At 48.1% G+C, this 260,756-nt stretch overlaps 5 protein-coding genes across 7 annotated transcripts; all 5 read right to left on the reverse strand.

Moving 5' to 3' along the window:
• Positions 1–1,795: 1,795 nt before the first annotated feature.
• PLPP2 (phospholipid phosphatase 2) lies at positions 1,796–25,144 on the reverse strand. The gene is made up of 6 exons (XM_035120215.3): positions 24,948–25,144; positions 10,235–10,386; positions 6,330–6,607; positions 5,692–5,749; positions 3,789–3,965; positions 1,796–2,816 (listed from the first exon to the last, which is right to left on the reverse strand). The coding sequence occupies exons 1-6, from the start codon at positions 25,000–25,002 to the stop codon at positions 2,688–2,690; spliced, it is 849 nt and encodes a 282-aa protein (XP_034976106.1). The 5' UTR covers positions 25,003–25,144; the 3' UTR covers positions 1,796–2,687.
• Positions 25,145–29,066: 3,922 nt separating this feature from the next.
• LOC118086030 (interleukin-31 receptor subunit alpha-like) lies at positions 29,067–67,226 on the reverse strand. Its single transcript, XM_088671369.1, has 14 exons — positions 67,142–67,226; positions 62,455–62,578; positions 52,535–52,716; positions 48,070–48,224; positions 45,126–45,309; positions 44,004–44,086; positions 41,361–41,580; positions 40,438–40,623; positions 40,165–40,266; positions 38,468–38,614; positions 37,046–37,313; positions 34,703–34,927; positions 33,097–33,178; positions 29,067–32,679 (listed from the first exon to the last, which is right to left on the reverse strand). Exons 1-14 carry the CDS (start codon positions 67,224–67,226, stop codon positions 32,161–32,163), a joined length of 2,562 nt encoding a protein of 853 aa, XP_088527495.1. The 3' UTR covers positions 29,067–32,160.
• Positions 67,227–85,655: 18,429 nt separating this feature from the next.
• On the reverse strand, positions 85,656–118,013 carry MIER2 (MIER family member 2). Of its 3 annotated transcripts, none has more exons than XM_035120740.3 (13): positions 117,958–118,013; positions 112,401–112,488; positions 110,704–110,864; positions 107,719–107,844; positions 103,366–103,489; positions 100,495–100,601; positions 99,103–99,172; positions 98,508–98,659; positions 96,504–96,585; positions 96,212–96,306; positions 94,909–95,012; positions 92,500–92,636; positions 85,656–89,489 (listed from the first exon to the last, which is right to left on the reverse strand). In XM_035120740.3, the coding sequence occupies exons 1-13, from the start codon at positions 117,964–117,966 to the stop codon at positions 89,029–89,031; spliced, it is 1,716 nt and encodes a 571-aa protein (XP_034976631.2). In that variant the 5' UTR covers positions 117,967–118,013; the 3' UTR covers positions 85,656–89,028. The 3 variants fall into 3 exon arrangements, with proteins under 3 accessions (XP_034976631.2, XP_088529155.1, XP_034976632.2); XM_088673029.1 differs by lacking the exon at positions 117,958–118,013 and adding an exon at positions 112,976–115,036; XM_035120741.3 differs by lacking the exon at positions 117,958–118,013 and having other exon boundaries at positions 112,306–112,442.
• A 4,555-nt stretch (positions 118,014–122,568) lies between these two features.
• On the reverse strand, positions 122,569–129,195 carry SPMAP2 (sperm microtubule associated protein 2). The gene is made up of 4 exons (XM_035117237.2): positions 129,071–129,195; positions 125,731–125,857; positions 123,902–123,989; positions 122,569–122,865 (listed from the first exon to the last, which is right to left on the reverse strand). Exons 1-4 carry the CDS (start codon positions 129,193–129,195, stop codon positions 122,678–122,680), a joined length of 528 nt encoding a protein of 175 aa, XP_034973128.2. The 3' UTR covers positions 122,569–122,677.
• A 100,896-nt stretch (positions 129,196–230,091) lies between these two features.
• Positions 230,092–238,548, reverse strand: C2CD4C (C2 calcium dependent domain containing 4C). Its single transcript, XM_035120348.3, has 2 exons — positions 238,431–238,548; positions 230,092–231,597 (listed from the first exon to the last, which is right to left on the reverse strand). The coding sequence occupies exon 2, from the start codon at positions 231,541–231,543 to the stop codon at positions 230,227–230,229; it is 1,317 nt and encodes a 438-aa protein (XP_034976239.1). The 5' UTR covers positions 231,544–231,597; positions 238,431–238,548; the 3' UTR covers positions 230,092–230,226.
• Between the last annotated feature and the right edge of the window lie 22,208 nt (positions 238,549–260,756).

The raw sequence follows: 260,756 nt of genomic DNA on the forward strand, positions 1-260,756 counted from the left end.
TGGAGTCTGTAACCCAAAGCGTCTGTAACCCGAGGTACCACTGTTTTCCACATTTGGTAGTGTTTTGACTGCTCCTTTAGCTACCAATTGTGTGTGTCTATGCACCTGTGGTGTTTTTTTTTGTGTGTGTGTGTGTACATGTGAGGATAGGATAGGGGACGCGGGTGGCCCTGTGGTCTAAACCACCGAGCCTAGGGCTTGCCGATCAGAAGTTTGGCGGTTCGAATACCTGTGACGGGGTGAGCTCCCGTTGCTCGGTCCCTGCTCCTTCCAACCTAGCAGTTCGAAAGCACCTCAAAGTGCAAGTAGATAAATAGGAACCGCTCCAGCGGGAAGGTAAACGGCGTTTCCATGTGCTGCTCTGGTTTGCCAGAAGCGGCTTTGTCATGCTGGCCACATGACCTGGAAGCTGTCCGCCGGCTCCCTCGGCCAATAATGCGAGATGAGCGCGCAACCCCAGAGTCGGTCACGACTGGACCTAATGGTCAGGGGTCCCTTTACCTTTACCTTACACATGAGGATAGCCAAATCTGTGCATTTCAGTTTCATTTTCTTGTTTCCTTCCAGTCGCCCCATTGAGATTTGTGTGTGTGTTTTTAAAGTTAGTAAGAAGTGCCCCCCTGGATCCAGCTATCCCAGCACCCTGTCTTTGCAGTGTCCGAATACCCCTGAGAACACAGGAATCTGGATAGACTGCCTCGGCATTTGGAGGTTCCATGAGAACATAAGAACAGCCTGCTGGTATCAGGCCAGTGGCCCATCTAGTCCAAAATCCTGTTCTCGCAGCAGCCAAACAGATACCTCAACAGGGAAAACCCACAATCAGGATTCGAACCCAAGAGCAACTCTCCCCTCCAGGGGCATTCACAAGCGTTGTCGCCTCCGACCGCGAAGTCAGAACACAACCACTGTGTGTTAGTAACTACCGAGGGGCAGCTTTCTGGGCTTGGCAATTATAGCCATGATTATTCAATTCACAACGCCCCATTCTTCTGAAAGCAATGAAACGATAAAAACCGTATTAAAAGCAATTCCGGTCTAAGTGCAGTTTGGGGGAGATTTTGGTGGGAAAAAGCCTGTCGAAAGAGGAAGGTCTGAAAAGAAAACAGGAAGGTGCCTATCCAATATCCAGAGGCAGAGAGTTCTGAAGGTGAGGTGCCACAACTCTAAAGGCCCAGTCCTGAGCTCTATCTGCGTGGCCAGTGGCCCAGCAAGGGGTCTTAGGACCAGGCAGAGAAGCCTCGGTTCCATCTGGGAGCTCACAGAATCGGACTGGGTTTAAATAAAATTTTAAAAAATGGGGGTCAGGGGGAGAAGGAGAGAGGAGCATCACCAGCCTTGCAGCAGATCACCAAGAGCCTTGCTCTCTCCATCTTTCGGAAGAGGTGCAATTTCACTTCATCGCAGACTTGCAAGGGCACCCCAAAGGACATCTAGCTCAACCCCATGCGACATTAGACGGTAAGGAACTGTTTGACAGGCCTCTCCTCCCTTGGAGGTTTTTGAATGGGGTGGCATGTCCCGTCCCACCGCCTAAGGCAAAACGGGAAGTTGCCCCCCTTGTGGTTGTGCCCCCCCGCTTGCCCGAAGCGATGACACATTCCGACAAAGTCTCGCCGGAAGCAGGTGCCGCTGCCCGTGTTTCGGGGCCTCGTGTGCGGGAAATGGACAAATCTGCTTAGAACACACACACCCCGGCAAGGAAGGAGAGCCCACCAGTTTCTCATTTAATGTTTTGGGCAGTTCTGATTGGAGCAGAGGTACTTCAGAAAATAAACAAACAAGGGTCCTTAGCTCAGGTTCGCTGCAAGATTTTCCTCCTCTTTATTGAATTCTCCTCTTATTTCGTCGGGTGGCGGAAACCCCGGGCTTGGAATTTGAAGTTTCTCCAAGCCGTCATGGGCTAAAAAGAGATTCCCCCCCTCCAATACCCCCTTTACCTGTTGCCAAACTTGTTCCCTGAACATGGGCACCTCTCTCCACCCGCTTGCATGCCAGCCTGCCAGCCTTTTTCTTCTTCTTCAGATAATGGGCCCCGATCCGGTTACTCATAATCTCTGTGCCAAAACCTCCCTGTGTGTAGGTAGGGAGGAGGAGAGCCTTAAGGGAATGGTGGGGTGTTTTGTTTTTGTTTTTTGCCAGCCTGGACCCTATCGCTCTGCTGCCAGGATATTTGGGTTGCCAACTTAGCAGGAGGGAGAGAATTTTTAAATGGCTACCCAGGTCTGCTGACAAACTTCCGCATAGCTCGGGAAACCTCCCCCCCCGCCCCCGCTAAAAAACTGCAGGCCAGGCTCCTGTTAACGGCACAAGAGTGCGAACAATTCACAGAGGGGACGGGGGCAACTTCAATGCAACCGAGATTCCGAGATTCCCGCGACGAAAGAACTAAAAAAAGCAGCACACACTTCTGCAAGAAGTTATGAGTCCGTCTCCTGCCTTTCCTTGATTCGTTTTTTTCTTTCGGGTGCAATCTAGAGGTGCAAAATACATCGTGCAGTTATAACGGGCATCGTGGCTTCCGAGCAAACGGTAAAAAATAAAAATAATCCGGCCGTTCCCAATTATCTCCATCGCGAAAGTTCAAAAGCAAAACGCTTTTCGGAAAGGAGCTTTTTCGGATGAGCGGCGCAGACGAGTCTTTCTGCCTGCCCCCCAGAAAAAGAGACACAACTTCGGGCAAGAGTTCAGGCCGCGTCCTCGTAGGTGTAATGGTTCCTGTCCGGCTCGCTGAGGGGGACGTTGGGCTTGTGTGTGGGGTCTTCGGGACATAGGGACGGGGGCCGGTGCTTGAAGAAGTCAGAGACGTATCGGACCTGGAGAGGCAGGAAATAAAGTGTGGCGTTTCGAGTGTAACTCCCGGTGCTGGCCCTCCCATGAGGCAGAGCTAGGCGGCTGCCTCAGGCGGCAAATATTGAGGGGCCGAGAGCGAAAAGGGACTGGGAGGAGGCAACGAAACCCCTGGGCGAATCCTTCCCACCAGCCCCCGGACAGAGGGCGCATTCAGACATGGGGAATATTGCCTCACAGGTTACAATGCTAGTCGTCAGCAGAGAACTCCAGTGCTTAGAGGTCTGCAATGGTTGCTGATCTGCGGCTGGGCCGAGTTCAAGGTGTTACTATATAACCCCGCCTAACCACTTGGGACCACTTTACCTGTGGGATTTGCCTTGCCCCACAGGAAACCACTTAAATCGCTTTGGTTGGTGGAATTGCCCCTGCTAAACGTGCCTCGTATAAGCCCTGTTCCACATTTGTAAGAACTTGGCTTTGGAACTCCCTGCCTGTAGACATCAAGCAGCTGGCTGCCTTTGCTAGACTCGTTTCGGCGCCTGCTAACATAAACCGCCCCGTTTCGGCAAGCTGACTCTGATGATGTTTAGAAAGTAGAGGCAATTTTAATCCATTTTAATATTTCTGCATGTTTCCTCGTTTTATCTTTCTTTAAAAAACTTTGAGGTTCTCTCTCTCTCTCTCTCTCTCTCTCTCTCTGTGTGTGTGTGTGTGTTTTGTTGGTTTTTTTTTACAATCAAACAATGTATAAATCTTATGAAATGAAGACCACGAACAGTGACATCACGGAATGTTCGCAGGCATTCCAGCCAATCAGAAGCAGGAAGAGAACCGCAAGGGAATTGGTTTAGGAGCTGTGTGTGTTAGGGAGAGAGGATGGGGGAAGGGAGGAGGGCAACTCGGTTCTCTGCACCCCCATCCTGGCAGGGCCCCGGGGGCCCCCGATGTACTATGCCCCCTTCCCACCTCAGCCCCCCCCCCCACCACAGACTTACGATGAGGACAGCAATCAGCATTCCTTGCAGGAGCCCCGCCAACACGTCACTCCAGTGATGTTTATAGTCCGAGACCCGGGTGTAGCCCACAAAGATGGCAAAGGAGATGAGGAAGAACTGGATGGTAGGCCGAACCAGGCGTGCCCATCGCCCCACCAGGCGTGCTTGGACGTAGAGCTGGAAAGAAAGAGAGAGAGAGAGAGAGAGAGAGAGAGAGAGAGGGGAGGGATTGGTTTCAGAGCAGATTTCTGACCTGCAGAAAGGGTCGGCTGCCTTGCATGCAGAAGGTTCCTGGTTTAGTCTCAAGGTAGGCCTGAAAGGCTGGAGAGTTAGCTGACAGCGAGTGCGGGTTATCCCGAGCTAGACTCAGCAGCAAGCAGCTTTCTGTGCGCCTCTTCAAACCACCCCTTTATTCCTAACAATGAGGACTAGAACCTTGCTTCGTTTTAAAAAGGTCGTTGCCGGGAGGCAGAGCCCACCTACTTTTGCACTCAGAAAGGTCCCAGGCTCAGTTCCCAAGGGCTTGCCTGAAACTCTGGAGAGCCACCATTGGTCAGTGCAATCATTACACGGGGAGGACTAGAACCTTGCTTATCACTTAGGGGAAAAGGACCATAGCTCACTGGCCAAGCTATTTCGCATGCAAAAGGTCCCACTTTCAATCCTCGGTGCCTCCAGGTAGGGCTAACTTAGGGTAAGGCACCTTCCTATTGGAATTCACCCTTTCGTTAAAACTATGAAGACTAGAGTCTGACTGTTTTTAAGAGGGGGAGTGTAGCTCAGTGGGTACAACAGCAAATGCAAATTTTACCCGGGTGCAGTCAGCTGGTTCCTACACATAGTCCTCTCTCCCGTCCCCATCCAGGGTAACAAGAGGCAGACAGCATGAGACCCTTAATCTCAGGGTCACAGGTTCAAGCCCCACATTGGGCAATTTTATTTTATTTTTGCATTGCAAGGGGTTGGACTAGATGACCCTAATGGTCCCTTCCAACTCTACAATTCTATGAGTTTCTAGCCCTCCCAGTAAGAAAGTTACAAAGCAAAATGTGCAGGTAGCCTTCTGACTTCTGAGAAATGAGGCAGCCTGGCTGCTCCCACCTTTCCATGTCTTTAGCCAATAAGTAAAGTTGGAGCTGTGATTGGCACATGAGTTGTTCAGGCACCAGGCATTAGGAATTCCTGGGTCCTAAAGAGCTGCTGTTTCCCCCTCAACTTGAATGACTTTGCCCCTTTCTGCCTTATTTTCCAGAAGTCCATATTCTGCTCCTCCCTTTTTCTTCATCGTAGCAACCAGGATGTATCTGTCCTATCACAGAATCGCAGAGTTGGAAGGGACCCCCAAGGGTCATCGGGTCTAACCCCATGCACTGCAGGAATCATTGGTGGGTTCATCTAAGGTCAGGTACCTTTAGTAGCAGCATATAGAGTTTACATGTTCTTTTATGTTAGCATTCAGAACCAGGGTGGCCTAACGGTTTGGGGGTTGGACTCTGACCTGGGCGAGACCATGAAGCTCACTGGGTGATCTTGGGCCAGTCACTGCCTTGGCCCAGTATACCTGAAAGAGCGTCTCCACCCCTATCGCTCAGCCCGGACACGGAGGTCTAGCTCCGAGGGCCTTCTGGCGGTTCCCTCCCTGCGAGAAGTGAGGTTGCAGCGAACCAGGCAGAGGGCCTTCTCGGTGGTGGCACCCGCCCTGTGGAATGCCCTCCCATCAGATGTCAAGGAAATAAACAACTACCTGACTTTTAGAAAACATCTGAAGGCAGCCCTTTTGAGGGAAGTTTTTTATGGTTGATGTTTTATCGCTGTTGTTGTTGTTGTTGTTATTATTATTATTATTACTGTATTATTATTCTGTTGTGAGCTGGGGAAGTCGGGAAAGAAATGGCACACTTACTGCTAGGAACATCATGCAGTACATTCCAAATGAGGAGTGTCCAGAATAGAAAGATAACCTAGGAGGGTGGAAAAAGAGATTACAAATAATAATAAAAAATAAACACATTTTCGGGTTCTAAAAGTACTTGGCAGGCAACTGTTCTTGGGATGTATCTACACACAGGAAAACCCCCACTATAAATAAGTCAGAAATCAAATCATCATAACAAAAGGGGGGGGAACACTATGTAAAATCGCACAGAAAAGTTTTCCGCTCTATTGCGCCATCTAGTGTTGCACGTTTGTAACGCATTCAAAACGCTGTTTTTTGACTAATGTAGCAGAGTCCTTGGAGTGAAGCGGTCTGGCCCTGCCTGGTGGAAGGAACCACAGAGTTGAAACGGGCCCCGAGGGTCAACTAGTGTGACCCCCTGCAACGCTGGGATCTTTCGAACCCACAACCCTAAGATTAAGCGGCTCACGCTCTACTATGTCGTTCAAACGCTCTGAAGAAAGTGTTGGATGGAAGCATCCGAAATAAATAGAAACTGTTAACCTGACCGCTCCACTCAGCCCGGCATTGCCCGCTCTGACCGGCAGCAGCTCTCCCGGTGTCTGGAGCAGCTGCCAAGACTAATCGAGTCCTTCCACCCTTACCTGGACTCAGTTATGTCTTTGAAGTTGCCCCGGCAGATGTCTTCCAGCTGGACATAAACCGAGCAGTTGACTTTCGACCAATCGGGATTGCAGACCGCCAGGAAGTTGGGCCGCAGGCGTCCAATCATGTACTTGGCCAGGTCTGTCAGTGATTGGCTGATGGCGCCGCCAAACAGGAAGGTCCCCACCACCTTGTAGAGCGCGGCGAGGTAATTGTTGAATTTAGAGCGGGAGTACAAGCGCTCAGTGTAGACGAGATATGCCTCCCCGGCAGAAATCTACAAACGGGTATTTATAGGAATCATAAAACTGTAGAGCTGGGACCCCGAGGGTCATCTAATTCAACCCCCTGCAACGCAGTTATCTTTTTACCCAATGGGGGACTCGAACTCACAGCCCTGAGATTAAGCCTCATGCTCTACCAACTGAGCTATTGAAAGAGAGAGAAATTGATTAATGGACTTAAATTAGTCATGTGCCTTCATTTCAATGGGATTAATGGACCTAGGGTGGATCTACACACAGGGGAAAATGCTATAAATAAGAAATTAAATCGTTTTAACAGAAGGAAAAAAATCGCTATGGAAAATCATATAGAATTTTTTTTTGCTCTCTGGCGCTATCTGGTGATGCATGTTTATAACACATTCAGATCGATTTTTTTTTTACTAATGTAGATGAATCCCTAAATTAGTCATGTCCATTGACTTCAATAGGCCAAGCGGCTCTGAGTTCGACTAAGATTGGATGGAATGAAAGAAAGTTGTTTTTTTAATGAAACCTCCATATTTGAAAAAGAGCTGTTAGAGAATGAAACAAAATTACTCTAAAAATGCACAAATTAATGCTAGAATGGTATACAAAAGATGAACAGTAATGATACACGAGAGATTTGGGGTATAACATTCAACTTACAGCATGAGAGAAGTTATGGGACCGGGACAGTACGATACACGCTGAAAGAAAACTATATGAAAATGATGTAACGTTGGTATTTAACCCCCCGTAAATTAGCAAAAACATATAAAACAGGGTCAAATGTATGTTGGAAATGTAAGGAAAAAGAAGGCACCTTTCATCATATGTGGTGGGCATGTAAGGTAGTGAAAGGATTTTGGGAAATTATATATAACGAGTTGAAAAAAAGTTTAAAATAACCTTTTCTAAAAACAAACGAACCCTGAAGCCTTCCTTTTAGGAATTCTAGGTGTCGAAATCCCAGGACCACTGGTCAGGGATGATGGGAATTGTAGTCTCAAAACATCTGGAGGGCCGGGGTTGAGGAAGCCTGGATTATGCCGAACTGGCAAAAATGACCGGAAGAATAAGAAATCAGGAAGACGAAAAATTTAATAAGGAATGGGGAAAGTTTGCAACTTATCTTAAGAACCATTATAAACAGTTAAAACCGTTAGTAGGGTTGGAATAACGCCGGTAGTTTAATGGTAAATTTTGGACATCATGGAGATGTAAAAGATTTGGATTATCATAAAAGGTGCAGGAGGGAATTATTAACAGTAGGACCCACAAAGGGGAGGGGACAAGTCCAGGAGATTCTGTGGAATCTCGTTTCTGTGTTGTATGTTGGGTGTGTGGCTGGATGGCTACGTGGGAGCCAGTTGAAGGTAAATCCTTCGAAGACAGAGGTCCTCTGGTTGGGTCAGGATGACATGGGGTTGGGGGGCCAACTCCCATCTTTTGTGGGGGCTCAACTAGTGCCAGTTGTCTTTGTCCATGGAGTTTTCTTGACAGGGATACTGGAGTGGCTTGCCAGGTCCTTCTCCAGATGGATCACATTTAGTCAAAACTCTCCACTATGACCTGTCCATCTTGGGTAGCCCTGCATGGCGTAGCTCATAGCTTCTTTGAGTTATTCAAGCCCCTTCGCCACGACAAGGCATTGATCCATGAAGGGGGAAATCTCCTGAGAAATCTCTATGTGGGACAAGAAGCTACAGTTAGAACTGGATATGGAACAACTGATTGGTTCAAAATTGGGAAAGGAGTACGGCAAGGTTGTATATTGTCTCCCTGCTTATTTAACTTATATGCAGAATTCATCATGTGAAAGGCTAGACTAGATGAATCCCAAGCCGGAATTAAGATTGCCGGAAGAAATATCAACAACCTCAGATATGCAGATGACACAACCTTGATGGCAGAAAGCGAGGAGGAATTAAAGAACCTTTTAATGAGGGTGAAAGAGGAGAGCGCAAAATATGGTCTGAAGCTCAACATAAAAAAAACCAAGATCATGGCCACTGGTCCCATCACCTCCTGGCAAATAGAAGGGGAAGAAATGGAGGCAGTGAGAGATTTTACTTTCTTGGGCTTCTTGATCACTGCAGATGGTGACCGTAGTCACGAAATTAAAAGATGCCTGCTTCTTGGGAGAAAAGCGATGACAAACCGAGACAGCATCTTAAAAAGCAGAGACATCACCTTGCCGACAAAGGTTCGTATAGTTAAAGCTATGGTTTTCCCAGTAGTGATGTATGGAAGTGAGAGCTGGACCACGAAGAAGGCTGATCGCCGAAGAATTGATGCTTTTGAATTATGGTGCTGGAGGAGACTCTTGAGAGTCCCATGGACTGCAAGAAGATCAAACCTCTCCATTCGGAAGGAAATCAGCCCTCGAAGCTGATCTGGAAGGACAGATCGTGAAGCTGAGGCTCCAATACTTTGGCCACCTCATGAGAAGAGAAGACTCCCTGGAAAAGACCCTGATGCTGGGAAAGATGGAGGGCAGAAGGAGAAGGGGACGGCAGAGGATGAGATGGTTGGACAGTGTTCTTGAAGCTATGAACATGTGTGTGACCAAACTGCGGGAGGCAGTGGAAGACAGGAGTGCCCGGTGTGCTCTGGTCCATGGGGTCACAAAGAGTCGGACACGACTAAACGACTAAACAACAACAACAAAACTAGTGCCAGCGCCTTCGTCAAAAGTTTGAGTGTAACCTTTGACACCTCCCTTTCCATGGAGGCGCAGGTTGCAGCCACAGCTAAGGTGGCATTTTCCCATCTCCGCCGTATCAAGCAGTTGGTCCCTTACCTCTCTCGCCCTGATCTGGCCACAGTGATCCATGCGACGGTCACCTCCAGGCTTGATTATTGTAACTCGCTCTACGTGGGGCTGCCCTTAAAACTGACCCAGAAACTCCAGCGGGTGCAGAATGCCGCGGCGAGGCTCCTTACGGGGTCCCGGCCGCGGGATCACATTCATCCAGTGCTTTACCAGCTGCACTGGCTCCCGGTGGAGTACAGGATCAGGTTTAAGGTGCTGGTTTTGACCTTTAAAGCCCTATGCGGCTTGGGACCCTCGTACCTACGGGACCGCCTCTCCTGGTATGCCCCACGGAGGACCTTAAGGTCCACAAATAACAATATTTTGGAGATCCCGAACCATAAGACGCTGGCCTCAACTAGGGCCAGGGCCTTTTCAGTATTCGCCCCGACTTGGTGGAACGCTCTCTCACAGGAGACCAGGGCCCTGCGGGATTTGACATCTTTCCGCAGGGCCTGCAAGACAGAGCTGTTCCGCCTGGCCTAGGGTTTTTTGATTTGGGCCATTTTAAAATGAGGCTGCATTTTTTTTAAAAAAATTAAAATTGTATTTTAATCTGCATTTTAATCAATTTTTCTTTCTTTTATGTTTTATTGTAATTTTATTGATGTCAGCCGCCCTGAGCCTGGCTCTCACTGGGGAGGGTGGGGTATCAATAAAAAATTGTTTTAATTTTTATTATTTAAAACTTTGATTCGAAAACCAAATACCGGTAAACATTTAATTTTTTTTTTTTAAAAAAGAAGCAGCTCACAGAAGGATTGTGCTAGGTGTTGTTGTAAGGATTGAAGTGTGAGAGCCCCCCCCCTCCCCCGGCTATCGTAACAACCGCTTTCCTTACAATGAGAACGGTGCAAGGAATAGTTACGCCGGCCATCGCTCCGTGGGTGATGGTGTCTGCCTTGTAGGGATAGCGGATGGAGGGGTCTTCGCAATAGAACCCCCTCTTGTAGGGAGAGTTCACCAACGTCAGGATGATGAACGGCAGGGAGGCTGGAAGTGGGGAGAAGAAAAAGGTTGTCAGGAGGAGCCAGGCGGCAGTAAATCACATCGTGCAAGTTTATTAGCAAGGTTTTCAGACTTGGAGGCGGGTCGTCATCAGAGACAGAGAGAGAGAAAAGAGAGAGAGAGAGAGAGATTTCAGAATCTCAAAAACAGCCATACTTGAGATTGTCTTATAGAATCATAGAATCAAAGAGTTGGAAGAGACCACAAGGGCCATCCAGTTCAACCGCCTGCCAAGCAGGAAACACCATCAAAGCATTCTTGACATATGCCTGTCAAGCCTCTGCTTAAAGACCTCCAAAGAAGGAGACTCCACCACACTCCTTGGCAGCAAATTCCACTGCCGAACAGCTCTTACTGTCAGGAAGTTCTTCCTAATGTTTAGGTGGAATCTTCTTTCTTGTAGTCTGAATCCATTGCTCCGTGTCCGCTTCTCTGGAGCAGCAGAAAACAATCGTTCTCCCTCCTCTATATGACATCCTTTTATATATTTGAACATGGCTATCATATCTAGGGGGCATGTATGTGGTTCTCCTGCTCCCCCCACCCCACCTCACAACAACCCTGCTGTGAGGCTGGGGGACACTCTGTGCATGCTCAGAGACCGCGCACAGCTCCCTGCTTATCAAGGGGACGTGACCAGGGAAAGGGTCATTTGGTGCAATGCCCTGAAGGCGGGAAGGCGGGGCTCAAAGCCACAACCCTCCCAATCGCCTTCTCAATCCAGCCCGTGGACGGTCCGAGAATCAGCCTGTTTTCACATGAGTAGAATGTGTCCTTTTATTTAAAATGCATCTCTGGGTGATTTGTGGGACACAGGAATTTGTTCCCTTCCCCCCCCCAAATATAGTAGCCCCCCCCACAAGGTCTGAGGGACAGTGGACCGGCCCACGGCTGAAAAAGGTTGCTGACCCCTGTGCTAGGTGTTTTAATCCTGGGTGATGGGGGAGCGAGACAGCGACTTGCCCACAGCCGCTAGAGGGCCACCCTGAGCCCAGAACTCCCGGATTAAAAGCGTGACACTGTTTTGAGCTGTGGCCACAGAACCCAGAGGGGCAGGACAACTCCCAATGTAAACAAGCCTCTCGCCCGCCCACTTTTATTAGGGCTGGCCCAACCCTTCTGCAAAGGCACTTATTGCCGGCAAGGCAACTGGCCTGACCGGTTCTTCTAAGCATGAGGGGAAAGGGGGGTGGTGGAAGGAGGCACCTTCTCGGTTTCCACTTTCTGCCTCTGGAGGAAGAAAACCCGAACCGACAAATCCAAAAATTTCAGGACCGCCTCACCGGACTCTTAATCTCAGGGTTGTGGCTTCGAGCCCCACATTCCCGCCTTCAGGGCATTGCACCAAATGACCCTTTCCCTGGCCACGTCCCCTTGATAAGCAGGGAGCTGTGCATGGTCTCTGAGCATGCACAGAGTGCCCCCCAGCCTCGCAGGGTTGTTGTGAGGTGGGGTGGGGGGGAGCGGGAGAACCACTTACATGCCCCCCTAGAGCTCCTTGGAGAAACAGGTGGGCCATGAGTGCAGTAGCTCATGAGGCTCTGAATGTCAGGGTTGTGGGTTCGAATTCCGCGCTGAGCAAAAAGATTCCTGCATTGCAGGGGGTTGGACTAGATGACCCTGGGAGCCCTTTTCGGGTTCTATGATTCTATGTTGCCTGACCCCCAAAACCGCTGGAGAACTGGCCACAAATGATATTTATATCCTTCCTCGCTCACACAAAAACTATATGGGTGATCTCTAAACATAAGCTTTTATTCACCCGTGGCTGGCTGGAGGAAGCAGGTGCGACAAGAAATCCTAATTTTAGAGGCACATTTAGGCTGTCGTTTACACCCTGCTCTATTCCCAGATGAAAAATGCAACGGGGGGAAAAGAATAAGGCAGTCCGAATCGCCACTTCGGCCGTGACGCTAGCGATGCCCACCTGTGGTTAAACCAGATTTAGGGGTAAGAAGAGCTGCAGAAACTCGAAATTAAACCTTTTTGTGCTTTTCTTAAGAGGCGCTTAAAAAAAAAAAAGATTATGGAGCAGTAGGTAACTATTTTGGGAGAAGTCCTGCTTGCTCTCGCCGGGGCAAGGGACGGTCATCCGATTGTCTCGCTAAAAACAAACACACCTAAAATAAAACCACGTCGCTCCACACGGGAACGAGACTTTACGGTGCGGTGGGGGAGGTATAATATAAAAATAGGACGTAAATGGGTTAAACGGGGGTGGAGGGGGGAGAAGGAGGAAATGGAAAATGGGGGGTGGAGAGAGAGACGGGAGGTTTAAAATACAGGACGGGTGGTAAATTAAAATTGCAGGGAGGTTGCTTCTGCTTCCTTAAAAAGCACAGAGGGAGCGTGATTTTGCGAGTAAAAGCTTAATTTGGAGGAAAAGGCATAAAAAGCTGGCTTTTCCGGGTGTGTCCGGATAGCTCTCTTCTTCTTTGGCGATCCCTCGTAGCCGAGTAAGATTGTCTTCCATAAACACGGTCTTAACAGTGAGTCCGTGAGTGACTGAGGGGGCCAATTCCGGATCCACACGTCCTTCCACAGTGGGGACATTGGTTTCCAAGCGGGAGTTGATCCCGGTGTGGATTTGCCAAGCATGCCTTCCTCCCTTGTGACCTGAGTTTCTCCATTGTGTCCTGAGTTCGAGTGTCTTCGAAACCCATGACACCTTTGGTAAAGGGCGTTCTCCAATTGGAGCACTCACGGGAAAGTGTTTCTCAATTGTCGGTGTTCATACTACATTTTTTAAAATACGTTTTTGAACCTCTTTTGTTGACCACCAGCATTACGCTTTCCATTTTTAAGTTTGGAATAGAGGAGTTGCTTTGGAAGACGATCCTCACTTCCTTCCTTCTCCTCCAGCAAACCGTTGGCTTTAGATTGTATGCCCATTGGGGCAGAGACCTATCCATCTATCTCTCGCTTTTGTTGCTCCTGTTGGCAACGCGAGGCAAATCTCACTGGAGTTTTCCTAAAGGCGAAGAGTCAGTCTTCCTCCTCCGAAAGGATCTTTCACAAACACTGTGTCCATTTGAATCTTCAGTCCAACCCTGCGAGGCAGGGCTGGCTGAAAGAGAAAGCCAGTCGCCCAGCAAGTTTCGTGGCTTAATCGGGATTTGAACTCGAGTTCTCCCAGTCTCGATCCCAACAGCGTATCGAGCAACCTTCATGGGATCAGTTCAGGCTGTCTTTGCTTTGATTCTATTACCTGGTTTGGTTAATACAGTATATCTAACAGAGGTCTCTGAAGGAGACCACCTCCACACCCATTTTACAGGTGGGGAAAGTGAGGCCAACCTGCTGGCCTTGGAGACAAGGGGCGAAATGTGAGGCTATACTCTTTCGGACGGCGACATCATTGGGAGGAAAGTTTGGCCAGTAGACTTCCGGGCTGGATTACTGCAATGCGCTCTGTGTGGGGCTGCCCTTGAAGACGACTCGGAATCTCAATTTGAGTACAAAATGCAGCGGCTGGTTCCATTCAGACTCTCTTGGGTGCTGAGATTGGCAAGAGGGGGGACCCTCTTGGTAGTTCCACCACCTTCAGATGCTCAGGGGGTGGCCTTTGGGGGGGGGGGTGAAGGTCTTATCTGTGGGTCTTCCTCCCCACAGAGGAGCATTAAGCACCTTCATCATACAGCTTTCAGGGAAAGATGGAGATGTACCTTTGACACTTAAGGTGTCAAAGGTACATTAAATCAAGTCTTACTGACGAGTGATTTAAATCAAATCCACCTGGTTGCCAGGATCCTTTTGGGGAAAGTTGTGTGCTTCGCAAGGGCGCAGGGGTCAGCAAACTTTTTCAGCTGGGGTCCCTCAGACCTTGGGGGGGGGCGGGAGTGGACTATATTTTGAAAAAAAATAATGAACAAATTCCTATGCCCCACAAATAACCCAGAGATGCATTTTAAATAAAAGCACACATTCTACTCATGTAAAAACACCAGGCAAGTCCCACAAATAACCCAGAGATGCCTTTGAAATCAAAGGACATATGTAAAAACACGCCGATTGCTGGACCGTCCGCAGGCCGGATTTAGAAGGCGATTGGGCCGGATCTGGCCCCTGGGCCTTGGTTTACCTACCCATGCTGTACACATCTCCAAAAGTTCCTAGCCTGATTTAATCACTAGCAGCGAATGGCAGCTAATGCATTTTAAATATCAGGACATATGCTACTCATGTAAAAACACGCTGATTCCCGGACTGTCCATGGGCCGGATTGAGAAGGCGATGGAGCCTTAGTTTGCCTACCCATGGCTTTAGGAGTGCGGTGCGCACGAAAAGCAAAAGGACTTGGGCTAGGCTCAAGATAAAACAGCCGAGGAGAAAGTTACTCAATCCAGGTGGAATGTCTGCATTCCGTACCTGCCCAGCCAAAGTTCTCGCCAAGCCACAAGCGAGTTTCAAAGGCAGCCCACGCCAAACCTCTCAGGCAGGCAAACCACACCCCGATGCAGAGCGAACAACCGTCGATGGACGGGCAGAGCTCTCTCTCGAATCCGGATCTTTTGATCCGGCAGCTTGTTCCAGAGAGAGTCTCTGAGCCAGCCTCTTCTCTCATTCAGGACATAGGAATAGCCTGCAGGATCAGGCCCATGGCCCAAACTCCTGTTCTCACAGTGCGGGCGAGAAGCCTGCAAGCAGGTTCCGAGCGCACAAGCACGCTCCCCCAGGGGCATAGCGTGGAGGGCGGGTTGCCAGGCCCCGGGCACATTTTTCGCGGTGTGCGCGTCCACATTTGGCTCCTCACGTCACCCTGCCAGACATAAGCTGCTTTGTGAGAGATGATCCAAGGGCTCCACTCACCAGCCAGGCTCACAATGCAGCGCAGGGTGGTCCCGCTTGGCTACAGTGGGAAGGAGGGCACTCCAGACACTCTTGGCGCCTGCCCCGGGAGCCAGCAAACCACGCTACGCCACTGCTCTCCCTTCTTGCGGTTTGCAGCAACTGGTATTCAGAAACGATGCTGCTTTCATCGGTGGAGGCAGAGCTTAGCGAATTTGTCTGATCCTCTTTTGAAGTTGGTGGGCATTGCTGCCTCCTGCAGGAGGGAGTTCCATGGTTCAAACTATCTGCGGCTTGAAGAAGTTCTGCCTTTTATCTGTCCTGAATCTTCCGACATTCAGCTTCTCTGGCTGCTAACGAGATGCAGGAAAACTCTTCCTCCGTAGCCACGTATAATTTTATACCCTTCTATCACATCGCCTTTCCTCCTTGGGGAGTTGCTCTCTCCCCTTAGAGCAGGCATGTCCAAAGTCCGTTTCGGGGGCCTAATCCAGGCATCCCCAAACTTTGGCCCTCCAGATGTTTTGGACTACAATTCCCATCTTCCCCGACCATTGGTCCTGTTAGCTAGGGATCATGGGAGTTGTAGGCCAAAACATCTGGAGGGCCGCAGTTTGGGGATGTCTGGCCTAATCCGTCCCACCGGAAAATTTAATTCGGCCCCCTGTGGCAGTATATGTCCTGGGGTAAAATCAACAAGTTAAACCCTTGAAAAAGCTCAACAACTTTGGTCGGCCCTCACGCATGTTCACTTAAAATCTGGCCCTCTTTGGAAAAAGTTTGGGCACCGCTGCCTTAGAGAATCATATGGATTTTGTTAAATCATCAAATGTGCAATGTTTTTATCTAACTGTCTATCCTGCCTCACATTTACAGCATATTGTGTCTCCAATCTTTACGGGTGTTTACACTTTAAAAAAAAATTAAACAAATGCTTTGCCAGCAGAATCAGGAGTATCTTTTAGCCGGCAATTAAAAATACTTCCTTAAAGTGATCGGCTCATTCCTGTTCCCTATTCGTGGCATTTGCCTCTCCCTGTCTTCCCAAGGATGTTGGTTGTGGAGGCTCTTATTATGATTCCCCCCCTGCGTCTTCCTCATGACAACCCTAAAGAGCAGGCCACAAGGTCGCTTTGCAAGAACAGTGGGTGTCAAAGGCAGAAAGGTTGCCCCATGTCAATGCAAAAAAACAGTGGGAGGGTTCAGCATACAGAATCTTTGATTTCTGCACAGGTGGTTTTTAAACAAAGCAAAGACTTCTTGGCTAAGTAAATCTAGTTAAGGCAGGAGCTTCGGTTGACCTGCCTGCTTCCATAGCTCCTCCCCAAAACAAATAATACTATATAATAATAATAATAATAATAATAATAATAATAATAATAATATATATTATACTCCGCCCCTCTGGCTGGGTTTCCCCAGCCACTCTGGGCGGCTTCCAACAAAAGATGAAAAGTACATTAGAACATCAGTCATTAAAAACTTCCCAAAACAAAGGCAGGACTTAGCATTCCACTACACGTATAATGTCCAATAACTCCTTGTGCCGCCTTCTCCCAGAAGGAAACAACCACAGGCAACATCGGCACAAATAATAATAATAAATAATATTAATAATAACAAATTTATATTCCGCCCATCCGCCTGAGTTTCCCCAGCCACCCTGGGCGGCTCCCAACAAAATATTAAAAACACGCTAAAACATCAAACATTAAAAACTTCCCTAAACAGGGCTGCCTTTAGATGTCTTCTAAATAGATAGTTGTTTATTTCCTTGACATCTAATGGGTAGGCGTTCCACAGGGCGGGTGCCACCACCGAGAAGGCCCTCTGCCTGGTTCCCTGTAACCTCACTTCTTGCAGGGAGCGAACTGCCAAAAGGCCCTCGAAGCTGGACCTCCGTGTCCGGGCAGAACGATGGGGGTGGAGACGCTCCTTCAGGTATACAGGGCCATTGAGGGCTTTCAAGGTCAGCACCAACACTTTGAATTGTGCTCGGAAATGTACTGGGAGCCAATGTAGGTCTTTCAGGCCTGGTGTTATGTGGTCTCAGCAGCCGCTCCCAGTCCCCAGTCTTGCTGCCGCATTCTGGATTAGTTGCAGTATATATGTGCAAATGAACTATAAATCATAAAGACCCAAAAAGAAAAAGATATATACAGCACTCAGAGCAGCTGATCTGCCACACAGGAACCACTAAAAAAGGAATCACTAAGTTCCCTGACCCAAACCTCTACCACTGCAGTCACAGGATAGGGACCACCAGGTTCATCTAGTCCAGGGGTCAGCAAACTTTTTCAGCAGGGGGCAGGTCTACTGTCCCTCAGACCTTGTGGGGGGCCAGACTATATTTTTTGGGGGTGGGGAATGAACGAATTCCTATGCCCCCCAAATAACCCAGAGATGCCTTTTAAATAAAAGCACACATTCTACTCATGTAAAAACACGTTGATTCCCAGACCGTCGGCAGGCTGGATTTAGAAGGCAATTGGGCCAGATCCGGGCCCCCGGCCTTAGTTCGCCTACCCATGTTCTAGTAGCTGGTGGTTCCCCAGACTTGCTTGCCTGAACTAAAGTTCAATACGGATAAGACAGAGAGGTTCTAGTACAGGGGTCAGCAAACTTTTTCAGCAGGGGGCCGGTGCACTGTCCCTCAGACCTTGTGGGGGGCCGGACTATATTTGTTTTGGGGGGGAAATGAACGAATTCCTATGCCCCACAAAGAACCCAGAGACGCATTTTAAATAAAAGCACACATTCTACTCATGTAAAAACACACTGATTCCCAGACCATCCGTGGGACGGATCTGGCCCCCGGGCGTTAGTGTGCCTATCCATGATCTAGTCCAACCTCCTGCAATGCAGGAATCTTTTGGCCAACCTGGGGCTCGAACCCACGACCCTGGGATTAAGAGCCTCATGAGCTATCCTAGACCAATGCTGCGTACCGTATGTCCAGTGTTTGTTTGTTTTCCCCACAGAGGGTTCACAAGGGTACCTCTTTTTGTTGTTGTCTAAAAGTGTGGCGCTTACCGCTAACAACGTCATGGTGAGTACCAGAACCTATTTTTTTCTAGGAAAAAAGCAGCTCCCCCTGCAAAGGACTAGAGGAAAGGTGAGGTTCGAGAGGATAGAAGTTTATTAAACGATAAATGGAGAGTGGGGGACTCGCAGGGACATGCAGCAAAGCTGAATGCTGGGAGATTCAGGGCAAGATAAAAAGACAGGACTTCTTCACGCAGTGTGTATTTAAACTACGGAACTCCCTGCTACAGGAGGCAGCGGTTGCTGCAAATTTAGATCATAGAATCATAGAATCATAGAGTTGGAAGAGACCACAAGGGCCATCCAGTCCAACCCCCTGCCAAGCAGGAAACACCATCAAAGCATTCTTGACATATGGCTGTCAAGCCTCTGCTTAAAGACCTCCAAAGAAGGAGACTCCACCACACTCCTTGGCAGCAAATTCCACTGCCGAACAGCTCTTACTGTCAGGAAGTTCTTCCTAATGTTTAGGTGGAATCTTCTTTCTTGAAGTTTGAATCCATTGCTCCGTGTCCGCTTCTCTGGAGCAGCAGAAAACAACCTTTCTCCCTCCTCCAAATGACATCCTTTCATATATTTGAACATGGCTATCATATCACCCCTTAACCTTCTCTTCTCCAGGCTAAACATACCCAGCTCCCTAAGCCGTTCCTCATAAGGCATCGTTTCCAGGCCTTTGACCATTTTGGTTGCCCTCTTCTGGACACGTTCCAGCTTGTCAGTATCCTTCTTGAACTGTGGTGCCCAGAACTGGACACAGTACTCCAGGTGAGGTCTGACCAGAGCAGAATACAGTGGTATTATGACTTCCCTTGATCTAGATGCTATACTCCTATAGATGGCTTTGCTACTGGCCATGACAGCTTCTGAATGCAAGTTGCTGGAAACCACAGGAGGGGGGAGTTGGCTCTCGCACTCGGCGTCCCACTGGTTGTCGACCGCATCCATTGGCCTGATCCAGCCACCAGGTTCTTCTTAACGTTCCCTGGCATGCAGTTACATTTCGTAGGCCCCCCCCCCGAGGATATATATTTAATTGCACGGTTCCCGCTTAGCTAATCTCTTTTGCGTTCCTTTTCCTCCCAGATTTCCTTAATAAAATACAGGCTTGACCCCAAAAAAGTAAGGAACACAAATCTCTCAGTGGGTTGGATAAAAGGATAGAATAACCTGGGTTTCTCAGTGTGCCAAGTTTCCCCACCAACACCACACACACACTTTTTTTGGGGGGGGGGAAGGAAACACTATTTGGATGATTTTTGCAGCCAAGCACCTTAAGGACATGGAAAGTTGATATTTGATAACGGCCACCTTTCGAGGAGGCGCCTTTGGGTTTGCATTTCTCCCCCCCCTTTTTTTAAAAAAAAATTGCAATAAACAAGTACGGATTTTCCCCGGAGGGCAAAAGTACTCAGGGGCTGATTGCCATCTTCCCATAGGGCCAAAGGTCGCCTCTTGTTCTAGCCGGCCCCTATCATCATTTCCTTCTCATGGCAAACCGAAGCAGTTGAGTGCCTGTCATTTTGAAAGCAAAACAGGGCCTTTGGGGGAAAATAAGGGAGCAATTTCTGCATGCTTGGGTGAAGGGGGAGGGGGGGCCTTGTTGTAACCGAAAAGAAAAAGAAAAAGAGGTCTGTAGAATAGCAGGGGGAGGGGAGGGGTGAGGCAGGGGAACTCGCTGCCACTTGAAACGCTCCTTGTCTCCCTCTGTCTTAACAGGAATAATGCTCCTGGTGCTGTACTGCAACAATCTGTTGCAGTTTCGACTTCGACTTTCACAAACGCAGCTGACCGATAATGAATTTGGGGTGGAGTGCAATGCGGGGTGTGTTTGTCCAGAATACAGGAGAAGCGTGTGAGGTTCTGAAAATGCCCATTTAAGCACAGAACCTTGGTTCCCGTTTTCAGCCCTCGAAACAACCCAGCGTTTAACCGGTGGAACTCTCAGCCACAAGGCAGTTGTCGGCCAAGGGGTTTAAAAGGAGGGGGGAGGAATTAAGCCGTATTTTCCATAATATTTGCATAGGGGGTGGGCTGTTAGCCATGAGAGAACTCAAAGGAACATTTCTACCAGCTTTTTTTGGGGGGGGGGGGGAATGATTTTACAAGCCCTCCAGGGGGTGAGGGACTCCAACTCCCATAATCCCTTGCCACTGACCCCACTTGGTGAAAGGGCTGCTGGGAGCTGGAGTCCAATGACATCTGGAGGGCCACACGCCCTCTGCCCCAAACTCTATTTGAAATACGTTTTATTTTGATGAAATTTAAACAGTAGTAGTCATGGAATGGCCTTCGATGATTTAGTTCCTTGTTTCATAGAGTCACAGAGCTGGAAGGGGCCCCCGGGAGTCATCAAGACCAACCCCCTGCAATGTCTCCATTTGCTGGGTTTGTTTGTAACCTAAATTCACCCTGAAGCTGTATAAAAATATAAATACAGTAATGCAAAGAAAAGCCTCCATCTGCCAGGGCAGTTTACCTCTGAATATATATCAGGTGTGTTAGGAGCAAGTTTTTTCATTGTCTCCACGGTGTCTTAAAAGCCACGAGGCTACCTGAAACAATTCTTCCTAGAATTCCATGGAAGAAGCAAGACGGGATGGGAGACAGCTGGAGCCATGTTAAGAGGACGGTGCTTTCGATAAATCCAAATTCCATTCTTTAAAATAAAAATAAATTCTAATTTCCCACCGGCTTCAAGTTCATCTTGTTATACGTAAGCGAGCTAACTTTGCATTCTATAGCATAACATGCATTAATAATAATAAAAACTGCTCCAGATTAATTTGAGACTCTTCATTGTGGGTCGTGAGTTTGAGTCCCACATTGGGCAAAAGATTCCTGGGCTAGATGACTCTCAGGGTACCTTTCCAACTTTATAATTCTAGGATTCTATTATTCCAGGGGTGGCCACCTCCCAAGAGACTCTGATCTACTCACAGAGTTAAAAACTGGGAGTGATCTACCCCCTTTTGGGGGGGTTCAGGTCAAAGCTGTTGAGTTTTTTTTAAGGAAGCGAAGCCCTGTTTTTTTGGGTTTAGGTCAAACTTGTTGAGCTTCTTTTAGGAGGGAGGGAGGCCCATTTTTGTTTAGGGCTTCAGGTCATAGTTCAGCTTTTTTTAGGGAGGAGGAAAATTTTGGGTGAGCTTTTTTTAGGGGTGCCAGTGATCTAGCAGTGATCTACCACAGACATCCAGTGATCTACTGGTGGATCACAGTCTACCTGTTGGACGTGCCTGTATTATTCTAATGGAGGCGGAAGAGCCCTGCATTCAAATCCTGCCACTGAATGGCTTTGGGCAAGTCAGTCTCTCTCTCTCTCCCCCCCCCCCCTCTCTCCTAAGAACCAATTCATCTGTATATCCGGAATAAAGCTCATTGACACCCCCTTCTGATACCTGCAAAATTTGGAGTCACAGACGAACAATTAACAGCCAATTCACTTCAGTCCTGGGTTCAAATCCATGAGCCTTGCTGGGAGTGGGAGACGATGCATAGTTAAACTACGGAACTCATCACCACTGGAAATTACAATGGCTTGGCTTCAAAAGAGGATTGGACAAACTGTGGGTTGGAAAGGGCTATCGATGGCAACTAGCCAGGCTGACTAGCCTCCACAGCCAGAGGCAGCAATGCTTCTGAATGCCACTTGCCAGAAACTCCGGAAAGGGAGAGTCACTCTTGTGTTCGAATCCTGATTGCGGGTTTCCTAAAGGCATCTTGTTGGGCGCTGTGAGACTCTCCTTCCTTGGAGGCTTTTCAGCAGAGGTCGGAGGGCCATCTGTCGCGGATGCTTTAGCCGAGATTCCTGTATCGCAAGGGGTTGGATTGGATGACCCCAGGGTCCCGTCCAACTTGACAACGATTCTTCTTCCTCTTTGGCGATCACTTGTAGTTGAGTAAGATTGTCTTCCATAAACACGGTTTTAAAAGTGAGTCTGTAAGTGACTGTGGAGGCCAATTCTGGATCCACGCGTCCTTCCATGGTGGGGACATAGGTTTCTGGGCAGAAGTTGATCCCGGCGAGGGTTTGCCAGGCGTGCCTTCCTCTTAGCACCTTTCTCCCTTGCGTCCTGAGTTCAAGTGTCTTCAAAGCACACAGCACCTTTGGTAAAGGCTGTTCTCCAACTGGAGCGCTCGCAGGCCAGTGTTTCCCAGCTGTCAGTGTTTATACTAAAAAAATTGTTTTAATAGATTTGCCTTGAGAAGGGTTTGAACCTCTTTTGTTGACCGCCAACATTACGCTTTCCAATTTTAAGTTGAGAACAGAGGAGCTGCTTTGGAAGACGATCATCAGGCTTCCGCACAACAGGACCAGTCCAACGATTGATCCTGCAGGGCTCGTTCTGGGCTTCGCATTTGCTCTATGGCTCTTGTTCTACATCAGTATAAAGGTCATCATGAACCTTGACAGGCAAATACGGAAGCGAAGGGCAGGGCAGTTTGTCCACCGCCAGCAGCCGGGGGCCTAAAAGTCATGTCACCTCCGGGGATCTCAAAGTGGAGACAAACTGCCCCCCCCTTCCTGGCCAGAGGGCAGGGAGCAGGCTGCAATGTTGCTCGCCAGGCCGGGCTCACATCCCCACCTCTTCCCCTTCACCCAATGCCCTGTCCTAGAATCGTAGACTTGGAAGGGACCCCAGGCGGTCATCTAGCCCAACCCCCTGCAAGGCCCTGGGGGGGAAGACATCCACGATGCACAAAGATCCCAGAAAGCTGTTGCCAGTCAGTGCCTGTCTTGATAAGAGGGAGCTTACCAAGTTCCCCTTTTAATCAGCCCTTCCTTCGGAGCCAGCATGAGGACTTAAACCAGGCACCCCCAAACTGCGACCCTCCAGATGTTTTGGCCTACAATTCCCATGATCCCTAGCTAACAGGACCAGTGGTCAGGGATGATGGGAATTGTAGTCCAAAACATCTGGAGGGCCGAAGTTTGGGGATGCCTGACTTGAACCTTGCTTTGCCTTTTAAAGCAACGCCTCCCAAACTGTTGTTGGATTACAACTCCCACCATCCCTAGCTAGCAAGACCAGCTCAGTCGGCAGAGCACGAGACTCTGAATTGCAGGGTCGTGGGTTCGAGCCCGATGTGGAGCAAAAAGATTCCTGCATTGCACGGGGTTGGGCTAGAGATGAACCGTGGGGTCCAGTTTTATGACTGCATGAAAAACCCTGGTGTGCTGCTGCCGGCCAGAGTTGGAAACGCCAGGCTAGATTGAGCAACGGCCTGACTCAACAGAAGGCGTATTCCTAGATATTTAGAAATGATGAGGACTAGAATCTTGCTTTAATTTCTTCACACTTCCACCAGGACAGTAGCACACCAGCGGCCAGGGGAGTTAAAGGCTGGTGGACTGAGTGGTTCTGGGGTCTCTCTATATGGGAGTTTTACTGCAAACTATCACAACCCGCCCCGAGGACCATTCAGTCGGGAGGAAAGGTAGAATTCTGAGCAAAGAACAAAACAGTGGTGGGTCAAACCGATTTGGACGCAGACCTGCTTCCAGCCACCCATCAGCCTCAGAGCCCACCTCCACAAAAAACAGCAGCAATAGAAAACAGCTCCCCGGACCGCCTTCTAGGGTTGTCGTTACAAATCACCAAATTAAGACCCTTCCAGCACTAGGCGATCGACAGACAGCGTGAAGGGCATTTCTTGAAATAGAGATCGATCAAAACCAGAGAATCACGGAGAATCAGTCTAACCCCCTGCGAGGCTGATTTCTACAGTAGCGCTGGATTCGAATCTTCCCTCCGTTGTGGGGTTGTGGGGGGCGCGGGGGGGGGGAATCCCTCACAGAGGAATCAAAAGGAGGAATTCAGATGAGCTGGCATTCAAACCAAGCCAACATTTATTTGCACTGGGGGGCAGGGACTGGTCCCTCAGCCCCCCCTCCACCCCCCAGATGGTATCAATCAAGCCTCAGCCCCCCCCCCTTTTGCGGTAGCAAATAAGAAGATGACTTATAGAACTTACAACAAAAGGAGACCAAATTAGGAAAATATGGGGTGTTAAGCTAGGAGGTTGACTGTATAATGGATTTCATCATTTCTTGCTGGGGATCTGAATTGAGGGGGGTTATTTTGTTTTTTTTAAGGCACAGACGTGCTTAACTGGAGAAGCAGTGTGTGTCTATAGGGTGGGGGTCCTGGGGACCCCAAAGCAGGAGAAAGAAGTTGCTCAGAGTCCCCCTCCCCATTTAAGATCCAGAGTGTCTCAAGTGAGGCAAATATCCCAGATTTTTTTTGGGGGGGGAGGCAGTTCAGCAAAAGCAGTTGGGGGAGAGCAGACTTAGGAGCAATTCCTAGAAGACCTCCCCATAAAGGTGTTTGTTTTTTTTTTTTGCGGGGTGGGGGAAGGAATTTGCAAAAGCCACGCCTGTTATTTACAATTTTTGCGGGTGTCCTGGTTAGTTTAGCTGGGCTACTTTGGGCGAAAATGGGGCGCACTCCCTTTCCTCGTTGGTGAAGGGAGAGCTAACTTATTTTTTGGGGGGGGGGCAGATGGAGGCGACTTGCGCCAGGCTGCTTAGTCTTAGATGGGCAGCTTTGAGGGGGGGGGTCCAAGGAGATGCCCCCTCTCCCCATTTCCATGCGCGTAAAGGGAGGGATAAATTTGGAGAGGGGGGTTCAAACGCAGACAAAACAGGGGACAGGGAAGTGGGGGGGTGGCTAGTAGTGTGGGGTTTTTTGTGGGGGGCAAATCTCCCTTACCAACCACGAGGCATAAGATATCCAGCGCCAGGAAGAGCCTCGTTGCGCGCTCCATCGTTTCGCGGCCGCGGGTGATGCGCTCCAGCGCAGGCGGCGGCAGCGACGCTTCTCACATCGCCGGAGAAAGAACCGCGGAAGATCCGCGTCCGCTGGCCGCAACCCTGGGAGTTAAGGAGTCCGGAGGAAGCCAGAAGGCGGAGCTGGCCAAGCCCAGGGGCGGGCGGGAAGCTGAGGGGCCGGGCTGCTGGAACTCTGCCGGCTAGGGAGACGCCCTCCCCTTCGGAGCCCGATCTCCTCCCTTCCCTCTCTCCCGGTTGTCGTGGATCCGAGCATATGCAGAGTGCCTTTCCATGATTCCCGCAAGGGGAAGCCGCTGAAACATCAATGTGAGCGCAACGTGCTTTGGGGCATGTGCAGAGTGCCTTTCCATGAAGCCGCCGAATCATCAATGTGGGCGCAAAGCGCGTTGGGGCATGTGCAGAGTGCCTTTCCATGATTCCCTCGGTCCAGTATACCTGAAGGAGCGTCTCCACCCCCATCGTTCTGCCCGGACACTGAGGTCCAGCACCGAGGGCCTTCTGGCGGTTCCCTCGCTACGAGAAGCCAAGTTATAGGGAACCAGGCAGAGGGCCTTCTCGGTAGTGGCACCCACCCTGTGGAATGCCCTCCCACCAGAGGTCAAAAAGAACAACAATTACCAGACCTTTAGAAGGCATCTCAAGGCAGCCCTGTTTAGGGAAGCTTTTAATGTTTGATGGATTTCTGTATTTTAATATTTTGTTGGAAGCCGCCCAGAGTAGCTGGGGGAACCCGGTAGATGGGCGGGGTATAAATAATAAATTATTATTATTCCCGCAAGGGGAAGCCAACAAATCATCAATGTGGGTGCAATGTGCTTTGAGGCATGTGCAGAGCGCCTTTCCAGTCCGGCAAGGCAGAGCCGCTGAAACGGACAGTGTGCTTTTGAGCATGGGCAGAGGGCCTTGAAGATCACTTGGGGGGTTCACAACGTTAAAAATACTAAAGGAAAACACAAGAGATCCCGCTAGCTAGCTAGCCAGAACTACAGGTCAGGATGGATAACCTCTGGCTTGTAGGCCAGTTTTCAGAAAATAATTGAAGAGAATAGAATCATAGAGTTGGAAGGGGGTCGTGAAGATCATCTAGCCCAACCCCCTTCAATGCAGGAATATGCAGATGGGATTGAACCTGCAACCTTGGCATTATGAGCAACACACTCTAACCTACTGAGCTATCCAGCTGATTTTGGCCCGCTGGTGTGTGTGTGTATGTATCCCAGGTGTGCGACTCTGGGTGCCTGGGGCCATGGGTGCCATGCAGTGTGCACTGAAATTTGTGGGTTCCTAGCCCCTTCACGGGGAATTTTGTGGGTGCCCGGTGCCCCGGGGTGGCCCCAGGGAGTTGGCACCTATGACGCATCCCGACTTGGCCCACAAGTCCATTTCCAGTTGGTAGAGAGCACGAGACTCTTAATCTCAAGGTTGTGAGTTCGAGCCCCAGGTTGGACAAAAATATTCCTGCATTGCAGAGAGTGGGAGCAGATGACCCTTTAATGCAGCTCAAATTCTTCCCAAAATGGTGCTTGGGAGAGAGGGGTGCAAGCGCTTTTTGTTGCTGCTGCTGCTCCTCTGGCTGCAGAAATTAAATATCTGAATCAGATTTAATGGGTGCCGAAGAAAAACAAGGCAACTCCCCAGATCTGTTTGCAGTTAGTTCCACTGCCGAAGCAGCCAGCAGCAAACCTTTTTTTGTGCAGAACTGCTGCTTTCTGCAGCAAGGAAGCACTTTTCTCTTTAGATCAATTTGGGCTGGGCTTCCTACCTGTTTTCCCAGGGCAAACAAACACGAGTGTAGTTTGCCGAACTTCCTTCTTTTGCAAGAGATAGCCTGGTTTGTCCCGTAAGGGAAGCAAATCAATGGCTGCTGTATGTTGTTGTTTAGTCATTTAGTCGTGTCCAACTCTTCGTGACCCCATGGACCAGAGCACGCCAGGCCCTCCTGTCTTCCACTGCCTCCCGCAGTTTGGTCAGACTCATGTTCGTAGCTTCGAGAGCACTGTCCAACCATCTCGTCCTCTGTCGTCCCCTTCTCCTTGTGCCCTCCATCTTTCCCAGCATCAGGACAAGCTGAGGCTCCAAGACTTTGGTCACCTCATGAGAAGAGAAGACTCCCTGGAAAAGATCCTGATGTTGGGAAAGATGGAGGGCACAAGGAGAAGGGGACGACAGAGGACGAGATGGTTGGACAGTGTTCTCGAAGAACATGAGTTTGACCAAACTGCGGGAGGCAGTGGAAGACAGGAGGCCTGGCGTGCTCTGGTCCATGGGGTCACGAAGGGTCGGACTAAACAACAACAACAACAACAGCAACAGATGTAATATCCCATGCAAGCCACTTATTCCAGCTCTGCAGGGTGTGTGTCTGTGTGTGTATTGGACTAGATCGGGGTCAGCAACCTTTTTCAGCCGTGGGCCGTTCCACTGTCCCTCAGACCTTGTGGGGGGCCAGACTATATTTTGAAGGGAAAAAATGAACAAATTCCTATGCCCCACAAATAACCCAGAGATGCATTTTAAATAAAAGCACACATTCTACTCATGTAAAAACACGCTGATTCCCAGACCGTCCGTGGGCTGGATTGAGAAGGTGATTTGGCCGCATCCGGCCCACGGGCCTTAAGTTGCCTACCCCTGGACTAGATAAATGACCTTGGCAACTCTACAATTCTATCAGTAGTGAGAAGAGAATTGATATAAGTTGGCAAGTTTATATTTCTTAGCATGTTGTTTTATTAAAATTTTTATTTATAAAAGGGACACGTTTTAAATTTGTGTGTGTGTGTGTGTGTGAGAGAGAGAGAGAGAGAGAGAGAGAGAGAGAGAGAGACCTGAACCACATTTCTGCAAAAAACAGAACAAAAATCCAGACCACCTATATTCTGGAACTGGAAGAACAAGTGAGATGGAACAGGGCAAGGGCGCCCCCCAGAGTAAAAAGAAAAAAAGTACAATTGCAACAGCAGAGGGAAAATCACAGCGTGCAAAAAGGCTGCAGCATTTGCAGACTTTTGTGTGCCTGAAGAAGTGTGCATGCACACAAAAGCTAATATCAATGACAAACTTAGTTGGTCTCCAAGGTGCTTCTGGAAGGAATGTTTTTATTTTGTTTCAACTACGGCAGACCAACACAGCTACCTACCTGTAACTAATGCAGACTTTTTAGTTTCTCATAATAACACAGGAAGCGGTGGGTCATGTCCCATGAAGCTGAGTGTTGGGCAGAGTTTGAGACTGGATTAACCAGTCCGGTACTGTATAAGGAACCCCCCCCCGGCTTCCATAGCCAATCTAGCTACCTTGGATGCAATACAGTGGAACCTTGGTTCTCAAACGCCTTGGTTCTCAAACGCCTTGGTTCCCCAACGCCGAAAACCTGAATGTAAGTGTTCTGGTTTCCGAACGTTTTCTGGAAGCCGGACGTCCGACGCGGCTGTCGGCTATTGTTTCCGGGACGTCTGCGCCAATCAGAAGCTGCGCCTTGGTTTCCGAATATTTCGGAAGTCAAACGGATTAAGTTGGGCGCTTTTGTTTTTGCTGTTTATTTTGTGTTTTTGTTTTTGAGGCTTTTCCGGTTCATTTGTTTTTGTGACTGCGTGGAACCCAGTTCAGCTACTGATGGATTGATTGTGGGACTGCGGAAATGGATAAAAGCCCCCCCCCCATCTAAACAGTGACTGTCATCAGCGCAGGTAAGAAAATAATAATAATTTTAACTTTTGTCATCTACAATACTGCCTTATTTATTTTATAGTACAGCACATTGATTATTGCTTTTATTTTATGGATCAATGGCCTTGTTAGATAGTAAAACTCCTGTTGAATTGAGGGGTTGTTTTTAAAAGCCTAGAATGGATTAATCTGTTTTGCATGACTTTCTATGGGAAAGCGCACCTTGGTCTTGGAACGCTTTGGTTTTGGAACGGACTTCCGGAACGGATTAAGTTTGAGAACCAAGGTACCATTGTACTCAGAAGCAAGCCCCCCCCCCCGGCTTTGATGGGGGTGTTCTCAAACAACGCAGGCAGAGGGTTTTCATCTTTCATCTTTATTTTTAAAAGCGCAACAGACCAAGCACAGCAGGAAAGCAAGCGAACTGATCTCCTTTTGGATTTCAGCGTGCTGTGCAAAACCTCTCATGGACAAATTCTGCACTTTGCCACAGTGAGGACAGGATCCTGTATCGATCCATTCCCCTTGGGCCTGATCTTGCAGCCAAGCTCTTCTTGAGTTCTCATCCCCCCCCCCGCACTCCACGACAAACGTCCGTTTGTGCCCCTTCCTCTGAGTAAGTCTCCCCGTCACCCCAAGAAGGCTCTGCTCCGTAGCCTCTCCTACGACTTTCCTTGGCAGCACAATGGATTTGAATACGCCTTTTTTCTTGCTGCCCTCCAACTCAGAATCCCACTTGCGAGGACACCTTATTTTGTCTGCAAAATAAGGAAGCAGCGAGACCTTTCAGGATCTGGCCCCCTACACACAACCCAGCCCCTACATTTCCATTGCCATTGCCCTTTTCAATTCAAGGCCAAGAGCAGCTTCCCTCTCTCAGGAACAAGTTATGTATTTTATTTTGTTCCCCTTTGGCAAGGTGACTCATCCTTTTGTCTACAGATGTTCTCCTTAAGCTTTCTTTCTGCAGTGCCTTCTCGCCTCTTGTAAGAAACCTCACTTCTGAGCAAAAGTTTCCTTCCCAAAACTTTCCTCCCCGTTCTTCCTTCTCTCCCTCTCTAGACATCAGGAAGAACTTTCTGACCCCACGAAGTGTCTCGCCAGGCAAACAGACACTCTTTCGTTGGAGATTATTCAGAAGACTTCGGATGGTCTGACATTCTTTAGCTGGGATTCCTGCATTGCAGGCAGTTGTACATCCATCTGTTTCAGGAGGCGACGGAAGACTGAGCCTTTCGGGGTGAAGTCACTGTTGGGAGGCTGTGACTGTAGAGACAGATAGGGGAGAGACATGTTTTGTTGCAGCCGGGGCAGGTGAAGGTGTCCGGTTTTGCCGCTGCAGGGAGTTTTTTTTTCTCTGACCTCCTGCCCTGGTCACTGCTGTGGACTTGACTACTTGTCTCCAGGCACAGTGGTCACCTACAAGGTCATCTCCATTCCCACATGGAGACTCTTGTCCTGCTATGTGATGCCCAAAATCTCTCTCTCTCTCTCCTTGTACGATTGGCTGACAGTCTGCTTCTGGACTTAGGTTAAGGTGTTCTTGCTAGTGTTTAGAGCAGGGGTCAGCAAACTTTTTCAGCAGGGGGCCGGTCTACTATCCCTCAGACCTTGTGGGGGGCCGGACTATATTTTGAAGGGAAGAAATGAACGAATTCCTATGCCCCACAAATAACCCAGAGATACATTTTAAATAAAAGGACACATTCTACTCATGTAAAAACACGCTGACCGTCCGCGGGCTGGATTTAGAAGGCGAATGGGCCGGATCCAGCCCCCGGGCCTTAGTTTGCCTACCCATGGTTTAGAGCAGTGATGGCCAAACTTGGCCCTTCAGCTGTTTTGGGACTACAACTCCCATGATCCCTAGCTAACAGGACCCAGTGGTCAGGGATGATGGGAATTGTAGTCCCAAAACAGCTGCAGGGCCAAGTTTGGCCATCACTGGTTTAGAGCCTTTCAATGACCCAAATATCTGAAAGGCCGCCTCCTTCCCTAAAGACCTCTCAGGTGCCAAGATCAGCAGAGGGAGCCCTCTACAGAGGCTCAGGCAAGTGGTGGCTCAGAGAGAGAGGGCCTTCTCTGTGATGGCCCCTAAGCGTTGGAACTCCCCACAGAGGTGCACCTGGCAACTTCGTTGAACAGCTTTTTGTGAAATGCTGGAGATGCACCTCTTTGCCATGGCCTTTGAAGCCTGGGATGAGCTTTCAGATGCCCACCTTTAGCTGTGGTTCTTGAATTGCACGGGGTTGGGCTAGATGACCCTCAGGGATCCCTTCCAACTCTGCAGTTCTACCCCATTCTTGTGACTGAGATTTGTGTCCACTGTTTTTAATACAGTGGAACCTTGGTTCTCGAACGGCTTAGTTGTCGAACAAATCGGCTCCCGAACGCCGCAAACCCGGAAGTAAGTGTTCCGGTTTGCGAATGTTTTCCAAAAGCCGAACGTCCAACGCGGCAGGAAGCTGTGCCTTGGTTTTTCGAATGGTTTCGGGAGGACTCCTAGAACAGATTAAGTTCAAGAACCAAGGTACCACTGTACTGATTTTTAAACTGTAGCCTGCACTGAGACCTGGCCTTCCTGGCCCTTGCCCAGGGCAGATAATAAATTTAATAATAGCAGTAGCAATTATTATTATTATTATTATTATTATTATTATTGTCATTTGAATGTAATATTGGGGTAAACGATTTGGCATTCCACAAGAATTCCACACATGAACTGCACTATACATTTCAAGCCGTCCCATACCTCTTTAAACAGTCGAATAATCATGGGAAATGTAGATTGTTCCAGGTGCTGAACATTATGAGGAGACCCCTATTCCCCTCCCAGAACTACAATTCCCAGAGTTCTCTGGGAAGAGTGACTTGATTGTTAAACCACTCCGGGAATTGGAACTCTGTGAGGGGACAACTCTGGGCACCCTTAATGAACTACAGTTCCCAGAATTCTTTTGGGGAAGCTGTGACTCTTTTGCGCAATATCACACTCCTTTAAATGTACAACGCAGATGGAGAATCCTAAGAGGAGGAGGAGGGGTCCTATAGGAAATCCAGAGATCTACAGCATTGATCAAGAGCCCAGCCACTGGTTCCATGGTCAAATCTTACTATTTCAAGACGTTTCTTCTGTAATACGCAACCGAAACCGACCCACTTCCAATATTAGCCGTCGGACCCAACCCTTTTCCCCTTTCGTTCCAACGAGTTTCACCTTCGCCGAGTTATTGGCAGTTTAACGCAAGCAGTCCGAAAGCCAAGCATGCTAGATGGAAGCCAAGCGCTCCGCCGGACCTGTCCGGCAGCTCGGACAAGCAAACGTGATCGCAGGAATTTTGAGCCCTGCAGAGCCTGGCTGTGAGACCTTTGCCTGCCGGCAGGTGAGTTTTACGAGAATGCCATTGAAGCTGAGCAGCGAGAAAGCTCCTATCTGAGGTCTTGCAAGACCCTTGCGAGATATGCTAGGGTTTCTTCCTCGGAGTCCCTTGTGGGCTTTCAGTCGGGTGGAGAATCCCCTCCACCAGATTCACCAGGAGTGGAAATTCACCCACATCTGGCCCAACATCTAGCAAGGCCTCATAGGTAAAATTCTGCAGCCAGACTCCTTGGCCAGACTTGGATCTGAGAGCAGAGTTTTCAGGATCCTGGCGCGTGCAGGGGGACCGCAAATGGCGAGGACTTCTCTGAGGGTCCTTCAGACCATGGTTCTTCTGGACCACAATGACTCTGGCGTAGTCCACTCGGCTCCAGGCAGACATGTGCTTCTGGGGCTCCCCTCCACTTCCCCAGGAGGGGCTCCTGTTTCTGATAATTGGGGCCGACTTCTGCAAAGGCCCAGGAACATCGACCAGCCACTGGTTCCCAAAAAACGCCTTCCTCCCCATCTCCTCCGACTGGGAGGGGAGGACTCTCAGGAGGTCATTGATGGTCAAGGTGAGATAATCTCGATGCCATTTCTCAGGGCGACAAGGAGAGAAATCCTAAAGTGGGAGGGAGGACAAGAAGGGGCTTTAAGGGGCATCCTTTAAAAATTCTGACTCTCTGGTTGGACTTGCGTAATGCCTGCATTGCAGTTCACTGGAGTCCAGCGATTGTTACAGCCTCTGCTCAGTGATTGGTTGAACTGCCCTTATGTCACAGATGCACTGTGCTGGCCAATGATCCCATTGGCCGTGAGCCCTTAATGCCATCGCTTCCATGTCCTAATTTGCTGGGGGCTGAGGGCTGCGCTCCAATGGGTTTCTAATGCCCCCGCTCAGTGATTGGCTGAACTGCTCTGAGGTCACAGACAGGCTGTGTTTGGAGGCACCTTTAACTGCCGGGGGCAGGGAGAGAAATCCCTTTTGTGCCAATCCAAGCCAGCCACCCAAACAACACTGGCAAGCGCCGCTACTCACCAGACACATTTTTTGCGGTGCCCACGTGGCAAGATTGCTTTTTGCCGGGTCGGGGATCGGTGGCCACAGGTACTTCCGAAGCCTGAAAAATTCAGAGACTTTAGTTCAGTGGTGTCCAAACTTTTTTTCAAAGAGGGCCAGATTTGATGAAGTGAAGGGCTGTGAGGGCCGACCAAAGTTGTTGACCTTTTGTTGTTGACCTTTTTTCCCCTGATTTTACCCCAAAGTTGTTAAGCTTTTTTGTGGTTTTAAGGATGTTAAGGATTGAAGTTGTTTAGCTTTTTTGGTGTTGAAGTTGTTGAGTTTTTTTGTTTTTTTTAGGAATTTACCCCAGGAAATAAACTGCCACAGACCGGCAGGCCGGATTAGGCCCCCGGAACGGACTTTGAACACCACTGCTTTAGTTAAAAGAGTGGAGGGGGAGGTTTCTTTTAATTAAAAAAAGGACTTCAGCTGAAATGAGTTCGGAAAATTAAAAAGGAAAGCAAAATCTAGTTTCTGAAGCACCAGCCCTCCCTCTCCTTGCTTAGCCCAAGCAACAAAATCTCATCCTAACAGGCAGAAGATTATGGTCCAGTTTCAAAGTGTCTCCTTCGCAGAATGAGACTCGTGCGAGCTGGGTGTGTGTGAATCATAGAATCATAGAATTGTAGAGTTGGAAGAGACCACAAGGGCCATCCAGTCCAACTCCCTGCCGAGCAGGAAACACCATCAAAGCATTCTTGACATATGCCTGTCAAGCCTCTGCTTAAAGACCTCCAAAGAAGGAGACTCCACCACACTCCTTGGCAGCAAATTCCACTGCCGAACAGCTCTTACTGTCAGGAAGTTCTTCCTAATGTTTAGGTGGAATCTTCTTTCTTGTAGTTTGAATCCATTGCTCCGTGTCCGCTTCTCTGCAGCAGCAGAAAACAACCTTTCTCCCTCCTCTATATGACATCCTTTTATATATTTGAACATGGCTATCATATCACCACCCCTTAAGCTTCTCTTCTCCAGGCTAAACATACCCAGCTCCCTAAGCCGTTCCTCATAAGGCATCGTTTCCAGGCCTTTGACCATTTTGGTTGCCCTCCTCTGGACACGTTCCAGCTTGTCAGTATCCTTCTTGAACTGTGGTGCCCAGAGTTCAAGAAGGAGAAGTGTGTGTGTGTGTGGACAGGGCTGCCTCGGTGGTGGCACCAGGCTTCCGGAATGTGCTTCTGAGGAAGCCCCACTGAGCCCTGGCACGGGGCATGCCCGCCTCTGCCAACCTGGTTCTCTCCGGGTACTTTTGCATGACAACACTTAAGTCGGTGTGCTGATGGGAATTGTAGTTTGAAATGACCATGGTGGCTTGAGGCTCATAGTAGTTGTAGTTTGAGATGGCTACAACAGCTGGAGCCGATGGAAGCTGTAGTCCAGAAGGGAGAGACTTTCCCACAGGCCGGGCAATCTCCTGGGTGTTTCCTTGAGTCATGCAGTGCCGAGCGGCAAAATGATTCCTTGCAGCCGTCCCCAGAGGATGTTATTTTTAAAAGAGCGAGAGAAGAAAAAGTTGGGAGCCCTAGCAAACAACGGGTTGGACCAAGTGAGCAGGGGAAGGTGATACTTTATGGACACGCACAACCGATACTTCCAGAGGCAGGCCAGGAATCCAGCAAGGAGGATGAAGAGGAACCCCACGCAAAGGACGGAGAAGAGAATTTCGGTTTCGCCGTAATCTGCCGAGAAAGCAGAGAGAGAAAGAGGGAGCTTCAGATCGCGGAGGCCGAGGCATTCGGCAAAGAGAAACCAATGCCACCCTCCTGCCGTCCACAGGGATACAGCCGCAGCGTTATTTATTTCATAGAATTACACAGGACTGCCGAACTGAAACAGCTACCGTACAAGGTCATACAGATTTAAATTGGAAAGATGACTTCATTCGAGCCAAAAAGACGGTATGTGTTGGGGGGGCGGAAGCCAATCGCTTCATTATAAATCCTTTGTTACATAAATGACACTGCAACACACACCCCAGAGAATGCCCCCCCCCTCAATTGTTCTTTAAATGAATGAAATGAGGTGGGATTGCCAACTGACCCCAAAATCACCCCCTGGCCTGGTCTTGTGTCTCTAACAAGAATTTGATGTGCAAGAGCCACAGCGAGGCAAACCTGATAAAGGTTAGTTACAGGTAGGTAGCTGTGTTGGTCTGAGTCGAAGCAAAATAAAAAAATTCCTTCAGTAGCACCTTAAAGACCAACTAAGTTTTTATTTTGGTATGAGCTGATAAAGGTTATTTATCAATGGTGGAGCATCTTGCCTTGAAAGCAGAAAGGCTCAATCTCAATCTCCGATGGCGTTTCCAAGCAAGGATGAGCAAGGTTTCCTGCCCGAAAACCTGGAGAGCTGCTGCCGGTCAGTGCGGGCAATACTGAACTAAATTGACTGAATGGAAATGTAAGGAGGTAGAAGGAATAAACGGCCTCGGTCCGGTATACCTGAAGGAGCGTCTCCACCCCCATCGTACTGCCCGGACACTGAGGTCCAGCTCCGAGGGCCTTCTGGCGGTTCCCTCACTACGAGAAGCCAAGTTACAGGGAACCAGGCAGAGGGCCTTCTCGGTAGTGGCACCCACCCTGTGGAATGCCCTCCCACTAGAGGTCAAAGAGAACAACAATTACCAGACCTTTAGAAGGCATCTCAAGGCAGCCCTGTTTAGGGAAGCTTTTAATGTTTGATGGATTTCTGTATTTTAATGTTCGATGGATTTTTGTATTTTAGAATTTCTGTTTTGTTGGAAGCCGCCCAGAGTGGCTGGGGGAACCCGGCCAGATGGGCGGGGTATAAATAATAAATTATTATTATTATTATTATTACCGCATGTGGTGGTCTTGCAGTATAATGAAGGATTATTGGGAAATGAATTATAATGAACTTAAAGCAAAATGTTCAAATAGACCTTTTCCCCAAACCCAGAAGCCCCTTTTTTTTTGGACGTAATTACATCAGACGTTCGGGTTCCAAAAGAACGTTGGCAAACCGGAACAGTCACTTCCAGGTTTGTGGCATTTGGGAGCCAAAATGTCTGAGTACCAAGGCGTTCGCGATCTAAGGTACGACTGTATATGAAAAATGATTATAAACAGACAATTAGCCTGGCAGGATGTTAGTATTTTCAGCAACATTCAGTTAAAACTAGAATTAATGGGAGGAGTCGAGAAAGATTGGGGAAACTAAGAAGAGGCGAGAGGACGTGGAAGATAAAAGGAACCAAAGAAGGAGAGAAAGGGAAATCCACCAATGATTGTATTTTTGAACGTACAGTGGTACCTCTACTTACAAATAACTCTACTTACGAATTTTTCTACTTACAAATGGAGCTCCGTCCGCCATCTTGGATGCGGTTTAGATAGGATTTTTTCTACTTACGAATTTTTAGATAGGGTTGCTTCGACTTACGAATTTTTTCTCCCAATGCATTCCTATGGGATTCGACTTACAAATTTATTCGACTTACAAATGTGTGTTCAGAACACATTAAATTCGTAAGTAGAGGTACCACTGTAATAGAATATGTAATATGTAGCTCTTCCCCCCACCCTAGTTTTTATTACTTTCGGTTACCCCTTCTGTTGAAATGTATAAGAAATGCATATAAAACAAACAAACAAACAAACAAACAAACAAACAAACAAACAAACAAATTGACTGATTCAGTGTAGGGCAACTGTAGCGAGCAAGTAAATGGGGGTAAAATATGGGCTTGTATGAAAATAACCCCACGGCTGCCTCTTTTAGAGGGGGCATCCAGTAAATTAGTCACTTGGATAGTTTTGTGGATCAGTACAAAAAGTTGCAGGATCTCGAGAGGGCCTGCTGCTTCTCCATAACTTATCTTGCTATATAATAAATTGTAAGGGTGTCGTCACGCTGCTCGATGGACTCCAATGGTCTGGAAGCTTCCAGGATTGCAGCTTCCTACTGCCTGGCGGAACAGGGCCCTATTAAAGGCGCATGCACGGGGCTGAATGGAAAAGGTGGCAACACTTCGGATGCAGGGACAGAGAGGAAATCCAAGCCCAGGAGACGCCACCATGTTCCCTCACCGGAGTCCTTGGTGTGGATGCTCAGAATGGGTCCATCTGTACTCCCTGCATCGTTGGCGACCGTGATGAAGACCGTCACGACGGAGCTAGGAACCAGGCCTTCAATGAGGTAGCCATGGATGGAGTTGTCCAGGACCACCGCCGCTGGAAAACAAGACAGAGGGGCTGTCTTTGAAGCAAAAAGAAGGCTACCAATGCCTACCAGCCTTGGCGGCTCTGCTCTGCAAATTTGTGCTTGGGTTGTGCTTTTGGGCTTCCCATTAGGGCAGGGGTCAGCAAACTTTTTCAGCAGGGGGCCTGCCCACTGTTCCTTAGACCGTGTGGCAGGCCAGACTATATTTAGAAGAGAGAGAGAAAAATGAATGAATTCCTTTTAAATCAGAACCAGTGAAGGCAGTGAATGTCCTGTGTGAGTGCCTGGAGGCGGTTGGAGGATGGGTGGCAGCTAACAGATTGAGGTTGAATCCTGACAAGACAGAAGTACTGTTTTGGGGGGACAGGAGGTGGGCAGGTGTGGGGGACTCTCTGGTCCTGAATGGGGTCACTGTGCCCCTGAAGGTCCAGGTGCGCAGCCTGGGAGTCATTTTGGACTCACAGCTGTCCATGGACAGCTGTCCACGCCCTCCCACCGGAGGTCAAGGAGATAAACAACTACCTGACATTTAGAAAACACCTCAAGGCAGCCCTGTTTAGGGAAGTTTTAAATCTGTGATATTTTAATGTATTTTGGTATTTGTTGGAAGCCGCCCAGAGTGGCGGGGAAAACCCAGCCAGATGGGTGGGGTATAAATTAATAATAACAATAACAATAATAATAATAATAATTCCTATGTCCCACAAATAACCCAGAGATGCATTTTAAATCAAAGCACACATCTACAGGGCGGGTGCCACTACCGAGAAGGCCCTCTGCCTGGTTCCCTATAACCTCACTTCGCGCAGGGAGGGAACTGCCAGAAGGCCCTCGGAGCTGGACCTCAGTGTCCGGGATGGACGATGGGAGTGGAGATGCTTCTTCAGGTATACATAAGCAATTGCGCATTTCAGAGTTGAAAATACAGCACTGCAACGCCCATGCTGATGGCTTATAGAGGCCACCAAGCTTCTCTCTTTCTTGACTTCAGTCGCTCGTGTTGATTAGCGAATTAGTATGCCCCCGGGCCTTAGTTTGCCTCCCCGCGCCTTAAGGTCTAGAAACTTGGTGCGTCTTTTAAAAAAATGTCAAAGCAACCACAGCCACATTTTTTGCAATGGGATGTGTGTGTTCCCTGTCAGGACAGAACGAAGCACACTCTTACTATGCTCGTCTTCCCCCTCTTTTTTGTAGAAGACAGTATAGTTTCGTATCACCCCGCCGCGTTCCTCCAAAGGGAGAATCTCCCACTGCAACTCGACCTGAGACTTCCAGACTTGGACGGGATATAAAGTCGGTGCACGGAGAGGAGCTGAAGAAGGAACGAAGGAGGAGGGGAAGGGGGGAGAGCAGAGGAGAGGGTGAAAGATGAGCATCGGTTTATGGACACACAAATCGAATGCTCCATTTAAATTCTCCAGGAAACTCAGGGTTCGTTCTCCTTATCCTTACACTGCTGCCTTGCATTCCTTCTGGTCTATCCAGGATAATCTCTGTTCCTTCTATTCCCTACGCTCAGGACTTGAGTGCCGTTCATTTCAGAGCCAAAAATGGCAGCAGGCTTCGAGGTGGTGGAGGCAGGGGCATAGTAAGGGGGGAGCAGAGGGGGCGGCCCGTTCCTAGCTCCGTCTTTTGGGGGGCAGCGTGAGCGGCTGCGCTGGCACCCCGCTACGTAGCGATGCATGCGTCGTATGCATAGCTGCCAAGTCTCCCGTTTTCCCCGGGAAACCCCCGTTTCTCCTGCTGTCCCCAGCCGAAAAAATGGATTTTTTTAGTTTCCCCCCCGGTTTATTCTGGCGCGGCGGCAATTTTGGAACTGGGCGGAGCATGCTCAGAAGTGACTTTTGATGCTGCTGTGCCCAGTTCCAAAATGGCTGCAGCGCGACTTCTGGTGTGGCAGCCATTTTGGAACTGGGCACAGCAGCATCCAAAGTCACTTCTGAGCATGCTCCGCCCAGTTCCAAAATGGCCGCCGCGCTACTTCCGGCATGCTAATTTTGGTCCGGTCCCTCATTTTTCAGAGAGGAACTTGGCAGGTATGGTCGTATGTAGCGACACATATGTTGTACATAGCAATGCTGCGCATGTACATAGCAATGCTGCGCATAGCAATGCTGCGCATGTAGCGACACCCCGCCGCCCCCCCCGGGTGCACGTCATGTTTGCCGCGCCGGGTGCCCGAGCAACTTCCTACGCCACTGGGTGGAGGAACCCCGGTTTGTGGAAGTACCAAAAATATATATTTTTGGGAGGGGCACTAATAGTGGGAGGGGGACACAGGCTAGTGAAGACAGAGAATTCTCATTAGGCATAGGATGCTAGGCTCATGATTGGGGGAGAGGATGAAAAGCCACATGGCAGGGGGAGCGGAATGGAGTGTCCTGGAATGGGGCACAGGTATGTTGATGCTCTGAACATCTGTGTTATGCTTTCCTGTGGCGGTACAGGGTTGGGTGGGGAGCACAAAACGTGGCCATGGGTGCATTTACTTTTTTTTATAAAAAAATCAGAGTTAATTTTTTTATATAAACTCTGGTTTTAAAAAGGTGTCAAAAAGGGTTATTTATGTACGCCACTAATGCGGCCTGTGTTTTGTTAGTCCAAAAATGGAAAATGAGCAAAGTCCCAACTAAAGAAGAATGGCAACTTAAACCGATGGAATATGCGCAGCTTGCAGATTCAACATACAGAATAAGAGAACGAGAAGAACATACATTTAGAGAAGATTGGAAAACGTTCATTGACTACATGGGGGGGGGGGAATTGTGTACACCTGAAAACATTGGCAGCATTGAGATAAATTCAACAGTGTAAATAAGTTTCGATGGATGTAATAATGGAATACTTTCTGGTCCCACCTACCAATCTGCTTGGAGTAAGCACTAGTAGAACCCGAGGCCCAGATCTTGCCATCTATGAGGGCGAAAATTTTCAGTTCATAGAGCTTTCCTGGCTCAATTGCTTCTGGAGAGGAATGAAAAGATTCCATAAGAGAGAAAATAGCGCAAAACTGTTTGGTTTCCCTGCTCCCCCCATCACCGGAATCCTGCTGACCCAACCAATAATGGCATTAGCTTCTTTTGCTGCTGCATCACACGGTTGACTCATGTCTATCAGGTGCTTGCCTCCGCTCACCTGTAATGAACACATGGCCAACGTTTGCTGGCTGATAACACCAGGACATGTCTCTGCCCTCTTTCGCGGGGAGTTGACCCCATTCGAAAATGTAGACTGTCATTGGGTTGCTGGGAAGGGGCCAGCGCAAGAGGAGGCTGTGGTCCCCTGCTGGAGACACCAGGACGGGCGGCAGGGAGGGCAGAGCTAGGGGGGGAAAAAAGAACACCAGAGTCACGGAATGCTCACCAACTCTCCAAAACGTCAGTTTGGTCAGAAGATCTGAAGTTTGGGAGCAACAGCTGAGAAGGCCTTCTCCCACATTACCCCACCTCACCCCCAAGCGTGCCAGAGAACAGGGCTTCCCCCAAAGGTCTCAGGGCCTGCGCAGGTTCATTTAAGAGGATAAGGTAAGGGACCCCTGGACGGTTAAGTCCAGTCGAAGGAGACTCTGGGGTTGCGGCGCTCACCTCGCTTTCGGGCCGAGGGAGCTGGTGTTTGTCCGCAGACAACTTCCCGGGTCATGTGGCCCGCAGGACTAAACTGTTTCTGGTGCAACAGGAGACTGTGACGGAAACCAGAGCGCACGGCAACGCCGTTTACCTTCCTGCCACAGCGGTACCTATTTATCTACTTGCACTGGTGTGCTTTCGAACTGCTAGGTTGGCAGGAGCTGGGACGGAGCAACGGGAGCTCACCCCGTCGCGGGGATTCGAACCGCCGACCTTCCGATCGACAAGCCCAAGAGGCTCAGTGGTTTAGACCACAGCGCCACCCACTCCCCTATGGGAGGATGCGGTCCTTTGGATAGCCTGGGCCTAAGGAATGTGTCCTTAAAGTCTTGCTTGCTGGACGAAAGCTCTTGCTGTGCGAATGTGCATAGAATCCAGCCTACCGCACAAAGGTCAAAATGGCATTTGCCGTTCCCCACACTCCTACTTCACCTTCTTGACTGCCGGATGGCGGGACCACGAGTTTGGTCGGAGGGGACATGCCCACCATGTTGGTGGCCACCACAAGGAACGTAAATTCCTCTCCGGCCGGGAGGAGGAGGCTACACTGCAGGTCTGGAGTGAAGCACTGCAGGGCCGCGGGCTCCTCTCTCTTTTGCGAGTGAAGGCTGTATCCCAGGATCTCACCGTTTGCCTCCTTTGGCGTCAGGGGCTGAAAGGCGGAAGCAAAAGGAAATGGTTGCAACTGTCATAAGAAAAAAAAACTGCTCCTTTTCCCTTATGGGGTATTCTGGAGCCCGTACAGAGTTCTTAAGTGGGTTCCCTATTGGTAGGAGAAAAGAACAGAGGCCAACCAGAGAATACTGAGAAGCAACGCGGCTGGTAAGCCTGATCTTTATTAACTGTTGCAACAGGGTTCCCACTCACCACACGCAGGAGGGAGGAGAACCCTGAACAAGGGTGTGCAAGCTCTTGTATAGACCTTTGGAATTGGCTACCCTGTAGCTCAAGACCACCCACCAAAACATCATACATACATCACAGAAAGAGGTGGTCCCCAGCAGAAATTTAAGTGTGTTGCTTCTCTCCTGTTTGCCAGGATACCTGATACCTTATCAATTGCCTTTTCTGGGTAGCCTGGCCATTCTTTGGAGATGGTAAATACTTAGTTCCTGAATCTCTTAGGCATATTGATTATGTGTGTTCAGCTTAACAGATACTTGCCAGACTGTATTTACAGGAAGGTGTGTAAGCCCCTACAATCCAAAAACAACTGGAAAAAGCTTTCCCCATTTCCTTCCTCCTTGCAGAGAAATATTTGAGGTCAATTTGGGAGAGTCAAAATGGCTTCAGGATTGCTGTATGATTTCAGACATGTGGTTTATATACTTGCGTATGTGCTTGCCTTGTACATTTATGAACATTTGTTTTATATATATAAGACCTTAGAATTCCTATATCACCAAAATTAATGAACTATGCTGAAAGAAGAGTCAGGGACCAAGAAAAATCAAATTTTAATTAGAAATGGGGGAAAGCATATAGTGTATTTGAAGAAAACTATTGTAAACAACTACACACGGAAATCTTGTAGTAAGAAAAAATTGAATTAATTATTATTACTATTCTTTATTGAATTTATATACTTCCCTATGGCCAGAGGTCTCAGGGCGATTCGCAGAAAAGATCACAATATCTAAAATCAAAAGAAAATCAATAGCCCAATAACACACACCCCAAAAAAAGAAGATCCACATTTTAAAAGGGCATAGGATGCAATCAGGTCAACCAAAGGCCTGGTTAAAAAGGAACGTTTTTGCCTGGCGCCTAAAGGTGTATAATGAATTATGGATTGATTATGGATTAATAGTAATTGGAATTTTTGAGAAGAAGTGGAAATAAAATAATAGCATAAGGAACCACAAAAGGGAAGGGAAGTCTAAAGGGTTTCTATTCTGTTTCTTTTCATCTTCTCCTTTTTTTTTGGTAGAATTGAAAATGCAAAAAATTATTTTTTAAAAAAGAAAAGAAAATGGTTGCCACAAAGGGGGGTGTTCTTTCCTCCCAGGGAGAGATCAACAGCATCCCAACACATTCCTTGGGGAATCTGTACCACCCCAACCTCCACAAGGGTGAGAAATATGGTATATATCATATAGGTAAAAAAAAGGTAAAGGAGCCCTGGACGATTAAGTCCAGTCAAAGGAGATTATGGGGTTGTGGTGCTCATCTCGCTTTCAGGCTGAGGAAGCCGGCATTTGTCTGCAGGCAGCTTTCCGAGTCATGTGGCCAGCAGGACTAAACCGCTTCTGGCGCAATGGGAGACTGTGACGGAAACCAGAGCGCACGGAAATGTCACTTACTTTCCTCACCACAGCGGTACCTATTTATCTACTTGCACTTTGACGTGCTTTTGAACCGCTAGGTTGGCAGGAGCTGGGACCGAGCAACGGGAGCTCACCCCGTTATGGGGATTCGAACTGCTGATCTTCCGATCGGCAAGCCCAAGGGGCTCAGTGGTTTAGACCACAGCACCACCCCTGTCCCTACACCAAACATCATATACAGTCATACCTCCACTTACGTATCCCCCCGGTTACGTAAACATCGGGATATGTAAGCGGCAAACCCGGAACTACTGTATTTTCCCGTGTATAAGACTAGATTCCCCCCCTAAAAAATAATGTCCAGAATTTGGGGGCATCTTATACATGGGGGCTATCTCCCCCCATTTTTTAAAAAATCAAAGTCCCCCAAAATAGGGGGCGTCTTATACACTTATAGACTGGAAAAGACAGTATATTTCCAGGTTTTTGCCATGCGCGCATGCGCACAAGCGGTCCCTCTGGCAGCAGGATCCGACTGGAGCTCCGGAACGGATCCTGTCCACAACCGGAGGTACCGCTGTACACCAAACATCATATGCGTGCCCCTACATTATATACACCAAATGCGGGCCCTCAGGCAACTCTGTCTGGACATCGAGACACTGTCTTTGTGCCACGAAACTTTCACCCATCCAGCAACAGGCTTGCGCTCAGACAATGATGTTGGCACTGTGCCGCCTGCAGCTCTTGGCACACTGGCAGCACCCTTTCACTCCACGGTGTCGGTGCATTGGGTATCCCACCCTACCTTCCACATGAGGACAACCACTCTGTTTCCATAGCCATCAGGGTGTCCTAATTTCCTCCAAAGAGCTGGTCCTGCTGACGGAACTGCAGCAGAAACAAAACGCCAAGATTCAGTACAGATCAGAGAAAGCACTTTATTCACCCAGCGGAAACTACAGAATTCGCTCCACCACCACCCCGGGACTCCGTGATGTTGGCCACCAAACTGGGGTGGCTTTGAGAGGATTATATAATATTTTTGTATGTGACAACCGCGGCTAGGACTCTATTAGCCCCAAAATGAAAAACTCAGGATTTACCGACGATTGAAGAGTGGCAGACAAAAATGATAGACTATGCGGAACTAGCGAGACTGACCAGCAGGATCCGGAACCAGGGGGAAACAAGGTTCCAAAAAGACTGGAGTAAATTTGTGGATTATATGGAAAAGAACTGTAGAAGTTTAAAGACACTTGCAGGACTGAAATAAATCCTACAAATTGATTTTAAATGGATGGAATAAAGGAACTGCGAGATAAGAGCAGAATAGAAAACCAAATGAGGGGAGGGAGGGAAGTCAAGCTCGGCAGAGCATTGAGAAGGAGAAATTTGGGAATAATTGTTAAAAAGATAGATGTGTGTGTTATTTGTTTTTGAATGTCTGTTTGTTTTGTTTATTGTTTTAAATGTGTTTATTTGGAAAATTCAATAAAATGCCTTATAAAACAAAAACTGGGATGGCTTTGAAAGAAGAGTAGACAAATCCACGGAGGAAAAGGCCAGTGGGTCTGTCTCCCAAGTTGCACGCAGCAATGCTTCCGAATATCAGTCGCTAGGAGCCGCAGGATGGGAGAGTTGCTCTTGTGTTCGAATCCTGCTTGCGGGTTTCCCAGAAGGGGCATCTGGCTGGCCTCCGTGATAACAGGATGCTGGACTAGAGGGGCCATTGGCCAGATCCTGCGGCTCTTCTCATGTCAAGAGAATTCAGGAAGAAGAAAAAGATACAAGCAAGTGCATCACAACATTAAGAAATTAGAGCAGGCATAGGCAAACTCGGCCCTCCAGCTGTTTTGGAACTACAACTCTCATCATCCCTAGCTAACAGGACCAGTGTCGCCTCTAAGCACAACAGAGTTCACCTTACCTTCAGGCAGGGTCCTCACAAATCTCTCACGGCTCCAGTCACTCCAGAAAGGACGCCCGCCGCTGATGGCGAAGGAAACTTCATGGAGGTATTTTGCCCTCACTTGGACAGAGTAGTTGGTGAAGGGGGAGACGTGGCAGATGTTTGCAAAGCCAGGAGCATTTTCAGACAATGTAAAATTGACCTTTGCGGGAGGAGAAATATTGGGGAGGGGGAAGTATGCTTTAGCACAGGGGTCAGCAAACTTTTTCAGCAGGGGGCCGCTCCACTGTCCCTCAGAACTTGTGGGGGGCCGGACTATATTTTGAAAAAAAATATGAACGAATTCCTATGCCCCACAAATAACCCAGAGATGCATTTTAAATAAAAGGACACATTCAACTCATATGAAAATATGCTGATTCCTGGATCATCCGCGGGCCGGATTTAGAAGGTGATTGGGCCGCATCCGACCCCCGGGCCTTAGTTTGGGGACCCCTGCTTTAGCACATAATTTGTTTTTAAAGCTGAGCTGCCACTGCAAGTTGAGGCGGATGAAATAATCTTATTCGGTTAGCATGTAAAGGCAGATCTACCTAATTTGCCAAATCACAGCCATCCTTTGAAATTGGTACATGTCTGAATTTTGCAATGCAGCCCTCCAACAAAGTAATGCGTACAAAAAAAGCACTCGATAGGGTAAAGTGTGCCTATAAATACATGCATTCGTGAAAATGACAAGCAGAATACATTATATTATGTGAAATTGCGTACTCAAAATGTGAATATTAGGGCAGACGGCTTCCAAATTTTTGTCAGGAGAAATTAGCACTACAATGCTGATAAGGTTTAATGAGGATTTTTTAATTAAAAAAAATCAAATGGACTGGAACTTAGAAAAATGAGAAATGGAGGGTGGCCTTCAACTAAATTTTACTTAGAGTAGACCTATACTAATTATTGAGCCTAGCCTAGTCATGTGCATTCATTACAATGGGTCTACTCTGATTAAAATGTAGCTAAATTTAGCTGAGAAAAACTGAAATGCGATAGAGTCAATCATCCCTTGCTTCAGGTTCCCCATCACTGAGTTATAGGATGGAGGGGCAGTTAGAGACAAGGATTGCTGTGACCCCAAACATGGGGACTTTGCAGTGAATGTTAGAGGGGAGTCAGATGAGCATGAGGTTCAGGCCACTTGCCTTGGGCCATGTGTTTCCATCTCCCCAGCCTCACAAAAGCCAACATGATAAGGCCAGTGGCCTTGAACTGCCCAGCGGGCTCCTTTTGGGAGGCCAAGCCTTCTGCACTCTAAGGTGGAATCCAGACCAGGCGTAGGCAAACTCGGCCCTCCAGATGTTTCGGGACTACAAATCCCATCATCCCTAGCTAACAGGACCATTGGTCAGGGATGATGGGAATTGTAGTCCCAAAACATCCAGAGGGCTGAGTTTGCCTATGCCTGATCTACACACATATTTTAAAAAAATGCTGTGAAAATGCTTTTAAAAAAAAGTTTTGAAAAATAAATTGAATTTCCCATAGCTCACCATCACCATCTAGTGTCACATTTGTATAATGCCCTTTACAGCGCACTTAAAATGTTTTATTTGCAGCTGTATAACTGAGTCCTACCGTAGGTCTAGTCAACCTATGTCGCGTGATTGATAAAATAAATTATATACAAGGAAACATTTTGACGGTGAAGCCTCTGGATCTCCCCAAGCCTGGTGGTCACCATCTGATGGATGTTGCCATTGGGAGGGTCCTGCTCTGGAGACACCTGCATTACTGGAACTAAGCTTCAGCGTGTGTGAAAAACAACAACTTATTTATTTATTTATTTATTTATTCATTCATACCCTGCCCATCTGGCTGGGTTTCCCCAGCCACTCTGGGCGGCTCCCAACAGAATATTAAAAGCACAATATAACACCAAACATTAAAAGCTTCCCTAAACAGGGCTGCCTTCAGATGTCTTCTAAAAGTCAGGTACTTGTATATTTCCTTGACATCTGATGGGAGGGCGCCACCACCGAGAAGGCCCTCTTCCCTGGTTCCCTGTAACCTCACTTCTCGCAGGGAGGGAACTGCCAGAAGGCCCTCAGAGCTGAACCTCAGTGTCCAGGCTGGACAATGCGGGTGGAGATGCTCCTTCAGGTCTAGTGGGCCAAGGCCGTTTAGGGCAGGCATAGGCAAACTCAGCCCTCCAGATGTTTTGGGACTACAATTCCCATCATCCCTGACCACTGGTCCTGTTAGCTAGGGATGATGGGAGTTGTAGTCCCAAAACATCTGGAGGGCCAAGTTTGAACTATGCCTGGTTTAGGGCTTTCAAGGTCAGCACCAACCCTTTGAATTGTGCTCAGAAATGTGCTGGGAGCCAATGGAGGTCTTTCAGGACCGGTGTTATGTGGTCTCGGCGGCCGCTCCCAGTCCCCAGTCTAGCTGCCGCATTCTGGATTAGTTGTAGTTTCTGAGTCACCTTCAAAGATAGCCCCATGGAGAGCGCATGGCAGTAGTCCAAGCGGGAGATAACCAGAGCATGCACCCTAACACCCATTCCCTTACCCTTCTGAAGGCAGCCCTGTTTAGGGAAGTTTTTAACATCTGATCTTTTATTCTGTTTTCAATCTGTTGGGAGCCGCCCAGTGTGGTTGGGGAAGCCCAGCTGGATGGGCGGGATATAAATAATAAAGTATTAATATTATTATCTTTCTCTGATATTTCCCAGGCTGCATATACTGTATTTATTTAAAGCACATCCCCTGCCCCGAATGGACCCTGGGAACCGTAGTTTACCCCTCATAGAACTACGATTCCCAGAACCCTCACTAAACTGCAGTTCTCAGGATTTTTAGAGGACCATGTGCTTTAACTGTGCATGGGACGCAGTCAGATTTGCAAGCCCCCTTGGGGCAGGGACCTGTCTTTTGTCAAACGTCAAGGCACAGGGCTCGCCCACCTGCATCCAGGAGGTCTCTGCCACATTGCGGAACTGGATCTCGTACTCAGTCTCTAACATAGACAGCACCTCATCGCCGGGGATGTTCCATTCCAGGTAGAAGCACCGCGACCTGTTGGCTTCAGCGATGCTAACTTCAGGTGCGCTCAGTTTCACTAGATTTGGGGTGGTAAGAGAAAGTCGGCGTGAGTATCCAACAGTGCAGTGTCAAACCCAGAAGGGCAGGGGTTTCTCCCTGATAGTCGCAGCAAACGGACCTTTCTAAGATTATACAGTGGTACCTCTACTTACGAATTTAATGCGTTCCGAACACACATTTGTAAGTCGAAAAAAATTGTAAGTCGAATCCCATAGGAATGCATTGGGAGAAAAAATTCGTAAGTCGAAGCAACCCTATCTAAAAATTCGTAAGTAGAAAAAATCCTATCTAAACCGCATCCAAGATGGCGGATGGAGCTCCATTTGTAAGTAGAAAAATTCGTAAGTAGAGTTATTTGTAAGTAGAGGTACCACTGTACAACCTTCTTGAATTCTACAATAATCTCATAGATGTGGAATAACAACAACCACAAACAACAACAAACAACAACTTTTGCATTACTTACAGGTAGGCAGCCGTGTTGGTCTGACGTAGTTGAAACAACAACAACAACAACAGCAACATTCCTACCAGTAGCACCTTCTTGTTGTTGTCTAGTCGTTTAGTCGTGTCCGACTCGTCGAGACCCCATGGACCAGAGCACGCCAGGCACTCCTGTCTTGCACTGCCTCCCGCAGTTTGGTCAAACTCATGTTCGTAGCTTCGAGAACACTGTCCAACCATCTCGTCCTCTGTCGTCCCCTTCTCCTAGTGCCCTCAATCTTTCCCAACATCAGGGTCTTTTCCAGGGTGTCTTCTCTTCTCATGAGGTGGCCAAAGTCTTGGAGCCTCAGCTTCAGGATCTGTCCTTCCAGTGAGCACTCAGGGCTGATTTCCTTAAGAATGGAGAGGTTTGATCTTCTAGCAATCCATGGGACTCTCAAGAGTCTCCTCCAGCACCATAATTCAAAAGCATCAATTCTTCGGCGATCAGCCTTCTTTATGGTCCAGCTCTCACTTCCATACATCACTACTGGGAAAACCATAGCTTTAACGATACGGACCTTTGTCGGCAAGGTGATGTCTCTGCTTTTTAAGATGCTGTCTAGATTTGTCATTGCTTTTCTCCCAAGAAGCAGGCGTCTTTTAATTTCGTGACTGCTGTCACCATCTGCAGCACCTTAGAAACCAACTAAGTTTGTCCTAGGTATGAGCTTTTGTGTGCATGCACACGAAGTGTGCATCTGAAGAAGTATCTGAAGAAGTGTGCATGCACACGAAAGCTCATACCTATGACAAACTTAGTTGGTCTCTAAGGTGCTACTGGAAGGAATTTTGTTGTTGTTGTTTCAACTTTTGCATTGCAACCATCAGTCCAGATCTCCTTGTGTTGCCTTTAAGCTCGATCTGCTGTTTCCACACATGATTTGGAGCGCTCCAGTATCTTCTATTCATTTATTTTTAATATAATCAATTTGGTTTTTCAAATTAAAATTTTACATTCACGTATCCAACTATACAACATAAAAGCAAGATTCCAAGAAATCCTTTGGACTTCCATCCTCCCCTATTATTAATCATTTCCTCCTGCATCTTTTACGATACAGTGGTACCTCGGTTTTCGAACGTAATCTGTTCTGGAAGACCGTTTGAGTTCCGAAATGGTTGAGAACCGAAAACTCAAAATGGAAGCCTCAATACAGAAATCTCAACATGGAAGCTGCATTTCTGGTTCAACTTCTGAGGTGCGTTTGAAAACTGAAGCATTTACTTCTGGGTTTATGGTGTTCGAGTTCCGAAACGTTTGTCAATGAAGACGTTCAAAAACCGAGGTGCCACTGTAATTCAAATCTTTTACCTCTCCACTATGTCCAAAATTCACCATTAAACTACAGCTGATATTCCAATCCTACTAATGATTGTAACTGTTTGCAATGGTCTTTAAGATAAATTATATCTACAGTATCTTCTAAGTTATGTTTCCCACGAATGAAACAGAATTTGCGTCCAGCTTCCACCGCACACTGCGAAAGTTGTGTTTCCCAGTGCATGAAACACAGCTTGCACACTGTTCTCCCGAAGCTGGAGCAAGGTTGTGTTTTTATTGTCCCTAAACGGAATGTGCTGAATGACTCTACTTTGATCTTCCCACACCGTTTCTGCAGGGTGACCCTACGAGTCGATCTTCAGTCGCTGCCTCACCTCCTTTCACTCTGATTGGCTGCAGTCACGCTTTAGCACATAATTTGTTTTTAAAGCTGAGCTGCCACTGCAAGTTGAGATGGATGAAAAAATCTTATTCGGTTGGTATGTAAAGGCAGATCTACCTAATTTGCCAAATCACAGCCATCCTTTGAAATTGGTACATGTCTGAAATTTGCAATGCAATCATCCAGACAAGTAATGTGTAACCAAAAAAAGCACTTGATAGGGTAAAGTGTGCCTATAAATGCATGCATTCGTGAAAATGGCATGCAAAATGCATTACAGTGGAACCTCGGTTTATGAACACCTTGGTTTACACATTTTCAGTTTACGAACGCCGCGGACCCATCTGGAACGGATTAAGTCACTTTCCATTACAGTGGAACCTCGGTTTATGAACACCTCGGTTTACGAATTTTCGGTTTATGAATGCCGTGGATCCATCTGGAACGGATTAATTCACTTTCCATTACTTTCAATAGGAAAGTTCGCTTCAGTTTATGAACGCTTCAGTTTATGAACAGACGTCCGGAACCAATTACACCCATGCTTCGGGTTAAGTACACTTCAGGTTGAGTACTCCACGGACCCGTCTGGAACGGACTAATCCACTTTCCATTACTTTCAATGGGAAAGTTCGCTTCAGTTTATGAATGCTTCAGTTTATGAACAGACCTTCGGAACCAATTGTGTTCATAAACCGAGGTACCACTGTACTTTCAATGGGAAAGTTCGCTTCAGTTTATGAACAGACTTCCGGAACCAATGACACCCATGCTTCGGGTTAAGTACGCTTCAAGTTGAGTACTCTGCGGACCTGTCTGGAACGGATTAATCCACTTTCCATTACTTTCAATGGGAAAGTTCGCTTCAGTTTATGAATGCTTCAGTTTAAGTACTCCGCGGACCGTCTGGAACAGATTAATCCACTTTCCATTACTTTCAATGGGAAAGTTCGCTTCAGTTTATGAACAGACTTCCGGAACCAATTGTGTTCATAAACCGAGGTACCACTGTACATTATGTGAAATTGTGTGGCCAAAATGTGAATATTCGGGCAAATGGATTCCAAAGATTTGTCAGGAGAAATTAGCACTACAATGCTGAAGAGGGCTCATGAGGACTTAAAATCAATCAATCAATCAAAAGGACTGGAATTTAAGACTAGAAACTTTAGAAACTGACCCACCTCCTTTCACTCTGATTGGCTCCAGTCAGCACGGAAGGAGAGAAGACAAGTCTTCTCAGTGGCTAAAAAGCTCCCCTTTCAGGCTGATTGGGCGGCTCTCAGGCATTGGAGGCAGTCTCCCTGCTAGAACCCAACTGCAGAATTAGCAAAGGGGTCTGCAACCCCGAACCGCTACGTTGTAGGGAGAGATACATTGCCTGCATTGTATAATTCTGACTGTGTGGCTTAGCCCCCATATTCCTTGGATGCTTTCCCCCTTAAAATGCTTTCTATTGCCTCTGTGTCTCTGTGTCAAAGTGTAATGTAAGCAAAAGGAACAGACAGGATGCCCTGCTTGCCATCAAGGCCGAATAGCTGGCCTTGTCTGGAAGACAGAACGAGAGGCATAGAGGGGCTTATCAGTGGATGATGCACTTCCAGCTTGATGCACAAACTAGCCTTGCTGAAGGCTGAAGGCTTTGCTGAGTTTACATTGTCAGCATTGTGTATTTGTAACCTATGACCCTCTTGCGTGCGCACACTTACAGAGTGGATTCCTGAGGAGGGGGAAGGAGCCCAAGAAGTGTATAAGAATCTTTGCAAATTTGTCTTTCTTTGCTCTTGTCATGAAGGATGGATCACCAAGAGTCTCTCTATATAGAGATTAAACTCTTTCTCTGAATTCAACCCTCGGTGTCGTTATTGACTGTCTTTGTCCCTGCCTGGGCGCAACTTAAGGAACCCTTATTAAGCCAATAAGGCTACAACGTCAGTGCATCAAATGAGAGGGATCCACTTGTTTTGCCACCTAGCCAACTTGTTCTGCTCAAAGCTGTAGGGTGTATCGGTCAGGCAATGACTAGGCAGAACTGGGTTTGAATCCCCTACACAACCATGAAGCTCAGTGGGTGATGGAAGCCGGACGCACCCTTTCTCTCTCTTTTTAGCCTAGCCTACCTCACAGGGTTGTTGTGGAGAGGGGGAAGGAGACTTTCCCGAGCTTCCTTGCTTACCAATGCTCATTCCATGGATGCACATTTCCGGAGAGCTCACTTGGACTCCTCGACTCTCGGCAGTTAGGTTTATTTTGTAGAAAGCAAAGAGGTTCTCCACCGGGACGCCACACGCACTGTCTCCCTGGGTGGCGGTGCAGCTTCTTGTGTAGCCAAAATCCATTTGACAGCGCCCAGCTTCTCTGGAAAAAACAAACAGGAGGGAGCACTCCTTAGCAGCTGCGGGTTCAAGGGGCAGGGGTGGACAACCAGTGAGCCTTGGGGCCCTCCTTTAGAAATTTCCCAGAATGCCCTACCTGCAGCGTTGCTTCAGGGGATTGTGGGAAATTAAAAAATGGCGGTCCAACCTGCTCAGTAGGTAGAGTCTAGGGTAAGAAAAGTCTTACAACCAGCATGGGGAATCCTGTAGCTTGCCAGATGTTTTGCTGGACTACAGAAACAGTAACACCATCCCTTATCCAAGCTGGTTGGAGCTGATGAGCACTGGAGGCCCCAGAACATTTTGTTTTTTTGGTTTTGAAAAATGTGCAACAGAAAGGATCAATAGCAGTTTTATCAAAATAAAATAAACATTTGTTTGTTCCTTGGTTAATACAGTACTTGTTTTGTATACCATTCTGAAATTCAATTTACCATGACCTCCAATCTTCCCATTGTGTTTTGAGTCAAATCCCTTAAATACGCACTTAACTTTATTTTCAGTCTACTTTGGATGGGATGGTTTCTCCCTTCCAACCTTTTGATTAAAATTCTGGCGGCCACTGTAGTGTACATTAAGATTTCCCTATTTTTTGGGAGGGGGGATTTTCTTACCCATAATTCCTAGCAGGAAGGCTTCGGGTTTTTTAGGGCAGGAACATTTGAAAATTTTCTTGAATTCATTGTAAACCATTTCCCAAAATTGTCTAATCTTTTTACAGTTCCACCACATGTGGATCCATGTACCTTCAGCCTCCAGAACATTTGGAGGGGCAGTGATTCCCCATCTCTGGGTGCATTCAGACATGAGGAATATTACATTCGTTTTCTGGATTATAACACTAGAGCAGGCATGTCAAACCTGCGGCCCTCCAGATGTTTTGGACTACAGTTCCCATCTTCCCCAACCACGGTCCTGCTAGCTAGGGATCATGGGAGTTGTAGGCCAAAACATCTGGAGGGCCGCAGGTTTGAGATGCCTGCACTAGAGCTTCTGCCTCCTTCTCTATCCATCCTTTCATGATGCAGTGCCTGTTCCATTATGGAACCGTGGCTTTTTCACTGATATACCAGAAGGTTAGGTTAAGTTTCAATCACACCAGTCTTTGGACTTCCCCTGCATGTTAAGACAGGATCCGGCAGGTTGAGCAGATGAGACCAAGAGTGGATCCAATGGTCAAGAAGGCGATTTCTGCACTGGCTGTGGAGGGAAGTGAGGGGCAGATGGAGCTTGTCCAACTGGGAAGGAAGCACATCTGTTGTTGTTGTTTAGTCGTGTCCGACTCTTCGTGACCCCATGGACCAGAGCATGGCAGGCTCTCCTGTCTTCCACTGCCTCCCGCAGTTTGGTCAGACTCATGTTGGTGGCTTCGAGAACACTGTCCAACCATCTCGTCCTCTGTCGTCCCCTTCTCCTTCTGCCCTCCATCTTTCCCAACATCAGGGTCTTTTCCAGGGAGTCTTCTCTTCTCATGATGTGGCCAAAGTATTGGAGCCTCAGCTTCAGGATCTGTCCTTCCAGTGAGCACTCAGGGCTGATTTCCTTCAGAATGGATAGGTTTGATCTTCTTGCAGTCCATGGGACTCTCAAGAGTCTCCTCCAGCACCAGAATTCAAAAGCATCAATTCTTCAGCGATCAGCCTTGTTTATGGTCCAGCTCTCACTTCCATACATCACTACTGGGAAAACCATAGCTTTAACTATACGGACCTTTGTCGGCAAGGTGATGTCTCTGCTTTTTAAGATGCTGTCTAGGTTTGTCATTGCTTTTCTCCCAAGAAGCAGTTACAGGTAGGTAGCCGTGTTGGTCTGACGTAGTCGAAACAAAATAAAAAAATTCCTTCCAGCAGCACCTTAAAGACCAACTAAGTTTTTATTTTGGTATGAGCTATCTGAAGAAGTGTGCATGCACACGAAAGCTCATACCAAAATAAAAACTTAGTTGGTCTTTAAGGTGCTGCTGGAAGGAATTTTTTTTATTTTGTCCCAAGAAGCAGGCGTCTTTTAATTTCATGACTGCTGCAGTCACCATCTGCAGTGATCATGGAACCCAAGAAAGTAAAATCTCTCACTGCCTCCATTTCTTCCCCTTCTATTTCCCAGGAGGTGATGGGACCAGTGGCCATGATCTTGGTTTTTTTTGACGTTGAGCTTCAGACCATATTTTGCGCTCTCCTCTTTCACCCTCATTAAAAGGTTCTTTAATTCCTCTTCACTTTCTGCCATCAAGGTTGTGTCATCTGCATATCTGAGCTTGTTGATATGCCTTGTCGTGGCGAAGGGGCTTGAATAACTCAGAGAAGCTATGAGCTATGCCATGCAGGGCCACCCAAGATGGACAGGTCAAAGTGGAGAGTTTTGACCAAACGTGATCCACCTGGAGAAGGAACTGGCAAGCCACTCCAGTATCCCTGCCAAGAAAACTCCATGGACAAGGACAACAGGGAAGCACATCTAGGAGAAGGAAAACCCTGATCCTAAACCTCTGCTGCCTTGTGGGATATTTTTGGGAGAAGAAAATGCTCAGGAATAAACCCCAAATCCAGAGTGGAGTCCCCAAAGTGGTTGGATAGTGTCTCGTACACCTCCTTACAGCAACTACTGCCAGACACCTTGCTCTGCTTTCCTTTGGACACCATCAGCAAGGCTGAGAGGGGGTTCTTGTCATCTGGGCAGCCCAGGGCCTCCAGACACACTGCCCAGGTTTGCACCACAGGGAGGTCATTTTGGTGCTGCTCATGCAATGGTTTGACTTCACCTCCAGAGGCGCACTCCATTGTCTCTCAAGGTTGCCAACATTGCTGCAGTTGCCTTGCCAAGGTAAAGGTAAAGGACCTCTGGACGGTTAAATCCAGTCAAAGGTGATTATGGGGTTGCAGTGCTCATCTCGCTTTCAGGCCGAGGGAGCCGCCGTTGTTCCACAGACAGCTTTCCGGGTCATATGGCCAGCAGGACTAAACCGCTTCTGGCGCAATGGGAGACTGTGACGGAAACCAGAGCGCACAGAGACGCCGTTTACCTTCCCGCCACAGCGGTACCTATTTATCTACTTGCACTGGAGTGCTTTTGAACTGCTAGGTTGACAGGAGCTGGGACAGAGCAACGGGAGCTCACCCTGTCGCAGGGATTCGAACCGCCAACCTTCTGATTGGCCAGCCCAAGAGGCTCAGTGGTTTATTTTTTTTTTTTAAATAATTTTTATTCAATTTCCAATTTATCCGAATTAAAATAATAAAAAAAAACATTCTTTTATACACAACATTATAAATTTTCATCTAACATTTTGCTCTGCCGAGCTACGACTTCCCCCCCTCCCTTCATGCGGGTTTCTTGTTTACTACATTTTTGCAGTTCCTTTTTGACTGTTTGGTCAATTCATAGGATTTATTTCAATCCTGCAAGTGTTTTTAAAGATCTACAGTTTTTCTCCATATAATCCACATATTTACTCCAGTCTTTTTGAAACCTTGTCTCCCCCTGGTCGCGGATCTTGCAAGTCATCCTTGCGAGTTCAGCATAGTCCATCATTTTAATCTGCCACTCCTCAATCGTTGGAATTTCTTGTAATTTCCATTTTTGGGCTAACAAAGTCCTAGCCGCGGTTGTCGCATACATAAACAGTACTTGATCTTCTTTTCTAATCTCTCCTCCCATTATTCCTAGTAAAAATGCTTCAGGTTTTTTTGGGAAAGTATATCTAAACATCTTTTTCAACTCATTATATAACATCTCCCAAAATCTTTTTACCTTATCGCATGTCCACCACATATGATAAAATTCACCATCTCTCTCTTTACATTTCCAGCAAGCTTTGTCACTCATTCTATACATTTTGGCTAATTTAACTGGTGTTAAATACCATCTATACATCATCTTATACACATTTTCTTTCAAAGCAGTACATGCTGTAAATCTCAACGTTTGAGTCCATAATTTCAACCACGCGTCATACTCAATATTGTGCCCAAAATCTTTTGCCCACTTGATCATCACTTCTTTTGTCAACTCATCCTTCGTATACCATTCTAATAACAAATTGTACATTTTTGACAGAAGCTTTGTTTTGCCTTCTAGCACTTCTATTTGGAATTTGGACCTTTTGTCCTCAAAACCTATTTTCCTGTCTTCCCTAAGAACATCATTTATTTGATGGTATTGTATCCATCCTGTTAAAACTCCTTTGATTTCTTCATAGGGTTTAAGTCTCCATCCTTTATCAGTTCTTATCAAAATTTCCTCATAAGTGGCCCACCTCCCCTCCATATTTACTTTCTTCACTGTTAATACCTCTGCTGGTGAGACCCACCATGGTTTTTTGGTCTCTAACAGCATTTTATTTCTTTCCCACACCTCGTACAGAGATCTTCTTATCACATGATTGGTAAACCCAGTATGAGATTTCTTTTTGTCATAACATAAATATGCATGCCACCCAAATCTATTGTTAAAACCTTCCAGATCTAGCAGGTCAGTATTCTTCAACGTTATCCACTCTTTAATCCAACACATACAAGACGCTTCATAATAAAGTCTTAAGTCTGGCAGGGAGAAACCACCTCTTTCTTTTCTGTCTACCAAAATTTTTTGTTTTATTCTAGGTTTTTTCCCCTGCCAGAGAAATCTTGACAAAATCTTTTGCCATTCTTGAAATTGTCTTGTACCCTTCACCACAGGTATAGTTTGAAATAAGAATAACATTTTAGGTAAGATATTCATCTTAATTGCTGCTATTCTTCCTAAGAATGACATGTTCATATTAGTCCACCTTTCCAGGTCTTTCTTTATTTCTCTCCATACTGGTTCATAATTATTACTATATAAATTAATGTTCTTTGCTGTCATCCATATTCCAAGGTATTTTACTTTTTTTGCCACATCGAACCCATATTTTAGGTGTAACTCTTGCTTTTCCTCTTTCGTCATATTCATTGCCATCACCTTTGTTTTCTGTCTATTTAGTTTAAATCCTGCTAATTGTCCAAATTTCTCAATTTCTTCTATAGCCGCTGCAACACTTTCATTAGGATTTTCTAGAGTTAAGACCAAATCATCCGCGAAGGCTTTCACTTTAAATTGCTTTGCACCTACCTTAATTCCTCTAATAGTTGAAAGATCTCTTAATCTATTCAATAGTACTTCCAGGACCATGATGAATAATAAAGGGGATAAGGGACACCCCTGTCTAGTTCCTTTTGTGATGTCAAAATATTCCGTTAATGTGTTATTAATTATCAATCTTGCTTTTTGTTCTGAATATATTGCCTCAATCCCATTCAAAAAAGAATCTTTGCCAACCATTGATTCCAGATTTTTCTTCATAAACTGCCAAGATATATTGTCAAATGCTTTCTCCGCATCCACAAACATTAATACTGCTGGCTTATCTATCTTGGTTTCCAGATATTCTATTACATCTATTATATGTCTAACGTTGTCCTTTAACTGTCTACCAGGAAGAAAACCAGCTTGATCCTTATATATCATTTCATTCAAAACTTCTTTCAATCTCTTGGACATAATGTCTGCAAACAGCTTATAATCGTTGTTCAATAAAGAAATTGGTCTATAATTTCTGACTTCTAAGCCATCCGCTCCTGGTTTTGGAATCAATGTAATATACGCTTCCTTCCATGTATTTGGGATCTTTCCTCCTGCAAGAATATCATTCATCACTTCTTCTAAAATCGGTATCAGCTGTCCGTTTAAAACTTTATAATATTTTGCTGATAATCCATCTGGTCCTGGGGCTTTTCCTACTTTCATTCTCGTTATTGCCTGATGTACTTCTTGCCTTGTTATCCTATTATTGAGTTTCTTTCTTTCCTCTTCTGGGATTTGTTTCAATCCATGTTTGCTTAAATAATCACTGATCTTCTTCTCCTCTTCTTTCTTTTTACAATACAACTCTTTGTAAAACTTTTGAAAGGCTTTCTTTATTTCCTTTGGCTCCTCAGTCACTTTTCCTTCCATATTTATCTTCACTATCATATTTTGATTTTGACGTTTCCTTAATTGCCATGCCAATAATTTTCCTGTTTTGTTCGCTAATTCAAAATTTTTTTGTCTCATCTGCTTTATTTTCCATTCTATCTCCTGACTGATCAACATGGAGAATTGTGTCTGTAGCATCTTTATGTTATGTTTGATTTGTTGATTCTCTGGTTTATCTATCAGGTTTTTCTCATTTTCCATGAGACACTTCAGGATTTCCTCCTTCTTCTTTTCTTTCTTTCGTTTCAGGAAACTATTTTGCTGTATTAGAAAGCCTCTCATTACTGCTTTACTTGCATCCCATACCATATCAAGTCCAGTGTCTTTATGTAGATTCCAATGAAAATAATCTTTCAGGATATTCTTAGCTTTTACTACCACCTCTTTATCTTCGAAAAGCTCCTCATTCATTCTCCACCTAAAGGAATTCTGATCTTTGCTTTTCATTTCCATGAATATTGAATTGTGATCTGATAGTGTTCGTGGAATTATCTCTATTTTACTCACCCTGGGTACTAGTTCTTTGGAGATCCATATATGATCTATTCTTCCAGAACTTTGATTTGGTTCTGAAAAGAATGTAAACTGTTTAAGCGTAGGATGCTTTAACCTCCAAATATCCACTAGGCCCAGGTTTTCTACCAATTCAAAGAAGGATTTTGGTAACTTGCCTTCATTCTTCCTTTTCTTTGTCCTGTCCAATTCTGGTACTGTCACTCCGTTGAAATCACCCATAAGCACTATCTTTTGGTCCATATACTCTGCTAACCTTTCTTCCAAATTCTTGTAAAATTCCGCTTTGTTCTCATTCGGTGCATAAATTCCCACCACCAACATTTTTTCTCCTTGGGTCGATATTTGGACCGCTATCACTCTTCCTTCTTCATCTTTAAACATCAGATTTGGTTCCAATTTGTCTTTTATATACAAAACCACTCCTCTCTTTTTATTTTCTACTGAATTTATAAATTCTTTACCCAACCTTTTATTTCTAAGAATGTAATTATGTTTTTTCGCCACATGTGTTTCCTGAAGACAAATTATATCCAAATTTTTCTTCTTCAAAATATGATCAATTTTATTTCTTTTCACTTTATTATTCAATCCATGTACATTCCAAGTATGTATCTTCAATGATGCCATTTTACTTCCTAATATCAGGAAGATAAGATTTTATCTAGTCTTGGTCGGGTTCTTTACTTAAATCTTTATCTTCTTCCTCTTCTTCACTCTCTGACTCTTTATCTTCTTCCTCTTTTTCCTGTTCTTCTTCTTCTGATTTCTCTTCCTCTCCTTCTTTTTTCTTTCTTCTCCTTCTTTGTGGTTTTGGTTCTTCTTCCTCTTCTGCGGTCGCTTCAGCTAGGATAACCAGGTCTGGGCTCAGCTCTCCCAAGAATTTTTCGTACTTTCTCAAGAATTTCCCAATGTCATGCATACTTGTCAGCACATGTCTTTTCTCTTTATAGAAAAACATTATTCCTTCGGGGTATTCCCATCTATGCTGGATTCCATTTTTCCTAAGCAGGGCCACCATTGCTTTATAATTGTCACGTTTTTTCAAAAATCTTCCAGGAATTTCTTTAAACACGATTATAGGCTTGCCTCCGATGATTAGCTTGTTGGTGAAGCTCAAACTTAAAATCTCATTTTTCATCTCCATTGTATTGAGAACCACCACGCAATCACCAGGTGCTTTCCTTGCCTTGGCCTTTGCTGATTTTACCTTAATTCTGAATACATTCACAATTGTCTGGCTCACTTCTTCATCCGTTTTTCCCATCCATTTCGCCAATTCGGCAATTATCCTTGACTTAATATCTTCTCCCGATTCTTCAGGGATACCCCTTAATTTCAAATTCAATTGCCTTTGCTTCATTTCAATTAATGCCAAATTATCAAGCATTTGTTCATGTGCCCGGTCCATTTTCTTCATACTATCTTTCACTTTGTCAGTCTCTTTTTTAACCTCCTTTACCTCTTTTTGGGTCTTCTTGATTGTTTCTTCCATTGTTTTGGATCTCACCGACAGATCTTTTATTTGGGTTGATAATTCTCCCACCGCTCCTTCAATCTTCTTATCGATCTCTCCCAATTTTTTATCCATTCGTTGTTCACTGTGTTTAAATTCATCTTTAATTTTTTGCCATAGAGCTTCTAAATCCTTGACTTCTTCTTGCTTTGAACCTCTTCTATCTTTTGGTGTGCTTGCTGCCTTCCTTTCTTCTTTACCAGCCATTCTTCTACAAAAAAACAGGAAAGAGGGGAAATTCCCCTCTTCACCACTAGGGGGACCAGTATTAATAAATTCCTACAATTTACCTACAATAACCCAACCACCCCCAGATGGCGCTGTAATAAATTCCAATACCTAGAATCAACAGTTATTCCGTCTGCCACTGGGTGGATTACTCTGAAACCTCAAGTCTTTCCAGTACTTTTCCACTCCCAGAGACAGAGAACCAGCAGTTTCTAGTTACATTAAATCAAACCCTTCTAGCAAGTTCCTTCTTTATCCCTCCAGCAGACAAAGCACCCTTGGAACCTGAAACAAAGAAGCCAAGTCTCGCAACTCTTCAGCCACTTATAGGCTTAATCCACAATTCGCTCCAATAAAACCCAAAAAAAGAAAAGGAAAAAAAGCCAAATACTTCAGCCACTTGTAGGCTTAATCCAAATAAGGGAGAATCCCAGATCCGCAGTTCCCCAGCAATAAACCCCTCTTCAGCCACTTGCTGGCTTAATCCAAAGTCGACCCCCCCTTTCCAGCCTCTCAGTTGGTGGGAAACGTTTTTACTTTGTTCTTAATTATAGCAAAGAAAAAAAAAGGGCAGCCTCCGTCTTTCTCCCCTTCGGTGCTGCAGCGATACAGGCAAAGCACTCAGGCAACTCAAAGCTCCTCTACATTCAGGGCTAGAGCGCAGAAAATATAAAGTTCCCAGATCGCTTGCAGTTCCACCCCCAGGAAAGGGACAAGGTAACAATATAAAAGCTCTAAGCAATTCTTTTCCACCCTCAAAAAATTGCCTTGTTACAATGTAATCAAGGACTTCTGAAAAACTCACTCCGCAGGCAAACAGTTTCACTTTCCGTCGCTCAGCTCCTACGATCACTTCTCTGCGCCATTTTTCCCCGCTGTTGGGACGGACTCCCTTTTTGCGCCCCACAGCTTCATCAATCCGATTGTTAACTTCAATCCAAAATTTATTTCAGCCTTCTTTATTCCTCAGATTAATTATAATTTAAGGAAGCTTGCTGCTTACCATCGGAAGCCAGAGACTGCACTTAACGGAGTCAGTGGTCTCTCCCCCTTCGCGCCCGCAGCTCAATCCTTCTCCCGGCTCCCACGCAGTAAAAACCGGGTGAAGGAGAGCACGCAGGGCGCTGCTGGGTGCCACGACACTCAGGGTAACCCCCCCTGAGGTTTTTGAGGTCCGCGGAGCCTTCGCGTGACCTCTAAAGGCTCCGTTAAGTTCGGGATTCCCCGGAGGGCTATCCCGCGCTTCCTTCGATGGCCGCAGCTCACCGGAAGTCCAAGAGGCTCAGTGGTTTAGACCACAGCGCCACCCGCTTGTCTAGCTTAGCATTGAAGGAGAGATTGCTGGTTGCAGGGGAACTAGACAATATTGTCAACCACCTCAAGCAATGATAGGAATAATATTCCAACGGGCTGGTTGTATGACACTGTGTGGCCCTATATCTCTGCTATCCCAGAGGCAGGCAGCGCACTTACTCTGTGATGTGGAGCCTGTATGTAGTTGCCGGTCCCATATCCGGCAAAGGGTTCCAGTAGCATGTGATGTTTTTAGCCCAGAAGCTGACACAGTATTCAAGCTTCAGGCTCCTTGGAGCCTCTCCTGAAAAATACAAGGAAACGAAACATAGAAACCTTTACTTATGCTCTGCCCCCCAACCTGGTACCCTCAAAATCATTCTTATTAGTTACAGGTAGGTTACCTGTGTTGGTCTGACGTAGTCAAAACAAAATTAAAAAATTCCTTCCAGCAGCACCTTAGAGACCAACTAAGTTTGTCACGGGTATGAGCTTTCTTGTGCTGCTGGAAGGATTTTTTTTATTTTGTTCATTCTTATTAGTAAGTTTCCCACCTTTTTTTCTCCCCAGGAGCTCAAGGTGGCCTCCATGGTTCTCCCATTCATTTAATCCTCACAACGACCCTGTGAGGTAGGGTTGGGCTGAAAGGCAGCAAGTGGCAGGGATTGAACCCTGGTCTCCCAGCTCCTAGTTTGGCACTCTAACAACTTCAGTACGTACCCTAACTCCCATCAGCTTCAGCTAGTATAGGCCATTTGTTGGAGACAACAGAAGGCTTTGGCCCACACAAGCGTGATTGAGGTATAGGAAGGAGTTTTTTGGGGGGGTGGCGGGGAGCCGCAGCCCTCTTGCAGATAAATGCAAATGTCACAAAACGTTGGGGCAGCTCTAGGGAGCTCACCCTAAAAGGAAACCAAGCTTGGGTCAAAGTGCTGGAAGAACTGCTCAAGGGAATCCTTGGACCCCAACGGACAGTTCTCCTTTCCTTCAAAGTACCCAGCCTGCAAATATTCCATGTGTTTTCCCCAAGCAGCCGGACCTTTCAGGATACGAACACTTCGGAGTCATTTTGGACTCACAGCTGTCCATGGAGGCGCAGGTCAATTCTGTGTCTGTGGCGGCTGTCTATCAGCTCCATCTGGTATGCAGGCTGAGACCCTCCCTGCTCGCAGACTGTCTTGCCAGAGTGGTACATGCTCTGGTTATCTCCTGCTTGGACTACTGCAACGAGCTCTCCGTGGGGCTACCTTTGAAGGTGACCCAGAAACTACAACTAATCCAGAATGTGGCAGCTAGACTGGTGACTGGGAGTGGCCACCGAGACCACATAACACTGGTCCTGAAAGACCGACATTGGCTCCCAGTACATTTCTGAGCACAATTCAAAGCGTAGGTGCTGACCTTTAAAGCCCTAAATGGTCCAGTATACCTGAAGGAGCGTCTCCACCTCCATCATTCAGCTCAGACCCTGAGGTCCAGCTCCGAGGGCCTTCTGGAGGTTCCCTCCCTGCGAGAAGCGAGGTTACAGGGAACCAGGCAGAGGGCCTTCTCGGTGGTGGCACCTGCCCTGTGGAACACCCTCCCACCAGATGTCAAGGAAATAAACAACCACCAGACTTTTAGAAGACATCTGAAGGCAGCCCTATTTCGGGAAGTTTTTAATGTTTGATGTTTTATTGTGTTTTTAATATTCTGTTAGAACCGCCCAGAGTGGCTGGGGAAACCCAGCCAGATGGGCAGGGTATAAATAAATTTTTCATTATTATTATTATTATTACTCCACGCAATCACAGCAGTTCAGCCAATCCATCTCGGAGGCTCTCTGTTGCACAGTGAAATCGTCGGGTGGGTGTGTTGGGTTTCAAAGAAGGGAGAGGAGTTTGGATAATTCAGGGCATGCCATTCCTTTCGGCCTCAGTTTCCTTTTGCAGGACAAGCAAATAAATCCCTCCCCACCCACCCGCAAACAGGCAGGCGGTTGGGCTTTGGTTTGACAAATTCTGTGATCCTAGGCATCGCAATTGCCTAGCTCCCTAGCTAGCCGTCCAGCTTAATGGGATAATGACTGCCAATTAACCTGGGAGTGTTTTTTATTTATTTTGGAAACGGTGCCATAGCGGTGATTAATAATAAACTGGAGAGGGGTGGGAGGTGATTCTGTGTTGTGTGTCGGCACAGGGAACAGATGGGAGGATTAGCATGGGGCGCTGGGGCGGGGTGGTGGTGGTGGAGAGACATGCGAGAGTACCGGGTGATGGAAGTTGGAGTGTCAAAGGCTCACTCAGCAGCCGCTGCTTCCGGAGGTAGGAGCTTGAGCAACAGGCTGGGAAGCCTGATCTGTGTGCTGCCAGACAATTTCATGCCACGAAGTGCGTGTGTCTGGAGAACGAGCTGGATCTGCGAATGAAGGCCTTCACGAGTGCTTCAAAGGGTGTTTGTGTGGGGAGCTCTGATTCTGCTAAGTACATACGCAAGACCACAGAATCACAGGGTTGGAAGGGAGGGACCCTGAGGGTCATCTAGTCCAACCCCCTGCAATGCAGAAATCTCAGCTAAGGCATCCCTGGCAGATGGGCATCCAACCTCTGCTGAAAAGCCTCCAAGGAAGGAGAGTCCACCACCTCCTGAAAGGAGTCCGTCAAACGGCTCTTACTGTCAAAAGTTCTTCCTGATGTTGAGTCAGAATCTCCTGTTTGGGGAGTGAAAAGGCTTCTTAAAAAGAAGCATGCAACTCTGGCCGGCTATTGGGGTGAGCATGTCTGGGTTGGTGGCTGCGATCCCGCTTGACCCACGCTTTCTAAGCATGGGTCCAAGGGGTTTACCCCTTGCCCTGCTCCTTTCCAAGGGAAAACCTGCTCTTTAGTGATATATCAGAACAAACGGCAATGTAGGGGAAACCCAGATTCCTGTCATCTCCGATTGAGCACTAAAGAGCAGCCCGCCGCACCCCCCGAGGGTGACAGAAGCAGCAGAACAAGGGGTATGGATAATCCAGTCTGTATATTTTTATTGTGAAATCACTTTGGGAAGCTTTATGAGCAGTGATTCATAAAGGGAATTAAAGGTAAAGGTAAAGGGACCCCTGACCATTAGGTCCAGTTGCGGACAACTCTGGGGTTGTGGCACTCATCTCGCTTTACTGGCCAAGGGAGCCGGCGTAGAGCTTCAGGGTTATGTGGCCAGCATGACAAAGCCACTTCTGTCAAACCAGAGCAGCGCACGGAAACGCCGTTTACCTTCCCGCCGGAGTAGTACATATTTATCTACTTGCACATTGATGTGCTTTTGAACTGCTAGGTTGGCAGGAGCAGGGACCGTCACGGGGATTCAAACTGCTGACCTTCTGATCGGCAAGCCCTAGGCTCTGTGGTTTAACCCACAGCGCCACCCATGTCCCTAAAGGGAATTAAGGGAATAAATAAATGATGGAGGCTGCTCCACCAGAGTGAATGGGGCCACTACCTCATCAACCTCCCTCTGCCCTCAGCCAATACACGACTGTTTGCCTTCTGACAACCATTAGTCTATGACAGACATCCCCAAACTGCTGCCCTCCAGATGTTTTGGCCTACAACTCCCATGATCCCTAGCTAAGAGGACCAATGGTCGGGGAAGATGGGAATTGTAGTCTAAAACATCTGGAGGGCCGAAGTTTGGGGATGCCTGGTCTATGGGTTAGCTAAAAAGCGCTTGCTGAAATTGATATTGAATGGTTTATTTGATCGAGTGATCACTGCAATTATATCCCAACTGCCCCAAAGAGCACAGATGGCTCTCCCCCATGCCAACTTAACCTCGCCACAACCCTGCCAAGTAGATTTAGGGTGAGAGTTGGCGACTGGGCCGAGGGTCACCCAGCGAGCTTCATGTCCGATTGGGGATTCGAACTCAGATCTCCCAAGCTCCTAGCCTGACATGCCATGTGAAAATAATACACAAAAGTAGTTTCGATCGGGGTAAAATTACTCGAAAAAAATGCATACAAAATTGCAGACAAAGGTGATCTGTTGGAGAACTGCATTGCCAGGACAGTGGTCTGTGTGTTGGACTACGACTTGGCAGAGATCAGGGTTCAAATCTTCGCCCATGAAGCTCAATCTGTCACCTTGGGGGACAGTCTCTGCCTCTCTGCCTATGAACCTACTTCATAGGGTTGTTGTGTGGGGCTAAATGAGGAGGGGGAGAACCACCCACACCACCCTGAGATCCTTGGAGAGAGAAAAACTGATCTATACAGTCGTACCTTGGAAGTCAAACAGCTTAGTTCCCGAACGTTTTGGCTCCTGAACACCGCAAACCCGGAAGTGACTGCTCTGGTTTGCGAACTATTTTTGGAAGCCAAACGTCCGATGGGGCTTCCTCAGCTTCCGATTGGCTGAAGGAGCTTCCTGCAGCCGATCAGAAGCCGTGCTTCGGCTTTCGAACGTTTTGGAAGTCGAAAGGACTTCCGGAATGGATTCCGTCCGACTTCCAAGGTACGGCTGTAGATTAAGGTTACCAGGCGTTCCCGTTTCCCAGGGACAGTCCCCAGATTTACAAATCAGCCCCCCTACAAAATCCATTGAAGTTGAAACGAGTCCCCGGATTCATTGGAAAAAAAAAACTGGCAACCTTACTGTAAATGCAATTGCTATTATCAATAATATACTTCAGAGAAGTGCAGATTTCAAAGGAGAGCTCTGTTTCTGGTTCTGGAACTAGAGTGCCGATTTTTGTCAGCTCATGTTCGGGGCCGGCGTGTCCATTAAGGCCAACTAGGCAGTTGCCTAGGGCGCCAAAATGGAGGGGGCGCTGGCATGACGGGGAGCGCTGCTGGCTTCACAGGATTCACTCTGCCGTGCGGCCGCTGCGCCCCAATGCCACCTACCCGCGTCCAGGGTGGGCAGCAGCGGCGGCGCCGGTTCAGCCCAGGCGTGCCTGGAGCGTCGAGGGCAGCAGCGTGTGGAGGACATGTGGGGCGAGAGCAGCCCCTTCCCGCGGCACGCACACACCAGAGCCGGGCCTTCGGCTCCAGGCGCCGTCGCGCTCTACTTCTCGGGCAGGCGGGAGCAGCTGGTGTTGCGCCCGGGGGTCCGTGGCTGAAGCCCGAGGGCAGCCAGAGCAACCCAGCCGTCGACGCCGCAGGTTAGCGGGAGGAAGGGGGTGAAGGCTGGGCCAGGCCCGCAGGGAGGAGGCAGACGCCCGGGGGGGGGGCGTCAGAAGGTGATCTTGCCTAGGGCGCAAATAACCCTAGCACCGGCCCTGCTCATGTTAAAAGCTGCAAACCGAATCACACTTCAAAAATACCTTAATAGATTAGACAACTGGGCCAAAGCAAACAAGATGAATTTTAACAAGGAGAAATGTAAAGTACTACACTTGGGCAAAAAATAAAATAAAAATGAAAGGCACAAATACAGGATGGGAGACACCTGGCTTGAGAGCAGTACATGTGAAAAGGATCTAGGAGTCTTAGTAGAGCACAAACTTGACATGAGTCAGCAGTGTGATGCAGCAGCTAAAAAAGCCAATGCAATTCTGAGCTGCATCAATAGGAGTATAGCATCTAGATCAAGGGAAGTAATAGTACCACTGTATTCTGCTCTGGTCAGACCTCACCTGGAGTACTGTGTCCAGTTCTGGGCACCACAGTTCAAGAAGGATACTAACAAGCTGGAATGTGTCCAGAAGAGGGCAACCAAAATGGTCAAAGGCCTGGAAACGATGCCTTATGAGGAACGGCTTAGGGAGCTGGGTATGTTTAGCCTGGAGAAGAGAAGGTTAAGGGGTGATATGATAGCCATGTTCAAATATATAAAAGGATGTCATATAGAGGAGGGTGAAAGGTTGTTTTCTGCTGCTCCAGAGAAGCGGACACGGAGCAATGGATTCAAACTACAAGAAAGAAGATTCCACCTAAACATTAGGAAGAACTTCCTGACAGTAAGAGCTGTTCGGCAGTGGAATTTGCTGCCAAGGAGTGTGGTGGAGTCTCCTTCTTTGGAGGTCTTTAAGCAGAGGCTTGACGGCCATCTGTCAGGAATGCTTTGATGGTGTTTCCTGCTTGGCAGGGGGTTGGACTGGATGGCCCTTGTGGTCTCTTCCAACTCTATGATTCTATGAGTCTATTAATCAAATTCTCCCCTGTACCTGCTCGGGGAGAGCGTTGTACAGATTGAGCAAATGTTTTGATCCAATCTGTTAACTAGGCATCGAATTGCAGGCCTTTCCAACCCCATCGGTGCAGTTTTTGCCACTGATTAATCTCCACACATACAAAACACCTGCTTGCTCCCAGAAAATCACTCGGAAAGGCCCCTTCCTCTCTGGAGATGGGGGTCTGACGGAGGCCATTCTCCCCAAAGATCTGGAGAGAGGAGCTGGCTGCTCTCCAGCAATTTGCAACCATGGACACAATGTTCCCCTGGCTTTCAGGAATCAAAACAGAGATGTACGCAACACGGAACAAGCGTGCCTTGGAAAGGGACAGGGTCTGGAGAGTGGAGAGTGGAAGCAGTGGGGGCCCCCCACCCCCAAAGCCCCACATCTACGCCCGACTGAGCGGGCAAAAGCGTATCATTTTACACGGCTGGAGCAAAAAATAACCTTTCCAAAGCTGTCAACAAAGACTGGGTGGGGGGGAAGGGAAGAGGTCTGGGGTGTGTTATAAGAATTTTAAGGACTTAGATGTTCATAAATGTATAAGACAAACACGTACATCAACATATAAACCAGTGACTGATAACAGTACAGGAAGAAGAGTCCTGAAACCATTTTGAGTCCCAAGCTGACCAGGCTGCAAGGAGGGAGGAGGTGAAAGAAACCTTCCCATTGTCTCAGGAATTAAGTAACTACCATCTCAAAGAAATGGCCAGACTACCAGGAAAAGCAATTAGATAAGAAGGCATTATCAGATAACCTGGCAGACAGGAAAAACAACAACATTCAAATTTCTGTTGTAGACAGCCTTTTCTGTGATGTAAGTTTGATGTATCTGGAGGGGTGGTCTTGAGCTCCAGGGCAGGGAATTTAAAAATGTCTATATAAGGGCAGGCACACCTTTGTTCTGGGTCCTCCTCTTTTCTCCCGCCTGGGAGGGGAGCACCCTGTTGCAACAGTTCAATAAAGATCAGGCTTACCAGCTGCTTTGCTTCTCAATATTCTCTGGTTGGCCTCTGTTATTTTCTCCTACCTGCTCTATAAAGGCAGGTTTTGTTTACAACAAGTGATGACACAACTGTGAAACCTCTTTTCTCGGAGACCTGCTTGCGCCTCTCCTGTGGTGCGGGACATCGACTTCTGGTTGAAAGCAATTTTCACCCTCCAGGCTCTGTGCGCTACAGAGTTTGGGGGGGGGGACACTGTCTTTCTTAGCCATCGTGGCTGCTTTTGGGGGAGGGAACATGGACCCAAAGCACAAAGGAAGCAGAGGGGAGATTTTTTTAATATATATAACCACCCAGGGAAAATTCAATCAAAGCAAAGCTCAATTTCCCCTCCCAAGGTTTCGCTTGCAAAACGTCCAGGAAGATTTGCAATGCAGACTTTTAGCAGGCTAGCCTTTGACAACCTGGCACAACATCACAATGTTGTTGAACGACAGCTCCCAACCTGGCGCTGATGGGAGTCATAGTCCAACAATGACCGGAGGGCGCCAGGTTGGTGAAGGCTGTGCTGAACGAGAGTGAGGACGTCGGCTTGAAATAATGGGCGGCTGTTAAAACCACAGGCTGACTTTTAGCCTCCATTTAAACAATGTTAATTTGCATCCTGTCTGGTTTACTTAAAAATAAAATAAAAACAAGGTACTGTATCCTCTTTATAAATACCCAATTTATACATCTAATTTTTCCATCATATGGTATTTACAGCCTTCCCAAATCCCGCATTCTGAGGCATTCTAGATATACTTTGTATTGCTGCATACCAGAAACTTCATCCACTCAATTTCCCCCCTCTTTCCCCTCTTCGTTATAGTTCACAACTGCTCATAAAGTTACCCCAACTTGGAAATTGATTTAGGTATCGTATCTTTTTAAATACTCCCCTCTTGTCCCTTATACATTTGTCATCCTGGTTCCTTATTTTGGGCTGTCCTGTTGGCTAGTCCTGCAAATTCTATCAGCTTTGTTTGCCTGGTACATTTATGAACATTTATTTTATATCTTAGACCAGGCATCCCCAAAGTGCGGCCCTCCAGATGTTTCGGCCTACAGCTCCCATGATCCCTAGCTAACAGGACCAGTAGTCGGGGAAGATGGGAATTGTAGTCCAAAACATCTGGAGGGCCGAAGTTTGGGGGTGCCTGTCTTAGACCTTAGAATTCTCATAACACTTTGCTTAGGATTCCTCTATCTTTCCCATTTTTAGTGCAGACTATTCTGGCTGCCGCCGTAGCATAGATTTTGTGCTTTCACGGGAATCTCATCACGACAATGGCCTATAAAAAGGCCATTCAGGTCTTTTTGGGAATGCAAATTTTAAAATCCTTTTAATCTCACCATAAACCATCTCCTAATATTCTTGTGCTTGCATGCACCCCCACCACATAGATATGGAAGATCCCTCCACCTCCAAACACTTTCAGCATGTTTTTGACCCTCTTTTATACATTTTAACCAATTTTGCTGGATGTCATGTACCACCTACAAAGCATCTTTAGAATGTTTTCCTTTATCAAATAATTTTGATAATTTCTCCCATTGGGACAGTTCAATGTTATGCCCAATGTACTGCAGCCCATTGGCAAAATGCACAGAGACAATCGCCTTTGTGTGTGCACGTGTGTTTTTAAAAACTCCCATCCCCGGACCGACTTCTTCATCAGACAGAAGTATGCTGATGACAACGTAGTACCCGGTATATGCAAGCTCAGAGGAGGACCTCCAAACCATCCTAAATATATTTGCAGAAGAAAAGATATGGCCTATCACTCAACGTCCAAAAAAACCAAAGTGATGCACCAACAAGTACAAAATAACCCCTCTGCAATGCCACAAATCCAACTCAATGGTGTAACATTGGAAAGTGTCGATCACTTCTCCTACCTGAGCAGTTATCTTTGCACAAGGGCCGACATTGATGCTGAAATCCAGCATCGCCTGAGCTCTGCGAGTGCAGCTTTCTCCCGATTAAACTGCAGCGTGTTTGAGGACCGGGACATTCCCTGCAAAATGCTTGTTTACAAAGCTATTGTACTACCAACCTTACTATATGCTTGTGAAACATGGAGCACTTATAAACACCATCTCCCACTCCTTGAAAGATACCATCAATGGTGTCTCCAAAAATTTTTACACATCACTTGGGAAGACAGGCAAACTAATACCAGCGTACTGGAAGAAGCAAAGATCACCAATGTTGAAGCAATGATTCCTCAATATCATAGAATCATAGAATCATAGAGTTGGAAGAGACCACAAGGGCCATCCAGTCCAACCCCCTGCCAAGCAGGAAACACCATCAAAGCATTCTTGACATATGCCTGTCAAGCCTCTGCTTAAAGACCTCCAAAGAAGGAGACTCCACCACACTCCTTGGCAGCAAATTCCACTGCCGAACAGCTCTTACTGCCGAACAGTAAGAGCTGTTCGGCAGTGGAATTTGCTGCCAAGGAGTGTGGTGGAGTCTCCCTAATATTAGGAAGTTCTTCCTAATATTTAGGTGGAATCTTCTTTCTCGTAGTTTGAATCCATTGCTCCGGGACTGCTTCTCTGGAGCAGCAGAAAACAACCTTTCTTCCTCCTCTATTTGACATCCTTTTATATATTTGAATATGGCTATCATATTACTCCTTAACCTTCTGTTCTCCAGGCTAAACATACCCAGCTCCCTAAGCCGTTCCTCATAAGGCATCGTTTCCAGGCCTTTGAACATTTTGGTTGCCCTCCTCTGGACACGTTTCTTGGACTGGTCCTGTTTTGTGGAAGCCTGATTCTCGTCTTCCAAAGCAACTACTCTATTCCGAACTTAAAAATGGAAAGCATAATGCTGGTGGTCAACAAAAATGGTTTAAATACTGTCTCGAGGCAAATCTTTTAAAAGTGTAGTATAAACACCAGCAATTGGGAAACACTTGCCTGTGAGCGCTGCAGTTGGAGAACAGCCTTTACCAAAGGTGTCATGGGCTTTGAAGACAGTCCAAGGCATCTTGTGGACACAGAGGCTAGAATCCACACACCGCCCTCCCTAACAAGGACCTGTCTATCAGGAGTAAATGAATATTTCTCTCCCACTTCACACCTATCAAATTTGCAATGCCTCCAAGTGCCCTGGGAGAGAAAACCAGGCACACCAGACTGAAAGAGCCTCCCTCCTTGCCTGAAGATTGGCTGCTGCCAATCAGAGTGGACAGCGCTGAGCTAGATGAGAGGGACATTGCTCTGGGGCCCTTGATAATGACACAGGTGAATGAAGTCCACCTGTTTCCAATCTAAATCTGCTCTCTGTCTGAGAGTACTGGAAGTCGAATAGCTCCAGGGGAAAGATACGATTCCAGGCCAAAAAAAAAAAAAGAGAGTAATTCCAAAAGTAATTCAGAGCAGCATGCTGGAATTCTCAGCAAATTTATTCATTGCGAGGGACTGTGCTCCTGCTTACTTGGCCTAGTAAACAGCGCCACCTGTCAGCAGCCGCACAAACTGCAGCGTGATGTCCCGCTTACATTTTTCTCATATAGCAAGGTGAGACACAGATAAGCAGCATGAGCAGGGGATGGGAATCCAGCACCGGTTTGTTCTTTCCAAAAAAAGTATTGATCCATAAAAGTACCCAGTTGATTCATTTACGGGATGTCAGCTCTAAAAAGAGGCTTTGGGCTATTTCCCAATAACTTTGGGCTATTTCTACCCAAGCCCACGTTCTCTAAGATTTGCCCCATTTACTCAGTCGCTACGGTTCTAAGAAGTTGCCCCATACCAAATCAGTTCATTCCTACAGATGCTGGAAACTGAAGCTGTGAGCTTCCGCAGATGCTCTAACATCAGCTAAATATAAAGTAAGCTCAGACTCCAGGCTGGTGTGTTATAAGGGGTGCATTCTGAAAAACATTCTTGGTCCTGCATTGGCAGTAGATTTAATCCCTATTATTTGTTGCATATTTAATCCCTGTTATTTAATCCCTATTATTTGTTGCATATTAGGTGCTACACCCAATATGCCAGCAAGTTTGGAAAACTCAGCAATGGCCAGAGGATTGGAGAAGATCAGCCTACATCCCAATTTCAAAGAAGGGCAGTGCCAAAGAATGCTCCAACTACCGCACAATTGCGCTCATTTCACACGCTAGCAAGGTTATGCTTAAAATTCTACAAGGCAGGCTTAGGCATTATGTGGACCGAGAACTCCCAGAAGTGCAAGCTGGATTTCGAAGGGGCAGAGGAACCAGAGACCAAATAGCAAACATGCGCTGGATTATGGAGAAAGCTAGAGAGTTCCAGAAAAACGTCTACTTCTGCTCCATTGCAAAAGCCTTTGACTGTGTCGACCACAGCAAACTATGGCAAGTTCTTAAAGAAATGGGAGTGCCTGATCACCTCATCTGTCTCCTGAGAAATCTCTATGTGGGACAAGAAGCTACAGTTAGAACTGGATATGGAACAACTGATTGGTTCAAAATTGGGAAAGGAGTACGACAAGGTTGTATATTGTCTCCCTGCTTATTTAACTTATATACAGAATTCATCATGCGAAAGGCTGGACTAGATGAATCCCAAGCCGGAATTAAGATTGCCGGAAGAAATATCAACAACCTCAGATATGCAGATGACACAACCTTGATGGCAGAAAGTGAGGAGGAATTAAAGAACCTTTTAATGAGGGTGAAAGAGGAGAGAGCGCAAAAGATGGTCTGAAGCTCAACATCAAAAAAACCAAGAAAATGGCCACTGGTCCCATCACCTCCTGGCAAATAGAAGGGGAAGAAATGGAGGCAGTGAGAGATTTTACTTTCTTGGGCTCCTTGATCACTGCAGATGGTGACAGCAGTCATTAAATTAAAAGACGCCTGCTTCTTGGGAGAAAAGGAATGACAAACCTAGACAGCATCTTAAAAAGCAGAGACATCACCTTGCCTACAAAGGTCCGTATAGTTAAAGCTATGGTTTTCCCAGTAGTGATGTATGGAAGTGAGAGCTGGACCATCAAGAAGGCTGATCGCCGAAGAATTGATGCTTTTGAATTCTGGTGCTGGAGGAGACTCTTGGACTGCAAGAAGATCAAACCTATCCATTCTGAAGGAAATCAGCCCTGAGTGCTCACTGGAAGGACAGATCGTGAAGCTGAGGCTCCAAGACTTTGGCCACCTCATGAGAAGAGAAGAATCCTTGAAAAAGACCTTGATGTTGGGAAAGATGGAGGGCACAAGGAGAAGGGGACGACAGAGGACGAGATGGTTGGACAGTGTTCTCGAAGCTACGAACATGAGTTTGACCAAACTGCGGGAGGCAGTGCAAGACAGGGGTGCCTGGCGTGCTCTGGTCCATGGGGTCACGAAGAGTCGGACACGACTAAATGACTAAACAACAATTTGTTGCTTTGCATTGTTCCTTCAATGTAACCCTAACCACATTATTGCTGTTGTGCAATTGCTCTAGACCCATGACTCAGTCCAGACTCCTGAGCTGCCAGATTGGACCCACTTTCACATCTGACTTATAGTTAACCATCATCCTAAAACAGCAGCTTGCAGAGTGTAACCTCAGCATGACTACTCCACACAAACGAGCCCCGCCATGTGGCAGGAAAAAAGGCAGGAGCATGCGGCCGGCCGGAAATGATGCACCTTATTTAAAAAATGGGGCGCTCACCAATCCACCATTTTTTAATTTTTCTAAATTAATTTTCTAAATTGAAAAAACAAACACAAAACTTATTCTGCAGCTCTGTTCTTACCTGAGCAGGAGACAGAGGTGAGGAGAGCCAGTAAACATCCCAGAGTCAGCAGCATCCTGAAGGTCACATCAGCTTTGGAGAGATGGTAATGGAGGGGTTAACAGGGAAAGTTCCCCACATTTTCCTCTTTTTTTTTCTTTTTCAAAAAGAGCATCTTGTAGAATCATAGAGAGATGGAAGGGGCCCCCCAGGGTCATTTAGTCCAACCCCCTGAAATGCAGGGATCTGTATACCTCAGCTGCACTTTTTTTCTCCTGCCTGTTGGCACAGGCTGAAGTTGCTTTAAAATGGCAGCATGGGAGAGGTTTATTATTATCGTATGTATATATATATATATATATGTGTGTGTGTGTGTGTGTGTGTGTGTGTGTGTGTATGTATGTATGTATGTATGTATGTATGTATGTATGTATATATGTGGGACCCAGGTGGCATGTAGTTAAACCACTGAGCCTAAGGGCTTGCTGATCAGAACGTCGGCGGTTCGAATCCCTGTGACGGGGTGAGCTCCCGTTGCTTGGTCCCAGCTCCTGCCAACCTAGCAGTTCGAAAGCACATCAAAGTGCAAGTAGATAAATAGGAACCGCTACAGCGGGAAGGTAAACGGCGTTTCCATGTGCTACTCTGGTTTGCCAGAAGCGGCTTTGTCGTGCTGGCCACATGACCTGGAAGCTGTACGCCGGCTCCCTCGGCCAATAATGCGAGATGAGCGCGCAACCCCAGAGTCGGTCACGACTGGACCTAATGGTCAGGGGTCCCTTTACATATATATATATATATATATATATATATATATATATATATATATATGGGACCCAGGTGGCACTGTGGTTAAACCACTGAGCCTAGGGCTTGCTGATCAGAAGGTCGGCGGTTCGAATCCCTGTGAGGGGGTGAGCTCCCGTTGCTCGGTCCCAGCTCCTGCCAACCTAGCAGTTCGAAAGCACGTCAAAATGCAAGTAGATAAATAGGAACCGCTACAGCGGGAAGGTAAACGGTGTTTCCATGCGCTGCTCTGGTTCGCCAGAAGCGGCTTTGTCATGCTGGCCACATGACCTGGAAGCTATACACCGGCTCCCTCGGCCAATAATGCGAGATGAGCGCGCAACCCCAGAGTCGGTCACGACTGGACCTAATGGTCAGGGGTCCCTTTACCTTTTATATATATATATGTATATATATATATATATATATATATATGATTACATTTTCTGTTTTACAATTTAAAGTACTCATTTTTACATCCTTTAGATACCAATGACTTCCCTTCCTCGCTTTCCATGGTTCATTTTTACATATCATAAATCCCTGCGTATTTTGCAGAAACTACACCATTCGGTATTCCACTATTACATCAATCAAAGCTTATTTACGCTGTTGAATTTATCTTAATGCTGCCAGCGTTTTCAGCTGTACACAGTCATTTCCCATTTATTTATTAAACGTTTCCCAATCTTCTCTAAACGCATGTTCTTCTTGTTCTCTTATTCTATACGTTAAGTCTGCAAGCTGCCCATATTCTGTCAACTTAAGTTGCCGCTCTTCTTTCGTTGGGACCTTGCTAATTTCCCATTTTGGGGCTAACCGAACGCAGTAGTGGCATACATAAATAACCTTTATTTATGGGAGGTTTATTATTGGAGCCAATCAGCCATTGCCTCCTTTTGGGTGGTTCGATCCATCCCGGCTCGCACCACTGAAAAGCATCAAGGGCTCTTAAAAGATCACAAGCTTGGTGCGAGTCAACAGTGTGATGCAGCAGCAATAGTGGCTAATGCTATTCTAGGCTGCATCCATAGAAGGACAGTGTCCCAGCCAAGGGAAGTCATAGTCCTGATCTATTCTACGTTTCCGAGCACAATTCAAAGTGTTGGTGCTGACCTTTAAATTCCTAAATGGTGTCGGTCCAGTATATCTGAAGGAGCGTCTCCACCCCCTATCGTTCTACCCAGATGTGAGAAGTGAGGTTGCAGGGAACCAGGCAGAGGGCCTTCTCGGTGGTGGCGCCCGCCCTGTGGAACGCCCTCCCACCAGATGTCAAGGAAATAAACAACCACCAGACTTTTAGAAGACATCTGAAGGCAGCCCTGTTTAGGGAAGCTTTTAATGTTTGATGGATTTCTGTATTTTAATACAGTATTTTGTTGGAAGCCACCCAGAGTGGCTGGGGAATAAATTTTTATTTTTACTATTATGATTATTCTACCTTGGTCAGACCACGCCTGGAATACTGTGTCCAGTTCTGGGCACCCCAGTTTAAGAAGGATATTGACAAACTGGAAAGTGTGCAGAACTGGGCAACCAAAATGATCCAGGGCCTGGAAACCAAGCCTTAGGAGGAATGGTAGAGGGTTTCAGAGAGGAGATGCTGTTTCAGCATCCTGTTCTCATGGCAGCCAACCAAATGTCCACAAGCAGGACCCATTCTCCCCTCCTGTGGCTTCCAGCAGTCAGTATTGCTTCCTCCAGCTGTCCTGGCTAGTAGCCTCGGATAGCCCTCTCCCCTTCCTCCACAAATCAGCGCCAATCGTCTTTTAATGCCACCCAAGGTGGTGGCCCCGTGGGAGGGAGTTCCACAGGTTAGCCGTACGCTGCTTGGAGGACTTCCTCTTAACAACTGCTGGGGTTGCCAGTGCTGAAAATCAGAATCATAGCCCGCCCCAGATATCGCCACACATTGCAAAATAACGGATAAGCATCGCTAAGAAACCAGCTTTATGGAGAGAACAGCTCACCCTTCAGTGCACAGCGGCCAACGCTCTCTTTTGTGCCGTTTTCAACACCATCCAACTGGCAGCCTTTTGCGTTGGGCTGTTGGTCTTCCAAACGACGAGACTTTCGGGGGGGGGGAGGGAGAGCTCTTACCTTTGAGCTGCAGCAGGAGAGATCGCCTCTTCTCCGCCCCCTTCCCCCGTAACGAAAGAACAGATCCCGCTTACTTCCCAGATCCAAGGAAGACCCTAAAACCCTCGATGCCACGGCAAGAGAGTCTCTCTGCAAACAAAATTTAAAAATTCCTTCCAGTAGCACCTTAGCGACCAACTAAGTTTGTCACGGGTATGAGCTTTCGTGTGCATGCACACTTCTTCAGATACCAAGTGCATGCACAAGAAAGCTCATACCCGTGACAAACTTACTTGGTCTTCTCTAAGGTGTTACTGGAAGGATTTTTTTTTAAAAAAAATTGTTTCGACTACGGCAGACCAACACGGCTAGTACCTACCTGTAACTAGATCTCTGCAAACAATTCAGCGACCCCGGGGCGGTGAGGATAAATTCTGCACCTGTTAATCCTTTTTCTGGGCATCTAAAACTGGTCCGGGTTAAACGAAACCCACCCCCCTCTCTCACTGAGCAAGAAAAATAAGGTTTTGCTCCGATTTAGGGTTTGTCGGTGGTTTTCTTTTCTTTTTGCAACTGCGGGACTCCCCGCCCCTCCCGCTGCATCGCATCCCGGGATGAAGGCGACAGGTGAATGAATCGCATTCAGAAAGGTGGTTTGGTAAGATGCATGCTGAAGGGGCGTGGCCTGCGACTCCGGGCCAATCAGAAGAAAGGAGGAGGAGCCCCCTCCCAAAAAAGTTCTCCTCTTCCTTACTATGTAAAATCATAGAATCATAGATGCCTCCTAATAATTAGGGTGATATCAATTTGCGTGCAAACAAAAGAGACCGTGGCGCTCAATAGTGGCGCCCACCCTGTGGAACACCCTCCCATCAGATGTCAAGGAACTAAACCACTACCTGACTTTTAGAAGACATCTGTTTAGGGAAGTTTTTAATGTTTGATGTTTTATCGTGTTTTTAATGTTCTGTTGGGAGTGGCTGGGAAAACCCACCCAGATGGATGGGGTATAAATAATAAATTACTACTACTACTACTACTACGGTTTTCCTCAAAGAATACTGGGAAGTGTCGTTTGTGTGGATGCTCAGAATCGCCAGGAGAGCCCTATTCCCCTCGCAGAGCTACAATTCCCAGGGTGGCTTGACAGTCCATCCCACTTCCCAAGGAATTCTGAGGAATATAGTTCTCTGAGGGGAATAGGGAGTCTCCTATCAATTTTTGGCAGCCTTGGCAAACTACGCTTCCCAGGCTCCTTTGTGGGGAAGCCACGACTCCTTAAAGTTGCTTAGGCACTAGGGTGGGGCTGTGGTCTAACCACTGAGCCTCTTGGACTTGCCGATTGGAAGGTCGGCGGTTTGATTCCCCACAATGGGGTGAGCTCCCGTTGCTCTGTCCCAGCTCCTGCCAACCTAGCAAGTTCGAAAGCACGCCAGTGCAAGGAGATAAATAGGTACCGCTGTGGCGGGAAGCTAAACGGCGTTGCCATGCACTCTGTTTTCCGTCACGGTGTCCTGTTGTGCCAGAAGCGGTTTAGTGCTGCTGGCCAAGTGACCCGGAAAGCTGTCTGCGGACAAACAGCGGCTCCTTCGGCCTGAAAGGGAGATGAGCGCTGCAACCCCATAGTTGCCTTTGACTGGACTTAGCCATCCAGGGGTCCTTTACCTTTTTGCCTTTTTGATATGGCTTGAAATGTACAGCTCAGACAGGGCCTTTCAGGGTACCGGAGAAAGCAGGATATATTTTCCACTTAGTGCTGACTTACAGTAGCCAGAACTTTACCTGAGAGAGGGGTGTTTTTCTTCCCTTTCTGCGCAGACGCTTTTTGTTCGTGTTGCCTTAATTATATCTGCAAATGATTCACTGACAACACAGACCTGGATGGACTTATAGTGACTCAAAGTGGAACCCTACACCGAATTTAACCTTAGCGATCTCCTTCCGACACCGTGCCGGCAGAGATTCCCCCTACGCACCTTCCATTGAGAGGCGCGAAGACAGCTTAGATCTGAGTGGTTTTAAAAAAGCGTTTAAGCAAGCACTTGCACATCTTGGGGTGGGAGATTCAAGAGGATGGCCCAGGTGCCATTAATTTAAAACTCGTGCCAGCTTCACAGACCCTCCAAGTGTTCCTATCTTCCAGGGGCATCCCTGATTTAGAGAAGCCGTCCCATTTTCTGATTTGATCCTGGAATGTCCCACTTTTCCTTAGGATCCTGGTTTTCGACCAGTCTGCCGTGGCATCCTAGGGTGCCTTGAAGGATGGCCAGGGGTGCCAGGGGCAACACTGGCCTCCGTTCCTCTTTCCTTCCCTCCCTCCTCTGATGCCCTCTCGCATCAATAGGCTGCATCAATAGGAGTATAGCGTCTAGATCATGGGAAGTAATAGTACCACTGTATTCTGCTCTGGTCAGACCTCACCTGGAGTACTGTGTCCAGTTCTGGGCACCACAGTTCAAGAAGGATACTGACAAGCTGGAACGTGTCCAGAAGAGGGCGACCAAAATGGTCAAAGGCCTGGAAACGATGCCTTATGAGGAACGGCTTAGGGAGCTGGGTATGTTTAGCCTGGAGAAGAGAAGGTTAAGGGGTGATATGATAGCCACGTTCAAATATATTAAAGGATGCCATATAGAGGAGGGTGAAAGGTCGTTTTCTGCTGCTCCAGGGAAGCGGACACGGAGCAATGGATTCAAACTACAAGAAAGAAGATTCCACCCAAACATTAGGAAGAACTTCCTGACAGTAAGAGCTGTTCGGTAGTGGAATTTGCTACCAAGGAGTGTGGTGGAGTGTCCTTCTTTGGAGGTCTTTAAGTAGAGGCTTGACAGGCATATGTCAAGAATGCTTTGATGGTGTTTCCTGCTTGGCAGGGGGTTGGACTGGATGGCCCTTGTGGTCTCTTCCAACTCTATGATTCTCTTCTATGATTCTATGATCTCTGCCTCCCAAAGGCTTGCAACAACTGTTCGTTGCAGCAGCCCTGGCTACAAGCTCCCCAGGCCAATGGTGCCTTTGGGGCCGGCCAGGGGGTGTTGGGTGCCAGGGGCTGAGGTAGACTTAGAGTAAGCAAGCAAGCAGGCAGGCAGGTGAGGGAGTCCAGTCTGCCAGCCCTTGCTGTTGGGAATGGGCAGGCAAGTCCCAGGCCCCTGTGGGGCAGTGTGAGGAGGCACCTCTCTCTGGGGTGGGGGTGGGGCAGTTCAGAGACCAGGGGCAGCTGCAGCGGCTGCCCAGAGGACTCCCAAGGAGAGGGGAGAGGAGGCTGAGGGAACCCTCCACAAAGGAGGGTGTTTGAAAAAGGGGTGAGGAGCTGCCAGTTCTGCAGGCAAGGGGTGACATAACTGGGCTCCTGAGCCCCACAGGGGTGCCGCAGAAAGAATGCAGTTGTTCAAGGGAGCCATGGACTCAAAAAGGTTGAAAACCTCTGCCTTAGGGCGCTCCTATTTTCACTGGAGAAATATTGGAGGGTATGGAGTTATCCAACCCCCCAAGCCTTCTGAAGGCAATCCTGTTTAATGTTTCATTATGGTTTTCTTTTATATGTTGGAGGCTGCCCAGAGTGGCTGGGGCAACCCAGTAAGATGTGTGGGGTATAAATAGCAACATTATCGCTATGGAATGGGACGTCCCTATTTTCATCAGAGAAATGTTGGAGGGTATGGCTTGGCCTTTACAGGAACTCATAGACATCCATGGAAGCTGAATGCTAGAAGATTCAGGATGGAGAAAAGAAATTCCTTCTTCATGTGTTTATCAACACTAACTGCCCTGCACACTTTTTGTCTCTGGCCCCTGGAAGGTTGCTAAGAGGGGAATGTGTCCCTTGGGAAGAAAGTCTCATTGCCCCATATTTTCAATATGATGATGGTGGTTTGATGGTACCCACTGCGAGAGCAGGGAGACCAAGAGGCAGAGAGGAGTCCTGCTGCAGAAGAAGCCAGAGTGTCTCCCAATCCTGCTTCAATAAGCTCCCCTCCTCTCTGGTCTCCCAGAACCAGAAGAGGTATGAAGAGGGTGGAGGAGAGGTTGGCTGCACACAGGCACAGTCTCTGATTGCTTGGGGAAAGCCCTGGAGAGGAGGGGACATGGACAGCTGTTAGGAGGTAGGGACTTTCAGTCTCGGCAGCTGATTTTTATGGAAGAGGACCATCGGGAAGGAGCTCCTCTGCTCATCAGGCTTGACATCCAACCAACCAAGTCTCTGGAGATCATGTTTCTGCCACTTCCATCTTTGAACCGTGTAATTGCTGACCGGCCTGCTCCTGTGACAGGTGTGTGGGAAGAAGCTAATGTCTCTGGTTGAAGCAGATCAGCGAGGGTTTCTGAACACCCCCCCCCCCCCAAATGAACTATCGCCTTGCACTTCTCGCTCAACTTCAGCGTCCCTCACCTGTGAATATCTATGAACATTCATTGCTGGCCTTTTTGACGGGAGTCATTTATGAACCGCTCTGCTGGCCAATTTGGTAGAATTTTCTCAGAATCTCAAGGGCAGATTTCCCGCTGCTTCATAAATGGGGTGGTTGGGCAGAAGGCAATGTCTCTGGGTGAAGCAGAAAATGGGGCAGAAGGGGGTGTGGTGTACCAGAGAGAACCACATCTTGAGCTCCTCAGAGGGAAGGCAGGATATAATTGTAATAAATACAATTTCTCCTGTTTAGTTACTGGAAGGTGCCTGGTTTGGCTTATTTATTTTCAGGTGGTCTTAGGTGGATTGGGGCCTTCTACTCTCCTTCAGGAGCTTCTGAGGGCATTGGAGGCCCCCCAGAACCTAGCAGGATTAGGGTAGAAAATAACTGAGGGGTGGGGGGGAGAGAGGTGGAAGACTTGTACGTGTGACAGATTCGAGCTCTCCCTGTTCCTGGTGACGACAGCCTTCAAATAATGCAACAGGGGAACAGCTTGGAGGGGTTTGCTGGTGTCAAAATATGTACGGGGGGGGGAATGATGCCTGCTCAGATTGGGTGCCCAAAGGATGCCCAGGAGGTCCCCCTTGAGAGGTTGGAGAAGCAGCAAAGCATAATTCTATGCATAGGAGATCTTCTTTGCATCTGCATAGCTCCGTGACTGCTGGGCTGTTGCATGAGGGGGACAAGGGTGCTAGGGAAACTGAGCCAGCCTAAGAATATAAGGAAGAAGCTGCTGGATCAGGCCAACGGCCCATCTGGCCCGGCATCCTGTTCTCAAAGTGGTCAACCAGATGCCTCAAGTGGAAAACCGGCAAGCGGGATTCGGGCAAGAGAGTGGGTTTCCATTGCTGCCTCAAATTGTGGAGGCAGAGCACGGCCATCGATAGTCCCCTGCTCCATGATTTTTTCTAATATTCTTTTGAAGCTGGTGGGAGAAGGACTCCCTTTAGCCTGTCCTGAATCCCCCAACACTCAGCTTCACGGGAAGCCCCTAAGTTCTGTGGTCATGAGGGAGAAAAACATCCCTCCCTCGCACAATGGCATTATCCTGGGCTATTCAAAGGGCAGTCAAAGCAACGATTCATTGTTTGCCAGGCAGGCGCATGGTGGGAGCTGAAGCTCACAAAGTTTTCACGTTAAGTTTGCTAGAGAGAACTTTGTAAGACAATCTCACTGTGTCCTGGCAGGGGGAGGCCATTGCCATATAGAAGAGTCTAGGGCTTGCTGATCAGGTGGTCGGCGGTTCGAATCCCTACGACGGGGTGAGCTCCTGTTGTTCGGTCCCAGCTCCTGCCCACCTAGCAGTTCGAAAGCACATCAAAGTGCAAGTAGATAAATAGGGACTGCTCCGGCGGGAAGGTAAACGGCATTTCCGTGTGCTGCTCTGGTTCACCAGAAGCAGCTTTGTCATGCTGGCCACATGACCCGGAAGCTGTCTGCGGACAAACGCCGGCTCCCTCGGCCTATAGAGCGAGATGAGTGCCGCAACCCGAGTCGGACACGACTGGACCTGATGGTCAGGGGCCCCTTTACCTTTACACACACACACACACTCCTTACCTGCGCAGGCACACTTTCTTTTGCCTCTCCTTGCTCTCTTCATCTCATCACCAGAACTGCCAAGTCTTGTGAGAACTGCCAAGTCTTGAGCTACAGCTCAAACTCCTTCTTAAGCCAGACTTAAGCACAACTTTGTAACCAAATTGTTTTAAGCCTGCCTGAACAAAGCTGCCTGTTGTGTGTTACTCTTCCAACAAGTACTCTGAGTAACTGTTATTTTCACCTTTCACGAGACAGTTTGTGCGGTGACTGGGAGTGGCCACCGAGATCAAGTAATCCTAAAAGACCTTCATTGTCTCCCAGTACATTTCTGAGCACAATTCAAAGTGCTGGTGCTGATCTTTAAAGCCCTAAACAGCCTTGGCCCGGTATACCTGAAGGAGCATCCCCACCCTCATCGTTCAGCCCGGACACTGAGGTCCAGCGCCAAGGGCCTTCTGGCGGTTCCCTCCCTGCGAGAGGTGAGGTTAAGGGAACCAGGCAGAGGGCCTTCTCGGTAGTGGCACCTTCCCTGTGGAAAGCCCTCCTGTCAGATGTCAGAGATAAACTACTATCTGATTTTTAGAAGACATCTGAAAGCAGCCCTGTTTAGGGAAGTGTTTAATGTTTGATCTTTTATTGTGTTTTTAATGTTCTGTTGTGAGGCGCCCAGAGTTTCCCCAGCCAGATGGGCAGGGTATAAAAAATAGTTGTTTTTAAAAGAGGGAGAAAAAGGGGGAAATACCAGGCGAATTCAGTCTGCCTTAAAGCATCCTGGATTATTTCAACCAAAAGGCTAAAACTAGCCTATCTAAGCTTCCCTTTTTAAGCTGCAAAGGAATGGCACTCTGCTGAACTCACAAACATGAGGAAGGACGATACCTAATAAATATTTCCTTTCCTAGCATCTTTTCACATCCCTACAATTATGATATCGGCAGGTTGGGATGCGACCATTGCCGCTTACTCTTTGGAGCAATGAATCAGTTTAGGGACAGAACATCATTTTACGTAGTGGGTGCAGATGTTTTTCTGGGCTGAGGGCCAGATTCACTTTCTGGGCAACTTCCCGAGGGCCAAACGCCAATGGAAAGCAGAGCGATGTAAATTTTTACAGAAGGCCACCGTCTACAAATAAACATCCTCTGCATCCTTCATCCAAGCGAGGAGAAAGCATGATCAGTGTTAAGAGTCACATTTGCAGCAAGACACAAGCACTTGAGGAGGGTGCAGGGCAGGGCAGACAAGGGGCGTGGCCTGTGGAAAGGGGTGTGTCCAGGCAAAGGGGGAGTGGCATCAGGAGAGTACCAAGGGCCAGAAAGTTTTGGAGGGCCACATTCAGCCACCAAGACACCGTAACCCAAATTTCCACGGTGGTACTGAAGGATCAAAAAGTTTCCACCCACGTTTGGACACAGCCAGGTACCATTTTGAATCAAGATGGCAGATGGGAGCCTTTCAAAACTGCGCCAAACTTAGCCATATTTTCTCCGATGGCCCTTTCTGATCTTGAGATATCCTGGCCAAACTTTGCATGACAGTTCCTGGGATCGAGGAGCGGAAGTTCGCCTGTGTTTTGGAGGCCCTTTATGAATAGAGGGGGGGGCTGACCGAACCTTTCAAAACTGCAGAGGTTTTTTTCGCCGTTAGAATTCCAGAGCAAAAGCAACTGCTGGCGTTATCTGCGGGGGGAGAAAATAAGAAATAAAAACCCGACTCTTTCGTCTGTTTTTCCTCGTTGTTGTTTCCTCCAACGTAGGCTTTATAATTAAATAAATAAATGAAGGGTATTCAAGGCAGTTTTTTCACTTCACAGTGGAGAGACCCTTCCTGCTTCTCACCAGAACACATCAATGGGGCGCCCGGGGTGCGGTGTATCGGAATCACGAGGAAGGCAACGCTTTGTTAACGAAATCCCTTCTCCTCCCTGAGAGGCAGAAGGAAGGGAAAGAGGAGAGAAAAGCTGTTGGTCTGCCTCTCCCTTTTGTGGAACACCCCGTCGCCCCAACACACACACAAGTTTCTGTGGCATATATATATATATATATATATATATATATATATATATATATATATATATATCCCGCTTCCCCACAACCTGTAAACAAACATTTTTCTGCGGGGAGGGGGAGGAGAAAGAATACATTTATAAATTAGACATATTAAAATATGAAATTGGGGGAGGGAGGGAGAGAAATGAAATAGGAAATAGGTAACAAGATGGCAGAGAGTCAGTGGAGAGAAAGTTTCCTAAATGTTGCAAGAAAGCATCCCTTAAATAAAAAAAAAGGAAAAAGGGGTATTATGAACAGGTGAGAGTGCTTCATGGGCAGCTAAGTGGGTCAAATTTCACTTCCCCCTGTTTTTTACAGAGGCTGCCCTGGCGGATGGGGGTGGGGTGGGAAAACATATCCCAGTGTAAACCCAGAGGCATTTATTTGGGTGCAATGCAGTGGAAACACAAAAAACCGATTTCTTAAAAGTTCCAGGAACCGGAGAATTCTGGGACTTTTAGAGGCAGCTCATACCTGGGTGACCTGAGGAAACAGGCCAGGTACCACTGCGTTATTTATCTCAGGGATGGAGACATGTCTGTTTTCCTAAGATCTTCTCTATGGTCTATACCGGAATGCCAAGAAATTTGAATGGGGGGGGGGTGTCGTTACCCCCTCCCCCCCCCGCACTGTCGAAGGCTCCTTCCCAACACGTGCAAAGGAAATTATGCAACCCTACAGCAGCACCTCTGGGTTGTATCCAGAGCACTCATAGGAAGAAAACTGCACCCCTGAGAGCTGTGGGCGGGCTTGTCTGGGGAAGGTCCAGATTGGACTGGCATGAACTGAAGGAAGCAAAAGTGGGGTGGTGGGCAGAGAGAGAGAGAAGAGGAAGCAGAAGACATAACGGCCGACGGAATGGGTGGCCCTACCTCAGCTGCAAAATGCTACACCAAAGGAAAACTGCACGCCAGAGCAGCACGGCTGGTGATCAAGCCACCAGTCCTCATTGAGGCCTCGTAGTCAAGGCGGTCACAGGGGCAGCCGATGGAATAGCGGTGACCCGGGATGACTTGGGTGGTATTAGATAACCGTTGCACAACTCACTTATTGGAGTTCTCCGGCAGCTGCGTCTTCGCCAACTCCTGTGAATCTTCAAAGTAGGCATGGATGCACATTTGAGTCTCACTTGACCTGCTGCCACAACGCACTGTGCTCTGTTTGCTGGGTCCGCAACCACAAGCCCCACATTTAGTAATAAACGAGCCCTCTCTAGCTCTCTTAACCTGCCGCCTGCCTCTCTGATCAGAGCCGGCACGACACTTATGCAAGACTCTCCCCTGCCTTTCGCACGGCAGGTGCGAACTGTGCAACAACCACGATTGCTGCCACCAGCTTCAGTGGAGGCCAACGAAGCGATGATTAGAGCCTGCAATGCACGGCTGCCAACCGCCACTCGGAAACTGCCTTCATGGAAATGTGGGGTGGTGTCTGTGTGGGTGGGTGGGTGTGGGGGGGAAACCAAGGTTTGTGCAGAGAGACAGACACAGGAGTTTGGAAGAAAAGTCCCTAGCCGCATGACCAAGAAATTAGTGAATGGGTGGATGCTCGAAGGGTGGGGCAAAATTAGGTTAAGGGTATGAATGCTGCCACGAACCACCATCGCCCTGCACCACAAATTGAAAATGATAGGGAAAGGGATATACCATATTACCAGCAACGGGGGGGGGGGGAACTTCCCCATGGCTGAGGTGGAAGAGAGGGGTTGAGAAAAATGGAGGAAGAAGGAGACAAGGAGGTTTGAATGGCACAGAGTCCGCCCCCATCGCCCTCGTATTATTTTGCCTGCTGGCCGAACCAGGCAAGGTGGGGGGGGGGCGGGCGGGCGGGCACAGTCACTTTTCATGCTCTCTCTCACGCACAGAACGCATGTATACCTCCCTCCCCGGAGTCTCAGTTTGGCACTCCAACCGGCAGCCCTGTGCTCCTGCCGCTACCCGACCGCCTCTCTTCCGGCAAAAGCAAACGCGCAGATTTTTGCTGGCTTTCGGAAGCCTGGCCTCCTGATCACCACGGCGAATGTCAACCCCTGGAGTGCCCCGCCCCACCCCCCGCACCTGAGAGCTGTGCAGTTTTGGCAACAGGGCCAAGGAGCCTTCTTCCGTTCTGCCCCTCCACATCCTCCCCAACCCGTCACCCGGCCCGTCTGCATCCCCGGAAGCCGATGCATCCTCGGAAGGCCCCGACGTGTGGATTACCGTCTTCGTAATGCAGGATGCTGCTGGAGGGGATGAAGTTTCTCCCTCTGCCCAGAAGGCGGGTCCCGATAAGAGGGTGCCTTTAAAAAAGCCTGGGGCGGCGTGCTTGCCTAGGGACAAAAGCGGGAGCAGGGTGACGATTCCACCCACCCTATGGCAAACCAGGATGCGGCTGCAAGGTTTGGCAAAAAGGAACGTCCCCCGCTGCTACTGGAAACAAAACTAAACAGAGGTGCCACCACAACTGAAGGAAAGTGCCCAACCCAGCTTGCTCTGCACCTTTGTGACCAGTTGTGTCCCACGTCCGCTCGCGCCGTGCGTGAAAGCTTTCCGCCCCACCAATACAGCTCCTTCTCTAAAAGTGCTCCTGGCAACCCTCTCTTATCTCTGCGGCCTCCCACATTGCACCGGGAGGTTGAGATGCTGGCTATCCAGCTTGCCCAGGGGAGGGTTGTTGGGGAGGAAGACTTTGTCTACACCCTGCATGGCTTTGCCCCCCATCTACAACGGCCCCATGGGGGTCACGGGTTCACCTCCTCCATCAGCTTTCTCTCTCTTTTGCAAAGCTGTGTGAGAGAGCACGACAGAGGCGTTTGGTTTCACCAGAGGGACGTCGAGCACAGGGGCAGAAAGAGCAGTGGGTGCCCCCTCTGCCCCCCTGCGATTTGGAAAGGCGAGGACCGGACGGCTCTTGACCGGCACTCATGGCCCTGGGGGAGAGTGGGGGGGAAGGAAGGGTGACGATAGGCTGACCCATCTCCGTGCCCCCTCCCCAAAGGGAAATTCCATCCAGTTCTGCCAGCTTTCGTCCTTCAGCGGACCCCTACACAGAGGCTTCAGTCACTGAGACAAGGACTCCGAGTGGCCCCTGGGAGCTGGGCAGGCCTGCTGAGTGGCCAGGAAGCTATTTACATCTCCAATGCCGAGGAGGCTGAAATCCGGGACCGATAAGGACACTTGAGCGGGGGCCACCAACGTCTCTGGATCCCTGTCCAGTCCCACGTGGCCGGAAATTAAAGGCAGCCCCTCCGCGACATTCCCAGGGAGCGTGAAGTCCACGGCGAGGGCGTTCCCCGAGCACCGCAGCGGCTCCTGCTTGCCGGCTGCGGCCACCTGGTAGAAGCCGGCTTCGGGGGTGTTTGGCGGGTGCTGCAGGAAAGCGGGCGCACGGCTGCCGGCAGCGGCTTCCTCAGCGGGGTCGAAGGAACAGTTTGTTTCTGAAGGGGTGCTGTACTCATAGCCGTGGCCCGACTCACTCGTGCTGCCCAAACTGCACGCTGCACTCTCGATGCTCAAAGGTTCTGGAGGGGGGGCACACAAAAAACTGGTTCACACATCACAGGTACTTGATTTCAACTACTGCACACTCTAAAAACGGGAGTAACCAACACAGGGCCTTTTTGGTGGTGGTGCCCCCGCTAGGGAATGCCGTCCCACCTAGCAAGATTGCTATTTCGGGAGGAATTTTAAAGCTTTCCTGTTTAACCCAGGCACCCGGTGGCTGGAGAATACGTTTAGAGAATACTGGAAAATGTTTACTGAATATATGGGGGGAAATTGTGTACACCTGAAAATGTTGGCAGCATTAAGATAAATACAACAGTGTAAATAAGTTTGGATGGATGTAGTAATGGAATACTGAATGGGTTAGTCCAGGCATCCCCAACCTGCACCCCTCCAGATGTTTTACCCTACAACTCCCATGATCCCTAGCTAACAGGACCAGTGGTCAGGGATGATGGGAATTGTAGTCCAAAACATCTGGAGGGCCGAAGGTTGGGGAAGCCTGGTTTAGTCTATGTAAAATATGCAGGGATTTATGATATGCAGAATTCCATGGAAAGAGAAGAAGGGAAGTCATTGATATTTTAAGGATGTTTAAATGGGTATTCTAAATTGTAAAACAGAAAATTTAATAAAAAATTACACACACACACACATACACACACAAATAATACTATTTTCCTGGTAACCCCAAGATCTCCGGATGGAATAAAGCTCTTAATCAAATCTGCTTTCCGAACATTTTCATCATGGTTTTTTTTTTTAGAGAACTTCTAAATGCTTTAAAACTTTTTTTTTGTTTCATTTTCAAAGAGTGAGTTGGTTTGCTGCCCCCGGGCTCTTTGGGGAAGAAGGTTGGGGTTGGAAATTCAATAAATAAACAATTTTTGGGCTGGTGGACCCTGTGGAATTTCTCAGAAACCTGCCTCTGGAAGATTCCTCTGAAGTTCTCCTCAGCAATTTTTGAGAAGGATTTTCTCCCTGCCCAGACATTTCCAGGGCCACCACTCCTAGCAGCCAGCATCGTCAATGTTGGGGGATGATGGGACTGCAGTGTTGATTTTGTTGAATTTCATTAAAAAGAGCTCAAAATCTTCTCTTTTTTGGGGTGGGTGGGTGGGAGGAGCTCAACCACTTTGCCCCAAAAAGAAAAAGAAAAAAGCTCAACAACTTTTGCCCAGGGTTTCACTTTTTGAAACATGGCATCCCTGCTTATACAAAACGTTCTAATTAATTTTTATACATTCCCCAAATCATTTTTTGGGAGGCAGTGGAAGACAGGAGTGCCTGGTGTGCTATGGTCCATGGGGCCACGAAGAGTCGGACACGACTAAACGACTAAACAATAACAACAACAACAAAATCATTTTTATTTCAGCAAGCATTTCAAGTTACAGTGGAACCTCTACTTACGAATTTAATCTGTTCCGGATGCACATTCGTATGTAGAAACATTTGTAAGTCGAAACACGGTTTCCCATACGAATGCATTGGGAACGGATTAATTCGTTCGGGAGCCTCACCTCCCTCGCTGCCCTGCGCTCACTGCCACCGCTGGATCGAGCCCTCGCTGCTGCTGCGAGGCTGGCCTTCTGCCAGCCTCACGGGATCGGGGCCTCGCCACTACCAGTGGGATGAAGTAGAGTCATTCGTAAGTAGAGGTGCCACTGTAGATTCTGATTTTATAGCTTTACTAAAGGCTCTCGCTTGCTCTGCTCACCAACCCAACTACCCACCAACGCCGCTCCCTTTTATACATTACCAACCCCCCAGCTTTCCCCAAAACAATAACCCCTTTTAAGAGTGGGGGGTGCTTTACGGAAGTCTTCGGCAAATGACTCTCTGAAGCGCTACTCGATGCAAACCGTAGCGTTAAGGCAACGTGTCATTTTGGGGGGTGAAACTCAACTTCAGAAAATTTATTCAGTGGGGGATCTTAAAATATATGTTTCTGGGTGAGAAATTCAAACCTGCTGTTATTTTTGTGACTGGATAACATTTAGCTTGGTAAGTCTGTTTGATGAAGAAGCGTATGAACTGCTTTCGGAAAACAAAAAAAACCCACTCAATCAATTTTACTTTCTGAAAATGTCAGGTAATGCTAAATAATATTAATATTATTATTAATATGTAATATTAATATATAGTTTAACCATATATTAATATAGTTTGTTATGGCTAATAACAATATAGTTTAACTACAAATACTTGTACCCTTCCCCACCCTTCTGAGTAATACCTCCCCACCCCCCCATCTGACTATATATAAGCGTCTGGGGACCTCTGCTTCAGTGTATCTGAAGAAGTGTGCATGCACACGAAAGCTCATACCTATGACAAACTTAGTTGGTCTCTAAGGTGCTGCTGGAAGGAATTTTTAAATTTTGTTACAAATACTTAGCAGTTGTTTTCTATGCAATTTTACACTTAATTTGCTTACCCAGCAAAACTGATTTATAGTAACTGAACCAAAATATCTTTTGAATTCCCAAAGTCATGTTAGAACATTTTCGCCCCCCTCATTTTTGGAATCCGAAAGCTGAAAATTCCAACATGTTCTACTGTAGGGTGATGACAGCGTTACAATTTCATGATACAGTAGTACCTCGTTTTGCGACTGGGATCCGTTCTGGAGCCCCGGTCACTGGCCGAAAAGGATGCTGGACAAAGTGCTGCGTCTGTGTACGCTCGCAGAGCGGTTTGCGCTTCTGCGCAAAGCGCGATTTAGCACTTTTGCGCATGCACGAGCAGCGAACCTGGAAATAACTCGTTCTGGTACTTCCGGTTTTGCTGCAGACATTTGATGGAACGGGTGCTCGACGAGGTACCACTGTACAGCAAGAATACTTGATATAACAAGAGAGTGATTTGTCATTTTTGCCAGTACTGTACTGCTGAGCTACTTGTACACTGCTTAGACTACTGTAATTAATTGGCAACGTACGTTGTAGTAAATAACAAAAAAACGTGCTTTTCCAGGACTCAAGAGTTTTGAAAGCCGAACAAGGGCAATTCCGACCAGCCTACCTGTGCTTTCGATTGCCAGGTGATCTGGGTTGAAACGAGAGTCAAGGCATCCAGTGGCCGATGGGATGGGTGGGGAACTTCGCGAACGACTGGCACTTTCTACTTCGCCACCATCCAAAAAATTATCCACGTAATCCCTACAGGTTGGAGGGAAGCAAAACAAAACACATTTGTAGATTATGTCTACACTCTGCATTAACCGATTACTTGGGGGTGGGGGGTGGAGTGGTTATCAAGGGGCATCCATGCTCCACATTTTCAGGCCTACACATTTGGAATTACAAGCGGTGACAAACAAACAAACAAACAAACAAACAAACACACACACACACACACACACTCTAAGAATAGTGCCTGCATGTTTTGCATTCTATATCAGGTTCTACAAATCCTAGAAACTCTTTTTTTTTAAAGAACGGAAATATTGGGCAGGGGTTGCCCTCCTGCAGAGTGGGGAGCAGGCAGGAGTGCCAACTTTACCCCGCGACCGTGCAGCGTGTGTGGCACAGGAAGAAGCAAATATCACCCGTGTCAAAGCAATGATTTTTCAACATCAAATTTGTTGGACTGGTCATGTTGTGCAGATGCCTGATTATCGGCTTCCAAAGCAACTACTCTATTCCAAACTTAAAAATGGAAAGCGTAATGCTGGTGGTCAACAAAAGAGGTTTGAAGACTCTCTCAAGGCACATCTTTAAAAATGTAGTATAAACACCGACAACTGGGAAACACTGGCCTGCGAGCGCTCCAGTTGGAGAACAGCCTTTACCAAAGGTGTCACGGGCTTTGAAGATGCTTGAACTCAGGACGAAAGGGATAAATGTGCTAAGAGGAAGGCACGCTTGACAAACCCTCACCGGGATCAACTCCTGCCTGGAAACCTGTGTCCCCACTGGGGAAGGATGTGTGGGTCCAGAATTGGCCTCCACAGTCACTTACGGACACACTTGTAAAACTGTGTTTACGTAAGACAATCTTACTCGGCTACGAGTGATCGCCAAAGAAGATGGCCCTGGCGCCGAAATCTGTGGGTGCCCGGCCTCTTCATGGGGAATTTCGTGGGTGCTCTGGCACCTAGGGCCCGGGGGAGTTGGAACCCAGGGGAGCAGCTGTTCCTTCCTTGCATTCACACGTCAGGTTTAAGAAATGCTGGACACTCTTTGAAAAAGAAAAATGGGAATGGGAAGGGTGCATTCTAGGGGAAAGCAACTGAAAGCAACTGTCCATAGTTTGCTTCCCCTTTACCCACACCCTCTAACAACCCACTGACATTCTTTGGTACCAGGTTCCAGCTGGGGGGCCTTTGGGATTCCTGGAGGGGGGGGGGAGGCAAATCAGGTCCCTGGAAAACTGGAGGTGGCCTTGCCTCAGCCGTAAAGAGCGCACCTCACAAACTGCTCACCACTATGCACTGCCCTGTGGCCTAGAGTCACAAGGCAGAGTTACATGGCTGAAGCTGGAAGCTAGGCTCGCAGGGGAGAGGGCCAGCTGAGGTCCTTTCACCAGGTGTGTAAGCAGGAGAGAAGAATCAGGGTTGGCTAGGAGCCACGGCGCATGGTGGAGCTGCTCTACGGATGCAAGAGAACCTCAGCTTCCGAGGCAGGACTGGGAAGCGGCCCCTGGCCCAGCCCAAAGCCCAGGTCTCTCTTCGGAGATCTTGCCTCCCAGTGGTCAAGAGTGGGAGGAGCACCCAGCTGTCTAGGTTAAAAAAAAAAGGTAAAGGACCCCTGGACGGTTAAGTCCAGACAAAGGCGGCCATGGGGTTGCTGTGCTCATCTCGCTTTCAGGCTGAGGGAGCTGGCATTTGCCCACAGACAGCCTTCCGGCTCATGGAGCCAGCAGGACTAAACAGCTTCTGGCGCAACGGGACACTGTGATGGAAACGCCGTTTACCTTCCCGCTGCAGCGGTACCTATTTATCTACTCGCACTGGTATGCTTTCGAACTGCTGGGTTGGCAGGAGCTGGGACAGAGCAACGGGAGCTCACCCCGTCGCGGGGATTTGAACCGCCGACCATCTGACTGGCAAGCCCAAGAGGCTCAGTGGTTTAGAACACAGCGCCACCCGCGTCCCAGTTGTCCAGGGTGTGTGAGTTGCTCCTCCTGCTAAAGTTAAATGCTTCCAGATTAAATCTGGGCACCTGCCAGTTTCCCTCTCGCACTTCCGAATCTCCCTCTCCCTTCCTTCTCCTTCCTAGTCTTTCCCTCCCTTCTGCTTCCTAGTGTTCCTCTCCCCCCGTCTTCCCCTCTCTTCTGTTTCCTGGTCTTCAGCTCCCTCCTTTGTTCCAGCTCTCCTTCTCCAACTCAAGCCCCTGGCCTGCGATACACCCGGTGCAGTGGACCCGGGCCCCAGTGCTCCATCCAGCTCTGGGGAGCCACATGTTGCTCCAGGGTGGGGGTGGGACATACTTCTTCCTTCCAAACCGCGTCTGCTGGGTGAAGTAGTCGTAGCGCTCCGATTTCTTCCACATGTAATAGTACTCCACACATTCGCCAACTGACCGGGTGCGGACCTGCAGGCAAAGAGGAGGAGAGGGAAAAGTTAGGACAAGTCATGACTTCTGGAACACCTCTCAGGAGTGACATTTGTGTAGGGATTGCCGTACGTCTGGGATTTCAAAGGCAGAAGTTGACGTCCAGGGAGAAATTCCCGGAAGGTGGCAAGTAAACTGAGAAATCGCAGGGTTTTTTTGGTGTTTTGGTTTTACAAAAAAAGCTCACCAACTTTGGGGGTGTCCTGGTTTTTAAAAACTTTTTAAAATATGGCAACCCCACACTTGTGTGAACAGAGCACATGTCCCAGAATTGTCTGGGAAGCCCTAGGCTTACATAACATGGGGGGGGGCGGAGGAAGGGGCAGGATGCCTGAGAGATTAATTATCAGTGTGCAAAGGGTTCTCTCCAACACAAAAGAATACTACTTAACGTTTCTGTAGCACGCAGGTTAGCAATATTTTTAGGCCCATGGGCCCACCTGACTTTGGGCGGGGGGGGGGGGCATGGAAGCCATCCATAGGGTTGCCAGTTCAGGAGCATCCCAGCCCCTGAGATTTCGGGGCCCAAACTTGAGACCCAAGTTCCTACTGGGCTGAACCTTGCAAGCTGCACACAGTCTTCTTAATTAAGCAAAAATGCAAAAGAATAAAGACATTCCTGCCCACCTGAAGGAAGACTCTGGGTCAGCCCTGGAGGTCTTGAGACCCCACCCACCCACCCTTCCCTCCCTGAGAGACAGAAATAGAGAAAGCTCATACAGTCGTACTTTGGATCCCAAACGCCTTGGTACTTGGACGGTTTTTGAACGTTCTTTTGGAACCCAAACGTCCGACGGGTCTTCCGATCGGCTGCAGGAGTTTCCTGTAGCCAATCAGAAGCCGTGCTTTGGTTTCCGAACATTTTGGAAGTCAAACGGACTTCCGGAACGGATTCCGTTCGACTTCCGAGGTACATGCATACTTTATTTTCTAATTCTAATTCTAATTTTCTAATTCTAATTCTAAGGGATCTGGGTGCGAGACCCAGTACAATGACTCCAAGCCTTGAAAAGCACATCGAGCTAGAAGCAGAAGTTTCAAACCATGTCTGTCTCCCAGACCTCCTCCTCCTCCAGCTCTATGGGCATTTTTAAGGGTTCTTCCTCTATTCCCGGGCTTCACTTGTGATTGCAGGGAGACCTCCTGTCCCGGGCGACATACACACAATGGCTAAACACCTTGTTTGCTTGGATAAGGTGGAAGTTCTTTCCGTGGACCCGGAACCCGTGTTCAAAATTCCTGCATTCCTCTTCGCTCCAGGCACAAAGCTCATCTGTAGCGGAGGCAACGGGGGGAATTATTTGCTGAAAGTTTGCAGAACTTCTCCAAAAGATGTTTCCTCTGTGTAACCAAAGAGTACTCCCCACCCCATCTCGCTCCTTGGAAGAAGGGTGTGTTGATAATGTCTCACTTGGGAAAGTCAACAGGGCTGGGGAGGCGGATTATTCCCTACCCCCCGGAATCTCTCACCTCGAATGACCTTCACGTTGAACCGGAGTCTCCGCAGCGCCTCTTCGGCGTTGAAGTTGCACTTCACCAGTTCGTACAGCGCCTATAGAGCAAAGGGAAACATGCCCAAGAGAAGTATGGGCCTAAATGAGAGCAGAGTAGCAGGGAAGAAGGATTTTAGAAGTGTATTTGGAGGGGGGAGGGGGGGAAGAAGCACACTAAGGCAGAGTGCCCTGTCCAGATCTTGTTTCAGAGGGGGACAATGAACATCAACCTGGAGGGTTCGGCTTACTGAGTTAGAACTGCTGAAAGAGGTTCAGGGTTCTGTTATTGTGTTTTTAATCTGTATTGTGTTTTTAATTACAGGTAGGTAGCCGTGTTGGTCTGCCGTAGTTGAAACAAAATAAAATAAAAAAATCCCTCCAGTAGCACCTTAGAGACCAACTAAGTTTGTCATTGGTATGAGCTTTTGTGTAAGTGTGCATGCCCACGAAAGCTCTAAGGTGCTACTGGAAGGAATTTTTTTATTGTGTTTTTAATATTTGGTTGGAAAAGACCCTGATGTTGGGAAAGATTGAGGGCACTAGGAGAAGGGGACGACAGAGGACGAGATGGTTGGACAGTGTTCTCGAAGCTACGAACATGAGTTTGACCAAACTGCGGGAGGCAGTGCAAGACAGGAGTGCCTGGCGTGTTATGGTCCATGGGGTCACGAAGAGTCGGACACGACTAAACGACCAAACAACAACAACAACAACAACAATATTTGGTTGGAAGCCATCCAGAGTGGCTGGGGAAACCCAGCCAGATGGGCGGGGTATAAATAATAACTTATTTATTCATCATTATCATTATTTGATTTGCAAGGCCCTGAACAACATAGGTCCAGGGGTACCTCAGTGCCAAACTGAATAAAATATTTGGGGGGTGGCAGGTAAGCCCCAGTCTGCATAATCGATCACAAAATGTGCACGCACGCAATTTTTAATGGCAATGCCCATCAACTTTTTAAAGCAGTTGCCTCCTACACCTGAACCCCTCTCTTCCAGCTCGATTGCCAAGATCCTCTGCAGAAGCATCGTTCCCCCGAGTAGGTAAGGCTCGTTGGGCAACGACAAGGAGCGGGGAACTTTAGCGTCATCGGTCCAGTCCTGTGGAACGCCCTTCCACTAGAGTTCCAGCAGGAACCTTCTGCGACAATTTTTAAACGCTTGCTGAAAACGTTTCTGTTCCACCAAGCCTATGCAGGTGATTAAGATTACATCCTTCCAAACAGTTAATAGATACCTGTTGTTACCTTGTTAATGGTTTTATGAACTTGGGTCCCCATCTGTTGTTGGACTACAACTCCCATCATCCCTCACCACTGGTCCTGCTAGCGAGGCATGATGGGAAAAGGACTGTCTCTACCTCTATCGTCTGGCCCCGACACTGAGGTCCTCCTCTGAGGGGCCTTCTGGCAGTTCCCTCCCTGTGAGAAGTGAGGTTACAGGGAACCAGGCAGAGGGCCTTCTCGGTGGTGACGCCCTCCCTGTGGAACGCCCTGCCATCAGATGTCAAGGAAATAAACAACTATCTGACTTTTTGAAAACACCTGAAGGGAGTTTTGTATCAGGACTCCTGATATCGTTTGACATTTTTATTATGCCCAGAGTGGCTGGGGAAACCCAACTGGATGGGCTGGGTATAAATAATAAAACCATTATTATTGTTAATTATTCATCCAACAACAGCTGGGGGCCCAAGTTCGGGAAACATTGCTTTACAGGATACTTTGGGGAAAGACGTGACTGTTTAAAGTGGCATGAAATGGCTTTAAACGTATAGAGCGCAGATGGGGCCTAAGAGGAGGAAAGAACGGAGCAGACTCAGGCAGAGAGGCGGCAGGCAGACTCTTCTGTGACGGCAAGGGCTGGGGCTCACAGGAGCTTTCAAGACGGATTTGTATCTCGGGGCACACTGCCATCGACCGGTGGCATCCTAGGATTACCTCATGTGCTGTTTGGGAATGAACACTGAACTCACTTGCTCATTGTCCTTGACCGTGTCCCCCTCTGCAAGGCTGGCGTTTGAGACTTCGTCCCACCTTCTCTTAATGGCTCGGTAAAGGAACTCTTCCACTTCCCTCTCGGGGAGGATGTTTGGATCCCAAAGAAGCTGGTCATCGTTTTCGTAGACTGGCAGAGAGAAAACATTGGAGGGTGGGTCTGAGATCAAGAGCCCCGAGCAAATACTTTGCCTTCCACTAAATCAGCTGGCGGTGGAGTGACACAGACTGTGGGCCGGGCACCCTCCCCCCCGAAGCCACACCAGAACTAAGTGGGTTGTGGCAACAGGCGGAACAGAAAGGCACATGTCTCCTGCACCAAGCCTGCTCGCCCACACGGAATCCCTGCTCGCCTGTGGTGACCAGGCGAGGAATCAAATGCGAAGGATGATTTTTTAATATAAATATTCCTTCTCTTAGAAAGAGGACGCTGGCATTTCCCAAGGAGCCAAATTCTACTCTCCCCGGTGCTCTTGGAACACACGCAGACGCCCGCACACACACACAAAACGCTGGCTGGGATGAAGATGAAGTCCGGAGCATGTCAGTGCCCAAAGGGTGACGTTTGCCTACCTTTTTCGCCATGCCTGTTCAGGTGGAGGAGAGGAACAGCTGCCTGGTATTGAGGACCAACCATGATCTCCTGTGAGCGAAATAATAACAAATAACAACAGCAGGATCATTCAATTGACAGTATCTGTGTGCCAATCTTTCCTCGCCTCTCCTGCTTCTGGGAGGTAAACTGGGAGGGGAGAACCTCTTCCATATCTATCTATCTATCTATCTATCTATCTATCTATCTATCTATCTATCTATCTATCTATCTATCTATCTATCTATCTATCTATCTATCATTACATAGCAATCAACAAGTATTTTTATAAACAAACAAATAAACAGGACAACAACAACAATTTATTATTTATACCCTGCCCATCTGGCTGGGTTTCCCCAGCCATTCTGGGCGGCTCCCAACAGAATATTAAAAACATGATAAAACATCAAACATTAAAAACTTCCCTAAACAGGGCTGCCTTCCGATGTCTTCTAAAAGTCAGGTATTTGTTTATTTCCTTGACATCTGATGGGAGGACGCCACTACTGAGAAGACCCTCTGCCTGGTTCTCTGTAACCTCACTTCTCGCAGGGAGGGAACCACCAGAAGGCCCTCGGAGGTGGACCTCAGAGTCCGGGATGGATGATGGGGGTGGAGACGCTCCTTCAGGTCTACTGGGCCGAGGCCGTTGAGGGCTTTAAAAGTCAGCACCAACACTTTGAATTGTGCTCGGAAACATACTGGGAGCCAAGGTAGGCCTTTCAGGACCGGTGTTATATGGTCTCGGCAGCCACTCCCAGTCACTAGTCTAGCTGCTGCATTCTGGATTAATTGTAGTTTCCGGGTCACCTCCAAAGGTAGCCCCACGTAGAGGACAATAGGCGAGACAACTCTTCCATTCCTCGCCAACCATTTTCCTGACTGCTTATTTATCCCTTCCTGAAGGAACGGAAGAAAACTGTGAATGCCGTGAGAGAGGACCCACCACAAACCTTGGGAACACCAAGATGGGCAAGGTTTCTAGGAAGTGTTTTAAGTACGATTGGAAGCCAGCAAGGGATCAAAGACCTGTCCTGAAAAACCTAGTCCTACTGAGATCAACCAGATCCTTTCAGCCTCCAAACTGCATGGTGGAAAAGTTGGTTGAAGATGGGAGAAGGGCCAGCCCCTATATCGATTAAGGTTCAGCAGATCTGCAAAACCTAACAGAGCTGTGAAAATGTTTGCCCCAATAAAAGACAGAGCCTAATGGGGATTTGGCTAACAACACTCCTGAGTGTTTCAATACTGGCCAAAGAACAGGTGAAAGAAACTTCTCTTAGAATTCCTCTTAGCCAGGGCCCCCTCCCTGTTTCCCACCTGTCCCGACGGGGGATGGTGGGGACCTGCGACCGGACCCAAAGGCCTACCTTCTTGCATTCGTTGGCAGGAATGGCGTCTTCTTCTGAGTCCTCGGCCGAGAAGGAAGCACACGGGGAGGAGCAGCGGCCTTTGCCTCCGTCAGCGAGGAAGTTTGCTTTTTTTCCCGGAAAGGGAGGAAGGTGAAGAGACAAGCTCAATGCCTGGAAGGCGTAAGGAGCACGAGAGAGGGGCCCTGTGTCCGGAGCAGGCCAGACGCCCGTCAATTCCAGTGTCCTATTTGCCACAGGGGTCTACTAGAAGCCCACAGGCAGCTGGCATCCGGAGAGCTGGTGAGGTGAACTGAGCCTTAGACCGTTAGGTCCAGTCGCGGACGACTCTGGGGTTGCACGCTCATCTCGCTCTATAGGCCGAGGGAGCCGGCGTTTGTTCGCAGACAGCTTCTGGGTCATGTGGCCAGCATGACAAAGCTGCTTTTGGCGAACCAGAGCAGCACATGGAAACGCCGTTTACCTTCCCGCTGGGGCGGTACCTATTTATCTACTTGCACTTTGACGTGCTTTCAAACTGCTAGGTGGGCAGGAGCAGGGACCAAGCAATGGGAGCTCACCCCGTCCCGGGGATTCGAACCGCCAACCTTCCGATCGGAAAGCCCTAGGCTCAGTGGTTTAGACCACAGCGCCACTCACATCCCTAGGGTTCAAATCCACCGCACTCGGACAGATGAAGCTGACTGGGGGACCGGGGAGGGGGGACGCAGCCGCTGAATCTCTCAGCCTAGTCCGCTCTCAGCCTAGTCTGCAGAGTGGTTGTGGGGATTAAACTGAGAGGAGTACCTGGGAATTTGAACAGGGGCTCAAATTCCCTCCCAGCCACATGAAGCTCACTGGGTGGGCGACAATGGGCTGGTCACTTAGGGAGGAGGGGGAGAACCACGTCCACCCCCTTGAGTTCCTTGGGAGGTAAAAAGTTGGGAAATAAATATAACAGATAAAGGAATGAATGAAATTGGGTGCAGACTGCCCCTGAATGTGGCATTTTCACTCAGCTTGATGGCTAGCTGCCACTCTTGTTGCTGCTGCTGTCATTTCATGTGTTTATATGCTGCCTTTTTTCTTCTTCTTCTATTATTATTATTATTATTATTATTATTATTATTATTATTATTATTATTTCTCATGTTTATATCCTGCCTTTCTCCCAAGTTAGGATTTGAGGCGGCTCCCCCAGAGTTTCAAAGCAGTGTTGTAAAATACAAAGAAATAGAAACAAAACCCGTTAGGAAAGAGTCAGCAATTAAATAATAATAATAATAATAATAATAATAATAATAATAATAATAATTTATTATTTATACCCCGCCCATCTGGCTGGGTTTCCCCAGCCACTCTAGGCAGCTTCCAACCGAATATTAAAAACAATACAGCACCAAACATTAAAAACTTCCCTAAACAGGGCCGCCTTCAGTTGTCTTTTAAAAGTAAAATAGTTCCTTGATGGGAGGGTGTTCCACAGGGCGGGCGCCGCCACCAAGAAGGCCCTCTGCCTGGTTCCCTGTAACCTCGCTTCTTGCAGCGAGGGAACCGCCAGAAGGCCCTCAGTGCTGGACCTCAGCGTCCAATGCAGTTTGACCCGTTGCCTTGCTTCTGCCCCGTCCCTGGAAACCCAACTCTCCAAACGACGACCCTGTAAAGAAGAGCTTTTCCCCAAACCGTGTGTCGCGACACTTTACAGTATGTCGGCTGCGGCGTGTAGCACAAACGCTCCCTGCGCTCCTCCCGGGTCTGGAAAGGGGGTTAGTTTAACTTCCAGGTTTAGCTAGTAAAACCGAATCACTGTGTCGCGAAATGATGCCTGTCTAAAAAGCACCAACAAGGAAGCGTTAGGAGAGCTCTGCTGTAAAAAGCCTAGCAAGGATTTGCCAAGCCCCTCCGGCCGCTATTGGGCCAGTCCAGCCTTTTCTGCCTGCTGGAGATGTCCCTCGTTCCGACGCGTCTCCTTAAATATTTATACTGGACAGCGTCAGCCTTGGACTTCAATTTCTTTTAAGTATGGGTCGTTGTTCTTTCAATTTTTATTATCATCACGGAATCATAGAATGGTAGAGTTGGAAGGGATCTCAAGGGTTGTGTAGATACAACCCTCTGCAATGCAGGAATGATATAAATATTTAATAATAATAATAATAATAATAATAATAATAATAATAATAATAAGGGGCTGTTTTATATACAGCCACACCTTGGATTCTGAACGCCATGGAACTTGGGATGTTTTGGCTCCCGAACACCCGGAAGTGTTCCAGTTTGTGAATGTTCTTTGGAACTTGAACGTCCAACAGGGCTTCCGTGGTTTCCAATTGGCTGCAGGAGCTTCCTGAAGCCCATCAGAAGCTGTGATTTGGAACACGTTTGGTTCGACTTCCGAGGTACCACTGTACAGGTCACTACACTTCATATCATTTTGAGATGCGTCATGGGAAGCAATTAATAAATGAAAATAATAATAATAATAATTCTTCCTGTGGCGAGCTTTCAGTCCAATTATATGGCCAAGAGAAGCAAGGGAACCAGACAGAGGGCCTTCTCGGTAGTGGCACCCGCCCTGTGGAACGCCCTCCCAGCAGATGTCAAGGCAATAAGCAACTATTTTACTTTTAGAAGACAACTGAAGGCGGCCCTGTTTAGGGAAGTTTTTAATGTTTGATGCTGTACTGTTTTTAATATTCGGTTGGAAGCCGCCCATAGTGGCTGGGGAAACCCAGCCAGGTGGGCAAGGTACCAGTATAAGTAATAAATTATTATTATTATTAAAAGCAGGGGAAGGGTCCCAGCTGGCATTTCCTTTGCGCGTGTGTGAAATACGACTACTCCTTTGCTCCCTTTTTCTCGAGACATCTACACACTTCAGAGAAAACTTACATCCCATTTGGTTGGGGAAAAGGTCCGAGGCGTCGTGGGAGGTGACGGAAGGGGTCAGGTCGTCGGCTGAGGACTGTGTCTCCTCCTCCTCTTCCCCAGAAAGCAGGTCCTTCGCTATCTGCTCCTGACCGGAAAGAAGGAAGCAGGGGTTGTTGTTGTTTTTAAATTTTTTTATTTTGACAAAGAAATAATCAGAAATAAATAAGAAAAGAAATGCAAAAACAAGACCTGGAGCTGACTGTAACTCAGATCATCAGCTTCTTATAGCAAAATTCCAGCTTAAACTGAAGAAAGTAGGAAAAACCACTGGGCCAGTAAGATACAATCTGAATCAAATCCCTTATGAATACACAGTGGAAGTGAGGAACAGGTTTAAGGATTTAGATCTGGTGGACAGAGTGCCTGAAGAACTATGGATGGAGGCTCGTAACATTATACAGGAGGCAGCAACGAAAACCATCCCAAGGAAAAGGAAATGCAAGAAAGCAAAATGGCTGTCCAACGAGGCCTTACAAATAGTGGAGGAGAGGAGGCAAGCAAAATGCAAGGGAGATAGGGAAAGATACAGGAAATTGAATGCAGATTTCCAAAAAACAGCAAGGAGAGACAAGAGGGTCTTCTTAAATGAGCAATGCAAAGAAATAGAGGAAAACAATAGAATGGGGAAAACCAGAGATCTGTTCAAGAAAATTGGAGATATGAAAGGAACATTTCGTACAAAGATTACCATAATCAAGGACAAAAGTGGTAAGGACCTAACAGAAGCAGAAGACATCAAGAAGAGGTGGCAAGAATACACAGAGGAATGATACCAGAAAGATATGGAGGTCTCGTACACCCCAGGTAGTGTGGTTGCTCACCTTGAGCCAGACATCTTGGAGAGTGAAGTCAAATGGGCCTTAGAAAGCACTGCTAATAACAAGGCCAGTGGAAGTGATGATATTCCAGCTGAACTATTTAAAATTTTAAAAGATGACGCTGTTAAGGTGCTACACCCAATATGCCAGCAAGATTGGAAAACTCAGCAATGGCCAGAGGATTGGAGAAGATCAGTCTACATCCCAATTCCAAAGAAGGGCAGTGCCAAAGAATGCTGCAACTACCGCACAATTGCCCTCATTTCACACGCTAGCAAGGTTATGCTTAAAATTCTACAAGGCAGGCTTAGGCAGTATGTGGACCGAGAACTCCCAGAAGTGCAAGCTGGATTTCGAAAGGGCAGAGGAACCAGAGACCAAATAGCAAACATGCGCTGGATTATGGAGAAAGCTAGAGAGTTCCAGAAAAACGTCTACTTCTGCTTCATTGACTATGCAAAAGCCTTTGACTGTGTCGACCACAGCAAACTATGGCAAGTTCTTAAGGAAATGGGAGTGCCTGATCACCTCATCTGTCTCCTGAGAAATCTCTATGTGGGACAAGAAGCTACAGTTAGAACTGGATATGGAACAACTGATTGGTTCAAAATTGGGAAAGGAGTATGACAAGGTTGTATATTGTCCCCCTGCTTATTTAACTTATATGCAGAATTCATCATGTGAAAGGCTGGACTAGATGAATCCCAAGCCGGAATTAAGATTGCTGGAAGAAATATCAACAACCTCAGATATGCAGATGACACAACCTTGATGGCAGAAAGCGAAGAGGAATTAAAGAACCTTTTAATGAGGGTGAAAGAGGAGAGCGCAAAATATGGTCTGAAGCTCAACATCAAAAAAACCAAGATCATGGCCACTGGTCCCATCACCTCCTGGCAAATAGAAGGGGAAGAAATGGAGGCAGTGAGAGATTTTACTTTCTTGGGCTCCTTGATCACTGCAGATGGTGACCGCAGTCACGAAATTAAAAGATGCCTGCTTCTTGGGAGAAAAGCAATGACAAACCTAGACAGCATCTTAAAAAGCAGAGACATCACCTTGCCGACAAAGGTCCGTATAGTTAAAGCTATGGTTTTCCCAGTAGTGATGTATGGAAGTGAGAGCTGGACCATAAAGAAGGCTGATCGCCGAAGAATTGATGCTTTTGAATTCTGGTGCTGGAGGAGACTCTTGAGAGTCCCATGGACTGCAAGAAGATCAAACCTATCCATTCTTAAGGAAATCAGCCCTGAATGCTCACTGGAAGGACAGATCCTGAAGCTGAGGCTCCAATACTTTGGCCACCTCATGAGAAGAGAAGAATCCTTGGAAAAGACCCTGATGTTGGGAAAGATTGAGGGCACTAGGAGAAGGGGACGACAGAGGACAAGATGGTTGGACAGTGTTCTCGAAGCTACGAACATGAGTTTGACCAAACTGCGGGAGGCAGTGCAAGACAGGAGTGCCTGGCGTGCTATGGTCCATGGGGTCACGAAGAGTCGGACACGACTAAACGACTAAACAACAACAACAACCACCCCTGAGACCATTCCATTGTAACTATCCAAGCTCCCCAAATTTCAACACCTCTTGCGATGCTTTGACCCCTTTCCGTTTTAAAGATACAAATTCTACAAACACCCTCCGTATCTCCTCTAAATCATTTCTCCTGCGTATCCCCTGCTTTACCTTAATGGCACGTGTCAATTTATCATTAAGAGCTATATCCCACACACCTTTATGCCATCCTTCCATTATATATTCACCTTGCCCCTTCCTCTTCCGAGCTATCATAATTTGTGCAGCTGTCAATAAATTTGTGAGCAAGTCCTTCACTTCATAGCCTGCGAACCTTCCACCCCGTCGTAAACTGATAATAATGGACTTCCAATCAGCTTTAACTCAGGTTGTGTGTTCTTGTTTTTAATGCACACACAAGCACACCATGTTTTTGTGTTAAGTGTCAGTTGTAACTTCAGCCTGAACACAGCAGAGTTTGCGCAGGTTTTTCCGGAAGCTTCTGGCGGTAACTTAAATGACTAGACGTCTGGACGCAGAGTAAAACTATATACAGGATTTATTAAAATAAAGAAAACCAGAGTTTCTATGTACAACTTTAGAACTCAAAACAAAGTAAAATAAATCCTTTCCTCTCTGTCTCTCTCTCAACCGATACAGCACCTCTCCTCCTACCCTGACCACACTCACCACACCACGTACTGTGCTAGCTTTCTCTGATAACAGGTCTCAGTGCTGATATCAACCAATGAGAGCTCAGTTACTAAGGCAGAAGTAGACCTTGGCTTTCTGCCCAGTGTTAATTGCTTGTCCTAGAGTTGATTGTGTGAAGAAGCAATCTGATGGTTTCTCACGCTACTAATTTAGCAAAACCCGAACATTATTATATGATGGAAGCATTGTTTTAATATTCGTAAGGATTGGGGTTATCGCCTTCAAGCCCCTAAATGGCTTTAGAAATCAGGCTTCCCCAACCTAGTGGCTTAGATAACAACTTCCCACTAGTCCCAACTGGCATGGCCCTTTTAGAGAGAGAACACGGCCATTGGACTAGCAGCCATCGATACCCTTCCCCTCCTCCACAAATTTGTCTAATCTTCTTTTAAAGTTGGCTGCCTCCTGTGGCAGGGAGTTCCATAGTTTAACTGTGTGCTGAGTGAAGAAGGGCTTCCTTTTATCTGTCCTGAGCCTTCCAACACTCATCTGCGTGTCGACAGCTTCCCGGGAAAAGGTTTTCTCTATCAGCTCTCCCCTTGCAGTGCATGATTCTATATATCGTATTTCTTATATATATTGCAAACTGCCAGGCAATCTTTGGATGAAGGGTGGTATAGAACTTTAATAAATAACGATAATGATGGTAATGATAATGATAATAAATATCATGCCACCTCTTAACTCGCCTTTTCCCTAAGCTAAAAAAAGTCCAAAACGCCGCACACTTTCCTCACTGGGGAGTCACCCCATACCCTTTCTATAAAGGGGAGGGGGCACCTCAAAGGGCATGTGGGTCCTTGTGCTTCTCCAGGGTTTGAAACTCCCCTTGTTCTAGGCACATTTTGCAATGGGAATTTCATTAGCGCAAACAGTTTCTGAGCTCTGGGCCTAAGATTTCAGATTAAAACTGCAGAGTGGAAGTAAAGGAAGACCCTTTTATGCCTCCCCGCTTCTAGCTTCTCTCTGAAGACCGGAGAAGAGACCCTCTTAAGAATATTAGGGAGGTGGGCAGGGAAAGGACTAGACCGTGTGAATAAAAAATAAACACAATGTTTTTGCTGCAGTTCGTTCACTTTAAGCTTTGTATTCTTGTTATTTAAAAAAAACCGCGCCTTGTTGCGCCCACAACCTAGGTTTAAGGTGCCATTTAGCTCCTAGCGCTCATATCTCAGTTTCTATCGCTGTGCTTCTCCCCCTTAAAGGTGACTCTCATGAGGACTAGAAGCAGGGGATGGCGGTTGGCAGGGAAAACAGGACTTACCTTGTCCAGGGTCATGTCTGGAAGGTTGGGTGAGGTATCGTTGCTCTCGCTGTCCTGCTCGGAGATGGGGTCAGAGGCTTCATAGCCGTAGAGTGCCAGCAATTCCTCGAACGGCATTTCAGAGTACTGAACAGCAGGAGAACTTCGTCAGGAAGGGAAGGGGCTCCCCCCCCCCAGAGCTACGCCGGCCGAGCAGAGCATCAAGGGGGCAGGCTTGGCAGCTGAAACAGCCTGCATGTCATGGTAAACTTACATCCTTAAGATATCAATGACTTCCCTTCATCTCTTTCCATGGTTCATTTTACATATCACAAATCCCTGCATATTTTACAAAAACTACACCATTCTGTATTCCATTATTGCATCCATCAAAACTTGCCTACACTGTTGAATTTATCTTAATGCTGCTGGCGTTTCCAGCTCTACACAGCTATTTCCCATATATTCAAAAAACGTTTCCCAGTCTTCTCTAAACGTATGTTCTTCTTGTTCTCTTAGTGACCCAGGCATGTCCAACAGGTAGATCGTGATCTACCGGTAGATCACTGGACGTCTGCGGTAGATCACTGGTAGATCATTGGCTCCCCCCAAAGAAGCTGAACAACTGTGGCTCCCCTAAAAAAAAACTCAACAACTTTGACCCGAACCCCCCCCAAAATTGGCCTTCCTAAAAAGGGGACCCAGGTGGCGCTGTGGGTTAAACCACTGAGCCTAGGGCTTGCTGATCAGAAGGTCGGCAGTTCGAATCCCTGTGATGGGGTGAGCTCCCGTTGCTCGGTCCCAGCTCCTGCCAACCTAGCAGTTTGAAAGCACATCAAAATGCAAGTAGATAAATAGGAACCGCTATAGCGGGAAGGTAAACGGCGTTTCCATGTGCTGCTCTGGTTTGCCAGAAGCGGCTTTGTCATGCTGGCCACATGACCTGGAAGCTATACGCCGGCTCCCTCGGCCAATAATGCGAGATGAGCGCGCAACCCCAGAGTCGGTCACGACTGGACCTAATGGTCAGGGGTCCCTTTACCTTTACCTTCCTAAAAAAAGCTCAACAATTTTGACCTGAACCCCAAAAAAGGGGCTAGATCACTGCCAGTTTTTAACTCTGTGAGTAGATCGCAGTCTCTTGGGAGTTGGCCACCCCTGCTATATGTTAAGCCTGCAAGTTGTGCATATTCCGTCAACTTAAGTTGCCATTCTTCTATAGTTGGGACTTCACTCGTTTTCCATTTCTGGGATAACGAAACACGGGCCACAGTAGTAGCATACATAAATAACCTTTTTTGAATAAGTAACTAGCTCAGTTGTCTCACCCTAATGGGCAGCAGGTCTGGAGGGCTCCGAGCGGAAGACTTCCCCAGCCCTACGGAGATCATAGAATCGTAGAGCTAGACGGGACCACGTAGGTCATCTAGTCCAACCCCCTGCAATGTAGGGTCTTTTGCCCAACGTGAAGCTCGAACCCATGACCCTGTGATTTAGAGTCTCCTGCTCTACCAGCTGAGTTATATTGAATCTGGGGCCTTCTGTATATGAAGCAGGTGAATCTACTGCTAAACTATGGCTCTTCCCCTGAAAATAAAAAGCAAGATTCCAGTCCTTGTGATTTTGAATGAAGGACTGATTTCAACGGGAACCTAGGAAGCTCTGTGAATAGACATCTAAGCTCGGTACTGTCAACATGGGTGGGCCGTAGGTTTCCAAGGTTTCAGGCAGTTTAAGCAATAGAAGTATCAGTAAAAAGAATCAACGGCAATAGTTTTGAGGCTTTCGGAATGCCAGGATGGCAACAGGCTGAAGACAGGTTAAAACTCTCACCGACTTTCTGAACATCTCAGCAGGCTTGTCTAAACAAACAATGATTTCAGCCGATGCCGAAAAGGGCACGGCGAAGGCACCTGACTGATCTCAAGAGGCAGGGAGTTCCAAAGGGCAGGTGCTGGCACACTGCAAGATTGAATGGATAAAAGTGCCGGTTCTGCCAATTGAAGTGGTCAAGCAGGCATATACAGAGTTCGGTGATCTCCTAGGTAAACTGGTCCCAAGCTGTTAAAGGCTCTTTATATCGTAACAGTAACGCCTTGAACTTGCCCCAGAAGCAGATCAGAATTGGAAGTTATTTTTCTTCTGCTTCCTCCCGGCCTTTCCTCTTTCTTTCTCTTACCCCTCTTCCCCTTTATCCTTTTCTCCCCTATCTCTCTCTGGACTCAGCTGCAAATAGAATGTTTTAAGTGTGTTTTACATGCATTACACAAATGGGACACGCGATTGCAAGTTAGTGGCAACTTCAATATACAGTGGTACCCTGGGTTCTCAAACGCCTTGGAACTCAAACAACTTAGAACCCAAACACTGCAAGCCCGGGGGAAAGTGTTTCGGTTTACGAACTTTTTTTGGAAGCTGAATGTGCTCCATTTTGAGTGTTACGCTTCCGTTTTGAGTGTTACGCTGAGATCTGTTTGTTTTTGCTATTTATTTTGCGTTTTTGTTTTTGCTGCTTTTTGTTTTGTTTTTGTGACTGTGTGGAACCCAGTTCAGATACTAATTGACTGATTGTGTGACTGCAGTACATTGTTTATTGCTTTCATTTTATGGATCAATGGTCTCGTTAGATAGTAAATTGCTGTTTTAGGGGTTGTTGTTAAAAGTCCGGGATGAATTAATCCATTCTGCATTACTTTCTATGGGAAAGCGTGCCTTGGTTTCGGAACGCTTTGGTTTTGCAACTGACTTCCGGAACGGATTAAGTTTGAGAACCAAGGTACCACTGTATTTTTCTAAGTGTTTTTTTTTAAAAGCATTTTCATCGTGTTTTTTATATGTGTCTAGATTCCACCTCTATCACTCTTTTTTACTTTTGGCTTGTGTTTTTATTTAGATTAGCCTTCGATAAAAAGATATTTGACGATAACCTTTGTATTTCTTTTTCCAAACTTTGATAAAATATATTCAAAAGAGAGAGAGAGAGAGAAAACAAACAAAGCGCCTTACCTGGGAGGCATTGAAGCTCTTATCTAGTTCCTCCAAAGGCTTTGCTTTCCCCTGTGAGTGTTCCTGCCGCTGCTCTTCCTCAGTCTCTTCCCGCACTCCGTAGTTCTGGGAAAGAATCTCAGCCAGGTTGAAGCGGTGGTCACCTGAGCCCATAGACACCACTGCATGGAACAACGGTTGGAACAATTAAGCAGGTTCATTCCGAAGAACGCTCCTTACACTAGCAGCGACGTATCACCAGGGCTGGGAGTTTTATCGATTAAAAAAGGGGGTGTTGCTTTTGCAAAACGGCCCTTCGAGGCACGCCGCCATGGCAAGGGAAATTTGCAGCAAAATATAGCAAAGGTTGGAATTTTAGCAAAATATAGCAGCAAATTTGCAGCAAAATACAGTCGTACCTTGGATCTCACACGCCTTGACTGCTGAACAAATCGGTTCCCAAACGATTGAAACCCGGAAGTGAGTATTCTGGTTTTCGGAAGCCGAATGTCCGGCGTGGCTTCGGTGGCTTCCAATTGGCTGCAGGAGCTTCCTGCAGCTAATTGGAAGCCGCACTTTGGTTTCCAAACATTTTGGAAGTTGAATGGACTTCCAGAACAGATTCCATTCAACTTCCAAGGTATGACTGTATAGCAATGGTTGAAATATGCAGCAAAATATAGAAGGGTTGAAAAAAAAACTTAAAAGGAGAGAGTTAGTCGAGTCAATCTAAATGTAGATCAAAACAACAGTCTGATGTTGGGCAATGATGCCCGGGGTTGGGCACCTTTCCTAGGGGAGGTGATTCTGCAAGGCGTGGAGCCACCACAGAAAAGGCTCCGCTACAAACACCACCGCTAGGGTACCATTCCATCTCTTACCAAAGGGGGGTATTAGAAACTCAGATAATATAAGGCTAAGTTAATTGTCAAATGCCACCTTGAACTTTTATGTTTGCCACAATGGAATGTCTAGGCTTCTCTCCCCATTTTGCTTTCCTTATACTTGTTTACCTACTTAATTTATAGAGCTGCCCTCTAGCAGAAGGACTCTAGGAAGCCCGTGGGGTGTAGTGGTTAGAGTGTCAGACTAGGACCTGGGAGATCAGGGTTCGAATCCACACTCCGTCATGGAGCTCACTGGGTAACCTTGGAGTCAGTTCACAGCCTCTTAACCTACCTCACAGGGTCGTTGTAGGGATTAACTGAGGAGGGGGGAGTGAGCCATGTACTCCTTGAAGAAAAGGGTGGGAGATAAATGCAATAAATAAGTTCTTCTGGTGATCTGCTTAAGAACGCTGGAGGGGTTGGCCAGAAGGAGATGTCAGTTGCCAACCCAGCACCCAGAGATCTCCATGTGTTTGCAGTTGGACCCGTGTCAGTCGCAGAACACACCTGGCTAATGTCTAACACTGTCCCTAATCTAAGAAGAGGAATTCCCCCTGTCTCGGGAGGAATTGTAAACAAGGGACATTCTTCCATCTCTCACATTCCTCCATTTCAGGAAAGGGGAATGCCTTTTCTGAACAGATAGGGAGTCGGGACAAGTTCCTCACGCTGGTTCAGAGCCAATGGGAACCAGGGACAAGGTGGATGAATACGTGGGGGATGCTCAGCGACCTACCTTCCCGCAGAGGTGAGAGCCAGGTGACGGAGGAGGGGGGAAAGGCAGAAGGCCTGCAGCACCTGGGGCACTAGGTAGATTCAAGATCTCCGTACCTGCCGTGGTATGAAGGCTGGGTCTCCCAGGACATAAGTTCCGCGCAGGGTAGGACACGACCCTTGGACTCTGCCTCCCAACTGAGGCCTTAAAAAAAGAAAAGCAGGACACATGGTTAGTATTTATCTATGCCTTTCTAGGATTTTCCCTCCTCGCCAACTTTCGTGTGTGTGTGTGTGTGTGTTGCATGCTCCTATTGACTGTTGTGTTTTCAGCTGTTTCAATTTATGCCATGAACTGCCTGGGGTCCCGTACTGGGAGCCGTATATAAAATAAAATTGACAGGATTAAATTAAAGCCACTTTAACACCACACACCCAAAGAATACCAGGCTTTCGTGGTAAGGAAGGCAACAGGAAAACACACTGGAAAAAGGTGGGATGGCAACTTTCGATTCCCAGTGGCTGACACTGAGAGGCGCTCACTGCGTCCAGTGACCCTTCCTCATTTTCTCCTTCCAACCATCCAGTTCCCCTCCATCTTCCCTGCCCCAGTCTTAATTCTCCACCATTCCTTCACAATAGTCAATGGGCCCCGAGCGGTTTTAAGAAGCACACAAAGGAAACAGTCACACCTTGCCGCAGAAGGGCATCGACATCGAAAGCTGCCCAGCCCAGTGTGAGCATGTCGCAGGGCACACCTTGCCCTCTTAAGAAGAGAGAGCTTCTGCGGAGATGGAGCGCAGGATTTTACAAGGCAACCATGGGAATAAAAGCTCCCTGCCTACCAGGAAAACTTTGCAAAGGAGGCTGCCTCCCAACTTAAAGGCAGGCACTCAACATGTGCTGCAATGCGCTAGTCCCTGGTGTCTCATTATCGGCCGGCGGTGTATTCTCACTAGAGACCACCCTGTCTGCTTGCAGAAAGAATCCAATGGATGCCAAGAATGGGAGTCAGAACAAGAGTTTCGACCCGAGAGTTTCCACAAGAGGCTCTCCTCCTCTCAGAGCAGGGGCTGGGGTTTCTTTGCAGCTATTTTACTTATTTATTGAAGTTATCCCCCACTTTTATTTGGAAAGTTCTGGGGGCGGCTCCAAACTAGACATGCACCAAATCTGAATATTGGAAATCCTGTAAAAACTCTTCCTTGCAGAACATTTCCTCCAACGTGCGATATTTTCCCACGATCCGTTACAAATATATCCCTGCTTTCTTTTTTCAACAGAAGTCGAGCTTCCAGGGGTTCCATTGCAGAATCATCACCTAGGCAGAGATTCCACCAAAATGTTAACAGTTACAGCGCGTCTTCCCTTCTTCGTAAATGTATACTTCTTTTTTTAAAGGAAGCTGCCTTCTCAGTCCACCTAACTCAATATAATCTACACCAGTGTTCGAAACTCCCATTTTTCTAGGTGCATTTTGCGACAGGGAATTCCATTAGCGTGAGCAATTTCTGAGCTCTGGGCACAGTACCGCGCCTAAGATTTCAGATTAAAACTGCAGAGTGGAAGGAAAGAAGGAGCTTTTACCGCCTCCCCACTTCTAGCTACTCTCTGTAGACTGGAGAAGAGACCCTCTTAAGAATATTAGGGAGGTGAGCAGGGGAAAGACTAGACCATGTGAAAAATGAACAAAATATTTTCGTTGCAGTTCATTCATTTTCAGCTTTGTATTCTTGTTATTAAAAAGTGCACCTAAACATTCCGTTGTTACACCCATAACCTAGGTTTAAGGCACCATTGAGCTCCTAGCTTTCATATCTCAGTTTCTAACACTAGCCTGCAGGGACTAGTAGCGTTCCTCCAGGATTCCAGGCAGGGTTTTCGTAAGTAACTTTTGAGTTCATTTTTTGAGGGAGGGAAAGCGACTAATAATTAATACCCTGGCTTTGGACACTTTGCACGCAATTTTTTTTTAGGACACACCTTATTTCTGTAACTTCTGAGCTGCTGGAGCAGTTCTTAATACTGCGCTTTCAATACTAATATTGTGTTTAAATGGCTGTAACCCACCCTAGGAACTTAAGATTTTAAATTGTGATTAAAAATAACGAACCATGATTCAGACAACCAAAACGATGAGAAGGTTCTGAGGACAAACTCTTAACTTGGTGATCATTCAGTGTTCGTCAGCGGTGGTGGCAGATTTCAGAGGAGTCTTGGGTCACATACCCTGAGTTGAGGCTCCCTTCCCAAGTGAGCCGAACTTCACGGTCAAAGCCAGGGTTAGAAACTCAGATATATAAGCTAGGCGCCAAATGGCTCCTTAAACCAGGGTTACAGAACGGAACGCCTAGTTGCCATTTTGGGGGCTGGGCAGCTCAAAAGTTGTATTTTTCAATACGACTTTTTGGCTCCCGAAATTCATTCTGATCGTGCGGATGAAATATAGAAATTCTACAGGGTGGGGTACGATTGTGTGAAGATGGTCCAGATCCAAGGATCCCCCAGGCATGCACCTCCAGGTAGTGGAGAAGTCAGGCCGCCAGCCATCCTGGCACCCGGGCATCTTCACTTGGTCGCAAGGTGCAAAATGCGCCTGGCGAATTTCGGATGCCGGTCAGAGGCATTAACGCTTCTGAATAGTAGTTGCTGGAACCACAGGAGGGGAGAGAGCTCTTGCATTCGGGTCCTGCAGGCATCTGTTTGGCCATTGCGAGGAAAGGATGCTGGCCTGATCCAGCAGGGTCTTCTTATGTTCTTATGAGAGCACAAGGCAAGCAGGGAGTATTAAACCCATCTCCTCACTCCTGCATTTGCTTGCTTCCATGTTCCAAGCCATTGTTTTAGAGGATCGCCTGAATGCAGACCCTGCGGTTCTGTCTTCATTTGAAAACAACAAAGTGATTTCCGCTCCGCTACTGATGCGGTAGGGAACCTCCGGATGTTGTGGGATTCCAATTCCCATCAGCCCTGGTCAGCATGGCTTAACGGTCAGGGATGATGGGAGTTGTAGTCCAGCAACACCTGGAGAGAATGAACCCAGTTATATCCCAGCGAAAACCATGGGCCCTGAGCGTTAAGCGTGTTCTTAAGGCTCCAGTCTGTTCTTGGGCGGGCAAGGAGCGGCTCTCGCTTAAAGAATGTGTTTTACCATTTCCACCATGGTTCCATCCCGATTCCTGCGAACCTCTTGAGGCACTTTCACAGCTACAACCAGCACGGGACAAAGAGGGTGATGATGGGCTCTTGATGCCACACAATGTCAGCATTCTCATGGACATCGAGGTTCCACCAGAGATGATCTCCCAAACCTACAAAGCTGGCCCAACCTCAGTCACAACACCCTCTCCCTGGATATCATTGTCCCACTCTGGGAGACCTTACAGCAGGGGGTGTCAACGTCTCCATTGCTGCCCTCTGACAGATTTCGGGTTTGTCCTCCAAGTTTAGTCCAGATAATATTGTATTTTGTGGGGAAACAAGGCCGATCCTGGCATTGAAGTTGCCTCCCAAGACAAGCTGAGGGTTGGGTGACAGAGAGTCTATACCTTCAAGTAGTTAGTCAAGTTTTTCCGAATATGATCTCAGGTCCCCACAAGACTTTAGGGTGTCAATGTGGTGCCTTCCACATTTTTTGGGGACCACAACTCCCATCATCCCTGTCCATTTCTGCACTAGCATAGGACGATGAGATTTGTAGTCCCCACAACTTCCGGAAGGTATTGCATTGGACCAAACACGTGTGTGTCTGTGTTTCTCAGGTGAAGCACATGGCACTGGTGGTGAGATTCAGCACCCAAATCAGAAGCATGGGCAGAGTCCATTTTCAAGAACCGAAGTGACCTCTTTGTTTACATCTGCGTTCTGCACACCCCCAAAAAACTATTCAGGGTAGAGAGAGCAAATGTATAGGGCACGGAAGCCAATGAAGGCAACTTTTAAGTGAAACACTCACAATCCAACGTGATTCCTCCATTATCACCAATTTTCTGTTTCCTTCAAAAACAAAACAAAACAAGAATCCCTCTACCATTTTCTAATCATCACTTCTCAGTCATTCCCATACTATCTCAGCCTCCACCTGTATCCCCCAAACCCCTGCAACCCTCAAGGCAGGTCCCCTAACATGACCCAGCAGCAGCAGCCTCCACCAAGGGATCCCAAACAAAGTTGGCTTGACCCTTCGAAAGCACCTGCAGTTTAACACCACCCTTAATTCTTCACAGACCTAGTTGCATTAGGGTTCAGCCCCCAAGTGTCACCAACCATCACAACATCTGTTTCATTTTCATCTCTTGCACCTTGCTCGATAAGTCACTTTGGGGTGTTTTTTGGGTGGGAAGTGATATATATGCACATTTAACAGGCCTTAAATCACTCTTGGGATGTTGCCTGCTGCCTCCTTAGCCTCTTAATTCCTGCCCCCTCCCCAAAATGTACCGTATGGCTTTTTTCAGGGTCGTTCCCGTTAGTTCCTCATCCCCCCCCAAAAGCATGGCAATTCGAACTCTCAACCTCAGTTCCAGCCACACCCCTTGAAACTCCTCTCAAGTCGCAAGAACTTCGCTCCACCAGCTTGACCCCGCAAGTGCTGCAGTGCGACCCTCGAAGTCTCAGCTGGCCCCGAAACACCCCAGATGTGTTCCCTCCAGAGCCCCAGCTGTTTTCATTGCTCTCCTGTGCAACCCCAAATGCTTGCTCTATGCAACCCCCAGAATTGCACCGTCTCCACCAGCAACTTCCCCTGTGACCTAGCAGACTACCCCCCTCCCCAAAGCCCTCTGCAAACCCAAGTCTTTACAGGTATAAGCTACATGCACCCCACAAAATTCCAGCTGCTACACAGCCGCTACTTAACCCCCCCAAATCCAATGCAAAGTTCTGCAGGCGCCACTCATAAAACACACGTCTCTGAACCCCTAAATCTATGCTAGGCTTCTCACAAGAACCCGAATTGTCTCCATAGTCACCAGCTGCCCCCTAAGCCATCGCTGCCCCCCATAAAAGCATCACCAGCCCAACAGCACCCTTGCGCCCCAACTGAACCCCCACAAAAAAGTCCAGCCACTTCACAACTAGCAGCAGAACCCCCAAGTTATTGCTGCGCCCCCCCGCCAAGAAAAGCCACGGCCCCCACACCTCCATTCCTGCACCCCAAAGTTTTTACTAAGACCTCCCCCTAGCACATTCCTGATTCTTCATAGCCAGGGGCTGCACCCCCAAATCGTTGTAGCGCCCCAGAACCCCCCCCCAAGGAGCTCCAAACTCGTCACATCAACACTCCTGGGGCCCCTAAGTGTGGGTCGAAACCCCCCGACTCCCCCCACCCAAAAAACTCCAGCTGCCAAATCCTTGTTGAGCCCCAGAAAAGTCGTAACTGCTCCATCCTCGCCCCTGCACCCCATTAGCCCTTTGCTGCCCCCCTCAAAAGTCACCCCCCCCCAAAATAAGATGCACGTCTTCACCTGCCCACGTCAGTCCTACCTGGAAGACCCCCCTTAAAAAAAACCACACACCCCACCACTTCTCCCTCAAGCAGCCCCCCCAAAACAAATGCAAGCACCACCCCTCCCCCACCTCGGTGCCCCCTCTCCCGATTTTGGGGGTGGAGGGGATGGAGGAGAGACCCGACTTTTCTCCCCCCCCCCCGCTTGACACTCAAACACACACTCACCTCCGCCATAGCCGAGAGTGCGAACGGCCGAGGGGGGGGGAGAGCCCCGGATGTGGAGCCGCCCGCTGATTGGCTGCTACGCGCAGGAGATAGAAGCGGGAGGGGGAGGAGGCAAGAGGGAAGGGAGGGGGGTAAATTCTAGGGTTGGGGGGAGAGAAAGACGGGAGGGGAAGGTGCGATGTAGGTGAGGGAGAAGGCAGGTGAGGAGCGGCCGAGGTGAAATGCGAGGTGGGGTGAAAGGGGGAGCGAAGCGGGGTGGATGTGGAGGGGGGGCTGAGGTAAAACGTGGGGGGGAGAGGGGGAAAGTGGAATGAGAGAAAAGTGGGGAAGCTGAGGGGAAATGATGGGGAGGGTGAAATGGGAAATGAAGGGGTAAATATGGGGAGAACTGAGGTAAAATGGGGGAGGGGGAGGTAAGAAAGTGGGGGTGTAAAGGAAGAGTGGGGAGGCTGAGGTGAAATGCGAGGGAGGGCGGAAAGGGAAACGAAGGGGGTGAATATGGGGAGATTTGAGGTAAAGTGTGGGGTGGGGTAGGGGGAAAAGTGGGAATGTGAGAGAAAAGTGGGGGGACTGAGTAAAATGCGAGGGAGGGTGAATGAAGGGGTGAAAATGGGGAAAACTGAGGTAAAATGTGGGGAGGGGAGGGAAGAAAGTGGGACTGTGAAAGAAAAGTAGGGAGGCTGAGGTAAATTTTCCTAGGACAGTTACGTTAAAGGGAGAAATGTGGGGAGATCTGAGGTAAAATGTTCAGGGGAGATGAACAAAGTAGAAATGTGAGGCAGTTGGAGAGTTTCAGGTAAAAAGTTGCAAGGGAGGGAGATTTTTTTAAATTAAAAAAACCTCATAAATATGAAATAAAAGTGGGATAGCTGAGGGAAAATACAAATGGAAGGAGATATCAGTTTTTTTTAAAAAAAAATACTGCTGTTATCTTGTATGCCACCTTGTTATATTTCATATTAAAGTGCAGTTTATAAATGAATAAATAAAATGGGATGAAACAAAAATAAATGGGAGAATAAATAAAATGGGATGCACACTTCTTCACATACCTGTGCATGCACACGAAAGCTCATACCAATGACAAACTTACCGGTAGTTGGTCTCTAAGGTGCTACTGGAAGGATTTTTTTAAAAATTTTGTTTCGACTACGTCAGACCAACATAGCTACCTACCTGTAACTAGTAAAATGGGATGAGTAAAGGGAATTATGGGAAGGACAAAAGTGGGGGGAAGTGTGGCGTAGTGGGAATTGCTGAGGTAAAAGATGCGGTGATTAGAGAGAAAGGGTGTTGGAGAGAATACAGGGGGCAATATGTGAGGAATTAAGGGGCGGGAATGGGGGTTGAAACAAAAAAAGGATAGCTTGGGGTTTTTTTCCATGAGATTGAAGGATGACTAAAAAGGAAGAGAGTGGAGAATTGAGGTGGGAAAGAGATAGGGACAAAAGTGGAAAGTTGAGATAAAATATGTTGTAGTAAAATATGTTGTATGTATGGTGCTGGAGGAGACTCTTGAGAGTCCCATGGACTGCAAGAAGATCAGACCTCTCCATTCTGAAGGAAATCAGCCCAGAGTGCTCACTGGAAGGACAGATCCTGAAGCTGAGGCTCCAATACTTTGGCCACCTCATGAGAAGAGAAGACTCCCTGGAAAATGACCCTGATGTCGGGAAAGATAGAGGGCCCAAGGAGAAGGGGATGACAGAGGACGAGATGGTTGGACAGTGTTCTCGAAGCTACGAACATGAGTTTGACCAAACTGCGGGAGGCAGTGGAAGACAGGAGGGCCTGGCGTGCTCTGGTCCATGGGGTCACGAAGAGTCGGACACGACTAAAAGACTAAACTACAACAACATGTTGTAGTAGGGAAATAAGGGAGATGAAGCTTTGGGGAATAGTAAGGGAAGGGAACAGTGGAGGGGGGAATTGAGGAGGAGGAGATAGGGCAGGAGCAGAAAGCTGAGGTAACATGAGGAGGGGAGAGAGATGGGGACTAAAGCAGGCGGTAGAAAGCAAAGGGGCAAAATGTGACGGAGGAAGGTGTCAAGAGGGATGAATAAGGGGGTGCTGCTGAAGGAAATTAGGGAAGGGTGGCCTGACTGATGTGTACCATTAATGGCTCGTTGGGAATGAGTGTTTTTTAAAAAAATTGAGGTAAAATATGAGCCAGTGAGGTGAAATGTTTCAAAGAGGTGAAAAGCGGAGGTAAGTAGGGGGTTTTAGTTGTAGAGGAGAGCATTGAGGTAAAAAGTGTCAAGAATGGGAAGACAGGTAGGGTGTTCAGGGGGAAAATAAAAAGAGAAGCAAGTAAAATGTGAAGCTTGCTGAGGTACGATATTATGCGGTGAAGAGTCAAACTGTGGGGAATTATTTCTATTGTACCCTAAAGTCACCATGGCATGTGGAAGCAAAAAAGAAAAAAAAGATGGTGAGGTGAGAAGGTACTGTTACAAAGTATAAGGCAGTGAGAAGTGGAAAGGCATTTGGGGCAAGGAGTAGAAAACTAAGAAAGGTGGGAACTGAATGGGGAAAGAGAGCGGAGATGATTTTAAATTCACTATTTTCATTGGTTTTCTTCCATCATGGAACCGAGGGCAGGTAATCGGTCTGTAGCATAGACATGCTAGACCCCAGGCCTGTTTAGCTTCAGCAAAATTTACTCAGGTGCCTTCAGACTATGGCCTGGAACATTGGGTTTTCTCAGATGCTATCCTATGCAGAGTAGACCTTTTGAAATTGACAGATAACTGGAATTGAACTCCTTATGATGAGGAGAGCTAGAGTTCTAAGAGATGAGGGGAAAGTAAAAGGTGAGAGGTGAAGCCAAATAATGTGGAACTAGAAAGCGATATGTCTGAGACAGTGATAGGCAGTTCTCATTTCGTTAAAAAAAAAAGGATGGGAGTTGAGACCTCCTGACAGGTGGCCTGCTCTCTTCTGTCTAATCCAAGTCATGTGGAAACCGATGTGGTCATTTTTGTGAGTGAGAAGATGGTACTTTACACATGCTCAGAAGCACTTCATATCTGTACCTTGTCTGCAAGATACCCTTGCTTTTGGCATTGAGCCCCATCATTCAGGAAGCATATTGACAGCTTGGAAAGATACACACACGTAAAATCCAGTGACGACTTGTACATTAAATGTGAACCATCAAAAATCAGATGCTGGAGACACAAGGTTATAGATAACATCCCCAAACCACAGAAAGTTCCTATCCCAGACAGCCACAGAAAGTTCCTATCCCAGTTTATATTAACCAAAGCGTTTTTATGCTTCAAACTTTTTGCCGATTTTATTTTGTTAATTCAATTCCCCCCCCCCCCACAAGTGCTATTTTCAGTGAGTTTACCCTGAGCATAACTTAGTTGGATACAAACCAAAGCAAATAGAATAAATAATAAGTAAACTTAGATGTGTATCACTTATCATCACCTTGAGCGCGGTGCTTAGCAGTGGAATCCATTCAACTGTGACTCAAGCAAGCGGCAGCTCTCAAGAGGAGAGAGGACACCAGCAAAACATCTGTATGATGTAAACCATAGCAAGGGGAGTTCCTTAAAGAACCAGATACATTTAGCCTAGAGAAAAGAGGCTCAAGGAGAAATGGGTGAATCAGATTTCCAAATTCTTAAAAATAAATCTGATAGGACGGGGGTGGGGGTGGAAACAGTTTGTTGGATTCACTTTGGGCAGGGCAATCAATCGGAGAGGCAGGATTTGTAATGCGACATGAAGGATTTAGATTCCAAGGTCCAGTGGCCACTTTGGAAACAGGTTCTGGGCCTGACTTCAGATTTTTCTTAGTTGCCCACGTATACTTACCCATGTTCTTCTGACATGGAGGCAGATCTAGGGAATGCACAGATCAAAGCCAGGATCTGACCTGACGAGGTTATTATATAAGAAAACGGTAAAGGACCCTGGATGGTTAAATCCAGTCAAAGGCAACTATGGGGTTGTGGCACTCATCGCTTTCAGGCCAAGGGAGCCAGTGTTTGTCCACAGACAGCTTTCTGGGTCATGTTGGCAGCAGGACTAAACCGCTTCTGGCGCAACAGGACACCGTGACGGAAACCAGAGTGCATGGAAATGCCATTTATCTTCCTGCCACAGCAGTACCTATTTATCTACTTGCACTGGCATGCTTTTGAACTGCTAGGTTGGCAGGAGCTGGGACAGAGCAATGGGAGCTCACCCCTTTGCAGGGATTCAAACTGCTGAGCTGATCAGCAAGCCCAAGAGGCTCAGTGTACTTAAATGATGGAACTGTGGCAGAGCCTAGAAGGGCTCTACTGCTTCTTGCTCCCCAATGACCTTGACCGCAAGGTGTACACATGTGCAGGCGAGGAGGGCTTTGTCCTGAATCCCACTGCCTTGTGCCAACAGTCATGGCCAGGCACCAACAGAAGTGCCAAATGACAAGAGTATGGAAACCTGGGGCAAACAAGACAAAATGATATGCCAGTATAAAATCTCACAGCTGGTATTGGAAGGCAAGTGGGGCAGCTCTCCTGTCACAAGATGCATTACAGTAATTCAGAGCCACGATAGCTCATCCTTTAATGAAACCTGTTCCCTGCAGGTCAGAGATGCAGCAGCAGGCCAGAAGTCCCACAACCAAATAAGAAATGAAATACATCATGGCTTCTTTTCCAGGTCCGAGAGGTCTGGGATCCTTTAATTTGAAATTGAGGAAGAGTAGCATTTACATAACTCAAGCCACTTTGCCTCTTATTCTCACTGGGCGGCTAATTTCGATAATGCGGGGAGAAGGAACGTATTGGAGAGCCGCCTTGGAAACCTTGAGCGGATCGCGTTTGTCAAACGTGTAGATTTTGGGTTTAGAGAGCTCATCATACTTTGCCGCTCCAGCAGGACGGTGGATTAGTTTTCTATGTGGCTCTGTAGGAGTGAACCAAAAGAGAAGCAAAAATGGCTAAATTCGACACAAGCAGCCCTTTCCCCAAAAGGTTCAAAGGTCTGAAGCCTAGAAGATAGAAGCGATGCAACATCACTCACAACCGTTGAGTTTGGGAGCATTCTGCTTTCTTGGGGAAATTCACATTATAGGGCGAAACATGTGGCCAACAAGACTCATGTCAGGATACCTCAGAAATCCTTGGAATATCAATGATATCCTTGGAAGATAAAGGTGGCATATAAATCCAATAAAATTAATATGGAAAGGAAGAAACTTGTGAATGCTAGGTGGCAGAATAAGCGTGAGGAGGCAATGGCACCTCTCATGGGCGGATGGGGAAACACTTTATTTTCATTCTCTCTGCAATCAAATTTTTCACATTTCCCACCAAGTTTTTCAAAAATGTGTTTGACCGCATAAAAGATATGCACCACGAAAGCTCTCACACCACCTTTGGGTCTGTTAAAAAAACTTGTCTTGCCCCCCAGCCTGATGCACATCTATTCAGCAACCCGGTGTTGACATGTGCTGCTTTTCTTCCTGGCCCAGAGGCAAAGAAGGCAGTTGAAGCCCCAGCAAAATAACAGAAGGCAGTACAGTACTCAGGTGTGTGCCTTACTGCGGAGGGTGAGATGCAAAGTAAGTAGTTTGAAAAGTTAGGTGGGAGGTGCCCCCCCCCCAAGCAGAAACAAAAGTCTTCCAAGTTGGCATCTGCGATCTGATTCCCCACGGCTTTTCCCTCAGGGCAGGAGGTGTGAAGGTAGCCGTTCCCGCACCGCTCGGCTGTCAGAAGGGGGATCTTGGAAGCCGGTGGGAGCCCTGCTACCAATGCACTTAGGCACCTGTGTTTGTACAGCAATATTCCCATGTTCCTCATCTTCTAAAAATGGTAAGGTTTATTATTTAAGTGAGCGGCAGGGTGGCACAGCTTCCCCACCCGCTTACTTATCAGGAGCCTCCCCAGAGGAGCCGCAGCTATCGTCATCGTTAGCAAGAAGGTGGAAACGTATCTCTTACTCTTTGCAACGGAGGCGGGCATGGTCCTTGGTACGGCTAGAGCAATTATCCTTTGTGAGGGAACAGCGGCCAGTGCTCCTTTGCTCACCTAAAGACAAGAGACAAAGCTAAGGACAGAGGAAGAGCTTGCTGGATCAGGGCAATGACCCATCAATTCCAGCTTCCTGTTCCCGCTGTGCCCAGCCTGCGGTTTCTAGCAACTGGTATTCCAACTGTGGAGGCAGAGCCAGCTCAGCTCCATAAACTTGCCACATCCCCATTTAAAGCCACCTACCATATTTTTCCATGTACAAGACGACCCCTATTTGTTTTGAACCCAAAATAAGGAAACCAACCTTTTAAACATCAAAGAAAACGACTTTGATAATAACAACCCCTCAAAATTGCCCCAAGTCAGGCATAGGAAATATAATAATAATAATAACAACAACAACAAACAACAACAACAACATATTATTTGTAACAACAACAACAACAACATCAACAACAATATATTATTTGTACCTCCGCCCAACAACAACAACAACAACAACAACAACAATATATTATTTGTACCTCCGCCCATCTGGCTGGGTTTCCCCAGCCACTCTGGGCGGCTTCCAACAAAGATTAAAATACATTCAAATGTCACACATTAAAAACTTCCCTAAACAGGGCTGCCTTCAGATGTTTTCTGAAACCGTTTTCTAAAACTGTTTTGGGACGACAACTCCCATCATCCCTGGTCCTGTTAGCTAGGGATGATGGGAGTTGTAGTCCCCAAACATCTGGAGGGCCGAGTTTGCCTATGCCTGCCCCAAGTTGTTGAGCTCTTTTTTGCAGATTGCCCAGGAGCTCCAACACCCTCCACCCCCTATCATATATTAAAGCATCAGCTGCGGTCACCCTGTAAGGCTTGGCAGAACTCTGTTGACAGAGATGGATTGGCGGATCTGCCAGTTTCTTCATGGCAGCCACAGGAAGGTAGCAACCCCTGACGGCTCCTGAGATCGCCCAAAGTTTTTGGGAATTCACCCTGCAGTAAAGGTAAAGGGACCCCTGACCATTAGGTCCAGTCATGACCGACTCTGGGGTTGCAGCACTCATCTCGCGTTCTTGGCCAAGGGAGCCGGCGTACAGCTTCCAGGTCATGTGGCCAGCATGACTAAGCTGCTTCTGGCGAACCAGAGCAGCACATGGAAACGCCGTTTACCTTCCCGCTGTAGCGATACCTATTTATCTACTTGCACTTTGATGTATGTGCTTTCAAACTGCTAGGTTGGCAGGAGCTGGGACCGAGCAACGGGAGCTCATCCCGTCGCGGGGATTCGAACTGCCGACCTTCTGATCGGCAAGCCCTAGGCTCTGTGGTTACCAATAATCATTTACCAAAATTTTTATTCTTTTTGTAAACCACTCGAGGGGTTTTTTAATGAATGAAGTGGGGAGCAGCCACTGAAAAGGACTGTTCTCTTGATGCGGCCTTCCATGCTGAGGGCACACAAAGGAGGTCTTCAGATGACAATTTATAGTATAAATAAGTTATACTATATGGAGGAAAGGAGAATTCATTATACAACAGCGCCAAGACCAGGATGGTAGGGGCTTTATTAAATGGTCTCCTGGGAGGTCTTCCCAATTTTCAAGTGGTTTGTCCAAACAAAAGCTTTGGTACCACTGAGCCAAAGCATATGACCTCCCAGCCATGGGCAGGTATGCCAAAAGCAGCTGCCCCGTGGCCAGGAATAATAGAATTGTAGAGTTGGAAAGGCACCCAAAGGAGCATTTAGTCCAAACTGCCCCCCCCCCGCAATGCTGGAATCACAGTTAAGGAAGCAGGGTATACATACCAACGGATAAGGGGGGCGGTTTATTTCCCAGGCAGACCGGTAAGGCCGGGGCTGTGCCAGTTCTAGCAGCCTTGACGACGCCTTCACCTTTAGGGCTGCAGCTTTTACTGGCCACACAGCAGAGGGTCTGGAAGGATTAGGGGGAGAATATACAGTACTGGGAACTTAGCCATATAGGAAGAAGAAGAAGAAGAAGAAGAAGAAGAAGAAGAAGAAGAAGAAGAAGAAGAAGAAGAAGAAGAAGAAGAAGAAGAGCCCACCCACACCTTCAAAAGTCAAGTATAAGGCAAATAAAAGCAGTCTTCAGGGCCGTCTTAAACGCCCGTGCCGCTGTGGTGTGCCGGATCTCTCCGGCGCCCTCCCGCCCCGTTTCCCAGCGCGGTGGGCGGGTGGGCGCAGCGGCCGGCGGGCGGGCAGGCACAGCACGATCTCTCTGGCGCCCTCCCACCCCGTTTCCCAGCGCGGTGGGCGGGTGGGCGCCGCGCGCAGTGCGGCTCCCACAGGCGCAGCTGCGCGGCCGGCCAGCGGATCGGCCGGCCAGTGGGCAGGCGCAGCTCGCGGCGCCTTTCTGGCGGGCCGGCGCCATGGTGCCCTGCGCCACCGGGGGTCTACCTAGAGCCGGGCCTGGCAGTCTTTGTGGCAAATACCCAACTTGGGACTAGTTCACCGTGCCCTATGTATTTAGAACTGGTCATGTTACAGGTGCCACGTAATACCTGCATCAGTTATCTTGCAAACTGCCCTCTTTGGATGAAGGGAAGTCTTGGGACCCTCGTACCTACGGGACCGCCTCTCCTGGTATGCCCCGCGAAGGACCTTAAGGTCCACAAACAACAATATTCTGGAGATCCCGAGCCATAAGGTGGCTAGATTGGCCTCAACTAGGGCCAGGGCCGTTTCAGTATTGGCCCCAACATGGTGGAACGCTCTTTCACAGGAGACCAGGGCCCTGCGGGGTTTGTCATCTTTCCGCAGGGCCTGCAAGACAGAGCTGTTCCGCCTGGCCTTTGGGTTGGATTCAGTCTGACCCCTGTGTTTTCCTCCCTCATGGTTTGGATTTATGGACTACTTAAAATGAGGCTGCATTTTAAATTTTAATATTGTATTTTAATCTGTATTTTAATTAATTGTTTTCTTTTCTTTTATGTCTTATTGTAATTTTATTGGTGTTAGCTGCCCTGAGCTTGGTTTTGACTGGGGAGTGCAGGGTATAAATAAAATTTATTATTATTATTAATTTAATAAATAAAAAGTAAGTAAGAAGACAATCTTTTAGTGTGACACCTTTGGAACTCCCTGCCTATTGACCTCAGGCAGGCACCTTCATTGCCCTCTTTCAGCACCTTTTGCTCGGACAAGAATAATGGTGCATTTTTAGTTTATGGCTGGTCTTAATTATTTAAAATGTTTCATTTTTACTAATTATTTTATTCTTTTTGTAAACCACTTTTGAGGGTTGTTTTTTTAAAACAACAACAACAATCAAGCGGTATATAAATTTTATAAAGAGAAATAAAATATTCTCACTTCTGTCCCATTTTATCTGGTTCAAGAGACATTGCCCATCTAAGGTTAGAAAGATGAAAGATTGGGTGTAAATATTCCTTCCCTCTGAGCATCTCTCACCCTTTATTAGTATTATTTATTAAATTTGTATGTTACCCTTCCTCCAACAATCTCGGGGCATTTCACAGCAGTATCGTAGAATCATGGAATTGTAGAGTGGGTACCACAAGGGTCCACCCCTCTAGTCCACCCCCCTGCAATGTAAGAATCTTTCACCCAATGTGGGGCTTGAACGCTCAGTCCTGAGATTAAAAGGCTCGTGCTCTGCTGACTGAGCCGCTTGCTGTTCTAACTTTGCTGATTCAAGTAACTATGAACTAACTCAGGCATAGGCAAACTCGGCCCTCCAGATGTTTTGGGAGTACAGCTCCCATCATCCCTGACCACTGGTCCTGTTAGCTAGGGATGATGGGAGTTGTAGTCCCAAAACAGCTGGAGGGCCGAGTTTGCCTGTGCCTGATCTACCGTAACTAGGGTTTCTCAGCTCTGCATGAAAATAATCAGCATTCTACATTTGTAATGCTAGTATTTTCTAATGTTTATTTTTAATGCCATTGACCTCATTTATATTACTTTCTGCAATGCTTAAGTTCTGCTAAGCAAAGTGAATGTATTCCCGAATACTCGTCCTTGAGCACTAGATTTTTTGTGTGGAGATATGTAAAGGATTTGCCCCTTCAATGTGGCTGTTGTTACAGAGGGAACTAAGGCGAAAAACCTAACTGTCCAACTTGGATTCTCCTACATAGAAACCAGGCTTAAATTTGTCCCCTGAACAGAGCAAAGTTGTCACACCCAAAACTTGGTGACCTCCAGATGTTTCTTGGTGGTGGCCTGCTGATTATGCAATACACTCCCCAGAAAGGCTTGCCTGATGCCCACTCCATAATCTTTTAGGCAGGTATTTCCTTCTCCCAGGCTTTTTCAGTTACAGTGGTACCTCTACTTACGAATTTAATGCGTTCCGAACACACATTTGTAAGTCGAATCCCATACCGGTAGGAAAAAATTTGTAAGTCGAATCCCATAGGAATGCATTGGGAGAAAAAAATCGTAAGTAGAAACAACCCTATCTAAAAATTCGTAAGTAGAAAAAAATCCTATCTAAACCGCATCCAAGATGGCGGACGGAGCTCCATTCATAAGTAGAAACATTTGTAAGTAGAGTTATTCGTAAGTAGAGGTACCACTGTACAGTGGGAATATTTTTCTGTTGCTCCTTGATTCTTCCACCAAGCTCTACAAATGCATTTTAGCTGCTTTGTCTATGCTGGGTTTGAGGGTTACTACCGTTTATCCTTTTTATTACTTATAATTGATTTCATTGTCCAAAACATTGGCATGAATTTTAATGGGCCTGTAAATCACCCAGAGTTAAATGAGATGCAATGGGCAAAAAAAAAAAAGTTTCAGCCAAAATACATCTACAGTGGTACCTCGGTTTACAGATGCTTCAGGTTACAGGCGCTTCAGGTTACAGACTCTGCTAACCCAGAAATAGTACCTCGGGTTAAGAACTTTGCTTCAGGATGAGAACAGAAATTGTGCAGTGGCGGCGCGACAGCAGTGGGAGGCCCCATTAGCTAAAGTGGTGTCTCAGGTTAAGAACAGTTTCAGGTTAAGAACGGACCTCCAGAACGAATTAAGTTCTTACCCCGAGGTACCACTGTATGTATTTTCTGTTTACAGCTGTTATCCCCCTCAAAAAAGCCCGTCCACCCAGTATGTTGTTTTGTTTGGGTGGTTTTTTGGTCTGGTTACATTCTCCCCCTACCTGTCCCCGCTGAAGTCTGCATTAACCGTTTTGGATCGAGACAGCATTTCCTGCCGCGGAGTTAAGACTGCAAAAGAACAGGTGGAGGAAGAAGGGGGGAAAGAAAGGTAAATAGATGTGAACATTGATATAGCCTTGCCAGAACGTGATCAGATTAGCCCATCTGTGCCAAGAACATCGTCTTCTCCCCTAGCTTGACATTAGGGGGGGGCGGGAGAGAAATTTGATTCAATTTTCATTTAAGGGCAAACCTACCTAATTCACCCCTTTTCCAAAACAACATGCAAACAGCAACTCAACCCTCCTTCCAAAATTTGCACTTTCCCGAATTTTGCAATGCAATTCTCCAACCAAGAAAAGCGTACAGAAAAATCCATGTACTAGGATAGAGCATGCGCAAGGCAGCACCTGATAAAGAAAACACTTAAATTCTTTTTTTTATTAAAAAACTTGCCTGGAATTGTTGTTCTAGGCTGTGCCTTAGGTATCTTATCTACCCAGTATACAGAAGGCCTGCAGAAAGAGAAAGGAAGAAGGCATGGAGGAAAAGATGGTTAGAGATGAGTTGGCATAATATCTCCCTCTCCTGCAATTGTGACACCTATTCTGCTGCTCCCTTCAAGCCACTTCTGTTTGGCCTCGGTTTTGGTGTTTATCTGCACCCCCCCACACCTTTTAGTATCAATGAATATTAATTTACAAAGCCCTGATCAACTTAGGCCCGGGGGCACCTCAGAGTAGGGTTGCCACCCATCCCTAGAAAAGCGAGCATCCTTTTTCTTTTCTTTTCACATATTCAAGCTCCTCCTCCTCCTGCAAACTGCGCGAGGAGGGTGGGTCTGGTGGGGAGATCACCGAGATGGTCATTCCCTGAATTGGCAAAGTTCATTCAACACAACAAGGAACCAAGTCACCGACCCAGTCCTTTGGAACTTCCTTTTCAAGCTTTTAAACGCCTGCTGGAAACTTTCCCGTTCCGCCAGGCTTGTGCAGACAGTGAAGAACGCATTGTTCCATCTGATTTTAACATTTCTGCATGGTTTCTGCTGTCTAATTTAATGTGCAATTGTCGTAAACTGCTCTGATGAAGCAGGTGCTGGTGAGGGAGGGATGGGCAGAACTCCCTCCATCCAGCCCATAGACCTCGCCTGGCAATGCCGTTTCACCAAAACTGTGGGCACCTCCCATCATATACAACGTCAGGCGCTGGGCAGTTAAGAGGTTCAGCAGCCAATGAATGATCAGGAACCTTAAGGTGTGTCCCTGATTCTGCCTTGGCAAGGGAAGTTTGCGTGACAAAGTCCTTGATCTAACCTGCAATCCCTCTTCCCAGGGAACACTGGGAATTGCAGCTGTACGAGGAGAATTTGGGTCCGCCGACAACTTTCAGCGCTCGTAAGAAACTATACAGCTCCCAGGATTTGCTGAAAGGGAGCCATGGTTCTCCAGGGTGGAAGATCTTCTTCATGCAATACATGAATAGGCTCCTCATGAGGCCGGAGGAACATCGCCTGGCTATTGTTTTATTGATTTAATATGCTTTACACGGCTTTGAGATTTTTTTATTAAAAATACAAAGCGGTATAGAAAATTTTAAAAATAAATAAATATTAAATAGCTCAACTATGGACCTCACTCCCACATGATGGCAGGGATGGCCACCAACTCAGATGGCTTTGAAAGAGGATTAGACCAAGTCGGGTGGGGTGGGGGACAGGACAAGTTTGTCAGTGTCTCCTCGCCATGATGGCTCCGCTCTGGCTCCACGGTCAGAGGCACTGATACTTCAGAACACCAGTTGCCAGAAGCCAGCAGGAGGAGAAAGTACTCTTGTTTGTGCCAATCCTGCAGGACTCTTAATGTTCTCTAAATGCACAGTGCAGATAAGGCCACAGCACAATTTAGCTGGATGCAACCCTGGAAATGCTATGTGAAAACTTAAAATGGCGGTTGCTTCTGTGGGTGTTGTATACCTGAAGGAGCGTCTCCACCCCCATCGTTCAGCCCGGACACTGAGGTCCAGCTCCGAGGGCCTCCTGGTGGTTCCCTCACAGCGAGAAGCAAAACTACAGGGAACCAGGCAGAGGATAGATATTAACAACTATCCGACTTTTAGAAGACATCTGAAGGCAGTCCTGCTTAGGGAAGCTTTTAATATCTGATGAATTACTATATTTTAATGTTTTGTTGGAAGCCGCCCAGAGTAGCTGGGGAATAAAATTATTATTATTATTATTATTAGTCCAGCAACCAGGCTCTCACCTGCAGAAGACGGTTTGGTGGATAATTTTCGGCCGGGCAAGGATGCTGATACGGTCTTGCTCCCGAGCCCATTTCGGAAGCATGAGTCGACAGGGCACCTGACTCCGGAGACCTCCTAGAAAGTGCTTCAGCCAGCGGCAGCCAGCAATTATATATATATATATATATAATTTAAGTTGACTGATTGATTTCCTCAGACAACCCAAAAATACATAGTAAAAAACAAAACATACAGAGCAAATCTTGAATGTGAGTTTAGTTCCATTACTACTTGTCGATGTCAGATGTAGAGACAGCAACATGGAAGACCAAAGGAAACAATTTATAATAGTTCAACCTAGTGACCAAGTGTGTTTAATCTATTTCTTCCCTTTATATTCTGCGGGGAGTGGAGACTGTCGGCTTTTAGGAACCATGGATGAGAGCTGGGACCAAAGGCGGACAGACTACCCCAGAAGGAGCACAATGTGTCCCCCACCAGGGGTACTAACCCTCTAACACCCCAAGCCCATACACACTCTAAACCAGGTGAGGGTAGCCGATGGGTCTCAAACCCTTGGTGAGTTAGGGACTTCCCCTGCCTACAAAGAGAAGACTCCAGAGCAGAATTCCCTGAATTCTGCGCTGACATCCAACCAAGACAAATTGGGTCCGTTGGTCAATATATGCCTTAAAATATATTCACACTTCTTTATGTTTGGCACCAGAGAGGTGTACTTTTAGGGTTTACCCTAATTTTTGTGACCGTAACTTGCTTTAAACTTTAAATTATTGCAACTTGCCCCAACTTGCCCTTATTCCTGCATTGCAGGGGGATCGGCTAGGTAAGTGTTTCTCGACCTTTTCCCGACCGTGGCCCCCTTCCGACCTTGTTTCCTCCCTGTGGCCCACTCTGTTTTCTCCACTTCTCACTTCCCTCCATTGCCCCCTAATCTTGTGCCATGACCTCACCCCCCCCCCAATTTACATGATTTTCACCTGTGGCACCACTTGGAATATCTATGGGGGGGCCCCAGGGGCCCATATGGTAGGACTGCCATATGGACATATCTGGGGTTCATCTTGTCGGAAATTGCGTCTGCGTGGAATTTCCAAAATCAGTAAAAATGTCCGGGGGAAACCCAGGCATATGGCAAGTGTTGTTCTGTGTCCAGATTTTCATTTTTTGAAATATGGCAACCCTAATATATGGCCCCCAGTTGAGAGACATTGGACTAGATGATCCATGGAATCCCTTCTGGCTGTACAATTCTATGATTCTATGATTCAAAGGGCAGGTTGATAATAACAATACATTAGTGTGTGTGGGGGAATGTATTGTTAGGGGAACTTGAGTGCACCTTAGTCAAAGCTACCTGCAAAATTTGGGAAAATTTGCTCTAAAACGTTGGTTAGCATTGGGACAGGGTTTTAAATTAAATCTTTTTAAATTAAATTGCAAATTGCTGCAGAAATGAGAAACCAAAATTGACAGATGCACTCATTCTTACTCAAGCATCAGTGCCACCACCACTCCGTCCCCATTCCCGATCAAATTTTTTAAACCGCAATACGTTTTAGGGTGTTTTACAGCTTCAACAGTTCTGGGGAGGTTGGAGGTTGAGTCACAAATCTAGCAAGCCCACCAATGCCATTTTATAAGCCTATCTAGAAAACTGTCATTGGTATAAACCTTATATTAGAAAATATATACTGTACCGTCTTATTACAGTATTTGAAAATGTTAATACTGACCATCACCACTAGGGCGCAGCCCTGGCAAAAATATGCACACTGTGTTTTATTTGCAAAGGTGAATCTGTTCTGCCATGACCACTGTGCGGGAATTAGGCCTAATCTATAGACAGGGATGCTTGGGGAATTATTTATGCAACAGGAAATACTCACCTCCTGGGCAAATGTGATCAGAAGGTATCTCTTATCTACCAGATCTCACACTTCCGAAATAGTCACTGACACAGTCCTTAGCTAAAAAAAGAAAAAGAAAAAGAAGGGGCGGGGGAGAGAAAAAGATTAAAATCAAATTTTATTTTTGTAAAAAAAATTTATTCAAGAAAAGAAAAGAAAACATTTTTACAATTCTTATAAAAATAAAATTACACCTATATGACTTCCCTCTAGGGATGCAGCTGGCGCTGTGAGTTAAACCACTGAGCCTAGGGCTTGCTGATCAGAAGGTCAGCGGTTCGAATCCCTGTGACGGGGTGAGCTCCCGTTGCTCGGTCCCAGCTCCTGCCAACCTAGCAGTTCGAAAGCATGTCAAAGTGCAAGTAGATAAATAGGGACTGCTACAGCGGGAAGGTAAACAGTGTTTCCGTGTGCTGCTCTGGTTCGCCAGAAGTGGCTTTGTCATGCCGGCCACATGACCTGGAAGCTGTACGCCGGCTCCCTCGGCCAATAGCGCGAGATGAGCGCTGCAACCCCAGAGTCGGTCACGACTGGACCTAATGGTCAGGGGTCCCTTTACCTTTTATATGACTTCCCTCTACCTCAGCTTGACATTCTTTATACTGTAGAGTCTTATTATCATTGTCATCTTATTATCATTCAATCTATTCCCAGGATTAGTTTTGTCCATTTTAGCCTGATATCAACTTTACATACTTAATCTATGCGTATCAACATGTTGCCCTTAGAACAGTATCTTTTCATATACCGGTAGTCCTCAAAACATTGCCATTCCATCCTAAGTTTCCGATTTGTCTGGTGTCTTATGGCTGCCGTTAATTTAGCTAAATCTATGAATTCACATTATTTATTTATCCAATCTTCTTTTTGTGGGGATACTGTCTCCTTTCCGGGTTCTAGCAAATACGAATCTGATTAAAATCACATTTTCATTTTGTACATTTTGAGAGAAAACAAACAGAATTTTCATGTGTCGCTCCCCAGATTCATGTCAAATAGATTCACCCGCCCTGAGAAATAAGTGTCACCCTTTCCTCAATATGCTTTCCCCCCCCCAAGACAGATCTTTGGGTCCATCGAGCTCTGTGCTGTCTGCTCTGGCTGACAGCATCTCTCCAGGGCTTCAGGCAAGGGGAAATTTCTGGTCCCACCTGGAGATGCCATGGGGGACAACATTTTTAAAGGATGCAGAGAGTTGCTGAGAGACCCCAGTTCCCCTCATACAGTTCCCAGAGTGCCCTTCGAAGAGGGATTGGTTGTTAAACCACGTTGGCAACTGTAGAGAATGGATAGGAGAAGCCACTGGGGGAAGCTGAGACTGCGAAGGGTGTTGAGAGTTGTCATTGGGGGGGGGTTAAAAACCTGGGAATTATGGGCATTGCAGCTCAGTGGGGGGAACTGAGGTCTCTGAAGATCTCTCAGCACCCACAACAAACAATGCACTTCCAAGGATTATTGGGGGGGGGGAAGCTGTGGCTGCTTAAAGTGGTTTAAATATATAGTGCCCCCCTTTTCTTTCCAGCCTTGGTTCCCCTCCCCATATATCCCCCCCTTTCCCCCCTTCAAGATACTAGCCTGTCCTGAGTCTATCCATGGCTCAACAGAGTGCATCAGTGCTAGCATCTGTTGCCACGGAGATGGTGACAGCGTCTTCCGTTGCCAGGGAAACCCCTTTGGACCAAATACCTAGGTGGCAACGGGAACATCAGAAGGGTGCCTTGCCGGATCAGGCGAAATGGTCCATCTGGCAAAGCCTTTCTGAACCTGGCGCCCTCACGATGTTTAGGACTGGGACTCCCAGCCTGGCACAATCTAAGCCCACAATGGAAGAAAGCGGGATGTTTTTAATATATAAATATATGTGTGCAAGAAAATAAATAAATTGAAACATGGCAAAGAATATTATTATTATTTTTTATTAAATTTGTAAACCGCCCTATATCCATAGATCTCAGGGCGGTTCAGAACATGAGAACAGAATTTCTGAGCCTGTGCATGGAATTATAGAATTGTAGAGCTGGAAGGAATCCCCCAAAGGTCATCTAGTCCAACCCCCTGCAATGTGGGAATCTGAACTAAAACATCCCCGACAAATGACGATCCAACCTATGCTTAAAAACCTTCAACAAAGGAGAGTCCACCACCTTCCAAGGGGGTCCGTTCCACTGGTGAACATCTCTTACTATCAGAAAGTTCTTCCTGATGTTGAGTCGGAATTTCCTTTCTTGTAGGTTGAATCCATTGGATGTAGTCCTACCCTCCAGAGCAGAAGAAAACAAGCTTGCTCCATCCTCCATGTGACAGCCTTTAAGATATTTGAAGATTGCTGTCATATCCCCGCTCATCCTTCTCTTTCCCAGGCTAAACATACCCAACTCCTTCAACCATTCCTCATCAGGCTTGGTTTCCAGACCCTTGATCACCTCCTCTGCACACCCCTTCCAGCATCTCAACATCCTTCTTAAATTGTGGTGCCCAGAATTAGACACAGGACTCCAGGCGTGGTCTGACCCGGGCAGAAATGAGCCATGAAAGCTCACTAGGTGACTTTGGGCTAGTCACAATCTCTTAGCCTAACCTATCTCACAGGGTTGTGGGGAGGATGAAATGGGGAAGAGGGGGATTATGTACACTGCCTTGAGATCCTAGGAATAAAAAGGTTGATGAATGATATACAGTGGTACCTCGGTTTATGAACACAATTGGTTCCGGAAGTTTGTTCATAAACTGAAGCGTTCATAAACTGAAGTGAACTTTCCCATTGAAAGTAATGGAAAGTGGATTAATCCGTTCCAGACAGGTCCACGGAGTACTCAACCTGAAGCGTACTTAACCCAAAGCATGGGTATAATTGGTTCTGGAAGTCTATCCATAAACTGAAGCGTTCATAAACTGAAGCGAACTTTCCCATTGAAAGTAATAGAAAGTGAATTAATCCGTTCCAGATGGGTCCGCGGCGTTCGTAAACCGAAAATTCGTAAACCGAGGTGTTCATAAAGCGAGGTTCCACTGTAATAATTTGGAGTGTGGCAGTACCCATACGTGGGAATTCCCTGACCTTTGACATCACAGCCCTTATCCCCCCCCCATTTCTATTTTTCTAAAAAAGAATAATATATATTTTACAGCTGTGTTGCAAACTTAAACAAAACCAAAGAAAGACAAATCTGCAGGGCACAATGTAGGAAACAGGAACCAGGGCCTAAACAGGAATCAGGGCCTTCAGTGTGGTGGCACCTGCCCTGGTGTCCTTTGCCAGCTACCAAAGACCTTCCTCTTCCAGCAAGCCATTCAAGTGAAGCTCTCTCCTTTCATCTGCACTGGAATTGTTTGAAATACATTTGCATTGTTTTATTGCTTGCCGCTTGCCCCCATGGGCTCCTTCAGGGTGGGGGTGGGGGGTAAAGGCAGGGTATCAATTTAATAAAATTAATAACATGACATATTTCTATGTGCGTGTTATTTCCACTAAGATGGTGTTTCCAAACACGAGGGTCGCCCGGGACACTGGCGGTCCGCAGAGTCAGCCCAAGAGGTTCATATCCTTTCCCCTGCTTTCAAAAAAGAACAAGAATTACCTGCCACTGTTTCAATGGAAGGAAATGAATGGAACTGAATCGCACCAGCTTTTGGCATGGCAAATGGCACAGAGGGTGTTGCGGCGGAGGAAACGGGAAATCCAGCACCCGATCTTCCTCTGAGATTGGAGCTCTCCTTTGAGGGTCCTGGGATGCCAGGGCCCATAATTTCATTTGCCCTTTGGTTAAGCTTTGGACGCGGGTGGCACTGTGGTCTAAACCACTGAGCCTCCTAAGCTTGCCAATCAGAAGGTTGGCGGTTCGAATCCCCACGACCGTAGTGAGCTCCCGTTGCTCTGTCCCAGCTCCTGCCAACCTAGCAGTTCGAAAGCACACCAGTGCAAGTAGATAAATAGGTACCGCTGCAGCAGGAAGGTAAATGATGTTTCTGTGCGATCTGGTTTCTGTCACGGTGTCCCATTGTGCCAGAAGCGGTTGAGTCCCGCTGGCCACATGACCCGGAAAGCTGTCTGCGGACAAACGCCAGCTCCCTCGGTCTGAAAGTGAGATGAGCGCCGCAACCCCATAGTCGCCTTGGGGGTCCTTTACCTTTTTTTTACCTTTAACAGCGGCGAGGTCTGCAAACTTCACCTTTTTAAAAACTTGAAAGCTCTGCAGGTTTCACAGGCAAATGAGGACATAAAGGTAAAGGGAGCCCTGACCATTAGGTCCAATCGCGGACGACTCTGCGGTTGCGGCGCTCATCTCGCATTATTGGCCGAGGGAGCTGGCGTACAACTTCCAGGTCATGTGGCCAGCATGACTAAGTGGCTTTTGGCGAACCAGAGCAACGCACAGAAACACAGTTTACCTTCCCGACGGAGCGGTACCTATTTATCTACTTGCACTTTGACGTGCTTTTGAACTGCTAGGTTGGCAGGAGCAGGGACCGAGCAACGGGAGCTCACCCTGTTGTGGGGATTTGAACCACTGACCTTCTGATCAGCAAGCCCTAGGCTCTGTGGTTTAACTCACAGCACCACCCGCGTCCCTAATGAGGACATAAGTAGACATAAGTAGCCCCAAACAGTGGGTCAGGTTTCAATCCTATATAGACTTAACTTGGGGTAAGTCTAATTCAGGCTTCCCCAAACTCTGGTCTGCAGCCGCCCCCAAATCATAACTCCCATCATCTCTTGCCAGCAGGACCAGTGGTCAGGGAAGATAGGGACCGCAGTCCAAGAACAGCTAGAGACTAGAGCCTAGAAAGCTCTGGTTCCATGAACTTACTCGGGTTAGCTTCTGAATGAGCCAGCAGTGTGATGCAGCAGCTAAAAAAGCCAATGCAATTCTGGGCTGCAGCAATAGGAGTATAGCATCTAGATCTAGGGAAGTAATAGTACCACTGTATTCTGTACTGGTCAGACCTCACCTGGAGTACTGTGTCCAGTTCTGGGCACCACAGTTCAAGAAGGATACTGACAAGCTGGAACGTGTTCAGAAGAGGGCAATCAAAATGGTCAAAGGCCTGGAAACGATGCCTCATGAGGAACGGCTTAGGGAGCTGGGTATGTTTAGCCTGGAGAAGAGAAGGTTAAGGGGTGATATGATAGCCATGTTCAAATATATAAAAGGATGTCATATACAGGAGGGATAAAGATTGTTTTCTGCTTCTCCAGAGAAGCGGACACGGAGCAATGGATTCAAACTACAGTACAAGAAAGAAGATTCCACCTAAACATTAGGAAGAACTTCCTGACAGTAAGAGCTGTTTGGCAGTGGAATTTGCTACCAAGGAGTGTGGTGGAGTCTCCTTCTTTGGAGGTCTTTAAGCAGAGGCTTGACAGGCATATGTCAAGAATGCTTTGATGGTGTTTCCTGCTTGGCAGGGGGTTGGACTGGATGGCCCTTGTGGTCTCTTCCAACTCTATGATTCTATGAATATGCATTACACTTACCCTCAAGTAAGCTCTATTGAACGTAGTGGGGCTGACACCTGAGAAAACAGACATAGGGGTGCACTATCAATGCACTAAATTCCTTTCAAAGCCATCCAAGTTGGTGGCCTTCTCTGCCTCTTGTAGGAGATGCTCCATAGTTTTAACTATGTGTTTCGTGAAAATAAAATCCTTTTTTAAAAAATCTGTCCCAAATCTGTTGAGCTGAGTTGCCCAGAATGGTACACAGAATTCCAAACGTGGTCCACAGCCTAGATTTTGATAGCAGCCCTGATGATATTTGCAGTTTTCTTCTCAATTCCTTCCCTAACAATCCCCAGCATGGAATTTGCTGCTTAGTGAATCGACATCTTCATCAAGCTGTGAACCCGGGTCAATCACCACCAGTTCACACACCCCAGGAGCATATACGTGAAATTAAGATTTATTTATTTTTAAACCCAATGCACATAACTTAACACTTGTTTACAACGAATTGCATTTGACATTTTATTGCCCATTTGCTGAGTTTGTCTGCTTAAAGAGGGCTATGCTTGCAAAGGACCTGGGTGCTGCTACTGAGCTCGGGTTCAAGTTACAAGAAAGGAGATTCCGACATCAGGGATAACTTCCTGATGGTGAGAGCTGCTCAAGAGTGGAACAGACTCCCTCAGAAGGTGCTGGACTCTCCTTCCTTGGAGGATTTTAAGCAGATGTCGGATGACCTGAATTTCAATTTAAGCAGCACAGCCAAATCTTTAAGTTGTTAACAGCACTTGGGTAGAATCCTGTCTCCATTAGAGGAGACCTAATAAGTCTAGCATTGGGGGTGGGAGCAGAGAGAGAGAGAGAGATACCCCTCTCTTATTCTCTTTCGAAGCAAAAAACAAAAACTTTCCGTAGCCATTCTGAATATTCATTACTTACGATGAATATTCAGATAATGGATTTGGCAGTGCAAAGATCTCCAATAGGGAACTCATTAGGCCAACGAGGCTCTGTGCTGGAGCTGATTATTATGGCCCGGGGAGGCAACATCTCACAACCAGATTATGGCACGGCATGAATATGACATCCGATGTACTTGTGGTGTGCAGGGGCAGGATTCATTTTCACAGAATCGTGGAGTTGTAAGGTACCCTCAAGGGTCATCTAGTCCAACCTCCTTGATCTATTCCCAGATGTGTGCTCCATGGAGCAGTTGCAGCAACAGGGGGTCACGCTCCGCCCACCACTTTATGTACTTCCCCCCCGACAGACCCTGCGCATGCACCCAGAGACTATGCCTGCATGGCAACAGCCTCTGCTCACCGCTTTTCAGACCCCTCCTGGTCCTGGAAGACAGTGGTGCAGGGAAAGGTTGGGAAGCCCCTGGCCCTTCACCTGCCTGGCCTGCCTCTTCCTCCTCATCTTCTGAAGCTCCCCCTGCTTCCGACTCTTGTCTTCTGGTCCCCACAAACCACAGTGCCTTTTCCCCCGAGTCAGACTCGTCAACATCCTGCCAGTCCCTGACAATAAGATGCATAAATATTAAGGAGAATTGCATGTAAAAATGTATGTATTAGGAGAAGTTCTCACTGACAAATCTTAGTGAGTTTTTTTTAATAGATGAAATAAAAATAAACCACAGATTACTCAGGAAATGTGGAGGAGGGGGGAAAACAGAGAGAAATGGATACTGGCCCATTTGCCCATCCTTTATCTACCGCCGAGCTCTGAGCTTGTTCCTCCAGGAGGCTTCTATTCAACCAAGCAGCTAGTCCTCTTGTCTTTGCATCTTCTGGAAGAGCCGGCCAGTAGCTGTGCAATAGCTTTGCAGAGCCGCCAGGGGGCAGCACAACTTCATCCTTAAAATGAAAGCCACCCAACCACCCAAGCCACATCCAAGCGATGTCGCTGTCGCAAGGGCGACCCGAGACGAAACCAATGGTGGTTTCCCCCACAGACAATTTGGGCACTGCAAAAACCTCCTTCTTTTCAGTTATCCTTCCCTGTGACGATGTTTGCCTGCTTGCTCGCTTGCCTTGCTTCTCGCTCTCGTGTTCGCTTCATTGGAATGTTCACGATGTCATGGCCAACTCGGTTGCGTAGCTTGTGACATCATCTTCTCTAGTCAATCGGTACATTCGCTTGCGCGGCAAATTGGAGTGCCAGTGTCACAGTCCGGTCGGCGGGCAGTTGAAGCCCTGGCTGAGGACGTCAGGACAGAGGCAAGATGGTGGTGTAGAAGCAGGAACAGGTGCAGGGCTGAGGGTCCAGCAGCAGGCAGTTGCAGGGTCAAGGAGCAAGGCGTCAGCAAGGCGAAGGTCCAAGGGTCGAGGATTAAGGCATCGGCAAGGCAAGGGTCCAAGGAACAAGGCATCGGCAAGGCAAGGGTCCAAGGGTCGAGGATCAAGGCGTCAGCAAGGCAAGGGTCCAAGGAGCAAAAGGCCAGAGGCAACCAGGCAGGGATAGCGTTGCTATCAAGTGGCCTCACCTGGGTGACTACTCCTTGCCTCTCCAGCACAAGCTGAGGTCTTCACCTGTGTGGCCACTCCTTGCCTCTCCAGCACAAGCTGAGGCAGGCCCCAGTCCTGCAAAGCACTACAGGCCCCAGAGCCTGAATCCTGCCCATACTCCTGACAGCCAGCTAGACTTGCCCTCCCTGCCCTAACTTTCCATTAGCACCGCAACATTAAACCTGTTCGCTGTGTGTTTTCCCGCCGGCTTGGGTTCATAGGTATGGCTACTGACCGAGGAAACTGTTTTGGTCCAGTTTTCTCGAATTCCCAAATCATGCTATGGCTTTTCAGCACCCCTCATTTTGGGAAATTGAAAGTTGCAAAAATTCAACTCGTCCTAAATTCTGCCCGGATCTGGCACGGTTCAGCAGCCCCACATGGAAGAGGAGGCAGCAGAAGGAGCAGGTGTGTGTGTGTGTGGGAGCTGGGAGTCTAGCACCCAGGGATTGAAGAAGGCGCTCCTTCCCTTGTGACTTGAAACGTCACAGAGTGGGAGGCAAGGGTCATCCAGTCCAACCCCCTGCAATCTAAGAAACCGGTGGGCAGATATTGGCACAGCCCCTGCCTGATGGCATTGCTACGCATGGTTTGTGCCGAGCGCAAGAACTGGGCCTCGGATCGGTCTGACAGGCCTCTGTCTAGGGTTGCCAGACTCAATAGTGGACAGGACTTCTGTGCCTTTAATTGCCCTGCTCTCTTTTGAGTCTGGGAACCTTAAAAGAGAAACCAGCAGACCCTTTGCTTGGAAATGAAACAAAGGGTCTGCTGGTTTCTCTTTTAAGGTTTCCGGACTCAAAAGAGAGCAGGGCAATTAAAGGCACAGAAGTCCTGTCCTCTATTGAGTCTGGCAACCCTACCTCTGTCCTTGCCTATGTATTTCATCAAAGCGAGGTGAGGAGAAGAAAAAACAGGTCCACTCTTTCTGCCAGCTCCATCCCCATGCAGCTTTCAGGATTAAAACTAATTACGGTAGTTCTCCTACCACCACCTACACACACACACACACACACACACACACACACACACACGAGCAACCCTGAGAGGAAATTTGATAACCACGAAAGCACACAAAGCCCGAGGCATCCACGGCTAACTGCTATCAGCTGCAAGAGAAAGGCACTTGATAGAGATCTTAATGGCTTCTTTGTGAAGTCTTAACTGTCATCCTGAAGGAGAGAGATTTTGATTTTAGAGCCAGGCTTGATTTCCTTTGGCTTTAAGAGAGCCGCAAAATGACGTGGGCCGAGCCGGGGGGGGGAGGGGTCACCTGTTTTTGCAATGGAGTGTTGCATCTCACTATTTTGGCAGCAAACCACTGTCATAAGACTTTAAGGTCCCAAATTTATAAATTAAATGTTCACAAATTTACAAGTCAAGCACATACGGTATATAAACCACCGAAGAATGGATGCTTTTGAATTCTGGTGCTGGAGGAGACTCTTGAGAGTTCCATGGACTGCAAGAAGATCAAACCTCTCCATTCTGAAGGAAATCAGCCCTGAGTGCTCACTGGAAGGACAGATCCTGAAGCTGAGGCTCCAATACTTTGGCCACCTCATGAGAAGAGAAGACTCCCTGGAAAAAGACCCTGATGTTGGGGAAGATGGAGGGCACAAGGAGAAGGGGACGACAGAGGACGAGATGGCTGGACAGTGTTCTCGAAGCCACCAACATGAGTCTGACCAAACTGCAGGAGGCAGTGGAAGACAGGAGTGCCTGGCATGCTCTGGTCCATGGGGTCACCAAGAGTCGGACACGACTAAACAACAACAACAACAACATATTAACAGGAGAGCAATCCTGAAGCCATTTTGACTCTCCCAGTGACGTCAAATATTCCTCTGCAGTAAGGGAGGCAAATGGAGAAAGCCTTCCCATTGTCTTTTTGCTTACAAATCCTGTCTTCAGGGCGTATTTGTGTATGGATAGGGTGAGCCTGTGACCTGGACTCAGGAACTAAAAGTATTTACTGTCACAGAAGAATGACCAGGCTGCCCAGGTAATGCAATCAGTGACCGTTATCAGGTATCCTGGCAGACAGAATTTCTGCTGCAGACCACCTCCTTCTGTGATGTAAGCATGATGTTTTAGGGGGTGGTCTTGGGCTACAGGGTGGGCCATTTCAAAAGGGCTTACGCACCATTGTTCTGGGTTCTCTCCTCCCTCCAGCATGTGGTGAGTGAGGACCCTGTTGCAACAGTTTAATAAAGATCAGGCTTACTAGCTGCTTTGCTTGTCAATAGTCTCTGGTTCGCCTCTCTTATTTTCTCTTACTGATAAGGAACTGACTTGAGGACTCTATACGGGCTCTTGGATACCCCATTAGGGAAAAGGAGCAGGTTTTTCTTATAACACCACCGATACAGTCATACCTCATGTTACCTCCGCTGCGGGTTACGTCCTTTCGGGCTGCGCTCCGCACCGAACCTGGAAGTACCGAAACGGGTTACTTCTGCGTTCGGCGCGCACGCATGCGCAAAAGCACTAAATCACGCTTTGCACATGCGCAAAAGCATTGAATCACAACCCGCGTGTGCGCAGGCGTGGGTTGCGAACGCTGCGGGTTGCAAATGTGCATCCATCCCGCACGGATCACGTTCGCAACCCGAGCATCCACTGTATCCAAAGTATTTTATTTATTCCTCTCTCTCTCTCTCTCTCTCTCTCTCTCTCTCTCTCTCTCTCTCTCTCTCTCTCTCTCTCTTCTCTCAGTCTTCTCTTCTCCAGGCTAAACATCCCCAACTCCTTCAACTGTTCCTCATAAGGCTTGGCTTCCAGACCTTTGATCACCTTCATTACCCTCCTCTGCACTCCTTCCAGCTTGCTCCAAAAGAGGTTGAGAGGAGATTGAGCCTACCGCTTTCTTTTACATCTCTACCCGTCCCCCCTCCCCCACACCCAGGCTGGCTCCTTAGCTGGAGTTTCTGCAGGCCTTGGTGCCAAGCTTTGACTGCTGCCGACCTCTGGAGTCTGGACGCTTATATTCCTTCCTATTCAGAAGGATCCAGCTAGGGTGGGTGCAGTCAGTCCAAGGTCTGAAGGTCCTTCCTTACCTTCCAAGTCCTGGACTGCAGAATCCGGGACCGGCAGCCGTGTGACACCGGAAGTTGCGTCGACGTAACTTCTGGTGTCGCTTTGCCCTTCTATGGGCACCAAAAATGGAAGCCGGCGGCTTCGAAAGTCGCTTGTACGCATGTCAGGAGGTGCGTCGACGCAAATTTCGATGTCGCTCCGCCCATCTATGGGCACCACAAATGGCCGCCGCCGAGACCGGAAGTCACGCCTATGCACTTCTGGACATGCGTAGATGCGACTTTTAAAGCCGGCGGCGCCATTTTTGGTGCCCATAGAAGGGCAAATCGGAAATAAAAAAAATGGCCACCGGCAGGAGAAAATAACGGAGAAAAACGGGAGACGAAGTGATATGGGGGACCACCGGGAAAAGGTAAGTAAAAACGGGGGTTTCCCGGGGAAAACGGGGTACTTGGCAGCTATGGGTCCTTCCCCGAGAATTCCTCTATCTGCAGTTTCCCTGGCTCACCACATGGGGCTGCTGCGTCCAGACTGAGCAGTTCTGGACTGAAGGTGTTAGTTCTCACTGATTTTAACCCATTTTGATCCCACCTTTCAGTGCAGTTGCCCTCTGGGTGGCTAACAGATGCACAGACTCTGTGGAAAGGGAGAAATGTCACACTTCCTCTCTCACCCATTGCACTTACAGTCATACCTTGGAAATCAAACGGAATCCGTTCTGAAAGTCTGTTCGACTTCCAAATCATGGCTTCTGATTGGCTGTAGGAAGCTCCTGAAGCCAATTGGAAGCCACAGAAGCCCTTTCAGACGTTCGGCTTCCAAAAGAACATTTGAAAACTGGAACAGTCACTTCCAGATTTTGATCGTTCGGGAGCCAAAACGTTTGAGAACTAGGCTGTCCAAAAACCAAGGTACAACTGTATTTGGATATTCAAATTAGATCTTCCCTTTATGGCACAGTGATGTGAATAAACAAAGACGGTGGTATGAAAAGTCTCTATGCAACCTGTGCTTTTTCTCATAACGAAATGACAATGATTTCCTTCCTTCCTTCCTTCCTTCCTTCCTTCCTTCCTTCCTTCCTTCCTTCCTTCCTTCCTTCCTTCCTTCCTTCCTTCCTTCCTTCCTTCCTTCCTTCCTTCTTTTTGAAAGAAATATGGTGGTTGCTTGGACCACCTTGGGTGTTTTGTTTTTAAAATCAAGTTTCTAGTCCTGTTGAATGCAAACGTACGCTCGAGATGTTGGGGGCAGGCGGTGCTTGGCTGAACTCCGCAAACTTGAAAGCGGGCAGCTCGCTAAAATGAAGAAAGAGAGAAATTGTGCAAAATATCGGTTTTTTTAAGCCTCGTGAACAGTTGAGGAATGTCAACTTTTCCTTCTGGCAGAATTTAGATTCTCTCTTTGCACGGTTCGGTTCTGATCTACTATTTCAGAGTGAGGGAAGTGGTTTTAGATTGTTGGGCCCAGGATCTGGGAGACACCTGGGTTTGAATCTCTACTCGGCTATGAATCTCGCCAGGTGACGTTGTGGGGGGGTCGTTGCCTGTCAGCATAACAGTCGTTGCCTGTCAGCATAACCTTGGGGGGGGGTTGTTAAATGAGGAGCAGGGGGACAGATCCCTCTACACCAGCTTGAGCCCCTTAGAGGAAACTGGTGAGATATAAATGCAAAAATAAATGCAAAATAAAATAAAATAAAATAAGGCCGTAGCCCAGATAACGACAGAGCCCTTGACTACCATCTAGCAAGCCGGAGGCAAAGCACATCTAGATCTGGTTATTTTCATTCCAGTGCGGGCCTCGTGCTGCAGAATTACTTTAAGGCGAGTGTGAAGAAGCCGCCGCCGCCGCTATCAAATGGCGATTTCGAGCGAGAGGCCTTTGAAGCCGGCAAGCGAAGGAGATACCCTTACCCTCAGACGCCGGTTTGAACTTCTCAGTGTGGAAGTAAATGACTTGTTTCCATGGGAACTGGGAACGGGAAGAAACTTTTCTTATCATCTCTCTCCCTGTGTGTGTGTGGCTTTGCCTCTCTGCTTTTTATTCCTATTCCGGCAGGCAAATGGCAAAAAAAGAGAGAAAGAGGCAGGTGGATGACAAAACAGAAAGGTTAACAGGTATTTCAGGTGCTCAGCTCCAAGTTTCCTCTCTCGCCTCGGTTTGTTTGTATGTTTCGGGATTTTTTTAGGGGTCGGGGGAAAGCAAGGAGGATTGTTCTGACCCTCGCTAACAAAAGAACCCCCCACAAGCCTTCCGTATTTCCTGAAGCCCACCTCCGAAAGAAAAGGAGCAATAGCAATAATAGCAATAATCCCAGAGAACCATGTCGAGATCTGAGAATCTTTTCATCGCTGAAAAATCTGCCCGGTTTCTTATTTTGAAGTGAAATGTGGAAGCAGGAGGCGGAAAAACCTCGGGGATTTCTTCCGACACCAGGAGTCGGAAAAGGAAACCGGTCCTTGTAAAGCGGGCAGGGAGGAAAGGTTTGGGCTATAGCTGGAGGCCAGGAGGAAAAAAAAACACGAGGAGATCCAATAGGGATTTGAACCCCCATTGCATCTCTGACCCATTAGTGGCTCTGTCTCTCTCCCGCAGAGGCAGCCTGATGGAATATGGGGAGATCCTAAAACTCCACTATCTTGCGGGACATCCGCGGAAGAAGAAAAGGCTCAGGACTAAATCCTACACACAAATCCAGAGTGGAGTCCCGAAGGCAATCGGATGGCATCTTCTGTAGGCCTCGTTTCCTGCAACTCCTGCAGCCAAGCTGGTGCCCAGCTTTAAGGTTGGGGATACCTTTGACGGTGACCCGGAAACTACAACTAATCCAGAATTCGGCAGCTAGACTGGGGACTGGGAGCGGCTGCACAGACCATAGAACAACGGTCTTAAAAGATCTACATTGGCTCCCAGTACATCGGTTCTGGGTGTTCACATACATGTGCTCTTCATAGTCTTGGGAGACCAGGGGCTTTCCATCTGCCTGGACATATCCGTCACAGCTCTGGCCTGGAAGAAACAACCACACTGCGTTGTCTAGCAGCTCACCATAAGGACTCCCTGGTCCTGAATGGGGTAAGTGTGCCCCTGAAGGACCAGGTGCGCAGCCTGGTGGTCATTTTGGACTCACCACTGTCCATGGAGGCGCAGGTTAATTCTGTGTCCAGGGTGGCTGTCTACCAGCTCCATCTGGTACGCAGGATGAGACCCTCCTTGCCCGCAGACTGTCTCGCCAGAGTGGTGCATGCTCTGGTTATCTCCCGCTTGGACTACTGCAATGTGCTCTACGTGGGGCTACTTTAGAAGGTGACCCAGAAACTGCAATTAATTCAGAATGTGGCAGCTAGACCGGTGACTGGGAGCGGCCACCGAGACCATATAACACCGGTCCTGAAAGACCTACATTGGCTCCCAGTACGTTTCCAAGCACAATTCAAAGTGTTGGTGCTGACCTTGAAAGCCCTAAATGGCCTCGGCCCAGTAGACCTGAAGGAGCGTCTCCACCCCCATTGTTCTGCCCGGACACTGAGGTCCAGTACCGAGGGCCTTCTGGCAGTTCCCTCCCTGTGAGAAGCCAAGCTACAGGGAACCAGGCAGAGGGCTTCTCGGTAGTGGCACCCACCCTGTGGAATGCCCTCCCACCAGATGTCAAGGAAATAAACAACCATCTGACTTTTAGAAGACATCTGAAGGCAGCCCTGTTAAGGGAAGTTTTTAATGTTTGATGTTTTATTTTTTTAAAAAATATATTCTGTTGGAAGCTGCCCAGACTGGCTGGGGAAGCCCGGCCAGATGGGTGGGGTATAAGTAATAAAAAAAAATATTTATTATTATTATTATTACCTGGACTCGTTAAAACCTGGGTGGTGGGGGTCTCCTGGGGCAGAATTCACTGTTGTTTAGTGGTCATTCAGTTACAAGGAAAGGGCCGACTGGGGACAGGGTCATGTCCCCCCCTCCACCCTTCATATATGGAGATTTGTATTGAGGATAACCTTCCAACCTTCTGAATTTAACTTCTTGGCCTTCTCATTATTACTATTTTTTTTTGATAACTTTGCTTTTTATTTTTTTGCCCCCCCCAAGAATGCTGGAGGCTTTCATCACGCACACCCCTATCCGTTCAATTTTAATTACCCTGCAAAATGGCTTTGCAGCAACCAATTAACTGCGATGCTATTTGGCGGATGCATGATCGGCTGAGACGGGGTAATTAGTGGACGCAGGGCGACTGTGTGCGGGTCGGGGGTCGGCAGAGGTTGCAAGAGGGAGAGGAGGGTAGAATTAATGGAAATTTTATAAAGGTCATCTCCCTCCACCCTGCACAATTGTTGCAAATGCCAGGAACAGAGCGAGATGAATTAATTCTGCCTCCCTCGTTTAGCCCAGCAGCGCCTCCTGATGGTAGAGCCGGTAACTGCTTCCTGCCCTTGCGGGAGAGGGAGGAGACACCTTCCAAGGGTACAGGGCAGCTCTACTGGATCGTGTCCAAAAGGCCCATCTTGTTTCCCAGAGCAGCCCGTCTAACGTTTCCCAGAGCTCCACAAGCACAGCGATGAAGGACACATCACTCAAGTCTCTCTTCTCTCCAGCACTGAGTCCAGGGCCGGATTTAGGTTTGATGCGGCCTTCAGCTACTGAAGGTAGTGGGGCCCTTTATAGGTCCAGCTGTCCTTTGTCAACAACAAATTGCTGCTGTTTTTTTGTGTTGAATATCCTATATAATAATGTCCAAGTTGTCCCTGCGTCCAAGCTGTCCCGTGTGTCCCTGGGTCACTGCGCATGTGCACTAGGGATACAGGGATTGGACAGCAGAGACTGCGCGCGCGCACTCTCCCCCCCCTCTGCCTCCTCCAACCGCCGCTCCCGCCGGACACCGCCTCACTGCAGGGCACGTCAGGGAAGCGAGGGTGGAGGCCAGCGAAGGCCTCCTCACAACCCTCCCTGGCCCGTGAGAGGAGCAGCGGTTGGAGGAGGCAGGGGGGGGGGGAAGAGTGCGCGCGTCCTTCCTGTCGGCGGCTGGGGGAGAGGAAGGAAGGAGGAGAAAGCAGCGCTTTCTCCTCCTCCGTTCCTGTCCCCCTGCCACCGACAGCAAGGACGGGTCCCAGGGTTCGGAGAAGCGCTACGCAAGCGCTTCTCCGAACCCTGGGATGTCTGCTTCCTGTCGGCGGCTGCGAGAGAGGAACAGAGGAGGAGAAAGCAGTGCTTTCTCCTCCTCTGTTCCTGTCCCCCTGCCGCCGACAGCAAGGACGGGTCCCAGGGTTCGGAGAAGCGCTGCGCAAGCGCTTCTCCTAACCCTGGGATGTCTGCTTCCTGTCGGCGGCTGCGGGAGAGGAACGGAGGAGGAGAAAGCAGCGCTTTCTCCTCCTCTGTTCCTGTCCCCCTGCCGCCGACAGCAAGGACAGGTCCCAGGGTTCGGAGAAGCGCTGCACAAGCGCTTCTCCGAACCCCAGGATGTTCTAGCGCCCGTTATTAAACGGGCTGAAAACCACTAGTATGCTATAATATGGCCATTGATGGACTTCATAGGTATCTAGGAGGCGGGTGGCGCTGTGGTCTAAACCAGTGCTCCCCAACCTTTTTATCGCCGCGGACCAGTCAACGTTTGATAATTTTACCGCGGCCCGCTGAGGGGGGGACGGACGTTGATTGTTTATATTTTATTTAGATTGTTTTGATTTAATAATTTTAATTTAATTGTATTTAAATGTTCCTTGGGCAGCCCGGTACCAATTGATCCACGGACCGGTACCGGTCCATGGCCCGGGGGTTGAGGACCACTGGTCTAAACCACAGAGTTTAGGGCTTGCCGATCAGAAGGTCGGCGGTTTGAATCCCCACAACGGGGTGAGCTCCTGGGGTTCGGTCCCAGCTCCTGCCAACCTAGCAGTTCGAAAGCACACTAGTGCGAGTAGATAAATAGGTACTGCTCTGGCGGGAAGGTAAATGGCGTTTCCGTGCGCTGCTCTGGTTTCGCCAGAAACGACTTAGTCTTGCTGGCCACATGAACTGGAAGGTGTCTGCGGACAAACGCCGGCTACCTCGGCCTATAGAGCGAGATGAGAGCGCAACCCCAGAGTCGTCCGCGACTGGACCTAATGGTCAGGGGCCCCTTTACCTTTAATAGGAATCTAGAGCCATTAGCACATGTTGCCATGCCACCAGTCCATGCGGAATGTAGGCACCCTATATATAGAAAGGAGCAAACCACACTGGGCAATAGATATAGGACACAATATAGATTTTAACCTCTGGGGAAAACCTTGGAAAAGTGACTTGAACTTTACAGCATGTTATTCTTTGAAGGAGAACTACCTGAAAATGATTCGCAGGTGGCTCCGAGTAGGCTTGCTAAGATGTATAAGGCTGAATCACATAAGTGCTGGAGATGCAAAGAGGCGGAGGGAATGTTCTTTCATATGTGGTGGACTTGTAAAAGGGTACAAGAGTATTGGGAAATGATCCATAATGAATTGAAAAAAATGTTTAAAAGTACTTTCCAAAAAAAACACACACACAACCCCAGAGTCCTTTCTGTTGGGGATAATTCAGACTGATATTCCCAGGTGTCAAAAAAGGTTATTTATATATGCTACTACTGCGGCCCATGCTTTGTTATCCCAGAAATGGAAAACGAGCAAAGTCCCAACTAAAGAAGAATGGCAACTTAAGTTGACAGAATATGCACAACTCGCAGACTTAACATATAGAATAAGAGAACAAGAAGAACATACGTTTAGAGAAGATTGGAAAACGTTTATTGAATATATGGGAAATAATTGCGTACAGCTGAAAACTGAATGGTATGGTTTTCGTAGAATATGCAGGGATTTATGATATGCAAAATGAACCATGGAAAGAGAAGAAGGGAAGCCTTCTTAAGGATGCTTAAATGAGTATCATAAATTGTAAAACAGAAAACCTAATAAAAATTGTGTACAAAAAAGAGAAGAAGCTGCTTTCTACAGAGTCTGACCATTGCTCCATGTAGCTCAGTACGGACTACACTGGCCGGCAGCAGCTCTGCAGGGTTTCCGGCAGGTAGACTCTCCCAACGCTACCTGGAGATGTCAGGATTTGAACCCAGGACTTTCTGCACGGAGAGTAAGTTCTCTAACCACTGAGCTACAGCCCTTCCTCAACGGGGAGGCACCACGATGTGGAGCGATGCCGCCACAATTTTAAGGAGAGCGACTAAAAACGGAGACTGGTGTTTTTAATTCATTACTAAATAGGCAACGTCGATCCGTAAAGCACACTGATAATTATTGATCAACCGTTTAAAAATACAGGAGCCCAGGTTGGAATCAAGCTGTGGACAACTCCAGACTGTTAGGTCAGGCTGTGTCTACCTAATTATTATTATTATTTTATAGATTTTAAACGTCTTTATTGAAAGTTCAAAAAGTACATAATTATATGTGCACTAAACGTGGTGAGATGTAAATAAAAGAGAGGGAGAAAAAGAGAAAGAGGACCAGTGTAGAAGAGAAAATAAAGGTGGTGGGGGGGACACACCCAAAACTGTATATTTTACAAGGCTGTACTTCACCAGATCTTAACTTATTACAGTATTTGTAAGAATGGATTCCAGATATCACTGAATTTGTCCGTGGCAAGTCTGCATTTACATGCAAGTTGTTCATTTGTTGCCAGTTTGTATAAGTCTTCAATCCAGTCGTAGAAGAGAGCCACATTTTTATTTTTCCATTTCATCAGTACCAGTCTTTTTGCTGTGCTAAGGGCATGGAGAGCCCACTCGCACTGTCCTTTTGTAAGCTTCCATGTGGTGAGTATATAATTCAAGAGGATATTTTACTCTGTAAATGTAAGGTTGTTCCGTACAGTTCTGTGGATGGTTTCAGTGACCTTCTGCCAAAAATCTTTCAATATAGGACAATGAAAAAAACATATGTTTTAGAGAAGCATTATCCCAATTGCACCCCCAACAGTGAGATACCTTAGATAGCCCTTTGTTAAACAAATGTAATGAGGTCCTGCGAAAGGCTGGACTAGATGAATCCCAAGCCGGAATTAAGATTGCTGGAAGAAATATCAACAACCTCAGATATGCAGATGACACAACCTTGATGGCAGAAAGCGAGGAGGAATTAAAGAACCTTTTAATGAGGGTGAAAGAGGAGAGCGCAAAATATGGTCTGAAGCTCAACATCAAAAAAACCAAGATCATGGCCACTGGTCCCATCACCTCCTGGCAAATAGAAGGGGAAGAAATGGAGGCAGTGAGAGATTTTACTTTCTTGGGCTCCTTGATCACTGCAGATGGTGACAGCAGTCACGAAATTAAAAGACGCCTGCTTCTTGGGAGAAAAGCAATGACAAACCTAGACAGCATCTTAAAAAGCAGAGACATCACCTTGCCGACAAAGGTCCGTATAGTTAAAGCTATGGTTTTCCCAGTAGTGATGTATGGAAGTGAGAGCTGGACCATAAAGAAGGCTGATCGCCAAAGAATTGATGCTTTTGAATTATGGTGCTGGAGGAGACTCTTGAGAGTCCCATGGACTGCAAGAAGATCAAACCTATCCATTCTTAAGGAAATCAGCCCTGAGTGCTCCCTGGAAGGACAGATCGTGAAGCTGAGGCTCCAATACTTTGGCCACCTCATGAGAAGAGAAGAATCCTTGGAAAAGACCCTGATGTTGGGAAAGATTGAGGGCACTAGGAGAAGGGGACGACAGAGGACAAGATGGTTGGACAGTGTTCTCGAAGCTACGAACATGAGTTTGACCAAACTGCGGGAGGCAGTGCAAGACAGGAGTGCCTGGCGTGCTATGGTCCATGGGGTCACGAAGAGTCGGACACGACTAAACGACTAAACAACAACAACAATGAGGTCCAGTATATTTTAAATATTTTTTGTTGTTGTATGAGCCACAATTCAAGGTCCAGAGACACACTTGTTATAGGTGTCTTTCTAATTATTTAGGGATCGCTCTGAGTGTTTAGAACTACACAATCGATTTGAAGTGCTCTCCCTTAACACAGAAGATGAGGAACAGACTCCATTTGAAGATCTCTCCCTCATCACAGTTGATCAGGAATATGAAGATGAGCAGCAAAGTCAGTCCTCCGGGAATATGCAGGTAACCTTGGAAGGGACAGCACATGGAAGAATCCCAACCAAGCCTATGAAGAGGCGTGTAGTGGTGATAGGGGATTCCCTACTGAGGGGTACAGAAGCAGTGATCTGTGGGCCTGACAAGATGTCTCGAGAGGTGTGCTGTCTACCCGGGGCCAAGATCAAAGATGTAACAGAACGGCTGCAAGGAATCATAAAACCCACTGATAAATACCCCTTCCTTTTGGTCCATGTGGGAACCAATGACACTGCAAGCCATAGCCTACAGAAGATCAAAAGTGATTATGAGGCTCTGGGCAGGAAGTTGAAGCAATTACAGTAAATGCACAAATTGTCATCTCATCTGTCCTCCCAGTTGAACGACATGGCCCAGGGAGAGAGGGAAAAATAGGGGAATACCATTTCTATGAAATGGTAGTCTGTATGTTTCTAAAATCATGCATGGCGTGGGAAAAGTTTAGCTCTTTCTCATGTCGCCCTCAGGGCTGTATTTAGAATCATAGAGTCGGAAGTTCCACAAGGGCCATCCAGTCCAACCCCCTGCCAAAGAAGGAGACTCCACCACACTCCTTGGCAGCAAATTCCACTGTCGAACAGCTCGTACTGTCAGGAAGTTCTTCCTAATGTTTAGGTGGAATCTTCTTTCTTGTAGTTTGAATCCATTGCTCCGTGTCCGCTTCTCTGGAGCAGCAGAAAACAACCTTTCACCCTCCTTTATATGACATCCTTTTATATATTTGAACATGGCTATCATATCACCCCTTAACCTTCTCTTCTCCAGGCTAAATATACCCAGCTCCCTAAGCCGTTCCTCATAAGGCATCGTTTCCAGGCCTTTGCCCATTTTGGTTGCCCTCCTCTGGACACGTTCCAGCTCGTCAGTATCCTTCTTGAACTGTGGTGCCCAGAACTGGACACAGTACTCCAGGTGAGATATGACCAGAGCAGAATACAGTGGTACTATTACTTCCCTTGATCTAGACGCTATACTCCTATTGATGCAGCCCAGAATTGCATTGGCTTTTTTAGCTGCTGCATCACACTGTTGACTCATGTCAAGTTTGTGGTCTACCAGGACTCCTAGATCCTTTTCACATGTACTGTTCTCAAGCCAGGTGTCTCCCATCCTGTATTTGTGCCTTTCATTTTTTTTGCCCAAGTGTAGTACTTTACATTTCTCCTTGTTAAAATTCATCTTGTTTGCTTTGGCCCAGTTGTCTAATCTGTTAAGGTCATTCTGAAGTGTGATTCTGTCCTCTGGAGTATTAGCCACCCCTCCCAATTTGGTGTCATCTGCAAACTTGCTCAGGATGCCCTCAAGACCATCATCCAAGTCATTGATAAAGATGTTGAATAAGACTGGGCCCAAGACAGAACCCTGTGGCACCCCACTAGTCACTACTCTCCAGGATGAAGAGGAGCCATTGATGAGCACCCTTTGGGTTCGGTCAGCCAGCTAGTTACAAATCCACTGAATGGTAGCATTCTCTAGCTACCATTTAGGTTGGATGAGGCCCTAAGCTACTGAAGGTAATGGGCCCCTTTCTATGTCCAGCTATCCTTTGTCAACAACAAATTGTCGCTGTTTTTTTGTTGTTGTTGAATATATGCTAGATGGTCATTTATGGACGTAATAGGTATCTCTCAAGCCATTTGCCCACGTTGCCATACAACCAGTCAATGCAGAATGTAGGCACCCTATATATAAAGGTAAAGGACCCCTGACAGTTAAGTCCAGTCACAAATGACTCTGGGGTTGTGGCGCTCATCTCGCTTTACTGGCTGAGGGAGCCGATGTTTGTCCACAGACAGTTTTTCCAGGTCATGTGGCCAGCAGGACTAAGCCGCTTCTGGCGAAACCAGAGCAGCACATGGAAACGCTGTTTACCTTTCCGCCTTACGCAGCAGACCTCGCCAACCGATGCTGAGCAAAATGTCGGACCTCCGGCCCACTACTCCGAGAAGAAGTCAAATGAGGTTTCTCCCGGCAGATCGGGACAAAGGTATCGCTGCTTTAGTAGCTTCCCTTTTAGCCACAATTTTACCCGATAGGGTTCCCAACGAACCATCCTTTCAGGGAACAGACAGAGCGAAGCAGAACATCTAAGAGCCCACGATCACAACCTGACCTTATGACCCCCGCCAGCTTCACCCTTGTCCTTTTAATTATCCCACTGACTTGAAATGTTTTATACTGTGATGCCAATAAAGGTATTTGATTAATTAATTTTTTTTAAAAAAAGCCCATGGAACTCCCTTCCACATGTGTTTGTGGAGGCAGAGCGTAGCCATTGTGGCTGGAAGCTGCTGAAAGCTTTCTCCTCCCCTTTGAATTTTCCCAGTCCTCTTTCAAAGCCGTCCAAGTCAGTAGCCATCACTGACTCCTGCAGGAGGGAGTTCCATAGTTCAACGATGCGCCGCGTGATAGCATTTTATTTTCTGGGTCCTGAACCTTCTAGCATTTCCTGTGCATTGTGTCCTCTTTCCTTTTCGCCTGCCGTGCAAAAGTAACCATTCGCACCCACCCACCCTGGCCATGCTTTTAAATGTGCCTGAATTGTCCCTTTAGATGCAACCTGGAGATTGATAGAAAGGACACAATCAAGATTTCTCAATGACTCATGCTTCAGGGGTCATTAAGGCACTTTGCACAATCCCCGAGGCTTGAATTTGAAAGTGCTAACTCCGCTCTCTCCTGTGTCCAACCTCTCAGTCCATTATGGCCTTCCCTCCCCAGTCCAGCTTCAAACCCCCCTCCCCCCCACTTTCTATTTTAAGAGTCAAGGGGCAATGGCGATGGAAGGAGAAGGAATGTGATTCTGTTTGGACTGAAAGGCGAACGCAGGCAATTCACGCTCTCTGAAGCGATGTGTGAATCCAAACGCAGCCGTCCTTTGAAATTCACCATTCCCCAAGGTCCTCCAGTGCAAAATTGCATAGAGCTACGGCAAAGGCTTCGGCGAAATGCAGATATTAGTAAAATAAAATAAAATAAACCACACCAAAAAAGCATGCAAGAATGTGTTATGGTAAGGAAAGGGGCTTTGGGGGAAACCTGTATGTTAAGCAAGAATGCATAATGAAATGTCTACGTTGGGAAAATAAGAGAATCATAGACTTGGAAGGGAACCCAAAGGCCATCTAGCCCAAGGCAAGAATCACAGCTAAAATATCCCACCTAAACTCACTTTTAAAACCTCCAAGGAAGGAGAGTCCACTGCCTTCTGAAGGAGTCTGTTGCACTGTCGAACAGCTCCTACTGCCAGCAAGTTCTTCCTGATGTTTAATCAGAATACATATCCTTTCTTGCAACTTGAAGCCATCGGTAAAGGTCTTACACTCCAGAGCAGGAGAACACAAGTTTGCTCCTTCTTCCATCTGTAGGCTGGGGGTGGTGGTGCTGGTGCTGGGTTCCGAACCCAGAAAGGGGGACTGTCTGTAAGATTTGGGTATTTGCACCTGTGCGCTCATCTGGGCAGATGGATCAATGGGAAGTCCTGGCCGAAGGGATATTGGCTGCTTTGTGAACAAAGGATGTACCAATGTTTGCTCAGGGCACAGAGAAGCCGTCTCTTTGCTAGATGGAGCAGCTAGACTGGGAACTGGGAGCGGCCGCCGAAACCATATAACACCGGTCCTTCCTGAAAGACCTACATTGGCTCCTGGGACGTTTCTGAGCACAATTCAAAGTGTCGGTGCTGACCTTCAAAGCCCTAAATGGCCTCGGCCCAGTATTCCTGAAGGAGTGTCTCCATCCCCATCGTTCTACCCGGACACTGAGGTCCAGCGCCGAGGGCCTTCTGGTGGTTCCCTCCCTGCGAGAAGTGAGGCTACAGGGAACCAGGCAGAGGGCCTTCTCGGTGGTGGTGTCTGCCCTGTGGAACGCCCTCCCATCAGATGTCAAGGAAATACTTCTGTTGGAAGCTGCACAGAATGGCTGGGGAAACCCAGCCAGATGGGCGGGGTATAAATAATTTATTGTTATTGTTATTGTTATTATATAACAACTACCTGACTTTTGACCACATCCAGCTTACCTCCATCCATGGTTCTTACATTCCAGGTTCCTATGCAATATTTTTCTTTACAGCATTGGACTTTCCTTTCAGTTCCAGGCATATCTGCAACTGAGCGACCTTTTGGCTTTGGCCCAGCCGCTTCATCAGCTCTGAATCTACTTGTACTTGTCCTCCGCTCTTCCTCAGTAGCATGTTGAACGCCTTCCGACCTGAGGGGCTCATCGTCCAGCGTCATAACTTTTATATGCCTGTTGTCTTTGTTCATGGAGTTTTCTTGGCAGGGATACTGGAGTGGCTTGCCAGTTCCTTCTCCAGGTGGATCACGTTTAGTCAAAACTCTCCACTATGACCTGTCCATCTTGGGTGGCCCTGCATGGCATAGCTCATAGCTTCTCTGAGTTATTCAAGCCCCTTCGCCACGACAAGGCATTGATTCATGAAGGGGCATTGATCCATGAAGGGGATTAAGATTGCCGGAATTAAGATTGCCGGAAGAAATATCAACAACCTCAGATATGCAGATGACACAACCTTGATGGCAGAAAGTGAGGAGGAATTAAAGAACCTTTTAACGAGGGTGAAAGAGGAGAGCGCAAAATATGGTCTGAAGCTCAACATCAAAAAAACCAAGATCATGGCCACTGGTCCCATCACCTCCTGGCAAATAGAAGGGGAAGAAATGGAGGCAGTGAGAGATTTTACTTTCTTGGGCTCCTTGATCACTGCAGATGGTGACAGCAGTCACGAAATTAAAAGACGCCTGCTTCTTGGGAGAAAAGCAATGACAAACCTAGACAGCATCTTAAAAAGCAGAGACATCACCTTGCCGACAAAGGTCCGTATAGCTATGGTTTTCCCAGTAGTGATGTATGGAAGTGAGAGCTGGACCATAAAGAAGGCTGATCGCCAAAGAATTGATGCTTTTGAATTTTGGTGCTGGAGGAGACTCTTGAGAGTCCCATGGACTGCAAGAAGATCAAACCTATCCATTCTGAAGGAAATCAGCCCTGAGTGGTCACTGGAAGGACAGATCGTGAAGCTGAGGCTCCAATACTTTGGCCACCTCATGAGAAGAGAAGACTCCCTGGAAAAGACCCTGATGTTGGGAAAGATTGAGGGCACTAGGAGAAGGGGGCGACAGAGGACGAGATGGTTGGACAGTGTTCTCGAGGCTACGAACCTGAGTTTGACCAAACTGCGGGAGGCAGTGCAAGACAGGAGTGCCTGGCATGCTCTGGTCCATGGGGTCACGAAGAGTCGGACACAACTAAATGACTAAACAACAACAACCTGACTTTTAGAAGACACCTGAAGGCAGCCCTGTTAAGGGAAGCTTTTAATGTTTGATGTTTTATTGTGCTTTTAATTCTGTTGGGAGCCGCCCAGAGTGACTGGGGAAACCCAGCCAGATGGGCAGGGTATAAATAATAAAGCATGATGATGATGATGATGATGATGCAGTTCACACACATCACTTGAATGGCAACACCCATCAACTTTGTGGGATCCTGGACCCCTCAATTATTTTATGGGGGGTGGGGTGGGCAAAGGGACCACAGCCCCTAGGAGTTGGCTCCTATGGTATATAAGGAGAACTTGCTGGCATTCTGAAGCATTTCTGCATCGGACAGCAGAGGCAGAGTGTAGCCATTGGGCTGGTAGCCATGGACAGCCCTCTCCTTCCTCCATCAATTACTACAACAGTGTTTCCCAACCAGTGTGCCTCCAGATGTTTTGGGACTACAACTCCCATCATCCCTAGCTAGCAAGACCAATGGTCAGGAATGATGGGAGTTGTAGTCCCAAAACATCTGGAGGCACACTGGTTGGGAAACACTGTACTACAATACTATTTTTAAAAGGTCATCCAAGCGGGCAGCTGTCACTGCATCTTGTGGCAGGGAGTTCCACAGTTTAACTCTGTGCTGCGTGAAGAACTTTGTTTTGTCCATCCTAAATCTCCCAACATCCAGCTTCATCAGATTTCCACAAGTTCTAGTATTAGGAGAGAGCGAGGAAAGCTTCTCCCTTTTTGCTTTTTTCCGGGCCACGCATATATATATATATATATATATATATATATATATATATATATATACTTCTATCATGTCGCCTCTAACTCGTGTTTTCTCCAAACTAAAAATGCCCCAAACACTGCCCCCTTTCCTCATAGGGCAGTCGCTCCTGAGGGATGTGATACATAAGTAACAGTAAACATTCCTTGTTTTCCTGGAGTGGACATGTGGGGGAATGTTTGGTCCAGCCAGTTGAAAACTTCCTGTTTCCTTCTGGCTGGGGAATACTTCCTTTGCATGTGACTAGAGGTGAGCGTGACCTTACCTGCCCAGGTAACAAAAGGACAAGTCACACAGCACTCTCTCTCTGAAGACGTGTGCATGCACACGAAAGCTCATACCAATGACAAACTTAGTTGGTCTCTAAGGTGCTACTGGAAGGTAATTTTTCTATTTTGTTTCAACTACGGCAGACCAACCACAGCTACCTACCTGTAACTCTCTCTCCCTCTCTCCCTCTCTCCCTCTCTCCCTGACTTCCTCCATCATTGGACCAGCTTTTTAGTTAGAAATGCTCTGGTGGCTTTCAACCAACAGAGGACACTGGGATTATCCCCATATGGGATAGATCCACATCTATATACTTTATAACTAAGTGTGCCTTCAGGGATCCAACTGTGAACTGATGATGTGAGTAAACTTCTTTTATATACTTTAAACAACATTGTGGCGTGTTTATTCTTTTAAGAATGAATGAATTTATTATTTCGGTCACAGACCAGTTCCAGCCCACATACAATATTAAGGAAGTCATAAAACACGATAGGGATACATTTGAATTTGCAATTGGGTATAACAGGGACAATACAAATATAGCAACAGTTAAAAATATATATAAATTAAAACTTAGTCACTAAAATATAACCTAAAATTATCATTTAAGGCCTTAATCAATATGGTAGCACAGCTTGTTCCCAAAGTTTTATGGCAATCGCACAGAATTCTCTTAAGAGGGATATAAGGGAACTTAAAGGTAAAGGGACCCCTGACCATTAGGTCCAGTCGTGACCGACTCTGGGGTTGCGGCGCTCATCTCGCTTTATTGGCCGAGGGAGCCAGCGTACAGCTTCTGGGTCATGTGGCCAGCAGGAACCTAATAGTAAGAGGCTTAAACAAGCCTGCAAGCAGCTATCTGCTATGCATTTAAAAGGGGAATGTAAAACTCTGCTAAGTCAAGGAACTTGCTAGCGCAAGTTAGGAAGGATATCAACAAACAATATGTCCTCTCCTGCCTCCCTGACCATTCCCACAGCTCCACCCCCTCAATCATTTGAGTTGCCCCTCAATTCTACAATAGCCTTCTTCAGGTGAGGCAGCTGGAATATGTCATCTGAAAAGGGTGGTGGTGGGAAATGCACTCTGCTTATGCTCGATGCAACCACCTATCTTGCTCGCCTCTGAAACCTGAACTGGAAAACGAGCGCTTTGCTTGTGCAAACTCGCAGCATCCCTTTCCAAAGGGAAAGCCTACGGGCATATATCTGAGTTAAATGAAAGAGAAACGAGCTCGGATATCTCCTTTAATAAAATAAATGAGACGGTGAGAGGAAATCCAGGCAGTGAGCAACGGGGCTCATTTGCACCTCCGTGTTAAACGACTTGGAAACAGCAAGCCTGCCAGGCTCAGCTAATTGGCTGAGAGACTAAAATAGGAAGCGTTCCGAGGAAAGTCACTCTTTGTTCTTTTTCCAAAGCAATTCTGAGGACCCTTGTTTTGCCTGGTTGGGGGGGGGGTTGGACAACTGTGTGAGCAGCAGCCCCCACATCTAGGTTTTTTCCCTTTAAATATTTTGAGGGCCCCACAAGAGTGGGGCCCAAAGCTATAGCTTGTTTAGCATATATGTAAATCCGGCACTGCTTGTTTACAATTATTTTCCAAATATCGCACAAATATTTTCCACTCCTCTTTATAAACTCGATCTTCTTGCTCTCTTATCTTGCTGGTAAATGCATATTCTATCTTTATTTTTAATTTTTTGAGTTGCCATTTCTCCTTTTTTGGGGGGACCTCTCCCACCCTCCACTTTCGAGCCAACAAAATCCGAACTGCTGTAGTTGCATACATGAATATATTCCCCCCCCCTCTGATTCCTCCCTCTGCAGCATCTGAGCACAAGAAAGGTCTCCCCTCCTGTAGTTCCCAGCAACTGGCATTCAAAAGGATTGCTGCCTCTGACATAGAAGCAGAGCCTAGCCATTGTGGCTGGTAGCCATTGAAAGCCCTCAACCCCCCCCCCCCAATTTGTCCAATCCTCTTTTAAAGTGGGTTGGTGCGATGAAAGGTCCCTTCACTTTCTGTCTTATAACTTTGACCTCTCAATTATTAAAAGCACTATCAGGGATTTCTGAGGTAAATCAAACCTCCCACTTATCCCTAGTCTAGCCTTTCTTTAAACCCTCTAGCACTCATGGGTTTTCAAAAATAAAAGAGAGTCCTCTTCCAGCCTAAATGTGGCCAGGTACCTATATAGACTCGGGGCTGTTCCTATGTAAGACTGTTCCTATGTGTACTCAGATAAGAGTTTCACTTCACTAGAAACTCCCTTACTGTCAAGCTAGCCTCCTTCCTGAGGTAACTTTATTATAATCCAGAACTTGTCTCCTCCTTCAGCCCCCCCCTTTTTCTTGGTGCACTCTCAGCCACAACTAACCTTCCTCCTCTAAAAGGCAGTTTTGACAGTATAAAAGAGTTCCCCACCAACTGGGTTCCTGGATACCTTAGCTGGAAATTGAAATAGACGATTACTAATGTGACACTTTAAAGAAGGATATTTATTGGCTTGAATCTTAATGGTTGCTTTCTGGTATCATTGGTACAAACTTAATTTCACAGGTAACGTTCTTGGTAATCAAATAACAGAATACCTATCAACTACCTCATCTACTCTAAATCTACCTTCTCCACAACCACCCAAGCTCCCACACAACCCCCCCCCCAACCGCCAACTGACATAACGGTTCCCCTTTCCATTTAAACCCCATGCAGGCCACGCCTCCCATGGAATGTTGCTGTCAGTTAACCAGGAGTCTGGGTTAACCCTTCGATAGGTCGGTTGTGAAACAAAAACATAACATAAGTTTCAAATTCGCCACAGTTGGCATCCCTTTCTCCAGCAGCAGCGAGTTCCATAGTTTAACAATGTGGGGTGTGAACCATGAGAGGCAGTCAGGGAGAACATTCCTTGAAATGCTAGAGGAGACATGCGAGGGAATGTTTGGTGAAGCCAGTCGAAAACTTCCTGTTCCTCCTGGTTGAAGCATCCTTCCTTTTGCATGTGGTAGAAGGTCGGCATGATCTAACCTGTCCAGGTAACAAAAGAACGAGTCACGCAGCACACCTCCCTCTCTTTTTGACTTCCTTCTTTGTTTGACCAGCTTTTAGCAGAAGCACTGGGATTATTCCTCCATCTGCAGGGCCGGCACGTCCATTAAGGAGAACTAGGCTGTTGCCTAGGGCGCCAAAATGGAGGGGGCACTGGCCAGCCTGCCCCCAACCCCCGCCCGCCGTGCCCAGAAGGGAGAGCGAGGGCTCCGGCAGCGCCTTCCCTCTCCGCCAGCATGGCGAACAAAAGCACCACAACACGCCGCTAGGGCTGCAGGCAGGCAGAAGAGTGCCTGCCGTGGTGCCCGGAAGCTCTGGGCTGCAACAGGCGCTTGCAGAGGCCGGGGCGGAGTGGTGCGGCGGCAGAGCCATGGGGCTTGGTGACTGGTTGTGCCCCATCGGCCATCTGGCGGTGTGCAGGGAGGGGGGAGGCCACCGGTGGGAGGGCGCGTGGCTCCGCAGCTCGCTGCGCTCGCTGGGGCACTTCTGGGGGGCCGGCGCCCTGTGTTTGAAATATGATTGGCCGGGGGGGGGGGCAGAAGGTGATCTCGCCTAGGGCGCAAAAAACCCTAGCATGTACATGTACATATTTGTAACTAAGTCTGCCTTCAGGAATCCAACTGTGAACTGATGCGAGTCAACTTCTTTTATTGACTTTGAATAAGATTGTGGCATCTTTATTCTTTTAAGAGGGATTCAAGGGAACTTACGGTACCAGGAACGTACAATTCAATCTGAAGACAGACTGAGTTGTATAATATTGAGAGCCTGCACGAGCCTGCAACCAGCTATCTGCTGTGCATGTAAAAAGGGGATTGTAACTCTGCTAAGCAAAGGAACTTGCTAGTGCAAGTTAGGAAGGATATTAAGAAACAATATATCCCCTCCTGCCACCCTGAACATTCCCACAAACAAGGTGCTGCATGGCCAACTACTTCTTTCCATTGGCCCTGAATCTTCCAGCATTGAAGTTTACAGCATGTTGTTCTTTGAAGGAGAACTACCTGAAAATGATTTGCAGGTGGTATTTCACTCCAAGTAGACTTGCAAAGATGTATAAAACTGAATCGGATAAGTGCTGGAGATGCAAAGAGGCGGAGGGAATGTTCTTTCTTATGTGGTGGACTTGTAAAAGGATAAAAGAGTATTGGGAAATGATCCATAATGATTTGAAAAAAATGTTTAAAAGTACTTTCCAAAAAACAACAACCCCAGAGCCCTTTCTGATGGGGATGATTCAGACTGAAATTGCCATGTGTCAAAAAAGACCCACGATAGGTGATGTAAATAAAGGTATAGGAGAAAGCAAGTAAAGATAGAAGTAAATTTAAAGAAATCGATATGTAGACAATTGGAAGCTTTTTACATAATTTTTCTTTTCTTTTTTATTTTTCTTTCCCCCCTTTTTTCTTTCTTTCTTTTTTTCTTTGTTATTTCTGGGTTTTATATTTCCTTTGATAGTTTATGTGTAGAATTTATTTGGAATACGATTTGTGATATACTATGTAATATAGTAGATAGAAGAAAGGGATGGATGGATGGAAATTTATTTTGAGTATGATTGAGTATGAAGTTGGTGTTTATGTTTATATTTAAATTTGAAAATATATTTCCCCCCTTTTTTCGTATTTTGTAATGTTATATTATGTAATGTTTTAAAATTTGAAATAAAGATCTTTTTAAATTTTTAAAAAAGAAAAAAGATTCTTTATTTATGCTACTACTGCGGCCCATGTTTTGTTAGCCCCAAAATGGAAAATGAGCGAGGTTCCAACCAGAGAAGAATGGCAGCTTAAATTCTGCTGCTGTTTTCTGCTGCTCCAGAGAAGCGGACACGGAGCAATGGATTCAAACTACAAGAAAGAATCTTCCACCTAAACATTAGGAAGAACTTCCTGACAGTAAGAGCTGTTCGACAGTGGAATTTGCTGCCAAGAAGTGTGGTGGAGTCTCCTTCTTTGGAGGTCTTTAAGCAGAGGCTTGACAGGCATATGTCAAGAATGCTTTGATGGTGTTTCCTGCTTGGCAGGGGGTTGGACTGGGGTCTCTTCCAACTCTATGATTCTATGATTCTAAATTGACAGAATATGCACAACTCATAGCTGGCTGGCTCCGCCCCCCTGTGCGCCTGGGACTGGGCAACCGGATCTTTGCACCCAAGCACTGCATATGCTTAAGACAGCCCTGGAGGAGATACAAGTCCAGCTTGACCCTGCGGTGAAGTCTCAATCCACGCCAGGATGCCTCCCTCAGTTGGAGTCGACGCAGCTGACAAATTCTCCGAAGTTTCCCGAAGAAAACTGGGCACTTTAGCAGAAATGGAGGTTGAAAAATGGGCTGTTAGAAAGAGAGAGGGAGGGAGAGAAGCATTTGCCACAGCAGTGTACCAACAAGAGGCTAGGAGCAGCAGCGTCACTTAGCAAAGCTGTGAAATAGCAAGTCTTCGCAGGAGTCACAATCTATTTCCAGACTTAAAAGAAGAATCTGACAAGCAAGCCGGCAAATGCTTTGCCCAGAGGTGGGCTTCGGAGACACTTGAAAAGTGGAAATAGTTGCGCTGCTCAAAGCTCGCCAGGACGCAGCTCCTAACTCATCCCTGACTCTCGACCGGTGGTTCCCAACCTTTTTTGGGGTCCTGCTCATGCCCCACCTAAGCACCTCTAAATTCCTGGTGCCGCTCCCCCCCCCCCCCCGGGTGACATATAATTCTTATTACAGCCGTACCTTGGTTTTCGAACAGCTTAGTTCCCGGATGTTTTGGCTCCTGAACACTGCAAACCCAGAAGTGAGTGTTCCGGTTTGCGAACTATTTTTGGAAGCCGAACATCCAGCGGGGCTTCCGCGGCTTCCTGCAGCCAATCAGAAGCCACGCTTTGGTTTCCGAATGTTTTGGAAGTCGAACGGACTTCCGGAACAGATTCCGTTTGACTTCCAAGGTACGTCTGTATTCAAAAAGTGAAACTCCTATTCACGTGGAGGAAGCCTAAAAGGCCATTCACTGTTAATAACTCATTCTCGAATTGCCCCCCGCAAAAATCAAATTGCCCCCCCTGTTGGGAACCACAGCTCCAGATGGACCTGTCCAAACTCCAGATCCTGAATCTGGATCAACCCCTATCTGCCCAACTGCCCAGATTCCATTCTCTGCCCTCCCAGGCCTTCAACTCTCTGAGAACTGGGCTCTGACGCCCCCCCCCCACCCGCAACAAAAAGCCGAAAGCAACCAACCAGCGCCAGAACTGATTTTTGAGAGCAAGCATCAGAAGGAACACATGAAAACGCACGTAATTCTAGAGGCCCACATTTGCAGGAATATCCCCGCTTGGGTGACCTTTGCCTTTCCACGTCCTGCCAGGTGGGTGTTGACACCTGTTCTGTGATCTGGGCCCCCTCAGTTCGCTTGTGGGCAAAGATGTGTGTCGCAGTATGGAAGGGGTGGCGGCGGAGGGGTGTGTGTGTGTGGTGGAAGCCGCACACACAAGAGCGGGTAGCAAAGAGACATCTGCCAAGCGGGCGACTAGGGGCTGCTGGCGGAGGATGTCTTTGGCTGGTTCCCTGGGGAGACCCCTGTCTCCCTTGCTGGCCTGAAGCACGATGGAGGAGAGAGAGAAATAAGCTTCCTATTTTCTATTTATCCGGCAACTTCGCTCTCTCTCTCTCTCTCTCTCTCTCTCTCTCTCTCTCTCTCTCTCTCTCTCTCTCTCTCTCTAAAGAAAGATCCCCCTAGGAAGAGGCGGATCTCACCCATCTGCTAATAGGAATGACAGCTACAAGGACTGGGTCCTTGTTAATTTCGACACGAGGCCCTACGCCCAGGCGAGCGGGGCTGCCAATTCAAAGGAATAACAACCCCCCTCCCTCCAGTCCGGCAATACAGTGGTAACCTTGGTTCTCAAACTTAATCCGTTCCGGAAGTACGTTCCAAAACGTGTTGTTGTTTAGTCGTTTAGTCGTGTCCGACTCTTCGTGACCCCATGGACCACAGCACGCGAGGCACTCCTGTCTTGCACTGCCTCCCGCAGTTTGGTCAAACTCATGTCCAACCATCTCATCCTCTGTCGTCCCCTTCTCCTAGTGCCCTCAATCTTTCCCAACATCAGGGTCTTTTCCAGGGACCCTGATGTTGGGAAAGACTGAGGGCACTAGGAAAGCGTGCCTTGGTTTTGAAACGCTTTAGTTCCAAAACTAAAGCGTTTCAAAACCAAGGCGCGCTTTCCCATACAAAGCCATGCAAAACGGATTACAGTGGTACCTCTTGTTGCGAACGGGATCCGTTCCGGAGGCCCGTTCGCAACATGAAAAGGCCGCATCCTGAAGCGCCGCATCTGTTCACACGTGTGACGCAACGCAGCGTTTCTGCGCATGTGCAAAGCACGATTTAGCGCTTCTGTGCATGCGCCCAGGTTACGGACACGCTGAATCCGGAAGTAACCCATTCTGGGACTTCCGGGTTCAACGCATCTGTAACCTGAAAAGACGCAACACGCAGTGGATGTATCACGAGGTACCGTATGACTGTAATCCGTTCCCGGCTTTTAAAAACAACCCCTAAAACAGCAGCTTAACATGAATTTTACTATCTAGCAAGACCATTGACCCATAAAATGAAAGCGATAAACAATGTACTTGCAGTTGCACAATCCAACTGTTTGGATTCCACACTGTCACAAAAGCAGAGACATCACCTTGCCTACAAAGGTCCATATAGTTAAAGCTCTGGTTTTCCCAATAGTGATGTATGGAAGTGAGAGCTGGACCATAAAGAAGGCTGACCGCCAAAGAATGAATGCTTTGAATTATAGTGCTGGAGGAGACTCTTGAGAGTCCCATGGACTGCAAGAAGATCAAATCTATCCATTCTAAAGGAAATCAGCCCTGAGTGCTCACTGGAAGGACAGATCGTGAAGCTGAGGCTCCAATACTTTGGCCACCTCATGAGAAGAGAAGAATCCCTGGGAAAGACCCTGTTGCTGGGAAAGATGGAGGGCACTAGGAGAAGGGAACGACAGAGGACGAGATGGTTGGACAGTGTTCTCGAAGCTACGAACATGAGTTTGACCAAACTGCGGGAGGCAGTGGAAGACAGGAGTGCCTGGCGTCCATGGGGTCACGAAGAGTCGGACACGACTAAACAACTAAACAACAACAACAACTGTCACAAAAAACAACAACGAAAAAGAGCCACAAAACCGCAAAATAAATAGCAAAAACAGACAGACCTCAGTGTAGCACTCAAATCGGAAGCATAACACTCAAAACGGAGCACGTTCAGCTTGTGGAAAAAGTTGGCAAACCGGAACATTTACTTCCAGGTCTACAGTGTTTGGGTTCCAAGTTGTTTGAGTACCAAGGTGTTTGAGAACCAAGGTACCACTGTACTTGGCCATTTGCAAAAGCTCCTGCTTTTGAAACCATTAAGAGCTAAGAACGTCGGATGAGGCTGCAGGATCAGGCCCACCTCGTCCGTCACCCTATCCCCCACAGTGTCCGACTGTGCCATCCATAGCCTTCATCCAATCCTCTTCGAAAGCTGTCCAGCTTGTGTCCTGTGGCAGCGAGTTCCGCAGTTTAGCTCTCTGCTGCGTAAAGGAGGACTTGACTTTGTCTGTCCTGAATCTTCCAACATTTCACGAGTTCCAAGTGTTATGAGAGAGGGAGAAAACACTTTCCTACATCCACACTGTCCCCGCCATGCATAATTATTAAGCTTTTAATTTGTTTCTGTTTTTTTAATCACACTTGTCGCTCCATCTACCTTTGCCTCTGCCTCTGCTAACCAACAACATGTGGCCCCCGAAAGCTTGCTCAGCGGGGAATGCGGCCCTCCGGTTCAGTAATGTCCTCCGCCTCACATTTACGGAAATGGAGCAAAAAGAAAAAAAGAAAGAACTGAAGGTCCCCATTGAGAACTGGGTAAATAATATTTGGAATGTGATTCTATCAGGACGCCTTACTCACCATAGAAGGGTAATAAAAGGCACTTGGAATATAGACAATTTTGGTGAGACTTGGGTTCTGGTTTTTTCCCTTTATAAATGAGACAGAAGATGCTTTTATTCCACAGCACATGAATCTTTGTGGAGAGGATACTTGAATTGACAACGCATAAATAAGCGTATTGCTTGCGTACCGTGTACCGCATATGAAACTTAATAAGAATGTATGACTGGACAAGTGACTGTAGTCATATGTTGGCCTTTGTATTTACATGAAAAGCAATAAAAATTATTTGAATTTTAAAAAAGAATATAAGAACTAGGGAGGAAGCAACAAGCAAGCAGGTCAGAGTCATTTTTAGTTAATAGCCTCGGCTTGGAAAGCTCATACCAGCCTCCACAAGAGGCGTTTGTCTTTAAAATAACCACAAACAAAGAAACCCCAGCTTCCACTTGAAACAGCCTTCCTGTGCCATCCTTGCGTATGTGCGTTGGCACAGGGGGCAAATGGCATAGCTGGTAATCAGTTCTCTGCCAAGGCTCCCTCCTTGCAGAAATCACTACCTTCGTCACCCTCTCCGGAGCAGAAAGCGTTAAATTCCTTCTCCACGAAACTCACCTCTGTCCTTTGCAGTACTACCCTGTAAGGAGGAGGGGAGGGCAGACGCCACGTCTGTTGTGCATGTGTGAAACTGGCTCATTCAAACGCCAGTAGATGAATCATATCTTCCTATATACACGGAATTGTAGAGTTGGAAGGGATCCCGTGGGTCATCTAGTCCAACCTGCAACAATGAGGGAATCTCAGCTCAAGCATCCACAGCAGATGGCCCTCCAAACCTCTGCTTAGAAACCTCCAAGGAAGGAGAGCCCACTGCTTCCCTAGGGAGACCGTTCCACTGTTGAACAGCTCTTACCATCGGAAAGGTGACAGCCCTTAAGATATTTGAAGATGGCTCTCCTATCTACTCTCAGTCTCCTCTTTTCCTGGTTAAACATACCCAGCTCCTTCAACTGTTCCTCTTAAGGCTTAGTTTCCAGACCCTTAATCTGTTCTTACTGTCTTACTAGCTCTTTCTGTCAGAAGGTTCTTCACGATGTTGTGTCGGAATCTCCTTTCTTAGCAGGGATGGAGAAGCTCAATAGGTAAAGGTAAAGGGACCCCTGACCATTGGGTCCAGTTGTGGACCACTCTGGGGTTGCGGCGCTCATCTCGCTTTACTGGCTGAGGGAGCCAGCATGCAGGGTCATGTGGCCAGCAGGGGCGTAGCCAGGATCAAAACTAGGGGGGGGGCAAGCCATGGTCGTTCAGGGGCGGGGCCAAGGCACAGAAGGGAGGGGCCACAAAGTGGGCGGGGCTAAAGGGCCAACGGGCCTGATGACATCGTGGCGGTGGCAGCAGCGGCCGCCTTGTGCTTCTGGGGCTGGTAGCGTTGGCGGCTACCCTGCTTGGCTGGAGAGGACGGGAGGGTCGGGCAGGCGAGAGGGGGTGGCAGGGCGGGCGAGGGCGAGGCAAGACATGGCCGCAGCCACGACGGCTCCGAGGCGTTGCTGCATATCAGCATAATATTTCAACCATGGTTCAAGCCCCACCTTAGGGAAAAAATCCTGCATTGCAGGGGGTTGGACTAGATGACCCTTGTGGTCCCTTCCGACTACAATTCTATGATTCTATTGATATATTACCATAGCATATGCATCAATCTGCTTTCTTGAATTGTCCTACTCCTAGGCATAGCATCTAACTCCTAGAGGCCTAGGTGCCCCCCCCCAATTACTCGTAAATACCGTATTTGAAAGAGTCATCCCCCCCATGTTGATGGGCTTTCTATGTGGGGCTTATCTGCCCCCCCTATTTTATTAAGGATGGAAGATGGAGGGAAGGAAGGAAGAAATAGAGAGAGAGATAACTCATATTTGTGGGTGTCTCTGGATGACGGTGTGATGCTGGAACTCTGCAGCAAGAGGACAGGAGGGTCGGGCAGGCGAGAGGGGGTGGCAGGGCGGGCGAGGGCGAGGCAAGGCATGGCCGCAGCCACGACGGCTCCGAGGCGTTGCTGCATATCAGCATAATATTTCAACCATGGTTCAAGCCCCACCTTAGGAAAAAAATGGGTGACGCTGTGATGCTGGAACTCTGCATGTACAGGAGCCTTGTAAGCAGCTTTCGCTCTGCTTGATTTACAGCAGGCACGTCCAACAGGTAGATTGTGATCTACCAGTAGATCACTGGATGTCTGTGGTAGATCACTGGTAGGTCACTGGCACCCCTAAAAAAAGCTCACCCAAAATTTTCCTCCTCCCTCAAAAAAGTTGAACTATGACCTGAAACCCTAAACAAAAATGGGCCTCCCTCCTAAAAGAAGCTCAACAAGTTTGACCTAAACCCAAAAAAACAGGGCTTCCCTTCCTTTAAAAAAAACTCAATAGCTTTGACCTGAACCCCCCAAAAGGGGGTAGATCACCCCCAGTTTTAAACTGTGAGTAGATCAGAGTCTCTTGGGAGGTGGCCACCCCTGATTTACAGTATACAGATGCAGGAGGAGGGGCAGACTGGAACACCAATGCTTTTTATAAACATCACTGTGTCTGTCAAAGCTACAGCCCCCCCCCTTTCTTATTCACTTCTTTTTAGCCTTGCAGAGCCACCTTATTCAAATTGAATCCTCTGAGTCTGCACCCTCATTAAATCGCCAATAGAACTCTTAATGCTCCTGAATGCTCATTAACAACTGCCACTTAAGAACAATAGGGTGAAATGGTCAGCTATCGAATCTTGCCTGGGGATATATGCTCCATTGTCTTAACTGCTTAACTACTGGTAGCCACTTTGCTTTATTTATTTGATGTGTTTTTGTTACTGCTGTGTCCCCCCCCCCCCCAGCAAGCGGAGACTTAGCTGCTCTTGCTAAAGCAAAGCCCTTTCCACTTCAGTTTTTGGAGGGGAAAAGTGCTGGTTATGGTCTGTAAAATACATTAATTTTTTTGCTTCTAGGGGGGGGCAGCTGCCCCCTCCTGCCCCCCCCTGCCTACGCCCATGGTGGCCAGCATGACTAAGCCGCTTCTGGCGAACCAGAGCAGCACACAGATCCTGGGTCAGAAAAAGGCCAAAGTAGTCAAAAATGTTTAAAAACTAGGAAATAAAAGAATTCACATTTAACGTAATTGAGAGCCACGACAGCTGTCTATGCTGACCAGTGGCAGACTCTGAAGGTCTGCAGCAAAAACTTGCTGTCAAAATGTATTTCAGGTAGATATTCACCTGTGGCACCCTAATTATTATTATTATTAGTAGTACAGTAGTAAGGCAAAGGTAAAGGTAAAGAACCCCTGGACAGTTAAGTCCAGTCAAAGGCAACTAGGGATTGCGGTGCTCATCTCGCTTTCAGGCTGAGGGAGCTGGCATTTGTCTGCAGACATCTTTCCGGCTCATGTGGCCAGCAGGACTAAACCGCTTCTGGCTCAATGGGACACCGTGATGGAAACCAGAGTGCACGGAAACGCCGTTTACCTTCCCGCCAGAGCGGTACCTATTTATCTACCTGCACTTTGATGTGCTTTTGAACTGCTAGATTGGCAGGAGCTGGGACCGAACAACGGGAGCTCACCCCATCGTGGGGATTCAAACCGCTGACCTTCTGATTGGCAAGCCAAAGAAGTTCAGTGGTTTAGACCACAGCGCCACCCGTGTCCCGGAGAAGCTCAATACAATGGATGGATTCAAACTACAATGGATTGAATCCAAACTACAATGGATTCAAACTACAAGAAAGAGGATTCCACCTAAATATTAGGAAGAACTTCCTGACAGTAAGAGCTGTTTGACAGTGGAATTTGCTGCCAAGAAGTGTAGTGGAGTCTCCTTTGGAAGTCTTTAAGCAGAGGCTTGATAGGCATATGTCAAGAATGCTTTGATGGGGTTTCCTGCTTGGCAAGGGGTTGGACTGGATGGCCCTTGTGGTCTCTTCCAACTCTATGATTCTATGATTCTATATTGCTATTGCTACAAAAGGCTCACTACCAATAAAATGAAGGATCAAGGCAGATATGCCGCTGTTAACTTTCTGCTCCTCTTCCTCCAATGGCAAAGCTCTTTGTGCTTTTGTTCAAATCATGCCCTCCTCTCTCCCAATTACAATTTCCAAGCAGCCCTAATAAAATTATGATAATACCAAAGCTGCCTCCTCCATCCTGCACCTCGACGCTGGAGCCATGGAAACCAGATCACATAACACCTGTGCTTTGGAGTGAACCGTTGCTCAGTCTGTGGGTCTATGGAGCAGCCGTAATTAAATATACATATAAACAGAGCACCGGGGGGAAAGCAGGGCTTGGTGGGAGGCAGCATAGATTGAGGCTGGAGAGAAGCCAAAAAGGGGGGGAGCAGGCAAGTCTCGCTCAAGCTCCTGGTCTGACGTTATTTGCTTTGCGGAGCATCAACAATGGAGCAAGGAGAAGGACCCCCCCCTGCAAAAAACACCCCCCTCACACCTGCAGCAAAAACATCTGTAGGAAAGAGCAAATCAGTTGTTCGCTTCCAGATGAACCGTCATTCCCAGTTTTCTTGCTTTATACATAAAAACGTAAGGTTGTCGTCATGTAGGATTTGTAGTGCTGCAAGAGAATCTTGGAGTATGAAGTCGGGATTCAGGAGGAAGGTGTCTACAGGTGGTTGATGTGGGGCTTGGCTTGCAGAGTTTGGGGGGCTACAGGCCCATGTCACCTTTTCTAAAAAGAATATGTGGCATTTGGGAGTGTGTGATACCAGGCAAATTGCGCAGGCACTGATTTTGTGGGTGCATGAAGCTCATCGGTTTTGCACTTACGGCGTTTTACTGTCGTCGTCCCCGACGACGTATCATTAGATTCTCATGGGCACCCACAAAAGAAGGCAACATGCCACAGGTCATGAGAACGGATCCAATTTGCGCTTCCAGAAACAATACACGGACGGTAGACACAGCTGCCTTTTCAAAATCCACTCTTCCCTTTGTTGTGAAATGCCGTTCTCCCCACCAAAAATGTGCGCGCACGCACATAACTGCAAAAAAAAAGCATGCCTAAAATTGCATATAGATGAGTGAATGTAATAGGCAAAAATGCCTTCTAGTAGGGGATGGAACAGGATTCTGGACTCGATGGGCCATTGGCCTGATCCAGCAGCCTCTTCGGATGTTCTTATGTTCATCCTCAAGACGCAATGAGAATGACAGCAGTACACATATTAACTTGTTCCGCTTTGTGATGCTGCCCACAAATGCTCTTTATTCTCTTCTTCCTAAGGGCTAATTTGTCCCCTGCTCAGATCCCAGCCTCGGTTGGCAAAACTCACAGTGCCGGGCCTCAAAATGCGAGTGACCGCACCGCGGAGAGTCCCCCGCTTTTCATCCTTCGTGAATGGACTTTAATTTCCATTGATGAGGGCTTGCTGATGTTTTGGCGCCCCAGACACCGGTTTAAACGTATCATTAGCTCCCGCGGCCAGACGAACGTTGCGCTTTTGTTGGCTTTTAATGGAGGCTGACTAACGAAAGAGAGAGAATTTGAAGCAGGGTGGAGAACAGAGACAGAGGCGTGGATGAAGACAGCGTCTGAACCAACGACGCTTCTCTCTTCACAGAGAGAGGCCAACGCCACCCTGTTCTCCCTCCGGTCCTCTGACGGGCAGATCAGGAGAGCCAGCAGCATTGCAAGAACCTCAGAGCTTGACCAAGTAATAGATAGATAGAGTCGATCACCTCTCATGGGAGTCTCCTTCACTGCCGAACAGCTCTTATTGTCAGAAAGTTGTTCCAAATGTTTTGTCGGAATCTCCTTTCTTGCAACTTGAAGCCCTTGGTTCGAGTCCTACCCTCCAGAGCAGGAAAAAACAAGCTTGCTCCCTCTCCCATGTGACAGCCCTTAAGATATTTGAAGATGGCTCTCCTATCTCCTCTCAGTAGTCCAATATGAGCCCATCAAGCCCAACCAGGCAGAGGGCCTTCTCGGTGGTGGTGCCCTCCCTGTGGAACACCCTCCCATCAGATGTCAAGGAAATAAACAACGATCTGACTTTTAGAAGACATCTGAAGGCGGCCCTGCTTAGGGAAGTTTTTAATGTTTGATGTTTTATCACTTTTAAAATTATTATTAATATTCTGTTGGGAGCCGCATTCCACAAATGGGCAGCCACTGCAGAAAAGGCCCTGTTCTCGTATTGCCACCCTCCGAACCTCTCGAGGAGGAGGCACATGAATAAGGGTCACAGAGGATGATCTCAGGGTCCAGGTTGGTTCATATGGAAAAAGGCAGTCCTTGGGGTTTTGTAGTCCTGAGCCGTTTAAGGGTTTATGAAATATACTCGGAGTCGAGAGTGAATTTCATGCTCTTTATTCAGCTCATAGTCATCAAGGAGAAGAAGAGAAGAATGGCTCTTTTCCCAAAACCATCTGCTTATATACATTATTTACACAATGGGCCTTGCGTGATTGGCTACTTCAGGGCTACAACTGTGGGCCAATCAGGTTGTGGATTGACTTCTGCCTGCAGCCTGATTGGCTGCTCCTACAGGCCAATCAGGTTGCAGATTCACTTCTACCAGCCGCCTGATTGGCTACTCCTGCAGGCCAATCAGGTTGCAGATTCACTTCCACCTGGAGTTGGATTGGGTAGCTCCTGCTGACCAATCAGACTGCTGATTCTGAATCCTATTGTTCTAGGATTCAGCTCAGTACATAACAGTTTATAAGTCAAAACCAGCACTTTGAATTGGGCCCAGAAACTAATTGGCAGCCAGTGCAGTCGGGCCAGGATTGGTGCAATATGCCCAAATGGTCTTGCCTAATTCTACATAACTTTGCAAATATATATATTTTTAAAAAGAAAGCGCTTTGGAAAACACACCTGTATTTTAGAATGAATTTATTCAAAAGGAGCCCATTATTGCAACCAATCTTACTTAATCTAATGCTGTCTCTCTTTTTTTGATATGCCCTTTTCACCAATCTATCTATTTTTGTGTGCTCTTCCCCCCAATATGCGCAAGAGTAAGCTGATGAACTGCATTGCAAAATTCAGGGGGGGGGAGGGAGAAGCGCAAATTCCCAAGGCTGGCTGGGTTTCGATTCTCTGATTGTTTCAGGAAGCGACGAGCTGGGTGTTTCGCATTAAAAAGCTGGACCGAAGCGAATTCCTCTCCCAAACTCTGTAGAAGGGCAAATTTGACCACCGCCCCCCCCAAAACCCCCCAAGTAACGACATTGCAGATCCCAGCCCTGCTCCTGGCAACTGGTTGGAGGACGAACCTGGCAGCGATCGGGCCCCATATAACTCCCCAAGACCAGAAAGCAAATCTTTCCCCCTCTTGGCCATGAGCCCAAACAGCCATCTGTTAGTTTTATGCAAGTGACAGAATGCCAGCTGCCTTCCACTCAGCGCTCTGTAGTTGGGGGCGGTTTTCCTTCTGGTATACCTGTAAGCACCTGAGTAGGGGGAGAGACGAGTAACCTGTTATTATTCCACAGATGCCTTGCCAGTTCCCACCTTCTATCTGTACCTCCCCCCCCCCCACCTCGCCACAATTTGTGCAGGTTGAAAGGGATGGGTGTGTGTGTGTGTGTGAGTAGCAGCCATATGGTTTGATGTTTCTGCAATGCACCTTTTGCACTTTCTTTCTTTCTTTCACTTTTTAAAATCATCTCTCCATCTGATCGATGTGGCCTGTTCTGTGGATGGGGGGAAACAGGGACTTGCTTTGCCTCTTCTCTGCAAGCGAGTTTGAAGGCTTATTTATTCAGCCGTCTTAAATTGACGTGCGCCTGCGTGCCTCTGAGCATGTGCAGAGAGCGAACTTTTTAGTACAGAGGACAGGAGAGTAAGAGGTCATCGGATTGGAGTTTCTAAAATCAGGGCCGGCGCGTCCATTAAGGCGAACTAGGCAGTTGCCTAGGGCACCAAAATGGAGGGGGCGCTGGCACGACGGGGAGCGCTGCTGGCTTCGTAGGGCTCGCTCTGCCGCGCAGCCGCTGCGCCCCGGCGCCGGTGCAACCCAGGCGTGCCCGGAGCGCGAGGGCAGCGGCGTATGGAGGACATGTGGGGCGAGAGCAGCCTCTTCCCGCGGCGCGCGTGCACCAGAGCTGGGCCTTCGGCTCCAGGCGCCGGTGCCGCGCTCTACTTCTCGGGCAGGCGGGAGCAGCTGCTGTTGCACCCGGGGGTCCGTGGCTGAAGCCCAAGGGTGGCCAGAGCAACCCAGCTGTCAACGTTGCAGGTAAGCGGGAGGGGCACTGGGAAGGGAAGGGGGTGAAGGCTGGGCCAGGCCTGCAGGGAGGAGGCAGACGCCGGGGGGGGGGCGCCAGAAGGTGATCTCGCCTAGGGCGCAAAAAACCCTAGCACCAGCCCTGTCTAAAATGGAATATGGGTGTCCCTGCCACGGTGGGATGTCAAGAAGCAGAGAAACAAGAAGAGCTCTTACCAAGTAGTTTATTCAATATTCACACAGAGAGACGAAGGAATATGATCTCCACTAGAAAATGGTGTTGCTCCAAGTGAAGTCCCCCCCTCCCCCATCTCTCTCCTATTCTAAGTTATCCCTGTGCTGGCTGATCTATGTTTTCTGCCTCTGAGGTTTCTGTTCTACTACTCTCAATGCACGCCTGGCCCTGGAAGAGGGCGGCGGTTTGGCAAGCTTTCCAAAGACACTGAGTCTGTTAGCTGCCTCTCCTCTGGTGCTGCTTCTTCTTCCTGCTGTTCCTAGAATCATAGAATCATAGAGTTGGAAGAGACCGCAAGGGCCATCCAGTCCAACCCCCTGCCAAGCAGGAAATCACCATCAAAGCATCCCTGAACATATGCCTGTCAAGCCTCCGCTTAAAGACCTCCAAAGAAGGAGACTCCACCACACTCCTTGGCAGCAAATTCCACTGACGAACAGCTCTTACTGTCAGGAAGTTCTTCCTAATGTTTAGGTGGAATCTTCTTTCTTGTAGTTTGAATCCATTGCTCTGTGTCCGCTTCTCTGGAGCAGCAGAAAGCAACCTTTCTCCCTCCTCCATATGACATCCTTTCATATATTTGGACATGGCTATCATATCACCCCTTAACCTTCTCTTCTCCAGGCTAAACATACCCAGCTCCCTAAGTCGTTCCTCATAAGGCATCGGTTCCAGGCCTTTGACCATTTTGGTTGCCCTCTTATGGACACGTCCTCTATCAATATTCCCCAGCTTCTCCCCTCTGCAGCCTCTGATATATGACCTTCTGCAAAACACTGTTCTAAATCTATACGGTCCTCCTTGGGAAGGTGCCGGAAGGAGGGCGGTCCCCACCATTCCTCCTCAGGCCATGGGGTGCAGAAAGCTTCCCCCACCCACTCTCATAATATTGTCTAGTTGAAGCTGAACACTGGCAAACTCAGGGAGGAAAGAAAGCCTTTCTTCACACAGTGCGGAGTTAAACAGTGGAACTCCCTTCCACAGGAATCAGGGATGGTCATCCATCTGGGTGGCTTTAAAGGACAAATGGACAAACGGGCTGGAGGGGAGCCTGCTGTGCTTCCACAGTCCGAGGCAGCAACTTGCTAGAAATCACAGGAGGGGAGATTTGCCCTTATGCCTGAATCCTGCTTATTGGTTTCCCGTGTCCACTGTGAAAGCAGGATGCTGGACTAAATGGGCTGTTGGCCTGATCCAGGAGGCTTCTCTTATGTTCTCCTGAGTGCTGAGTGTTTTTAACAGAATGATCTTGCTTTGCACAACACGGTAGAGTTATTGGTCAAAGTCCCCCCCACGCTGCGGTAAACTGGCACAGCGCGGTGCGGGGACTTGCCTGCGCCGCACCGAAAACCACATCTACACAGCTGCAGAAGCGATTTCTGGTGCTGCGGACATTTTGGAAATGGGAAGCCAGCACCGGAAATCACTTCCGCGCAGCCACGGACATGCACAGAAGGAATTTCTGCTGCTGCGCTGCCTATTTCCAAAATGTCCACCGCGCCAGACATGCGCAGAAGCCATTTCCGGTGTTTGGGACATGGGCAGCACGGCACTGGAAATCGCTTCTGCGCCTGTGCGGTCCATGTCCGGCCCATGGACGATAGCCTGTGGGAATCCTCTGGCCCCTCGGGCAGAAAACGTTGCTGATGCCTGGTGTAGACCATGGGTGGGCAAACTAAGGCCCGGGGGCCGGATCTGGCCCAATGCCTTCTCAATCTGGCCTGCCGACAGTCCGGGAATCAGAGTGTTTATTTATTTAAAATGCATCTCTGGGTTATTTGTGGGGCACAGGAATTCGTTCATATTCCCCCCCAATATATATATATATATATATATATATATATATATATATATATATATATATATATATATATATATATATATATATATATATATACACATATACAGGTAGTCCAGCCTGAGGGAGAGTGGAGCAGCCCCCTGCTGAAAAAGTTTGCTGAGCCTTGCCTTAGAAAGAGCTCCTTTGCAAGGTCAAAATCGGGGTCAGGCAGTAGCGTAGGAAGATAGGGGCGGTGGGGGCGCCCCGCCCCGGGCAGCACGATTCCAGGGGTGTCATCGCAGCTGCCTGCCCCCACCCGCGCTGGGCGGCCTGCCCCCAAAACGCGCAGTCCGCCCCGGCGTGTGGCCTGCCCCACCCCCAAAATGTGCGCCCCACCCCCAGAACGTGTGCCACGTCCCTGGGGGCAGCGTGCCTGTTCTCTGCCCCCCGGTCAGGATGGCCAGGGATTGCGTGTGTGTGTGTGAAATTTGGTTCAGTGTGCTGCTGGCAGCGGAGCAGTGCGCCTTTGGGGTAAGATCAAGCTGTTGGACGGTCGCAGCACTTACTGTGGCTGTAGAGACCGATGCAGGAGAGACATGTTTTGTTGCAGCCGGGGCAGAGGAAGGCGTCCGGTTGTGCTGCTTGTGTGTTTCTTGTCTCTGCGGACGGTCATTCCTCTCTGGATCCTTTCTAACTGGCTTAACCTTTTCGGTGGTTGCCAAGGGGGAAGCCATGATGGAGCGACCAGTGTCAACTCCAGTTTAAGCTCAGCTTTTCTGATTCACAGCAGGGGTGAACAATGATGCTCAGCCTCTTTGCAGCGTCTTTCACAAACACATGGGCTGCCGCGATTTCTCTCTCTGTCTCTCTTTGAGTAGAATGTGTGCTTTTATTTAAAATGTATCTCTGGGTTATTTGTGTGGGGCATAGGAATTCATTCATTTCCCCCCCCCAAAGTATAGTCCAGCTCCCCACAAGTTCTGAGAGACAGTGGACCGGCCCCCTGCTGAAAAAGTTTGCTGACCCCTGGTGTAGACCGTCCTGAGGTAGATAGACCTGGGAGAGCTCAGTCAGTAGAGCATGAGACTCTTAAACTCGGGGTTGTGAGTTTGGGCCCCATTTCTGCGTTTCTGGGGTGAGACTAGATGACTCCGGTGGCCCCTTCCAACTCTATGGCTCTATGACCAAACATTGTATCAACATACAAGGAAGCTCCCTATGCTTTTACTGTACTCGCGGTGTTCAAATGAGCGCCGAAATGCGTAAAAAGAGGGGATCCCGCAAAAGGCTGTGCTCAAATGTGTTGATGGGATGTGGGTCTGTTCGCTCTCCCCCACCCCCACCCCCGAGCTTGGCACAAATTTATTGCATTCCTCTTGAAAGTCTATCTGTTCAAAAGACCGCAAGTCTTCTGCGGCGAGTCAAAGGAAGGAGACTCTGAAAAGAAAAGAAAAAATGGAATAACAAAGAGCAATTCCGACTTCTTGATCGCTGAAATGCTTTTTTTGTTGCTGTGCGGTTCATAATATGATAAAACACAGCGCAAGTTGAGCAGAGAGCAGCGGCCTTGCAGGATAATGAGTTTTCATTTGCAAATAGTAAAAAAAAAAAAGAAGAAGAACAGACAACCCAAACTCGTTGGGTCAGCCCTTGGGAAGAAAGAAAACTCTCTGAGGACACCATTGGTTGTTGTGGTACCCGGTTGCCGTGACAACCTGCAGGTCCTGGATATGGTCTAGAGCATCAGCTTCTGGTTGCTATGGCAGCAAGCCCGGACCATTCTAGAACTGGTTGCTCATACCCCCATCCAGGGGAGATTCAGCCACAGGTCCCCCCCTGTTTTTTTTTAAAAAAACACACACATAATTTTAAGAGCCACGCACCAGTTTTTTCGACCCGGTGCCTGTGTTTGAGTGGGGTTTTTTTGCTTTAGTGAAGACAAGTTAAATAGTTATCTATTTTAAAAGAAAAATATTAAACATATATTTTAAAAAATAATTATAGGTAGCTGATGCAGACATCAAAGGTAAAGCATTAGGGATAATCAAGTTACCCAGATCATGCAAAAGCGTTAGCACAGCGTGTCAGAATTAAATATTTAAAAAGGCACGGATAACCAAAAAGGTGTCTTAAATCATTAAAGTTCTCCAAAGCACAGAAACACGGGAGAATAGAGAAAAAATGTTTGGTTTTTAAAAAAGGAAATAAAAAGGATTATTTTTAAGATGAGGGTTTGTCCCCTAAAACTAAATTCAGATGCTCTCAAATATCCGATCATTCCAGGCTCCTCTATATTTTGGGAAATGGTTTGTCCGTCTTTTCTCTACGGGATGGGATGCCTCTTGAGATTGCGGCAAAACATCCGATAGGCTTTCCCAGCTGGATAAATGGCTTTTGCCATGAGTGTCTATTTGGTGTGGTTTTAGAATAATAGCTAGGAGGGCCCCCTAAGGGCCATCTAGTCCAACCCCCTTGCAACGCAGGAACCCTGCTCGCAGCCAACCCTGGATGGGCTAGAACCACCAACAGCTTGACACACTAACCTATTCCACCATGGGAGCCTATTTTGTTTTAATTGTATTGGTTGTTTTCTCACCAGCTTGTCAGTATCCTTCTTGAACTGTGGTGCCCAGAACTGGACACAGTACTCCAGGTGAGGTCTGACCAGTGCTGCATCACACTGTTGACTCATGTCAAGTTTGTGGTCTACCAGGACTCCTAGATCCTTTTTTACACGTACTGCTCTCAAGCTAGGTGTCACCCATCCTGTATTTGTGCCTTTCATATTTTTTTGCCCAAGTGTAGTACTTTACATTTCTCCCTGTTAAAATTCATCTTGTTTGCTTTGACCCAGTTGTCTAAACTGTTAAGGTCATTTTGAAGTGTGATCCTGTCCTCTTGGGTATTAGCCACCCCTCCCAATTTGGTGTCATCCGCAAACTTGCTCAGATGCCCTCAAGCCCATCATCCAAGTCATTGATGAAGATGTTGAACAAGACTGGGCCCAAGACAGAACCCTGTGGCACCCCACTAGTCACTACTCTCCAGGATGAGGAGGAGCCATTGATGAGCACCCTTTGGGTTCGGTCAGTCAGCCAGTTACAAATCCACTGAATGGTAGCATTGTCTAGCCCGCATTTTACCAGCTTCTTTACAAGAGTATCATGGGGCACCTTGTCAAAGGCCTTGCTGAAATCAAGATAGGCTACATCCACAGCGCTCCCTTCATCTACCAGGCTTGTAATTCTGTCAAAAAATGGCACCAGCCAATCAGCCAAGTGGGGGAAATTCCTGCCGTGCCCCTGTCCTAACAATAGGCGACACACGACGGCATAGCAAGGTTAAGCGCAAGCCCTAAATATAGGGAGAGGTGGGCAGGTGTTCCCATGCTGGTTGGAGGCAACCCGAGTGGAAGGAAAGGAGCCGGGTCAAATGTATGCTGGAATGTAAGGAAAAAGAAGGAACCTTTTATCATATGTGGTGGAAATGTAAGCTTGTTGGTGTTGTTTAGTCGTTTAGTCGTGTCCGACTCTTGGTGACCCCATGGACCAGAGCACGCCAGGCACTCCTGTCTTCCACTGCCTCCTGCAGTTTGGTCAAACTCATGTTCGTAGCTTCAAGAACACTGTCCAACCATCTCGTCCTCTGTCGTCCCCTTCTCCTAGTGCCCTCCATCTTTCCCAACATCAGGGTCTTTTCCAAGGATTCTTCTCTTCTCATGAGGTGGCCAAAGTATTGGAGCCTCAGCTTCAGGATCTGTCCTTCCAGTGAGCACTCAGGGCTGATTTCCTTCAGAATGGAGAGGTTTGATCTTCTAGCAGTCCATGGGACTCTCAAGAGTCTCCTCCAGCACCATAATTCAAAAGCATCAATTCTTCGGCGATCAGCCTTCTTTATGGTCCAGCTCTCACTTCCATACATCACTACTGGGAAAACCATAGCTTTAACTACACGGACCTTTGTCGGCAAGGTCTAGGTTTGTTGTTGCTTTTCTCCCAAGAAGCAGGCGTCTTTTAATTTCACGACTGCTGTCACCATCTGCAATGATCAAGGAGCCCAAGAAAGTAAAATCTCTCACTGCCTCCATTTCTTCCCCTTCTATTTGCCTCACTATGTAAGGTAGTAAAAGAATTTTGGGAAATGATACATGATGAGTTGAAGAAAATGTTTAAAATAACATTTTCTTTAAAAAAAAACCCTGAAGCCTTTCTTTTAGCAATTCTAGTTGCTGAAATCCCAAAGGAGCAGAAAAGACTATTTATGTATGCGACAACAGCCGCACGGATGTTATTGGCCCAGAGATGGAAAGAAGATAAAGTCCCTACCAGAGAATCTGTTGGCCCCCCCCCAAAAAAAAAATTAAAGGGAAGAAAAACCTAGATGTACATTTCCGAAATATGAGATAAAAAACAAATAAAACAAAAGCTACATACAGCAACAGTGTTTTGTGTTGTGTAGACTCCTAGGCATAGCTGCCAAGTTTTCCCTTTTCTCGCGAGGAAGCCTATTCAGCATAATGGAATTTCCCTTAAAAAAAAGGGAGAACTTGGCAGCTATGCTCCTAGGATGTAAGGATGTAAGCAAGCCTGCTCCCTAAAATATCCCTGGTTTGCTCCTTTATATATATAGCGTGCCTACATTCTGCATGTGCAAATGACTTAAGATACCTATGAGGTCCATAAATGACCATATAGCATATATTCAACAACAAAAACAGCGACAAAGGACAGTTGGACATATAAAGGGCCCCATTACCTTCAGTAGCTGAGGACCTCATCCAGCCTAAATCCAGCCCTGCTTGGGGGCAGCTGGTGGGGGGCTGTGAGGATGCTGAACTTTTTTTGCCCTGATCCAGCAAGCTCTTGTTGTGTTCTTGTGCCACTTCCGCAGGAGTTGCTAAGGGATCCATCGTGCACATGTGCAAGGGGGGGGGGAGCCAAGAATGTGCCCCGCTGCTTTGCGTCTCGTCGCAAGCTCCCACTGTTTTGACAGCTCGAGGCGCGAACGGTTCCACTTCGAGACTTCATGCCAACCCAAACTCATCCCGGCTTCCCCCTGATGCTTATTCCTGTCACTAGACTCTTGCGACTGCCTAATCACTGTTTTCGTTTGGGGCTCGCTTCTCCCCCCAGCCAGCCCAGTTGCTTAATTTGCCTTTATACGGATAAATAATGCAGGTGGGGTTGCTGCTGGGAACCGTGTCTTGAGCGTCTGCTGTGTGTTTTCATCCTCTCTTTTTTTTGCATATGCATCGCGGTCGACGTGGCTGCCAGCTCCATCCCTCTGGATAGCAGCGAGCTGTACCTCAGAGAGGAAAGCTTCTTTCCCTTGCATTTCTGCTCTTTCTCATTGCCACATCGTGGCTCGCTTTCATTCCCCATCAAATGTTTTTTAAAACGCGATGGACTCCACAGGTTCCCTACCCAAACTCGGGGGCAAATAGGATAAGCTTTGCAAGATATGAGATGCAAAGGGGATAAGCTTTGCAAGAGTTGAGGTGCAAATAGGCTCCCCATTGTGAGAGGTGACCTGCAAAGGAGGGGTGTTCTTAAATATCTTGAGAATAGGCATGAGGAGTATCTGGCCAAATTGGACCAGTACGTTTCTGAGCACAATTCAAAGTGTTCCCTTGAAAGCCCTAAACAGCCTCGGCCCAGTATACCTGAAGGACTGTCTCCACTCCCATCGTCCAGCCCGGACACTGAGGTCCAACTCCAAGGGCCTTCTGGCGGTTCCCTCCCTGTGAGAAGCGAGGTTACAGGGAACCAGGCAGAGGGCCGTCTCGGTGGTGGCACCCACCCTGTGGAATGCCCTCCCTTCAGATGTCAAGGAGATAAACAACTATCTGACTTTTAGAAACAAAATAAAAAAATTCCTTCCAGCAGCACCTTAGTTGGTCTCTAAGATGCTGCTGGAAGGATTTTTTATATTTTGTTTTGACTACGTAAGACCAACACGGCTACCTACCTGTGACTTTTAGAAGACATCTGAAGGCAGCCCTGTTTAGGGAAGTTTTTAATGTTTGATGTTTTATTGTGTTTTTAATATTCTGTGGGGAGCCATCCAGAGTGGCTGGCAGGGCCGGCGAGTCCCTTAAGGCGAACTAGGCAGTTGCCTAGGGCGCCAAAATGGAGGGGGCGCTGGCATGACGGGGAGCGCTGCTGGCTTCACAGGACTCGCTCTGCCACCTACCCGCGTCAAGGGCGGGCAGTAGCGGCGGCGCCGGTGCAGCCCAGGCGTGCCCGGAGCGCCGAGGGCAGCAGCGTGTGGAGGACACGTGGGGTGAGAGCAGCCCCTTCCCGTGGCGCGCGCGCACCAGAGCTGGGCCTTCGGCTCCAGGTGCCGTCGCCGCGCTCTACTTCTCGGGCAGGCGGGAGCAGCTGCTGTTGCACCTGGGGGTCCGTGGCTGAAGCCCGAGGGCAGCCAGAGCAACCCAGCTGTCGACATCGCAGGTAAGCGGGAGGAAGGGGGTGAAGGCTGAGCCAGGCCCGCAGGGAGGAGGCAGATGCCCCCGGGGGGCGTCGTCAGAAGGTGATCTCGCCTAGGGCACAAAAAACCCTAGCACCGGCCCTGGTGGCTGGGGAGGCCCGGCCGGATGGGCGGGGTATAAGTAATAAACTATTATTATCATTATCCTATTATAAAGCAGCATGATTTATAATATTATAAAGCAGCCTGATTGGCAGGGTATAAATTTATTATTATTATTATTATTAGCCTGGCAGTGGTCTTGATAGGACTTGCAAGGTAGTTTCCTACCAAGCCGTACCCAAACACTCTACCCCTGATATCATATGACATCAGGTGTTGAGTAGGTAAACATTGGGCTGCAAAGGGACAATCTTTTCCAACCCAGGGTGAAATATTTGCCATTTTTGCCAGCCAGCTGCAGGCAATGCATTTCCTGTGCTCTTGCCTCTCACTCGCCTCAGGCGTATTCCTGCACTCGGTGAGGCAGAGAGAGCGCAAGATTTCCCATGCTGCAATTGGGCCGACGCTCGGAAATGGCGGAGAGGGAAATTGGAAGCGAGATGCAAATAGAACTTAATTATAACCTACCAACAAGGAGGAAGATAAAAGGTTTTGCCGTTCTTTTAAATTTCCTTTTACTTTTGCAAAATGATGGGTGGTTTGGTGCAAGCATTTAAGGGTTGAGGCGATCTTTTAGTCTCTCTGCCTGAAGCTGAGCTGAAACAGTCCAAAATCAGGTGCCGAAATCCCAAGGGAGCAGAAAAGACTATTTATGTACGTGACCACGGCTGCGCGGATGTTATTGGCCCAGAGATGGAAAGAAGACAAAGTCCCTATCAGAGAGGAATGGCGGATGAAGTTGATGGACTATGCCGAAATGGCTAAGATGACCGGAATAATCAGAAATCAGGAAGACCAAAATTTTAATAAGGAATGGGGGAAATTTATATAGAAGAGGGCAACCAAGATGGTCAAAGGCCTGGAAACGATGCCTTATGAGGAACGGCTTAGGGAGCTGGGTATGTTTAGCCTGGAGAAGAGAAGGTTAAGGGGTGATATGATAGCCATGTTCAAATATATAAAAGGATGTCATATAGAGGAGGTAGAAAGGTTGTTTTTCTGCTGCTCCAGAGAAGCGGACACGGAGCAATGGATTCAAACTTCAAGAAAGAAGATTCCACCTAAACATTAGGAAGAACTTCCCCCTAGTAAGAGCTGTTCAGCAGTGGAATTTGCTACCAAGGAGTGTGGTGGAGTCTCCTTCTTTGGAGGTCTTTAAGCAGAGGCTTGACAGGCATATGTCAAGAATGCTTTGATGGTGTTTCCTGCTTGGCAGGGGGTTGGACTGGATGGCCATTGTGGTCTCTTCCAACTCTATGATTCTATGATTCTATAACTTATCTTAAAGACCATTGTAAACAGTTAAAAATCGTTAGAAGGACTGGAATATCATTTGTAGTTTAAGGGTGAATTCTGGACACAATGGAGATGTAAAAGATTTGGACTATCGTAGAAGATGAAGGAGGAAATGATTAATAACAGGACCCTCAAAGGGGAGGATGGAAGTCCAGGAGATTCCTTGCAATCTTGTTTTTGTTATTTATGCCTGACATACCTCTGTAAAAATTAAATTTGAAAAGAAAAACCAAATAAATAAAATTTAATAATAATTAAAAAAGGAACAGTCAGAACCCACCAGCAACAGCATTGTTGCACGGGGCCTTTTCGGTGAGGGCCCAAGCTGTTTAATGACAGTGGCGGAATCCCCAAGGATGTGCTCTGTAGGGAGTTGGCTTCGGGCAACAGGCTTAATCTGACTCCCTGTGTGCTGGTGCTTGAGAAACATTTACTGAAGATAAGAGGACGCATGGGCAGAATTTCCCAGGTGTGGAGAAAGTGAGAAGAGAAAACCTTTTCTCCCTCATAATATTAAAACTTGGGGGTATCTAACGAAGCTGTATGCTGGAAGATTCTGGACAGGCAAAGTCCATCTTCATGCAGCGTGTGAACTAATTCCGACAGGACGCAGTAAAGGTAAAAAAGGTAAAGGACCTCTGGACTGCTAAGTCCAGTCAAAGGCAACTCTGGGGTTGCAGCGCTCATCTCGCTTTCAGGCCAAGGGACCCGGCGTTTGTCCACAGACAGCTTTCCAGGTCACGTGGCCAGCAGGACTAAACCGCTTCTGGCGCAACGGGACACCGTGACGGAAACCAGAGCGCACGGAAACACCGTTTACTTTCCCGCCACATCGGTACCTATTTATCTACTTGCACTGGTGTGCTTTTGAACTGCTAGGTTGGCAGGAGCAGGGACCGAGCTCCTTTGCAAGGTCAAAATCGGGGTCAGGATGGCCAGGGATTGGGGTGTGAAATTTGGTTCAGTATGCTGCTGGCAGCAGAGCAGTATGCCTTTGATAGCCAGAGCTCGCTCTGTCGCAGGGATTCGAACTGCTGACCTTCCAATCGGCAAGCCCAAGAGGCTCAGGGGTTTAGACCACAGCGCCATAGTGACATGTGAGGAGGCATGTTTCGGTTGGCACTGCTACCCAGACCAGTCTGCATTGGCTTGATTTTCATGCGCAGAGCATTTAGCCAGGGCTTGAACTTGTTTGTTATTTTTAAAAATTCCCGTGCTGAATACAGTTCCCTGTTTTCATGGCTTGATTATTTACTTTGCATTTTAAAGTACGTTGCAATCTGCTTCCTGGAAGATTTTTAGTTTTTAGTTTTACCCACAGCAAAAATCTATGAAATGCATACATAAATAGTTCTTTCGTTCTGATCTGCTCTAGCATAGCAGAAATCTGGGCAGTCGGGGTGTGTGTGTGTGTGTGTGTGTGTGTGTGTGTGTTGGATGGGACTGCAGGTGGGTGGATAGGAGTGTGGGTGGATTGGGGGGGAGGCACAGAGAGTGGCAAAATACTCGCTCGCTCATCCTCAGTGGCACAGTTAGCAAGAAAGGAAAATAAATCTACACTTCCTCTTGGGCTGGCAGAGTTTCCACCCCACCCCAGTTTGCAGGTGTCTTGGGGGACCGTGTTGTTGTTGTTGAGTTGTTTAGTCATGTCCGACTCTTCGTGACCCCATGGACCAGAGCACGCCAGGCACTCCTGTCTTCCACTGCCTCCTGCAGCTTGGTCAGACTCATGTTGGTGGCTGTCCAACCATCTCATCCTCTGTCGTCCCCTTCTCCTTGTGTCCTCCATCTTTCCCAACATCAGGGTCTTTTCCAGGGAGTCTTCTCTTCTCATGAGGTGGCCAAAGTATTGGAGCCTCAGCTTCAGGATCTGTCCTTCCAGTGAGCACTCAGGGCTGATTTCCTTCAGAATGGAGAGGTTTGATCTTCTTGCTGTCCATGGGACTCTCAAGAGTCTCCTCCAGCACCAGAATTCAAAAGCATCCATTCTTCAGCGAACAGCCTTCTTTATGGTCCAGCTCTCCCTTCCATACATCACTACTGGGAAAACCATAGCTTTAACTATACTTGGGGGACCCAAACTGACGTCAATACGGAGCCTGGAGGTATCTGTTGTAGCGAGGAGGTGTCCAACTTCCAGGTTAGAGTGCTCTCTCTCACACACACCCTTTGTCCTCGGGGAGGGAAATCTGATGTTTCCTATGGCTCCCTAAGATACCCTTCCAGAGGCCATAGGATTGCAGTGTTTATATTTTTATGGGGGGGGGCTTTTGATGCTAAAGTTTCTTCAAAATGCTGTCAGCCTGTCTGCTGCATTTAGGGACCCATTCTGCCAAGAGGGCCAATACTCATCAGGGCAGCTATCAAACTTCCTGCAGACATCCAACTGGGGAATATCTCAGCCCTGAGGTTTGCAGGGAAGCATTTGATGACGATGTTTTATTACTATTGCTGTTGTGTGTGTAGACCCTTTAACCACCCCCTGAAATAAATTCAGACAAGACTCTAATTTTAGGTTTGGTTTTTGGCAGAATTTAGGCCACAGCTTTATTGATTACAATCAAGTGAGTGGTTGCATAGGCTCTGGTTTGACTAGCTCCCTGCACCATTGCAGGTAGCCCTGACCCAGGGCACACCATAGGTCAGCCTTGGGTGAACACCTGGCACAGTGGAAGGTGGGGTCAAGCCAGTCCACCAGTCAGATGCCCGCCTGGAGTCATAGAATCGTAGAGTTGGAAGAGACCACAAGGGCCAACCAGTCCAACCCCCTGCCGAGCAGGAAACACCATCAAAGCATTCTTGACATATGCCTGCCAGGCCTCTGCTTAAAGACCTCAAAAGAAGGAGACTCCACCGCACTCCTTGGTAGCAAATTCCACTGCCGAACAGCTCTTACTGTCTGGAAGTTATTCCTAATGTTTAGGTGGAATCTTCTTTCTTGTAGTTTGAATTCATTGCTCCGTGTCCACTTCTCTGGAGCAGTAGAAAACCACCTTTCTCCCTCCTCTATATGACATCCTTTTATATATTTGAATATGGCTATCATATCACCCCTTAACCTTCTCTTCTCCAGGCAAAACATACCCAGCTCCCTGAGTCAGGCTCTGGGCAGAACCCCTCTCAGTGTTGACCAACCAAAGAGTCCCTGGAGTCCTTTAACGGAATACCCATCACATAGGGTTGGCTAGAGCGTTCTGCCACCCCTATCACCTGAACCAGAGCCTATCCGCAACCTTACAAGTTGTGACTATTTGCTACGCAGAAGGCGAAACCCAAATGGCACCAGCCAATCAGCCAAGCGGGGAAAATTCCTCCCGTGCCCCTGTCCCAATGACAGACAACACACGACGGCATAGCAAGGTCATGCGTGCAAGCCCTAAATATAGGGAGAGGTGGGCGGGTGTTCCGATGCACTGGCCCCAAAGAGGAAGCTCAGGGACACATGCATGGGCTTAAATAGAGGTCCCTCAATAGCATTTAGCTGGCATCCCATTGGTCTAATTGCACCCAGCATCGAGGGACCTCCAATAGGGTGTTGTGGCTATCCAAACGTTCCCATCCACAACACCGGGTTTGGTTGCCAGGTCACACCGCAACATGTGTCCTCTTCTTAGGGAGGACCTGATTTATTAGGAATGAATTCCTTCCAGACTTTGTTGAGATCTCTTTCAGGGCTAGAACATAAGTCTCTCTCTCTCTCTCTCTCTCTCTCTCTCTCTCTCTCTCTCTCTCTCTCTCTCTCTCTCTCTCTCTCTCTCTCTCTCTCTCTCTCTCTCTCTCTCTCTCTCTCTCTCTCTCTGTCTCTCTTTCTGCACACTAGGAGCCAAACAGATACTGAATCCCAACAAGCCTATTTGTATTTGTTGAGCCAGGAATGTTAGGGGGAGGAGGACACACAAGGCAGAGAACCCAAGATATGCAGCGCATTTGAAATCCGTTTTTTTTAAAAAAGAAAACAAAAACAGATGGAGATCGGCCCTCCTCGAGCTCAGCATGCTCTGCAGAAATGAGTATGACTGACAGCCGCCCAAGAAGTTGATCTGGGGTCCTGCCCTGCTTATCATTCTCTCCGCAAATGCTAAAGACCCTCTGAGGCACCCAGGAAATTGGACGTTGATAGATATATATATATATATATATATATATATATATATATATATATGACGAAGCAACTGAGGGGATGCCCATCAAATTTACAGATGACACCAAACTGGGAGGGTGTAGCTAATCCCACAGAAGACCGAATTGCATTTTGTTTAATTTTCATCTGGGAAATGTTGGAGAGGGGGTAGTAGGGCTGGGAATGTGACTTGTCTGGAAAACTTGAGAGTCTCGGCCAGTAAGTGCAGAGTCCGGCGAACATTGCAGCCTAGGAGTGATGGGAGCTGTAGTCCAATAACAGCTGGAGACCCAAGCTTCGGAAACCTTGGACTGTACCATACTGAGCTCAAATGGCATAAATAAAGAATCTTTTTTTGACACCTGGGAATTTCAGTCTAAATTATCCCCAACGCCCTGCTCATTTTCGCCTGTGGCCCCCAGAAGCTTGCACTCAAGGGATGGTGGCCCCCAGGATGTAGAACTACATGGGGTAGGTAAAGGACCCCTGGACGGTTATGTCCTGGCAAAGGCGACTATGGGGTTGTGGCGTTCATCTCGCTTTCAGGCTGAGGCAGCCAGCGCTTCTCCAAAGACAGCTTTCCGGGTCATGTGGCAAGCAGGACTAAACCGCTTCTGTCGCAACGGTACACCGTGACGGAAACCAGAGTGCACAGAAACGCCATTTACCTTCCTGCCACAGCGGTACCCATTTATCTACTTGTACTGGCGTGCTTCCGAAATGCTAGGTTGGCAGGAGCTTACTCCGTCGCGGGGATTCGAACCGCCAACCTTCCGATCGGCAAGCCTGCTCTGGACTTCCTTCAAACTTCCCCCACAGAAAACACCCACCAGCAAGCAAATGAGATGCTGCAGCGAAGCCAATTCGATGTCTCGCCCTGCACATTCTATTTTTAAAAAATAGATGCCTCCAGGCACTCGGAAAGTCACCGGCTTCCCCTGATGGTCGTCTTCTTCTTCTTCCTCTTCTTCTTCTTCTTCTTCTTCTTCTTCTTCTTCTTCTTCTTCTTCTTCTTCTTCTTCTTCTTCTTCTTCTTCTTCTTCTTCTTCTTCTTCGCTGCAGCGCAGAGGGCATTTGGCCCAGATTGCGAAATGGTGGGGGGGGGGAGCTTTCCCTCGGAGCAGGGGGAAGTGGACAGTCTAATCAACGCTCGGAAGAAAAATGCCAGGCCTGGAGAGGGTAATAGGTTCCCATAGCAACTTTTGACACAGATTCTTTGGGGGGGGAGAGGAGGGGGGCAATGGATGAGAGAGCATGGGGGTGGGGAGGGGATAAGTGGTCGGAAACAAAGAGGGATGAGAGTGTGGCCTGGAACGCTGGACGGATGGATGAAGAGCTGTGCCGATCAGGACTCTGTCTTAAGCATATCCGGCTCCGTGGTGCAAAGCTCCCTCTGGTCCCGTTCCCCCCCCCCCGTTTCCCAGAGTTCTCCACCTTCTTTTAGGGAGGACGGTGCTGCTGGTGGACTGGAGGAAGCGGGCAGCGGCTGGAGGGCGGCTCCTCTGGCAGGGAAGAGGCAGAGGCTGGACGCGGCGCCTCATGGCTCAGCTGGCCGCTTCATGCCGCGGTGGCCACGGCAGACAGAGATGAACGCCACAACCCCATAGTTTTCTTTGACTGGACTTAACCGTCCAGGGGTCCTTTACCTGTACCTTTTTACCCAGTGCCTTTTTTCTGGAGGGACGCAAGGGTACGCATACCCCTAAACATTTTGTGAATGAAACTGAATTTTTTTCCCCTCTAGCACGGTGAATCACAAGTTCCGTTGCTACCCCCAATATCCATTTACTGTATTCAGGTAAGGTAAAGGTAAAGGGACCCCTGACCATTAGGTTCAGTCGTGACCGACTCTGGGGTTGAGCGCTCATCTCGCATTATTGGCCGAGGGAGCCGGCGTATAGCTTCCAGGTCATGTGGCCAGCATGACAAAGCCGCTTCTGGCAAACCAGAGCAGCACATGGAAACGCCGTTTACCTTCCCGCTGTAGCGGTTCCTATTTATCTACTTGCATTTTGATGTGCTTTCGAACTGCTAGGTTGGCAGGAGCTGGGACCGAGCAACGGGAGCTCACCCCGTCACAGGGATTCGAACCGCCGACCTTCTGATCAGCAAGCCCTAGGCTCAGTGGTTTAACCCACAGAGCCACCTGGGTCCCTAGTTTACTGTATTTATTTTTCCCCAATTTGAACTATAAAATTGTGGTTTTTCTTGATTCAAAATGAGAGTACCCCTAAACATTTTATTAGGGGGAAAAAACCCATTGCTAATATACCAATCATTCAAATACCAAATTATATAATTTAGGTTACCTCCCCCTCCCCCCCCCGTGTTTGAATTGGTGGTTTGGTGGTTTTCTTTATTTCTGCGTTCCAAAATCTTATTAATTTCAGCTACATTCTGGTCGAAATAACAATCACTTATACAACAACTGCAATATTAATAACTTCCATTCCATTCCAAAACATTAAGTGATTTATAAAGCTACAAGTGAGGCCCTCAGACTATATCCTTGTTCTCCCTGTGTTTGGCAATTAATTCTGTCTGTGATGAAGGCAGGATGGAGAACAGCAACAAGCAGGGGAAAGATAGACGTACCATTTTACAAGAACAAGGTCCTTCTCCTTAGATGCACCTTGAACTTTCATATATAAAGAGATGATTAGAAGTTTGAGTGGGTGGGATATAAGGAACAGTGAGGCAGGGAGAGAGGCAGAGTTTTGTGGGCGATTGAGATGCAAGCTCAAACACTGCCCTTTGCTACCCAAAAGCATCAACAAGCCAGGAAAAAACCAACAACAGAAATAAATAAGCAAGGATAGTCAAGGTTTACTGCTGCCTGACCAAAACCTTTTGAAAACCCCTTATCAACTACATTTGGGGGTAAAAAAACCTGCCTTATACCAAGTCCACCTAGTTCAATATTGCCTACACTGACTGGCAGCATCTCACCATCTCTTTATACGGAAATGTTTTGTTATAAATTTATACAGTGGTACCTCCAGTTGCGGACGGGATCCGTTCCGGAGGTCCGGAGGTGCGCAGCAAAACCTGGTAAAATACTTCCAGGTTTGCCGCGCGCGCACCCCGAAGTTTACGTAACCAGAGGGTTTTTTATTTTACAAATACAGTTGTACCTCCATAAACGGAGGTACAACTGTATTTGTAAAATAAAATACGATAATAATAATAATAATAATAATAATAATAATAATAATAATAATAAAGAGTCAGTGTGGTATAGTGGTTGAGAGTCAGACTAGGACCTGGTTCGAATCACCACTCAGCCACATGAAGGTCCCTGTGGGTGTCCTCGGGGGCTGCTCACCGCCTCCAGACCTACCTCGCAGGGTTATTGTTAGGACGGAACGGGGGAGAGCCCCGCACGTTACCTCGAGCCCCTCGGAAGGGAACGGAGGCATGCAAATGTAACAAACAAATCTTTACTGGGTGAAGGGATTTTGGCACGGTGGGTGCCCATCACACCCGTGGCATTGGCCGCCCTTTCCCCTTTCCTCAATGATGCTTCAGGCAGACAACGGGCCACCGGCATTACCCGTAATACTTGGAAGCCAGGGTTTTGCATGAGCCAGGAGGCCTCGATTTCCACTGGCGGCAAAGAGACCATCTCTTGGCTCCCTCCCCGCAGAGTGGATGCGCGGTGCAAGTGAGCATCTGAGAACATAGACCTTCTGGGCGGCTCGGTGTCAAGAGCCTAACAATTCACAGAAGCACCACTTGATGCGAGAGAGAAAGATGGGCCTCCCATTAAACCCCCGCTCGCTGGTTTCATGTCTCAGACATTCCTGACACAGCCGAGCAGAGACAGACCGGTGGACCCGTTGCTATGCTGAGTCAAAGGATGGCGCCGTGGGAATCGGGATCGGGGCCTGGGGGACATTCAGGAAGCGGGTGGCTGGGGGAGGAATAGGGGTGCTGGGAGAGATTTACTCAGTTTGTGTTTTAAAATGCAAACCTGCCTGGTGCCATCTTCCAGACCCAACAGATAAATCAGAACACAGCTATCCCTCGAGATTTGCACGTATTTTCCAGAGAAACCTTGCAGTCCAAATGCTGCATGCAAAATGTGTTGATTAGGGCAAAGGATGCACAAAAATGCTTATATTAATTACACACACACACAAAAAGAGGTAAAGGTAAAGGACCCCTGACAGTTAAGTCCAGTCGCAGATGACTCTGGGGTTGCGGCGCTCATCTCGCTTTACAGGCCGAGGGATCTGGCGTTTGTCCGCAGACAGTTTTTGCGGGTCATGTGGCCAGCAGGACTAAGTCGTTTCTGGCGAAACCAGAGCAGCGCACGAAAATGCCGTTTACCTCCCTGCTCCTATTTATCTACTTGCATTTTTGGCGTGCTTTTGAACTGCTAGGTTGGCAGGAGCTGGGATCGAGCAACGGGAGCTCACCCCGTCGCAGGGATTCGAACCACCCACCTTCTGATCGTACACACACAAAAGTACTACATAGTTTGGAAAGCACAGTGGTACCTCAGAAGTTGGACAGAATCCGTTCCAGAAGTCCATTCAACTTCCAAAATATTCAGATGTGGCCCTCCAAAAGCTGCCCAGAATGCAATGCGGCCCCCATCCTGGAAAAAAAGATCAGTGTCGTCGGGCAGGGAGGCAATCTCGACTGAAGTGGCCCCTGCGATCTTTCTGCAGTTTGGGTGTCAGAGGGAGTTCTCCGAGACCCTCGGAGTCAGCAGGCCGCTGTGAAGAGGAGCTGCTTCCTTACTGTCTTGACGGAACAGCAAGGACTTGCAGGGGGCGGCGATGGGGGGGGGCAGATTCAATTAACTTCTGTTTTCCTCGCCAGAGCACAGCAGGAGCCCCAAATTGGTTCTCTAAAAACAGGCAGAAGATGGAGGGCAGCGATGGGGGAAGGCGTGTGTTTCAAAAGGCAGGAGGCAGGTGGGGGGGATATGTTTACCAGCAGGGGCTACGAGTGGCCCAGTTTGCTGATGTGCATGTGAATATGGCTGGGGGGCTGGGGGCACTGGGGAGAGCCGGCCCTACTGTTTGTTACCTTCTGGTTGCTGGAAGATGCAACTGGGGAGGAAGCTCTCTATTCTCACCTGGGTAGAATTTGTGCCCCGATGCCATACCCTCCAAGTTGCCATGACAGGGGGAGGAGGTGACCCACCCCCCAACCCCTGTCTGGTTCCCCCCATATAAAGCATTCGTAGTTTGGGGAGGCTCTGTGTGGGTTCCCCAGCGAATCCCGGTGGGTGAGGGGGTAGGGGGTACCTGTAGGCAATGTTGGGGAGGGTCTCCCGTTTCCCCTTCTGGCAGTTCCCTCGTTGCGAGAAGCCAAGTTGCAGGGAACTAGGCAGAGGGCCTTCTCGGTGGTGGCGCCCGCCCTGTGGAACGCCCTCCCAACAGATGTCAAAGAGGAAAACAACTACAGTACCAGACTTTTAGAAGACATCTGAAGGCAGCCCTGTTCAGGGAGGCTTTTAATGTTTAATAGACTATTGTGTTTTATTTTTCTGTTGGAAGCCGCCCAGAGTGGGTGGGGAAACCCAGCCAGATGGGCGGGGTATAAATAATAAATTATTATTATTATTATTATTATTATTATTATTATTATTATTATTATTCCCCTGTGGTGGAGGTGGTTTTGGGGTGTGGTCTGGTGGCGGGACCGGGCTTGTCTCTCCTGCTGTCGGTGGAGTCGGCGGAGGGGACTTGTGGGCCTGGCCTGGCTATGGAGGTGGCATCTGCGACGGTGGACGTGGGATCCGGGCTCGGTGTGGCCCTGTAGGAGGCGTTGGGGGCGACGGACGTGAGATTGAGGCCAGGTCTGATTACGGAGAGGGTGGCGGTGGGACCGGGCCTGCTTCTCCTGCCATGCCTGGAGTCGGCGGAGGGGAGTTGTGGGCCCGGCCAGGCTCTGGACCGGCCTGGTGAGGTAGGAGGGGGAGAAGTAGGGGGTGGGTGGTGCCGAGGTAAGAGGAGGAGGAGAAGGGGTAGGTGGGGTGTGGCACCAATACAGAAATGGCGTCTGTTCCTTTGCCGTCCACTGGAGGGAGCTATTTTTTGCACAAATTCATGTTTTTACCTGTGACAGGTCTCACCTGTGTAATCTAAGTTTATGCAAACACTCACATATTGGACTGGAACGTTGTGTCCAAATTTCAAGTCAAGCGGTCAAGCGGTTTTGGAGAAAGGTCATGAAGCACAAACATGGACCTTTTACATTTACAGTGGTACCTCTACTTACGAATTTAATGCGTTCCGAACGCACATTCGTCCACAGTCGTCCACAGGTTTACCCCACCCATCAGCCAATCACCCTTTCCCACCACCCTTCTGAGTAATACCCCTCCCCACCCTCTCACTATATATAAGGGTCTGGTGACTTCTGTTTCAGTGTATCTGAAGAAGTGTGCATGCACACGAAAGCTCATACCAATGACAAACTTAGTTGGTCTCTAAGGTGTTATTGGAAGGAATTTTTTTTATTTTGTTTCGACTACGGCAGGCCAACTTGGCTATCTACCTGTATCTTAAATTTTAGCCGTAAGCTGCCGTTTGTCCCTGTCAGTAGTAACCAAGCTCTCTAATCACTAAAGAAATACAACAAGCGAATAGAAAGAGGACCTACACAAGTGATGCTGACACAACCCCCCCCCATATGCACTAAGTAGAAGAACAGAAGCATAGCCACCCGACCCCCACCCCACTTACCATTCCCCCTCCCCCTCCTCCCCTTCTTACTTCCTCACCTAACACTGTATGTAACACAGTGAAACAAATGAAACTAACCTGTAGAAAATGTAACTTGAAAAAAGAGGCAATGTACGTATTTTTGCAAGCTAAGAAATCTTCAATTAAAAATTATTATTATTATTATTAATATATTTTTAATTTGACGTTTCTTAGTTTACGAAAATATGTTGTTGTCGTTTAGTCGTGTCCGCCTCTTCGTGACCCCATGGACCAGAGCACGCCAGGCACTCCTGTCTTCCACTGCCTCCCACAGTTTGGTCAAACTCATGTTGGTGGCTTAGAGAACACTATCCAACCATCTCGTCCTCTGTCGTCCCCTTCTCCTAGTGCCCTCCATCTTTCCCAACATCAGGGTCTTTTCCAGAGAGTCTTCTCTTATCATGAGGTGGCCAAAGTCTTGGAGCCTCAGCTTCAGGATCTGTCCTTCCAGTGAGCACTCAGGGCTGATTTCCTTCAGAATGGAGAGGTTTGATCTTCTTGCAGTCCATGGGACTCTCAAGAGTCTCCTCCAGCACCATATTTCAAAAGCATCAATTCTTCGGCGATCAGCCTTCTTTATGGTCCAGCTCTCACTTCCATACATCACTACTGGGAAAACCATAGCTTTAACTATACGGACCTTTGTCGGCAAGGTGATGTCTCTGCTTTTGAAGATGCTGTCTAGGTTTGTCATTGCTTTTCTCCCAAGAAGCAGGCGCCTTTTAATTTCGTGACTGCTGTCACCATCTGCAGTGATCAAGGAGCCCAAGAAGGTAAAATCTCTCACTGTGAGCCTGATCAGGAACATACCAGAGAGTAAATCCTATTGAACTCAGTAAAAACGCTTTGGATTACAGTGTACGGCTGCCCAGTCTTGACCCAGTTACCCGGGAGTAAGCTCCACTGAATACAGTGGGGCTTACTTCTGAGTAGACAGTGTCAGGCTCCATTTACAATAAAGGAATAAACACTCCTAAGAAATGGCTGGCTGCGGAAGCATTGCAATAAAATGATTTGAAGTGAATCGCTGACATTTTCTTTCAAATTTATGGGAAGGGCTTCGCATGCCCGCTTCACCATTTCCTTCATTTGGCGCAGGAATTTTATTTTCAGTATAAACACACACCCTGCTTTTAATTGTTCTCTGAGACGAGGACGAAAAGCGGGACATTCCAGGATGAAATCAGAAACCGAGACGGCTCCTGTGATTCCGGGACTGTCCCTGGAAAACGGGGACACTTAGAAGGTATGGAGTCAGATGGGGGCTTCAGATCTGGACCTGGCTGTGTGTCAGACTTGGAGGGGGGTTTCAGGCCTGGGCGGCCAAATGCAGCTTTCTCTCCGGCCCTCAAGACTCTCCTTAGCGCCGAGGGCCTTCTGGCGGTTCCCTCACTGCGAGAAGCCAAGTTACAGGGAACCAGGCAGAGGGCCTTCTCGGTAGTGGCACCTCGCTGGGCTTGCTGCACACCCTCCTTGGGTAATTTTGGAAAGTTTGGAAATGGGTCATTCAACTCTGTTGATGCCTATTGCTTCTCTGGGTGCAGGATAGAGACACATGAGAGCCATAGCTGCCAAGTTATCCCTTTTTAAAAGGGATTTTCCCTTATGCTGAATAGGCTTCCTCGCGAGAAAAGGGAAAACTTGGCAGCTATGATGAGAGCAAGAGTATAATTTGTTTTGCCCGTGGCCATATTCGCTGCTGCCACATGGCACTCAGAAGGGGGAGCCCATGAGCAGTGGCTGCACTGTTGGGTCAGCCGGGGGCAGGAACTGTTAGCATTTAAGCCGTCCCAGGGGCCAGGGGCTAAACTGGTCCCACAGGCCAAATATGCGATTGCTCTCACAAACGTGAAGAACAACACACAAGTCAGTAAATAAGGCTAAACTACTTATTTACATATGAACACATGGGAGCTCTACATTATGGCTCCCTCTCTCTGGCATCACAGCCAGTAAAGAAAAAGAACAAAGAAAACAACAGTCCCACTTCAGGAACAGGAGTAAGACAAACGTCCTGTCTACGTCACATTTACTCTGCGGAATGAAAACACATACAGTCCATAGCTGCCAAGTCTCCCGTTTTCCCCGGGAAATCCCCGTTTTCCCAGCTGTCCCTAGCTGAAAAAATGGATTTTTTGGTTTTCCCCGGTTTATTCTGGCGCGGCGGCCATTTTGGAACTGGGCGGAGCGTGCTCAGAAGTGACTTTTGATGCTGCTCTGCCCAGTTCCAAAATGGCTGCAGTGCGACTTCTGGCGCGGCGGCCATTTTGGAACTGGGCAAAGCAGCATCAAAAGTCTCTTCTGAGCATGCTCCGCCCAGTTCCAAAATGGCGGCAGCACTACTTCCGGTCTGCTATTTCCGGCCCGGTCCCTTATTTCTCTGACAGCAACTTGGCAGGTATGATACAGTCATATGATGATCCTATGATTGCAGACGGGGAATGAATCTCCTAACAACCTCCCCCGATTTATGCCCTGTGCTGCAGTTCACCTTTGGAACTACCTGCAACTGGATTGGCCTTGGCCTTTCCATCTTGCAGTTCTGATGAGTCATGGCGTCATAGCACTTTGACTATCAGGATATTGCACAGTTGGCTTTGTTGGTACACGCGGCCATTTGGACGTGGTCCAGCTTCCTTCTCCAAGGAAAATGGTCTTTACCCATACAGCCTTTGGGCATGGTTTACTGTCTCTTGAGGACAAACTTTGTACCCTTCTCTGGACTCCGGCTGCACCCCCAGGCATATTGCAGGAACAAATCCAGCCCGTCTCTCCCGTCAGCGTTCAGTGTGCAGCTCTAGAGAGTTCCGACAGCCCTTTCCCGACAATTTATTATGACCCATGTCCATACCTGCTAAGTTGCTGTCAGAGAAATAAGGGACCAGGCAGAAATAGCAGACCGGAAGTAGCGCTGCCGCTATTTTGCAACTGGGCGGAGCATGCTCAGAAGTGACGTTTGATGCTGCTTTGCCCAGTTCCAAAATGGCCGCTGTGCCAGAAGTCACACTGCAGCCATTTTGGAACTGGGCAAAGCAGCATCAAAAGTCGCTTCTGATCATGCTCCGCCCAGTTCCAAAATGGCCACCGTGCCAGAATAAACCGGGGGGAAACAAAAAAATCCGTTTTTTCAGCTAGGAACAGCTGGAAAAACAGGGATTTCCCGGGGAAAACGGGAGACTTGGCAGCTATGCCCATGTCTTGGAGACACTGAGTACATATTCAGAGTCCAGCAGAGATAAAATGCAGACGGAGCCAGGCTGAGTTTGTGTACTAAAAGCTACTTATTAAGTGAAAGGCAGAACAAAAGAAAACATGTCTCCTCTTGCTGAGAGAAGTCCGAAGGAGGGGGGGAAACGGAAACAGAATATAGCAAACATCCGCTCCCGTGATTCCAACAATCTTTGCTGGAATGCATAACACAGGCATGTGACCTGCACAGTGAGAGGAATAGAAACCTAACAGGCACCGGGGGGGGGGCGGAGAGAAGATGGGGGACGTGGCTGCATGCGTTCCAGGACACACCACCCGCAGGGGCATGGCGTGTGTCCTGGGGGCGTGGCACCCCACCGGGATCACGCTGCCGGGGGGGCGGTGTACTCCCCCCGAACCCCTCTTCCTCCGCCAGTGCCCATGAGGTCTCCAATATGGTCTCCAATCAAAGTTTTTGTTGAGTTTCCTGGACTACGTGAGCCTCTGGGCCCTTCCAAGTATTTCCTGCTCCCCCGCTTCAGATGGCGTAAGCTGCCGGGGATCACCTCGGTGAGAGAGACTGGCTGGAGGAAGAGGGCTAGGTTTTGCATAGGCAAAACCGACGTGAAATGCAGACTGCCCTGGTCCTGCCTAAAGGTAAACATAAAGGGACCGCTGACCATTAGGTCCAGTCATGGACGACTCTGGGGTTGCGGCACTCATCTCGCTTTACTGGCTGAGGGAGCCGGCGTATAGCTTCCGGGTCATGTGGCCAGCATGACTAAGCCGCTTCTGGTGAACCAGAGCAGCGCACGGAAACACCGTTTACCTTCCCGCCAGAGTGGTACCTATTTATCTACTTGCACTTTGACGTCCTTTCAAACTGCTAGGTTGGCAGGAGCAGGGACCGAGCAACGGGAGCTCGCCCTGTCGCGGGGATTCGAACCGCCAACCTTCTGATCGGCAAGCCCTAGGCTCAGTGGTTTAACCCACAGCGCCACCAGCGTCCTGCCTAGACTCAGCAAAATAAGAAAACACACACACCAGCTTGTCCTAGTTGACGGGCTAAGCTCAGTCCGTGCGCAGCCAGTGTGATACAACAGACCACAGGCCTTTTATCCCCCATGGGGAATTTTACGCCACTGGAGGAAAATCCTTGCGGCTCAGCTGCAAATCCCCCTTGTCTTGTTATTGAAATCCCCGGACCTGAAGCGCCAGCGTAGCTGAGAGATCAAGGAGTGGGTGCTGCCGTGTTTTCGCCCACGGAACAAGGAGACCCGTTGTTGCTCTGGCTACACTTGAAGATTAGAAGAGCCTGCTGGATCAGGCCAAAGGGGGGGCCTGCATTCTCTCATGAGGGCCAACTAGACTCCTGTGGGAAATCGGGCAAGGGCGGCTCAAGGGGCTTCCAGCACATCACATCCAGAAGCAGGGCTGCCTCTGACTGCGGGGGGCAGAGTCTAGCCATTGTGGCTAGTAGGCATCGAAAGCCCCCTCCTCCGTGAAAAGGACATCATTTAAGAAAGGAGCTGGTGGGGAGGGGGAGAGGGCATGGGAAACAGGCTTAGACCAAACTAATGTCCGGGGGCCGGATCTGGCCCAATGCCTTCTCGATCCAGCCCGTGGGACGGTCCGGGAATCAGTGTGTTTTTACATGAGTAGAATGTGCCCTTTTATTTAAAATGCATCTCTGGGTTATTTCTGGGGCACAGGAATTCATTCATATCCCCCCCCCCCAAAAAAATATACAGGTAGTCCAGCCTGAGGGACAGTGGAGCAGCCCCCTGCTGAAAAAGTTTGCTGACCCTTGCCTTAGAAAGAGCTCCTTTGCAAGGTCAAAATCGGGGTCAGGATGGCCAGGGATTGGTGTGTGTGTGAAATTTGGTTCAGTATGCTGCTGGCAGCGGAGCAGTACACCTTTGGGGTGAGATCAAGCTGTTGGACGGCCGCAGCACTTACTGTGGCTGTAGAGACCGATGCAGGAGAGACATGTTTTGTTGCAGCAGAGGAAGGCGTCTGGTTGTGCTGCTTGTGTGTTTCTTGTCTCTGCGGACGGTCATTCCTCTCTGGATCCTTTCTAACTGGCTTAACCTTTTCTGTGGTCGCCAAGGGGGAAGCCATGATGGAGCGACCAGGGTCAACTCCAGTTTAAGCTCAGCTTTTCTGATTCACAGCAGGAGTTGAACAATGATGGCCAGCCTCTTTGCAGTGTCTTTCACAACCACATGGGCTGCCGCGATTTCTCTCTCTGTCTCTCTTTAAGCCAAGGGTCAGCAAACTTTTACAGCAGGGGGCTGGTCCATTGTCCCACAGACCTTGTGGGGGGCCGGACTATATTTTGAAGGGGGTGTGTGTGATGAACGATTTCCTATGCCCCACAAATAACCCAGAGATGCATTTTAAATAAAAGGACTCATTCTACTCATGTAAAAACACGACGATTCCCGGACCGACCGCGGGTCGGATTTAGAAGGTGATTGGGCCGGATCCAGCCCCCAGGCCTTAGTTTGCCTACCCATGCTTTGAGTGATTCTTTTTTTTTTTTGTATGTGGAGGAAAACAGGCAACTTTATCCCCACCCTGCCTGGGTCATTTTATCTCTGCGCGGAAATAAATTACTAGGTTGGTGAAAATTCAGAAAATACCGTTTTAATGAAAGGCAGATCAGGCAGGGGAAACTGTTGCTAACAAAAAGGGAAGGCGGCGAGATCAGACGCAGAGCCTGATTCAGAAACAGAACAACGGCACCAGTAGATGATCTGATTACCCAAAACAAAAACGGAAGGGGCAGAGGTCCCTTAGGGGCGGGAATTGATTGGTCTTGAGCAATGAAAGCCTGTAGCTTTCAACAGGCGCAAACCATTGTTCCCCAAATCGCAGCTTCAGAAGCTGCCTTGGGACTCCTGGGATCAGTGCTGCCTGCACTAACTGGCAGTTTGGGTCCCCAGGTGTCAGGAGTATGGGCAGGAGTCAGGCTCTGGGGCCTGTAGTGCTTTGCAGGACTGGGGCATGCCTCAACTTGTGCTGGAGAAGCAAGGCGTGGCCACACAGGTGAAGTCCTCAGCTTGTGCTGGAGAGGCAAGGAGTAATCACCCAGGTGAGGCCACTTGAGATCTCACTGCACCTGGTGGCAGGAGCTGGGAGGGATAAAAGCCCAGCATTTCCCTTCAGCTCTTTGCCACAGCAACGCTATCCCTGCCTGGTTGCATCTGGCCTCCTGTTCCTGGGACCCTTGCCTTGTTGCTGCCGTGCTTCTTGAACCCCTGCCTCGCCTTCGCCTTGCTCCTGCCCCATGGACCTTTGCCTTGCTTCTTGTTCCTGGATCCTTCGCCTTGCTCCTTGCTCCTTGGACCTTTGCTTCGCCTTCGCCTTGCTCTTGCCCCGTGGACCTTCGCCTTGCTTCTTGTTCCTGGACCCTCGCTTTGCCTTCGCCTTGCTTCGTGCCCCGTGGACCTTCGCCTCTGCCTTCGACCCTGCTTCTTCACCACCATCTTGCCTCTGGTCCTGACGCCCGCCGACCGGACCGTGACACCAGGGATTCAGGTGAGGGTCCTACTTTACCAGCCTCTAGGCTCTCTGGTTTAACCCACAGCACCACCCGCTGTGGGATTGCAGCCTTAAACAGCTCAAGGCTGCAATCCCTCAAGAACTGCCTCTCTCCCTATGAAATGGCACAGATCATCCTCTGACGCCCTTCTTCATGTGCCTCCTCCGTGAGAGGTCTGGAGGATGGTGACACGAGTACAGGGCCTTTTCTGGGGTGGCTCCTCACTTGTGGGGTGCTCTCCCCAGATAGGCTCCCCTGGAACCTTCATTACATATCTTGAGGTGCCAGGAAAAAACCTTTTGCTAAAGCCGTGGGCTGCTTACAGGGCCGTCTTAAGTGTGCCGGGCGCCGTGGTGCGATGATCCCTCCGGCACCCCTCGCGCTCCGCCGTGCAGGGCCAGGTGCAGTGGGCAGCCGGAGGGCCACACTCCTTCAAGTCACAGCGAGCACAGACAGCATTGCCCCACAATGCTCCACAGCACCTCATTGGCGGAAGGTAGCCCAGGGCCAGGGCCAGGTGCTGCTGCCTCGCTTCAGCCACCGCTGCCAGGAAAGGAGCAAGGCGGAGGTGCGGGTGGAGGCGGAGGCGGGGTGGCTCCATGTGCCTCCTTGATGTGCCCCCTGCTGGGTGGGCGCCCTGACGCACCGCACAAGTCAGCCCAATGGGAAGGATGGCCCTGGCTGCTTAACATTCTATGGCCTTTTAAATGTGTTTTGTGGGAAGGGGGGTGGAAGCTGGTTTCTTTATTTGGTTCCGTGTTTTGTTTTTTCATGCCGCGACCCACCCTGCCACCTTTGGCCAGCATGCAAATCTAATACAGTGGTACCTCTGGTTACAAACTGAATTCGTTCCAGAGGTCCGTTCTCAACTCGAAACCGTTCTTAACCCGAGGCTCGCTTTCGCCAATGGGTCCCTTCGCTGCGTGAGCGATTTCTGCCCACATCCCAGGGCGTTCACAAGGAGGGCAGTTCGTAACCAGAGGTATTACTGAAAGTACGGTAATAATGGTAAAGGGACCCCGACCATTGGTTTGGTCAAACTACCAACATGAGTTTGACCAAACTGCGGGAGGCAGTGGAAGACAGGAGTGCCTGGCGTGCTCTGGTCCATGGGGTCACTAAGAGTCGGACACGACTAAACAACAACAACAACAACAATAATCTGGTAGGCCACTGTGAGAACAGGATTTGGGGCTGGGTAGGCCCCCTTTTGGCTTGATCCTGCAGCCAAGCTCTTCCAATGTTGCAGGCCTCCTTCCCTTTGTAGCGGCACATTGTACAACTCCTCACCTTCAGCACTGGGGTGGGGGTAGGAGGTGGAATCAGATCAAATGATATTTTGATTATTATTTCGGTCAGGCCCAAAAAGAGAGGAGAAGGCAAAGTTGCATCCTGTTGCTTAGCAACACATCCTGGGGCCTGGAAGTTTTGCAGCCCTCCCATTCGTTGCCTTTGATGTTTGGCTGGTGGGAAATATTGGGGGGGGGAGAGGAGAAGGTCATGTGCATGAGGGGAGGGGGGAAGGTCCATCGGGAGCTATGCATTTCTTGAGACTTGGAGAGAGATTCCTGGTCTTGCTTTCCTCTGCTCCTGAGCTCTGGTCTCCATCTTTTCCCCCACACGCCTCTCAAACTTTCATTGGGTTCAATTCTGTCCCCACTCCCAATGAGGTGTTCATTGGACCCTCCAATAAAAGGAAGGGGGGGCAGCTGTTGGGATATGCTCAAACTTCCTGACAACTCACCTTCATTTTTTTCTTTTCATAGGATCGTACAAGGTGTGACCGGAACGTTTGGTGAAATCGGACAGCGAGAAATATCAGAACATACAATCGGCCTCGGAAACCCACGAAATGCTCACAATTGTGCACGGAGAGGAAGCTGTAACTCGAAAGACAGCGTACGAGCGGTTTAAGCGTTTCCGTGAAGGGCGGTGTCAGAGGGCCTGTATCCCTCGTCCCTCACAGGCGGCAAACCATCAAAGATGACCCTCCGTCTGTCAGACTGTCGGTGAGCAGAACGGCTGCAAATGTCGACAGAGTTTGTGAGTTATAGACGTGGGATCCGTGTTTGTCCGTCTGAATGATGGCGGAAGAATTGCATATTCCACGTGAAATCGTTCCTGAGGTTACTGAGTTGTCCCAACCTCCATATTCTCCTGATCTGGCCCCACCGGATTCAGGCCCGTCCTAGCCATAGAGGCTAGTGGCACGGAGAACCATGGCGCTGGAGGGCGCTGGAAGGGCACCAAATGAGCGCAGGGTTCTGGCGATCTGGCCAGGACTGCGCTCCTTCTCCGAGAACTCTGCGCTGCGCCTCCTTCTCGTTTCCCCAGCGCTGGGTTCTGCTCAGTCGAGCTTCGCCACCAGCGCTCGCACAGCGCCCAAGCAGCTCTTGCTGGTCCCGCGGTGTGCACGCTGATGGCGAAGCTTGACTGAGTGGAACCCAGCGCTGGGGAAACGAGAAGGAGGCGCAGCGCGGAGTCCTCGGAGGTGGCCTCCCGCTGCTGCCGCGGTCCGCTTGGCACTCCCGGGCCCTTTGAGAGGCGCTGGAGGGACCTCGAGCCAGGGCGCTGGATGGGCTTAAGATGGCCCTAACCGGATTTCTTTCTTTTTCCAAAAATGAAATCTGAACTGAAAGGGCACAGATTTTCCCAACATTTCACAAGTCGAAGCTGCTATGACAAAGTAACTGAAAGCAATACGGAAAGAGGACTTCTCCAGAAGCTTCCAACAGTTCTACAAACGTTGTCAACAGTGCGTTTTATCAGAGGGGGCCTACTTGGAAGGCCTGTAAGGTTGTATGTTCTCGCTGTCCAATTTCTGTGATCCTTTGCCGAACTTTCCGGTTATACCTTGTATATAGCAACTCTGTCCCTAATGGGGGTGTCTCTCACAGAGTTCCCTCTACAAACTGCCAGGAAAACTCTGCTCCTACCATGTGCCTATCTAGCGATATGTGAATTGTTGGTTTGCCTGCACTCTAAATATCCCACATTTCAATCCCTGGCATTTCCAAGTAAAGACAGCAGAGGCTCTGTGCTTGAAGCCCCAGAACTCCTGCAGATTTGTGTGGAAAATACCAAATTTCTAACTCGGTATAAGGTATAAGGATGTATGGAAGTGAGAGCTGGACCATAAAGAAGGCTGATCGCCGAAGAATTGATGCTTTTGAATTATGGTGCTGGAGGAGACTCTTGAGAGTCCCATGGACTGCAAGAAGATCAAACCTATCCATTCTTAAGGAAATCAGCCCTGAGTGCTCACTGGAAGGACAGATCCTGAAGCTGAGGCTCCAATACTTTGGCCACCTCATGAGAAGAGAAGACTCCCTGGAAAAGACCCTGATGTTGGGAAAGATGGAGGGCACAAGGAGAAGGGGACGACAGAGGATGAGATGGTTGGACAGTGTTCTTGAAGCTACGAACATGAGTTTGACCAAACTGCGGGAGGCAGTGGAAGACAGGAGTGCCTGGCGTGCTCTGGGGTCACGAAGAGTCGGACACGACTAAACAACAACATCATAAGGCTGATCCCTATGTGTTCCTTTCTCCTGGACTGCTGGGGAGAAGTCTTCATTCTCTTCCCCAAACCAAGAATGGCCACATTTCTTTCTTTCCGTTGTCAAATTCAGAGCCCGGGCAAGTGACGCTCCTTCTCTCCCACCCTCCCCGGGGAAGCCCAGCCAAAGCTGGCTGGGAGGAGAGCGAGCCAGGGAACATGTTGCCAGGCAGATGGGCATGATGCTAGTCCATATGGAGACTCGCAGATGCACAGCCATGCGTGGAGCTATTCTGGGTTTCGAAGCTGGAAGGGGCGGCTGTTCGCCTTCGCCGCAGAGCGAGGTGGTGCCCGAGCCAGGAATGAGGTGTTGATTTCGTGCGGGGAGGAGCAGCCTCAGAGGTGCCTCCGAAATCAATGCGAGTCTTTAAATATAAGCCTCTCGATCGCCACCCGCGTTATTTAAAGCACACGGTAATTGAAAAACGGGATGATTAATTGCTCCCACACTGCCGACATCCACTGGGGGTTGTTTTTTATTTATTTATTTATGACAAAAACATCTCCACTATTCAAGAATAGAAAGTCACAAATGAAAATCTGGGAAAGGTGGAGAGAGAGGGGGAGATAAATGGGGAACCTATAGAGATCTGGTGACCATCCAAGAAGACGAAGGAAGACTTAAAGCAGGCATAGGCAAACTTGGCCCTCCAGATGTTTTTGGCCTACAACTCCCATCATCCCTAGCTAACAGGACCAGTGGTCAGTGATGATGGGAATTGCAGTCCCAAAACATCTGGAGGGCCGAGTTTGCCTATGCCTGACTTAAAATGAGAGAAGAAACCTCAGAATTTGTGAGACTTTGCTCTTGCAGAGCGCTTGGTATTCTTTCTTTCATCCTGTAGACCTCGAGATGGAACTGTGGAACTCACTTCCGCAGGTGGCCATGATGGTCATTGTCCTAGATCAGGCATCCCCAAACTTCGGCCCTCCAGATGTTTTGGACTACAATTCCCATCATCCCTGACCACTGGTCCTCTTAGCTAGGGATCATGGGAGTTGTAGGCCAAAACATCTGGAGGGCCAAGTTTGGGGATGCCTGTCCTAGATGGCTTTAAAAGACAAATTCATTGAGGCAGGGCCGGATTAAGACCTTTAGAGCCCCTAAGATATACAGTGGAACCTCAGTTTATGAACACCTCGGTTTATGAATTTTCGGTTTACGAACGCCGCGGACCCATCTGGAACGGATTAATTCACTTTCCATTACTTTCAATGGGAAAGTTCGCTTCAGTTTTTGAACACTTCAGTTTATGAACAGACTTCCGGAACCAATTACACCCATGCTTTGGGTTAAGTACGCTTCAGGTTGAGAACTCCGCGGACCCGTCTGGAACGGATTAATCCACTTTCCATTACTTTCAATGGGAAAGTTTGCTTCAGTTTATGAACGCTTCAGTTTAAGTACTCTGAGGACCGTCTGGAACAGATTAATCCACTTTCCATTACTTTCAATGGGAAAGTTTGCTTCAGTTTATGAACAGACTTCCGGAACCAATTGTGTTCATAAACCGAGGTACCACTGTACCGGTATGTTGGTGCCCCCATATACCTCCAATTCAAAAAGTAAATAGCAATAACCCGTGAAACAAAATTTTGTTTTCCGAAAAGGAAACAAAACCAGCATTTGGGGCTTTATCTTCCAGCCGGAACATGCTGGAACTCAATTCTGGCAACTCTCAGGTAGGCGCCATTGCAATTATAAGAGAACAAGGGAGGAATTCACGGTGAGTTCTGTCACCTCATTTTCTAGAAAAAGAGCACTGCTTCTGCTTCATTTATATTTGAAAAACTTTCTCCTACTTCTTCTAATTGCAAAGTCTCTTATCAGATCCTCAAAAGTAATCTTACGTAACGCATCTGCTTCTTGTACTTCGTAGAGTCACCCAGCCTGCCTTGCTGCCTAGTTGTTGTGTTGGGATTTTTTTAAATATACTTCAGCTGAGCAATTTGTGACCATTAATGTTAAAAAAAATCTGGCAACAGGAAATTCCCATGGTGCCCCCTTCCCTTGACGCCAGCTCCTGCCAACCTAGCAGTTCGAAAGCACACCAGTGCAAGTAGATAAATAGGCACCACTGGGGCAGGAAGGTAAACAGTGTTTCCGTGTGCTCTGGTTTCCGTCACGGTGTCCCATTGTGCCAGAAGCGGTTTAGTCCTGCTGGCCACATGACCCGGAAAGCTGTCTGTGGACAAACGCCGGCTCCCTCGGCCCGAAAGCGAGATGAGCGCTGCAATCCCATAGTCGCCTCCGACTGGACTTAACCGTCCAGGGGTCCTTTACCTTTTTTACCTACCTATTACGCTGAATGGCTCTTTGAGTCCTGCATGAAGGGAGAGGAGGAAAAGGAATAAGACCTCGGCTACACTTTCGCCTTTCCCACAAATGTGAAGTTGGGTACGGCAGATCAGAGCACGGTAAGGAATCACCGGATCGATAAGTTCAAAAAATAAAATAAAGAAACCAGCCTGTACGACATTGGGTAAAGCAATGTGAATAAACTAACCTAATGGAACGGCTTAAATAAAATAAAATAAATCCTTCCACTAGCACCTTAGAGACCAACTAAGTTTGTCATAGGTATGAGCTTTCGTGTATGCACACATCTTCAGATACACTGAAACAGAAGTCACCAAACCCTTATATATATAGTGAGAGGGTGGGGAGGGGTATTACTCAGAAGGGTGGTGGGAATGGGGGATTGGCTGATAGGAGTGGTAAACCTGTTGACGACTGTTAACGACTGCAATTGATCTTTCAGGAAAAAGCAAGGGGTGAGATGGCTAAAGAAAGCTTTATCATGTATAATGAGATAAGAATCCAATGTCCTTATTCAGACCAGGTCTCTCCATGGTTTTAAGCTTGGTAATGAGTTGCAATTCAGCAACTCCTCTTTCCAGTCTGTTTGATTTTTTTCCTGTAATAAGACAGCTACTTTGAGATCTTGTACGTATAGAATGTCCTGGGAGATCGAAGTGTTCTCCTACTGGTTTCTCTGTCTTGTGATTCCTGATGTCTGATTTATGTCCATTTATCCTTTGGCGTAGGGTTTGGCCTGTTTGTCCAATATAGAGAGCTGAAGGGCACTGTTGGCATTTGATGGCATACACAATGTTAAATAAAGCCAGCAGACCAGAGAACGAAGCCAGCATAATTATAATAACTGGAAGAAAACAGGAAGGGAAATGAACGCAGATCAGGAACATGCAAGCCGTCACCCTTTTCCAAGCGCTGCACCTGTGTCCAGAGTTAATGAACTTTCGGAGACTGGCAGCCCTTAAGAGCTCATGTGTTTGTGTGAACACTGCGTGAGTCACCGGGGGCTGCCCCCTACGAGCACTCCTCCGGTTGGCTTGAAAAGGGGAGCACGACCTCCTCTCCTTTTTCTTCTTTGTCTCTGGGGGAGTCTGCTTTAACACTCCCCCCTCTCCGGAGGGTTGGCAGGCAACCCTTCGTGAGCCCCAAAGGGGTGGATGGATGGATGACGTCACTTGCGACAAGGTGCCGGGATGAGATGGCACGGTGAGAGGAACTGGCTGCTGTCCATTTTCTAATTAGCAGTGATCATCATCTCAGGTTTGCTCCCTGGGAGGGGGAGAAGAAACAAAACAAAACAAAAACAGATGAGCTTCTGCAGCTCTCATTTTGCTTTCACCTTAATTTCCTCTCTACACACATTTAGTGAGTTTTGTATTTAGAAGGAGGGCAAGCCCTTGATTGTCAGAAATGCTCGATTCATCCCAATTATTATTGTTTAATTTTATTTCTTTCCCCAAGATAGCTTATGGGGCAGGAGAAAGAACAAGCATGTGGTTGGCCGGGGAAAATGTAAAGAAAAAGAGGGCACCTCTTATCATATGAGGTGGGCCTGCAAGGCAATAAAGATGATATATGTTGTTGTTGTTGTTTAGTCATTTAGTCGTGTCCGACTCTTCGTGACCCCATGGACCAGAGCACGCCAGGCACTCCTGTCTTCCACTGCCCCCCGCAGTTTGGTCAAACTCATGTTCGTAGCTTCGAGAACACTGTCCAACCATCTCGTCCTCTGTCCCCTTCTCCTAGTGCCCTCAATCCCCTTCATGGATCAATGCCTTGTCGTGGCGAAGGGGCTTGAATAACTCAGAGAAGCTATGAGCTATGCCATGCAGGGCCACCCAAGATGGACAGGTCATAGTGGAGAGTTTTGACTAAACGTGATCCACCTGGAGAAGGAACTGGCAAGCCACTCCAGTATCCCTGCCAAGAAAACTCCATGGACAAAGACAACAGGCATATAAAAGATGATATATAATGAGCTTTTTAAAAAAATGTTCAAAACAACTTTTGTAAAGAAACCTGAAGCCTTTTTGTTAGGAATTACAGGTGCTGAGATGCTCTCAGCCAAAAGATGGAAGGACGACACAATACAGTGGTACCTCAGGTTACAGATGCTTCAGGTTACAGACTCCGCTAACCCAGAAATAGTTAAGAACTTTGCTTCAGGATGAGAACAGAAATTGTGCGGCGGCGGCGGGAGTCCCCATTAGCTAAAGTGGTACCTCAGGTTAAGAACAGTTTTCAGGTTAAGAACGGACTTCTAGAATGAATTAAGTTCTTAACCCGAGGTACCACTGTACCTACAAGAGAAGACTGGGCAGTAAAACTGATGGACTATGCTGAGATGGCCAAAATGACTGGGAAAAATCAGGAATCAGGACGATAAAAACCTCAACAAAGACTGGGGGGGGGAATTGTAATATATTTGATAGAACACAGTAAACAGTTAAAAACGTTAGCAGGATTGAAATGCTTGCAATGTGAAAAGAACTATAGGGGAAAACAGAGATTTATGGATAAATGGAGGATAATATGATATGCAGTGAAAAGGATTACTGGCGGACCCCCACAGAAGGGAGGATGGAAGTCGAAGAATTCAGAGAATTCTATAAAATCCGTTTTTCTTTTTTTTCGTTTTGTGAATGTAAAACTAAATTGTAAAACCACACAAACACACATAATCATCTCATCCTCTGTTGTCCCCTTCTCCTTGTGCCCTCCATCTTTCCCAACATCAGGGTCTTTTCCAAGGAGTCTTGTCATGAGGTGGGCAAAGTATTGGAGCCTCAGCTTCACGATCTTGGCGCCTCAGCTTCAGGATCTGTCCTTCCAGTGAGCACTCAGGGCTGATTTCCTTCAGAATGGAGAGGTTTGATCTTCTTGCAGTCCACGGGACTCTCAAGAGTCTCCTCCAGCACCAGAATTCAAAAGCATCAATTCTTCGGCGATCAGCCTTCTTGATGGTCCAGCTCTCACTTCCATACATCACTACTGGGGAAACCATACCTTTAACTATACAGACCATATATATATATATATACCATAAATACAATATATATGGAAATATGTATCTTATTTTTGAAAATGGCTGTTGCCATTCTTCTGCAGTACTTGTGAGAATTGATGGGGTAAGCGTCTCATCAGAAGAGCATTGTCCTGGTCCAGACAGACCTGGGGGGCTCCTTTGGTCTGATCAGCCTGAGCTTTGCTGGGACACACCTAGGCTCTGCCTTTGCTGAGACAACATCTTCTCAAGCTGGGAGCTGTCCAGGGTCCTGCCTTGCTAGAGACTCTGCTGTGGATCCTCACTGCTTCTATAGACCTCAAATTCCAATAGAACAAATAATTGCACCCCAACAGCTGCCAGGGGAGGTGCTCCAGGACATTGCGGACTACACTGGCCCTCACTGGTTGAAGACCTATGTCCTATGTTTTGAAGGTGTCAGCCTATCTAAGCTTCCTCCTTAAGCTGCAAAGGGATGGCACTATGCCGAAGTCACAAATGTGAGGAAGGAAGGATAATATCTAATAAATACATTTTATTATATATATTTATATTTTCTAGAAAAATAGCACTGGCTGGCATATTGACAAAACTCTTCCAGCTTCCTACGAGAAGAATCCTCGGCACAGTGGGGGGGTTGATCTGCTTCCAAATGTCACCCTGAAGCTTCGTTCTGGCAGGGGGGTGGAGAATCTGGGTGTCAGCTGTCAATCTGGTTATTGTTCAGACTTGGTCTGAGCCTTGACGCTCTCTCTCTTGTCTGGGAAATGAGCCGCTCCTAGCTCAACGACGCCCTCCTCACAACAGCACCTCGGTGCATAATAAAAGTGTCGCGTCGCATCGCGGCAGGGAGCAATTAAAAATAGCATCCCGTTGAGACACCCCAGCCATGAGCAGGCATCTTGATGGCACAGCCAGCGGGGGGGGGGCGGCAGGGCAGGGGGCAAAGAGAGGTATCGGCAAAGCTGCCGCGTTTCAAAACACTTGCTTATTTGTTTCTCTCTCACCCCCCCTTCCCAAATTACACACAGCCATTTGCAGAGCTTTCAACGAAAGGAACAGTCTGCATGTTTATAAAAAGGCAGTTTTGCTCCGGGATCAAACTGTTTACCCCACCCTCCCCCCGTGCGCGCGCTGAAAGCAACGAATCTGTGTCTGGGGTCTGCCAGCACCACGCACAACCGGTAACAGGGTTTGAGAAATGACCAGGCCATCGGCTCAACTGACCAAGCTGCTTGATAGGTGACACAGAAGGTTCACAAGCATTCCAACCTGTGAGAGGGAAGGGTTTACTTTGTGGGATACCGGCACATTTTTAAGACTGGATAGAAAGAGAGGATTTGCCAGGGTGCGGAATAGCACTCAGATCATATCTGAAGGAGCGTCTCTACCCCCATCGTTCAGCCCGAACACTGAGGTCTAGCTCCTTTTGTCGGTTCCCTCCCTGCGAGGAATGAGGTTACTGCAAAGCAGGCAGAGGGCCTTCTCGGTGGTGGTGCCCGCTCTGTGGAACACCCTCCCATCAGACATCAAGGAAATAAACAACTACCTGACTTTCAGAAGACATCTGAAGGCAGCCTTGTTTAGGGAAGCTTTTAATGTATTATGTTTTAACGTGTTTTTAATACTCTGTTGGGAGCCGCCCAGAATGGCTAGGGAAACCCAGCCATCATCATCATCATCATACAGGCTAGTGCTCCAGGCTTCAGGTGGTAGGAAGGGAGAGGACCAGGGCAACGAAAGGGCTATGTTTACCTACGAGATTGCCTTACACCACATGTGCCCAATTGGCACCACTACAGGTGCAACATGATACCCGTTCTGTATTCGTAAGAACATGGTCGTCTAGTGTCATGGACTGGTTGGAGGCAGAGGGATGGTGGGAGGAACCAGCTGGAGAACCCCTAAGAATAATAATAATAATAATAATAATAATAATAATAATAATAATAATTCATTTACACTCCACTCACCTGGCTGGGTTCCCCCAGCCACTCTGGGCAGCTCCCAGAATAATGGATTCTCTTGAATATTGGGATTTTTGGCAGAGAACCCCTTTGGTAAGACGAATGGTAAGTAGGCACTTGAACCTCATTATGTTTTTAATTCCTCAGCAGACGCCTGTCTTTAATACCATATCTCAAAGGTGAGAACGATGAGCATGCTACAATTAGCAGCTCCTAATCAGAGGAAGCTCTGTTTACTATTGAACTTCACGCAACGAGATCAGAAGGATGTTTGTGTTTCAGGGAATTCGTGAAACGCTTGGGTTTTTCACGGAACTGGAAATTGCAGCGGGAAATTTGAAGAGCGGAGTTTCCAACGGGGCAAATTAGGAAAAAATGAGCAAATGCTATTCTAACATCCTTTACCATAGCTGCCAAGTTTTCCCTTTTCTCGCGAGGAAGCCTATTCAGCATAATGGAAAATCCCTTAAAAAAAGGGATAACTTGGCAGCTATGCCTTTACTCCAGCAGCAAGATGGATATGGGTCTACTTTGCAGGGTTGCTGTAGCCCAAGTCTCTCTCAGCCACAATCCTGGTTCTAATGGGGACAGATTTCACTTGCATTGGCATCAAAAGAGTGATTCCTCCCCCCTTTATTTAATGTTGGCTAAGTCAGGGTTGAATGTTGTTGGTGTTCGGTCGTTTAGTCGTGTCCGACTCTTGGTGACCCAATGGACCAGAGCACGCCAGACACTCCTGTCTTGCACTGCCTCCCGCAGTTTGGTCAGACTCATGTTGGTAGCTTCAAGAACACTGTCCAACCATCTTGTCCTCTGTTGTCCCCTTCTCCTTGTGCCCTGCATCTTTCCCAACATCAGAAGAAGAAAAAGAAGAGTTTGGATTTGATATCCTGCTTTATCACTACCCGAAGGAGTCTCAAAGCGGCTAACAATCTCCTTTCCCCTCCTCCCCCACAACAAACACCCTGTGAGGTGGGTGAGGTTGAGAGACTTCAGAGAAGAGTGACTAGCCCAAGGTCTCCCAGCCGCTGCATGTGGAGGAGCGGAGACGCGAACCCGGTTCCCCAGATTACAAGTCTACCGCTCTTAACCACTACACCACACTCGCACTCACATCAGGGTCTTTTCCAGGGAGCCTTCTCTTCTCATGAGGTGGCCAAAGTCTTGGAGCCTCAGCTTCAGGATCTGTCCTTCCAGTGAGCACTCAGGGCTGATTTCCTTCAGAATGGAGAGGTTTGATCTTCTTGCAGTCCATGGGACTCTCAAGAGTCTCCTCCAGCACCATCATTCAAAAGCATCCATTCTCAGCCTTCTTTATGGTCCAGCTCTCACTTCCATACATCACTACTGGGAACACCATAGCTTTAACTCTACGGACCTTTGTTGAATAGATCACACTTTTTTTAGCACAGAAGAATGGCCATGGATGCCCATCTTATTGCTCCTGAGTGGACACAGCACTCTGCAATCACACCTACACCAAAATTGTGTAGAGATTGTTGGTTTTTGTGGAGTAGCAATCACATCCCTGGCAATCCAATATAGAAGGCTTGACAGCAATCTGAACTCTGTCTCCAGAAAGTAACACTACCACTTGCTTGTCTGCGGCTGGCGGCGAAGCCTAAAAACACCCTTTATAAATAAATAGCCTTTGTAAAATCGCCTTTATTTTTTTTAAAAAAAAACAATAACCTTTTTTAAAGCAAAACAACCCAATTATGCTTTCATGCTGAAGTGGTCCGAAGATGCAGAATCAAGGGAGGGCACCCCCCCCCCAATTTTGTTTGAAGCAGTATCAACAGCCAAACTATTATTTGAGCGAGGGGCCAGGAGTATATTTTGAAAAAATCAATAAAAATGAATGAATTCCTATGCCCCACAAATAACCCAGAGATGGAGTTTAAATAAAAGGGCACATTCTACTTGTGTAAAAACACGCTGATTTATCAATGACTTGGGTGATGGGCTTGAGGGCATCCTGAGCAAGTTTGCAGATGACACCAAATTGGGAGGGGTGGCTAATACCCCAGAGGACAGGATCACACTTCAAAATGACCTTAACAGATTAGACAACTGGGCCAAAGCAAACAAGATGAATTTTAACAAGGAGAAATGTAAAGTACTACACTTGGGCAAAAAAAATGAAAGGCACAAATACAGGATGGGAGACACCTGGCTTGAGAGCAGTACATGTGAAAAGGATCTAGGAGTCTTGGTAGACCACAAACTTGACATGAGTCAGCAGTGTGATGCAGCAGCTAAAAAAGCCAATGCAATTCTGGGCTGCATCAATAGGAGTATAGCATCTAGATCTAGGGAAGTAATAGTACCACTGTATTCTGCTCTGGTCAGACCTCACCTGGAGTACTGTGTCCAGTTCTGGGCACCACAGTTCAAGAAGGATACTGACAAGCTGGAACGTGTCCAGAAGAGGGCAACCAAAATGGTCAAAGGCCTGGAAACAATGCCTTATGAGGAACGACTTAGGGAGCTGGGTATGTTTAGCCTGGAATGTTAAGGGGTGATATGATAGCCATGTTCAAATATAGAAAAGGATGTCATATAGAGGAGGGAGAAAGGTTGTTTTCTGCTGCTCCAGAAGCAAGAAAGAAAGATTCCACCTAAACATTAGGAAGACCTTCCTGACAGTAAGAGCTGTTCGGCAGTGGAATTTGCTGCCAAGGAGTGTGGTGGAGTCTCCTTCTTTGGAGGTCTTTAAGCAGAGGCTTGACAGCCATATGTCAAGAATGCTTTGATGGCGTTTCCTGCTTGGCAGGGGGGTTGGACTGGATGGCCCTTGTGGTCTCTTCCAACTCTATGATTCTATGATTCTATGATTCCCAGAGCGTCCACGGGTCAGAATTAGAAGGCGATTGGGCCCGATCCGGCCCATGGGTCTTTCTTATCTTGCTTACCCATGGAAAGGACTTGTGCAGAAACTATGGTTCCAATCTGGACTTGGACATGAAGCCTGCTAGGTGACCCTGGGGGGGGGGGGGGAGTCCCTGCTTTTCTCTCAGCCTGACTTACCTTACAGGGTCATTGTGGGGGTAAAATGGGGAAAGCTATCTGAATACGCCACCTTGAGTTCTTTGGAAGCGAAATGCAACAACAACAATCATTATAATAATAATTTATTATTTGTACCCCGCCCATCCGGCTGGGTTTCCCCAGCCACTCTGGGCGGCTCCCAACAGAATATTAAAAACAATGAATACCCCGAGGTAGTGCGATGGCCCAATCCAAAGTGCTGGTTTTGACTTATAAAGCCTTAATCGGCTCAAGACCATAAATAAAAATGGCAAAGGGAGTTCCTGGTTCGAACCTCACCCCTGCTGTGAACTAAGTGGTCTTTAAACAAGCGGTCTGCTTTCAACACCAGGTCAATAATGCCGACTAAAAGCTGAGCACCAGCACAGGGAGATGGATTATCCGACATCCTGCTAGAAATGGGAGAGGTTTCAATTCAGTTTGCCTTCAAAACAAACCCACCTAATTTGCACTGTCAAGAAGAATCACAGAATTGTAGAGTTGGAACTGTCATTTAGAGAAATCCTTTGCAATGCAGGAATCTTACCTAATCTGTGAACCAAGCACAGCCACCCTTAACAATTTGCTCTTCTATAGGGGATTCTTTGGCTGTGATTCCTGCATTGCAGAGGGTTGGACTAGATCAGGGGTCTCCAAACTAAGGCCCCAGGGCCAGATGCGGCCCAATCGCCTTCTAAATCCGGCCCACGGACAGTCCGGGAATCAGCATGTTTTTACATGAGTAGAATGTGTCCTTTTATTTAAAATGCATCTCTGGGTTATTTGTGGGGCATAGGATTTCCTTCATATTTTTTTTCAAAATATAGTCCGGCCCCCCACAAGGTCTGAGGGACAGTGGACCGGCCCATGGCTGAAAAAGTTTGCTGACCCCTGGACTAGATTATTCGTGGTTTCCTTTCTACAATTTTGCAATTCTACAACTCTATGAATTTCGCAACGCAGTTCTCCAGGGGAAAGAATGAGTACAAAATTAATACACTCGGGTCCAAGTGTGCATTTGATACATAGGTAAAGGTAAAGGTACCCCTGACCACTAAGGGACACAGGTGGCGCTGTGGGTTAAACCACAGAGCCTAGGGCTTGCTGATCAAAAGGTCGGCAGTTCGAATCCCTGCGACGGGGTGAGCTCCTGTTACTCGGTCCCAGCTCCTGCCAACCTAGCAGTTTGAAAGCACATCAAAGTGCAAGTAGATAAATAGGTACTGCTACAACGGGAAGGTAAACGGCGTTTCCGTGTGCTGCTCTGGTTCGCCAGAAGCAGCTTTGTCATGCTGGCCACATGACCTGGAAGCTGTACGCCGGCTCCCTCGGCCAGTAAAGTGAGATGAGCGCCGCAACCCCAGAGTCGGTCATGACTGGGCCTAATGGTCAGGGGTCCCTTTACCTTTACCCCTGACCATTAGGTCCAGTCGCGGACAACTCTGGGGTTGCGGCACTCATCTCGCTCTATAGGGTGAGGGAGCCGACGTTTGTCCGCAGACAGCTTCCGGGTCATGTGGCCAGCATGACTAAGCCGCTTCTGGTGAACCATAGCAGCGCTTTCGAACTGCTAGGTTGGCAGGAGCTGTGACCGAGCTACGGGAGTTCACCCCGTCACAGGGATTCAAACAGCCGACCTTCTGATCGGCAAGCCCTAGGCTCTGTTGTTTAGACCATAGCGCCACCCGCGTCCCTATATTTGATGCATAGGTCGATGTAAATAAGATGGGGGAATCCATGATTTACTAGGAAATCGTTTTGCGAAAAACAACCACAAACGTTTATTTGGGGGGGGAATCGTACACAGGCATGTAAATATTTAGGAGGCACCCTCTCTAAAAAAAATGCTGGTGAATTTTCACAAGGACTTCCAAAACGCAGTCTGAGGACTGAGTTTAAGATTGGGAAATATAAGAGACGGGGAGAAAACCAAAACAGTTTGCAAATCATTTTGATTTCGCATCTTGATTCTGTCTCCTGCAGACAATATTTCGCAAGAAAGAGGGGCTATTAAACCCACCGCCCCTCTTTCTAGAGGAGGAGAGAAGCATTCTGCGGATGCTGTGGGGGGGGGGGGAAGCAAACATCCCAGAGCATGAAATTCACTCTCGACTCAGAGTATATTTGACTGGCGACGAAGGTGGGATCCTGCTGAGCTGACTGCCACCACGCACTGCACCGCAGCACCGCCACGGAAAGCACATCCTGCCCATCAGCGGGTTTTTTTAAAAAACAAAAACAAATGCTGGTTCTTTTGCCCTCGGGCTCCTAGCAATAAAACAGCTTGTCATCCTCCCTCTGTGTCCATTTTACTGCCTTTTCCACAGCTGTCCTTAAGCAGAGTAGAACAGAGTGCCATTCTTCCTCTTGTCTGTGGGATTCATCCATCTCCCTGTTCTGTCAGGGAGCGGGCAGGAGGCTCCTTGAAACCAGTTGGATGGGAGATTTCACAAAAAGCTTCCAGACATCTCTTGCCAAGAAAAAAGTCTCTCTCTCCCTCCCTCCCTCCCTCCCTCTCTCTCTCTCTCTCTCTCTCTCTTTCTTTTTTCCCCTTCGCTCTTTAAACCAGACTCCCTGCTTCCTACGATTCCAGGAAGAGCCAACATCTCAGCGAGCAAGAAAACTCTCTCTCTCTCTCTATTTAATGTACTGTGGGATGAGTGGGAGAGAGGAGACTGGGGTCCTTCGGTCTTCGGAAGTGCCTCATTGGGGGCCAGACCTTTCGATTATTTGAATTAAGAGTTAACTTCACAGACATTACGTAGTTTGATTGCTGACCTACGCCTGGAGTAGTAGTAGTAATAAATAATAATAATAATAATAATAATAATAATAATAATAATAATATCTTCTCCATGCAAGCCAGACACTCAACCACAGAGCAGCAACATTTCCCTTTAAAATGAAGCAAGGCTCTAGTCCTCATGACGATAAACAAAGGGTCGGCTTAAAGAGCCACATAGGAAGCTGCCTTGTGCTGAGCCTAGCTTAGGGCCGTCTGCACTAACTGGCATCAGCTCTCTAGGAGTTTGGGCAGAGTCTGTCCCAGCCCTATCCAGAAAGGCCAGCAAGGGGGGGGATTGAAGCTGAGAAATAATAATAATAATAATAATAATAATAATAATAATAATAATAATAATTTATACCCCACCCATCTGGCTGGGTTTCCCCACCTACCCTGGGCGGCTCCCAACAGAATATCAAAAACACGATAAAACATCAAGCATTAAAAGCCTTTGGGTGTCTTCTAAAAGTCAGGTAGTTGTTTATTTCCTTGACATCTGAAGGGAGGGTGTTCCCACAGGGCGGGTGCCACTACCGAGAAGGCCCTCTGCCTGGTTCCCTGTAACTTGGCTTCCCGCAGGGAGGGAACCTCCAGAAGGCCCTTGGAGCTGGACTTCCGTGTCTGGACTGAACAATGGGGACGGAGATGCTCCTTCATGTATACTGGGCCGTTTAGGGCTTTCAAGGTCAGCACCAACCCTTAGAATTGTGCTCAGAAATGTCCTGGGAGCCAATGTAGGTCTTTCAGGACCGGGGTTATGTGGAGTAGCCAAGGGAATGTTCTGAGGGCCAGACAGAAAGATATAGGAGCCGTATTGGGACTGAGCATCCCCAAATCCTGCCACTTAGTCGAGCATCCTATTCCCCAAGTGGATGCCCCTAATGCGAATTCTCCCCTCCTGCAGTATCCATCCACTGGGATTCTGGAGTTTTTGCTGCCTCCAGAGACAGAGCACAGCCGTCCTCCATGGCCGATCCTATGACATCCACGCTGAGGCCAGTGGAAAAGTTTGCGGCCCTTGGTGAAAAGAATAAGGGTCTAAATCAGGTATAGGCGAACTCCAGCCCTCCATATGTTTGAGACTACAATTCCCATCATTCCTAGCTAACAGGACCAGTGTCAGGGATGATGGGAATTGTAGTCCCAAACATCTAGAGGGCCGGAGTTTGCCTATGCCTGTCATACGTGATATTAGAGCCCGGTCTAGCAGGCTCTTCTCGTGCCCTTAGGAATCGGCAAACCAAGATCTCTGCTTACTCAAACAAACAAAGGATCGTTAATAGCTTGCATTAAGCATCCGTTAAATAAAATAAAATAAAATAAGTAAGAATAAATAAGAAGGGAAGCCAAACAGGAAATGTTATATAATCTCACTGTTGAAAAATAAATAAAATTATCGCTGCGCTTGGGTAATGCACTTCAATAAAGGAAGCTGGTTAAATGAGCTAATTAGTGGGTGATTGTCTGGAATTAAGGCCAATTCAGAGCGAAAGTGGATGAGATTGAAGCATGGAGGAGACCTCAGGGAGATTTCCCCCGCCACAGAAAGTGGATCAGGAGGGAGAAACACTGGGATGACCCAGTTTAAAGCAGCACAAGTCCTTTCGCTAATCCTGTCGCCAGGGATTGCCATGGTTAAGGCGTAGCGTAGGGGTGCCATATTTCGAAGAGCAAAAAAGAGGACAACTCTCATTTTAAATACTCATTTTAAATACTCTGTGGTCTAAACCACAGAACCTAGGGCTTGCTGATCAGAAAGTCGGCGGTTCGAATCCCCGGGTATGGGGCGGTATAGACTCAATAAATAAATAAAATAAGTAAATGCTGTCTCTCATCCTACCCTACTTCGCAGGGTTGTTGTAAGCATAAAATATGGGGGGGGGAAGCCATATATGTCCCACCCCTTTGAGTTCCTGGGTTGTAGGTTGTGTCATTTTAGGGGGTTGAAGCTTAACTTTCGCAGATTCCTTCACAGCGGGGCCATAGGAAGACGTTTTTGCGTGTGAGGAATTCAAATCTGATGGGGCGACATCATAGCTGCCAAGTCTCCCGCTGAAAAATCCGGGATCAGCAATGGCGCGGCACCGGAAGTCGCTTCTACGGATATCCAGACATGCGTAGAATCATAGAGTTGGAAGAGACCACAAGGGCCATCCAGTCCAACCCCCTGCCAAGCAGGAAACACCATCAAAGCATTCTTGACATATGCCTGTCAAGCCTCTGCTTAAAGACCTCCAAAGAAGGAGACTCCACCACACTCCTTGGTAGCAAATTCCACTGCCGAACAGCTCTTACTGTCAGGAAGTTCTTCCTAATGTTTAGGTGGAATCTTCTTTCTGGTAGTTTGAATCCATTGCTCCGTGTCCGCTTCTCTGGAGCAGTAGTAAACAATCTTTCACCCTCTTCTCTAGAAGTGACTTCCGCTGCCGCTCTGCCCGATTTCCGGTGCCCAGACATGGGCAGAGCGGCACCCGAAATGGAGCCTCCCTGGCAGGTAGGAAATCCGGGGGATTTCTGGGATTCTTTTCCTATTCGGGATAACAACGGGAAATGAATTAAAATCCGGGGTTTTCCCGCGAAAAACGGGAGACTTGGCAGTTATGCAGCTTGGGAAGTCTATGTTCTCGCTCTCCTCACGAAATCCCCACAACACTCCTGTGAGGTAGGTTAGGCTGAGAGGCAGTGACTGCTCCCCCTATGGTCACAGCCAGGGCCGGATTTACCGTAGGTTTGATGAGGCCCTAAGCTCCTGAAGGTAATGGGGCCCTTTATATGTCCAGCTGTCCTTTGTCAACAACAAATTGCCGCAGTTTTTTTGTGTGTGTTTAGCTTATACATAAATCCGGCCATTTAGCTTATACATAAATCTGCTCACAGCCAAGTGGGGATTCGAACCCTGCTCACCTGGGTCCAAGACCAAAACCCTAAGCTGGTTGTCACACGGGATAGGAGTGTAAAGGATGGATATAGATAAATTGTGTGAAAAGATAGAGAACCAAGATTTTTCGCTTGCAGGTGAAGGTGGGGGGGGGGGGACAGAGTGGGTTGAAGAGATAGAGCGATTGTCACCCTCCCTTCTCTCCTGACTGCTTTTCTGATGCCGCCGCAAGTTTCAACTCCTGATCGGGATGAATCCAGATGAATTGCCCTAAATCCAAATTTGCGAGGAATCAGCTGCTTGCGTTTACTCATTAAGTAAATAATAATAATAATAATAATAATAATAATAATAATAATAATAATAATATTTTTATTTGTACCCCGCACATCTGGCTGGGTTTCCCCAGCCACTCTGGGTGGCTGCCAACAAAAACTTAAAATACATTCAAATGTCACACATTAAAAACTTCCCTGAACAGGGCTGCCTTCAGGTGTCTTCTAAATGTCAGGTACTGTTATTTATCTATTTGACATCTGGTGGGAGAAGGCCCTCTGCCTGGTTCCCTGTAGCTTTGCTTCTCTCAGTGAGGGAACCTCCAGAAGACCCTTGGAGCTGGACCTCCATGTCCGGGCAGAACAATGGGGGTGGAGATGCTCCTTCAGGTGTAGTGTAGTGTAGTGTAGTGTAGTGGTTAATCCTCTTTAAAAAACCAAACTTGCCGATTCCAGAAGCTAGTTTTCGTGCCGCGTAGAGCAGGCCTGGCGAGGATGTTTCTGTTTTAGGCCGCTTCAAAGCCCCCAGGTGGTGCAAACTGCCATTACTTTATCCTCCCAATGTTTCAGGCCACAAATCCACCTCCTTTGGGGGGGGGGGTTAGATTCATCAGGCGGGACTGAGACAGGCTAGCAGGCGATGCAGTTTGCGAAGTGAAGGAGTTGTGATTTGGGGGGAATAGGATTTGGGGGGATGGGAAACATCAGGTCCCCAATTCAATAAAGAACGTAAAAGGTAAAGGACCCCTGGACGCTTAAGTCCAGTCCAAGGTGACTCTGGGGTTGCGGTGCTCATCTCGCTTTCAGGCCGAGGGAGCCGGCGTTTGTCCACAGACCGCTTTCTGGGTCATGTGACCGGCAGGACTAAACTGCTTCTGGGGCAACGGGACACTGTGACGGAAACCAGAGCGCACGGAAACGCCGTTTACCTTCCTGCCGCAGTGGTACCTATGTATCTACTTGCACTTTTTGGCGTGTTTTCGAACTGCTAAGTTGGCAGGAGCTGGGACAGAGCAACGGGAGCTCACCCCGTCATGGGGATTCGAACTACTGACCTTCCGATCAGCAAGCCCAAGAGGCTCAGTGGTTTAGACCACAGCGTCACCTGCATCCCTTTCTATCAGGCCCTTGGAGCCATCCCCAGGCCACGCCCCTTTCCCCAGGCCACACCCTCTCCAACCAAGCCACTCCCTTCACTGACCTTGAGAATGATGCCTTCAGGCTGAAAAAATGCTCCCCACCCCGGGCATATAGGCTTTCAAAATACTGCTCCGAAGGCACTCAGAGTCCCAGCTGCCATATACCAGTTGAGAGGCAGCGAGGTTCAATGGTTACAGCACCGGACTAGGACTGGGGTCCTCCCCCACCCCCGGTTGCAATCTTTACCCAGCCGCTCTCCGAACATCGTGGCTCAACTTGGCTATGAAGCTCGCTCAAGCTTGCCGCCACCCCTTACCTTGGCCTCCCTCACAGGGTTGTGGTGAGGATTTTTTTTAAAAAGGGGGGGGGACCGTGACTCTTAGGCTCAGGAAGGGGTCCCCCAGCTCTTATCCACTCCGTGAGTTGAAACCAGAAAAAATGAGACCAGAAAAATCACTCCATGCACATGCAAGAACTTGGAGAAAGGGTTAGAAATCCCATGCTCTGTGTAAAAGTATTTTATATATATGTATATATTAAAAAACAATAACAATTATTATAATAATAATTATGAAATAGGAACCAACTGGTAATACAGTAACAAGGAATCGTCGGATCATAGGAAAGAAGCATTTTCGTAGAGGTTACACTCAAAATTCACCTTCCACTGTCCAAATTGCACAAAGTCAAAATACAGTTGACAGAAGTTCACAGCCCTCCCCCAAATATTACCGCCATTAGTTGTTGTTGTTATTGTTACTATTATAAACAATCAATAAGCAAATTGTTTGCCAAGAGGGCAACAGGAAGGCGAACCGGTGTGTGCTTGCAACATACCCAGCAGCAACCATGCAGAAGCCACCCGATAAAACAGATTAGATAGAGAGATTAAATAGGTAGGTTAATTCAGGTGCAATAGAAATTAAGCAAGCAAATACAAAAAGATTGTTGTTTCCCCAAATCCACACACACACACACACACACACACACACACACACACACCAACAAGATTATCTCCTTTGTTTGGCAGGCACACAAACTCCAGAAGCCTGAGGCTTTCGCAAGCAACAGAAAACGAGAGAGAGTTTTATATCTGTATATATAAATATATTTTTAAAAAAATCAGTTGCACTCCGTTGACAAGATATTTGGGTGGGGGAGTTTGGAGAGAAAGCCGAGGGGGTTAACCCAGATTTCAGCGCCCCTTGAGGTTCTGCACTTGGTCCTGATCTATACAGCAACCCAAGAGAGATAAAAAGATGTGGGAATGATTGTTTCCCATCGCCTACTCCGGCCCTGCCTCAACCACCGCTTGGAGAGATGGCCTTTTATTATTTTGCTTCTATGCGTCTGTTTACTGTCTGCTGGGGTTTCAGACCGAAGGCTGATCTGTTTATTTTAATCAGCGGCTGAGAGAAGCAGAGCTTGGGTTGAATTGAGGGAAAGGGGGGGGGAAGCAGAGGAGCTGGGGGTGGAGGTGGAAGTTAAACAAGAAACACAGGGGTCTCCTCATCGCTGTCAAAGCCCCTGGGACAAAAAGGAAGAGTGGAAAGACGTCTCAATTTTACGCGAGGGGAGGTGTAATTAATCGCCCTCGGAAAGCCATCAGCTCAATTCCGACACTCGGATTTACACACCTAGGGAGGGAAAAGGAAAGCCCTTCGAGCAGACATGCGGGGAGATCATTAAGGTACAGCTCAATAAAAACCGTGTCTCGCCATCCCCAAGCATGCAGGAGGCGTTTTGCCAAAAGGTTTTCCCCAAACCGACAAAGGGCAGGGGAAAAGGCACATCACCAACCTTCCCTTTGTTTTCTCTCTTTGAGAGGCCAGGACTCCCAATGATTTCTTGGCTCTGATCAGAGCCCTAGCTGTTTGTGCTTTGTGCAACACTCCAGGGAGGCCTTGTCTGTTCTGTATGCAGCATTTGGCACCCGACGGGGTGGTGGGGTAGGGTGGGGTGGGGAGTGGGAGATCAAGAGGGCTCTGTGCTTCTCCGCAGTTGTGGAAGCGTAACCCTGTCTGGTGAGGAAGGCACTACTTGTGATTATTGGGGGTGGGGGGTGGGCAGAGATCATGGATTTGGTGCTGGAGAATGGTACCAGCACATGTCCTGGAAAGCCTGGGCCCAAAAGGTCCGCTGGGGCCCGACAACATCAAAATTATAAGGGGGGGTGGGGAGGGAGAGCATCTCTGTCTCTGTGTGAGTGTTCAGTAGCGGACCTTGGTGTCTCAGATTTCAGTACCAAAGTTCCATTCAACGCCCCTGAAAGACCAGGTGCGCAGCCTGGGAGTCATTTTGGACTCACCGCTGTCCATGGAGGCGCAGGTCAATTCTGTGTCCAGGGCAGCTGTCTACCAGCTCCATCTGGTACGCAGGAGGAGACCCTCCCTGCCCGCAGACTATCTCACCAGAGTGGTGCATGCTCTGGTTATCTCCCGCTTGGACTACTGCCATGCACTCTCCATGGGGCTACCTTGGAAGTTGACCCGGAAACTACAGCTAATCCAGAATGCGGCAACTAGACTGGTGATTGGGAGCGGCCGCCCAGACCACATAACACCGGTCCTGAAAGACCTACGATGGCTCCCAAGACGTTTCCGAGCACAATTCAAAGTTTTGGTGCGGACCTTGAAAGCCCTAAATGGCCCAGTATACCTGAAGGAGCGTCTCCACCTCCATCATTCAGCTCAGACTCTGAGGTCCAGCTCCGAGGGCCTTCTGGCGGTTCCCTCCCTGCGAGAAGCGAAGATACAGGGAACCAGGCAGAGGGCCTTCTCGGTGGTGGCGCCCGCCCTGTGGAACACCCTCTCGTCAGATGTCAAACAACTATCTGACTTTTAGAAGACATCTGAAGGCAACCCTGTTTAGGGAAGTTTTTAATGTTTGATATTTTATCGTGTTTTTAATGTTCTGTTGGGAGCCACCCAAAGTGGCTGGGGAAACCCAGCCAGAATGGCAAGGTATAAATAAATAATAATAATAAATATTATTATAGTTGCAGTGTCCCCTGCAGCACCTCTGAGGCTCCTTGCCCCGTGTGTTTGCATTCCCCACCATCAATGAGCAGCCTCTGCTTATTGGGGATTAAACGGCAGGCATGTTGGACAGACGAATTCCCAGGCAATTTTTCTGGCACCTCTCCGTCAAAGAGGTGCCAGCTTTCTTAGCCATCACCAAATAGAGGCGTTTAAAAGTGCTTTTCTTTTGTGCAAAAGTAGGAGCGGCATGTCGGTTTTGAGGAAGTGATAAACAGGGGGGGGCGAACCCTGAATGAGCACAAGAATTCCCCAAAAGTAGGAGGAGGAAGGGAAAGAGGGGGGGTGATAGGAATCTGATATCCCAAATGTGAAAAGAACCATAGCTCAGCCACAGAGCACATGCGTTGCATGCAAGAAGTCCCAGGTTCGAATCCTGGTGTCGCCGGTTATCTCCTTGCCTGCCACGTGGGAGGTCTGGATCTGTGCTGAGATCTCCTAAGGAAGGGGAGGACCGTAACTCAGCGATAGAGCACTATGCTTTTGCCTCCACAAGGTCCCGGTTCCAATCCCTATCTCCAGTTAGAAGGAACACAGACATCAGGAGAGATGAGGAAGACCCTACTCTGACCGAAAACCCTGGACCAGATATGGACCAGAGCAGTGTAAGGCAATTTAAGGGGGCTTCCCTGCTTCCAGAGAAAGGTGGGGTTACCTGTTCGGGCAGCATATCAGAGGCCCATCACAATTATGCAGACCCTGGAAAGCCACAAACTCCCCACGGCGGAATCATCACGCCGGGAGTGGCTCTGCCTGTTGGGTTTCTGTTCCCAATGGGAAAAGGAGGTTAAAAAGACCCAAAAAAATCCCAATTCTGCAAAACACCTGGTGCTAGCCTCCATGACAGCAGCTTTACAGCTTTGGAAAAGGGGGAGGGGGTGTTCTTCTGAGTCTTCCCCACTGCCCATTCCTTGCTAGGGCACCTCCTTGCAAAAGAACGAGCCACCCCCAGCTCCCAGATGCAAACCCGCTGTTTGCAAAAGGTTGTTAAGGCAAGGATGTTTGGATAACGAGGGTCGTTTCCCCCTGTCTCCTTTTCCATAAGGCAACTGGGTTATTTACACCGAGGGTCGCCAACACGGCAGCTGTGGCAGCACGGGCAACCTGCAGAAAAGTCTCTTCCCCTAACTGCCACCCCAAATTAGTTCTTGATAGAAGCGTTCCGCGGCACCCAACCCAACAGAACAGGTCATGTGACCACAAGCTTTTCTAAATGCACCCACAGATCCCAGAAGGTTGGCGACCCCTGGTTCACACTGTCTCCTACCGGATTAATTCCCGACCTTTGCTCAGGCAATGTCGGTCAAGCACAGCTGGCGGCCATTGGGGACCACCAGTTTGCTACACTGCATGCGTTTCAATGGGGTCCAGGTACAACAGGGAGAAGGAAACAGAGCAAAAAGCCCGTTGCGCTCATGCATCGTCATGCCGCAACAAAATCTGTTCTGGGGATCCCTTCCCAGCCTTACAGCCCTATAGTCACCCCGCCCCCTATCTTCCCACAATGAGCTCATCTCTTTGATAAATTCAGAACGCCTCACTGTGCACAGGGCAAAATCTCCCCACCCTGGACAGGCAATTATATTTTCGATCTCGCAAGGAAAGGGATCACACCGGCAGCCAGCAAGAGTACATGCTTAGTCCCCTCCCTCCCTCCCTGCCCTATCACATGCAGCAAGCATTTTTGGGGGGGGGAGGGGGACACTGAGTAGCCAGCCCATCCATCTCTTGTGTCAGCCTCCCCCTCCAACTTCCTTGTATTTACAGGGTGGAGGAACAAGCCGTTCCGGGAGGGACGGACAGGTGCAAACGGGAGGCGTTACCAAGGCCGCCTTATGAAAAGGGGAGCAAAGAAGTTAAGGGGAGCTCCTTCTCTCCCATCAGGGTGTCCCTCTTGAGGCTGCCTCCCTTGTTGAGCACCTTGACCTTGAGGGACATTTTCTTCACGTTGCCGGCCCCCAGCCCGTCGAAGAAGAAATCCTCGTTGAAGACAGGGTAGCGGCTGTTCTTGATGATGGTGCTGCGCTGCTTCTGCAGCTTGCCCGGGTTCAGGTAGAGGGCCACGCAGCAGTTGATGCTCCGCGCATCGCAGTGCTTGTCGTAGAGGTCTTCCGCCGTGACGACGCGCACCCGCAGGCGCGCGCTCGAAGGGTTGTACTCGGCCGCCAGGCGCATGCTGCCTCCTTTGCTCAGCGGGATAATGTGCTCCTTGTGAAGCCGCTCTGGCTGGTCCGCTGGCGCTGCGGACTGTTGCGCTGAGCCGCCGCCAGCTCCCCCCGTGGAAGGAGAGGCGCTCCGCTGGCGCCGCTGCATGCTGGGGCTTGTGTCAGCCGAGCTGTCATCGGTGGAGAGGGAGCTGTTGCGTGCGACCGAGTGCTTCAGCTTGATGACTTTGGACTGGCTCTCCTGGCTGAAGATCTTGAGGAGCGACACAGAGCGTGAGAGCAAGGGGGAGCCGAACGGCGACGACTCGGCCGAGGAGCACGTGTCGCTTTCGCCGCCGCTGAAGTAGCGGTAGGGGTTCATGAGGGACATGCCGATGTCTGAAGGGTTGAGGTGGCCGCCCTCGCCGTTCGTCTTGCTCCCTCCCGAGGGGGACCTCCGCTGGGAGCTGGGAGAGGTCGACTGCGACGGGCACAGGCTGGTGTGCTCGCTGTGGAAGAGGGACTCCTTGCGGCGAGTGTGGGGGCTCTCCATGAGCGTCGCAAAGCCGTACGACGTCTGGGCCTTGGGCACGTACGGCAGGGACATGGCCGTCTGCGACTGGGGGTCCGCATTGGTGCTGAAGTCCTCCTCGGACGCCCATTCGTCCGCGCTCTCAATCTGGATGATGTGGCGGCTGGCGGCCTTCAGGAGATTCTTGCTCTCCGAGGCGGCTTTTGCTGGCAAGCGCGGGCTGCGCTGTGGCTTGCGGGCCGAGAGGTTCTGCTCCGAGGCTGACATGCCCAGGTTGGGCTTTGCTTTCCCTTCCGCCCCCTCTGCTTCCGGGGGCACCATCGGGAGTTTGGGTGGGATGAAGAAATCCGGGATCTTATCCGGCGTCAGGACATTGCTGTACAGAGGCCCCTTGGACTGCTTATCCCCGGAGTCGCCGTTGCCCCGGGAGCTGCCGTTCTCCACCGAGCCACGGATTTTCTCCAGCAACCACATTTTCTCACTGCCGCAGCTCCTCTTTCCAGGAGATGGCTTGGCAAGTCCAGACACCTGATAGGCAGAAAGAGGACAGGGTTAATGGTAGCTAAGAGACTGGTATTGACAAATGGGAAGAATGAAGGTGTGATATGTCAGGGACCGTGCTGAGAAGGGCTGCACTGAGGAGGAGTGGTGGGAGCCTCTCCCTGTTCCGGATCCGGATCCTGAATCTTCCCCGGACCAGGAGGACAGTGCAGTGGTAGCTCGGTTTCAGAACAGCCCTGTTTACGAACTCCGCAAGACTGGAAGCAGTGTCCCAGTTTGCGAAATTTACCGCCGTCTAAGACAGGGGTCGGCAAGGTTTACCTCGCCTTGGCTGGTTCACTCCAGTGGAGATCCCTCTGTGGGCTGTGCCCCCATGATTCTGGCATCTGTTTCTGCGCAGACGCAATTTCCGGTGCCTGCGCAGATGCCATTTTCGGCGCTGCGGAAGCAAGTCCCCCGTGCCGCGTTGTGCCAGTTTAGCGCTGTGCGTGGGGACTTGCCGAGCGAGCTTCTCAGTGGGCCGCTTGTGGCCCATAGGCCTTAGGTTGCCTACCCCTAAGGCAAGTTCAGAATGGATTAAGTTCGCAAACCGAGGTACCGCTGTATAGATTTGGAAGAGCGGTTTGCTGAGGGGCATAGTTCAGAAGGCAGAAGCTGAGGAATACTGGATGGGGAACAGCTAGGGCAGGCATAGGCAAACTCGGCCCTCCAGATGTTTTGGGACTACAACTCCCATCATCCCTGACCACTGGTCCTGTGAGCTAGGGATGATGGGAGTTGTAGTCCCAAAACATCTGGAGGGCCGAGTTTGCCTATGCCTGAGCTAGGAGAAGAAACACTGGGAGAGGGTTGACAGATTCACAGTCTCTAGATAGCATTCCTCCACCACCCTCCCCAAAGTCGAGAAGGGCTCAGAAAGTGGCAGAACAGAAAGCACAAGCTCGAATTACGAGATGCAGAACTGATTTCACAGAGGCAAATTTGCAAATCAACTTTCAATGCATAGAAATCTATTTGCATATCAGCAGCAGCAGCAGCAACAACAACAACAGCCTAAAGCTAGCTTTGTTTATCTTGTTTGGAAGGTTACAGATAGGGAGAGAAAGAAATGAGGAGTGGCAAAGCAACAGAAGGTGTCTGTTTGCAAATGAATAAAACAAATGTCTGGAGTATTTTTGGCCAGTGTGCTTCATAAAACCAGCAAGTCGCCTTGAAAAAAGTGAGATGTCGCAGCACGTATTGATGCAATTGCAGGCTTTTGAAACATCTGTAGCTCTGCACCCCCTGCCCCTGATGCCTCTTGAGTCAAGAACTCTCTCCTATAGATTTATAGACTTCTAGCTCTGTTGCATTGCAGGGGGTTGGACTAGATGACCCTCAGGTCCCTTCAAACTCTAAAGATTCTATGATTTTATGAAAGACTCTGCCCACAGAAACAGAAGCGGGGGGGGGGGGGTTCCATAAAATCATATAATTGTAGAGTTGGAAGGGACCCCTTGTCTGTGTTGCGAAATGATGCACGTCCAAAAAGTGTGTCACCAACATGGAAAGTTTGGATAAGCTCTTGCCTGTTGAGTCCAGCCAACCAGATCTCCATAGGAAACCAGCACAAGACCACTCTCTCTTCCTGAGTTCTCCAGCAATTGCTGTGTCTGACCCAAGGCAGACCACAGCCCTTGTGGCTAGTAGCTGCCTTTCCGACCCTCTTTTAAACCCTCCTGCCTCCTGTGGGATACAGCTCCACAGTTTAACTATGCGTTGAGCGAACAATGCCTTTCTCTTTCTCTGTCCTGGATCTCCCAGCATCTCTCTGGGTGCAGATTTCACAGGGGTACATTGCTTCCTTCGCCGGCACATAACACGCCTGACATGCACAGGCAGAATTCTCTCACTGCCCATCATTACCAGTGGGGTTTCCTTTTCCAGGTGTGCAAGGAAGGAAGCGGATGAAAATCTGACTCCGCTCCTGGTGTCCCCATGGCTCTCCGCTCTTTCCGCTGAAGAAAGATCTCCTGTGAGCTTAAAAGGCTTGAAATTCCCACCGGACACGAGATTTTGCACCTCACACAAACAGACATTAAGCCTAGATGCCGGCGTCTGCTACAAAATGACCAGCCTGAGACCCAGGGGAATCGGTCTGAAGGCTATAAACACTCGCTTGCTTCTCAACTTCTTTGCCAGTGACAAATGCTTTTCCGATGGCGTTGCAAAGCAACATTCCTTCAAAGCAACCCCCCCCCCCGCTTTAACTCTCTCTGCCTTTGCAGGGAGGGAGAGAATCGATATTGTACTGATATTTGCTGCACAAATGCTGGGTACCTCTAGAGGGATGAACTCCAGGGGGGCGGGCAGAGGTCTGTGTTGAGAGCGAGAGGAGCTTTCGCTGCAGCTGACTCAAAAGGCATGAGAAATTGTATGCCACTACTGCGGCCCGTGTTTTGTTAGCCCAAAAATGGAAAACGAGCAAGGTCCCAACCAAAGAAGGATGGCAACTTGAGTTGACAGAATACACACAGCTTGCAGTCTTAAAATATAGAAGAAGAGAACAAGAAGAACATAGGTTTTAGAGAAGATTGGAAAACGTTTATTGGATATATGGGAAATAGTTGCGTGCAGCTGAAAATGCGGGCAGCATTAAGATAAATTCAGCAGTGCAAACAAGTTTTGATGGATGCAATAATGGAATACAGAATGGTCTGGTTTTTGTAAAAATATGCAGGGATTTACGATATGCAAAATGAACCATGGAAAGAGAAGAAGGGAAGTTGTTGATGTCTTAAGGATGTAAAATGAGTATTTTCAGTTGTAAAGCAGAAAACTAAAAATTATATACAAAAGGCGTGAGAAAGGCTCTTTCTCTGAAATTCAGCAGGTCCTCTGCTCTCTCCCAACCAAGGAAACCCAACAGAGCTGAAGATTTGGGAAATAGAAAAAAGAAAGTCCTTCTTCACTCTTCAGAGTTAAAACGGAGCCAGTGATGGCTACCAACTTGGGTGGTTCGAAAAGAGGATTCGACCAATTAACTAGCTTCAGCATACAAAGCAGACACTCTGTCGTTGAGCTACATCCTTACCCTCCCACCTAAAAACGAAGCAAGTTTCCAGTCCTCATTGCTCCGAATAAGGGTCTGATTTAAACAGAAACACAACAAGCTGTCAGATCACGGGTAGCCGGCTGGCTTGGAATTGTCGAAACCAGGCATGGCCAAACTTGGCCCTCCAGATGTTTTGGGACTACAACTCCCATCATCCCTAGCTAACAGGACCAGTGGTCAGGGGTGGTGGGAATTGTAGTCCCAAAACATCTGGAGGGCCAGGTTTGGCCATGCCTGGTAAATGGACTCACAGCAGCTCTCCTGGGTTTTGGACAGGGAGTCCCACCTGGATTTCCAGGGATTGAACCGAGGAACCTTCTGAAAGCCAAGCAGGTGTTCTGCCACTGAGGCACAGAACCCCCTCCCCATTATCATGAATGGTTGCAGAGTGGGGGTGCGAGGGGAAGGAACTGGGGAGGGCCACGGCTGTGGGGTGAGTGACTACACCCCAATCCCGGTCATGCCCAGATAAACCTGGGAATGTCACACATTTGAAATCCTGGCCAGCTGCTGCCTGACAGTGTAGACAATGCAGGAATCTCAGCTTAAAGCATCCATGACAGACAGCCATCCAACCTCTGCTTAAAACCCTCCAAGGAAGGAGAGTCCCCCCACCTCCTGACTATCTACCTGAAATACATTTTGACAGCAAGTTTTTGCTGCAGACCTTCAGAGTCTGCCACTGGTCAGCATAGACAGCTGTCATGGCTCTCAATTATGTTAAATGTGAATTCTTTTATTTCCTAGTTTTTAAACATTTTTGACTGCTTTGGCCTTTTTCTGACCCAGGATCTTCTGGAAGGAAAGGTAGAAATTTATAATCAGCATTGATCCCGAGGGATACAGCCAATGGTTAGAGTGTCGGATGAAGACCTGGGAGAAACCCGGGTTCAAATCTCATCTCGGTCATGCAACTCGCTGGGTGATCTCGGGGGGGGGGGGGCGGTCACTGCCTCTCAGCCTGGCCTACCTCACAGGAATGTTGTGGGCATTTAGTGAAGAAGGGAAGAACTTTGTGCTCCTTGGACAAAAAGGTGGGGATGTAACTGCTATAAATAAAACACATGCAGGGGGGGGTGTTTCAGAGCACCGTTTAGTGGGAGAGCATCTGATCAGGGATGCTTTAGCTGAGATTCCTGCATTGCAGAGGGCTGGACTAGTAGACCTTTAGGGTCCCATTCCAACTCTACAACACTATGATTCTACAAGTTGTAGAATCATACCACTGGAGGCTCCCCAGTCATGATCTTGGCAGGGATGGGCGAGTGAGTCGACTTCGGTGGGTCACGCTGCAAATTCAAAGCACAGTCCACCCATATTTAAACCTCGCAGCTTCTCCCAAAGAAACCTGGGGTCTGTAGCTTGTTAAGGGTGCTGGGAATTGTAGTTCTGTGCAAGGGAAAACGGCAGCTCCAGGGATTCTTCGGTGGTGGTGGGGGAGCCATGTGCTTTAAATGTGCATTAAAGGTAAAGTGTAAAGGGACCCCTGACCATTAGGTCCAGTCATGACCGACTCTGGGGATGTGGCGCTCATCTCGCATTATTGGCCGAGGGAGCCGGCGTACAGCTTCCAGGTCATGTGGCCAGCATGACAAAGCCGCTTCTGGCGAACCAGAGCAGCGCACGGAAACGCCGTTTACCTTCCTGCCGGAGCGGTACCTATTTATCTACTTGCACTTTTGATGTGCTTTCAAACTGCTAGGTTAGCAGGAGCTGGGACCGAGCAACGGGAGCTCACCCCCGTCGCGGGAATTCGAACCACTGACCTTCTGATCGGCAAGCCCCTAGGCTCTGTGGTTTAGCCCACAGCGCCACCCGCGTCCCACAAATGTGCATTAGATGTGCTTTAAACATACGGTGCGGGTCTGCCCTCAGTTGCTTGCTTACCCTGTCCTGAGTTCCAGTTCTCCACATCAGTTCATGATTTTAGAAATAAAAAGTCCCCACGAAAATTCAACAGCACTTTAGTGAAAACATATCCTCATATTTTGCCTGATACTTTCTATGCATTTCCCCCCCCAAGCATCCCCCCCCCCCCGGCAATAAGAAGGGATTTTCCTGGGTTGTTCTCACTGAGATGCCTTTGTATGCATCCCTTAGCCCTGTTCATTCATTTTTTTGCACACTTTTTTTTTGGGGGGGGGGTTCCTACAGAACCACATTGCAAAATTGCAGGTTTCAAAGGAAGGCTGCTGTTTCAGTTCCTCAGATGGTTCCGGGAAGTGCAAACCCAAATCAATTTGGTTTCCAGTGCAAATTGAATCGGATTGCTCCCGTATCAATCTTCCGCTTGGGGGAAAGGGTACCTGGGGAAATCGATGGCCCCTCGGCCCCCTGCCAACATCAACAAAGGGAGTTGTAGTTCATGGGAGTTGTAGTTCAGCTGTGTCTGAAGGGTCACAGCAATGTGTTAAAAGGATCTCGAGTTAGCTAGACTCAGTCCCTGATGCCCTGGAGAGCGGCTGCCTCTCCGAAACCCTCAAGCCGGCTAGACTAGTGGTGAGAGTCAGTGAGTGTGTAACTTAACACCACAACGTCCCTCCAGTTCTGCTCCAATTGGCCAATTGTTGTCCTTGTGTCAGGGAGGGGAGAGCATTATATGGGACACGGTCCACTTCAGCGCTCTGCAGCAGCGGCCGTTGAATCACAGAACTGTGGGACGAGAGGGACTCCCAAGGGTCATCTAGTCCAACCCCCTGGGATCACTGCTTAAATGCAGGAATCGCAGCCGATGTGCTGAGCTGCAAATTGGAAACACTCTCTCCTCTTCCCCCCCCCCCCAAAAACACGCCATCCATCCACGTTCTCCTCAAGGAGCAGCACCCCTCCGTCCAGGTAGCCCACACCTGCCTCACAGACCTGAAAACCACAGAGGTGGTCCCTGCCTCTCAAGGGAGAGACCTGCAGCAGCTCCCTTCAGAGTTTCAGGTGGGGGGGGTAATCTCTCGCTGCCACCCGGATATGCCATTCTGGGATCTTCTAGCACTGAGGCACAGCTCACCCCTGAGGGACAGTGCCAGGGGTTAGGGGCTCGGTAAGCCACCCCACCCTCCTCCTGACCCCTGACCTCGGGTTCAAAGGAGTGGGTTCTACACAGACAAGTTCTCTGCTAGCATGTGTGGACAGATGCGATGCAGGTACAGAGGTTACGTCTGGTTTGGAGAACCGTTTTTTTCGAGGCTAAGACTGGCACAGATTACATTGTGGCTCGTATCCCCTGCGCTGGCTGAACCGGCCAGCCTGTTCCATCTCCCCGTGGTCAAATATTTGGACTGGGTCTCTCTCTCAAACACACCTGTGGACCTCGTGAGGTCCAGCCCCCTTGCGGATTCCGCTCTGTAAATCGGCACAAAACTTTGCTGGCTTTGTTCTGGCCATTTCCTAGCTTTCTTCCCTGTGGGCTTCCTGCTACACTCTGCACATGCTCAGGGGACACCTCGGCTGGGTCCTGCCGGGGTGCCTTCTGGGGGACTTTTGAGGCTGTAATCGGCCTCAAAACATCGGGCCCCCCTTCCCGGTTGAACTTTGCCAACCAACTGCCCCTGAGCTCCCTGACCTTTTTCCAGCTGGGTTCTGGACACCCGGATGTGACAAAGGAAAATATATATATATATAGCCTCCGTAGCCTCAGAAAACATTTTGAGGGAGAAGAGGAAGGACCTAAGAAAGGGGGGGATTAAAACCCAGCAACCAATTCCCCCCTCCTCTTTTTTTTTTAGCTGCTGTGCAGAGTGTTGATAAGAAAAAGTAGCGAAACTGTACTCACCTATAAGTTGAAAACTCTGGCGGAGACAGGGAGGGCTTGCGACGTTCCTGGAGCGGGTGAGATGCTCTCTGCACCTGGTCCGGCTGCAAATGAAGTAGGCGAGGGACCTGCGTTCAGTTTTATACCCGGCTCAGTTAGCACCGTTCATTCATCACGGGAGAAGTCTTCCAATTACAGGCTCCGCGCAACACTGCCGTATTCCTCCTAAGACAGCGACAGGCAATTTTTATTCTCTCTCTCTCTCTCTCTCTCTCTCTCTCCCCCCACCCCCAGCCTGCCACCGCTGTCACGCAGAAGCCTGTTGCAATGAAGGGGAGGGAGGGAGGAACCGCTGCCAACCTGTAACGGATCCCAGAGCAGCATCTTGAAACCTTTTAAAATAATATTTTAAAAAGCAGCTCCCCTCGCCAGCTCAGCCTCCTCTGTTTTCTATTCTTCTCGTTTTCTGCAGAGGGCAACGTAACAAATGTTGTGCGGAGAACCTGTTTAATTATTTCCCTTCCTTCCCTCTCCCCACCCCCGCCAATTTCACCTCCCCTCAACATTCCCAATAACATGCCCCCCACTTCCAAGGTTCAAACCTTCAACATACACAAAGAGATACTTTCTTTATCCAGCCCAGCCCTCGCTGCTCTTGGACAGGGGCTGAAAAATTGGGGGTGGGGTGGGGTGGGGGTATGCGCTCAGCCCAGAAACCTAGAGGGATCACAGCGGTGGTGTCCGAAAAGGGCAGCTTTGGCTTCTGAGCACACGCAGAGTGCGTTTCACACACGCCCAGGATATCAAAGCGGCCAAACCGGAAGGTGAGGTTTGTCAATACAGCCTTGGCGGTTATCTCAGTTGGTTAGAGCAGGCATCCCCAAACTTCGGCCCTCCAGATGTTTTGGACTACAGTTCCCATCTTCCCTGACCACTGGTCCTGTTAGCTAGGGATTATGGGAGTTGTAGGCCAAAACATCTGGAGGGTCGCAGTTTGGGGATGCCTGGGTTAGAGCGTGGCGCTGATAAGGACAAGGTCACGGGTCTGATCCCCCTATGGGTGCGTATTGCAGGGGGTTGGACTAGATGACCCATGGGGTCCCATCCAGCTCTGGGATTCTATTGTTCTGTACCTGTACGGCTCTCTGGACACTGTTGGACTCCAGCCCATTGTCAATGGTGAACATGATGAAAGCTGCTGCAGCTGCACCCCCAACAACAGCCGGAGGAACAAAGATTTATGTAGCTCCTCCACTCTTTGAATGTACTGTATAAGAGTTATCATTATACGTAGGGCTGCCTCTGAAGATGGTTCGGAAACTTCAGCTGGTGCAGAATTAAGCGGCCAGGTTGCTCACCAGAGCAAGACGGTTTGAGCATATTACACCAATCCTGGTCCGACTGCACTGGCTACCGATTAGTTTCTGGGCCCAGTTGAAAGTGCTGGTTTTGACCTATAAAGCCTTAAATGGCACAGGACCACAATACCCCAAGGATCACATCTTTCCATATGAACCTACCTGGACCCTGAGATCATCTTTTGAGTCCTTCCTTCGTGTGCCTCCTCCTCAAGAGGTCCAGAGGGTAGCAACATGAGAACAGGGCCTTCTCTGCAGTGGCTCCCCGTCTGTGGAACGCTCTCCCCAGGGAAGCTCGCCTGGCGCCTTCACTATACACCTTTAGGCACCAGGCAAAAACGTTCCTTTTTAACCAGGCCTTTGGTTGACCTGATCAATACCCCACACCCTTTTAAAATGTGGCTCTTTTGGAGAGGGCGGTGTGATTGATTTATTCCTTTTTTTGTTATTTTATATACTGTGATCTTTCTATGTGAGACCTCCAGGTATAAAGCGCTATATAAATTCAATAAATAAAACAAAATAAAACAAATAAAATCATAGTATTGCAAATTGGAAGCGGCCCCCAATGTTAATCTTCTCCATCGTCTTGCAACTCAGGAACCATAACTAAATAATCCTGATGGATGGCCATCCAACCTCTGCTTTAAAATCCTCAACAAAGGAGAGTTGGTGAACATTCCACTGGTGAACAGCTCTTGCTGCCAGAAAGTTCTTCCTAACGTTGAATCAGAATCTCCTTTCTTGTTGTTTGGATCCATGGGATTGAGTCCTGCCCTCCCAAGCAGGAGAAAACAAGCTTCCTCCATCCTCCACCTGACAACCCTTCAGGTATTTCATAGAATCATAGAATCGTAGAGTTGGAAGAGACCAGAAGGGCCATCCAGTCCAACCCCCTGCTGAGCAGGAAACACCATCAAAGCATTCTTGAGATATGCCTGTCAAGCCTCTGCTTAAAGACCTCCAAAGGAGGAGACTCCACCACATTCCTTGGTAGCAAATTCCACTGCCGAACAGCTCTTACTGTCAGGAAGTTCTTCCTAATGTTTAGGTGGAATCTTCTTTCTTGTAGTTTGAATCCATTGCTCCGTGTCCGCTTCTCTGGAGCAGCAGAAAACAACCTTTCTCCCTCCTCCATATGACATCCTTTCATATATTTGAACATGGTTATCATATCACCCCTTAACCTTCTCTTCTCCAGGCTAAACATACCCAGCTCCTTAAGCCGTTCCTCATAAGGCATCGTTTCCAGGCCTTTGACCATTTTGGTTGCCCTCTTCTGGACACGTTCCAGCTTATCAGTATCCTTCTTGAACTGTGGTGCCCAGAACTGGACACAGTACTCCAGGTGAGGTCTGACCAGAGCAGAATACAGTGGTACTATTACTTCCCTTGATCTAGATGCTATACTCCTCTTGATGCAGCCCAGAATTGCATTGGCTTTTTTAGCTACTGCATCACACTGCTGACTCATGTCAAGTTTGTGGTCTACCAAGACTCCTAGATCCTTTTCATTTGAAGATGGCCTCCCGTATCTCCTCTCAAGCCTCCTCTTTTCCAGGCTTAGGCATTCCCAGCTCCTTCAAGCGTTCCTCATCAGGCTTGGTTTCCAGACCCTTGATCATCTTGGACACCTTCCTCTTCACACCAGCTGGGGAACCCCCCCCCCAAACAAGGAAAAGTAGTCCATTAGAGCAAAACTGGGTCACCTTCCTGCCAACCCCACTCTTAATTCCTCCACACCCACCTCCCTTCTCCCTTGCAGCCAGTCCAAGCCCTGCCTTTGGGTGTCTGCTCCCTCCCCTGCCTTAGCCTCACTGTTAGCCCTTGTTAACTCAGGAGGGGCGAATCCAGAATGAGCTGGCTTGTCGTTGGCTCAAGTTCCACCTGCTTCCAATGAAGTGGAATGTTGGAAAATTCAGGACAGATGAATAGTTAAACTGTGGAACTCCCTCCCACAGGAGGCAGGGATGCCCCCTCCCCCAACTTGAATGGCTTTGAAAGAGGATTAGATCAACTCTAATGGAGGCGAAGGCTACTTGGCCCATGATCTTGTTCTCCGCCACCCAATCTCTGAGCAATGCGAGAGTTCAGGGGGTTCCAAGCCCCTAACACGGGGATCTTGTTTCCTTTTGGAAATGAGATACGGAGGAGACAGCTATATAGTTTATTTACACGTACCTACAGCTTGAGTCTACGGGCCGAGGGGCGTAGTGGGTTAAACCACAGAGCCTAGGGCTTGCCGACCAGAAGGTCGGCGGTTCGAATCCCCGTGACAGGGGTGAGCTCCCGTTGCTCGGTCCCAGCTTCTGCCAACCTAGCAGTTCAAAAGCACGTCAAAGTGCAAGTAGATAAATATGTACTGCTCCGGTGAGAAGGTAAACAGCATTTCCGTGCGCTGCTCTGGTTCGCCAGAAGCGGCTTTGTCATGCTGGCCACATGACCCGGAAGCTATACGCCGGTTCCCTCGGCCAATAATGCGAGATGAGCGCGCAACCCCAGAGTCGGTCACGACTGGACCTAATGGTCAGGGGTCCCTTTACCCTTTACCTTTTAAGCAGAGGCTTGACAGACATATGTCAAGAATGCTTTGATGGTGTTTCCTGCTTGGCAGGGGGTTGGACTAGATGGCCCTTGTGGTCTCTTCCAACTCTACGATTCTATGATTCTATTCTATGATTCTTCTGAATGCCAGTCGCTCAAAACCACAGGGTGTGAGAGTTGCTGTTGGGCGCAGGCCAGTGTTTCCCAGTTGTCGGTGTTCAAACTACTTTTTTTTTTTAGATTTGCCTTGAGAGGGTCTTTGAACTTATTTTGTTGACCGCCAGCATTACGCTTCCCATTTTTAAGCTCGGAATAGAGGAGTTGCTTTGGAAGACGATCTCCAGGCATCCGCACAACATGGCCAGTCCAACGAAGTTGATGTTGAAGAATCACCGCTTTGACACTGGGGATCAGTTAGTGTGGCAGCATGGTGATGCCCCCACTTCTGGTTCCGCCACGCCGCCCTTCTGAGTCCCCACTTGACAGGGAGAGGATAATGGAGTTGGGGCTTTCCGTGTTCCATGTGTGTGTGTGGGGGCGTGTGGGACCCACGCACCCCCCCCCCTGTGGATCCGGAGTTGAAGAGCTCTTGGCGTTTACCGGGTGCTGCGCTGAAGGGTGCTTGAGAGGAGGGGGTGTGTAACGCATCGGCAACCCGAGCACCACGCTCCATCAGCGTGCCAGACAAAAGGCGAGGGCACTCCAAGGGCACTCCAAGGGCGAGGCGGCAGCGCTCGAGGGCTCTACTGAGTGTATTAAGTGCTTTAATATTACAGAGGGGGAAAGCAGAAGGAGATGGGTGGGGAAGGCAAGAGGGAGGGTGACATGCCGTCTGGCAGGAGTCATAACAGCCGGGGGCAGCGAAGAAGGACAGCGCTGGTGCACAAAAGGGAAGAATAAAATCATTGTCGGCGTTTGAAAGGGACCCCGGAAGGTCATTTAGTCCAACCCGCTGCAACCAAGAGTCTGCATGTAGTAGGATCTGGTGTGGGGTGCGTAACACACCCACAAGGATGTTTTGCCTCCGGGATTGCTTTGCTGTGAACATATGATAATAATAATAATAATTTATTTATACCCCTCCCAGATGCACCCACAGGTGGAGTTTGCACACAGCAGAACTGCAGGGCAAGAGTTTGTTTGTTTGTTTGTTTGTTTGTTCATTTATTTATTTATGCCCCGCCTATCTGGCTGGGTTTCCCCAGCCACTCTGGGTGGCTCTCAACAGAATATTAAAAACACAGTAAAACATCAAACATTAAAAACTTCCCTAAATGAGGCTGCCTTCAGATGTCTTCTAAAAGTCAGGTAGTTGTTTATTTCCTTGACATCTGATGGGAGGGCGTTCCACAGGGCGGGCGCCACCACCGAGAAGGCCCTCTGCCTAGTTCCCTGCAACTTGGCATCTCGCAACGAGGGAACCGCCAGAAGGCCCTCGGTGCTGGACCTCGGTGTCCGGGCAGAATGATGGAGGTGGAGACGCTCCTTCAGGTGTACTGGACCGAGGCCATTTAGGGCTTTAAAGGTCAGCACCAACACTTTGAATTGTGCTCGGAAACGTACTGGGAGCCAATGTAGATCTTTCAAGACCAGTGTTATGTGGTCTCGGCGGCCGCTCCCAGTCACCAGTCTAGCTGCCGCATTCTGGATTAGTTGTAGTTTCCGAGTCACCTTCAAAGGTAGCCCCACATAGAGCGCATGGCAGTAGTCCAAGTGGGAGATAACCAGAGCATGCACCACTCTTGCTAGACAGTCTTCAGGCAGGTAGGGTTTCATCCTGCGTTCCAGATGGAGCTGATAGACAGCTGCCCTGGACACAGAATTGACCTGCGCCTCCATGGACAGCTGTGAGTCCAGAATGACTCCCAGGCTGTGCACCTGGTCCTTCAGGGGCACAGTTACCCCATTCAGAGCCAGGGAATCCTCCACACCTGCCCGCCTCCTGTCCCCCACGAACAGTACTTCTGTCTTGTCAGGATTCAACCTCAATCTGTTATCCACCATCCTCCAACCGCCTCCAGGCACTCACACAGGACCTTCACTGCCTTCACTGGTTCTGATTTGAAAGAGAGGTAGAGCTGGGTTATTCATCCAAAAATAAGGATTTTTAAAAAGTTTTTCATGTGTGCTAAAACTCAGTCTAAGTTAGTTAAAAAAAAAAGTTTAACCACATCAGTTAACAAACATGGATACATATGCTATAATGTTATTGTTTTAATTAAATAAATTGTTTCAATTGTTATTAAGGAAATGGTTGTTTTTCTCCTTCCGATAAAGTACAGCAGAAAAGTTGTCCAAATATAAACAGTTAACTTATTAAACCTCACAATAATTTCATAATTATTGGTCTATGTATTTCTAATACAGTAGTATATAACCAAATCAGTAACTTTTGATACAACTGTAAAAACCACGCTGAAAATTTATTATTCCAAAAATGAAACCTTCATCTGGTTGTAAATATTAAGATTACACTAGCAAGAATGAGTCTTTCTGTAAAGAGAGAGAGAGAGAGAGAGAGAGAGAGAGAGAGAGAGAGAGAGAGAGATTTAAATCAAGTCTTACTAACTAGTGATTTAAATTGTGATTTAAATCATTTTGTAGAAGATAACAGGTGTGACTATTCAGGTTCCTCCATAGCCCCGCCCACTGGGAAGCTAGTTCTTCCCTAGCTCCACCCACAGATGCACAGATCCACTGTGGCTCCGCCCCTACGGAACCTTGCTGCTCCTTAACTCTGCCCACTGTCTCCAAAGTTCCATCATGCCTCCTCCCCTGGGGAAGTTGGTTTTTCCTTAGGCACAGAAACTCCAGCACCGGATTAAGGCCTAGAGAGGGCCCCAAGAGCTTAAAATATTTTGGAGCCTCAATATTTATCTAATTCAGCCGACATGACCAGGATAAGAATGATCATGGGAGCCTTTGATGGACGGAGTTGCCATTTACCAGTTACCAGATGCTTGCTGTGTTGTATTCCCAAGATTAATGTATATCATGAATCTCTATCATCACTATATTGTTAATTTTATTTTATATATATTGTTGTTGTTGTTGTTTAGTCGTTTAGTCGTGTCTGGCTCTTCGTGACCCCATGGACCAGAGCACGCCTAATATATATCTATTAGGGTTGCAATATTTCAAGAAGTGAAGACAAAAGTTCTTGAGGGTTTTTTTGGCAAAGTTTTTGAGCTCCCCCCCCCACACACACACAATTTGTTGAGTTTTTATGGGAAAATCTCCTCTCTTCCAGAAAAAATATGTTTTTTAGCTATTTTCCAAGACATTTTTAACAATTTTTTTAAAAAAATCTATTTTCAATAGACGAATCCTGGCTATATCCAGGAAATTCCAGACGTTTGGTAGCCCACACACACACACAATGTACTGTATGTATGTATTTAATTTTCCACTTATTGTCGGAGCCTTTTTTGTGGAACTTGATTCAGCTGCACCATATGGTCCATGGAAAACCCAGCAATGGGAAATTTCTGTGGTCCTTCCGTTAATGCCTTCAGCACGTGCTTATTTTTCACCCGATTGAAGTGCAGAGTGTTTGAGGACAGGGACATTCACAGGGAAACCAAAATGCTTCTTTACAAAGCTATTGTACTACCAACCTTACTGTGTGCTTGTGAAACATGGACCACTTAGAAACGCTATCTCCAACTCCTCGGAAGATTCCATCAACGGTGTCTCTGAAAATTTTTACACATCACTTGGGAAGGCAGGCGAACTAATGCCAGTGTACTGGAAGAAGCAAAGATCACCAATGTTGAAGCGATGATTCCTCAACATCAACTTCGTTGGACTGGTCGTGTTGTGCGGATGCCTGATGATCGTCTTCCAAAGCAACTACTCTATTCCGAACTTAAAAATGGAAAGCGTAATGCTGGCAGTCAACGAAAGAGGTTCAAAGACTCTCTCAAGGCAAATCTTTAAAAGGGTAGTATAAACACCAACATTTGAGAAACACTGGCCTGCGAGCGCTCCAATTGGAGAACTGCCTTGACCAAAGGTGTCATGGGCTTTGAAGACGCTCGAACTCAGGACAAAAGGGAGAAATGTGCTAAGAGGAAGGCATGCTTGGAAAACCCTCACCGGTATCAACTACCGCCCGGAAAGCAATGTCCCCACTGTGGAAGGACGTGTGGATCCAGAATTGGCCTCCACAGTCACTTAGAGACTCACTGTTAAAACCGTGCTTACGGAAGACAATCTTACTCAGCTACGAGGGATCGCCAAAGAAGATTTTGCTCAATGGCTCATCCAGCTCTGATAAGCCCCACCCCCAGGGAATCTGGCTCCTCCCTCATGCCAGCGCCACCCACTCATCCACCCACCTGAGCCTCAGCCCCTGGTTCTTCTCTCCCTGACCCTGGTCCTGATCCATACCCATAACTCTCCTCTCTTCCCAGACCTTTGAGCTGTCAAGTGCACGAGAGGGAGGGAAGGAGGGGGTGGGCGCAAAAGGCTACATTTCGCGTCACACCAGAGGAAATTAAAAAGATTCATGCCACCGGCGTTCATCTCGTTAAAGGTCCGCTGCTCGTTAAGGCTGTGTCTCGCCGCCGGGCTGGCACAGCAGGCAAGGACACCTCATAAATTACAGGCGGGCACTCGAAGCAGATGCCCCTCCGACAAGCAGGTGGAAAGGAGGGGGAGTCAGCCCCGGCTAATCTGACACCGAAAATAGTCTTGGAAGACAACTGCCACTGAGATTTCACAAAGAAGAGGGGGAAATGTGGGTTTTTCAGTGCACGCCATGGAGCAGCAGGCGTTGGAGGCCGTATCTGAGCCAGCCAGGCAAGTGTCTGGCATTCACTGGGTGCGGGTCAGTTTGTACACACGTCAAGATCAGACATCCCCAGACTTCAGCCTTCCAGGTGTTTTGGACTACAATTCCCATCACCCCTGACCACTGGTCCTCTTAGCTAGGAATCATGGGAGTTGTAGGCCAAAACATCTGGAGGGCGGCAGTTTGGGGGTGCCTGGTCTAGATCATAGCAGCCGACCCTTCTCTCATGTCTCTCACTGCTCTGGAGAAACCGAGAAGTTTAAAGGGGGCTCCCGTTGGCTTCTGACGTCACCTGGCGGCCTGGAGGTCCAAAAGCTGCGCTGCCACCTCCTGGCCACTAGTGGTGCCCAAGTGCAGTGGAGATCACCCTCTGCTGCAGGGCCGGAGTGAGCAGAGGGGTGGGGAGCTCAGATTGACCTCCCTGTACCCAGTCATTGCCAAAAATTGCAGGCATGGGGGTTTTGTGATTGGATCTGGTGGCCGCAGCAACCATACCTAGTTGTGGAGTGGGGGACTGGATCCAGCCATCATTCACTTGATGCCATTATAACAAGAGACACCAGATCAATGGATCGGTGCTGTCAAGGTGTCACTTTGAAGGCATGAGGCGGATCCCAGCTGGCACTCCCGGTGTCAGGGATACTCAGGAGGAAACAGAATGCAAGCAGAGAAACCTATGGGGCAAGACTGGCCCTGGTAAAGCAGTTGCAGAATTAGCGACCTGTGCCTCCAACTTCCCTTTACTTCTCCTCCTTGGTAGGATGTTTTCCCAGCAGCCTTAGACTGTCGGGGAGGGCCCCACTCTGCTCTCTGTTCTGCTGCACGCAAGGCCCTCCCTGCTCCTGGAGACAAGGGAGGAAGGGAGCTGAACACAGTCCCACCGGCAGGCTCCTGCGAATCTGTTGCAACCTCAGCCCCCCACCTCTTACTCAGGCCTGTTGCTTGTTCAGCATCTGTCACGGTCCGGTCGGCGGGCGGTTGAAGCCCTGGCTGAGGACGTCAGGACCAGAGGCAAGATGGTGGTGTAGAAGCAGGAACAGGTGCCAGGTTGAGGGTTCAGCGGCAGGTAGTCGCAGGGTCAAGGAGCAAGGCAGAGGCAAAGGTCTGGGAGTCAAGGAGCATGGCGTCGGCAAGACAAAGGTCCAAGGGTCGAGGAGCAAGGCGTCGGCAAGGCGAGGGTCCAAGAGGACAGAGGCAACCAGGCAGGGATAGCGTTGCTGTGGCAAAGAGCTGAAGGGAAATGCTGAGCTTTTATCCCTCCCAGCTCCTGCCACCAGGTGCAGTGAGGTATCAAGTGGCCTCACCTGAGTGACCACTCCTTGCCTCTCCAGCACAAGCTGAGGTCTTCACCTGAGTGGCCACTCCTTGCTTCTCCTGCACAAGCTGAGGCAGGCCCCAGTCCTGCAAAGCACTACAGGCCCCAGAACCTGACTCCTGCCCATACTCCTGACAGCATCCAATCATTCTGCTCCCCCTCCACCCTCTGACCTGTCCCACCGCCACCTCCCTAACAGAGAGCAAGCCCTGCTTGCAAAGGAGACAAACACCAATTCCCTTTAAGCTTCTGCTTGTTCCCTTGAAGCTAGTTCGGTCGACTGCAGTGGGGGGCTTGCTGTCACCCCCAATCAATTGATGGGCGCTGATGGAGAGGCCTGCTTGCAAAGACTGAGCGTTCCCTTTCAGCTTCCAATGGTTCCTTGGGAGGTAGTTCGGCAGTAGGAGACGCTGTCCCTACCTATCAGCTAATTGGCGCTGATAGCAAGTCCTGCTTGCAAAGGAGAAAAAAAATCTGAGAGTTCCCTTTAAGCTTCCAATTGCTGTGCCCTAAAGATGGGATCAGAAGGTCGGCGGTTCGAATCCCTGTGACGGGGTGAGCTCCCGTTGCTTGGTCCCAGCTCCTGCCAACCTAGCAGTTCGAAAGCACATCAAAATGCAAGTAGATAAATAGGAACCGCTATAGCGGGAAGGTAAACGGTGTTTCCATGTGCTGCTCTGGTTTGCCAGAAGCGGCTTTGTCATGCTGGCCACATGACCTGGAAGCTGTACGCCGGCTCCCTTGGCCAATAATGTGAGATGAGCGCGCAACCCCAGAGTTGGTCACGACTGGACCTAATGGTCAGGGGTCCCTTTACCTTTACCTTTTTAAAGATGGGTGCAGCCAAGGTCTTGGGTGCCATCCCAACAACAAACTCCAGTGTGATGTAGCTGTTAGAGTGCCTGCCGGGCTAGGGGCTGCAAGACCCGAGTTCAAATCCCAACTCAACCATGAAGCATCACCGGTTGACTTTGGGGAACGAGTCTCTCTCTTTCTGTCTGTCTCTGCCTGGCCTACTTTGTGGGGTCGTTGTTCGGATAAAATTTGGAAGAGAGGGAGAGCCATACACATGCATGAACTTAAGCAAGGGAAGCTGCATAAACAAATAAGGGAGAGGGGGAAAAATCTTCCCAACCAGCTTCCAAGAAAGAATGCCAGCGGAGGTCTCTGTCTGTGTGTGAGTTTGCGACGAGGTCCGTGGCCAGAGGGAGGTTGCCACTTGCTTAATTGGGATGCTATTCTAAGGCTTCTCGAAAATTTGTGAGCTTTGACACCCTGCTTCTACACTTATTCTACCCCCCTGCCATCTGTTCCACAGCAAAAGTGTACAGAGATTTTTGCATACTGTTGCTGGGCAAAGAGAGGCATCCTTCTTTTTCATTCTGATATCCCTGTTCTTCCCTTCCCCTGCCTCAGTCCTCACGCCACCCCTGCAAGGGAGTTTGGACTGAAAGAAGAGGGACAACGGTGGCTGGCTGGATTTATAAGACCATCAGAGGAGCATCCTCTTCTCATCAATGGTCACATTGTCTGCAAATTTGTCCAGTCCTCTTTTTAAAACCATATGTGTATACCCTATAAAATTTTAGGGTACACACACACATGGCAAACACACGCTCCGCAGAAAACCCAATCCTCCACCCTTCAAAATTTAGGAAATATTCCCTGAGAAAGCTGCGCATTATTTTAGCCCACAGAACAACCCCAAATAGCTCTCCTGATTATTCTAAATTAATTTCCTCTGCAGAAGGAGGCAGCTTTCCTGATAGTTCTTTCACTTACAAATCCTGTCTTCGGGGCATATATCGTGTATGAAGAGGGGGTGTCCTGTGACCTGGATTCAAGAAGGAGAAAGTATTTACCATCTCAAAAGAATGGCCAGACTGCCCAGGTAATGCAATCAGTAAAACATTATCAGGTATCTTGGTAGGCACGAGAGAAGCCACACTCTCAAATTTCTGTGGCAGACTACCTGTTTCTGTGATGTATGTATGATGCTTTCGGGGTGGTCTTTGACTAAGGGGTTGGGGCAGTGTCTAAAGTCTTAAATGTTCCTGCAGTTTGTTCTTGGTCCCTCACTTCCTAGCAAGAAGGGGGTGGAACTCTGTCACAAGAGAAAAATAAAAATCTTCCTTGCTTTCACTGGATGCTGCTTCCGTACTTTCCCAGACCAGTCATGGACTTAGGGGGCTCAGAGTCCCATGTGGCAGCAAAAACCAACCCCCAAGTTTTCTACAACAGTGGCCTTCTGTGTAAAGGTAAAGGGACCCCTGACCATTAGGTCCAGTCATGACCGACTCTGGCGTTGCGTCACTCTTCTCGCATTATTGGCCGAGGGAGCTGGCGTACAGCTTCCAGATCATGTGGCCAGCATGACAAAGCCGCTTCTGGCAAACCAGAGCAGCTCATGGAAACGCCGTTTACCTTCCTGCTTGGAGCGGTACCTATTTATCTACTTGAACTTTGACGTGCTTTCGAACTGCTAGGTTGGCAGGAGCTGGGACTGAGCAACAGAAGCTCAATCCGTTGCGGGGATTCGAACCGCCGACCTTCTGATCGGCAAGCCCTAGGCTCTGTGGTTTAACACACAGCGCCACCTGCGGCCTTCTGTGTAGGGTTGCTGTATTTCAGGAAGTAAAAAATCCAGACAAATAAGTTTTTTTGGGGGGGGGAGGGAAGGGGAGAGGAAATGGCCCAAAGTTTGAGAAATCAACCTCAAAGTTGTTCAGCTTCTGAACATATGGCAACCCTACACCTCTGCCTCTTGTGGGTGCGAATTTCATGATTTAACTCTTTCTTTTATCTGTCTTCTGCCATTCAGCTCTGTTCTGGCATTACGAGAGGGGGAGAAAAGCTTTCCTTTGCCCACTTTCTCATGCGAGGAGCATGGCATGGCAATCAGATGTCGATCTAGGGTTGCCAGACTCAATAGAGGACAGGACTTCTGTGCCTTTAATTGCCCTGCTCTCTTTTGAGTCTGGAAACCTTAAAGAGAAACCAGCAGACCCTTTGCTTGGAAATTAAACAAAGGGTGTGCTGGTTTCTCTTTAAGGTTTCCAGATTCAAAAGGGAGCAGGGCAATTAAAGGCACAGAAGTCCTGTCCACTATTGAGTCTGGCAACCCTACCGGTATATCGATCAATGCATCTCATCTCTTCCTGGACATCTGCAGCCACCTTCTCTTTCCAGGTTATCATTCTGTGCCCAGCAAAGTTTGATTTCAATTTCACCTGTTTCCTAGAAGGCCTCTTTTCTTTCTTTCTGTTTTGGGCAGAGTCCTGCAAAGATGCCCTTTTGCAGACAGTACGGTAACTGGGGCCAGCGAGGTGGGGGGGGGGGCGGGGGCAGCAGGCAAGTAACAAAAGGAGAGTGTGTTTGCACGGGCTGCAGGAGGAAAACAAACGCTCAAGGCGAACAGGTTTCCCTTTGGATAAACACAGGGCCTGGGCAAAAGTCCAGCCTTGCCCAACTGCAACAGCTGGCAAGCAACCGATGCCCTGCAGGGGCTGGCAGAGGGCATAGGAGGAGGAAGAAAGCCTGTACTGTTCGCCCACATTTATTTTATTGTTTTCCCGTTTCGTTCTTCCAAGGAATGCAGCGTAACATACACAGTTCACCCCAACCTCCTCATATTATCATTACAACAACCCTGCGAGGTAGGTTAGGCCGAGGGACAGCACCATCCATGGTGAGTTTCATGCCAAGTGGGGATTCGAAATCAAGACTCCTAGCTCGTATTCTGACACACTAACCACTACAGCCCAATGGCTTGGGAAATCTCAGCAGGGGCTTCCTTTAAGCTCCTCCCTACCTGAAGGAGTGTCCTCACCCCACCCCCCAATCGTACAGCCCGGACACTGAGGTCCATCTCCGAGGGTCTTCTGGCAGTTCCCTCCCTGCGAGAAGTGAGGTTACAGGGAACCAGGCAGAGGGCCTTCTCGGTGGTGGCGCCCACCCTGTAGAATACCCTCCCATCAGATGTCAAGGAAATAAACAACCAACTGACTTTTAGAAGACATCTGAAGGCAGCCCTGTTTAGGGAAGTTTTTAATGTTTGATGTTTTAGCGTGTTTTTAATATTCTGTTGGGAGCCGCCCAGAGTGGCTAGGGAAACCCAGCCAGATGGGCCAGGTATAAATAATGTTGTTGTTGTTGTTGTTGTTGTTGTTGTTGTTAGGCTGAACGGCTCCACCACCCCTGCACAGAACTTCAAATTGTGGTGGCTTTATATTTCCGTGGGAGCTTTTAATTATGGGGCATTTATATAACTGGAGAAATCTTAAAATGTTAATTTAAAAAACAAAACAAAAAACGGGAAAGGCTGTTCTCCAATTGGAGCGATCACTTCTCCTACCTGGGCAGTTACCTTTCCGCAAGGACTGACACTGATGCCGAAATCCAGTATCGCCTGAGCTCTGCGAGTGCAGCTTTCTCTCGATTTTATGGGCAGAGTGTTTGAGGACCGGGACATTCGCAGGGAAACCCAAATGCTGGTTTACAAAGCTATTGCACTCCCAACCTTACTGTATGCTTGTGAAACGTGGACCCCTTATAAACACCATCTCCAACTCCTCAAAAGATTCCATCAATAGCGATGCAGCAGCAGCAGCAGCTAGAATCCGTGAGCATATAGGAAGACGTTGCTTGCCCATCTGGACCAGCACCCTCTTCGCAAAGGGGGCACCCAGATGCCCCTCAGGGAATAGAAGAAGAGCTTACTGGATCAGGCCAGGGGCCCATCTCTCGACCCAGAACTGCCCCCTCGCATGCAGAACCGGAAAACCATCAACAAAGCAACCCCGCGGGTCCTGGGATCTCAGAGTCTTTTCTTCCCATTTGGCGTCATGGCTTCATTCATTACCAGGAAGCGATTTCCAGCACAGCGGTTTAAGGCCAGGCTGCTTTTCATCTCTCCTTTGTTCCTTGCACAATGGCAAAGCGGAGAGAGAGAGAGAAAAGTTGCCGGATAAATAGAAAATAGGAAGCATAAATCAAAGTCAGGGGCCTGTTCTTGTTCAGCGCTCACCTTTACCTGGGAGCGGTGGGAAGTTGTCGCGGGATATTAAAATTAGAACAATCAAAAGGCGCTGGCGTTTTCCCCCCTCTCTCCAAGGAAATGCCTACTGCTTTGCAATTGAATGGGTGGAAGATGGGGGAGGGAGAGAAGACTAAGGGGGATAAGAGACACGATGGAATCATAGAATTGGAAGGGACCTGAAGTTTCATCTAGTCCAACCCCCTGCAAGGATTGAGTTCTGCAAAAAGGAGCAGTCTGTGTTCCGAGGGCAGGATTTGACACCAAATAAAGCTGCTGAAACTCCCCATGGCCAAAATGCTCATGGGTTTTCTGAAGTGCTGTCAGGAGTCCAGGAGCATTTATTGCAAAAACAAGATGGTTCTAACAAAGCCTCTGGCATCCTGTCTCAAGATAACCCTTCTGAAGACTCCTTCCGGCGTCAACAGAAGATATTGAACTTACAACCCTTTCGTCTCTTGTTTTGCTTCCTATCTAGCAGCCCTCCCATTCGCCGACTCTTGAGACTTAGTAGATCAGCTCCAACCTCTTCCTTTTCTGAGAGGTTGTTTCTGAGTTTGTCCGCGCCTGTTTGTGCTTCTGGCAAACTTTGGCTGTGTTCCAGCCTGCCGGCTCTCCCCTGCCTGACTAACATCAAAGCCTCTCTGTTCCTGGCTGCTTTCTGCAGTGGGCTGCAAACCTTCCCTTGGAGCTGGCTCATTCCTGACGAGTGCTGAATTACAAGGTGCTGTTTTGAAAGTGGGAACTGACAGAGAGGCAGTGTGGTGCAGTGGTCAGAGTGCTGCACTGGGACCTGGGAGAAGCAGCCAGGGTCCTCCATCTATCCCCACTCGGCCAGGAAGCTCACTCGGTATGGCCAGCCACTCAGTCTCAGCCTTACCTACCTCACAAGGTTGTTGTGGGGATCAAACGGACCATGTACGCCAGCTTGAGCTGTCAATGCAATAATAATTTTAAAAAGAATGAAAATAAAAATATGTAAATAAGCATTGCGTAAGGGTTAAACACAGCGGGTAGCACTGTGGGTTAAACCACAGAGCCTAGGGCTTGCCGATCAGAAGGTTGACGGTTCAAATCCCCATGACGGGATGAGCTCCCGTTGCTCGGTCCCAGCTCCTGCCAACCTAACAGTTCGAAAGCACATCAAAAGTAGATAAATAGGTACCACTCCAGCGGGAAGGTAAACGGCATTTCCGTGCGCTGCTCTGGTTCACCAGAAGTGGCTTAGTCATGCTGACCACATGACCTGGAAGCTGTACGCCGGCTCCCTCAGCCAGTAAAGCGAGATGAGCGCCGCAACCCCAGAGTCGTCCGCGACTGGACCTAATGGTCAGGGGTCCCTTTACCTTTACCTTTACCTTTAAGGGTGCTGGATCAGTTCAAAGGGGGCCTGTCTGTTCCAGCTTCCTGCTCTCGCTGTAGCCAAGCACATGCCGCAAATGGGTTGCCCACAGGCAGGATCCAAGCAGAAGGGCAACTCTTCCCCACTGGTCTTCGGAGGCACTCACTGCATCTGATCTTGGAAGGAGAACACGGACATCACGATTGCTAGCTGTTATAAGAAGGGAAAAAAACTGCTCTCTTTCCCTTACAGGGTATTCCAGAGCCTGTATAGAGTCCTTAAGTGGCTTCCCTATCGGTAGGAGAAAAATAACAAAGGCCAAACAGAGTACATATTGAGAAGCAAAGCGGCTAGTAAGCCTGATCTTTATTAAACTGTTGCAACAGGGTCCCCACTCACCACACGCAGGAGGGAGGAGAACCTTGAACAATGGTGCGCAAGCCCCTATATAGACTTTTGAAATTGCCCACCCTGTAGCCCAAGACCACCCCCCAAAACATCATACATACATCACAGAAGGTGGCAGTCTCCAGCAGGAATTTGAGAGTGTTGCTTCTCTCCTGTCTGCCAAGATACCTGATAATAATGCCTTACTTGATTGCATTTTCTGGGTAGCCTGGCCATTCCTTGGAGATGGTAAATACTTCCTGAATCTCTTGCACATTTTGATACTTTGCTCAGCTTCACAGATACTTGCCAGGCTGTATTTGCAAAGGGAGGTGTATACCCCTATGGTTGAAAGACAATTGGAAAGCTTTTCCCATTTCCTTAATCCTTGCAGGGAAATATTTGAGGTCCATTGGGGAGAGTCAAAATGGCTTCAGGATTGCTCTCCTGTACTATTTCAGACATGTGGTTTTATATACTTATGATGTATGTAGAGGAGGGAGAAAGGTTGTTTTCTGCTGCTCCAGAGAAGCAGACATGGAGCAATGGATTCAAACTACAAGAAAGAAGATTCCACCTAAACATTAGGAAGAACTTGCTGACAGTAAGAACTGTTCAGCAGTGGAATCTGCTGCCAAGGAGTGTGGTGGAGTCTCCTTCTTTGGAGGTCTTTAAGCAGAGGCTTGACAGGCATATGTCAAGAATGCTTTGATGGTGTTTCCTGCTTGGCAGGGGGTTGGACTGGATGGCCCTTGTGGTCTCTTCCAACTCTATGATTCTATGATTCTATGTGTTTGCCTTGCACATTTATTATGAACATTTATTCTATATTTCAGACCTTAGAATTCTTATAACATAGCCATGGATAGCCTCGCCCTCTGCAAGTTTGCCTGATCCTCTTTCAAAGCTGTCCAGACCATTGTTGCTCTTTTGCAAGGGAATCCCATAATTTTCAGTATGCACCATGTGAGCAAATCATGCCTTTTCTCTGTCTCCCAACATTCAGCTCCGACTCTGTTGGGTACTCAGATTATGAGAGAGGGTGGTTTTTTTTTTTTTAAGGTGTCTCCCTTTCTGGGGCAAAGTCTTTTAACGGATAATCCAAATCACCAAACAATCTGCCTCACCAGATCCTAAGATAGCTTTATTTCCCTACAATTTTCCAGCTGCTCTGGATTTGTCTAATAAAGAGCTTATTGCTCACCTGTTGCGTGGCTGAGAAACTTGCTATATAGCCAGATGATGTAGAAAAAACCCCTGCTCCTTTTCCCTTGTGGGATATTCAGGAGCCCGCATAGAGTCCTTAAGTGGGTTCCCTGTTGGTTGGAGAAAATAACAGAGGCCAACCAGAGAATATTGAGAAGCAAAGCAGCTAGTACCGGTAAGCCTGATCTTTATTAAACTGTTGCAACAGGGTGCTCACTCACCACACGCAGGAGGGAGGAGGAACATTGGTGTGCAAGCTCGTATATAGACTTTTGAAATTGCCCACCAACACTCTCTTCCAACAACACAAGAGACGACTCTACACATGGATATCACAAAATGGGCAGCATCGAAATCAGATTGATTATATTCTCTGCAGCCAAAGATGGAGAAGCTCTATACACTCAGCAAAAACAAGACCTGGAGCTGACTGTAACTCAGATCATCAGCTTCTTATAGCAAAATTCCAGCTTAAACTGAAGAAAGTAGGAAAAACCACTGGGCCAGTAAGATACAATCTGAATCAAATCCCTTATGAATACACAGTGGAAGTGAGGAACAGGTTTAAGGATTTAGATTTGGTGGACAGAGTGCCTGAAGAACTATGGATGGAGGCTCGTAACATTATACAGGAGGCAGCAACGAAAACCATCCCAAGGAAAAGGAAATGCAAGAAAGCAAAATGGCTATCCAACGAGGCCTTACAAATAGCGGAGGAGAGGAGGCAAGCAAAATGCAAGGGAGATAGGGAAAGATACAGGAAACTGAATGCAGATTTCCAAAAAACAGCAAGAAGACAAGAGGGTCTTCTTAAATGAGCAATGCAAAGAAATAGAGGAAAACAATAGAATGGGGAAAACCAGAGATCTGTTCAAGAAAATTGGAGATATGAAAGGAACATTTCGTACAAAGATTACCATAATCAAGGACAAAAGTGGTAAGGACCTAACAGAAGCAGAAGACATCAAGAAGAGGTGGCAAGAATACACAGAGGAATTATACCAGATAGATATGGAGGTCTCGTACACCCCAGGTAGTGTGGTTGCTGACCTTGAGCCAGACATCTTGGAGAGTGAAGTCAAATGGGCCTTAGAAAGCATTGCTAATAACAAGGCCAGTGGAAGTGATGATATTCCAGCTGAACTATTTAAAATTTTAAAAGATGATGCTGTTAAGGTGCTACACCCAATATGCCAGCAAGTTTGGAAAACTCAGCAATGGCCAGAGGATTGGAGAAGATCAGTCTACATCCCAATTCCAAAGAAGGGCAGTGCCAAAGAATGCTCCAACTACCGCACAATTGCGCTCATTTCACACGCTAGCAAGGTTATGCTTAAAATTCTACAAGGCAGACTTAGGCAGTATGTGGACCGAGAACTCCCAGAAGTACAAGCTGGATTTCGAAAGGGCAGAGGAACCAGAGACCAAATAGCAAACATGCGCTGGATTATGGAGAAAGCTAGAGAGTTCCAGAAAAACGTCTACTTCTGCTTCATTGACTATGCAAAAGCCTTTGACTGTGTCGACCACAGCAAACTATGGCAAGTTCTTAAAGAAATGGGAGTGCCTGATCACCTCATCTGTCTCCTGAGAAATCTCTATGTGGGACAAGAAGCTACAGTTAGAACTGGATATGGAACAACTGATTGGTTCAAAATTGGGAAAGGAGTACGACAAGGTTGTATATTGTCTCCCTGCTTATTTAACTTATATGCAGAATTCATCATGCGAAAGGCTGGACTAGATGAATCCCAAAACGGAATTAAGATTGCCGGAAGAAATATCAACAACCTCAGATATGCAGATGACACAACCTTGATGGCAGAAAGCGAGGAGGAATTAAAGAACCTTTTAATGAGGGTGAAAGAGGAGAGTGCAAAATATGGTCTGAAGTTCAACATCAAAAAAACTAAGATCATGGCCACTGGTCCCATCACCTCCTGGCAAATAGAAGGTGAAGAAATGGAGGCAGTGAGAGATTTTACTTTCTTGGGCTCCTTGATCACTGCAGGTGGTGACAGCAGTCACGAAATTAAAAGACGCCTGCTTCTTGGGAGAAAAGCAATGACAAACCTAGACAGCATCTTAAAAAGCAGAGACATCACCTTGCCGACAAAGGTCCGTATAGTTAAAGCTATAGTTTTCCCAGTAGTGATGTATGGAAGTGAGAGCTGGACCATAAAGAAGGCTGATCGCCGAAGAATTGATGCTTTTGAATTATGGTGCTGGAGGAGACTCTTGAGAGTCCCATGGACTGCAAGAAGATCAAACCTATCTATTCTTAAGGAAATCAGCCCTGAGTGCTCCCTGGAAGGACAGATCGTGAAGCTGAGGCTCCAATACTTTGGCCACCTCATGAGAAGAGAAGAATCCTTGGAAAAGACCCTGATGTTGGGAAAGATTGAAGGCACTAGGAGAAGGGGACGACAGAGGACAAGATGGTTGGACAGTGTTCTCGAAGCTACGAGCATGAGTTTGACCAAACTGCGGGAGGCAGTGCAAGACAGGAGTGCCTGGCGTGCTATGGTCCATGGGGTCACGAAGAGTCGGACACGACTAAACGACTAAACAACAACAGCTCATGGTAAAGGTAAAGGTAAAGGGACCCCTGACCATTAGGTCCAGTCGTGACCGACTCTGGGGTTGCGCGCTCATCTAGCATTATTGGCCGAGGGAGCCGGCGTACAGCTTCCAGGTCATGTGGCCAGCATGACAAAGCCGCTTCTGGCAAACCAGAGCAGCACATGGAAACGCCGTTTACCTTCCCGCTGTAGCGGTTCCTATTTACTGTATCTACTTGCATTTTGACTTTCGAACTGCTAGGTTGGCTCATGACCACCCCCCAAAACATCATACATACATCACAGAAGGAGGCGGTCTGCAGCAGAAATCCTGTTTGCCAGAATACCTGACAATGGCCAGTGATTGCTTTACTTGGGCAGCCCAGCCATTCTTTTGTGATGGTAAATACTTTAATTCCTTAATCCAGGTCACAGGCTCACCCTATTCATACACAAAGATGCCCTAAAGGCAGGTAAGCAAAAGACAATGGAGAGGCTTTTCCACTTCCTTCCTCCTTGCAGAGAAACATTTGAGGTCCATTTGGGAGAGTCAAAATGGTTTCAGGATTGCTCTCCTGTACTATTTGCAGACAAGTGGTTTATATACTTACGTATGTGTTTGCCTTGTCAATTTATGAACATTTAATTTATATATTTGAGACCTTAAATTCTTATAACACTAGGTGCCAGGGGTCACAATGGTGTGGTTCTCACAGCTATGGGGCTCAGTTCTTAGGGATATGTTAACAAGGGAAATGCCAAACCGGACGAAGAAAAACAACATTCTATACGGACAAGGTCCAGCTTTATGAAATATGTGCTTTCTTCTTCTTCTTCTTCTTCTTCTTCTTCTTCTTCTTCTTCTTCTTCTTCTTCTTCTTCTTCTTCTTCTTCTTCTTCTTCTTCTTCTTCTTCTTCTTCTCCTCCTCCTCCTCCTCCTCCTCCTCCTCCTCCTCCTCCTCCTCCTCCTCCTCCTCCGCTAGTTTTATTGCAATTACCTGGATGTCCTCAATAGCTCAATCAGTAGAGCACGAGGCTCCTAATCTCAGGGTCGTGGGTTCAAGTCCCTTGTTGAGCAAAGAATTCCTGTAGTGTAGGGGCTCGGACTACACGGCGCCTCATTGCCCCTTCCAGCTCTACAGTTCTATGATTCCTTGATTCAATATACATGTAGTAAAGGACCCCTGGACGGTTACATAGAATGGCGTCACCTCTACCAATGAAACGCAGCGCCGGGGTGAGGGATGACCCTGGCGCTGCAGAGTGGAACAGGGTCCTAGTGCCCCTGTGCCGCTCACTTCCCTCCCTGCTCTCGCAGTGCGGCTGGTGGAGGGAAAAGGGAGGCCGCCGCGAAGCTCTCCCACTTGCTGGGGCGCCCCTCAGTGCCCCCTGATCGCCCAGGCGCCGTGGTGCATTGCGCCACTAGAGTCAATGGGCGAGCCGGGCCTGCCTCCTCCTGGAGAGGTCTGCAGGGTGGCAACACAAGAACAGGGCCTTTTCTGCAGTGGCTCCCCGTTTTTGGAATGCTCTCCCCAGGCAAAAATGTTCCTTTTTAAACCAGGCCTTTGGTTGATCTTATTGACATCCCTTTTAGAATGTGGCTTTTTTGGTGGACGGTTATTGGGTTATTGCTTTTGGTTTGATTTTATATGTTGTGATCGTGTTGTGAATCACCCTGAGACTTCCAGGTATAGGGCGGTGTATAAGTTGAATTAATAATAATAATAATAATAATAATAATAATAATAATAATAATAACGGTACCCTACCGCTTGCCATCCTGCCCCCCCCCTTCCCTCCCGTT

Source organism: Zootoca vivipara, chromosome 6 (assembly GCF_965207765.1).
Source record: "Zootoca vivipara chromosome 6, rZooViv2.hap1.1, whole genome shotgun sequence".
Classification (NCBI taxonomy): Eukaryota; Metazoa; Chordata; class Lepidosauria; order Squamata; family Lacertidae; genus Zootoca; species Zootoca vivipara.

Coding starts and splice junctions, on each gene's coding strand:
- PLPP2 (XM_035120215.3), bottom strand. CDS start 25,002: ATGGAGCGCGCAACGAGGCTCTTCCTGGCGCTGGATATCTTATGCCTC. Junction 10,387..24,947: donor TATCTTATGCCTCGTGGTTG/GTAAGGGAGATT, acceptor CCCCACTTCCAG/CCTCCCTGCCGTTCATCATC. Junction 6,608..10,234: donor TTCCTTGCACCGTTCTCATT/GTAAGGAAAGCG, acceptor ACCCGTTTGTAG/ATTTCTGCCGGGGAGGCATA.
- LOC118086030 (XM_088671369.1), bottom strand. CDS start 67,226: ATGTCCTCCACACGCTGCTGCCCTCGACGCTCCAGGCACGCCTGGGCT. Junction 34,928..37,045: donor GGGCCCTGTTCCGCCAGGCA/GTAGGAAGCTGC, acceptor TCCTGTGTAATT/CTATGAAATAAATAACGCTG. Junction 33,179..34,702: donor TGCCTCTGGAAGTATCGGTT/GTGCGTGTCCAT, acceptor TGAATTTTTCAG/GCTTCGGAAGTACCTGTGGC.
- MIER2 (XM_088673029.1), bottom strand. CDS start 112,999: ATGTCGATGCCCTTCTGCGGCAAG. Junction 103,490..107,718: donor CAGACATGACCCTGGACAAG/GTAAGTCCTGTT, acceptor CTTTCCGGTCAG/GAGCAGATAGCGAAGGACCT. Junction 100,602..103,365: donor TTTCCCCAACCAAATGGGAT/GTAAGTTTTCTC, acceptor CGGGAAAAAAAG/CAAACTTCCTCGCTGACGGA.
- SPMAP2 (XM_035117237.2), bottom strand. CDS start 129,195: ATGTTCACATCTATTTACCTTTCTTTCCCCCCTTCTTCCTCCACCTGT. Junction 123,990..125,730: donor ACCGCCCCCCTTATCCGTTG/GTATGTATACCC, acceptor TCTTGTCTTTAG/GTGAGCAAAGGAGCACTGGC. Junction 122,866..123,901: donor GCCCGCCTCCGTTGCAAAGA/GTAAGAGATACG, acceptor TCACTCCTACAG/AGCCACATAGAAAACTAATC.
- C2CD4C (XM_035120348.3), bottom strand. CDS start 231,543: ATGTGGTTGCTGGAGAAAATCCGTGGCTCGGTGGAGAACGGCAGCTCC.